The sequence below is a fragment of the Lethenteron reissneri genome, chromosome 64, assembly GCF_015708825.2.
Source record: "Lethenteron reissneri isolate LAM-NWPU_2019-01 chromosome 64, ASM1570882v1, whole genome shotgun sequence".
Taxonomy (NCBI): domain Eukaryota; kingdom Metazoa; phylum Chordata; class Hyperoartia; order Petromyzontiformes; family Petromyzontidae; genus Lethenteron; species Lethenteron reissneri.
The window spans coordinates 8,447,997-8,698,826 of NC_083842.1; the positions used below are offsets into that span (position 1 = coordinate 8,447,997).

The 250,830-nt window shown below is 46.7% G+C and overlaps 5 protein-coding genes and 1 pseudogene across 8 annotated transcripts; 3 read left to right on the top strand and 3 right to left on the bottom strand.

Moving 5' to 3' along the window:
- Positions 1 to 375: 375 nt before the first annotated feature.
- On the top strand, positions 376 to 54,501 carry LOC133359142 (scavenger receptor cysteine-rich domain-containing group B protein-like). Of its 2 annotated transcripts, XM_061577541.1 has the most exons (14): positions 376 to 457; positions 6,323 to 6,500; positions 14,884 to 14,919; positions 24,108 to 24,158; positions 25,258 to 25,308; positions 27,142 to 27,192; positions 28,622 to 28,969; positions 29,708 to 29,767; positions 31,734 to 32,069; positions 34,714 to 34,803; positions 41,915 to 41,971; positions 43,706 to 44,020; positions 46,928 to 47,011; positions 54,043 to 54,501. In XM_061577541.1, the coding sequence occupies exons 2-14, from the start codon at positions 6,401 to 6,403 to the stop codon at positions 54,438 to 54,440; spliced, it is 1,977 nt and encodes a 658-aa protein (XP_061433525.1). In that variant the 5' UTR covers positions 376 to 457; positions 6,323 to 6,400; the 3' UTR covers positions 54,441 to 54,501. The 2 variants fall into 2 exon arrangements, with proteins under 2 accessions (XP_061433525.1, XP_061433526.1); XM_061577542.1 differs by lacking the exon at positions 25,258 to 25,308.
- Positions 54,502 to 82,589: 28,088 nt separating this feature from the next.
- LOC133359207 (uncharacterized) lies at positions 82,590 to 84,686 on the bottom strand. Its single transcript, XM_061577634.1, has one exon. It carries the CDS (start codon positions 83,875 to 83,877, stop codon positions 82,744 to 82,746), a length of 1,134 nt encoding a protein of 377 aa, XP_061433618.1. The 5' UTR covers positions 83,878 to 84,686; the 3' UTR covers positions 82,590 to 82,743.
- Positions 84,687 to 91,331: 6,645 nt separating this feature from the next.
- On the top strand, positions 91,332 to 118,970 carry USP30 (ubiquitin specific peptidase 30). 2 transcript variants are annotated; one of them, XM_061577473.1, is made up of 12 exons: positions 91,332 to 91,452; positions 97,003 to 98,607; positions 99,658 to 99,761; positions 100,103 to 100,195; positions 101,116 to 101,161; positions 103,445 to 103,536; positions 105,558 to 105,617; positions 111,595 to 111,681; positions 112,127 to 112,186; positions 114,291 to 114,417; positions 115,897 to 116,022; positions 118,470 to 118,970. In XM_061577473.1, exons 1-12 carry the CDS (start codon positions 91,353 to 91,355, stop codon positions 118,571 to 118,573), a joined length of 2,604 nt encoding a protein of 867 aa, XP_061433457.1. In that variant the 5' UTR covers positions 91,332 to 91,352; the 3' UTR covers positions 118,574 to 118,970. The 2 variants fall into 2 exon arrangements, with proteins under 2 accessions (XP_061433457.1, XP_061433458.1); XM_061577474.1 differs by having other exon boundaries at positions 103,448 to 103,536.
- A 6,018-nt stretch (positions 118,971 to 124,988) lies between these two features.
- On the top strand, positions 124,989 to 131,688 carry LOC133359203 (L-serine dehydratase/L-threonine deaminase-like; annotated as a pseudogene).
- A 3,022-nt stretch (positions 131,689 to 134,710) lies between these two features.
- Positions 134,711 to 211,197, bottom strand: CORO1C (coronin 1C). Of its 2 annotated transcripts, XM_061577540.1 has the most exons (13): positions 211,056 to 211,197; positions 181,377 to 181,677; positions 173,206 to 173,328; positions 165,163 to 165,292; positions 163,766 to 163,947; positions 156,456 to 156,575; positions 153,614 to 153,718; positions 151,906 to 152,051; positions 149,049 to 149,106; positions 145,632 to 145,781; positions 144,067 to 144,183; positions 141,478 to 141,713; positions 134,711 to 136,158 (listed from the first exon to the last, which is right to left on the bottom strand). In XM_061577540.1, the coding sequence occupies exons 2-13, from the start codon at positions 181,578 to 181,580 to the stop codon at positions 136,110 to 136,112; spliced, it is 1,620 nt and encodes a 539-aa protein (XP_061433524.1). In that variant the 5' UTR covers positions 181,581 to 181,677; positions 211,056 to 211,197; the 3' UTR covers positions 134,711 to 136,109. The 2 variants fall into 2 exon arrangements, with proteins under 2 accessions (XP_061433524.1, XP_061433523.1); XM_061577539.1 differs by having other exon boundaries at positions 134,711 to 141,713.
- Positions 211,198 to 241,904: 30,707 nt separating this feature from the next.
- On the bottom strand, positions 241,905 to 247,372 carry LOC133359202 (uncharacterized). Its single transcript, XM_061577627.1, has 4 exons — positions 247,093 to 247,372; positions 245,727 to 245,797; positions 243,745 to 243,928; positions 241,905 to 242,720 (listed from the first exon to the last, which is right to left on the bottom strand). Exons 1-4 carry the CDS (start codon positions 247,355 to 247,357, stop codon positions 242,623 to 242,625), a joined length of 618 nt encoding a protein of 205 aa, XP_061433611.1. The 5' UTR covers positions 247,358 to 247,372; the 3' UTR covers positions 241,905 to 242,622.
- Between the last annotated feature and the right edge of the window lie 3,458 nt (positions 247,373 to 250,830).

Consider the following 250,830-nt stretch of genomic DNA (forward strand, 5'->3'; position numbering starts at 1 on the left):
ATTGAAGCACCACCACCACCCTTCTTTCGCCTGTGCCCCTTACCCACACGTTTTTGTCATCCTCTCTCCACTGACTCGCCACTCACAATAGCGGGGGGGCCGAAAGGGAAACAACACAAAAGGTCGCTTGTGTTGAGCACCAGCCAGACCCACCCCATTATCTGAACGGGCGCAGGTATTTTCTGTGACAGATAAAAAGAGTGATCAAATAAATAAATAAACATTTTCCCTTTGGCGGACGGTGGTTTGCGTGGGGGGGGGGGGCAGAAGGGGGCGAAAGGCATTTTCACGGCTGCTTCTCTCGCAGTGCTTGCATATGCGTGGGCTCGAGTTGAATTATTGAACGTTTTGTGAGTTCGATGTTTTTGTTTGCGTTCATTTTTTTCCGCTTCGTAATTTTGATGACAATGTGAGTCACAATGGAAGAAGTGTGCCTGTGCAGATTCTCACAGCGGAGGTAAGGTGGGGGAGAGGTGGTGGGGGGGGGTGGGTGCGTGGCTCAGGGTTGTTGTGTAAGATTTGTTTTTTTTTAGTTTGCTTGCCAACACAGAGCTTTGTCATCAGAGCTCGATTACAGATCAGAGGTTTTTTTAATTAACCTGGTTTAAAACATGTTTTTTTTTATTTTAAAAAAAAGCTTCACTCGTGCTCAAAATGAGATTTGTGTTGCGCTTGTGCGCCTCTTTAGCGGTCCGAAACTCGCGGTGGAAAAAATTCCACATCGTGGGTTTTTTTTTGCGAGACGAGTTTTTATTGAAGTCAATCGCTTGTTGACTTGCGGTACCCATTTTATCGACCACGGAGGAATGAATGATGCGCCGGGTCGGCCCACAATGGGGGGATTGTGAATCGGGAGGTCTAATCACAGTGTCGCCTCCCCTGGATTTAATGAGTTCCTTACAACAACATTGATTGTGACCGTCGTGTTAAAATGCAATATAATGACAGTATTGTTGGTTAATTTATGATGATTATCTGGAGAGCGCTATACAAAAAAAAATTATTGCTGTGGTTTTCACACCTGATGATGATTGCTTGTGTTGCAATCGATACGTCGTGATTTCATCTATTTTATATTTTATACCTACGTGACTTTTACCGAAAGAACCAAAGAGTATATGGATCCCTGGCAGTCACGAAAACTTCAAATCTAGATTGAGCGCTATACAGTCAAATCCTAGCTGGAAGACTAACTCAACCCATCATCTCTCCTCGGGTCGTTGTAACAATTTCCAGCTTTCTGGGGGATAAAAAAAAGACACTTGTCTCTTTTAGAATATGAAACGTTTGTTTCACGCCGTAGGAATGTGGATTTCCCCCCACCACAGTTGTCGGACCGTTAACGGATTTAATCACTTCGACTCTCGTCGTATCGTTAGTTTTAGCGTATTGTTATCATCATTCATATGATATTCTTATCTTCCTGGTTCTTTCGGTAAAGTCACGTAGAAGGGAAGTAATAAAATAATAAAAATAAAACATAATAAAATAATTCTCACGACGTTTCGGCCACAACGCAAGCAGCCGTCCTCATCCCTCACAGCTTAAATAGACACTCCAAGCCTAAGACGTGTCATTTAGACTCTGTCTTATCGACAGACCTGGTCTTCACCTGAGGACGGCTGCTTGCGTTGTGGCCGAAACGTCGTGAGAATTATTTTATTTATGTTTTATTTTTATTATTTTATTACTTCCCTTCTACGCGACTTTACCGAAAGAACCACGAAGATGAATCCCTGCAGTCACGAAAGCTTTACATCGAGATATTCTTATCGTCATAGCCGTCATCGTCTGTGCTCGATTATGACCTCCCCAAGTCGTCGCCAATCTCTCACTGTCCTGAAATGTAACTATTCAACGAGCACGTGCACACGGGCCAATTTCGTGGCTCCATCTCTGCGGTGGATGATCGTTTTCGAGCTCGTTCGCCACCTTTGGCTGCTACTCCAGTCCGTCTGGAACCACCGGCAATCACCTCTCTGTGTGATGTCTCTAACCTGCGTACGTTGCGTTACTGGAACGGTGTTGAGTAACGCCGCCGACCCTGAATAATCACAGCCTCATTGTTACCCCGCACCTCCGATTAGCACCGTTGGCTATATTCTTAGGTTTTTTTCGGTAAAGTCACGTAGGTAAAAAATTTAAATTAATAAAAGTCAAGTAAAAAATAAAAAAATAAAATCATGACGTTTCGGAGGCAACACAAGCTTCCGTCTTCAGGTGGAACAGTCACAGCACGATAGCTGTATCGTGCTGTGACTGTTCCACCTGAAGATGGAAGCTTGTGTTGCCTCCGAAACGTCGTGATTTTTATTTTTTATTTTACTTTTATTAATTTACATTTTTTACCTACGTGACTTTACCGAAAAAACTTAAGAATATGAATCCTTGCAGTCTCAAAAGCTTCAAATCTAGAACCGTTGGCTATGTACGGTGAGAAAAAAGTTTAACATACTAATAGGGTTTTCCCCTTTTTTCTGGCAACAAAACTTACACCTTTTGCAAGGAATCATGTTTACATTATTATGTTTTATTTTTATTATTATTTTTTTCCATTCTACGTGACTTTACCGAAAGAACCAAGAAGATGAATCCCTGCAGTCACGAAAGCTTTACATCGAGATTTGGGCTTTATCACAGTCGCAGATTGGTGGATTTTTTTTATTTTTTTTCCCATTCGTGGAACGCGTGCGCACATCTCCCGTGCTGCGTCCGAACGCAGTTCAGTGTGGTTCAAAGCCGTCGTGAGAGAGAGAACCACGTAACTTCCATGGTCGAGTCCAAGAGGATGTTGACCATAATAACAACCCTGTGTACATTTTGTAGCAACAGTAAAGTAGAAATACGTTGTTATTATTGTTGAGACGTCAAATGTCGCAATTACAATTGCGGAACGCGTATTTCATTGTTGAATGATGCCTGGTGCTCAAGTGCTACCGTTTCAAAACAGGTCATCAGAAGAAAAACAACCTAATAATTCTAGTCTCCAACCTATATCAACTCGAGGAGCTCTCTCACCTCTGTGTTTGTGTGCTATGAAGAAGAGCCATTGTCCGAAAAGTGGCCAAATATACATTACTTTTTTTATTTTAAGGCGGTGTTGTTGACGAGTACATTGATGTAATAATAGGGGGTTTTCCCCTTTTTTCTGGCAACAAAACTGAAACCTTTTTTTTTACGAGGATTCATGTCTGCATTAACCACAATTGCTTGCGGTCAAAATGCAAACAAAAAGCACGCTACTATAATATTTTAGCATTGTCATAGAAACTGATTTGTCCACACCAAGGGACGGCTTTCTTTTGAGCCTCGACCCAATTGCTGCTCGAGAAACAAGGCTCAATCAGTTTCAAGGACAATGCATAAATGATCATTGTGTGTTTTTTGTTTGCATTTTGACCACACGCTTTGTGGTTAATGCAGACATGAATCCTCGTAAAAAAAAGGTTTCAGTTTTGTTGCCAGAAAAAAGGGGAAAACCCCTATCATTATATTTTGGTACTGGCAAAGGAGGTCTAAAGAGTATATTGATTGTTTTTTTGTTGTTATTAATTGTGCTTGTGCACCACTGCCATCGGCAACATCACAAAGCAGACACGTGAAAACTAGTCCCGCTTTTGCCTTGTGTGAACAGCTGATGTGGAGAAACATTAGTCCAGTGGTGCCACTCATCAGCTGTTGAACTTGAATGCTATCTAAATTTGGCAATGACACATAGACCTTGTATTCGGCATGCAGCATAATGATTCACAAATGACTCAATTTGGGATCAAACGTAGCAATCATCGCTCTCCTACTGCAAAACTTGGCAGGACCCTTCTTGAAACACTGGAATCAGTTGAGGCTTTCGTGGGTAGTCAACAAGAATCATAATAATAACTCCCCCCGGCTTCCTCTACGTGAATAATTGCCGACATGATTCTCGGTCACTGAAAAACAAATCTGTTATTGTCTCATTATTTGGTTATTTCGGTTAAGTCACGTCTAAAGATAAAATAATAAATTAAATAATAGCATATTACGACGTTTCGATTGCAACACAAGCAATCATCATCAGGTATAATGAAATAGCGACATAAAATCTAACCAGAAAACTATAGACAGACATATAAGCAGACAGATATCACCAAGATACATCAAAAATGTAGTTTTAGTTTACATGACTGTGCTGCCTTGTCTATCATGTGCATTGTATTGTCTCGACTCTACGTGTCTGTCATGTGACCTACTGGTTGACTGGCTCGTTTCGTTGTGTTTGCCTCTTCTGTACTATTTTCTATATAAATATGTTATATTTACTATATTGAGATGCGGCCATTGAAGTAATGGTTAGTACACTGAAAGAATGGACACCATTTTTTATTTGAAGCTTTCGTGACTGCAGGAATCCATACTCTTCAGCAATTGTTTATTGCTGTGGTTGCCCCACCTGATGACGGACGCTTGTGTTGCGCCCGAAACGTCGTGATTTATTTTGTTTTGTTTCTACCTACGTGACTTACCGAAAGAAGCAAAGAGAATGGGCAACATTCTTAAATGTTACCCGCGTCTGTCAAACACAGTACTGTGTAAATGTATGCACTGCAATCGGTGTGCGAGTTGCATTTGATGGGGTAAAGTGTGGGTACTCCTACCGCTTCCAAGATGCCCGCCGGTGTGGAAAAGTAGATTTTTAAAAACCCTGAGGAGGGGTTTTCCAGAGCTACATGTGTATATGTATATGCATATACTGTATATACACATGCACCACTGATGATATAGCATTGCTGAAACAAAAACAGAAGCCAGCAATGCCATATAATGGCGTGAGAAAGTGTGCCTCTCAATTTCAGTTCCTGAATAAGATCTCATCATGTGGAATGAAACAAGACCGTAGCCATGGAGTCAACATTGGGGGGGACCAAATCTTTCAGGGTGTCTGGGGTCCCCCCCCCCCCAGAAAAATATCTCCATTTGAAAACTAATTTCCTGCCTAAAATATAAAAAAAAATCACTAACACATGGGATGGACTTTTTTTTTTACAATAATGTATAATAGTGTATTGTATTACATTGCTCTGTTTTTTTTCTTTTTTACCATTTATTGTTGTATTGTATGTAATGGCAGAGATTAGGGATTCATAAAGTACAACCACAATCAAATAAACATAAATCTATGCATTGATTTATATGAAGACAAGTCCTGATATTGTGGCCAAGGTTTAGAAAATGTACATAGCATAGCAATTTTTATAGCAATATATTGGAGGGGGGGGGGACATTTTGAGCATATTGAATATTGGGGGGGGGGGGGGGGGTGGATGTGTGGGGATGTCCCCCCCCCCAAGAAATATTATAATTACGACCTTGGATTGAAACGTCGGACAGCATGTCGAACAACCCGAGGTACAATTAGAAAACACATCAGAGAGCTGTAGTTCTAACCTGGTCACTGGGGATGTAACCATGGCCGACTGGAATGGAAATCGATCTCTCTCGATAGAACTTACGTGTCAGGGACCTACCATCCATTGTTTATTAAGGCAGAATTTTTATATTTTATTATCAGTCTAATTGACAACAACTTGTGGAATGTTGGTTAAGACTTAGCCTGTGGATTTACTGGTAATTTCCATCACGCTTGATTATTTCTGTCCATGTATAGTCATGGGTGACTAAAATACAAAATAAAAATTCGTGGGGTATTTTTGTTGCTACTTCTTCTTCTTTCGTATGGCTAATGTAGATGCACAGCAACACCTACAATTTCGTATTAAGGTGGTCGGGAGTAGTGGAGTGTATCTCTGTGATGTCTCCTTCGTATTGTGGATCGTTATATTTCGATTTAAAGCTTTCGTGACTGCAGGGATTCATCTTCTTGGTTCTTTCGGTAAAGTCACGTAGAAGGGAAGTAATAAATAATTTTAAAAACGTCGTGAGAATTTTTGTTTATTATGTTTTATTTTTAATATTTTATTATACGCGACTTTACCGAGAGAACCAAGAAGATACGTCGTTGTATGTTATATGGTCTGTTCTGAATTATAAGAGTCGCACACTGGAGAGTTTCACATTTTCCATTCGTGCATCAGGTATCCTCATCTGCCATTGTTTGTGCAGATGTGGTTTATGGTGGATTATGAGCTTCGTGGACGATCAAACCCAGGGAACTATTTTACGTTGGGTCTTTGACAAGGTGTTTGTTTGCGAGTTCTTTCGAACTCCATTCAGTTTTCGAAGCTCCACTGTGCGTGTTTAACTGGCACCGTTGAAGGTATTTTCGTCGCTGGTTTCCTGAACGTATTCTAACACCGCCGCCATCTTGACCGTTCTGTGGTGCCAGGAACCTGCTCGTGTATGGAGGCGTGGGCCCTCAGCGTGCGTGCCCCGTGGCCCTGTGTAGGCGAGGAGGGCCGCAGGGATGTGGGCCCTGAGGCCTCCCGGGTGGCGCATGGCAGTGCTGCTTCGCGGACTCGCCATTGTCGCACTCACCCACCTGGGACAAAGCTGCCCACGGCACGGTGAGTGACAACGCGCTCGAGGTGCAGAAAAGTGAAAAGTGGACAGAAATTGAAACGGCCATGCTCTGTTTAGGAACGAGTGGGGGAGGAAACTGGAGTGTCCCACCAAAACAGAAGTTATCTGGAAGTGGCAGTTCAGTCATCCTCGTGTGCGCGTTTCAACACAGATCCTGGTAGCAGTACGAGATCGAGGTATTTTAGGTGTAATTACGAGTGACTAGGCTGAGATGTATAAGCTACTCCAGTTGATAACATGGTTAAGCCAAGATTTGAAGCTTTCGTGACTGCAAGGATTCATACAGCTATCGCGCTGTGACGGTGCCACCTGAAGACGGAGGCTTGTGTTGCCTCCGAAACGTCGTGATTTTTATTTTATTTTTATTTTACTTTTATTAATTTTAATTTTTTACCTACGTGACTTTCCCTAAAAAAACCTAAGAATATGGTTAAGCCACTTCGTTGAGCTACCGTTTGTGAACGGGTCGCTTTTGAAAAAAAAGCTATGCAGCTCAGTGGGCCCTTACCTGGTAAAATAAAAAGTGTTTAGCATATGAACATTTTTCGATGTAAAGCTTTCGTGACTGCAGGGATTCATCTTATTGGTTCTTTTGGTAAAGTCATGTAGATGGGAAATAATAAAATAATAAAAATAAACATAATAAAATACAATTCTCACGATGTTTCGGCCACAACGCAAGCAGCCGTCCTCAGGTGAAGAACAGGTCTGTCGGAAAGACAGCGTCTGAATGAAGAACAGGTCTGTCGGAAAGACAGCGTTGTGGCCGAAACGTCGTGAGAATTGTATTTTATTATGTTTTATTTTTATTACTTTATTATTTCCCTTCTACGTGACTTTACCGAAAGAACCAAGAAGACATATGAACATTATCCCATTGAGTCCCCCAGACGCAGAACTTGACCCTAGCTGTATCTCAGAGGTGCTGACGCAGCACCCTTGAACATGAACATCAGCCCTTTCATAGTCAGCTCAGCTCCAGTGATCAAACCCAGGTTTCTCAGAGGGTGCTGGCTCCGTGCCCTCTGGCGCAGGTATCAGCTGCCTGAGAAAAAATCCTCTTCTCGAGCTTGAACCCAGGTTTCTCAGAGGGATTGCTGGATCGGTGCCCCAACGCTGGTGTCATCCTCCCAAAGAGAGAAAGAGAGAGAGAGAAAAAACAGCCACCCATCGCCCTAACTCTGGTCTCGATACCAAAAACATTCATAACAGACACGGTCCGTTTGAAGTCCTTAAGCGGAAACGATTCTGTGGTTGTGGCCAACTTGGGTGCCCGAGACGGAGAGCATGGCGATTGCTTTGTGCAAGGGCAGGGGCGCTGCAATTGGAGGGAGACGAGGTCCCGCGGGTGCTGACAGCTGCGGCCCAGCAATCACGGTTCCCCTTTGATACCCACGATACCCTCCCGCGCCTGACACCAGAGCCTCCCACCCGCCCCCCCCCCCCCGGCTCTGTTCCGTAACCTCCTTTGCGAGCCAAGAGGGGCAGGCTGGCCTTGGGAGTGGTCACGGGAGGAACCTCGCCGGCTCACATCTGAATCGGGTTTGCTACCTGTGAGGCACAAACCAATTAGGCCACGTACGGGAAAAATAAAATCTCGCCTGTCCCGGCAGAGGGGAGAGCTTCATGTTGAAGGTGCAGTGCTGCGATTTCTTGCTCAAGCTGCTGCTGACACTAGGGCCTCCATTATAGGGAGAGAGAACACATTCCTGCGGAAGGAGCTGGTAGGAACGTTGGGTTGCTCGGTCAATGGCCAGGGTCAACGGCGGCGTGGTGTATTCCGCAAATATGCCCGACTGTGAGGGCGGGCACAAGCCGGCGTGAGTAGGTTAAACGTTGAGTTTTATAAGGGTACCACGGGGTGACCAGCCGCTCCCCACCCAGCCCCACCCCTCCCACCCCCACCCAGCCCCACCCTCCCCACCCAGCCCCTCCCTCCCCACTCAGCCCCTCCCCACCCTCCCCACCCAGCCCCACCCTCCCCTCCCCACCCACTCCCTCCCTCCCCACCCAGCTCTTCCCTGCACGACGGGCACAATAATCCCATGTGGGCTGGTGTAACCAGGAGGTTCCTACCAGTAAAAAAAAAGAGAGAGCTCTCTAGCGATCTCTCGAGAGCTCTGGAGTCAAGTTCACATGCATTTGTTTAAACGGGCAAGAATTCAAAAGATCAGGATGAGTCTCAATTACAACAGTCGCCATGGTCACCGAAATAACAAAAGCCAAAACAAATAAAAATCGAGCGCCGCAATGAAGCAAATCGAAATCGGGGCCCCCAAAACAATTGTCTCGCGCGAGAAATAACACAAAATATTGCACGAACATAATTTAAATGTTAATATTAAATTCCCTGTAGCGTGAGTCGACTTGGGCAGATGATTTTATGTTGGCGGTAGTGGATGTGATAATGTCAGCTTCTGTGTGCGAGTGTAGCCCACATGCCCAGCCACCGCATGCCCAAACGGCTTTTGTTTGGTCGGATAGGAGGGGGCTTAACGGGTGCGGCACGGGCTAGAGAAGAGATGGACTGATGTGGTACAAGAGGATGTGGAGCTTCAAGTTCAAGTGTCATTTATTGAGGTATAGCCCTGTGAGCCATTCGGCTCTTGAATCGGGTGCAACCGCAATAAACAAAAAACAAAAACATGAACAAGAAAACATCTTAAACATCCCTTTATTACTGCTAACCCTACCTCCTCCATTTGTTGCTGCTAATACTACATAATGCATATGACTTTGACCCCCCCCCCACCTCCTACGCATTCCACAAGTAGTGACTAATCCCATATCTGCATTTTCCATAAGTATGCTAAATTCCTCTGTTGATATGCAAATTCCTTTGTCAAGGCGCCCTTCCTCCCCTAACCCAGCTTAAATATACGCTGCCAAGCTTGGTGGTGTTCATTCAGACGCTGTCTTTCCGACAGACCTGTTCTTCACCTGAGGACGGCTGCTTGCGTTGTGGCCAAAACGTCGTGAGAATTGTATTTTATTATGTTTTATTTTTATTATTTTATTATTTCCCTTCTACGTGACTTTACGGAAAGAACCAAGAAGATCTTAAAGTGACTATGTGACTATGTGGAGCTGAGTGGACTTGCCGATGAATGGTACCAGCGGTGTCAAAATCGGCCTCTGTGGAGGAGGCTCGTGAAGGATGCTACTGGGCAGTTGGAGGGCAGAGGAGCGACGCTCACAACAACGAGCGGATGCTAAATCAGTCAACCCATGGCACCTGTATCTGTCCCGTAACCTCCTGCCAGTGAGCCTTCGACACTTCACGTGGCCTCAAAATGTACATAGCCTGGCACAAGTGCGTTGGTAACATCACTGTCACTTCCTGGCGAATGGGGGGACGGGGGGAGGGTGTACGTGTAGATTTGGAGTTTTAGCCCACAAACATTCACTTACACACGCAGACATGTAAGGGGTCGTCCATAAATGACGTCACGCGATTTTGGAGGATTTTCGACCCCCCCCCCGCCATCGTCACACGGCGTCACAAACAGTCAGACCTCCCCCCCTAAAACATGACGTCACAAAGCTCTGCCCCCCCCCCCCCCCAAAAAGAAAACATGCTTCAAATCGCTTTAAACTATTGTCATTGTAGTGCGTATTTAATGTGGCGCTGCACTCTGATGTTGTAGGGGAAAACATTTATTAAAACGTCTATTTAATTAAGTAGAACGTGTTTGTCTATATTTATTGAAAGTTGTGCATTTTGATGTGACGTCACATTTCTCAAACCCCCCCTCCCCCCATCGTCACACATCGTCACAAATATCTGACCCCCCCACCCCCCAGGTGCGTGACGTCATTTAAAGACGGCACCTAACCTTCCCATGGGGTGGTGCCACCATCTACAATTGATTGGGGGGGCGGGGGGGGTCGGAGGGGTGGGTCGGGGGTTGGGAGGGATAACTGATTCCACGCTAGGGGGGGGGGGCGTGGGAATGGGGGGCTGGAGGGCGGGGCTAATGACGTAGATGTTAAGTAGCTATACAGCAGCGTCTGCTGCTGCTGCTTATTGGCGGGTTGGATCGCATTAATATCAATGCGTCGTTAGCCAAACCAGCACACGACACAGTCAATTAGTAAGGTTTGTCACGTCAACAAAATGTGCCCGTTAGTTGCTATTTCAGCACACCGGTGCGTTGGAGAGTAAACGCACAACGTTAACAATTTTTAGATTTAAAGCTTTCGTGACTGCAGGGATTCATATTCTTTCGGTAAAGTCACGTAGAAGGGGAATAATAAAATAATAAATATAAAAGTTGTTTTTACTTTATTATTTCCCTTCTACGTGACTTTACCGAAAGAACCAATAATATGTTAACAATTGTAGTACGATCTTTCGCTGGTGATTACAACCAGCTTCATCAGGCGACTTGCCAGAATTGTTTACGTGGAAAACCTTACTAATTGGCTGTGTCGGGTGGTGGGGGGTTAACGACACATTTATATTTACGCGATCTGACAAAATAAAAAAAACGTATTTTAAATAATATTGGTCGTTAAAGCAGCGATTCAGATATCACTCAACACTGATATTAGCCATGACCAAAATCCAATTCAGGCTGGCAGTTTCATAGCGCAGTGCACGAATCACTGTGCCCAGATATAATGTTTTACTGGTAGGAACCTCCTGGTTCCACCATCCCACAGGGGATTATTGTGTCCGTCCGTCCGTCGTGCATCCAAAAATGGGAGGGGTGGGGCTGGGTGGAGAGGGGAGGGTGGGGAGGGGCTGGGTGGGGAGGGTGGGGCTGGGTGGGGAGGGGAGGGTGGGGAGGGGCTGGTCACCCCGTGGTGCCCTTATAAAACTCAACGTTTAACCTACTCACGGCGGCTTGTGCCCGCCCTCACAGTCAGGCATATTTGCGGAATACACCACGCCGCCGTTGACCCTGGCCATTGACCGAGCAACCCAACGTTCCTACCAGCTCCCTCCGCAGGACTGTTTTTGTAGCGTGATGTTGCCTTCCTCGCCTGGTATACAAGATGTTGGGGAGGTTGGGGATTTGACCCCGACACCGTCGCTTGTATATTTGGAGTTTCCACGTCTCTCTCCCCGTGGTCGCGTGGATTTTTGTTTCTTTTCTCAGGGCCCTCGAGTTTTTCCCCTCCACGTTTAGAAACGTGCGTTTTAGATTATTTGGCTGCCATAAATTTCCACACGATGATGAGCCACTTCGTTGAGCTATCATTTGTGGCCAGGTCGCTCGCTTCTGAAAAATAAGCTAATAGCTCAGTGGGGTTTACCTGGTGAAATAAAAAAAATGCTTTTTTTGTGATTGGCTTACCATTCCTATACTATGGACTCCTATCGTGTTTTTCGATTGTTGTTTTAACTTTCTGACACGCCCCTAATGGACACCTGTAAAAAAAAAGAGCCGTACAGTTCATTGGCTTCCTCCTGTAGTGTTTTACGCGAGGAAGGGGCCTTCCATAAATGACGTCACGCACCTGGGGGGGGAGGGTGGGGTCATACATTTGTGACGATGTGTGACGAGGGGGGGGGGGGGTGAGAAATGTGACGTCACATCAAAAATGCGAAACTTTAAATAAATACAGACAACACGTTCTACTTAATTAAATATACTTTTTAATAAATGTTTTCTCCTACAACATCAGAGTGCAGCGATTTGAAGCATATTTTATATATTTGGGGGGGGGGGGGGCAAAGCTTTGTGACGTCATATTTGAGAGGGGGGTCTGACTTTTTGCGACGCCGTGTGACGATGGCGGGCGGGGGGGGTCAAAAACCGCCCAAAATCGCGTGACGTCATTTACGGACGGCCCCTAAGCCACGTCCAGTAGTATGAATGAGTACACCGGTGTCGATCGGCCAACTGGTCGGATGGAGTGGTTAAGTGTGGGTACTCCCACCTCTCCCAAGACGTCCGATCAGCGTGGTAGTTTCGGCCTCAATACCGTCGGGAGAAGGGGCTGTTTTATTGCTCCCTCTAGCAAAGATCCTTCCAGTACAACAGTGGCACGAGCAAAAATTGTCAGCGCTGTGCTCATGGGCGGCGTTTGTGGGGGGGGGGGGGGGGGCACGGGGAGGGAAAGCCCCCCCCTCCCTCAAAACTGGACACCTTTGTTAAACTATTTTCAGTCTACTAATAGGGTTTTTCCCCTTTTTTCTGGCAACAAAAACTGACACCTCTTCTTGGTTCTTTCGGTAAAGTCACGTAGAAGGGAAGTAATAAAATAATAAAAATAAAACATAATAAAATCAAATAATTCTCACGACGTTTCGGCTACAACGCAAGCAACCGTCTTCAGGTGAAGAATGTGCGACACCTGAAGACGGCTGCTTGCGTTGTAGCCGAAACGTCGTGAGAATTATTTGATTTTATTATGTTTTATTTTTATTATTTTATTACTTCCCTTCTACGTGACTTTACCGAAAGAACCAAGAAGATGAATCCCTGCAGTCACGAAAGCTGTAAATCGAAAAAACTGACACCTTTTGCAAGGAATCATGCTCACATTAACCACAATACTTTCAGTCAAATGCAAACAAAAAAAGAATACTCTGATAATGTATGCATTGTCTTTGAAACTGATTGGTCCACACCAGAGACAGCTTTCTTTAGAGCCTAGTCTCATCTGGTGTTCGACCAGATGACGCCAAAAGGCGCAATTAAATGCAGCGTAATAATAATTATATGCATCCGCGATTCCGAATGTGATGGACAAAGCGAACCCCTGTCCTCCCCTCCCCCCCCTCAAAGATAGAAGTCAAGCTCCGTCTATGGCTGTGCTTTTATCTCTCTGAACATCTGTGTCATTGATACAAGTATAACCCGTAAAAACAAAGTTTTTCACTATAAATCCTTTATATGCGTGGCGGCTAGAGTCCTCTCGTCCTCTGGCTTGAGATGGCTGCCACCTATGGGTCAGATGATTGCCTGGCACCATTAAGCAATTGGTAATTAATATTATATTTTTGTCCTAAAAAGTGTAACATTTTGGAAAAAAATTTTCACGAACATTAATTGTCACGCACAACGAGTCTGTGTGGAAATTGTCAGCTCGATTGGATCACGGGAATTGGGTTAAAAAAACGACCGAAAGATTTGCACGGTCCTAAGCAAGCAAGCAAGTGAACTTAATATAAAGGATTTAAAAAAATTAACCCGTAAAAACAAAGTTTTTCACTCTAAATCCTTTATATGCGTGGCGGCTAGAGTCCTCTCGTCCTCTGGCTTGAGATGGCTGCCACCTATGGGTCAGATGATTGTCTGCCAGCATTAAGCAATTGGTAATTAAATATTTAAAAAAAATTCCCTAAACAGTGTAAAATTTTGGAAAAAATTTTTCACGAACATTAATTGTCTCGCACAACGAGTCTGTGTGGAAAATGTCAGCTCGATTGGATCACGGGAAGTGGGTTAAAAAACGACCGAAAGATTTGCACGGTCCTAAGCAAGCAAGCAAGTGAACTTAATATAAAGGATTTAAAAAACTATCGAAGTGGAATCCCACTGCTTGCTTGCGCCTGGTATACAGGAAGGTCGTGGGTTCAAACCCGACCTTGACGCTTGTATATTTGGAGTTTGCGTGTTTTCCCTCTCTGCCCGCGGCCACGTGGATTTCCCTCCGGGTTCTCCGGTTTTTTCCCCTCCACGTTTAGAATGAACATGGGTTTAGAGTATTTGACTGCTGTGCAGTGATTTTCCACGTGATAAGCCACTTCGTTGAGCTGTCATTTGTGGTGGCCAGGTTGGTTCTGAAAAATAAGCTACATAGCTCAGTGGGCCTTAGCTGGTAAAATAAAATAAATAGTTGAATCTTGATTGGAAGCTTTCGTGACTGCAGGAATCCATACTCTTTGGGTCTTTCGGTAAAGTCACGTAGGTATAACATACAAATAAAATATTTTATTTTCCTAAAATAAAATATTTTACTAAAATAAAATAAAAACAATAAAATACTGAAATAAAATATTTTATTTGTATGTTATACCTAAGTGACTTTACCGAAAGAACCAAAGAGTATAAAAATTAGTTTAGTTTGTATCATGCGTGTCTGTGAAACAATACAAAAATACTAAAATTAAATATACTAAAATAAAAATATTTTATTATATTTTAAGTTATACCTACGTGACTTTACCGAAAGAACCAAAGAGTATAAAAACATTGTTTAGTTGTTATCATGCGTGTCTGTGAAACAATAAAAAAATACTAAAATTAAATATACTAAAATAAACATTTTTTATGTTATACCTACGTGACTTTACCGAAAGAATCAAAGAGTATTAAAAAAATAGCTGAGCTTTTATCATGCGTGTCTGTGAAAATGTACGTACCATACACAGCTCCGTTAACATTTCCACGTTTGTGTTTGTGCCGGCAGCTATTGGGAGAATCACGATTCAAGACGGCGAATACGGTACCCGACCCCCCCCCCCCCACCCTTCGCACTCCTCCTGGTAGCAGCACACACAGAGGGCATCCTCATGAGCCTCGGCACATTCACTCAGCTCCGCTGAGACTCCGACACCAAATTGAAAATATCTTCCCATCGTGGGCATCAAGGGAATGGAGCGGATTTCCCTCGCAAATATAATAAGTGCACAGTTTCGTTTAGATGCGGTAAGACTCATCTTGTCTGTCCTTTCGTGGCTGTGTAATATGCAGATTGCAAGATGCACTTTGCCCTCGATAAAGTGTTTTAAAGGAGAAGTTGAGGGAGGGTCTTATAATCTGGCAGGCATGTATGAATGTGTGTGTGTGTGATCCGATTTGTCTAACTTTATTGACACCAGGGACATGTTTGGTATGTGACTTACTTTCCAGAGCATCGTATCATCTGAAGAATAGGGAACCTACTTTCCCGATTATATCCGATTAAATTCGCAGACCTTACTATTTATCCGTACATCAATGATTCATATGTTGTGCACGTATGTTTTATTAACTTTTTTTGCACCGTACGTAGCCAGCCGTGCTAATCGGAGGTGCGCGGGAAAGACAACAAACTAAACACACAAAGCAGTTCTAAAAAAAATTCTAGATTTGAAGTTTTCGTGACTGCAATGATCCATACTCTTTGGTTCTTTCGGTAAAGTCACGTAGGTATAAAATAAAAAAGATCAAAATTAAAATAATAAAAATAGAAAATGAAAATAACTGAATTAAATCACGACGTTTCGGAAGCAACACAATAAACGGAAACTTGTGTTGCTTCCGAAACGTCGTGATTTAATTTAGTTATTTTCTATTTTTTATTATTATTTTATTTTTAATTTTCACCTACGTGACTTTACCGCAAGAACCAAAGAGTACAGTTCTAAAGAAATTAGTTTTCAGTTTCGATTTAAAAGTGCATCGCTCCATTAGCTTCCTAATATCGTGAGGTAGAGCGTTCCAGACGGCCGCGGAAGCGCATCTGACAGCACGCGGTGCAGTGACCACCTTTGTCCAATGGCCAGCCAAAATCCGCCATGAGAATGACCGGAGTTCACGTGATGCTTTATGCTCCTTGACGAAATCAGCAAGGTTATTGTGGTTAAATTTCGATTTAAAGCTTTCGTGACTGCATGCAGGGATTCATCTTCTTGGTTCTTTCGGTAAAAGTCACGTAGAAGGGAAATAATAAAATAATAAAAATAAAACATAATAAAATACAATTCTCGCGACGTTTCGGCCACAATGCAAGCAGCCGTCCTCAGGTGAAGAACAGGTCTGTCGGACGCTGAAAGAACCAAGAAGAGGTTATTGTGGTTAATTTGTGGCAAGCACATTGTGCGTGACGAGTGCGATCTTATCATGTATTCGTCAGGTGCACGTTTGGTAGTTGCCCCATTATTATAACACAAAGCTATCATAAAGGCGTTTTTTTCACAGACAGGTAAAATATGCCAATAATTTTCGAAGTTGCTATCTGGTTTTAACATAATTTTGTTGCGATCGAAACGTCGTAGTTTTTTTGTTATTTTCTTTGAACCTCTCTACGTGACTTTACCGAAAGACCCAAAGAATATGAATAACTGCAGTCACGAAAGCTTTAAGTGAAGATTTAATTCAGTAATTTGCCGATAATTTTCTAAAATCTGGCAAATTTGGTACCGTGATGCCGACGCATATAGCCTACGCTTTTTTATCGTTAACGCCACAAGATTCTAGATTTGAAGCTTTCGTGACTGCAAGGATTCATACTCTTAGTTATTTCGGTAAAGTCACGTAGATAAAAAATGAAATAAAAATTAATAAAAATAAAACAATAAAATCACGACGTTTCGGAGGCAACACAAGCTTCCGTCTTCATAAGGTCGTACCTCTTGGGACTTCTCTTCACTTGATACAGATATTTTGCTGTGACAGTTTCACCTGAAGACGGAAGCTTGTGTTGCCTCCGAAACGTCGTGATTTTATTGTTTTTAGTAATTTTAATTTCATTTTTACCTACGTGACTTTACCGAAAGAACTAAGAGTATGAACGCCACAAGATCTTTAACGTGAACTGTGAAGCATCCTGTATGTTATGGTTAATACATCTGTAGTATATTAACCGGAGTTGCTCCTGGCCTCGCACCACGAAACTCTGCAACCACCGCACTACAGCTCGACCATGTCACCACTCTTACCTCTCTCTCTCATGTTCTGTCAGTACAAACTTAACGTTTTGCTATTCTAAATAAGCAAACATAGAGGAATATATATTCTTGGTTCTTTCGGTAAAGTCACGTAGAAGGGAAACAATAAAATAATGAAAATATAAGACAATAAAATTCTCACGACGTTTCGACTGCAACACAAGCAATCATCATCATCATCATTGTCTTATATTTTTATTATTTTATTGTTTCCCTTCTACGTGACTTTACCAAAAGAACCAAGAATATGAATCCCTGCAGTCACGAAAGCTTTAAATAAAAATATAGCATTATATATTATAATTCATTACATAAAGTTTACGTAACTCTAAAAATATCGTTTTTTTTTTATACACACGATTCGAAGCTTGTTTTTGTAATTGTACGCATTTTGGTGGGCGAATCAATGAATCATTATGTGCAGACCGTCACTGCCTGTGTGTAATGTTATATAGCGTGCCGTGGTCCCCCAGCTTGGCCGCTTGCTCGACCATCATTCATCGTTATCATCTTGCATTGTGCGCAATTCACATATCGTTTCAAAGCGCATGTCACAACACAGATCAAATACAGAAATGCGGTCAAAGTAAATGAATACGGTGCCGATCGTGTCGAGGAATGCTCATTTCATGGAACACAAACGGCATTTACTCGAACATTTCATTCATTGCCCCCCGCACAATGGACTCTTGATTAACTGTACTCCAGTAAACTGGCCGAGTGATCAAACTTTTTTCTCGCACAGCTGAGCGTGATTATGTATTTCTTTTTTAATTTAAACTGTTCTACTCTTATCCACAATTGTATTCCAATGGCACCGTCAGAGTCATGTCGTGAGATAAATACATTTCCATTTGTAGAAAGCGGTGTAACCTAACCCCGTGATACAGAACAGCCCGTGGAAGTTGATATCACAGAATTACTTCTGTGAACTGTTCAATTGCCTCGTATCCACACTTGGTAGTTGCTCCTTCTAGCATGCCATGCTGCAGGGATGTTCACAAATAGCCATTAAAGTGAACGTGTCATTTTAGTCCTCGAAAGTTTGAATATTTACATTAAGTGAAACACCAAATGTATCGTCACGGAGTTTTTTGTTTGTTTGTTTTGTATGGTAATTGGCAACTAGGCTGAGAAAATGGTAGACCACGGGTAGATAAAACTTGGATTCGAATACTAGGACTCAGCCACCGATGGTTGTTTTCAAATCTGAATGTGGGGTTTGACCCGTGTCCAAAATTACATATGTGCCCGATCTCATCAGATTTGACAAGCTGAGCAGATCTGAGCCTGGACAGTGGCTCCATAGGTGACCATTGCATCTCCGCTTAGCGCGTTTGGCTGCGTATTGTGTGAAACAAGTTCAACATACATACATTGTGAATTTAACAGGTGTTGTCGACTACTGCAGGGCTACGTTGACAAGTATGTGCATTTATGAATGCTGAACTCTTATAGCCTAAAAAACTAGATTCGAAGCTTTCGTGACTGCAGGAATTACTCTTTGGTTGTTTCGGCAAAGTCACGTAGAAAGAAATTAAATTAAATAATAATAGAATACGACGTTTCGATTGCAACACAATCCTTTGGAAGAACGTAATTAACCAGGTGGGGTGTTGACTGTTTGTTGGCCGACTCACTGTGTTGTACTGCATTATATTTCCAAGTTCACTATGTTTGTTTTCTCATTAATTTGTACCTGATGATGGTTGCTTGTGTTGTAATCGAAACGTCGTATTATATTCTTATAGCCTAGGTTATCACGAGTGCGCAACATAGATACACAGTAATCTCTCATCTAGATTTTGAAATTTTCGTGACCGCAGGGATCCATACCCTTTGCGTGCTCCTCACACCAAAGCATTGGACTGTACGTCAGGGTGCTTTAGTGGACAAAAGAGGACGACAAGACAATTCGAAAAGAACGAGATTCAAACTCCACAGGCTGTCGTTGACTGGACTAAGACCACGACCGAAATAAAACATTCTCCACTGAATAAACACCGCTCGCCACTGGAGGAGTCAACCAATCTAGATTTGAAATTTTCGTGACTGCAGGGATCCATACTCTTTTGTTCTTTCGGTAAAGTCACGTAGGTATAAAATAAAATTAAATCACGACGTTTCGGGCGCAACACAAGCGTCCGTCATCAGGTGAGACAACCACAAAAAGAAACAATTGCTGAAGTGGGCAAAATGGCTGCTGGAGCACTCCCCCCCCCTCTCTGTCTCTCCCCCTTTGCTCCTCCCCCCTCCTCTCTTACCTATATAGCCTCTTGTTACAGCAGCCCTTTTGCCCACTTCAGCAATTGTTTCTTGCTGTGGTTGTCCCACCTGATGACGGACGCTTGTGTTGCGCCCGAAACGTCGTGATTTAATTGTATTTTAGACCTACGTGACTTTACCGAAAGAACCAAAGAGTATATAGTAAGCTCTGTTCAACAGTTCTGCCTTGCATTTTCTACTGAACTGGTTAAATGTCTGTGAAGAGTCTCGAATACCGTGCGGCTACAGTGACTTCCAGGCCAATGTACCGCTGACGGCGAAGCTGCAAGGTCCGATTCTCGCTGTCCGAGTGCGCTGAACGATCAGGGTCACCGTGAGCTGCCGGACGAAGATGACGATGGTTGACAATGGAGTGTGCCGGCACACACGTGTCCATCCGATTGCGTGGAACAGATTGGTGTAGACACACACTTTGTGTATACAAATGTGCACAGCTTGTAATCCATCGTTAGTTTAATTGGCAGCCAGTGTAGGTCATCACGAATGGTCAGTGCGGCGATGATGTCGTAATTCCACTTTTGCACCATCGGACGTGCCGTTGAGTCAACAAAGGGCAGTGCGGAAAAATCCATTGTTGTACTGTACCGTGCTCCAACGTCTATGCTCCCCACCTTCACCAACCCGCGTTAAACGGCGTAGTAAAGGACGGTCAAATGACCCTCACGACCTGAACGACATGGAGGGCCTTCATTTAGCAGTGGCTTGATCAGAAAAAAACCCGGCGACCCGAGTTCGATTCCTACTCACGGCCAACACCAGCGACGATTATTTGAACCGGTCCTGTACCTCCCCTAGGTGGACTCAGTGTCAAATGAGTTCCTGGACCAGTGTGCAAACACCGCCACTAGGGAGACAAAGGCGGACGGGAGTGGTGCTGGCCACCCACCCTCTCGTGTGCCGTGCCGTCCTTCATAGGTGCTCGCTAACAGCACTTACTCCCACCGTCCGTTAAGGCTATACGGGAGATCTTTGTCTTTGTTCCTCGCACCTGCTCTACTCACTCCCACATGCCCTCCCACTTGCCCTTTCACCGTGCATCGCTTCTTCCAACTAGGGCACGGACGGGTGGCTCATCGTTTTCCCTCGGTTGACTTTAGCACAGAACAAGGCCGTAGCCATGGAGTCAACATTGGGGGGGGGGGGATCAAATCTTCTAGGGGTCTGGGGGTCCCCCCACAGAAAAAAAAATCTAAATTTCAAAACTCATTTACTGCCATTTCCTGCCTAAAATATTAAAAAATTCACTAACACATAGGACGGAGTTTTTATTTATTTTTTACTATAATGTCTAATAGTGTATCGTATTACATTGCCCTGTTTTTTTCTTTTTTACCTTTTCTTGTTTCATTGTATGTAATGGCAGAGATTCGGGATTAATAAAGTACGACCGTAACCACAATCATATAAACAGCAATCTATTTCATAGCAAAAATATTGGGGGGGGGGGGGTGGGACATTTCGAGCATTTTTGAATATTGTGGTGGGGGGGATGTATCCGCCCCAATATTATAATTACGGCCTTGGCACAGAGAACCCGCTTTGCGTTGTCTCGGTAAATGCTTCCACATTTGATTTGACTTGATTGAAGATCTGATTCATTGTTTAAGCTTATTTAGAAAGGTAGTGACTGGGGAAAAACCGGAGGACCTGGAGAAAAATCCACGCGACCACGGGGAGAACACGCAAACTCCAAATATCACAGCAGGCGTCAGGGTCGGGTTCGGGCTCGAACCTCACAATCTCCTGTATACCAGGCGAGGTAGTTAACATCTCGCCACCGAAAATATAGTAAGCCATTTGGGCCGGCGTTACGGTCCAAATAAAAATAAAATTACCTTAGAAATGACTCATTTGGGACGATACAAAAATCATCTCCCCGCTCCCCACCCCACTGATTTACTACTGCAGACCATTGCTGTGAAACATTGCACAAGAAAGGCACGAATAGCAAATGTTCTCATGATTTCAATCGATTCTGACACCTAACGATGTGGGGGCGCACGTCAGGATGGGGGACATCGTTGTCCAAGAGGCAAAAACTCAAGGTGGCATTCTGGAATTTGAAGTTTTCGTGACTGCATTTCAGCAATTGTTTCTTGCTGTGGTTGTCCCAACCTGATGACGGACGCTTGCGTTGCGCCCGAAACGTCGTGATTATTATTATTATTTTTATACCTACGTGACTTTAACGAAAAACTCAAGGTGGCATGTCCGTTTGTGGATGGGCTATGGCCTCTGCGTGGCTCAGAAATGACCGGACTAAACGGGTCCTCTCGTATCCCCGGGAGACGACGATCCCCTTGCTTTATCCCCTCACGCCTTTCAGGTTCCAGAGACGCTGACAGAAACGCTTTCAGGGCCGCCTACAGTGAGCACTGTTGGGCCGAAACAGATGGGCGTCTGTTGAGGTTGGGTTTTTTTTGTGTTGTGTGGCACGACTGTACGTACGTGCGCGCGTGTGGTCACGTTGGGGGAGCGGTGGTGCAGCGGTTGGCGCCGCCGCGCGACTAACCCGGCGTGTCCCGAGTTCGATCCCCGCCCACGGCCAACACCGAGGTGACGATTATCTGAACCGGTTCTGGGACTCCCCTAGGTCGGCTCAGACTCAAATAAGTACCCGGTGCGGTGTGTCTACAATGCCACGAGGGAGACAAAGGCGGCCGGGCGTGGTGTTGCACCCCCCCCTTTAACCCTCGTGTGCCGTTCCGGTCTTCATAGGTGCTCACTAACAGCACTTGCTCCAACAGTCTGTTCAGGCGATACGGCAGATCTCTGTCTTTTTGGTGATGTGTGGAGGAGTGGTGGCACGGCAGTTAGCGCGCTGCTGCGACCCGTATTCAATGCTGCCGCTCGCGACCAAATAACTGTGGCGGGTATATGTTTGAACCGGTCCCGAGCCGTCCCTTGGTCGACTCAGCCTTAACTGAGTAACCAGTGTGGTGTGCGAACATCCGCATTGGGGTGACAAAGATGGTCGGGCACGTGCTGTACCAGCTTTTACAGGTGCTCGCTAACACCACTTGTTCTCAATAGCCTGTTAAAGGCAATTACAATGAATCGTTGTATTTATTGTGTGGCGTAGTGGTTCGTGCCGCTTCCATATGTAGGTCCTTTTTTTGACACGCTTTTATTTAACTCATTCTGTCTGTTGTTGTTGTCGTATCCTCAAATCTTGTAACTCAATTTTAACCCACTTCCCAATGTGGTATCGACTGCAAACTTGGTATACCTATGTCGCACTGATGACAATACTATATTCTATCATAAAAAAAAGAAAAATAAAGCATTTTTAAACATTATTTTTGTATATGTTATGTTTCGGCTTTGGTCTAATTGTCCACGCTCAACTGACGTTGCCTGTAAATCACCACGGCCCCCTTACATTATGGCAAGCCTCGGGGCCACTTCCTTGAGTCATGGAGGTTTGCCATTACGAGTACGGTACATTTCATCAAAGCGTGTTTTTATTAAGTATGTTTAAATATTACTTATTACCGTGGAGCACTCCATAAGATCGCAAGTAGCAATTGCACAGTATTTAAGTTTTCCCTGAGTCTTCCCCAAGGTCCACTCATCGTAAAATGTTGAGCAACTGTTGTGGCGTGTCTACGATTAAATCCCCAAGCGATTCCGTAAATTTCCCAAATTTAGGAAAAAAACAAGAAACAATACAAACAAGACATTGAAATCTAGATTTGAAGTTTTCGTGACTGCAGGGATCCATACTCTTTGGTTCTTTCGGTAAAGTCACGTAGGTATAAAATAACCTCTTACCACGGCAACTCTCTCCCACTTCAGCAAAATAAAAAATCTTGCTGTGGTTTTCCCACCTGATGATGATTGCTTGTGTTGCAATCGAAACGTCGTGATTGAATTTATTTTATTTTATACCTACGTGACTTTACCGAAAGAACCAAAGAGCAAAGACATTAAAAAAAATTGACAAATACATTCTTAAATTGCATCGTGACCATGACTCATGAAAATGTATTGAATATCTTAGTGTTTGGATTGGGGAGTGGGGGGAGAATTGAGATGAATTGTTACAAGCCTGATTGAAATAAAAAAAACAATGATCCCTCCTGGGGTGAATTAAACGAGTACCAATTAGTGACAAATGAAGGGCATTTAGATGCTATATATATCCATATTTTATTATGTTGCGGTAAAGCAATGGTTAGCTTACCGATGGACATTCTATCTCCACTATCAGTGTTTTGGATCACACCTTAAGACTTATTCCTTCAACCTACGTTGTCTTAATTACGTGCGAATGTGTGTTTGAATGTTGTAAACATCCGTGTATACGTTTAAAGACGCATTTCCCTTGGTAATGTTAAAATATCCCTGCAGCGTTAACCTGACGATATTAATGGCCACCTGCATCTGCACAATATTCAACGTGAATATGAAAACAATTCAAACATTAACTGTTGAGACTTTGCAATGCCACGTGGCAAGGTCGTGTTAAACAAGCTCGCTAAAATGTCCCACCTGATGACGGACGCTTGTGTTGCGCCCGAAACGTCGTGATTTAATTTATTTTATTTCATACCTACGTGACTTTACCGAAAGAACCAAAGAGTAAAACTCGCTAAATTATGCAAACGTATTTCCCCGTGTGATTATACAAATGCTTTACTTGTTGAAACGCCTTTTTTAAAATATCAATTCCCATGCCTCGTCCCATTTTTAGGTGGCAGAACAAATGAAAAAATGTATGCAACGGCACGCAGTGAACATGAAGGTGAGCTGCCTATCTATGAGATCAACACGCACAACTGCATCAGCACAGTACCTTCTGATGCTGTGGCCCTTACAAGATGTATACATAAGCATCTGGCCAGCGGGGGAAAGTAGGCCAAGTACCCTCTTAGAGGGTCTCTCCTGCGCTCCTCCTAATAGAAGACCTTCCGCCAGCAGTAGCGTGAGGACCTAATTCACTAGAATTTGCTAGAACTGAAACCACTGGGTGATTTGTCCATGGGCATACACGTACAGGCCTTCTCTACTGCTGGATGAGCACCTCCCCACACGGTGTGGGTCTATGGGTGTTATTCTAACGTAGTCTATAATGTGCTGGTCAGTTGCTGGTTGGGCGAAGGCGGAGAGCATAGACGTGGGAGCATAGTGCAGTACAACAACATCCTTCGCTGCACTGCCTTCTGCTGCTGGCAACGTTGCCCCATTGCAGTCTAGAACACCATATTATTGGTTCTTTCGGTAGCGTAACGTAGAAGGGAAATAATAAAATAATAAAAATCAAACAGTAAAATGTCTTTTAATGTGACTTTACCGAAAGAACCAAGAATATGAATCCCGGCAGTCACGAAAGCTTCAAATCGATATCTAGAACACCTGTTTTATGCGTGGTGGTCACGAGTAGTGAACTAAGCTAAATGTTTTGGAAGGGATAACTCATTGCGGGCAAGAAAAATGTATTGCATATAATTGAAGCTTTGCTTGTTTTTTTTCGTTGTTATTTAAAAGGGAAATAAACATCAAACATCATGAATTAACTAAAATTTTACATTCGTGAAAAAAATATAAAAAATAGTTTCTCATATGCAGCGGTCCATCTAAAAAAACAAATGTCACCGCTCTGGTCGGTGCAGGATGGTGAAGGGAAAACATCCAACATCGGTTCAGGGCATCAATCACGACTGACGTTCACCATTGCCACGAATCGAACTCAGGCAGTCAGGTTCATAGGGCAGTGCGCTAACCACTGTACCGTCACTTTCGTTCCATGTGATTAAGATTTTCCTGGCCGTGTAAAAGCGGGACAGTAATGCGAATGGGTCCTGACGTCATTAATGTAATGTCCTGTGTTCATCATCACGCAGTCGGCAGAATGAATGGGAAAATATATTCGACGACAAAAAGTGCTTACGAAGGTGAGTTGCTTCCACTTCATTCGAAGCAAGAGTTGGAAACATCTTCTTGGTTTTTTCGGTAAAGTCACGTAGAAGGGAAGTAATAAAATAATAAAAATAAAACATAATAAAATAATTCTCACGACGTTTCGGCTACAACGCAAGCAGCCGTCTTCAGGTGAAGAATGAAACCCCCCCGCCCACCTCCTACGCATTTCCCATTAATATGCTAAATTCCTCTTGATATGCACATTCTTTTATTAAGGCGCTCTTCTTCTCAGCTTATATATAAGCTCCTAGCTTGGCAGTGTCTCATTCTTCACCTGAAGACGGCTGCTTGCGTTGTAGCCAAAACGTCGTGAGAATTATTTTATTATGTTTTATTTTTATTATTTTATTACTTCCCTTCTACGTGACTTTACCGAAAAAAAAACCAAGAAGATGAATTCCTGCAGTCACGAAAGCTTTAAATCGAAAGTTGGAAACATTTTCAAACAGTATTTTCACATTCATTATTGTTGTTTCATTGTTGTTTCGCTGCCCTGACCGAGCTTACATTTGATCTTTAAAAAATCTGCAATGTGTACGACCATGCTATAGTCTATATTTGTATTTACTTTTCTTAAATGTTCTCTACCTTACTATTGTATATTTTCGTGTCTTTTTGATGTCGGTCTAACTTGCTTCCCCAGCCCTTCTGGGCATTTGTGCAAAAAGAGCTTCATCGATATTCTTTCAGTGTCAATAAAGATTCTGATGTAGTAATAGGTTTTTACCCTTTCAACTGGTACAAAAACTGACACCTTTATACAAGGCATCATGTTTGCAATAACCACAACACAAGCAGTCAAAATGCAAACAAAAAGAAACTACTCTGATGATGATGATATGCACTGTCCTTGAAGTTGATTGGTCCACACCCGAGACAGCTTTTCTTAGAGCCTAGTCTCCATTGGTGTTGGACCAGACGACGCCAAAAGGCGTACAACTCAAAGACAGCGCACTATCAGAGTATTGAGACCTCGGGGTAAGCATTTACACTATTATACCTCCTTTACCAGTGGCAAAATATAGTAATAGGTTTTTACCCTTTCAACTGGTACAAAAACTGACACCTTTATACATATATTTTGCCACTGGTAAGGAGGTCTCATAGTGTAAAAGATTCTGATGCTTTGGCCATCCACACACGAGGACACACCTTGAGCGTCAATCAATAACAAAGCACGAAAACACAATTCGGGTTCACCCTCGACCGCATGCACGAATTAAATGCCTGGGCCTGCATTGTTCTCATTAATTGTGAGGGTCAAAATTCTGCAGAAGAGACACACAGCGAAGATCCTTGCAGTGATGGATATGAATATCGTACACAGCATGAGGCTGTGTACGATATTTTGTTTTAGTTGCACAGTTGCCGACCCGAAGGTCCAAAATGTCAAGCGACCAGCAATAAACGACACGATTATTCAAGCTGTAGTAGATAAGAGATTACACGGTTGCTGAATAAGGGCTTAGGAAAAGAGACCGTATTTAGATCTGGCCACACCTCAGTTCCATTCTCTGCCGTGGTAAGTGGCATATAAACCGGTCCGGGCTCCTAGTTCACCAACTCACACAGTCCATTTGTGGTTAAGTATCGTCAAACAACCTCATGACCAATGTGTGGGAAAGCCTTCATCTAACAGTGGATTAATACGTGTCATAAAATAAATTATTAAATAAAAAATGTTCATCATATAATTGAAAGCGCAACACAGGGACAATATCTGCCAGACATTGTGGCGTCCAATGTGCCTTTGACTTTTTTGGTCATGGACACAATATATTCATGCAGATGTTTCAATTGAACAGGTGCAAGAACTCATGGGAAAATGCATTCAACGTCACGACGGCCTTATGAAGGTGGGTTGTGTAGAGATTGACATGAATAGTAATAAAAAAACAATCTGTTATAACATCAACCAGCAACATTCCCAAGGCGATGAAGGTATACATACAACATTTCAATATGATGTACAATTGATAAGCGTCAGTGGGTCAATATAATTGAATTATTTAAAATTTTAAGTGTCGGATATGTCAACTGTGGTCGTGATATGAACGGATTGGCCCCCTTCCATAAAAAATCAGAATTTAAACCCCTGGCTTAGATCAAATTACTACCCTTTTTATCTGGCAACAAAACTGACACTTTTTTTACAAGGAATCATGTTTGCATTAGCCACAATACCTGCGGTCATAATGCAAAAAAGAGCCCAGTCTCACATGGTGTTGGACCAAAATACGCCAAAAGTGCGCCTTTTGGCGTCATCTGGTCCAACACCATGTGAGACTGGGCTCTAAGAAAAGCTGTCTCTGGTGTGGACCAATCCATTTCAAGGACAACGCATACATTATCAGAGTTTTTTGTTGTTGCATTCTGATCGCAAGTATTGTGGTTAATGCAAACATGATTCCTTGTAAAAATGTGTCAGTTTTGTTTCCAGAAAAAAGGGTAAAAAACGTATTATATTTTGCTACTGGCAAATGAGGCCTTATGATGATGTAGATTACCATATCATAACCATCATCAGCAATGACGAATCCACTGCTGTATCAGGGCCTTGTACAAAGAAACGTCACCATCACTCACGATCCTCTGACACAATAAACCACCTAGTGCTAAAATTCATCACTCCTAGTCATTGGAATTGTGTCTAAAAAAATGTAATATTTGTATGTAAATTATATGATCATCTCAGAACTTTGAGAGCGAGATTCAGCATATAATCATAAGTAATATATGCATCAGTCACTTGCAAATATGCAGAAAGGCACACATTTTTTTGCTAAAGTTCGACGTTAATCTAGCCCAAGGATGTTCACATTTACTCAGTAGTTGCTCAACATTAAGGTTGTCAGTGGCGCCGGGTCCACTAGTGAAAGACTAAAAAAACAAGTCCATAATACAGGTGTTATTTTGTATTAGATCTCGTAAATATATGAACGTGTCGTTAAACCCGCCACCACCCGGAAAAGGCAATTAGTAAGGTTTGTCACGAAAAGAGAACATGCCAATTCGTTACTAGTACAGCACACCGGTGTGTTGGAAAGCACAGCAACAACATTTACAATCTGAGTACGACGTTTCGCTAGTAATTGCAACTAGCTTCATCAGGCGACAGCCAGATTTGTGTTCAACAAAAAAAATATTCAATTACTTGCTCATTATATATGCATAAACTGCAAACACCCCCCTTCCATCCCTCTTCGGAATTCCATTTACCAGCAATATATGTATCCACCGGCCACCACTGCCTCTAACTCTCCCCCCCCCACCCCTCTTTCCCAGCCACATTTGGGCCCAGGCTACGTCTCTCGGGGAGCCTGGGAGACACATCTGTGTCGACCGACTCAGATCGCTGCCAGGGCCGCGTCGAGGTGCTCCACGACGGCACGTGGGGCACGGTGTGCGACGACGGCTGGGATCTTCTGGCGGCCGGCGTGGCCTGTGCCTGGCTCGGCTGCGGGGAGGCCCTGGCGGCGCCCGGGGCGGCTCACTTTGGCCGCGGCCGGGGCCCCGTACACCTGGACAACGTGCGGTGCGAGGGGTACGAAAGCGCCCTCTGGGAGTGCGAGCACGCCGGCTGGGGAGACCACAACTGTGGCCACCACGAGGACGCCAGCATCGTCTGTCAGGGTGAGTGCTGCTGGGTAACGTTGTTGAGTGGCGCGCAGGTTGGCGCGACTGCACCGGGGGCCCTTTGGATGGAGGGGTCCAGAAGCTGGGCTGTGAAGAGTGGGGACAGTCGGCTCCGTTTCGATTGCTGCGTCGTCTATCAGGGTGGTCACCAGTGGCATAGCTAACCGTGCTATTGCTCCTGGTGAAACTGGGCGTGGATGGGCAAGGGCGTGTCGTGATTTGCTGGGAGATGATGCATTGTGGAGGTAGCATGACAGGTGTTATTTAGTGGTGGGTGGCAGCTCCCCTGTGACAATCGTGTGTGTGTATGTATGTATGTTGAACTTCGTTTGCACCGTATGTAGCCAACCGTGCAAATCAGAGGTGCGATTAGCATCCCTCCACCTCTCTGAGGTAAATGCTGGTTGGCCAGAGCACAGCAATCTGGCACGTTGACGAGCACAGGTGGTGCATTAGCCAATCCAATGACCCTAATCGGTTAAATTATAACCCCTCATCGCTGCCGACAACATACGTAACATGACGTGTAAATAATGACCCATCTTCATAGATGATGAAGAAGGGCAATTGCTTGAAACGTCACCTATTACATATATATTAAGTCTCTTGAGGACAAGTGTTAGTAAACAAATGTGTTGAACTTCAGTTTTCAGGGCAGCCATCTTGGTTTCCAGCCTGGATTTTGGGCCCGCTAAAAACTGACTGATGTAAATGTGACCCTGTCTGTGTGTTTAGGGGCCTTTCCAACCACGACGATGCGGCCGACTGTACAGCCGGTGTCCGAGTTCCCGAAAGGTAATTGCGAAAGTGAAACTGTACAGCTTTGCATGATAATCGTTTGTCGCCATATTTGTTTTTACTTACCTAGGAAAGCCTCGGTGGGTTCTCAAGGCTACGTGGTAGTAGTTTTATACCGAAATTATTGTCATTAACCCTCCACTACCAGACAAATTTGTTACGTTGACAAATGTATAATTTTAATATGTGGCTATCGATTGGATTTCTGACCAATAAAGATCACAGGTCGCTTAAAGATGTTTCAACACTGAATTCAACATCAATATATGACGATCTTTCGCTCAAACTGCTTTAAGCTTTGTCTGGCAGTATACTCGGAAACCGAGTACACCGAGTACACTGCACAGGCTTTTACTTACAAGTGAGAAAGACGTATTCATTTTAAAGCACCACAGTGGAACGAATTCCCCTTGGAAGCAAGAAGAGTTGATTGATCTGATTCTCTCAAACAAAGCCACGTTTGGTGGTGCATCCCTAATGCAACACGGTTAGGCGGATCACAAACATTCGTGAATTTTCCACACCTTCTGTGCTGTAACGTGGCCAGGGAATGCTTGTACAGCACGTTGAGTTCGTGAACACTATTGTGCAGGCATCTTGAGTGTTACCGCTTATATGTGTGGGTTTTCTAGGGGTACTCTGATTCCTTCCCGCGCAAGACACAAGTTTCTTTAAAATCAAATTGGACAGACATTGCATTGCAGGATCATGCTTAAAAGCACCATTGAGGCTCAGTCAGGCTTTCCTGGATGCACAAGGGGCCGTCCATAAATGACGTCACGCACCTAGGGGGGGGGGGTCAAACATTTATGACGATGTGTGACGATGGGGGGGGGGGTTGAGAAATATGACGTCACGTAAAAATGTGCAACTTTAAATAAATTTAGACAACACGTTCTACTTAATTAAATAGACTTTTCTAATAAATGTTTTCTCCTACAACATCAGAGTGCAGCGCTACGCACTACAATGACAATAGTTTAAAGCGATCTGAAGCATGTTTTTTATTTTGGGGGCGGGGGGGGCAGAGCTTTGTGACGTCATATTTGAGGGAGGGTCTGACTTTTTGTGACACCGTGTGACGAAGGGGGGGGGGGGTCAAATATCGTCCAAAATCGCGTGACGTCATTTATGGACGGCCCCCAATGACAATCATAATTATAGAACATATATTTGTCAACCTGCGTGGTCGAATTTTAGGGTTATGTGAAAAATAACATGCCACTGGCATTTGCTAGCCTCCAAATCTGCTGAAATTTTATACATTGCTCACGAATTACATATTTGGGAAAAGCCACGTAAAGCAACATTGCCCCCTACTGGCATACGAATGCCGACTTGCAGGCGAGTGCTGCGTTCACCTTGTGCTGCCACCACCACCAGGAGGCCCCTTTCGCTAGACCACCACAGGGTGCCCCAGATGTTGCTGCACGGGCGACGCGGTATACAAAAACACATTCCTGCGGAGGGAGCTGGTAGGAACGTTGGGTTGCTCGGTCAATGGCCAGGGTCAACGGCGGCGTGGTGTATTCCGCAAATATGGCCGACTGTGAGGGCGGGCACAAGCCGGCGTGAGTAGGTTAAACGTTGAGTTTTATAAGGGCACTACGGGGTGATCAGCCCCTCCCCACCCAGCCCCATCCCTCCCTCCCACCCCCCACCCAGCCCCTCCCCACCCTCCTCACCCAGCCCCTCCCCACCCTCCCCTCCCCTCCCCACCCAGCCCCTCCCTCCCCACCCAGCCCCTCCCTGCACGACGGACGGACGGACACAATAATCCGCTGTGGGCTGGATAGATCCAGTGGGTTCCTACCAGTATAAATGAGGACTATGATACCAAATCATCTCGACGAGTGATCCCGAGCCCTCGTCACCTTTAATTTTTCTCACTCCCTCCTGCCTCGTGAACCATCTCCCCCCCCGCCGCCCCCCGACCCCTCGGTGGGTGGCACACGCAATTAAGGGCTCAAGCTGCTGCGCTTGGCGTGGGGCTCGGAGCCTGGACTGCGCCCCCCGCCGCGCTGCCAGGGCCGCGTGGAGGTCCTTTACGAGAGCGAGTGGGGCACGGTGTGCGACGACGAATGGGACATGCTGGAGGCCAGCGTGGCGTGTGCATGGCTCGGGTGCGGGGAGGCCCTGGCGGCGCCCGGAGCGGCTCACTTTGGCCGCGGCCGGGGTCCCGTGCACCTGGACAACATTCACTGCCGTGGGGACGAGAGCGCCCTCTGGGAGTGCGAGCACGCCGGCTGGGGAGACCACAACTGCGGGCACCACGAGGACGCCAGCATCGTCTGTCAGGGTGAGCGCACGTCAGAGGTCGCAACCGGGTACCCGATACCCGTACCCTTCCCGATACCCCTGGTGCGGCCGGGTACGGGCAGGCCGTGAGTCACTCTATGTATCTTTGTGATATCTGTCTGCTTATATGTCTGTCTATAGTTTTCTGGTTAGATTTTTGTTGCTATTTCTTTTATACCTGATGATGATTGCTTGTGTTGCAATCGAAACGTCGTAGTATGCTATTATTGAATTTATAATTTTATCTTTATACGTGACTTTACCGAAAGAACCTAAGAGTAATTCCTGCAGTCACGAAAGCTCCAAATTAAGATTGGTGAGTAACCGTTTGTCACTCATTTCGGGTAGGGTACGGGTAGGGAACGGGTACCCGTACCTGGTCGGGTAAGGGTACCCATTTGCCACCCTGGTGCGGCCGGGTACGGGTAAGGAATCAAACCCCTTTTGCGACCTCTGGCGCACGTGGTGAGATGTTGTCGGGGTGATGGATGGGCGTGTGTCTGTGTTAGCGCGAGATAAGTGGCGTGGTGGAGTTGGCATGGGCTCTGGTGCAAGGGATTTAATGGCACCCTTTTTAATATTCGCCCAATTTTGTAGTTTTTTTGTCTCGGCCCCACTGACCCTGCGACCCTGGTGCAGTTGCACTGCCTGCACTCTCGATAGCGATACCACTGGGTGAGGCTAATTGTATGATGTGTCAGGGTGAGGTTTGCGGTGAGGTGTATCGGGGTGAGGATGGGGGTGTGATGTGTCAGAGTGAGAATGTGGGTGAGGTGTGTCAGGGTGAGGCGTGGGGTGAGACTGTACCAGGGTGTGGCTAAGGGGGTTGTAACGTGTCAGCGAAAAGGAAGGGGCATTGGTGAGCATTAGGCAAATAGCGATGCATTGATATAATTGGATAAAACCGATGATTACACTCAATACATTATAGTGACTGTTTAAGAATCAGTCACTATAATGATATGGAAATACTGCAGGTAGGCAAATGCGGAAAATGATAACAAGATATTTCATTGCAAACAAGATGGTAAAATAAAAATAAGTTCTTAATCAAATAACCACCCAAAATTTTAACAATTCATCGAATCACTGGCAAAGGGGTTGAGGGTGAATTCTGAGAGGCCAATAATAACACTGGTCAACACACTTTTTCTGGACATAAGGTATTCCAACGAGTTTTAAGGTAATTTTGGGGTGCTGATTCCAAATCTGGCATCAGTTTTTGTCTATCACATCAGGTTTTTGAGACATAAAATATTGCATTTTCAATAAAAACTGCAAAAGAAAAATATTAAATAAATGTGGATATCTACATAAAATGATATTATAAACACACTATCCTAAAAATACAGCACCATGTTTTAACACTAAAGCAGTCACTGACTCGCAACAACTTGCAATCATAAGTGACAGAGTTAATTTCGGGTAAAATCAATGAAAATGGGGTATGCGGATAGCATAAAAATGAAATGTGATAGAGCAAATCTGAGATCAGATTTGGAATCAGCACCCTGAAATTAGTCTAAAACAGCTGCAAAAGTCCAGGCCAGAAAAAAAAGGTTTTTTTTGTTGACCAGTGTAATCACCCGATGACCTCAGTTCTGTGCATTTGCAATGTTTAACTTAAACATATAAAGACATTCTAGATTTGAAGTTTTCGTGACTGCAAGGATCCATACTTTTTATTTTTGTCGGTAAAGTCACGTAGGTAAAAAATAAAATAAATTAAAATGAAAACAACTAAATTAAATCACGACGTTTCGGGCACAACACAAGCGTCCTTCTTCAGGTGGGGACAAACAGCGAAAAAACAACCGCTTAAGTATGCCTTACTTGCGCCCGAAACGTCGTGATTTAATTCAGTTTTCATTTTAATTCATTACATTTTTTTCCTACGTGACTTTACCGACAAAAATAAAAAGTATGGATCCTTGCAGTCACGAAAACTTCAAATCTAGAATGTCTTTATATGTTTAAGTTAAACATTGCAAATGCACACAACTGAGGTCATCGGGTAATTATTAATCACTGGTCAACTAAAAAAACTTTTTCTTCTGGCCTGGACTTTTGCAGCTGTTTTAGACTAATTTCTGGGTGCTGACTCCAAATCTGATCTCAGATTTGCTCTATCACATCTCATTTTTATAAACACATTTCGATTTAAAGCTTTCGTGACTTCAGGGATTCATCTTCTTGGTTCTTTCGGTAACGTCACGTAGAAGGGAGATAATAAAATAATAAAAATAAAACACAATAAAATACAATTCTCACGACGTTTCGGCTACAACGCAAGCAGCCATCCTCAGGTGAAGAACAGGTCTGTCGGAAAGACAGCGTCTGAATGAAGAACAGGTCTGTCGGAAAGACAGCGTCTGAATGAAGAACAGGTCTGTCGGAAAGACAGCGTCTGAATGAAGCTGTCTTTCCGACAGACCTGTTCTTCACCTGAGGACGGCTGCTTGCGTTGTGGCCGAAACGTCGTGAGAATTTATTTTATTGTGTTTTATTTTTATTATTTTATTATCTCCCTTCTACGTGACTTTACCGAAAGAACCAAAAAGTATATAAAGATATGTTAAATCGACGTGAAACCTCACTCTGTGGCCATTGTTGCATTGTGTGTGTCATTGCCTTTGTCTCTGTAGGGGCCTTCCTCACTACGCCGGCCCCGACTACCCCTACTCACCCTCCGACAATGAGTCCATCCATCCCCGACTCCTCCAATGTCAGTTCCGGTGAGGCCTTGCAGTCCTATCGCATTCGGTTATTCAAATGAATTATCCTCTTGGTTCTTTCGGACTCTGTCTTCAGACTCTGTCTTCTCGACAGACCTGTTCTCCACCTGAGGACGGCTGCTTGCGTTGTGGCCGAAACGTCGTGAGAATTATTTTATTATGTTTATTTTTATTATTTTATTATTTCCATTCTACGTGACTTTACCGAAAGAACCAAGAATATGAATCCCTGCAGTCACGAAAGCTTTAAATCGAAATCAAATGAATTAGTTTCACGATTGCTATGACAAACAGTCAAAGGGGGTCAAAGTGTCTTCGTTCATTCTGGATCTTCTAAAAGGCAGAAGTATGATGTTTTTTACGTAATACTCATTGACGATACAGTAAAACATTGGATTGCGAGCATAATTCGTTCCGGAAACGTGTTTGTAATCCAAAGCACTCGTATATCATTTTCTTAGGTTTTTTCGGTAAAGTCACGTAGGTAAAACATCAAAATTAATAAAAATAAATAAAAATAAAATAAAACAAAAATCACGACGTTTCGGAGGCAACACAAGTCTCCGTCATCAGGTGGGACCGTCACAGCCGGATTAGCTGCATCAAGTGATTAGCTGCATCAAGTGATGCAGCTAATCCGGCTGTGACGGTCCCACCTGATGACGGAGACTTGTGTTGCCTCCGAAACGTCGTGATTTTTGTTTTATTTTATTTTTATTTATTTTTATTAATTTTGATGTTTTACCTACGTGACTTTACCGAAAAAACCTAAGAATATGAATCCTTGCAGTCACGAAAGCTTCAAATCTAGAACTCGTATATCAGTTGTGATCACGTGACGCTCGGCAGACAAAGCGTAAACACGTACTACTCGTATTGCAAGACCTCGCTCGTTTATCAAATTAATATTTATTTTTAAAATTTTGCTCGTCTTGCAAAACACTCGCAGACCAAGTTACTCGCAATCCAAGCTTTTACTGTATCTGGATTCTCCTGCTTTTCATCGGCTTTAGCATCATATTCCACCGGATGTGAATTACGTGGTTCATTGATGATGGGGTGGTGTTGTTTTAGGCGTTTAGCGCGAGACTTAAAGTATGTTATAACTTCATGCTTAGCTTACCCTATAAGTAAAACCAATTAAACTCGGGATGCAATTTTGGAGCTGAACTTCTAAAATTTGGGATTTTGGATTGCCTTAATTGTATCCATGGAGTTAAAACATTTTTGCGCTAAATATTGAGATATCCAGCCTTCCATAAACCATTATAATATATACCAGTAATAATGGCATATATGTATTACAGTTCTTCAAATATGTTTCGGAATTTTACGTATTATTTAATATTTTAGTCTTCATTTGTACGATTTTTTTTGTCACGTCATTTTTTTATTGCGATGTTTGCACATTGGGATTTCTTACCCATCATACTGGACCCTATAGACCAGAGTTTCCTTTCTGGTTGCCTGCGAGCCCCATCCCGGCCCACGAAAGCCTGTTGAGAGATACGAATTAGGACATACAGACTCGTGAGATGAGAGATGAGAGGCAGAGATGAGAGAGCTAGAGACAACGGATACACATCCGTGGTCATATGTACATATGTTACTAGATGTACTACCCGGCTTCGCCCGGGTCTAGGATCCATGACGCTAGACCGCCTTTGTCTCCCCAGTGGCGATGTTCATACGCCACAGCAGTTACTCGTTTTGAGGCTGAGTCGACCTAGGGGAGGTTCAAATAATCGTCGCCGGTGGTGGCCGTGGGCGGGAATGGAACTCGGTTCGCCGGGTTGGTAGCGCAGCGTAGCGTTAACCACTACACCCACCGCTCCTCACACACCACACACGCACAGACACACACACAGACACACACACAGACACACAGACACAGACACACAGACACACACACAGACACAGACAGCACGCTAACCACTACACTACCGTTCCCCCTACACAACACACGCGCGCGCGTCCATAGCTACACATACACGCGCTTGCTGCAGACACACACGACTTTCAGGGTGCGTACGCCAGTAAACAACTGAAATAATAAAGCGGCAATGCTGCGCGAGGAACGCCTTAGACCTGCAACACATTTGTGTAATGCGAGCGTAAAGACACAAACACATACAAACACATACACACACATACATGCAGACACACAGACACACACATAACACACATACATACACACATACATACACACAAACACATACACACACGTACATACACACATACATACAGACACACAGACATACACATAAACACATATACAAAAACACACATACATACACACACATACATACACACAAACACATACACACACATACATACACACAGACATACACATACACACAAACACACACATACATACACACAAAAACATAGACAATACACACACACATACATGCAGACACACAGACAGACACATAACACACATACATACACGCAGATACATACACAGAAACACATACACACAATACATAGACACACACATACATACACACAAACACATCCACAGACGTACATACACACATACATACAGACACGCAGACATACACATAAACACATAGAAAAAAACCCACATACATACACACACACATACATACACACAAACACACACACATGCATACAGACACACAGACATACACATAAACACATACACACATACACATGACCCGGCTTCGCCCGGGACTTGGATCCAGCACGCCCGGCCGCCTTTGTCTCCCCAGTGGCGATGTTAATACGCCACACCAGTTACTCGTTTTGAGTCCCTCCCTCGCCACTCTCCCTCCCTCGCCACTCTGCCTCCCTCACCACTCTGTAGAGGACGTGAAATTTGTATGAATTTACCTCAGAGTGGCGTGGTGGGTGTCGAGGCCTAGCACCGTGCAGAGCCTCCCGCCTCGCCTGATTTTCCCACCCGGCGAACGCTGGGTACGGGTGGCGTTCCTTCCCCCCGCCCCTAGCGCTCGAACAATACTGTGAAATGGCTATTATTTAATTATTTACGGAGCCTATGAAAGTGGCGAAGGCGTGGCTAGCCGTTGGCAGGGGCAACCGCCGTCCAATGAAAGTGCAGCCCTTGGCGAAGGCGTCGCTAGCCGTTGCCAGGTCCAATGAAAGCGGCGAAGGCGTCGCTAGCCGTAGGCAGGGGCAACCGGCGTCCAATGAAAGTGCGTATGGTCCGAAATCCACACACACACAGACAGACAGACATGCACGATTTTATATATATAGATGACATCACGTGGCTCACCAGCACAAGGATATTTACCGTATTTTCCCGCATATAGCCTGCATACGCATATAACCCGCACCTCCATATACCCCGCATGCATTCATGTCTTTAACGTCGTTACCGCAGCTTAATTCCATCATATTAATACGAAGTTTACATTTGTAATACATTCCACTATCAATTGTTAACATTAAAATCATAACGTGCACAAAGAAAACAAACTAACCGGAAACGAGTGAACTTTAAACAGTAAATAAGTCACAAAAGTAAATATCCAATAAATAAGTAACACGTAACTGGTAGATAAGTAAGTACAGTTTTAGCACTGGTAGCTTGCGCACTGCGCGGACAATAGCGGCACTACGGTAACGCCATCGCTTCGCCCCCACCTCTCTCTCCCCCCAGCTGCCCCACCCCCAACCCCCACCTCTCCCTCCCCCCAGCTGCCCCACCCCCAACCCCCACCTCTCCCTCCCCCAGCTGCCCCACCCCCCAACCCCCACCTCTCTCCCCCCAGCTGCCCCACCCCCCAACCCCCACCTCTCTCTCCCCCCAGCTGCCCCACCCCCCAACCCCCACCTCTCTCTCCCCCAGCTGCCCCACCCCCCAACCCCCACCTCTCTCTCCCCCAGCTGCCCCACCCCCCAACCCCCACCTCTCTCTCCCCCCAAGCTGCCCCACCCCCCAACCCCCACCTCTCTCTCCCCCAGCTGCCCCACCCCCCAACCCCCACCTCTCCCTCTCCCCAGCTGCCCCACCCCCCAACCCCCACCTCTCTCTCTCCCCAGCTGCCCCACCCCCCAACCCCACCTCTCCCTCTCCCCAGCTGCCCCACCCCCCAACCCCCACCTCTCCCTCTCCCCAGCTGCCCCACCCCCCAACCCCCACCTCTCCCTCTCCCCAGCTGCCCCACCCTCCAACCCCCACCTCTCTCTCCCCCCAGCTGCCCCACCCCCCAACCCCACCTCTCCCTCCCCCAGCTGCCCCACCCTCCAACCCCCACCTCTCTCTCCCCCCAGCTGCCCCACCCCCCAACCCCCACCTCTCTCTCCCCAGCTGCCCCACCCTCCAACCTCCACCTCTCTCTCCCCAGCTGCCCCACCCCCCAACCCCCACCTCTCTCTCCCCCCAGCTGCCCCACCCCCCAACCCCCCACCTCTCTCTCCCCCCAGCTGCCCCACCCCCCAACCCCCACCTCTCCCTCTCCCCAGCTGCCCCACCCTCCAACCCCCACCTCTCTCTCCCCCCAGCTGCCCCACCCCCCAACCCCCACCTCTCCCTCCCCCCAGCTGCCCCACCCCCAACCCCCACCTCTCTCTCCCCCCAGCTGCCCCACCCCCCAACCCCCACCTCTCCCTCCCCCCAGCTGCCCCACCCCCCAACCCCCACCTCTCCCTCCCCCCAGCTGCCCCACCCCCCAACCCCCACCTCTCCCCTCCCCCCAGCTGCCCCACCCCCAACCCCCACCTCTCTCTCCCCCCAGCTGCCCCACCCCCCAACCCCCACCTCTCCCTCCCCCCAGCTGCCCCACCCCCCAACCCCCACCTCTCTCTCCCCCCAGCTGCCCCACCCCCCAACCCCCACCTCTCTCCCCCCCAGCTGCCCCACCCCCCAACCCCCACCTCTCCCTCCCCCCAGCTGCCCCCACCCCCCAACCCCCACCTCTCTCTCCCCCAGCTGCCCCACCCCCCAACCCCCACCTCTCCCTCCCCCCAGCTGCCCCACCCCCAACCCCCACCCTCTCTCTCCCCCCAGCTGCCCCACCCCCCAACCCCCACCTCTCCCTCCCCCCAGCTGCCCCACCCCCCAACCCCCACCTCTCTCTCCCCCCAGCTGCCCCACCCCCAACCCCCACCTCTCTCTCCCCCCAGCTGCCCCACCCCCAACCCCCACCTCTCTCCCCCCAGCTGCCCCACCCCCCAACCCCCACCTCTCTCTCTCCCAGCTGCCCCACCCCCCAACCCCCACCTCTCTCTCCCCCCAGCTGCCCCACCCCCAACCCCCACCTCTCTCTCCCCCCAGCTGCCCCACCCCCAACCCCCACCTCTCCCTCCCCCAGCTGCCCCACCCCCCAACCCCCACCTCTCTCTCTCCCAGCTGCCCCACCCCCAACCCCCACCTCTCTCTCCCCCCAGCTGCCCCACCCCCCAACCCCCACCTCTCTCTCCCCCCAGCTGCCCCACCCCCCAACCCCCACCTCTCTCTCCCCCCAGCTGCCCCACCCCCCAACCCCCACCTCTCCCTCCCCCCAGCTGCCCCACCCCCCAACCCCCACCTCTCTCTCCCCAGCTGCCCCACCCCCCAACCCCCACCTCTCTCTCCCCCCAGCTGCCCCACCCCCAACCCCCACCTCTCTCCCCCCAGCTGCCCCACCCCCAACCCCCACCTCTCCCTCCCCCCAGCTGCCCCACCCCCAACCCCCACCTCTCTCTCCCCCCAGCTGCCCCACCCCCCAACCCCCACCTCTCTCTCCCCCCAGCTGCCCCACCCCCAACCCCCACCTCTCTCTCCCCCCAGCTGCCCCACCCCCCAACCCCCACCTCTCTCTCCCCCCAGCTGCCCCACCCCCCAACCCCCACCTCTCCCTCCCCCCAGCTGCCCCACCCCCCAACCCCCACCTCTCTCTCTCCCAGCTGCCCACCCCCCAACCCCCACCTCTCCCTCCCCCCAGCTGCCCCACCCCCCAACCCCCACCTCTCTCTCCCCCCAGCTGCCCCACCCCCCAACCCCCACCTCTCCCTCCCCCCAGCTCTCCCGTCGCCGGTAAACAGTGCGCACACTTCAAACATTGTCGTTTAATTGTACAAACAATTCATTTAAAACGTGATAACACGTGCAATTTTAGTGTGAGTGGTTTATTCAGCAGTGCTTTAGTCAAAGGTAAGTGTTGCATAGTGGATAGTCCTACCATGAAAAAAATAAACGAGTTATGACATCTTCTTGGTTCTTTCGGTAAAGTCACATAGAATGGAAATAATAAAAAGAATACATTATAAAATAATATAATAAGGAGTTATGACATGTCACACGTGTCAAATATGTTTGGGATAGCCCGCACCTCCATATACCCCGCAGGGTCTTGTTTTGTTTGTAAGAAGTGGTATACCCCGCGGGTTATACGCGGGGAAAATACGGTAATCTTATTATGTGGCCCTCCAGAAAATGGTGTTGAAGAAGCCTGGCATAGACAGTGCTTATGATGCAGATTAGCAAATAGCTATGCAGTTGAGCAATGCGTTGGCTCTTGGCCTTGTTACAATATTTGTGAGAGCCTAGAGTCTCAGTGGTAGGCAATTTGCGGCGCATTGACTGCTATACTATTTATTACGATATATCCCACTGCTCAATCAAGTCACTTTATTAACTCAATCAAACCATACTTATCCCGCTTTATCCCTTTTTCCCCGCATAAGTGTAAATAATAGCTCAGTTTAACACGTAGGCTTTCGCGACCAATATTATTCATAATAAATGTTTTTGGGTCAGATCGCGTTATTTATAAATGTGTCGTAACCCTCCACCACCCGACACGGCCAATCAGCAGAAAAAGTGTCACGTTGACAAAAGACAAATAGTTCACTGCTTTAGCCCACCGGTGTGTTGAAGCGTGAAACCACAACAGTTACATTTTTTGAGTAACACGACGTTTCGCTGGTAATTGCATCCAACAGCATCGGGCAATTCGCCAGAATACCTATTGTGAATACGTTTTTTACAATATTATATTTCTCACCATTGTTTTTATACATAGTGTTCTTTTTTATGCTTTTCTTACTTAGTTTGATTGACGTAGTATTCTATTGTGCTCTTTTTATGCCTACTTATTGCCTTTATTGAATACGTTTTTTTGTTCATTTGCATTTTTAGCCAATGAAAGTGACGCCATTACAGAGGTGACACCATCTACAAGCCTGCACAACCAAGGTGAGTGTCATGCATTTCAGGATAATGTCGACGTTCATTAAGGGTGTGCGTCAAATATTTGGCCGTGTGCTGTGTTTGTATTATTTGTTTATCTATTGTGTTACTTAAATTGTCCACAACGACACTGATTATTTCGTGGGCTTTTGGGGCAATGCGGGGGGAAGGACAGTGGTTAACGCACTGCACCATGAACCTTGCGACCTGAGTTCGATTCCTGACTATGTCTTTCTTTAGTGACATTGAGGGTGGGAAATCGGGACGCAAAGCAAGACGAGGGGTCATAAAACTTTAAAGAGTGAGGGATGTCGCACAGACAATGATTCTGGAAAGTACCGTCCATCTCCCGAACTGAGATGACTCAAAGAGCGTCTCTCAGTTATTCATTAGTAAATGACAAAGACGCAACTCTCCTGCCACCTCTACAACTCCCTGGCGCCCCCTAGAAGGTTACTTTATAAATTAGTTATTGGACCAGGGTGCCACTTTTGTTACGGCTGCCAGAGCCCTTCTCACCACCACCCCCTCTCCTCCTCTTTGTGTAACATTCAGAATCTGTATTTGAGATTGGAGGAGGAATCCGATGAGCTATGAAGCTCTTTTTCACGCGTGTCCAGTATGGGCGGGTCAGCAAGTTACAGCAGCAAACAATACGAAATAACATAGGAGTGTAAAATAAGTGAAAAAAAGGTAAGCAAGTCACTAAATATAAATAAAGTCGGTCAATGGTTTTTACCCTTTTATCTGGCAACAAAACTGACACCTTTTTTACAAGGAGTCATGTTTGCATTGACCACAATACCTGCGGTCGGAATGCAAACAAAAACACAACTCTGATAATTATTTTTAGTTTTCATTCCGACCGCAGGTATTGTGGTCAATGCAAACATGACTCCTTGTAAAAAAGGTGTCAGTTTTGTTGCCAGATAAAAGGGTAAAAAAACAATTATCATATTTTGCTACTGGCAAAGGAGGTTCCAATGGTATAAATTAAATAATTATATAAGTCCGATTGATCATGCTTGGGTAAGGCAGCAAAAACAACAAAAGAATCCCAGATCACACCAAGATATCACCACAAAGCGGTAGTCCCTCAATAAAAAAATGGCATGTTAACATTGCACTATCGATACACATTTTTCGATTTAAAGCTTTCATGACTGCAGGGATTCATATTCTTTGTTCTTTCGGTAAAGTCACGTAGAAGGGAAATTATAAAATAATAAAAATAAAACATAAGATAAAATTCTCACGACGTTTCGGCCACAATGCAAGCAGTCGTCCTCAGGTGAAGAACAGGGCTGTCGGAAAGACAGCGTCCCAATGTTTATTAGGATGCTGTCTTTCCGACAGCCCTGTTTATTAGAACGCTGTCTTTCCGACAGCTCTGTTCTTCACCTGAGGACGACCGCTTGTGTTGCGATCGAAACGTCGTGATCTATTTTATTTTCTACCTACGTGACTTTACCGAAAGAACCAAAGAGTATGGATTCCTGCAGTCACGAAAGCTTCAAATCAAGATTGGTCTCTAAAACTTTAATGACTAAGGGTAAAACCAAACAACAGACAGTGGCATATACTGAGGACATATCTTGGAGTTGTTGTGTCTACTGTGCAACAATTACGGGATCGGAGGCTACAAAGCATCGGTGAGTTGCGGCGGCATCGGCGGCTTTGCTGATGACGATACCGTGACCCGCTCTATCCCCTCCCATACGCCACCGCCATCCCCGCCAGACGTTCCCACGCGGCTCGTGGGCGGTGCAAGCCCATGCGAGGGCCGCGTGGAGCTGTCCGTGGCCGAGGGGCAGTGGGCCACGGTGTGCGACGACGTGTGGGACCTGGCGGACGCAAGGGTGGCTTGCCGCTCAGTGGGCTGCGGCCCAGCGCTCGCCGCGCCGGGCTCGGCGGTCTTTGGCCGCGGTCGGGGACCCATCGCTCTCGACAACGTGGAGTGCGTCGGCACGGAGGCGAACCTGGGCCACTGCGCGCATGCCGGCTGGGGCGTACACAACTGCGGGCACGGCGAGGACGCGGGAGCCGTTTGCGCAGGCACGTCTCCGACACGCAAGGATTTCGATTAGTCGAGATAAGAACCATTTAAATATAGTAGTAGGTTTTTACCCTTTTAAACTGGTACAAAACTGACACCTTTATTAAAGGCATCATGTTTGCAATAACCACAACACAAGTAGTCGAAACAGCAAACAAAAAGAAGCAACTCTGATAATGATAATACTTGCGTTGTGGTTATTGCAAACATGATGCCTTGAATAAAGGTGTCAGTTTTGTACCAGTTTAAAAGGGTAAAAACCTACTACTATATTTTGCCACTGGTAAAAGAGATCTCATAGTGTAAATGCTTACACCGAGCTCTCAATACTCGGATATTGCACTGTCTTTGAGTTGTACGCCTTCTGGTGTCATCTGGTCCAACACCAATGGGGACTAGGCTCTAAAGAAAGCCGTCTCGGGTGTGGACCAATCAACTTCAAGGACAGTGCATATCATTATCATTATCAGAGTTGCTTCTTTTTGTTTGCTGTTTTGACTACTTGTGTTGTGGTTATTGCAAACATGATGCCTTGTATAAAGGTGTCAGTTTTGTACCAGTTTAAAAGGGTAAAAACCTACTACTATATTTTGCCACTGGTAAAAGAGATCTCATAGTGTAAATACCATTTGAATATTGTGTTGTGCCCTCCTATACTGTGTTTTTCTGGGTTCTCTGGTTTTCTCTTGGATACCAAACACGCATTACCCTTTGCCGTAGATGAGTTTTTCATCCGATTCCATTCCAATGACGTACGTGTACATCATCAAAGCAAAACCGGAGGAAATACTAAAAAAAGTAACTTCATCAGTACCGAGGCTACCACAAGGCCATGCGGGAGGGCGTGTGGCACAGTTTGGCACCAGCTATCATAGAGCGCAGTCGTGTCGCTACATTGTTCTGCGGTGAGTACAATGTCTTTAAAAACAATGGTGCTATGCCTGTCTAAATAAAATTAACGATGAGCTGCTTGCGCGTTCCAATATTCAGAGGTAAACGGGACCCACCCTGCAATTTCCAGACATCTCGGAATAGGAAAGAGTGAATGGAATTGATCAAACATCTCAATGCAGATCCGTCCTTAAAAAGTCTGAAGACTCAATTGGACTGTCTTGGATAAAGCGAATTATTAAAATGTAAATACATGTGCTTGCTCGCCGCCAAAATATTAATTGTCGACTTTTTGTTTTTGGAATCGTCCCCCAGATTTATATTTTGCTATTGGCAGCGTGCAATTGTGTGGAATATCTGTTCAGATCTCTCGCCTGAGCTTTGCATACCTTTGTGTAACAGAATGGCCCTAGGAAGTGGATATCACAGAGATACCACTGAGCTCCATTTGAGTGACCTCTGGATCACACGATAGAGGACATCACTTTCCATATGTCCTGTCAAGGAGAGTATTATTCATAACGTGATTTCCTAAACAAATTTCTATTTCAAAACTTTAATTTAGCCGAACGAGGGATGTGACGAAATTTAACGTGATGGTTTTTGCATTTATTAACGAGGCCGAGACCATCACCTCCCCAATATTTGAGAATTTGGTTGAATCACAAATAGCTATCTGAATATGAACTCAGGATGTCAGCGTTCTCAGCCCAGCTGTCAGATGTCTGAGTGGGCTGGGCACCTCTAGAGACTTAAAAATAATACAAACCAACTAATACATCATTGCGAATTATCCCGACTTCATAAACCCAACGGCAGAAAAAGTATGAGAATAAAATGAAACGCAATTTCACGTGCAGGCAAGACTATAAATAAATAAATGAAACAGTGGAATACCATGGTTATTTCAAAACAATGTTAAGAAAACTGGTAGAAAATGTGAAGAAGTATTGTAATGAGAATATTGTTAGATTCAACTGTTGGGAAAGATATGTGTGTATGTTGTACTTCTTTTGCACCGTACGTAGCCAACCGTGCTAATCGAAGGTGCGGGTGGAAGGACAACAAACTAAAAACAAAAATCAGTTCTAATAATAGTTTTCCATTGAGATTTAAAAGTGCATAGTTCTAGTGACTTACTAATATCAGAAGGAAAAACGTTCCAGACGGCCACAGAAGCACATCTGCAAGTGTGGGATGCAGTGACCGTCTTTGTTCGATGGTTAGCCAAAAGCCACTGTGAGGATGACTGTCGTTTGAGTGATGGTTTATGCTCCTTGAGATCAGCAAGGTATTGTGGTTAATTTGTGGCAAGCACTTTGTGTTGGAATGAGTGTGACCTTATCATGTATTAATGCAGCAACCGGAAGCCAATGCGGCTCAGCGAGCACCGGACGGACGTGGTCGGATCTTGCAAAAATTCAGACTCGATTCATATGTATACAAATCCAGAGTCAGGAAATACAGTGGACAAAACAACGTCCAATTTTAGTGTCATAAAAAGCGGTAAAAAATTATGCTGAATGTGTAGCAGAGTGGCAAATGAAATTTATTCGCCTGTGAAAAAAAAACTGATACCACAATTATGACAAATAGTGTGAAAGATATTCCTGATTTGGACTTATGGAGCATCTAATCGTGACCGCATTGCAAGGTGATGTACAACTAAAATACTGATGTCAAAATCTCATCCAGAAAGCCCACACAGCATGTTGGACTAATACGTATTCGTTGTGAAAGTGAGCAAAACATGCCCAGCACTTGAGTTGATTTTCAACAAATCTACTGTTGTAAATCCAATGCTGAGAACAAGTCACTCGTAAACTAGGCTGGCACACTTGCGATAGTCCACACAAACGCAGCAAGAGACAACACTGGACGTCGTTGATGACTGAGATGGGCCGTGAGCCGAAATTGCAGTGAACCGTGTGATTTAGTTTCTATAGCAAGTGCTGTTGCAAGCAAGTGCATCTTTTTTTTTACAAAACTTAAGCAATTGTGTTCCTCCTTTGCAGAGCCGGGGAGCGATACGACTTACGCGAGCCCTCTGGAGTTGTCCAGCGCAGGGACGGCGCGATTCTCCTGGATGGACACCCCTTGTGAGTGGCCGCACGTCAGAGCTCTAAAATTCGATGTTAGGGAGGCGGCCGGGTGGCTGGGGCGTTAGGGGCACTGCTGAGAGCCTGGGTTTGAATCCAGGCAAGCGCCTGTGATTTGTCCGGCTTCTCACGTCGAGTAAGATGGTGTTCATCTGGACACCAACAACCGCGCAAAAAAAAAATCGTCTAAATAAAACTATTTTTTATATTCCCAGGTAAGGTCCACTGGTCTATAACACTGGTCAACACACTTTTTCTGGCATAAGGTATTCCAACGGTTTTAAGGTAATTTTGGGGTGCTGATTCCAAATCTGGCATCAGTTTTTGTCTATCACATCAGGTTTTTGAGATATAAAATATTGCATTTTCAATAAAAACTGCAGAAGAAAAATATTAAATAAATGTGGATATCTACATAAAATGATATTATAAACACACTATCCTAAAAATACAGCACCATACTTTAACACTAAAGCAGTCACTGACTCGCAACAACTTGCAATCATAAGTGACAGAGTTAAATTCGGGTAAAATCAATGAAAATGGGGTATGCCGATAGCATACAAATGAGATGTGATAGAGCAAATCAAATTTGGAATCAGAACCCTGAAATTAGTCTAAAACAGCTGCAAAAATCCAGGCCAGAAAAAAATGATTTTTTTTGTTGACCAGTGTAATAGCTCTTTTTCAGAACCGAGCTGGTCACACATGATAGCTCTAGCAAAGTGGCTTATCATGTGGAAATGTAAAGCAGCCAAATACTCTGAAACACCTGTTGATTCTAAATGGAGGGGAAAACGGGAGGACCCGGAGAAAAATCCACGCGATCATGGGACGAAAGACGTGCCAACTCCAATTATACACAAGTGTCGTGACTGACTTGGAGATGTAACTTCTTGGAGGCAATTCTTTCATTTAACACCGAGCACACTTTGTAAACTTTATACAATACACACCCCACACCGTTACACACTCTCTGTCTCTCACTTATACGCAACTCTACACTGGTTGCTAGCCTACACACAACGCTAGCCGTCTGGCACTGAAGGCGCTGAACCGAGACAGCCAACTACGTCTAGCAGCGCAATGTCAAGTGACGACGACAGCGACGAAGGCGGCGAGACGACCGCGACGATGGTGACGCAGCAACGACGATGACAGGGATCCCACTCCAAACGACAGCCCCGAGCTCCCGCTCGGGGTCCCCTTTTATCCTGTTAGCGTGGCCTCGCTCCGCCCCAGCCACGCCCCCCTTCTAGAACCTACGAACAGGCTCTCGACGTGTGCCTTCCGTAACCTTTACCCCAGATCCCTCTCGGGTCTATCACGTGGCCTGCTGCTGTCAGGGCTGCTACAAGCTGCAGATCCCCTACCCTGCCAGCAGCCAGCGCTATGCTACTTAGTGACCAATTCCAGGTCACTACACAAGTGTCAGGGTTGGGGTCGAACCCACAATCTCCAGCGAGGTAGTTAACATCTCACCACCGTAGCGCATGTAACAGCTCATCTCCCACCTTCCCACTGATTGGAAAAAAAAGTATTACGTTTCAGGGTTGCAATTCCACATTGAATTTGATATTCAGGAAGTGTGTTCCTTTTGTCTTGCTTGTTTCATCGAAAAAGTGTGTCCTGTTTGTGCATTCTCACGTGTACTGTTCATGTTATCTCATTTGTATCTTCTCACTTGTCAGTACTGTGCGTCTCATTTTCTGTAGATTGTCTAGAGTTTCCTGTTGTCACTACTCACCCAAATGTTTCGCCTAACTGTTACCCTCTCTTGAGCGACTCTTTGTCTCATGTGTTCTGTTTCATTCATTTCAACCATTCACCTACAGGAATCGCTCGTGTAAATTTTTCATGAATCAAAATAATCGTGCCCAATTCGATGCATGTATAATGAACAAGCATAATAATTAGATTGTTGCATCGTTGCGTGTCTATTATCGTATTTTCCCGCATATAACCCGCAGACGCATATACCCCGCAAAAATACCGGTTTGTGTAAAAAAAAAAATCAGACAGCCCGCCACCTCCATATACCCTGCATGCATTTGTAATAGGTTCAATTTAGGCGCACACACTTCTTGGGAGGCAACACTCATTTATTAATAAACACAACTCTACACATAGGGTGGTGACCACCGACCTACACTAGCTAACACACAATTGTATTTTAGCCGCTCCAGCGTGACCCAGCCAGGTGGTTGCTGGCAGTCCGCTCACTGTAGGTCTTCTCCTCTGGCATCTTCACGAGGTGTCTTCATTCTTCTCAGGAACAGCCCTGCTCTGCCTTCACACCACGCTTATATCTCGTCTCTCTGGCGTGGCCGGCTCCGCCCAGGCCACGCCTCCCTTCCCAGGCCACGCCTCCCTTCCCAGGCCACGCCTCACTTCCCCCACCTCTGGGAAGGTCCGGATCCCTCCAGCACGTGACCCCCCAGGCACCCCCTTGGGGCCCCCAGCCCTCGTACGGGCCAACACAGCAGTGACCGCTCTGTCACTACATCACCCCCCCCTGTATAAACACACAGCCGTCCCCGGCTGTAACACAACTGTGAACATCGAAAAGGTGTGCCTCCGAACCAGCAACATCAATAAATGACCGGCGACCGATAAGAAATACAATCACGTAATATATACAGAATCGACGAGGGTAAAAGGGAACCGCATAGAAAACGGGGAATTAACAACAAATATACATGAAAACCGGCTAACCCACTTACGCTCCATCACAGCCCCCCCACCGTTAGAATCACGCATGCAATGACAGTCACCCGTTAGCACCCCCCCGCCTTTCCGACGTGGCGTCACAACCAGTAGCACGCGTCGGCCATATCGGGGGGGGAATTTCCATGTTACCACCCCACCGCCTTTCCGACGCGGCGTCACAACCAGTAGCACACGTCGGCCATATCGGTGGGATTTTAACCCAGTCTCTCTCCAAGACTCGCATCGCAGCATATAGCTGTACCGACCGAGCTGAGACGACCCAGTCTCTCTCCCAGACTCGCATCGCAGCATATAGCTGTACCGACCGAGCTGAGACGACCCATCGTTCACTCACTGCACAACATGCACCCTAACAACTGAGGGAAACAGTCTCAAAGTAACAGGCCAACTCCACCCGAGCCTTACGAATCTCCAGCCCACTGTTTCAACGCGCCTCAGAGGGTCTCAACCTCCGAGCCGTCAGGTCAAGCCGTCAGCCATAGCATGACGGGACCACCCTCCCTGAGCCATGTGAGCGCACAGCCCACAAGGCTAGACAAGCCACAGAGTGTCTCCATCTCTGGGCTGTCAGGTCAAGCCGTCAGCCATTGCATGACGGGACCACACTCTCCGAGCCATGTGAGCACACAGCCCACTAGGCTAGACATACCACGGAGTGTTTCAATCTCCGGGCTGTCAGGTCAAGCCGTCAACCATTGCATGACGGGACCACACACTCCGAGCCATGTGAGCACACAGCCCACTAGGCTAGACATACCACGGAGTGTTTCAATCTCCGGGCTGTCAGGTCAAGCCGTCAACCATTGCATGACGGGACCACCCTCCCTGAGCCATGTGAGCGCACAGCCCACAAGGCTAGACAAGCCACAGAGTGTCTCCATCTCTGGGCTGTCAGGTCAAGCCGTCAGCCATTGCATGACGGGACCACCCTCCCTGAGCCATGTGAGCACACAGCCCACTAGGCTAGACATACCACGGAGTGTTTCAATCTCCGGGCTGTCAGGTCAAGCCGTCAGCCATTGCATGACGGGACCACACTCTCCGAGCCCTGTGAGCGCACAGCCCACTAGGCTAGACATACCACGAAGTGTTTTAATCTCCGGGCTGTCAGGTCAAGCCGTCAGCCATTGCATGACGGGACCACAACATTCATGTTAGACACGCAACACTCACTGGGCCATCCTGGTCAGGATCTGCGCCCCAAGATAAGTGACAGCCAGCACCACAATTCCAAATCCCTGGCAGCATGTCACCATCGCAATTTAACACCATCACAACACATACAATTTGAATTATGATCCCCCACAGAACTGATCCAATGCCGAACAGGTATGCACAATTTGTGACGATCCCGAATATTCAATGGTCACAACAATACACCTCACATCCCGTATCCGTACACATCATCTCCGAGACTCGCATTGCAGCAATGCAGCTGTACCAACCGAGTGGAGAGAGCAACGCAATTTGACAGCAATTAACGGAAACGCACCCCCGATCCATGTAGAACACAAGGAGCATTCCCGCACAAAAGACATCATCTGTGCAACAACGGACAGGAACCAACCAGTGAGTTTGAAACAAACCGAACCTGTAATTTCAAAATCCCCTTCAACATTAACCATGGGACTCAGGGCATTCGAATTAAAAAAACTATACACAAACGCCAAGAATCGCCGAATTGATTAATACAGTATATGCAGTATACGAAGTTCGTACAGTCAATCATTTGGCGCAATGTTCCATCCAGTCCCCACATGGCAACACACACAATCAATACTCCAGACAATCCGTACATAGTAAATAATCACCAGCAAGTACCCAACAGTCCATACACTGTTAACAATTTCAAGCAAAGCTCCATACGGTCTGTACATTGGCAACAATGATGATCAAAGTTTCTGACAGTTACAAGTGACAATCACGAGCGAAACTCCATACAGTATACACAATAACAATGGCGATTTCGCAACACAACGATGTAACAACACGAGTCATTAACACGGCAACATACAGGATATCCACGGAACTCGGGACACCAACAACGAATTAATCATTAACTACACGCAGAAGATACCGATCTCGACGCCGTAATTAACAACAAACACTGGTCGCCGCGTCAATTTCTCACGCACACAACCGGACGAACACGTTCCGCAACCCAGCGAGTAAAAAAAAACCACCCGCGATCGCAACCCGGCACACGCAAGATGGGTGAAGTTATTATTATTATTTTTATTGGGGCCGGGTGCTTGTCAAGTCACAACTCGCCTGGCAAACTGTGTATAGCGGAGGGCGGCAAGGTGGAGCACTGGAACGGCCCGAAGAATCTTTGATGGTGAACACGGCCTGCTGTTGCGAACCCATCCACCTCTCACGCTCGAGCAGAAGGCTGGAACTCCCCCTCTGCAGGCGTTGATGTCGGCGGGAGCAGCATTTCGGCAGCAGGAGCGGTGTTTTGGCGGGAACAGCGCCCCGACCAGCCGCCGAAATGGCGGGAACGGCGTTTTGGCGGGAACAGCGCCCCGACCAGCCGCCGAAATGGCGGGAACGGCGTTTTTGGCGGGAACCGCGCCCCGACCAGCCGCCGAAATGGCGGGCCCACCGCGTGGCCCGCATGCCCGGGCCTCCCCCGCCAGCCACCGCAGCGACGATGGTGTCCTCTCGCCGCGGCTCCGTCGCTCCGTTCCCGATGGCGGCGAAGCAGCAGTGCGATGCAAGTCCCGCCGCTCCGCGTGCAGCGCCATCTCTCTCTCTCTCTGTCACCGGGGCTGCCATCCCCGGGGCTGTCCGAAGGATGGTCGTCACACCATCCCCGTCGTACGAAGACGTCCAGATGAGTTTTATATTTGTTTTTCGTGTGCCCATTTTACTTCCCTAGGATAACACCTAGCAATATTTATTTTTCCACAACTTCTGACACCAAATGTAATGGGTTCAATTTAGGCGCACACACTTCTTGGGAGGCAACACTCATTTATTAATAAACACAACTCTACACATAGGGTGGTGACCACCGACCTACACTAGCTAACACACAATTGTATTTTAGCCGCTCCAGCGTGACCCAGCCAGGTGGTTGCTGGCAGTCCGCTCACTGTAGGTCTTCTCCTCTGGCATCTTCACGAGGTGTCTTCATTCTTCTCAGGAACAGCCCTGCTCTGCCTTCACACCACGCTTATATCTCGTCTCTCTGGCGTGGCCGGCTCCGCCCAGGCCACGCCTCCCTTCCCAGGCCACGCCTCCCTTCCCAGGCCACGCCTCACTTCCCCCACCTCTGGGAAGGTCCGGATCCCTCCAGCACGTGACCCCCCAGGCACCCCCTTGGGGCCCCCAGCCCTCGTACGGGCCAACACAGCAGTGACCGCTCTGTCACTACACATTCATATATTTAACGTCGTTACCGCAGCTTAATTCCATCATATTAATACGGAGTTTACATTTGTAATACAGCACACTAACAATTGTTAACATTAAAATCATAACGTGCACAAATAAAACAAACTAACCGGACACGAGTGAACTTAAAACAGTAAATAAGTAACAAAAGTAAATAACCAATAAATAAGTAACACGTAACTGGTAGAGAAGTAAGTACATGGAAACATTAAACGAGTGTAAAATATTGTTTGGGATAGCCCGCACCTCCATATACCCCGCAGGGTCTTGTTTTGTTTGTAATGAGTATAACCCGTAAAAACAAAGTTTTTCACTATAAATCCTTTATATGCGTGGCGGCTAGAGTCCTCTTGTCCTCTGGATTGAGATGGCTGCCACCTATGGGTCAGATGATTGTCTGCCAGTATTAAGCAATTGGTAATTTAATATTTAATTTGTTTTCCTTAAACAGTGTACAATTTTGGAAAAAAATTTTCACGAACATTAATTATCTCGCGCAACGAGTCTGTGTGCAAAATGTCAGCTCGACTGGATCACGGGAAGTGGGTTAAAAAACGACCGAAAGATTTGCACGGTCGTAAGCAAGCAAGCAAGCACGCAAGCACGCAAGCAAGCAAGCAAACTTAATATAAAGGATTTAAAAAGTGGTCTATACCGCGTGTTATATGCGGGAAAATACGGCAATTTAAAAGCCACGGAACGATGCCTATTATATCGTCCTTCCCCAGCACCTCCGATTAGCATGGTTGGTTTTGTACAGTGCGAAAGAAGTTCAGCATACAGGCCTACATAATTATCAAAAAATACTTTTCAGAAGAAAATTACCATCACTAATATTGCTTTAATACGTATAATCGCAATCCAAATGCCACCTCTCTGTGCCAACTCCGTTGTCCCCACAGCCTCCCTTCTGCCCCCCATGCGACTTGTGGGAGAGATGGAACCCTCGCCCCACAACTCTACCCGCCTACCACCGCTGCCACCGATATCGTCCTCCACCAACGTCCGTCGCTGCCAAGGCCGCATCGAGCTCTTCCTCATGGGCACCTGGGGCACCGTGTGCGACGACGCGTGGGACCTGACAGCCGCCACTGTGGCCTGTGCCGCACTGGGCTGTGGGGCGGCCATTGCTGCCCCCGGTTTGGCCGCCTTTGGCCCGGGACGTGGCCCCATTTGGCTCGACAACGTCAAGTGCGAGGGACACGAGGCGTCGCTTGTGCAGTGCTCGCACATTGGCGCCTACGCGCACAACTGCGACCACACGGAGGACGCTGGCGTGGTGTGCGCAGGGCCTGGCTAAACGGCCATCCCAGTCATGGGATTTCAACAGCAAAACTTTACAATGATAATAAACCTCTTGATCAATGAGTCTGTGATCAGATGGCTCGGTGTGTAAATGGCCACGTTAGTGGTATTTCCGAACACTGGTGTATTTATGTAAAGCGCTGAGCAGGTAATTGAGAGATTGGGTTTCAAACCCAAGTGATGAGTGTCTTGGTGGATTTATGCCTATGCCGGAGAACCAAATGACTAATTACGAGGAGATGGTTTAAAGTTATAGGGCTTGGTGTGTCTCATAGGATTATTACATATTCTTTTCGTGGTCTGATGTCCACGTCAGACCACAGGGTAAAACTTGAGATCCTGGGATCAAGCGCCAGGTTAGGGGGCTGAAGCCAAGCTGAAGTCATGAATGAAATGAAAAATTATGTTTGAGTCCTGGGCTTCAACCTCAGACCTCGTTGCATAGTAATTATAATAGTTTCAACCAAGTTACCACGAACCGCACAACAAAAAAGAAATTAATCACGTAATTATTCTTTTTTTTTCTACTGAAATTGGCCTTAAACTGAAGGATAAAAAAAATATAATACTGCATCAAATTGGGGATGCTGCCATGTTGTAATAATCAGCACGCTGGACTTCAGAAGTTACCGGTTCAATTTCCCAGCACTGCAGTTAAAACAAAGAGAAAGGTCCGCACAAATGTAACACATTCCTGCAGAGGGAGCTGGTAGGAACGTTGGGTTGCTCGGTCAATGGCCAGGGTCAACGGCGGCGTGGTGTATTCCGCAAATATGCCCGACTGTGAGGGCGGGCACAAGCTGGCGTGAGTAGGCTAAACGTTGAGTTTTATAAGGGCACCACGGGGTGAACAGCCCCTCCCCACCTAGCCCCACCCAGCCCTTCTCCACCCTCCCCACCCAGCCCCTCCCCACCTAGCCCCTCCCCACCCTCCCCTCCCCACCCAACCCCTCCTCACCCAGCCCCTCCCTGCACAACGGACGGACGGATACAATAATCCCCTGTCGGCTGGTGTGACCAGGAGGTTCCTACCAGTATAATGCAATTGTTTGACTGCCATGTTCTGGCCATCTCTCAGTCCAGCAGATTTGGGGGTGGCATTTCCACCAACTCTTGCATCCAAAGTGTTGGATCATGGATGGGCGTGTGGTACCGCGCAGGTCTGACATCACGTGATGCATTGGTGACTGACTTACTTGAATTATCCCTGTTTTTTCCAGCAGAATCTGTAACTTTATCACAATTTTGTTTCACGTTCAAGATCAAGAGGCCATCACCATCAATGCCATGGATGTCTACACACTTCACCATTGCTTCCTTTGTTTTTCAACACTCGCCCCCCCCCCCATTAATTTGCATTCAACCTCCCACGTCCACGCTACAACATCCTCACTGCGTGGCTTTAGATCGGGGGTGGAGAACTTACGGTGCATGGACCGCACAATTTTATTTTTTTCCCGACTCGTGGCTACATGATGATTCACACTTCGAAACGGTCAGCAAAAGATATTCATCAATCACAAACATCTCAGTCACACTCATCGGGTACAAAGGTATAGGATAAATTTTCGAACCGCAACTCGCGTTATCAATGGCAGCTTGTATTGTTCGTGAAACCTCCATTTAAACGCGGCCCTATTTCTTCCTTTTATCCGTGATTTTTCCCATAATGCATAATGCTTCCTGATACTGCCATTTTTTTACAGATAACAGTTGCATGGCACATTATTCCTGATACCCGTGGTTATCCGCGATGTTTTTTTCGTAACTTTTTTATGACCACGATCAAAGTAAGTGCACGGGCTGAACTTGCTATGAGCACGAGACGAGACAGACAGACCGCAGACATGATTATACTCAGAGACATGGAACCGGAAAAAGAGACAAACATATGTTTATTCTAGATTTGAAGCTTTCGTGACTGCAAGGATTCATACTCTTAGGTTTTTTCGGTAAAGTCACGTAGGTAAAAAATACAATTAAAAGTTAATAATGGAAATAAAATAAAATAATAAATCACGACATTTCGGAGGCAACACAAGTCTCCGTCATCAGGTGGGACCGTCACAGCTAAATTTACTGTATCAAGTGAGTAATTTTACCTGTGACGGTCCCACCTGATGACGGAGACTTGTGTTGCCTCCGAAATGTCGTGATTTTATTTTTTTATATTTTTTCCATTATTAACTTTTAATTGTATTTTTTACCTTCGTGACTTTACCGAAAAAACCTAAGAGTGAACAAAAAATATACGCAGATATACAGATACAGACATGGAGAGAGAAAGGGACACACAAAGATACACTCAGAGAAATTGAGACATACACAGGGAAAAGCGGAGGCAGGCTTCAGCAGGACAAGTCACTAACCACTAACAGCACACGGGTTGAGGAACATGTGTAACTCATGTGCTAACGACCCCCACTGCGCTTTAAAACGTCCCTTACACACGATTTCATGGCTATCAAGAGTCGCGGCAAATTAATCATTACCTCGGGGTTATCCATGGGTAATGGACGTTAAGTCATTACCCATATCCACGATTTTTTTGCGGATTAAGAGGAGTCACATGGCAAGTTCACCCCATAATCTGAGGGTTATTAGCAACATTCTATCCCACAAATAAGAGGAAAATCATGGATAATAGGATTCGTGATATTGGTCCCTTTATAATTTCGGGTAAAGACTTATTTGTGCTGATTTCGATCTGGCAACACTGTTTCTCATCTTAGCGTGCTCAGTCACTTCTGTGACCGGAAGGGCCGTTTGCGGTGACAGAAGTGAGGATTTGCATTAATGCGTGGCCCGCCAAAGGTAGCCACCGGAGCCATGCACTTGTGAGTGCAAATTGAAAACGAATTTCCTCATAACTCTACTAATAGGGGTTTTCCCCTTTTTTCTGGCAACAAAACTGACACCCTTTGCAAGGAATCATGTTTACATTAACCACAATACTTGCAGTCAAATGCAAACAAAAAACAATACTCTGGTTATTTATGCATTGTCTTTGAAACGGATTGGTCCACACCAGAGACAGCTTTCTTTGGAGCCTCGTCTCATATGGTGTTCGACCAGATGACGCCAAAAGGCTCCTTTTTGTGTATCGTTTGCTGTCCTTCCCCCGCACCTCCAAATAGCATGCTTGGCTACTTACGAATCAGTTTAACATACATATGTAGCGATGCACTCGGAGACACTCGTATTAGGAGGCATTTTGTTTATTAACAGCCTTCAAAGGTTACAAGGGTTAACTACAACTCTCAGCTGGCAGACTGCCTGACTGACGATGCCGAGAAGGTGAAGACGGTGACGAAGACTCCAGCAGCCCAACGGGATCCCACTCCAAGCAACAGCCCTGAGCCTTCCCTCGGGGTCCCCTTTTATACTCCTAGCGCGGCCTCGCTCCACCTCGGCCACGCCCCCTTTCTAGAACCTACTAGCGGGTTCCTGGGCTCACCTCACGTGCCCCCTCTGTCACCTTTGCCCTACATCCCTCTCTCTGGCTTATCACGTGACCTGCTGACAGACAAGGGCAGCTACAACTGCAGATGCCCTTCTCTGCCAGCAACCCACGCTATGCTACGTAGTGACCCATTCCATGTCACTGCACGTACATACCAAGGTATTTGAAAGTCCAATTCGACCCTCGTTCAAGAATATGTTGCCCACGCGTATAACATGTAAATAAAATCTACCTTATTTTATTAAAGAACCGACTGAATAATAGCTATAATTTGCATACCTATATCACAAACTGGTTTTAAAACCTGATACATAATAAATGCAAAAGTATATTTGCTAAAATAGGAAAATTGTGAACGTAAAAAAACTTACAGTGACAATTTTTTATATATTTAAACTCTATATTTTTATCCAGAGCCCACTCTAGAGTATTGTATATGAGCGTGTTTAGATGGACACAAATCTTAAATAATCATTCACAGATAACAGCCAGTCTTTAAGTTGAGCAAGTACATATTTATAATTACCTATGTATTACTTGTTGATTTTTCTAAAATTGGATGTAAATATTTTTTTAAAGTAAAAACCCTGCCAAGGCTGCACTGCTAAATGATGTGGTTCAGGTCGAGTTGTGTTCGACCTTAACAAATAATCGATTGGTGCTCCAGTTACCACCTGTCCTGGTTTTCCCAGGATTGTCCTTTTTTCGAGGTAGCTGTCCCGAGAAATTTGTCAGTCTCTCCAGGAAATTAAAAAGGTCTGGTGTTTGCCAGTTGTGTGATAATTCACCACCTCCTATTAGTACGGTTGGATACGTACGGTGCGAAATAAGTTATATTTTTGTGCTGCGAGATATCCCTAAGTCAACGATGTGCCCTGGATGCTTTTTTGTATTATATCTCAGAGGTGACAACCCTGTTTGGGGCTCATCTCTTTTCAAGAGTCTCAACGCCATTGGTGGAAAGTACACATTCCCAGTGTGTAGACTGGGTCCAACCACAGGTAAGGCATATCAGTGGCACTCTTTGATATTGGAGTTGGCCACTAACCAGAAGGAGTCTCGTTTAACAGACGCCACGGTGGCGAGATGTTAACTACCTCGCCTTGTATACAAGAGGTCGGTGGGTTCGATCCTGACCCGGATGCCTGCTGTATATTTGGAGTTTGCGTGTTCTCCCCGTGATCGCGTGGGTTTTTCTCCAGGTCCTCTGGCGTTTCCCTCCACATTTAGAAACATGCGTTTAGAGTATTATTTCTTGAATTGTATGAATAGGTGTTGCCTCTGCTCCTAAACACTATCTTACTTGATAATTGTTTTTTTTACCCTTCTATCTGGCAACAAAACTGACACCTTTTTACAAGGAGTCATGTTTGCATAGACCGCAACATAACTCTATGCAAACATGACTCCTTGTAAAAATATGTCAGTTTTGTTGCCAGATAGAAGGGTAAAAAAAACAATTATCATATTTTTACTGGCAAATGAGGTTCCCATAGTGTAGACTATCTTACTTGTTCATTTCTTCTTTTTCTGTAGTTTGTTGTAGACACCTGTGATTTGCCTCAAGCAGCTCATCTCTGCAGACCCCCCCCCCCCCCCCCGTTCAAGTTATAGTGCCGGGAGTCCCAGAACAATCTCAGGGGTACATGGCACCGATATTACAATACAGTGCCGTATCCAGATTATTACACGTGCACTATAACAATGGCGACGAAAAGTAATGATCGTGAAGTGAATCATAACTCCCAATCGTGGAGGTTTAATTTAAATTGAGGTAGGGGGGGGGGGGGTAAACGCTGCTACGGTATTCGGGGGGGCTTTTCTCTTTTGCCACAACCAACAGTGCAATCGACGACGGCGTTTGCAATTTTTAATTCGCCGCTCACTTTTTGGTGTGAACATCGCACCCGAGAGCTGGCCGCGATTCGAGAGGTTTAAGCATTTCACGGCTATGAAGGTGAGTCATAGGTGGACAATAAGGGCAGGTAGAGCCAAGTTTCGATTTAAAGCTTTCGTGACTGCAGGGATTCATCTTCTTGGTTCTTTCGGTAAAGTCACGTAGAAGGAAAATAATAAAATAATAAAAATAAAACAATAAAATAGTGTCTGAATTCAGACACTGTCTTTCTGACAGACCTGTTCTTCACCTGAGGACGGCTGTTTGCGTTGTGACCGAAACGTCGTGAGAATTATTTTATTATGTTTTATTTGTATTATTGTATTATTTCCCTTCTACGTGACTTTACCGAAAGAACCAAGAAGGTAGAGCCAAGTTGGTGATGGAGTCAGTTGGGGATTGAATTGTGACTTTCACGGGCGCGTATTTACCGTAGTCTCTTTCTTACAAGATGCACTATTTCCCCCTCTATTTTAAAGCAAACTTTGGGGGTGCGTTCTATAATCCGAAGAATACTTAGCCTTCCGGAATGCATGTTCAATCCAGTGGTTTAGAATTGTCTTTCTGAAAGAGGGTTCTCCGTCCACATTTCAGAAGACACCACCAGCCGTTCAGAATAATCTTCAGACATCTTTTTCTCCCATTTTTTTAAAAGTAGTGCATTCATTTTCTTGGCTCTTTCGGCTGCTTGCGTTGTGGCCGAAACGTCGTGAGAATTATTTTATTATGTTTTATTATATTATTTTATTATTTCCCTTTACCGAAAGAACCAAGAAGATAAATCCCTGCAGTCACGAAAGCTTGAAATCGAAATTTAGTGCATTCATATTCATCTTGTGGAAAACTTATCTCCATAGCACCATCAGCTCTCAATTATAAAACACCTTTTTAATTTCAAAACGACCCCCAAAGTGTGTATGGTATTCGTTTTATTTTGCATTGAACGGGGGTCCCATGCAGCCAATAACGTCCGGTAGTCCAACTGCTGACGAGACCCATAAGGGGCCGTCCATAAATGACGTCACGCACCTGGGGGGGTGGGGGGGTCAGACATTTGTGACGATGTGTGACAAGGGGGGGGAGGTTTGAGAAATATGAAGTCACATCAAAATGCGCAACTTTAAATAAATATAGACAACACGTTCTACTTAATTAAATAGATTTTTTAATAAATGTTTTCTCCTACAACATCAGAGTGCAGCGGCACATTAAATACGCACTACAATAACAATAGTTTAAAGCGATTTGAAGCGTGTTTTATTTTTTGGCGGGGGGGGACAGAGCTTTGTGACGTCATATTTGAGGGGGGGTGTCTGACTTTTTGTGACGCAGTGTGACGACAGGGGGGGGTGTCCAAAAATCGTCCAAAATCGCGTGACGTCATTTATGGACGGCCCCTAAGATCGCAACCGCTCCAGAGTTTGCTTGCTTTACAATAAAACGACTTATCGTTTCAAACTATTGATCTGCAAAGGCAATGGGATAATGGACTAAACCACGACTCTTTAACTCACGTGTCTAGACAGAATGGAGTTCTGCGTACACCGTGTTTGCTTTGACGTGCTTGCGTCTCGTGGATCCGGGGAGTATGGTCAGCATTCAGTTCGTTCACAAAGAGCGCGCGCCGAGGCTCACTTGTTGGACTGGCCTCGCGACGTTGTTTTCATCATCGTAGCCACCGGGGGTGGGGGGGGGGGGGTCCCACTAGAGCCGGCCCTAGACCTTTGGGGGCCCCTAAGCAAAATTTGGTTGGAGGCCCCTTTGATGAATGCTTTTTTTCACCCACTAGCTAGCAGTGACTCAAGGGGGCCTGCTGCTGGCCACGGGGCCCTTTGCAATTGCAAGGGTCGCTTAGTGGCTGCGCCGGCTCTGGGTCCCACATTGCCCGGCGCGCTCCGCCTGCAGACTCGTTCATCCGCGCTCTTTACGCATGGGCGGTGGGATCAGCTGTAAGGGCAGGTCTACGGGCGCTGCTCCCAAGTGCCATCGATGCTGCCCTCCCCGGCACCGGCGTTCGAGAGCCGCGGGTCGCGCAGGCAGCAGGCCGACGCTGCGTTTATCTCGGAAGGTTTGGCGCGCGTGCAGGTCTGCTCCGACGGAGAAGAGGCGGCGCGGGACGAGCGAGCCAGTGGGGATGGTGAGGTACGTTGTGTGAGGTCTGGGGGGTGGGGGGGGGGGTCTGGGGTGTACACGAATTCGATTTTCATCGGGATTCATGTAAGTTTAGTACATTATAGATTGGAAATTTTCGTGACTGCAAGGGTCCATACTCTTTGGATTTTTCGGTAAAGTCACGTAGGTTAAAAAAATAAAACAAATACATTAAATCACGACGTTTCGGAAGCAACACAATCAACCGTCATAGGTAGTTGACTGCTCCAGCAAAATTAATTAAGACGTTGCCTGCAACGTCGCCGGTATATTTTTTCGAGTTATATTTTTGTTATTTTAGGGCAGAGGTCGCAAACGGGTTTTAATTCCTTACCCATACCCGTACCCGGCCGCACCAGGGTCGCAAACGGGTATCCGTACCTGGCCGTACCCGTACCCTACCCGTACCTGGCCGGGTACGGGTAGGGTACGGGTATCGGGTACCTGATTGCGACCTCTGGGATGAAGCCATGTTGCAGGCGCGGGTGGGTTGATTCTAGGAACTTGAATTGTGAGAAGAGACAAGACTGTTGGGAAATGAGTGACAAACGGTTACTCACCAGTGACTCACGGCCTACCCGTACCCGTACCCGGCCGCACCAGGATCGTAAACGGCTACCCGTACCCGGCCGGGTACGGGTAGCCGGGTATCGGGTAGGGTACGGGTATCGGGTACCCGGTTGCGACCTCTGTTTAGGGCAGTGTTGTTGAGGAGTGTGATGATGTATTTAACTGTTCTTGTGCACTACTGCCAACACAACATTACCAAACAATTGGTTCTGATTTGAATAACGGACACTTTCTTTCAATAAACAAAAAATGTAAAACTTGGTAGCCGAATTGAAGAGGAATTGTCAACGTCATCAGCGTCATCATCATCTCAGACATTAGCTTAATCGCTCATGCACCTAATCGTCATAAACTTGTCATTAAGCTGGTTTAACTCTTACTTGATACAGAAAGCGTGCTGTGATGGTTCCACCTGAAGACGGAAGCTTGTGTTGCCTCGGAAACGTCGTGATTTTTATTTTACTTTAATTAATTTTAGTTTAAAATTTTTACCTACGTGACTTTACCGAAAAAAACCCAAGAATATGGTTTAACCAGTTGGATAAGGCTTAAGCCCGGGGTCGGCAAGCCAAAAAATAACTCTAAGATCCATTTTTTGTTTGGAATTCGGTAAAAAAAATGTTTTACTAAATATTTGAAGAGCCGCTATGCGTGTGGATACGATGCGGTGTTCATTCATAAGTGACGTCACGCAGCGGTCCTTAAAGAGCGCTTCCGAAGCGGCGGTAGGTGGCCGATCCCTGTGGGTCAGGGCGAGCATTTGAATGAATGTACGTTGAACTTCTTTAGCGCCGTACGTAGAAGAAACTAAACACACTCCAGTTGACTAGCAAGTTCGTTATTGTTATGGCTAGGGGGCCGTCCATAAATGACGTCACGCACCTGGGGGAGGGGTGGTCAGACATTTGTGACGATGTGTAACGAGAGGGGGGGTGGGGTGTTTGAGAAATGTGACGTCACGTAAAAATGCGCAACTTTAAATAAATATAGACAACACGTTCTACTTAATTAAATAGACTTTTTAATAAATGTTTTCTCCTACAACATCAGAGTGCAGCGCCACATGAAATACGCACTATAATGACAATAGTTTAAAGCGATTTGAAGCATGTTTTATTTTTAGGGGGCAGAGCTTTGTGACGTCATATTTGAGGGGGGGGTCTGACTTTTTGTGACGATGCGGGGGGGGGGGGGTCAAAAATCGTCCTAAATCGCGTGACGTCATTTATGGACGGCTTCCCTAGTACTAATAGCTTCTCGGTTGGTTAACAATACTAATGGCAAGCTCGCTAGTTAATTAAGGTTAGCGGTAAGTTACTAGTGGCTGTTTTGCTAGCTGGTTATGGCGAGTGTGTAACGCTCACCAACTTCAAATCCTTCATCCTTATTTTAAAGTGTTGACCTCATAATTTTTTGTTGTTTACAGCATATTTTCCATTTGGAAATCTGATGACTAAATCCCACTAAAAAATGCCGGGATGCCAATATTTCTATCCATAATAAGCAGCCTCTAGTGGTTTGCTGCAAGGCAAAGATCTGGTTCACGCTGGAATGTGAAATAAATAACCAAAGCAATCTAATAGCTAAGCCAAATGTCCCGAGCTGAAATGTTAAACTCTGTTAATCATTAGTAAAAACTTGAGCAAATCCATTTAACATCCAAAGCGTGGTCTCTTTTTCAAGACTAATAACATGCACGACAGACAAGCCCTGTTTGGTCTTTTATAGTTGTCGGCAAAGTTCCAGCATGCCCACCTTTGTCTCCAGTGTTGTTTTACATCTTCGGCTAAGTCGACTTTGGGTAGGTCCAGGCCAGGTGCATATACCACGGCCCAAATCTAAGGCAGGACCTTGGAATAGTAGCGTCATGCGTGAAACGTACCTAATTCCTAACTAGGGAGTGCATGCAATGGCTTGCTTGATACGGTATATAATTTTTGCTGATTTTATATTCCCACGTCACTGCCATGACCAGAGTGCCTGCTAAAGGTCAGGGATATCTGTGGGCGGGGCTGACTGGAAGTTTTCACGTTCCAACAGATTTCTGGAACATGGGAATGTATCGGCTTGCCACCCAGTGTGTGTTCATGAAAACTTTACTCATTGGTTCTTTCGGTAAAGTCACGTAGGTATACAATAAAATAAATCACGAAGTTTCGGGGCGCAACACAAGCTTCCGTCATCAGGTGTGAAAGCATAATCTGCTGCTGATGCAGACTGCACCCGAAACGTCGTGATTTATTTTATTTTCTACCTACGTGACTTTACCGAAAGAAGCAAAGAGTATGGATTCCTGCAGTCACGAAAGCTTCAAATCAAGATTAATGGAAATTGTTCCTGTGCCCCATTAGCCTATGTCTGCATTCAAACACCTTAAAACTTTACATGTCAACTCTTCCACGTGTCATTTGGTGGTACTGTATTGCCTGTCGTTCAGCAGCAGTATTTCCGAAATCTCACTTCACATGCCAGGAGCTCATTTAGGAGCCGAAGCTCGCAGCGCCATGGAGAGAAACGTCAGGCATAGTGTCGAATATTACACGAAACAACCCAAAAACACAATGGAGAGCCAGCCATACAACACAATCTCGAAATATTCTTTGGTCATTTCGGCAAAGCCGCGTAGATAGAGGAAAAATAATAAAAACTAAAGTGAATAAAGAATAACGAAAATAAAAACAAAAAACCACGTTTGGATCGCAACACAAGTGGTCGTGGTTGGGAAAAGGGGGGTTAGCCTCTAAAGGAAACTGTTTATAAAGGTTTAGAGATGGGCGGGGCAGCTAATGTTAATGTCGGATTAAACAACTAAGCCGGCAGCGGGTCTCCACCAAAAGGGCCTCCAGTCAACCATTGCACCTCTCTCCACACACCCACACTGCTGAGGGTGGAGGTTGACAAGCAAACACAATCTCGAAAACCTACGCAGTACATGTGTTCATCTTCTTGGTTCTTTCGGTAAAGTCACGTAGAAGGGAAGTAATAAAATAATAAAAATAAAACATAATAAAATAATTCTCACGACGTTTCGGCCACAACGCAAGCAGCCGTCCTCAGGTGAAAACCATATCAAGAGGAATTTAGCATATAAATATGCTAAATTCCTCTTGATATGCAAACTCTTTTGTCGAAGCGCCCTTTCCCCTCCTTCCAACCCAGCTTATATATATGCTCCAAGCTCGTGTGCTGTTTCATTCAGACGCTGTCTCCCCGACAGACCTGGTTTTCACCTGAGGACGGCTGCTTGCGTTGTGGCCGAAACGTCGTGAGAATTATTTTATTATGTTTTATTTTTATTATATTATTACTTCCCTTCTACGTGACTTTACCGAAAGAACCAAGAAGATGAATCCCTGCAGTCACGAAAGCTTTAAATCGAAATAGTACATGTGTTGTGGTGCAAACTACGACTCAGAGGCAGGTCTTGTAGGGGCTCACGCCATGTTTATTATGGGCTTACGCCTGAGTTAACACAGCTCACGCCTACACATCACAGCTATCTATTTCTTACTAAAAGGGTTTTTGCCCTTTTTTCTGGCAACCAAACTGACACCTTTTGCAAGGAATCATGCTTACATTAACCACAATACTTGCAGTCAAATGCAAAAAAAAAACAATACTCTGATAATTTATGCATTGTCTTTGAAACTGATTGATCCACACCAGAGACAGATTTTTTTAGAGCCGAGTCTCATATAGTATTCGACCAGATGATGCCAAAAGGCGCACGGAAAAACCCTATTAGTATATTTTGGTACTGGTGTAACGGGTTCCGGAGACACTTGTAGAGGTAACTTCTTTATTACAACACAACACTCCAACAGTCCTGATACTCTGTTACAGCCTAGGTACACAGCCTAGGTACACAGCCTAGATACTCTACTCTGGCTACGCTCTGGAACTCGCCCTCACAAGGTCGTAGAGTCGGGAGTTCCAGAGTCCCAGCGCTGGCTCTCACAGCATCCCAGGGTCTTCAGATGGCTGGTCGTGGGTCTTGGGTCTTCAGTTACAACTGGGCCCTGATCGTCCAGGGAGCTCTCCTTTTATGCCTGGTCCAACGAGGGGTGGGGCCGTGTGCGCCCCCAGATATCCCACAGAGCACACACAGCCCCCCCCCCCCCTTTGGCGGCGCCAAGGGGATTAAGCGCCTGGGAACTCAACGCCTGGCGCCAAGGGGCTTAAGCGTCTGACCCGCCTGAGAACCCACGCCTGGCGCCAAGGGGATTAAGCGCCTGGACTCGCCTGGGATCCCAGAGCCCCCAGCAGCCCCTCCCTTCTTATGTCACTACACTGGCAAAGGAAGTCCCATGATGTATCTATTTCTTCCCCAGGGAAAGGGTACTGGCAGTCCCTAACACCTCCCGGCTATCTGGACTGTTCCTCCTGCACCGGCCGAGGGCTCAACCAACTTTGGCCGGTCGGGTGAATCAGCCGGCCTTAGCCTCGTGTGAGGTTATCCTACCCCGGGTCCCAACTCTCCCTCTCTCTGGTTCCCGGCTCTCTCGACGACAACCCGCTTGCGTCACGGGGCTCCCCTTAAATACCACCTTGGGACATGACGTCACCGTCCCCCAAGGTCTGCCTGACGTCACGCCCTGCGACGTCACTCCCTCGGAGGGCGCGTGTGACGTGACGTCACCCACTACTCCTCTACACATGTACACGGCTTTTTCAAGGCATTTTTAAATGCGTTCTCTGCACCACTGACAAATACTGATTATCCTCTCTCTTTGTTTCGAAGGGACATTAAAAAAAAAAACTTTAACCTGCTGTATCATTTTCTCAGATTAATGTCAAGGTCTGGAGGACTATCACAACAATTGTTGTTGCTGTTACCACACCTTCACTATTGTTTCCTGCTGATAGATTGCCAAATCTGTTGCAATGTTCACACTTGACCTCCAGAGTCCGCTCCTACGGTCTAATCACCACCATCTATCTTGAAATCTTCCCTTTTGGGTTGCCACTCCAATGCCTATCAAATCAAATCAAACTTTACTCATAGAGCACATTTCGTACATAAAATGCAATGCGAAGTGCTTTACAATACGAATTACAAGCGACTGACACAATTGAAACAACAATAAGATGATTAAGTTAGAAAAATATATCTCTCAATGAACTAAAATGATCATGAAAATCATAATAAGCACACAATCAGGACATCATTATTAAAAGCCAATCTAAAAAGGTATGTTTTAAGATGTCGTTTAAAAACATATCCTAATTCTATGGCAGTAACCTACCTGCCAAAATCCTATACTAATCTAAAACAACTTGGTATTCTTCTGAGTATTATTGGTTCTTTCGGTAAAGTCACGTATAATAAAATATTATTTCTCTTCTACGTGAATCCCTGCAGTCACGAAAGCTTAAAATCGAATTTCTTCTTATTGTCATCTCCCAGTGATCCACTTTGGTTCGGGTGAGAGTTTTGTAAGGACCTGGGTTAGGATAATATATATTTTCCATCTGATGCCCGTAGATCACTAAACGTATGGTAGATCACTCACAAGACGAATCCACTTTGTTGTGTGCACGTGCATGCCTTTGCAAATACACTTGTGGATGAAGGCCTTTGCGCACTGCAGGTGGTGGAGATAATTAACACATTCCTGCGGAGGGAGCTGGTAGGAACGTTGGGTTGCTCGGTCAATGGCCAGGGTCAACGGCGGCGTGGTGTATTCCGCAAATATGCCCGACTGTGAGGGCGGGCACAAGCCGGCGTGAGTAGGTTAAGCGTTGAGTTTTATAAGGGCACCACGGGGTGACCAGCCCCTCCCCACCCAGTCCCACCTCTCCCACCCCCCACCCAGCCCCACCCACCCCACCCAACCCCACCCTCCCCTCCCCACCCAGCCCCTCCCCACCCTCCCCTCCCCACCCACCCCCTCCCTCCACAACCAGCCTCTCCCTGCACAACGGACGGACGGACGGACACAATAATCCCCCTGTGGGCTGCTGTAACCAGGAGGTTCCTACCAGTATTATCAGACCGTACTGCACCATGCTGCCACATTGTTATAAAGTAGCATGAATAATTTCCATAGGTAATGTATTTGTATAAATATAAAAATGGTCACGGATCCCATGCACGACAATAACATCCACTAAAGTTTATTCGTTCAAAAATGATCTTTTTTTATATTTTCAGTCACGAGTGGCCACGTGCTGTGCAGATAATGCCACTGAGCCACCCAGCGACAAGCAGCAGGAGCAGCAATCAAGTGGCCTGCACCCCAACCGCATAACCTACGACTCTGAAGAGGAAGAGATCATGGAACGCATTGAGAATGAATTCAGCTGACGTGGCCTCGTGGCTTGGGAGCTAATGTGTGAAGTACTGAGATGATGTCATTGTCCTTCTTGGTTCTTTCGGTAAAGTCACGTCGAAGGGAAATGATGAAATGATGAAAATAAAACATAATAAAATAATTCTCACGACGTTTCGGCCACAACGCAAGCAGCCGTCCTCAGGTGAGACAGCGTCTGAATCCATTCAGACCATTCAGACGCTGTCTCCCCGACAGACCTGGTCTTCACCTGAGGATGGCTGCTTGCGTTGTGGCCGAAACGTCGTGAGAATTATTTGATAATGTTTTATTTTTATTATTTTATTATTTCCCTTCTACGTGACTTTACCGAAAGAACCAAGAAGATGAATCCCTGCAGTCACGAAAGCTTTAAATCGAAAAATGATGTCATTGATTGAAATTTTATTTTTTTATTGAGCAGCCAGATTTGGCCATTGTTGGTTTCAGTCCAGTCACCAAAGACAGCAAATACGACACATTCCATATGGTTTTTCACTTTCTGAATGATTAATGAAGACTTAAATAAAATAGTCCACAACTATTATTTTGATTCAGAAACATTGATAAAAATATAAGCAGGCTAAAGAACACTTTAATTAATGACATGTCGGCAGGCATCATGACGTATATGTTGAACTTCTTTTGCACCGTACGTAAACAACCCTGCCAATCGGAGGTGCTGGGGAATGACATTAAACTAAACATAAAAGTGGTTCTAAAGAAATTAGTTTTCAATCTAGTACTAAAAGTGGACAACTCCAGTGGCTTTCTAATATCGGAAGGAATTGCGTTCCAGATGGCCGCCGAAACGCATTTAAAAGCGCGCGAGGCAGTGATCGTCTTTGTTCGATGACCAACCAAAAGCCGCTGTAAGGATGACCGGAGTTCGCGTAATGGTTTATGCTCCTTGATGATATCAGCAAGGTATTGTGGGTTCATTTGTAGCAAACACTTCCTGTAGTTTGATTAGATTTTACCCATACTGTAAGTAAATATTATTGACTTTTATAGCAGTTCTTTATTTTATATTGTGAGTGTAGTTGCCATTATTTCTATTATACACTTTTATTGAAGTTCAATGATATTTTATCGATAATTGGGAGTGTAGCGAGAGTAGCAGAGGATAGATGCATGCTATATAATCCAATGAGAGGTTGTGTCAGCTCGAGTGTGTGCTATGAGAATACGCAGTGGTAGAAATATGTAAATTGCCATGTGATGGTGTTTGTGTGCAGTCTGTCTTTATTTCACGGCATGTTTGTTATTTTTTGTAAACGATCCTTTCAAGCTCAGTCTATCACCAACCTCGTTTACTACAAAATGCATGGAAAAGCAAGGAGATTAATAAAGCTATTTGCGTAGAGCCAGAAGATAATACATGCAACATTAGAAGCTTTAAGAATACGGTGCAGAAATCCTCGACCAATTGACCCTGATAACTGTGAGCATTATTTGGAACTTAAAGATGCGTGCTGAAAAATGGGCAAAATGAAGGGTGCCCGTTGTCTAAATTATTTCTTGGGTAATTTCCCCAATTTTACCCCTTCAGCATATCCATTCAGAGCAGCGCAACGCTTCGTATTGGAGAACGACCCACGGAAGCAACTATCAACGACCTCTGAGTTCCCTTTAAGTGACCTATGGTCCACACACTGGACAGGGCAGCACTTCTGACTACACTCTGCATATTAGAGTGAGGTTCATCACGTGATAGTAAACTTAAATGTTTTTCATTCTAATCGCTGGAATTTAGACAAATTAAGTGCAGAACCAGTTAATGGTGACCGGGTTGAGGCCATCAACTGACTTGAGAGGAACCAGTTAAACCACAGACAGCTGCCTGGATTTGAACACCAGGACAGCTCAGCACCCTGGCTTCTAAAGCCACTTAGGCACCTCTCGAACAGATGCCCATAACACATTCCTGCGGAGGGAGCTGGTAGGAACGTTGGGTTGCTCGGTCAATGGCCAGGGTCAACGGCGGCGTGGTGTATTCCGCAAATATGCCCGGCTGTGAGGGCGGGCACAAACCAGCCGGCGTGAGTAGGTTAAACGTTGAGTTTTATAAGGGCACCACGGGGTGACCAGCCCCTCCCCACCCAGCCCCACCCCTCCCACCCCCACCCCCCACCCAGCCCCTCCCCACCCAGCCCCTCTCCACCCTCTCCACCCAGCCCCTCCCCTCCCCACCTAGCCCCTCCCCACCCAGCCCCTCCCTCCCCACCCAGCCCCTCCCTGCACGACAGACGGACACAATAATCCCCTGTGGGCTGGTGTAACCAGGAGGTTCCAACCAGTATGATGGCGAACCCCTCTCTGGAATTGGTTGAATGGTGGTGGTCAGGGACATCAATTGTGCAACCACTTGATTGATTTTGGATTTCTCACTCATCAGAAGGTGCTCATTTTTCGAGTGGCCAGGTAGCCTCGGGGGCCGAGTTGGAATTCAGTTCGCAAACTCATGGTTCAACTATGCGCACAAATCTTAGTTCGTCTATGGCCTCATACCATACTCTTAGTTCTTTCGGTAAAGTCACGTAGGTAACGTCGTGATTTTTATTGTTTTATTTTTATTAATTTTTATTTCATTTTTTACCTACGTGACTTTTACCGAAAGAACTAAGAGTGTGAATCCTTGCAGTCACGAAAGCTTCAAATCTGGCCTCATACCAGTCACCATTGATTACAAACATGAAATTACGTTTGTTTGTTTTTACTTTGCAAAGTGTTGGCTTAATTCCATTGCTGGAAAGTTATGAAACATTATGGCGTTGAATGGCATGCGACGGATTTATCTTTGTTAAAGGACGTGTGGGAATGTGCACCCCCCCCCCACCCCCTCTGATTTCTCCTTCTGCATGTCAAAGGTCTTTCTATGACACTGAAAATGTTGTGAATGGATCCTTCATGTCGTAACATGATTACCATTGCAGAATTTCTACACAATTAATATTTTTTAAAATATAACGCTCGTTTTTACCAACCCTGGAGTGAAGACAATGATTCTAATGTCATCGCAATCGAGCTTGATTCAGTTCAGCATCACACAAACAAAACTTTTCGAGACAGTGGAGAACTCACTATCAGACAAAGCAATCGCATGAACACAAGACCAGAAAATCACTTGCAGCAGATCTCACCGTGCACTGCAGTGTGATGTGGCCACGATCACATGGCTCCCTCTAATGACATTTAGGGGGAGATGCCGGGGAGTTGCTGGGCATTCGTATGATACAGATAGATTCAGTGTGATGTGGCCACGATCACATGGCTCCCTCTAATGACATTTAGGGGGAGATGCCGGGGAGTTGCTGGGCATTCGTATGATACAGATAGATTCAGGTGTGAGGATGTCGGCAACAATGGTCGACTCATATGGAGGATTAAAAAGTAATATTTAAAAATATATATTTTTAAACACGCTTTAATTAAATGTACCGTACGAGTAATGGCAGAACTCCACGACTCCAGGAAGTGGCCCCGCAGCTTGCCATAACGTAAAGGGCCGTGGTGATTTACAATTAGAGCCAAGCCGAAACATAACATATCAATAAGATGGTTTAAAATATTTATTTTAGTTTTAATGATAGGATATAGTATTGTCATCAGTATGACATAAGTATACCAAGTTTGCAGTCGATAGCACATTGGGAAGTGGGTTCAAATAGAGTTACAAGATTTGAGGATACGACAACAACAGACAGAGTGAGTTAATAGAAAGCGTGTAGAAAAAGATTGTTTAAAAATATATTTTTTATGATAGAATATAGTATTGTCATCAGTAAGACATAACTATACGACGTTTGCAGTCGATAGCACATTGGAAAGTGGGTTAAAATAGAGTTACAAGATTTGAGGATACAACGACAACAACAACAGACAGTGAGTTAATAGAAAGCGTGTAAAATAAAAATGGGCACGTGCATAGGTAGGACGAGGCGCCTAACAGATGTGTGTGCGTAAGGTGAAGATACAGCGTTCATACCTGGAGAAACCTCGACGATGAAGAAGACACCTGGAGAAGGGAGATGAACGGACAAGGGGAAAAAAATCTGACGGAGGTAATAATAAAAACGAAAAAGTTACATATCTTTTTTGATTCTCACCTTTTCACCGCCAAATTGCCGAGGGCTGATTTCATCACCAGGGGGCGATCTTAATTTTAAAAAATCTTCATAAATGCCTCTTCCAGGCAGTTGACAACCAACAACATCCTCCCATTTACAATACAGGGGTTTTTTGTTTGTTAGACCGCGTAAATATCCATGTCTCTGTGCTACCTCACGAGTCAGTGGCACCAAACCGATCTCCCGACCCAAACCCTTGTTGTCGAGCCCTCCGAAAAGTTCACGTAAGTACACAGGTACTTTTCGATTGAAAGCTTTCGTGACCGCAGGGATTCATCTTCTTGGTTCTTTCGGTAAAGTCACGTAGAAGGGAAATAATAAAATAATGAAAATAAAACATAATAAAATTATTCTCACGACAGCTGTCTCCCCGACAGACCTGATCTTCACCTGAGGACGGCTGCTTGCGTTGTGGCCGAAACGTCGTGAGAATTATTTTATTATGTTTTATTTTTATTACCTAGGTACTGTATGTTGAACTTCTTTCGCACCGTACGCAGCCAGCCGTGCCAATCGGAGGCACGGGTAACACAACGCTGCCTGCGACTGTCTGAAGTCTCGGGGGGATAACGGAATGCCAACAAATACTGCTTGCAACTGTTTTCGAACACGAGCACACAGGACGGTATGTTCACCATGCCGTGGGCGTGTCAAAAGTATAACCCGTAAAAACAAAGTTTTTCACTATAAGTCCTTTATATGCGTGGCGGCTAGAGTCCTCTCGTCCTCTGGCTTGAGATGGCTGCCACCTATGGGTCAGATGATTGTCTGCAGTATTAAACAATTGGTAATTAAATATTTAATTTGTTTTCCCTAAACAGTGTAAAATTTTGGACATTTTTTTTCACGAACATTAATTGTCTCGCACAACGAGTCTGTGTGCAAAATGTCAGCTCGATTGGATCACGGGAAGTGGGTTAAAAAACGACCGAAAGGTTTGCACGGTCGTAAACAAGCAAGCACGCAAGCAAGCAAGCACGCAAGCAAACGAACTTAATATAAAGGATTTAAAAAAATAAATCTGGGCAATCCCACAAAGCGAGGCAGGAGCATCTGAGGACTAGGGATATGGTGTGTGTCTTTTGTGTGCGTGTGTGTGCTACCACGTATGTATCTGCACTTTGGGTGCCGTTCATAAATGACGTCACGTACCTGGGGGGGGGGGTCAGATATTTGTGACGATGTGTGACGAGGGGGGGGGGGGCGTTTGAGAAATGTGACGTCACATCAAAATGGGCAACTTTAAATAAATATAGACAACACGTTCTACTTAATTAAATCCACTTTCTAATAAATGTTTTCTCCTACAACATCAGAGTGCAGCGCCACATTTAATACGCACTGCAATGACACTAGTTTAAAGCGATTTGAAGCATGTGTTTTTGGGGGGGGGGGGGGCAGAGCTTTGTGACGTAATATTAGAAGGGGGGTCTGACTTTTTGTGACGCGGTGTGACGAAGGGGGGGGGGGGGTCAAAAATCGTCCAAAATCGCGTGACGTCATTTATGGACGGCCCCTTTGCTCACGAATCCTTGCAAGATCTGGACACATTCCTATCAGTGAGCTCCTCCGGCTGGTACGGCTGCGTTGGATGGGTCATGGAGCCCGCATTCCCAGTCACCGCATGCCAAAGCAGCTTCTGTTTGGCCAGATAGGGGGGGGCTAAACGGGCACCACATAGGCTGGAGATAGACTGATGCGGTACAGGATGCAGAGCTGAGTGGATTTGCCTAAGACTGGTACCAGCGGTGTCAAGATCGGCCTCTATGGAGGAGGCTCGTGAAGGACGCTACTGGTCAGTTGCAGGCAGTCGCCCTCCAGCAACAACGGAGGTCGGAGGAGCATCGCTCACAACAACAAGCGGAGCGCCGGGCGTATAAAATCCAGCAAGTTGGCACAGGAGGAGGCATAGCTGGTGCATCAGCCAGTCATCTCAGTCAGTCGACCCATGGCACCTGGGTCTGTCCCGTGACCTCCTGTCAACGAGCCCTCGAGACTTCACGTGGCCTCAAAGTGCACCTCGCTTTTCTCACATTAGCATCACTAACCCAGCTTCTCTCTACCTTCCATATATTACCTGTGCCCAACTCCCCCCCCCCCCCCCCCCTGTCTCACAGTGCGACAGCCAACGCTGCAGCATCCTGTACCATTGACATGCTAATTTTTATTCTTAGGTTTTTTCGGTAAAGTCACGTAGGTAAAACATCAAAATTAATGAAAATAAAACAAAAATCACGACGTTTCGGAGGCAACACAAGTCTCCGTCATCAGGTGGGACCGTCACAGCCGAATAAGCTGCATCAAGTGAGGCAATGATTCAAGATGTAATCCCTTATAAGCAAGTTGAAGGGGGGAGGAGAGGGGGGGGGCTCATCAGAATGTGGTAGCCAATGAATGGAAACGTATCGGGAGGGAGGGGGGCGGGGCTCAAAGACAGCACGGAGTGCTCAACACATTGGGCAGAGAGGGGGAGGGGAGGCCTGATACACATGAAAGACAAAAGAACGAAAATGCCCATGTTTATACCAATGCTGGCTGAACAATGAAGAGAGTACTGTTAAAAAATAACTGGGAATGTTAACACTCGGTAAAGTAAAGTCAAATAGTGCCTGTCAGATAAGATGGTCCAAAAAAGTGTAATTAAGTCTTTTTTGCGTGGTTGATAACATCTTTCAAATGATTACTAAGTTTGTACCCATCATCATGGTTGAAATTATGTCTGTGTTTGTATATTTGTATGGCTTCGTGTACAAACCTTTGATGGTAGCCGGGAGGTTTGCAGAGAACCTTGGTCTCGGAAAAGACAATTTCATGAGAGCCCACCGAGTTGTAGCAATGATCGGCAACGGCTGAAGAATCAGTTCTGCCGTGTTTCAGATCTGACTTGTGCTCGCGGACACGATCAGAAACATGACGTTTCGTTTCTCCAATGTAGCAATCACCACAAATGCAACTCAATTTTTAGACTCCAGGATACTGTAAGTCAGGAACGACATCCTTCACAGATGGAATCAGATCACGGATTTTATGCACTGTACTGAATCGGACTTGGATCTTATGTTTGTTTAGAATTTTGGAGATCTTTTTGGTCACGCCTGCTATGTATGGTAACGTGATGGTTTTGGTCGGAGTTTCATGTGGCTGTTTCTGTATGGTGGGAGAAACAGCTTGGCGGATAGTACAGTCAGAGTATCCGTTCATCCTGAGGGCCCGATGTACATGTCTTAATTCACCGGTCAGGTGGTGTTGGTCAGAAATGCCATGGGCTCTGTGGTATAGCGTTTTGATGAGAGAATTCTTTTGAGATGGGTGGTGGTGGGAATCCGGTTTCAAGTAGGAATCTGTGTGGGTGGCTTTCCTGTAGACAGAATGTCCCAAGGATCCGTCAGGCCTCCTCTCAAACAGAATATCCAAGAATGGTAGTTTACCGTCTTTCTCCACTTCCATGGTGATTTTCTCACGCTCCGCCCACTTACCCATGGGGTAGAGCCCACAAAAACCCTTTATAAGCTCTAGATTTGCTCTTGTTGTTAGCAGATCTTTCTCCGAAATCAGCAGTTGTCCTGCTGTATCGATTCCGCCTGATGACGGTCGCTTGTGTTGCGATCGAAACGTCGTGATTTATTTCATTTTATTTCTACCTACGTGACTTTACCGAAAGAACCAGAGTATGGATTCCTGCAGTCACGAAAGCTTCAAATCAAGATTGCACCTCGCTTGCCACAGGCGCCGTGGCGATGCGGACACTTGGCGTGGCCTCGAAGTGCACGTGGCCTGGCACAGGCGCCGTGGTGACATCACAACCACTTCGTGGCGAATGGCGGCTGTTGTTGTTGTTGTGTACTTTGCCAATAGTAAAACCCAAAAATATATACAGTACTCTACCGTGCCAGCGGTCTGTTGCCCCGCGCCGCCGCCAATCACCCTCAACGCACAGCAAGGCCCTTTCTTCTAATGCAAGCATACGGAGACCAAAAACAACATGTTTTTTTTTATGGAAATGTCGATTTGAAGTTATTTTGAATGACTGATGTGCAAGTAATTGAGATTTGCCTGTACAGTAAAATCATGGCCAGTTTAGACCTTTTTTGCAAAGGGATTTCACAATTCACTGTGAGATGTCAAGCCACTGGCACTTAATTTAGGGACAATTCCAGTTCTGCGCAATGTATCAGTTTAACTACCGTTTGATGCACATCTCTCCGTATAGCAGAATGTGTGGGACTGGAACTGCTCCCTACCGTGTGGATCTGAATACACCTGAAGGGATTTCAGAGGTCGCTCTGTGATATCCGCTTCCATGGTCCATCCAGTGACATGACGGTTGCCCTTGCGAGAATTCTGAAGGGGTGTCTCGTGACATGACGTTACTAGTTCTACAATAAGTATAACCCGTAAAAACAAAGTTTTTCACTATAAATCCTTTATATGCGTGGCGGCTCGAGTCCTCTCGTCCTCTGGCTTGAGATGGCTGCCACCTATGGGTCAGATGATTGCATTGCCCCATTAAGCAATTGGTAATTAAACATAATATTTTTGTACTAAAAAGTGTTAAATTTTGGGAAAAAAATTTCACGAACATTAATTGTCACGCACAACGAGTCTGTGTGGAAAATGTCAGCTCGATTGGATCACGGGAAGTGGGTTAAAAAATCGACCGAAAGATTTGCACGGTCCTAAGCAAGCAAGCGAACTTAATATAAAGGATTTAAAAAGGCTCATCACCATCTTCACCTTTCTTTGTTAGTGAAGAGTTTTCAATATCCAACACCCCATCTTTATTTAAACGTAACTATTCATCTGATAACTTCCTTTAGTAACTGTTATTTCAATAGCTTAATTTTAATTCAACGGCTCAAGTTCAATAGCTGGACTGCCACACATCACTGATTCCTTGGTCGGGGAGACAGGGTCTGCTCTTGCATGTTTGACAGCCATCACAGTACACGACTGCATTATATATCTGGACCTTGTATACAACCCGATACAAGCCTCCTTATCATTGCTCAAGTCCCTTGACGAGTATAGGGGGATAAATATCCATATTCCCCACCCCTTTTTCAAACCACTGTTGAATAAAGGCCTTGCCATGCTAGGCATGATGGAGATTGATTGACCGTTTTGGTCTGTGCGGGTTTGGGACCAGTTCAGATATCACTTGCCACTGATGTTAGCCATGACCGGGAATGAAACGTAGGTCACTGGGTTGACAGTTAGGTGCAGTGATAATTGCACCACCACTCCGTACCAATACCGATATGATGAATTCCAAATTTAGCAAACACCGTCAATTTCAAGCACTCTGCGAATGTATATTGTTTCTTCTTCTTGGTTCTTTCGGTAAAGTCACGTAGAAGGGAAGTAATTAAATAATAAAAATAAAACATAATAAAACAATTCTCACGACGTTTCGGCCACAACGCAAGCAGCCGTCCTCAGGTGAAAACCAGGTCCGTCGAGGCGACAGAGTCTGAATGAAACAGCACACGAGCTTGGAGCATATATATAAGCTGGGCGCATTGACAAAGGAATTTGCATATCAAAAGGAATTTAGCATATTTATGGGAAATGCAGGAATGTGATTAGTACTGCATATGCATGTGCATTATGCAGGATTAACAGCATCAAAGGGAGCTGCAGTTACTGCTGCTGCTGCAGTTGCTACTGCTGCAGTTTCTGCTGCTGCTGCAGTTTCTGCTGCTGCTGCAGTTGCTGCTGCTGCTGCAGTTGCTGCTGCTGCTGCACTTGCTGCTGCTGCTGCACTTGCTGCTGCTGCTGCACTTGCTGCTGCTGCTGCACTTGCTGCTGCTGCTGCAGTTGCTGCCTTATCCATTTTAATATAACACTATGTATTATTCTACCCACCCTAATGTGTATCACACTGCTATATGTTTACTATACAATTACGACACCATACATTACTCTGCACACTGCACCATGCCAGTGAGTGGAACGCGGTCTGAAAGTCACCGTAAACGTGAACACAATCAGTTAAGATCCGAAATGGTTTATTACGTCCTTCCAATGATTGCTAAGCCAGAATCCATCTTCTCGGTTGAAATTGTCTCTGTGTTTGTATATGTGGATCGCCTCATGAACGAATCTCTCATGATAGTCAGATGGCTTGCAGAGAACCTCTGTCTTGGAGAAGTCAATGTCATGTGAGCCCACTGAATTGTAACAGTGATCTGCCACGGCTGAGGTGTTTGTCCTACCGTGTTTCAGGTCTGCCTTATGTTCACGGATGCGGTCCGAGACATGTCGTTTGGTTTCTCCAATGTAACTGCTACCACAGAGGCAACTTAGTTTGTAGACGCCAGGGTACTGTATGTCTGGAACCACATCTTTTACAGACGGGACCAGATCACGGATTTTATGTACTGTGTTGAATCGGACCTGGATCTTGTGTTTAATCAGGATTTTGGAGATCTTTTTTGTGACCCCAGCAATGTAGGGTAAGGTGATGGTCTTGAAAGGCTCCTCAACAGGATCCTTCTTGATGGTTGGAGTGATGGCTTTGCGGATTGTGTAGTCGGAGTAACCATTAGCCTTAAGAGCTTGGCGTACGTGTTTGAGTTCACTGGAAATGTGTTCATGGTCGGAGATGCATTGGGCTCTATGATATAGAGTCTTGATGAGGGAATTCTTCTGGGATGGATGGTGGTGGGAATCCGGTTTTAGATAAGCATCCGTGTGGGTGGCTTTCCTGTAGACAGAGTGGCTCATTGAACCATCAGGTCTCCTTTTTATTAGGACATCCAAAAAGGGTAGCTTGCCATCATTTTCGACTTCCATGGTGAATCTGATGGCTGGGTGTATGGAATTGATGTAGGTCGAGAAATTGGTCTAGAGCAGGCCGGCCATGTGGCCAGATGACAAAAGTGTCGTCTACGTACCTCTTCCATAAGGTCGGGCGTAGAGTGGCAGTCTGGATGGCGTCCGTCTCAAATTTCTCCATGAAGATGTTGGCTACAACCGGAGATAGGGGGGAGCCCATTGGGGTGCCCTCAATTGCTTGTAGAAGGTTCCATTCCAGGTGAAGTATGTATTGGTTAAGCAGTGTCTCACCAGGGGGGGTACCCCAGCATTCAGTCCTTGATGAACCAAGTCTTCAATGATTGCGATGGTGTCAGGCACAGGCACCTTGAGGACGGCTGCTTGCGTTGTGGCCGAAACGTCGTGAGAATTGTTTTATTATGTTTTATTTTTATTATTTTATTACTTCCCTTCTACGTGACTTTACCGAAAGAACCAAGAAGATGAATCCCTGCAGTCACGAAAGCTTTAAATCGAAATATATTGTTTCTATTTATTAACAGAGGTTGCTGGGTGGCTCAGTGAGCAAATACCACGTCAGAATACTCAGCCGGGCACCCAACAGATCCTGGGTTCAAATCCAGACAACCATCAAATATAAATTATGATTATTATGCTCTACTCAGGGAAGCCTTATCAAGTCTCATTACAATTTTTCAGGAGAGTCCTGCCAGGTTTTTGCAACAGGGGAAATAATTGTTATGTATATTCCATATTAGTATTTTTTCAAAATTCGGACCGTGACTAATGCAGAATGGCTTTTACCTGTGCCAAAAATAAACCAACGGTTCACACTAACATCTTGGAATTCTTTACGTCCACCGTCAAGTAGACGGTGTGTATTCCTACGCTTATTAAGTCAAAAGTAATCACCCAGGCGGGCACTGGTTTCAAATCGTGAACATCTGCAACAAGTGGCAGATGCACTACCGCTAGGCCATGTAACCAACCCATGATGGAACCACATTCTCGAGTGTTGCGAGCTGACAGTACCATCCATGCACCAATTACTGCACCACAACCTCCAATTTAATTTAATTTGGCGTATCACTTAATTTGGCATATTCAAACTGTGACGATGAAACAATGTGGCGCGATTACCGTGTGACAAGCACTACCCAAGGTGAACAACCCAGTGTGGTTAAAAGAACATCGAAGGGACATACATATTTCAAATGTCTTGTGGTGGTCGATCTCTGAGACAAAGCGATGCAGGTTCCTTGCCAAAGTTCTGAATTGAAAATGTATTTAAGTCATGACGTCACTCCATTTGCAAAGCTTTGTGAGGAAATAAAAAAGTGTGCATTAAACAAAAACCCAAATAAGCCATGCTTCACAAATTCACCCATTCCAGATATGTTCATAAAAAGCCTTTATGCAAGTACCTGCTTGCATGCATTTGTAAGCGTGTAAGTGTACACATTCCATCTCAAGCAATGAAGCAGTTTAAAATCAGTTGCTGAACTACAGTACTTCCCATTTTTGCTAGCAACACTCCCTCCATTTTCGCACTACATAAAACAACTGCATGAAGACAACCGACTACGAATTTGCACATTTAAATTTCACATTGTAACGTAAAACTTCAAATCAACCAGATGGGCATTGCAATTGTGTCTAGGATGATCATTAGGACTATTAGAGTATGAATATAAAGACAAAGATCCCCCATATAACCTTAAAGGAATGTTGGGGCAAGTGCTGTTAGCGAGCACCTATGAAGACCCCGGCACGACACACGAGGGGTGGGTGGGTGGCCGGCACGATACACGAGGGGTGGGTGGCCAGCACCACGCCCGGCCGCCTTTGTCTCCCCAGTGACGACGTTTACACACTCAAACGAGTACATTGTGTGAGCCTACCTAGGGGAGGCCCAGAACAGATTCAAATAATCCTCACTGTTAGTTGGCCATGAGCAGCGCGCTAACCATTGCACGACCGCTCCCCTCATGAATACACGTACCGTAGACAGACACCACGCGCATAAACTGGATCCATGACAAATGCAAAAGGCAAATGTATAGCTAGAAATAAAATGCAACATTGTGACCGAACGGATCGGTCTCCCTCCCATCTTGTCTTGAAAGTCATATGGCCACCGTGCGATGTGCAGAGAGAATTTTCTCGGACCACGAAAACAGTGAAACGTGTGGCCATGTTATTTCAGACTCCTTTGAATTGGCGGTCTCAAAACAAGGCAGCGTGTGAATTATACACACAGCATCGTGGTGGAACGCAACGTTGCACAGGGCGTGGTGGCAGGACCCTCCCTATACAATGATCTCCATCGCACATTTTCCTCTCCATAAATCACATTCCGGGTTAAGAGACGCTACGGAAAGTAACGCGCCCAAAACTTGTTGGACAAATCTGGTCAAGCACACACTCAAAAGTTTTCTTTAAAAAAGAAATAGAGGGAAACCGCGTCTTATAATCCGTAGAATACGACATTGCTCTTATCAGCATCCAGCCGGTACTCAATGTTATCTCTGATTTGTTAGTTACTCATCGTTTACAGAAAGTGTCAGAATTCGCTGACATTTTTCGATTTAAAGCTTTCGTGACTGCAGGGATTCATCTTCTTGGTTCTTTCGGTAAAGTCACGTAGAAGGGAAATAATACAAATTCAACATAATAAAATACAATTCTCACGACGTTTCGGCCACAACGCAAGCAGCCGTCCTCAGGTGAAGAACAGGGCTGTTGGAAAAAACTTCATTCAGACGCTATTTTTCCGACAGCCCTGTTCTTCACCTAAGGACGGCTGCTTGGGTTGTGGCCGAAACGTCGTGAGAATTGCATTTTATTACGTTGAATTTATTTTATTTTATTATTTCCCTTCTACGTGACTTTACCGAAAGAACCAAGAAGATGAATTCGCTGACACACACGGCGTGGTGGTGTGCGTGTGTGTGTTCGTGTGTGTGTGTTCATGTGTGTGTGTTCAAGTGTGTGTGTGTTCACAGTTCATCAGACGTGCGTGCTTGCTGCGCTTGGGGGTGAGTTTCCTGCCGCAGAGGCGAAGGGACATTGTCATCCTCCGTCTTCGCATCACCGGTGACGCCCAGCAGAGAGGCGAACATCTCAACCGGTGCTGCGTACAGCTCCTCCATGGTGAGGGCGCCATCCCCATCCCTGTCGCTGGCCTGGAACAACCGCGCGAGAATCCCACTGCCGTTCGTCTGGCCTCGTCCCCGCAGCCAGTCCTTCATCTCGCCCAGCGTGACCACGTCTCGACCCTCAAAGTCCTCGAGCACCTGCGACCTCAACAGCTCCAAGGTGGACGCCATCTGGTAGTCGCTCAGAGGCACGTCTTGGGTCGCCGGCGTCGGCTGCTGCGGCGTCTTCTCGCAGTCCGTCCGGTTGAACCAGTGGAGGTGCACGAACCAAAAGTTCACCGCCAAGCTCCTGCCCGCGTCCGAGTTCACCTGGTGGAGCCACTTGTAGGGGATGAAGAAGCAGTCGCCGGCGTCGACCGTGGCGCGGTACCAGCGCATGCGACGCAGCCCCGGGTATCGGTACATATCCACGCGGTCCACGTCGACCCCGAGGAACGCCTCGTCGGCGTGGTCGAGCGCAAGGCGCTCCAGCTCCGCGCGATCAGCCATGAAGAAGCGCTTGCGTCCGGCGAGCACGCAGATGACGTTGTCGAGCGAGTCGTAGTGGAGCACCGATTTGGTGCCACCGCCGCTCAGCCAGAGCACCGAGTCGACGAGCGCTCGCTGGAGACCTCCGCACGCGAGGCACGAGGGCGGCCACACTTCGTCGCGCATTGCCACGGGAAGACTCTCCACCATGTAGACGTCCTCGAGCGCGAACGAGCGCAGGAACGACGCCAGGCTGCTGCTGTAGACGCCCGCCGAGCGGTTTTCCTTCTTGCCCAGCTCGACGCTCACCTCGAGCGAGCCGTAGCGGACGCGCAGGTAGTCGTCGTCCGCCCAGCGCAAGAACGCCGGCATGCGCAACGCGGCGCCGCGGAAGAGCACCGGGCGGCCGGGCGACACGAATTCGTGGAAGAATGAGGTCGGGGAGGGCATCGCTGCGAGCGACGGCGCGTCCGCCTCGGGTGGGGCGTGTGAACCCAGTGGCCTCATGTGACCCGGTGGGTGGGCGGTGGTGGCCGTGGCATCATCCTCTGGCTGCGTGGGTGAGATGGACGTGGTCCGGAGTGGCTTCGGTGGCCGGTGATGACGACCACAGGCTGGCGCAAGCTGGGGCCCCTATCAGTGCCACGAGCAGTATTCGCGTTGTCAGCTGAATGGCAGCGGTCGTGCGCTGCGCAGAACACGTGCCGTGCTCGGCCATGCTAACGTTGACGCCGCGATGGGAGCCGGTCAGCTGAGCTGTGAGCCGGGGGGGCGTTAAAAGTTGTTTTTGTTACGTGGTCTCCTTTGACAAGGCAGTGGCTGGGCTCTCTACATCTTCTGTGCCTGGCCTAACGCTCTTCTTCCGTGCGACTCGGGTTGCCCTCTTGCTGAAAACTTCCCAGCGGATCGAGTGCGAGCGCCAAGGGCAGTCGGAGGTGGTGATGATGCTCCAGACGTCGTAAGTTGGGAGCTAAAGCTCGTCCAGTGATGCGAACGTTGTGGCCGCGGCCCTCTCATCTCACTCGTAGCACAGGAGGGGGGGATGGGAGCAGAAAAGTTGAGCTCACAGCGACACGGGAGCTCTAGCGAATGCACAGCGCATCTGCAGTTCCGGCAGCTGAACAATTTTTTTTCTTCTAAAAGTGTTTTTTGTTGTCGTCATATCCCCAACATGAAGAAAATAATCCCACGTTCGTCTGTTGAAACATCCGTTTAGATCAACTGATTGAGATCAGAGTTAAATTGAAATTCCACATTCCCACCACCTCCCCCCCTCCCATCGCCACCGACGCCGCAGTTGGTTTCGCCCACAGCAACTTGGATGACGTGGCTGCCCCGCCCCCCTGCCTTCACCCCCCCTTCACCCCCCCCGCCTTCACCCCCCCCCGCCTTCACCCACCCCCCCCGCCTTCACCCCCCCCGCCTTCACCCCCCCCGCCTTCACCCACCCCCCCCGCCTTCACCCCCCCCGCCTTCACCCACCCCCCCCCTGCCTTCACCCCCCCTTCGTCCCCCCCGCCTTCACCCCCCCCGCCTTCACCCCCCCGCCTTCACCCCCCCCGCCTTCACCCCCCCCGCCTTCACCCCCCCCCCGCCTTCACCCACCCCCCCCGCCTTCACCCCCCCCGCCTTCACCCCCCCCGCCTTCACCCCCCCCCGCCTTCACCCACCCCCCCCCCTGCCTTCACCCCCCCCTGGCTTCACCCCCCCCCTGCCTTCACCCACCCCCTGCCTTCACCCCCCCCCCTGCCTTCACCCCCCCCCCCTGCCTTCACCCCCCCCCTGCCTTCACCTCCCCCCCTGCCTTCACCCCCCCCCTGCCTTCACCTCCCCCCCTGCCTTCACCCCCCCCCCCTGCCTTCACCCCCCCCCCCTGCCTTCACCCCCCCCCCTGCCTTCACCCCCCCCCTGCCTTCAGCCCCCCCCTGCCTTCACCTCCCCCCCTGCCTTCACCTCCCCCCCTGCCTTCACCCCCCCCCCTGCCTTCACCACCCCCCCCGCCTTCACCCAACCCATCCCCATGTGATGGAGTGTGGTGATGCAATGAATGGGGCTCGGTGGATAAACAGCGTTATCCGAGGTATGGGGCCATCGTTGCAACCCCCGCCCTCTGTCAATACACCGCGGGGACGAAGCCCTTGCCACTTGACGTTTCAATAATATGGGTGTTGTTCTTGGCTCTTTCTGTAAAGTCACGTAGAAGGGAAATAATAAAAATAAAACAATAAAATTCTCACGACGTTTCGATTGCAACACGTTGCAATCATCATCAGGTTTGAAAACCACAGCAAGAAAATTTGAAAACCGCCACTTTTTCAAATTTGGTGCTGATAATGTGAAGGCTCGTGGTGCATAATACGTTTCTGTTGCTGACAAGTGGTGTAATAATTGTTTCGTTTTATAGTGTTTTTCATGCAAATTGCATTTTACAATCACTGAGGAGCCAAAGATAAGCTGCAATTAAGGCAGTCAGGTGCCAACAATTCCCCAAGCTCAGCACTTAAGATGTGTTCAGCCAATTAATGAGCGTTTATACGTAATTATTGCAAAGGTGGCAATGTTGCTTCATGCTGCTATTGATACAACAGCGCAATAGCAGACCTGGCACAGGAATTGCTCATAAAACACTCAACACACATAATGGACCATTACATTTTTGTTTACTCATCATGAATCAATGCTGCTGAAAGTATGCACTCACAAAAGGCCGTACAGCTGATGGTGTGTACAGTATAATAAAACATTAAAAACAATTATTTAGAGAGACAGATATGATGGAAACATTGTCTATTTAATGTATTTATACTCGACGCGAACAACTATTAAGAATTTTACATCAGAGCAAATAAATACATTTAACTGAATAGTTTTCATTTTTAAAAATATTGTGTAAAAGTAGCTTTCAAATGCTGCAAAAATCATCCACCTTGTCGACATACAGTGCTCAGAAAAAGTTTGTGAACCACAATAATTATGGAAATTCCATAGTATTACCATGATAGCCTTCTTCAATCAAAACCGTCTTTTGTTAAATATCCAATAGGGTTTATATTAACCAATTCCACGTATTTTTTGTTAACAAAATTATTTATTTATTAAACAAGCAAGTGAGTATTATATGGTTCTTTCGGTAAAGTCACGTAGATAGAAAAAAGAAAATGATTAAAAATATCACGACGTTTCGATCGAAACACAAGCGTTCGTCATCAGGAACAGGGAGGTTAGCCTCTGAGGGCAAGCTGTTTATAAAGGTTTAGAGATGAGCGGGGCAGCTAATGTTAGGACTTAGATTAAGATCTAATACAATTTTAGATTTGAAATATGTGAAAATCCTAAGGGGTTCACAAACATTTTCTCGGCACTAGCTTATTTTTCCTGCAACGATCATTTGCCATGGAAATTATTGCCTTTTACTGCTCTCTGTATCCTAGCAATGCGATCATAAGGCTACGTGTGAGTGTAAAGGCATGCGTTTTATGGACCCCTTCCCGCGTTTGCACAGTATCAGCAGGTCAAACATCGTAAATGCTTGACAAAACTCACTTAGGCCACCCCTACCAATATATGTACAGTTTTTATATTTTCTTTGTTTGGGGTCGTCCATAAATGACGTCACGCACCTGGGGGGGGGGGGTCAAACATTTGTGACGATGTGTGACGAGAGGTGGGGGGGGTGTTTGAGAAATGTGACGTCACATCAAAATGTGCAACTTTAAATAAATATAGACAACACGTTCTTAATGAAATATACTTTTTAATAAATGTTTTCTCCTACAACATCAGAGTGCAGCGCCACATTAAATACGCACTACAATGACAATAGTTTAAAGAGCTTTGAAGCATGTTTTATTTGGGGGGGGGGGGGGGCAGAGCTTTGTGACGTCATATTTGAGGGGGGGTCTGACTTTTTGTGACGCCGTGTGACGAAGGGGAGGGGGGTCAAAAATCGACCAAAATCGCGTGACGTCATTTATGGACGGCCCCTTTGAAGAATTGCATTTTCATATAAAATGCAAAGTTAACGCTCCATAACATCTCCCCTTCATCAAGTGAAAATTACAAGACGAGGTGCGATTGTGACCGTGCAACACAAAGTATGGACCAGATAGTAAACGACTGGAGTCTGTGACCCCTCAATGGAGGAGGAATACGAAAACTGCACAAACTCTCTTCTGAAAGTACTCTTAGGTTTTTTCGGTAAAGTCACGTAGGTAAAAAATTAAAGTAAAATAACTTACTTTTATAAATTTTAATTACATTTTTTATTTAAAAAAATTAAATTAAAATAAATCAAAGTAAAATAACTTACTTTTATTAATTTTAATTTAAAAAAATATTTTTTACCTACGTGACTTTACCGATAAAACCTAAGAGTATTAATCCTTGCAGTCACGAAAGCTTCAAATCTCTTCTGAAGCCCGCTCGTGACCAGCAGACCTCGACATTGCCATTCGGCTCCTGAACGTATTTCGATACCCAAGAATATAAATACGGTTAATTTTATTTTTGATTTAAAGCTTTCGTGACTGCAGGGATTCATATTCTTGGCTCTTTCGGTAAAGTCACGTAGAAGGGAAATAATAAAATAATAGAAATATAAAAAAAATTATCACGACGTTTCGACTGCAACACAAGCAATCATCATCAGGTGTTTTTGAGATATATCGGATTAAAACGGGTTTGAACGAAAAAATACGCATTTTATGACTTTCAAATCGGAATAATTCGAAAACGGTAAAAGATAGGAGCCTCCCCTCAAAGAGTATTAAGTTCATTAATTTTAGTTTTTTCTGTTAAAAATAGAACGGAATTTTTTATATTTAACGGTTTCCGATGAGTATGTACGTCTTGAAATGTAAGAAGTTGAATGAAGCCGTCAACAATAAAAAAAAATCGTGTAAAAATGCTACTTTTTGGAGTAAGTTGTTAGTGTCTGATCGTAAATAAAATACTCAAAATATATATCAGATTCATTATTACATGTATTGAATCAGAATAAATATTCTGATACATATTCAGATTCTGACCACAACTCAAAACCAACCCTGACGTCACTGCAAAGGGCGTTTTTCCACTGGCGATGACGTTGCACCGACATGACGTCATCTCGCTCCGGGAGTTCACAGGACGTGAAGGCGGTTAACGTGACGTCATCGCGCACGAAGCAGGCCGCCACAAAACGCCGGCAACGTCACGACGCACGGGCACGTCACGACGCACGCGCGTTACGTCACGACGCACGGGCGTTACGTCACGACGCACGGGCCTCACATCACGTTACGTCACGACGCACGGGCGTACGACGCCTCGACGTCACGACGTACTGACGTCACGTCGCCTCGACGTCACGACGCACTGACGTCACGACGCAAGGAGCGCGTGTCCAGAGCCGGGGCCCAGAGTCACCGGGACTGGGACTGCGATTCGTGGCGAATAAGAGGAGGAGGTGACGGCAAGTTTCTGCGTCTCTCCCCTGTCTGTCTCTCCCCTGTCTCTCCCCTGTCTCTGTCTGTCTCCACACAGAGACAACAATGTCCTCCTGTGTCTCATCACGAGTCTTGGTTCTGCCCGTAGCCAGCCGTGATAATCGGATATCCGCGAATCTCCGTATCTCATTGTATCTTTAGCTCATCATAAGTCTGTATCAACCCCTCCTCTTCCACACGATGCGTCCCTTCCTGTCCCAATGTGTCTCCCTGTCCCCCTGTTCCCAACGTTTCATTGTATATCAACCTTTCCCCATCGTCTCTGCGTGCCCTTGACACGATTGCATCCTCGTTAACTGCTCGTCTCGCCGTGTATCTGTGTCCTCAATCTGTCCCCCGCATCTTGTGTTTGCGTTGTTGCCTGTCCTGCCCGTCTCTTCTCATGCCTCCCTCGTCTCGCGATACGCACGTGTCTCTGTGTATCCCTCCGGTTGCGAACATCTGTGCGCGAAGAGCTTCATAGCTCATCGGATTACTCCCAAGAGTTCGATTTGTCTCCGTGTCTCTCCACAAACCTGTATCTACACGTCCCCCCGTGTCCCCCCTATGACTCCATCTCGTGGGTTTGTGCTGTGTGTGTGTGCGCTATGAGCGATGTTTTCATAGCAGTATGGGACGATGGCTCCACGTGCCTTTAAAGTGCACCTACGCTGACGTCACCGCTGTGGTGATCACAGTTTTCAGTTTCATTGATTTGCTACGAGGGGGTGGGGTGACAGCACCACGCCCGGCCGCCTTTGTCACACCCCCCCCCCCCCCAGTGGCGATGTTCACACAGCAGACCAGTTACTCGTTTGAGGCTGAGTCGACCTAGGGGAGGGCTTCCACGTGCGCGGGTCACGTGACAGATTTGACGTCACAGTTAAATTGCCGTGCAAAAAATATATGCATTATTGAGCCCCCCCCCCCCCCCACAAAAAAAGTGTATTTTTATATTTTTTGCATGTGGTACAGTCGGGAAAGTACGCTAAACAATTTGAACAGACACACATAATCACAACGTTGCCTTTGACAAATATGGAGATAGCCCTGTGAGCCATTCAGCTCTTGAATCGGGTGCAACCGCAACAAACAAAAAAACATGAACAGGAAAACATCTTAAAGTGACTATGCGCAAACAGAAAAATCCAGGAAAAAAACTGCAAAGTCTTCCAGAAAAAAAAAGCACCGTACACCAACGTTGTGCAAAAATCCCAGTGGGATGCATGTCAAACAACCACAAGACAACTTAGATTAAAGCCACCATTCTAACTTCGAACTACAACAAACAAACCTGGCCAAACCAAAAAACTTTTCGAAATCACCAAAATAAAGCCATGAAAGCAATGTAACAGTGATCATAGGAACTGTGACCGAAATTTGACAATAAACGACATAAACAACATGTACCACCAAACCCTGCAGCCATAGCTGGCTGCATGAGTCACTCCACAACAGCAGGAGCATCAGTAGGAGTATCAACATTTTTCAAATGCACACTACATCGTTACTGGCAACTGCTCAACGTCAGTGGCAAATTGTGCCTTAAACGGGTTCAGTACGAGGTGCTTTGTGTACTGGAGAGAGTGAATAAGGCGGCAGGCGACGTTTTCACAGCACTTGCCCCAACAGTATGTTAAGGCTTTGTCTTTGACCAAATCACCTGAAATGTACCTGATTTCTATGAATCTCAGAACCTACAACACCTGGGTGATTACCTGGTGTAGGTTTTCGGGCTGCAAGGTAGTAGGGAGATTATAGCATTGCTAAGTGTTTCCCTATTGCCGTGTGTAGGTTCCCCCCCCCCTAGAGTTCTTAAGTAATGTATCCTGAAATGTGCCAAAAACTCATAAATGGAATTGGCCAAACAACCCCCAAATGCAGGACCCTCCTGGGAAAAAAAAAAGAGTTCAGATTCAGTGAGGCTTTTCTGGGCAATGTTTGGTTACCGTGCTATGATTGATCTTTGCTGAAACCACAACCATTCGTATGCATTGTGTGCAGTGCAGGTCTTGATAGGAGACTGCAAACAACATTTAATCTCAGGGTGTTCAAACTCAAAGGGGAGTATTTGCTTTTATACGGAGTCGTGGCGTAATTGTGGTGATGAAAGTGGTGCATCGGTTGGCGACGATGTGGTTGGTGTATGTTACTTTGGATATGTACGATGCGAAATAAGTTCAACATACACAATGATTAACTGGGGGAGCGGTCGTGCAGTGGTTAGCAAGCTTCACTACAAACCCGGCGATCGGAGTTCGATTCCCACCCATGGCCAACTCCAGTGACGATTATCTGACCCGTTCTGGGCCACCCCTAGGTCGACTCAGCCACGAATGAGTACCTGTGCAATGTGTAAACATTGCCAATAGGGAGACGAAAGCGACCGGGCGTGATGCTGGCAAACCATCCCCATGTGTACCGTGCCGGCCTTCATAGGTGCTCGCGAACAGCACTAGCCCCAAAAGTGTGTGAAGGCTTTATGGGGGATATTTGTTTTGTGTTCCCTGCTACAGGATGGGGGTGGGGTGGGGAGAGGTTTGGGGGCTGCTGGGACTGGCGGCAGTTGGAGTCTATGTCCTGTGGGGTCCTTCAACTCGTGCATCACGAAAAAAAGGTACTGCTCACTGATATCACACGCACACTACATGTATGTTGAACCTCGTACGGTGTGTACGTAGCCAACCATGCTAAACGGGAGGTGCACCATATACCACACAATCTCACCTACGGTCTTCAATCACACGCCACATACACACAATATACTACACAACCTCACCAACTCTCTGAAACGCACACACTACATACGCACCATGTACAACGCAATCTCACCTGTCTGAACTCACACACCACATACGACATAATCTCACCACTGCTGAGTTAAAACGTACTGCACACCATATACTGCACAATTTAACTGCGATAATACACACTGCACATCCACTTGATACTACAGTCTCACCTGTATCATACACACTACTTTGACTACACGTCACGTAACGCACCAAGGTTGCGCACATGCGTACCATGCACAAAGTAGCCATGCCACATTTTTCGAGGCCAGAGAAAAATTATATATCACTCGGCAGACAACATTTAGTTTCGTTGCCAAATAAGAGAAGACAAAAGCACATTTTAGTCAGGCAATACCATCCATTCTTGTCTTGCACAGTTTTTAGATTAAAGCTTTCGTGACTGCAGGGATTCATCTTCTTTGTTTTTTCGGTAAAGTCTTTCCGACAGACCTGTTCTTCACCTGAGGACGGCTGCTTGCGTTGTGGCCGAAACGTCGTGAGAATTGTATTTTATTATGTTTTATTTTTATTATTTTATTATTTCCCTTCTACGTGACTTTACCGAAAGAACCAAGAAGATTGCACAGTTTTTTTCTGCTATGTTAAACAGGCCCTGTCGTTACATAAACCACCAAGCAACGTTTGTTTAACAGGCCACACCCTGCTGGTAAAACTCTAACCAGTTCAGTACTTGCCTGATTTAGAAAAAATGCAGCTGGCAGATTACCATTATAGGGATGAATGAGACCTGCGTTTTATTTGTATTATACCATGTGCACACATAGTGGTGTTGCATTTCTTTATAGCGCTCACTGCGCTGTAAACTTGGTGACCCGAGTTTTGTTCCCGGCCACATAAAACATCAGTGGTGAGCGATATCTGAATTCGTCCTGGGGCTCCCCCTTCACAAATCCACATCGACCAGCATAGTGAGTTACGGTCTAACAACTCTCATGATAGCACGGCATAGGGAGACCTTCAGCATATCCCAGGCTTCATTCCTCACTGAATATTTATCGACAAGCCGGTAGACTGAACTTTTGCTGGTTATGTTGTACCGGGTGCCGAAATAATTCCAGACACACGGACATTAAGCCCAGCATTTATCACATTCTGTATTAGGGTTGTTAAGCAATCGTCATTAAACCATAACATTTTTTCCAAAATCGAACATCGATTCCGAAAGTCAGGAACCAGTTATCGTTTGCGGTGGGATTTTGTATGTATGTACTAGCTGTACTACCCGGCTTCGCCCGGGACTTGTATCTACCACGACCGGCCGCCTTTGTCTCCCCAGTGGCGATGTTAATACGCTACAGTAGTTAAGTTACTCGTTTGAGGCAGAGTCGACCTAGGGGAGGTTCAAATAATCGTCACCGGTGGTGGCCGTGAGCGGGAATCGAACTGGGTTTGCCGGGTTGGTAGCGCAGCGTAGCGTTAAGCACTACACCCACCGCTCCTCACACACCACACACGCACAGACACACACACAGACACACACACAGACACACGCAGACACACACAGACAGAAACACACACACAGACAGCACGCTAACCACTACACTACCGCTCCCCACACACCACACACGCACACACACAGACACACACACAGACACACACACAGACACACACACACAGACACACACACACAGACACAGGCAGCACGCTAAGCACTACACTACCGTTCCCCCTACACAACACACGCGCGCGCGTCCATAGGTACACATACACGCGCTTGCTGCAGACACACACGACTTTCAGGGTGCATACGGCAGTAAACGACTGAAATAATAAAGCGGCAATGCTGTGTAAGGAACGCCTTAGACCCGCATTATACATTTGTGTAATGCGAGCGTAAACACACAAACACACAAACACATACACAATACACACACACATACATGCAGACACACAGACAGACACATAACACACATACATACACACACATACAAACACAGAAACACATACACACACATACATAGACACACACATACATACACACAAACACATCCACAGACGTACATACACACATACATACAGGCACGCAGACATACACATAAAGACATACAAAAAAACCCACATACATACACACACACATACATACACACAAACACATGCACACACATACATACACACATGCATACAGACACACAGACATACACATAAACACATACACACATACACATGACCCGGCTTCGCCCGGGACTTGGATCCACCACGGCGGCAAAACCGACATACATACACACACAGACATACACACAAACACATACACACACATACATACACACATGCATACAGACACACAGACATACACATAAACACATACACATGACCCGGCTTCGCCCGGGACTTGGATCCACCACGGCGGCAAAACCGACATACATACACACACAGACATACACACAAACACATACACACACATACATACACACATGCATACAGACACACAGACATACACATAAACACATACACATGACCCGGCTTCGCCCGGGACTTGGATCTACCACGCCCAGCCGCCTTTGTCTCCCAAGTGCCGATGTTCACACACGACAGCAGTTACGCTTTTGGGGCTGAGTGGACCTAGGGGAGGGCCAGGTCCGTTTCAAATAATCGTCAGCGGTGGTGGGCGTGAGTTGGAATCGAACTGAGGTCGCTCAAGCAGCTTAATGACTGTTTGTACAAAGAACATATAAAGAATCGATTATAATAACCAGGCAAGAGTCCACATTATAGACTGCCAGTACACGCACTCAGCTTCATAAGCAGGCTAGAGTGTACATGATAGAGTGGCAGTACGCTCATCGAGCTTAATAAGCAGGCTACAGTGTACATGATAGACTGGCAGTACGCTCAGCCAGCTTAATGAGTATTTGTACAGTGAACATTAAAGTAATCGATTGTTGGCGCGTTGGGTTTAAAAGTAATATTAATAGCACACATTGTGGTGGGGGTGTAGTGAAGAGTAGGAAAAACTTTGATGAATTTACCTCAGAGTGGCGTGGTGGGTGTCGAGGCCTAGTAGCGTGCAAAGCCTGCGGCCTCGCCTAAAATTGTCGGCTTGGAAGAGGCAGGGTACGGGTGGCGTTCCTTCCCCCCCCCCTAGCGCTCCAACAATACTGTGTAATGGCTATTATTTAATTAAATACGGAGCTTATGAAAGTGGCGAAGGCGTGGCTAGCCGTTGGCAGGGGCAACCGCCGTCCAATGAAACTGCAGCCCTTGGCGAAGGCGTGGCTAGCCGTTGCCAGGTCCAATGAAAGCGGCGAAGGCGTGGCTAGCCGTTGCCAGGGGCAACCGCCGTCCAATGAAAGTGCGTATGGGCCAAAGTCCACACACACACACACAGACAGACAGACATGAACGATTTTATATATATAGATGTTGATCTTCTTTGGCACTTATACGTAGCCAACCGTGCTAAACTAAACACAAAAAGCCGTTTTAAAGAAATTAGTACGCAATCTAGATTGAAAGTGCATAGCTCCAGTGGTTTCCAAATATCGGAAGGAAGAGCGTTCCAGACGGCCGCTACAAGGATGGCCAGTGTTTGCGTGATGGTTTATGATTCCTTGTCGAGATCAGCGAGGTATTGTGGTTCATTTGTGGCTCATTTGTGGCAAGGACTTTGTGTGTAATGAGTGAGACCTCAGAATGTATTTGTTCAGTAACCGGAAGCCAACGCAGCTAAGCGAGCACCAGGATGGACCTGGTCGGATCTTGCAGTAACCGTCACGACGTGTGTCAAAGAAATTTGGACACGCAGCTTGCTAATGTTTTTGCCAGACGTCAAGATGTTAGTAATTAATGCACTCACTGGCACGTGCAAACGTTCAAACAGAAACGGCGGTCTTAAGTCACCACATTGTACATTTACCATCACAGGTAGTCCCCGAGTTACGATGGTCCGACTTAGGATATTTCGATCTTACGATGGCGATAGCGATAAGACAAAATTGTAAAATATTTTAAATTTCGTGCGGCAGGCAAACGCAGCAGCGTACGATTTAATTTTAGGGTTACCACGATACGATACGTTCAATGCATGTTAAAAGTTTGTAGAGCAGATAGGATTGTTTCCTGAAAAAAATTTCTATTAAATTGCAGTTCATATAGGTAGGCTAAGAATTTACCTTGATTTTTTACTTAACATTTTACTGTGCAATACAGTATTGCAATTAATAAATACATACAGTATATAGTTTATACAGTACGGTACTGTAAATTGCTCTGTTTTGCTAAATTATCACCATTCTTTAAGACTCCTGGGTAGGCTAGGCCATCTTCGACTTACGATATTTTTGACTTACGATGGGATCGTCGTAACGCATCTCCATCGTAAGTAGAAGACCACCTGTATTAATTAAAAGGTAAAGGTGCAACTCTGTAATTGCTTCCTCGCTCGTGCTACTGCTGGTGGAAGGGTCTACTCCAGAGAGAGTTGTAGAGGACATCTGGTGTACTCTTCCATGCTGACCAGACCTGGCAAAAGAGGTGGCCATACCTACACTTAACTCTCTCCCACACATGACCTCCAATCGACTAACTGCGGTGTGTACCCATTCACACTACTGAGTGGACATTAGGTGGGGAGGGGAATTAAAGAAAAGTTGCCCCATTGTTTCAACCACCATGCCGGGAGATCGATTGAACCGGCGTCCTCAGAATCACAATTTCATTGTGAAAACCATTACATGTCACGTCTATAGACAATTCTGTACGTGAGTCAATGTGTTTACCATTTTACGTGATTACCTGCCATGCAAAAATACAATTTTAACAACCTGCGCCACGTGTGCGGTCCATCACGCACACTCAATCCAACCCACATACGCAACAGACACACCAGACTGTTAGGCGCGTAACTCATCATACACTATGCTTAAGTCGTTTACCATACAATCCACCACTAACATAACCAATGTACAAATTCACCCAGAATGTGCCTCCATTTCTTCACATCTCATAAGCTAAGCGGAGTTGAGCCTCAATCGCGCTTGGATGGCTTTAGGAGGTCAAACATTATAAGCGTACTTGGTTATACACATAAGCGTGTGTTTGTGGGGAGCGGTAGTGTAGCGGTTAACGCAATGCACTACGGACCCGGTTGATCAAGTTAAATTTTTCGCTCACGGCCAACACCAGTGACGAATATCTAAACTGGTCCTGGGCTTACTCTAGGTCAACTCGGCCTCAAATGAGTACCTGGTATGGTGTGAAAGCATCGTTACTCGGGAGACAAAGGCAGTTGGACGTGTTGCTGGGCACCCACCCCCATGTGTGCTGCGTCGGGCTTCAAAGGTGCTCGCTCACAGCACTTGCCCCAAATGTATATTTAAGCTATACGGGGGATCTTTGTTTTTGTGTGTGTGCAGGTCTTGTACCGGGCCTGCGAAACATTGGGAACGCGTGTTACCTGAACGCACTGCTGCAAGCCCTTGCCACATGCGCGCCTCTGCACGCCTGGTTACAGGGCACCGACTCAGCCCCTGGCTCGGAGCCGGAGCACGGCACGAACAAGCGAATGAACAATGAGTGTCACGCTCACAGCGGTGACGCACGCACGCCGGGCCCGTGTCACAACCAGGAAGAGGTTACTCACGGCGGTGACACGGACACGCATAGCATTGACGCGGGTTTCAGTGGGATTAAGGCTGACGTACACAGTAATAACACAGAAACACACGACATTAGCACAGACACAGCCGGTGGTAACACAGACACACGCGGCATTAATACTGACACGCGGCAAATGAACACTGACACGCTTGACACTAACACAGAGACGCACGGCATTAACACAGAGCCGCATGGCAATAACATTGTGACACACGACATTAACACAGACAAACACGGCATTATCACAGACACACAGCAAATTGACACTGAGACACCCAGCATTAATACAGAGACGTACGGCATTGACACGAACGCATACAGCATTAATATGGACACAAACTACACAAACACACACAGCGTTAACACAGACACCGACGACCTGCATACGGACAGGCACAGCAATAATACGCACAACACAGACACCCGCGGCATGAACAGTGACACGCGTGACACGAACACATACAGCACTAACAGAGACACAGGCAACACGATCACCCACAGCGTTAACGTGTACGACACAAATAGCAATGGCACTAACCCAGACAGCATGAACACAGCCATACATGACAGGAACGCAGGCAGCATGAATACAGGCATACAGAGCATTAAAACGCAAAGCAGCAGCGAAAACACAGACGACAACAATGCACACAGCGCTGAGTTGGACACACGCACGACGAATGTAGACAGTAACAGCAAAGACTCGGACAGACATAGACTCAACACAGACACACGTAATAATAATGCAGACACGCAAACCAGCAGCACAGACACGCATTGCATTGACACACCTAACACGAGCACGGACAGTGGCGGCATTGACACAGAAGCACACGGAAATAATATTGCTACGCGTGTCATTAGCGCAGGCACACGTAGTGCTGACACGGGCACACGCAGCAGTCAAACGGCAAGGTGCCACGCTGACACAAACATGCACGGCGGTAATAAAGGCAGGCACGACACCAGCACAGACGCACACCACACAAACGCACGTGCACACAGCGGCGATACATTTATACGTGACGCGAACGCAGGGTCAAGTAGCCCTGGCGCAGACGCACATACTAGCATGGACACCGAGGACAAAAACATAGCTGCGCAGAGCAGCGGCACAGACACACGCCACACGAACACGGACATTCACTGCAATTACACAGGCAGACGCCACGCTAGCGCAGGCACGCACGCCACTTACGCGCCGGCCTCGCGCTCCTTGGAGAGTGTTGCGTCTGAAGTCGGCGAGGACCCGGGCCTGGGTTCCGGCCGCTTTATCGTTCGCCGGAGCAGCGAGTCGAGCGCTCGGGAGCGCAGGGCCCCGAGCGGTCACCTTCACGCCGCTCTGCTGGGAATGCTGAGAGGTGAGGACCGCGGAGGGCAGATCACGAGTTTGTTTTTGTCTTCGTTTGCCGAGCGCTGGTCAAAAAACGGCCAGCGATCGGCGACAAACGGCACGATGAGAACTCGGCAAAAGGAGGCGGTGGAAGGGAATTAATGTATATCGGAGGTAGAACTCATCTTCTTGGTTCTTTCGGTAAAGTTACGTAGAAGGGAAATAATAAAGTAATAAAAATTAAACATAATAAAATGCAATTCTCACGACGTTTCGGCCACAACGCAAGCAGCCATCCTCAGGTGAAGAACAGGGCTGCCGGAAAGACAGCGTCTTCAGGACAGGGCTGTCGGAAAGACAGCGTCTTCAGGATGGCTGCTTGCGTTGTGACCGAAACGTCGTGAGAACTGTATTTTATTATGTTTTATTTTTGTATTATTTCCCTTCTACGTAACTTTACCGAAAGAACCAAGAAGATGAATCCCTGCAGTCACGAAAGCTTTAAATCGAGAGGTAGAACTGATTGATTTTCTACTTGATGTTGCCATGCAACATGTGGGATCCCCATATCATGGTTAGGTCTGGTCCATGTGACCAGGAGCTTATTTTTCGAGGGAATCTATTAGGGTGGTTATTTGGTAGGCAAGGGCATGTAATGATGCGTCCGTTTATTGATTATAGTCAATTCTACGATTCTTACACTCTCTGCAAGCATCAAAACTTGTGTATGTGAGAATTTATTTTTGATGCAAATGACATGCTATAAATCTGTATTTTACGTGCCAATATTGCACTCAATAATATAGGCATCGGTGCACATTACGGCAGAATGGAGCAAAACGTATGCATGAGATGAACAAAACTAAAAACAATATGAATGAGATGACAAGAAACAATTGCTTCTTGAATAGGATTGCCACTCAGATTTGTGACAATTCAATTAATGGCTGGATAAATCATTAAATGATGCTCACTGTCACCACCTAATTGAGTTAGTCCTTGGCTTGACGTGAAGCCATGCATGTGAATCTGCGCCCCTCAACTCCGCGTTCCTCTCCCCGACTTGTCTTGCTGCAAGTGCTCATGGGAGAAGGGGATGCGGCGGATGCCCCAGTGCATGCTGGGCCGGTGTTGGAGGCTCTGAGATCACATGGTTGGGAGATCCCGGCACATCAGGAGCAGGTGACCATCATCATCATTCACTATTTATATCACGCCTTGCCATGCAGTACATCTCAAGGCACCAGCACAAATGGGTAATTGAAAATAATTACTCGGTAATGAAGTGGTTGCAGACCAAATGACCTGGAATGTGCCCGATCTCATTACACCTCGTGAGCTAAGCGGGAGTTGAGCCATCATTATACTGTACTTCTATGCACCCGTATACTCTCGACCTTCAACCCACACTGACCAGTGTGTTATAGTCAAATAATCTTCTGTGGCCCACGCGACAATGGTGATGTCCTCGTCCAGCATTGGATTGAGTAACGAGTTCTGTTTTGTTATTTTTTCGACCAAAGGACGCCCACGAGCTGTTCGCTGTTGTGATGACGACGCTGGAGGAAGAGAGGCAGGGAAGGTCATCGCTGGCGTTTTCCGGGCTGCAGTTGCAGGTATTGGTGTGCTTGTGTGCGTAAATCAATAACCATAAAGACACAAGATCCCCCGTATAGCCTTTTAACAGTGTTGGGGAAAGTACTGTTTTGGAGCACCGATGAAGGCCAGCACGGCGCACGAGTGGGTGGGTGGCCAACGGTACACTCCCCAGTGCTGATGTTTACACACGGCAGCAGGTACTCTTTTGAGGCTGAATCGACCTAGGGGGGGCCTATGAATGGTTCATCTATTCATTACAGTTTTTGGTTAATGGGCACTTCAGGAGTAATATTTTCTTTTTTAATGTTTTGTGTTGCTCTTCTCAATTAAATATCACCTTTGGCTGCAGTAGCTATCTCGCTACATTTGTTCCTGCCTCAGCAGTCCGCCTGCTGTATTGTTTCACCTGAAGACGATTTGCTTGTGTTGCGATCGAAACGTCGTTTTCTATTAGTTATTTTTCTACCTACGTGACTTTACCGAAAGAACCAAAGAGCATGAATTCCTGCAGTCACGACAGCTTCAAATCAAGATTATGATGATATAACAATGGATTTTTTTAAATGTGAAGCCACTTGCTACATTAGGGCCATTATTTATATGTAGCGGCGGCCTCACTTAAAACCCAGGATCTCAGCAATGCCGGCTCAGTGGTTCGACATAAAATTTCGATTTAAAGCTTTCGTGACTGCAGGGATTCATCTTCTTGGTTCTTTCGGTAAAGTCACGTAGAAGGGAAGTAATAAAAGAATAAAAATAAAACATAATATTTATTATTTTATTACTTCCCTTCTACGTGACTTCACCGAAAGAACCAAGATGGTTCGACATTGTTTAGCCCCTCTGAGCCACCCTGGACACCTCCCATTGTATTGTACGCAATGCGACCCATAATGAATCTCGCTGATGATGGCGTTTGACCAATTGTTTGTTACAGAGGCTGCCTATGCTGGAGTCAGCTGGAGTGGTCAACAGAGTGACTGGTAACTAACTCACCATCATCACCAATTATATCACATCTCCATGACCGACACTGTCACCTTTATTATCACATCATTAACAGTCTTTAAGATCACTATATAATGTCCATTTGCATCATCATGAACACCATCTCTCGTATTCCATGGCATTATCATTTCTTTCTTCACTGTTATGGTATCATTGTAAGTACATCAAGTGTTATAGAAGATTGCAAGTTCAAAGTCTCAGCCTTTCAGATTTCTTGGTTCGTAGAATGACGACACCTTTGTTGGAAGCCAGTAGTTGTGCATCTAGAGACACTGGCCCCTGCTATAGGAGGAATGGGGGATTCCCATGAATGGTGCAGCACTGTGAATGTAAGATGAGCACTTTGGAAGGCTCATTTGAGCATGGAAACACTGTCAGTTTGTATAAACAAATTACCGTCCATTTCTATCACATCACCACTGGCACCATTCCTCATTGCCATCATTAACACAATCTCCATCATCACGGCTCTGTCCTGATCCCCGAGTTAAAATGCATATTGGGAAGTGTTCATCTTAATAAACTGTCCTGATCTATCTTCTTGGTTCTTTCGGTAAAGTCATGTAGAAGGGAAATAATAAAAAAATAAAAATAAAACATAATAAAATAATTCTCACGACGTTTCGGCCACAACGCAAGCAGCCGTCCTCAGGTGAAGAACAGGTCTGTCCGAAAGACAGCGTCCTTCAGACGCTGTCCTTCATACGCTGTCCTTCCGACAGGACGGCTACTTGCGTTGTGGCCGAAACGTCGTGAGAATTATTTTATTATGTTTTATTTTTATTATTTTATTATTTCCCTTCTACGTGACTTTACCGAAAGAACCAAGAAGATGAATCCCTGCAGTCACGAAAGCTTTAAATCGAAATTTGTCCTGATCTAGTGGTGAAATTCCATGTAGCCTTGGCAAGAACCAGGTTATCTGTCCTGGTAATCAATACAAATGAGGCAGTACAAAAAACAAGACAAAACGAATAAGTAATGGAATCTAAATGAGACCCTTATGTATACACAAACAGCAGTCACTGTTAACTTCCCAGGAGCAACCTTCACATATGGGGCTGCTTATACAAACCTGAGGGATGATCATAGTGAATAGGCCGACAATCACTCCCCACCCCCAGTGATTGGATGAATTGCCTCAATTCAGTGTCTCAATTAGGTCCCATTACGTATTCGTTTGGTCTTGTTTTTTTACTGCCTCATTTGTATTGTTTCTCTGATTATTTTGTGTTATTTATTTTTACTATTCTAATCATAACATACCCATATCAATTGCACATAATGATGATAAATTTGTAAATAATTAAGTCTCAGCGCACGTAATTCAATGCACGTGATGTGAGCTAGCAGGCCATTTTTTACACGCTTTTATTTAACTCACTCTGTTGTCGTTGTTGTATCCTCAAATCTCGTAACTCAATTTTAACCCACTTCCCAATGTGGTATCGACTGAAAACTTGGTATACTTATGTCATACTGATGACAATACTATATTCTATCATAAAATAGATATATATTTTTTTACATTCTTTTTTATATGTTATGTTTCGGCTTGGGTCTAATTGTCCACGGTCAACTGACGTTGGCTGTAATTGCCCACGGTTCCTTGTTATGGCAAGCTTCGGGGCCACTTCCTGGAGTTGTGGAGTTCTGGCATTACTACAGCACATTCATGTTTACAATGTGACTATCGATCTACTTGCTGGATGGCTGCTATGAATCTCTACGCGATGTGCTACTTCGTTGAGCTATCGTTTGTGGCCAGGTAGGTTCTGCAAAAAGCATGTTTAAAAAAAAGTTTTTTTAATACATATATATTATCTTCTTGGTTCTTTTGGTAAAGTCACGTAGAAGGGAATTAATAAAATAATAAAAATAAAACATAATAAAACAATTCTCACGACATTGTGGCCGAAACGTCGTGAAAATTGTTTTATTATGTTTTATTTTTATTATTTTATTACTTCCCTTCTACGTGACTTTACCGAAAGAACCAAGAAGATGAATCCCTGCAGTCACGAAAGCTTTAAATCGAAACATATATATTATTCATTGAAGAATCATTACATGCCTAGTGATTGATTGAGATGAGCAAATGCTGGCTAGGATTTGAACTGATCGTGTCATGCTTGAGGGGGCGCTGTTGTGCCACTTGTATCCTCCGCTTCAGTTGCTTGATTAGTGAGGGGAGTTTGAATCAGGTGAGCAAGTGGCGCGCTGGCGTTCTAAACACCTGCCTTGTGCCCGGCCATCAGGAGGTCTCCACGTTCCTCTGGCCAAGACCAGGATGTCCCCTTTCCTCGGCCGATTTGCGATCACGCTGCAGTGCACGCGGTGCAAACACAAGGTGAGCGTGCACTCGCGCGCGTACACACACAGACACGCGCACTTTCCCCATGCACGCTGTTGTCGTGCATACACATTCTCCAATGCACACCGTACTGCATACAACCCTATGTACAAAGCCAATGATTCTCCGTGTCGCCTACGTAGTCTGTGTCAACGAGTGCTGCTAGTGAGCACTTATGAAGGCCGGCACGGCGCTCGAGGGAGTGGTGTTTCCAGCACTACGCCCGACCGCCTTTGTAACCCCAGTGCTGATGTTCACACTCGCACCAGATACTCATTTTAGGGCGAGTCAGGGATGCCCAGAACTAATTCGAATATCTATAGCCTGGCTTCACAAAAGCTTGCCTGCAAAAGATTGTTGGGGCAAGTGCTATTAGCGAGCACCTATGGAGGCCGTCAACGGCATACAAGGCGGTGGGTGGCCAGCACCATGCCCGGCCGCCTTTGTCTCCCTAGTGGCTATGTTACCACACCAGGTACTCATTTGAGGCTGAGTCGACCTAGGGGAGGCCCAGATAATCGTCACTGGTGTTGGCCATGAGTGGGAATCGAACTCGGGTCGCCGGGTTTTGTAGCGCAACGCGCTAAACGCCACACTGCCACTCCCCTTACAAGTGTAGTGACTGACTTGGAGACGTAATTTCTTGCATGCAGTTTTTTCATTAACACCGAGCACACTTTGTACAATGCACACCCTTACACTGTTACACACTCTGTGTCTCTCGCTTAGACGCGACTCTACACTGGTTACTAGCCTACACACTATGCTAGCCATCTGACACTGACGGTGCTGAACCGAGTCAGCCAACTACCGTCTAGCAGCGCTATATCAAGTGACGACGACAGCGACGAAAGCGGCGAAGGCGGCAAGACGACCGCGATGATGGTGACGATCTTCAGCAGCAGCAACGACGACGGGGATTCCACTCCAAACGACAGCCCCGAGGCCCCCTCCCGGGGGGGCCCCTCTTATACTGTGAGCGTGGTTTGGCTCCGCCCTGGCCACGTGTCCCTTCCGTAACCTTTCCCCTACATCCCTCTCTGGCCTATCACGTGGCCTGCTGTCGGTCAGGGTGCTATTAGCTGCAGATCCCCTTCCCTGCCAGCAACCAGCGCTATGCTAAGTGACCAATTCTATGTCACTACAACACCAGTACCTACAAAGATAAAGATCCCCCGTATAGCCTTAACAGACTGTTGGGGCAAGTGCTGTTAGCGAGCACCTATGAAGGCCGGCACGGCACACGAGGGGGTGGGTGGCCAGCACCACGCCCGGCCGCCTTTGTCTCCCGAGTGGCGATGTTTACACATCGCACCAGGTACTCATTTGAGGCTGAGTAGACCTAAGGGAGGTCCGGGACCGGTTCAGATAATCGTCACTGGTGTTGGGCGTGAGTGGGAATCGAACCCGGGTCGCCAGGTTCATTTTAATCGGGGCTTTTTACTTCTATGCACCCGCATCTACGGTTCTAACCTTCACCTACAACCCACCCGGCATAGGGAGACCCTCATCCTTGGTATGAAGAGAAACTGTTAATCATGTGCGGAGAAGAAGCAGGGGAGAAGAAGAAGGCCCTTGGTGGTTGGAATGGGGTGAAAAATGTGAATTTGGATGGTGAAGAGATTGTGATGGTGATGAATAATGAGGCTGTTGGTTATGTGAAAGCCAACTTTACTCATAATGGTGATGAGTGTGACGGTAGTAGTCATTTGAACTTGGATGATGGTAATTGTGATGTTGGTGATAGTGACGAGTGAAAAAATATTTATCTTCACGATGCGTCTATCACTTGCATCTCAAGGCTGAAAAACCAGGAAAGGAGATTGGGCAAGGGTGGGTGACCATTTGGGAATGATGATGTCCGTGATGTCCTTTGTGATGTCCTTTGTGATGTTGATGACGACGGTGGTGGTGATGCTGAGAATGCTAGAGAATGATGATGTTGATGACGATGGTGGTGGTGATGCTGAGAATGCTAGAGAATAATGATGTTGATGACATCGGTCTTGTTTTTCCAGGGTCCCGTGAGGCTTGAGAGCTTTGAAAGCGTCTCGCTCCCAATCCCTCCCAACATGCACGTAAGCACACACGCGCACGCACACATTGCACAAATATCCTTCGCATGGCCGTACACAGACTGTTGGGGTGGGTGCTGTGAGCGAACGCCTATTGAGGCCAACCCGGTAGATCACCATGGCACGTCGACTTTGTCTTCTCAATGCTAATCTCCTCTCCATATATATATAAGGCAAAGTTGTGATCATGTGTGTCTGTTCACAATGTTTAGCGTACTTCCCGACATGCAACAAACTTTAAATTTGCCATGTGGGTACTTTCCAGACTGTACCATGCAAATAAAAAAATTTTTGGGGGGGGGAGCTCAATAATGCATTAATTTTTTGCACGGCAAGTGATCTGTGACGTCAAATCTGTCACGTGACCCACGCACGTGGAAGCGTAACGCATTGTAGTGTAGCGGTTAGCGCGTTGCGCTACGAACCCGGCGACCCGAGTTCGATTCCCGCTCACGGCCACCACCGGTGACGATCACGTGACGCTCGGCAGACAAAGCATATACTGCACGTACTACTCGTATTGCAAGACCTCGCTCGTTTATCAAATTAATATTTATTTAAAAATTTTGCTCGTCATGCAAAACACTCGCAGAGACCCCAAGTTACTCTCCAATCCAAGATTTTTACTGTTTAGTATACGTCTTGTGGCATGTTGGAACAACAACCTGGGCGAGGGAAAGGTCGAAGATGTCTGTTAACACAGAGGCCAGCTGGGGTGTGCTTCCCCGGTATCCCGTCTGGGCCGGCTGCCCTGTGTGTGTGTCAACCTGCCGGAGGATCTTTTATCACCTCGCCTCTGTTGAGCCCAGAGGTCGCAAACGGGTTTTGATTCCTTACCCGTACCCGGCCGCACCAGGGTCGCAAACGGGTACCCGTACCCTACCCGATACCCGGCTACCCGTACCCGGCCGGGTATCGGGTAGGTACGCGTACCCGATTGCGACCTCTGGGATGAAGCCATGTTGCAGGCGCGGGTGGGTTGATTCTAGGAACTTGAATTGTGAGAAGAGACAAGACGTTGGGAAATGAGTGACAAACGGTTACTCACCAGTGGCTCACGGCCTACCCGTACCCGTACCCGGCCGCACCAGGGTCGCAAACGGGTACCCGTACCCGGCCGGATACGGGTAGCCGGGTATCGGGTAGGGTACGGGTATCGGGTACCCGGTTGCGACTTCTGGTTGAGTCTAAGGACACCTGCAGGAGAGCTGTAGTCGGGGCGATGGGGGGGGGGGTAGGCGAAGGTGGGGGAAGTCGGGGAAGGCGGGGGGGGGGGACTGTGGAGCTGGGGTCGACGGTGTTGAGCTGGTCGGGGAGGGAGGCGTTGTTGATTGCCTCGCAGCTTATTGTCCCTTTGTAGTTTGTGATGGACTGTACCGTACGCCACAGGCTCCTAGAGTTGGAGTCACAGTACAGGGCCTCCAACTTGCCCCTGTATTGTCTCTTGCCCGCCTTGGTGGCTTTTCGGACCGCGTATTTGGTCCTCCTGATTTCAGCGGGGTCTCTGGATTTGCATTCTTTGTGTCGGTCCTTCAGTGCTGCTTTGACTGCCGCGTTGTGAACCCAGGGGTTGTCATTTGGGTAGGAACGGACAGTCTTGGTTGGCACAGAAACGTCCATGCAGAACTTGATATGACCTCGCACTGTAGATGCAAATTCCTCCACTCTGTTTTCGGCCACATCCCTTAACATATATGATAATTGGTTTTTTACCATTTTATCTGGCAACAAAACTGACAAAAAAAAGGTGTCAGTTTTGTTGCCAGATAAAAGGGTAAAAAACAATTATCATATTTTTTCTTCTGGCAAATGAGGTTCCAATGGTGTAAATGCTTACCCTGAGCTCTCATACTCTGATGGTGCATTGTCTTTGAGTTGTGCGCCTTTTGGCGTCATCTGGTCCAACACCATGTGAGACTAGGCTCTAAGGAAAGCTGTCTCGGGTGTGGATCAATCAACTTCAAGGACAGTGCATGCATTATCAGAGTTGTGTTTTTTGTTTACATTACGACTGCAGGTATTGTGGTCTATGCAAACATGACTCCTTGTAAAAAAAAGGGGGTCAGTTTTGTTGCCAGATAAAAGGGTAAAAATCCAATTATCATATCCCAGTCTGTATCCTCCAGGCCATCCGTGAGTCTGCCCTCTGCGTCTTCTGACCAGCATTGGACTCTCTTTGTAGTGGGAGCCTGTCTCTTGAAGAGAGGGCGGGGGCGGTCCTTTAGCAGCAGCAAGATGACATTGTGGTCGGACTTCCCCCGAGCGGTGGGCGGGGGGGAACGCCCTGTAGGATTCTTTCAGCATTGAATAACAGTGATCCAAGATGGCATGCCCTGTGCAGTTCCATTTCACATGTTGGTAAAATAATAGAGTTTTTTCCCCTTTTTTTTCTGGCAACAAAACTGAAACCTTTTTTGCAAGGATTCATGTAACTGCATTAACCACAATACTTGCATTGTCCTTGAAACTGATTGGTCCACACCAAGGGACGGCTTTCTTTTGAGCCTCGACCCAATTGGTGCTCGACCAGATGACGCCAAAAGACGTACAGCTCAAAGACAATGCGCTATCAAAGTAATGAGGGCTCGGGGTGAGCATCTACATCATTAGACCTCCTTTGCCAGAAAAAAATGGAAAAACCCTATTATATTTTGGTACTGGCAAAGGAGGTCTAACGATGTCGGTAAAGTTTGGGAGTACACTCCAAGGTTCGCTCTGTTAAAGTCCCCAATTACTAATCACAGCAGCGCCCGGATGTTTGGTTTCCAGTGCAGAAATTGTTTGGGTATTACGTCCATAGCCGGCGTGGTGTTGGTGCTCGGAGGTGACGTACACAGCGACTAAAACAATCGCGTGAAATTCTCTCGGGAGGTAATGAGGGCGGCATGATAGGATCACAAACTCTCTACAGCTGGTGAACACAAAGACGCTTTGATGGAGACATAACTCGCGTTACACCAAGATGAGTTGATCATCACGCACAATCCGCCACATTTTGTTTTCCCACTGTCCAAAGTCCGCGAACAAGTGAAAAGCCTGTTAGCCCGATGGTTGCGTCCGGGATATTTCCATTCAGCACGCTCTCCGTGAAACACAGAACATTGCAGCCTCGTGTCTCCCGTTAGAATTCGATCCGGGCCCACAAAACATCAAACTCGTTAATTAACCAGGGGGACTGTGCGTTGCACAAGAACATGCTCGGCTTTGCTGTATGGCGAGGACGTTTTCTATTCCTCATCTGAACTCCGGCTCTTATTCCGCGTCTCGTCTTATGTTGTTGTCGGGTAAATCAAAGGGTCGTCTCCGGGCAGGCTGCATTGGGTAAGCAAGCTCTTCTTTCCCGATGTCCAATAATGTTTGTCTATCATAGGTAATTATCGCAGGTTTGGTTCACATTCTGGTGAAACATTTTCATTAACAAAAATAAACGACAATAAATTACGTGAAACGCTAAAATCGAACTGCGGTGAGAGAGCAAGTCGGGAGGGTGTGCTACTGCGTTGAGGCCCAGGATCAGTTCAGATATCACTTGCCACCGACAGGAATTGATCCCAGGTTGCCAGTTTCATAACACAGTGCTCTAACCACCAAGCCACTGCTCCCCTCACGCATGCGCTCACACATGCATCCAAACGCAGAAAAGTACAGCTTCCACTCCATTCAGGCCAATAAAACACATTCCTGAGGAGGGAGCTGGTAGGAACGTTGGGTTGCTCGGTCAATGGCCAGGGTCAACGGCGGCGTGGTGTATTCCGCAAATATGGCCGACTGTGAGGGCGGGCACAAGCCGGCGTGAGGAGGTTAAACGTTGAGTTTTATAAGGGCACCACGGGGTGACCTGCCCCTCCCCACCCAGCCCCACCCCTCCCACCCCCCACCCAGCCCCACCCTCCCCACCCAGCCCCTCCCTCCCCACCCAGCCCGACTCCTCCCATTTTTGGATGCACGACGGACGGACCGACACAATAATCCCCTGTGGGCTGGTGGAACCAGGTGGTTCCTACCAGTATGAGTCCTTATACACGTCGGAGGAAAATGGAGCACCGAGAAAAACAAATCTCAAACGTGCGAGGGGGGGCATCACTGTCCCATGTGGAAGGGACACGTGATTTTTGTCCATGCTTTGCTCTGTTTACTGCCTTCTGCTGGCAAGTTCAGGGTGTGGCACCTCGATACCTACGGGAAGGGAGCTTTGCAACATTTTGCGTTCGACTAACCCCTAGCCTCCACAGTGCCAGATCGCAGATGTATGCAGCTGCCATCTGGCTGTAGATATATACGCCGACACCACCTCTGAATGGCATGGTTGGCTACGTGCGGTGTCAAATAAATTCATCATATATCAAGCTACATATTTCTGTATTCGATATGCCCATACTGCAGGAATCCATACTCTTTGGTTCTTTCGGTAAAGTCACGCAGGTATAAAATTAAATCGATCACGACGTTTCGGGCGCAACACAAGCGTCCGTCATCAGGTGGGAAAGCATGGTCTGCTGCTGAGGCAGACTGTTTTAAAGGTTTGAAATGGGTGTAGCTATTTTTATTTTATTTTAAACCTACGTGATTTTACCGAAAGAACCAAAGAGTATGCCCATATCTTCTTGGTTCATTCGGTAAAGTCAGGTAGAAGGGAAATAATAAAATAATAAAAATTAAACATAATAAAATAAAAATTCTCACGACGTTTCGGCCACAACACAACCGTAGGACGGCTGCTTGTGTTGTGGCCGAAACGTCGTGAGAATTTTTATTTTATTGTTTTATTTTTATTATTTTATTATTTCCCTTCTACGTGACTTTACGGAATGAACCAAGAAGATGAATCCCTGCAGTCACGAAAGCTTTAAATCGAAAGTATGCCCATACTTGCATGCACGTATCTGTTTAAGTATGTATACTTGTGTGTGCGTATGTGTGTGTAATCAGTGTGTAGGCATGAATGTGTGTGTTTATTTGTGTATACATGCTTGTAACTGCATGGAGCGCTAGCTTAGCAGTTAGCCCTACGGGAACCCGGCTGTCCTATCGGGAGGCTCCAAAGGGCCATAGCATGTGGAACGTTTAACGACTTGCACATGTGGAATGTTTAACTACTCACACGTGGCCAGCAATCTAGATATGCACCATCGTACAGTCACTTGAGCAGTGAAATGCATTGACTCTTTGCCAATGCAGAGTACAACATGCTTGTATGTGTACGGGTTTGCGTGTTTCTGTGTGTCTTTGTGTGCAAATGCGTTGAGGTGGGGAGTGGTGGTGTGGCGGTTAGTGTATCGCACTATGAACCTGGTGACCCGAGTTCAATTCCCGCTCACGGCCAACACCAGCGACGATTATCTGAACCGGTCCTGGGCCTCCCCTCGGTCGATTCAGCCTCAAACGAGTACCTGGTGCGGTGTGAAAACCTCACCACGAGGGAGACAAAGGCAGCCGGGCGTGCTGCCGGTAACCCACCCCCTCGTGTGCCGTGTTGGCCTTCATAGGCGCTTGTTAACAGCACTTGCCCCAATATTCTGTTAAGGCTGTATGGGGGACCTTTGCCTTTCTTTGCGTGAAAATGCACACACACTTGCTTGGTCAACCGATGGCACCATGGGTCTGTTCCCTGACCTGTCACGTGGCCTCCATTTCCACCTAGCCTGGCACAAATCGCTATGGCGGCACTGTCACTGCCACTTAGTGTAAAATGGCAGCTGTGTGTAAATGCATGCTTCTGTATTCGTGAAATGCGACGTGAATAAATACACGCATTCTCACACGTGTAAGTGCTCGACAAGTTGAACCAAAAACCTGTGCAGGGTATACGGGGGATCTTGGCTACACGCACGGGGCGGGAAGCGAGTGAAATCACCCCCGCCATAACGTGAACATGCCTTTGACGGCGTGTGACTGTATCGCCCGCGGCAAAAAACGAGTCCACCCTTTCGTATTTATCATATGCAGATGATTAGTGATGAGTGAATAATTTACTGTGCAGGCCCCCTCGGTCCCCCTGGAACTGTGCCTGGAGAGCTTCTTCCGATCGGAGCTCCTCACGGGAGTGAAATGTGATGCGTGCAGTCAGGTACGCATGCGAACGCACTCGCACATGCACGCTCGTGCACAACAACACAACGCGCCCCCCCCCCACCCCCCCTGATGATGACCTTTTCGAAATGAACCTCAAAGTATTTTTTTCTTCTCAAACACATTCCTGCGGAGGGAGCTGGTAGGAACGTTGGGTTGCTCGGTCAATGGCCAGGGTCAACGGCGGCGTGGTGTATTCCGCAAATATGCCCGACTGTGAGGGCGGGCACAAGCCGGCGTGAGGAGGTTATACGTTGAGTTTTATAAGGCACCACGGAGGTGACCAGCCCCTCCCCACCCAGCTCGGACAGTACATTTCATTAAAGCGTGTATTTTTTTAAAAGTTTTTTAAAACTATTTTATTAACAACTAAAGCACGCTGCCGTGCCTTTGTGAATCCCATCCCCGTGGACAAGACAGGTGATCATTGTCTCTCTTCTCAGACACATCCTTCAGGTGCCTCAATCCAGGCCGACTTCCTCAAAAGGACTCTGCTGGCAAAGGTGAGTTTTACTGGTAGGAACCTTTGGTTACACCAGCCCACAGGGGATTATTGTGTCCGTCCGTCGTGCAAGGAGGGGCTGGGTGGGGAGGGTGGGGCTGGGTGGGGCTGGGTGGGGCTGCGTGGGGAGGGGAGGGTGGGAAGGGGCTGGGTGGGGAGGGTGGGGAGGGGCTGGGTGGGGAGGGTGGGGAGGGGCTGGGTGGGGAGGGAGGGTGGGGAGGGGCTGGGTGGGGAGGGTGGGTAGGGGCTGGGTGGGGAGGGTGGGGCTGGGTGGGGGGTGGGGCTGGGTGGGGGGTGGGAGGGGTGGGGCTGGGTTGGGATGGGCTGGTCACCCCGTGGTGCCCTTATAAAACTCAACGTTTAACCTACTCATGCCAGCTTGTGCCCGCCCTCACAGTCGGGCATATTTGCGGAATACACCACGCCGCCGTTGACCCTGGCCATTGACCGAGCAACCCAACGTTCCTACCAGCTCCCTCCGCAGGAATGTGTTTTTTGCGTTGGGCGTGTGCACACTCAACTCCAACTTCGTTCTTTTGCTCGCCTAATCGCCTGTTGTCCAAGCCTATGTTTGCCGAGTTTACAAAATGAGTCCCAGTTTGGATTACTTATCATTCATTCGCTCTGTCATTTCAGAAGTTAGGCTGGGCAATTCATATGAATGGCAGGTGGCTGTTTTTTTCTTTGGAAACTGATCAATTTCGCATGAGACTGAGCCAGTGTGTCCCTTTTTATCTGATTGTTTTTGGATCTTCTCTCCTATCATATTACAATTGCACGAACAGTAATGTCTTGAGATGAAGGCTATGACGTTCTAAACTCGCATTGAACGGTGCACGAACTTCTGTCCATGACTGACCCTGGAAGCCAGGAGAGGACAATCACCGAGCGAAGGATGTCGTCTTTGGTTGACATTCTTCGCATGTCAACCCAAGACAAATATTAAAACCCTCCACGCTGGAATATTCCAAATTAAGTGGAAAACAGCATTTTCTTACGTGAGTGTTTTTTTGTTGTCAGCCGTTGAAAGCCGATTAATTACAAGCAACTGCACAGATTTCAGCGGTGCAAGCTTAGTGCACTCACGTCACATTGGCCCTCTAAGCCATTGGGCCCACTTTAAAGCTACTTTAATGGTCCTGGGTTTGAATCCTGAAGCTGGGTGACTGATACCGTTACCCACGTTTATAGGCATAACGTCCGTGCCTTTGAGGTGGCTGTATCAAGGCACTGCAAGGACCTCTGGTGTCCCAGGTTTGATTCCACAGAGCCCCCTTGTGGTTGAACCAGGTTTTCAAGTGAAAATAAATTCACAAAACTGTGAACTGATATAAGCATTCCAAATGCGGCCACATCTCAAAAGTACACACCATACATGTTATCGTGCACATCGAAACATTCTACGGGATCATGTTACAAAGCACCAGTAACAACATCTGTATGCATTTTGAACTTATTTCGCACTCTGCGTAGCTAACCGTGCCAATCGGAGGTGCGGGGGAAGGACAAACTAAACACAAAAAGCAGTTCTCATGAAATACGTTTTCAATCTAGATTTGAAAGTGCATCAAATATTGTGCTATTACTTAAGATAATTTGGAGAGTAAATCAACCAAATGTCTCTTCTGCATGAAAGTAATTGGATGAAATTTATTTGAACCTATCAAGTTGTGGGTGTGTTGCGTTACTTCTAAAGCGTAAAATTATTAGCAATTAAATATTGTTTAATCGGAGATTAAAATACTAATATTTTGCATCCCTATGTAAAATGACTTCTGGATGAAGGCATTCCCACACCATTTCTTTGACCATATTTTTCTCCCTGGGGTCACGTGGATTTTTCTCCGGGTTCTTTGGTTTTCACCTTCACATTCACAAACGTGCGTTTTGGGTTTTTGCCTGCAATACATTTCCACGTGATAAGCCACTTCATTGAGCTATCATTTATGACCAGGCCCCTATAAAGCTCAGTGTGCCTTACCTGGTAAAATAAAAAAATTGTTTAAAAGTCCAGTGTGCTTGCTACCTATTGTCTGTCACACCACAACCCATGTTGTATGTTCAATGATAGTCACCCCTTCCTCTCCGTCGCGTCCACACACCAGCTGCCGCAGTGCGTGTGCATTCACCTGCACCGGCTGGCGTTCTCCCGCGACTCCCACGCCTACAAGGAGCATGGCCACGTCTCGTTCCGATCCTCGCTCGACCTGGCTCGATACACGCTGCAGAGCGGTGAGCAAGTGCTGCTCCACGAGGCACGTCACTCGTCCACCGCTATGCGCCCTCAAGCGCGGATAAGAGGAAGTGGCCCAGCAGTGTGAAGCAGAGGTCGCAACCGGGTACCCGATACCCGTACCCTACCCGATACCCGGCTACCCGTACCCAGCCGGGTACGGGTACGGGTAGCCGTTTGCGACCCTGGTGCGGCCGGGTACGGGTAGGCCGTGAGTCACTGGTGAGTAACCGTTTGTCACTCATTTCGGGTAGGGTACGGGTACGGGTAGGGAACGGGTACCCGTACCCAGCCGGTTCACCCTCACTGCCCGGCTGGGTACGGGTACGGGTAGCCGTTTGCGACCCTGGTGCGGCCGGGTACGGGTACGGGTAGGCCGTGAGTCACTGGTGAGTAATCGTTTGTCACTCATTTCAGGTAGGGTATGGGTACGGGTAGGGAACGGGTACCCGTACCTGGCCAGGTACGGGTACCCATTTGCGACCCTGGTGCGGCCGGGTACGGGTACGGGTAAGGAATCAAAACCCGTTTGCGACCTCTGGTGGGAAGCCGCTTCTTGTACAGAATTCTCTGGCACGTGTCGTGGTGGGCGCTGCACGAACCAGCCCGTGTCCGTCCGGTGCTCCCCGAGCTGCATTGGCTTCCGGTTGCCGAACGAATACATTCTGAGGTCGCACTCGTTACACACAAAGTGCTTGCCACAAATCAACCGCAATACCTTGCTGATCTCGATTTAAAGCTTTCGTGACTGCAGGGATTCATCTTCTTGGTTCTTTCGGTAAAGTCACGTAGAAGGGAAGTAATAAAATAATAAAAATATAACATAATAAAATAATTCTCACGACGTTTCGGCCACAGCGCAAGCAGCCGTCCTCAGGTGAAGAATGAAACACCACCAAGCTTGGAGCTCCAACCCAGCTTAAATATACGCTCCAAGCTTGGTGGTGTTTCATTCTTTACCTGAGGATGGTTGCTTGCGTTGTGGCCGAAACGTCGTGAGAATTATTTTATTAAGTTTTATTTTTATTATTTTATTACTGCCCTTCTACGTGACTTTACCGAAAGAACCAAGAAGACTTGCTGATCTCGTCAAGGAGTATAAACCACCACGCGAACTCCGTTCATCCTCGCAGCGGCTTTTGGCTAGCCGTTGACCCAAAGACGATGGTTACTGCACCGTGCACTTTCAGATGTGCTTCTACCGGCCGTCTGGAACGCTCTTCCGACGATAGGAAGCAACTCGAGCAATGTACTTTTTTAAACCTAGATTGACAACTCATTTATTCAGAACGTCTTTTTGTGTTTAGTTTGTTGTATTTCTCCGCACCTCCGATTGGTACGGTTGGCTATGTACGGTGCTATCAAACAATGAACGGAAAATAGGTACGTGTTGTAATAATATGTATTAATTATAAGACAATTAATATGGTGCTTCGTGTGCATGTGTGTACCTGTGTGTGTGTGCACGCTCCCTATAGAGCTGTCGAAAGGACGGGTCGGCCATTGTGGCAGCCGGTTCACCCTCACTGCCGTTGTGGTGCATTATGGGAACTCGACGAGTGGGCACTTTGTGACGTACCGCAGCATACCGAGTGGAGGACGGGGTGAGGGCGCTCGCTTGTGATAGCAACATCACACACATACAAACACAGCCGGCCGGGTACGGGTACCCGTTTGCGACCCTGGTGCGGCCAGGGACGGGTACGGGTAAGGAATCAAAACCCGTTTGCGACCTCTGGTTACCATCACATCAAACTGGCCTGTCTCCCCAGTGCTGATGTTTACACACTGCACCAGGTATTCATTTAAGGCTCCTCCAAGCTAGTGGAGGCCCGGGACCGGTTCAGCTGTGGCCGGGTATTGAAGCCGAGTTCATAGCGCAGTGCGTACATCACTCTGCCAACACTCTCCAAACACACACTCGTACCATAAAAATGCATTTATACATGTACTGTATTGCACCTCATAGAAGAGCCATATCATATACACACGCACCATGCAATACACATAGGGTTGCAGCGATATACACACAATCCTTATACCGGATTATTCTACTTATCGCGATATAATAATGCGAGTACTATTGGCATCGTGGCCATCTGCCCACAACGCTGGGCATTAGATGTAAATTTCGATTTAAAGCTTTCGTGACTGCAGGGATTAATCTTTTTGGTTCTTTCGGTAAAGTCACGTAGAAGGGAAGTAATAAAATAATAAAAATAAAACATAAAACAATTCTCACGACGTTTCGGACACAACGCAAGCAGCCGTCCTCAGGTGAAGAACAGGTCTGTCGAGAAGACTCTGTCAATTAATATGGTGCTGCTTGCGTTGTGGCCTAAACGTCGTGAGAATTGTTTTATTATGTTCTATTTTTATTATTTTATTACTTCCCTTCTACGTGACTTTACCGAAAGAACCAAGAAGATCATTAGATGTAACTTATGAAACCTATACAAATGAACAGCAATAGAAAATCGCCATCAACATTTGATTTGGGGGAGCGATGGCACGCTGGTTTGTGCGCTGCACCCGGCGATCTGAGTTTAGGATTCCGGCCACAGCTATCATCAGTAGCGAGTGACACCTGAACCGGTCCTGGGTAACCCCCCCCCCCCCCTCTTCAACTTAACCAATGCACCCTGACGAGCGAGCGTGGTGATGTACGGCTAAACCATCCTCGCAACCGACACGGCGTTGGCAGGCCTTCATCCGGCTGTGGATTGACAAAAAGGCTTTGTATAATTAACTATTACCAGTATTGTTTTTCATTATTGCTTTACTGTATTCATTATCGCTGGGATCAGTATTCTAGTCGCGTAGTGATGAATAACGGTCAAATTGCCTCCCTGCTCAACGAGGAAATTCCATAGGATAATTGTTTTTTACCATTTTATCTGGCAACAAAATCTGACACCTTTTTTACAAGGAGTCATGTTTGCATTGACCACAATACCTGCGGTCAGAATGCAAACAAAAAACACAACTCTGATAATGTATGCACTGTCCTTGAAGTTAATTGGTCCACACCCGAGACAGCTTTCCTTAGAGCCTAGTCTCACATGGTGTTGGACCAGATGACGCCAAAAGGCGCACAACTCAAAGACAATGCACCATCAGAGTATGAGAGCTCGGGGTAATCATTTATACCATTGGGAACCTCCTTTGCCAGTAGCAAAATATGATAATTGGTTTTTTACGCTTTTATCTGGCAACAAAACTGACACCTTTTGTCAGATAAAAGGGTTAAAAACCAATGATCATATTTTGCTACTGGCAAAGTAGGTTCCAATGGAGGACATTCCATTTGCCTCTTACGTAGATCAGTGTAGCTCTTTGGGACAAGCACGATCGACGTCTCACCGAGTGGCACTTTCTTACGACCTCAGAAGAGTGACGCGCGGAATTGAACCCTCGGCTGGGATGATTATAACTTGTAACATTTGTGGTTTGAGTTTATGGCGCTATAGCCACAACACTAACTGACCCTTCGTCAGCATGACTATATATTACGTTCTAGATTTGAAGCTTTCGTGACTGCAAGGATTCATATTCTTAGGTTTTTTTCGGTAAAGTCACGTAGGTAAAAAATTAAAATTAATAAAAGTAAAATAAAAATTACGACGTTTCGGAGGCAACACAAGCTTCCGTCTTCCGGTGGAACCGTCACAGCACGATAGCTGTATCAAGTGAGAGAAATTCCAATCAACAGTATTTGTATATATACTGCAGACGACCTGCAGTCTGTTGGCTAGTGGGTCGTGCTCCATCGGAGGCGAATTGCTTGGTCCAGTGATGAGTCGGATCTGCGTGTAAATCTCGACAGTCACGGCCCTATGATTGATAGCAAGCAACTTCTGGACTGGTTTTTTCCTCGTGATGCATATTTGTACATTTTGAGATTTTAGCAAGTTATCAGCATTGAAACTATAATTATGAAAAAAAAATGCAACTTCCTAGCCGTTATAAATCTTATTATGATGTGCATTGATTAGTCAGTCATAACCATCTGTGTATGTTTCTGTGTGTGTCTGTGCGTACGTGTCAACAGTTCGCGGCCGCTGGGTTTGCTGCTCCGATGATGAAGTCCGCTCTGTGAGTCTCTCTGAGGTTCTCAACTCCCGGGCCTACCTACTTTTCTATACACGAACGTGATGTCATCACCACCACCGTCATCGTCGTCGTCGTCGCCATCAGCACTTTCACGACCAACAGCTGCATTAACCGCACTACCGTCACCATCACCATGATCATCACTATCACCACATTTGCCATTATTATTGCTATTACCACCACTGTCATTATCACCTCCACTGTATCGTCCACACCACCACAATCATGCACCACCATTGCCATCATTACCACCACTTCGTAACACACGCCATCATAACTGCAACCACAATCATCACATTCGTCATCACGATCAACTCTGCCATCACTACCATCATCACCACAACCATTGTAGTATCCATCTCACCCATAGCCATTATGCTTGAAATCCAGTGTGTACATTTTTTTAATTCAATTTGAATAATAAAACTTGGTGTATATGTATTGTTGTCATTCTGTGGTTTAACGATTCATTGTTTCTTTTGAGTTAGTTCGTGCGGGAATGTACATTTTTTTTCCCTATTATCCTTCGAACTGTTAATAGCCAATCGAAGCAAGTTGTCACGTTGGCAAATATGCCAATTTGGGTTATCAGCAAACAGGAACGTGGAAAGACGAGCAACATTGTTACAATTTTTTACGAAGTTTTGCTGAAGATTACATCCAGCACCATCAGATGTTAATAAAAGCTCAACTGTCACGTAGTTCTGTCGTTTAAATCCAATATCTTCGTGATATATTAATTTGTTTGCTCACCCACGTACTATTCTATTCACAAAACTAATCATTTCTACCGGCTAAAAATGTGCACACCACATTTTGCTGGAAGTGGGATCCTCCGTCGTGCTGCTCAAGATCGTCGTTACCATCTCGTCGCCATCGTCGCTGTCGTCTTCACTCGATATTGCGCTGCAAGATAGTTATTGGCTGTCTCCGTTCAGCGCCGTCTGTGTTAGACGGTTAATGTGTATAGGATAGCGACTGTAGAGTGTGTACCCACGTAGGGTGTGTATTATCCCGATGGTGTTCGTTAAATAAAAGAAACTGTGTCCGAGTTAGTCACGACACATGTGCAAAAGAGGTCCATCCAAAACTCGTGTATCGGCAACATTGTTTTGATAAACCTTTGCAGAAATGCACGTGCTTGAACACAATTCCCTTTTGTATGTTTGTAAGCACAAACAAATGACCAGTCTCTGTGCCTCGATGACGATATGAGTTGTTTACACCATTGGAAACTCATTTGCCAGTAAAAAATATAATTGTTTTTTACCCTTTATCTAGCAACAAAACTGACACCTTTTTTTACAAGGAGTTATGTTTGCATAGACCACAATACCTGCAGTCATAATGCAAACAAAAAACATAACTCTGATAATGTATGCACTGTCCTTGAAGTTGATTGGTCCACACCCGAGACAGCTTTCCTTAGAGCCTAGTCTCACATGGTGTTGGACCAGATGACGCCTTTTGTGTTTGGACCAATCAACTTCAAGGACATTGCATACATTATCACAGTTATGTTTTAGATTTGAAGCTTTCGTGACTGCAAGGATTCATACTCTTAGGTTTTTTCGGTAAAGTCACGTAGGTAAAAAAATCATAAAATGAATAAAAGTAATAAAAAAATATTACTTTAATTAATTTTAATTTTATTATTTTTACCTACGTGACTTTACCGAAAAAACCTAAGAGTATAGAGTTTTGTTTTTTGTTTACATTATGACTGCAGGTATTGTGGTCTATGCAAACATGACTCCTTGTAACAAAAAAAAGGTGTCAGTTGCCAGATAAAAGGGCAAAAAAACAATTATTATGATATGAGTTGTGTTTATGGTATTATGAAAATACATAACGGGTGGGGGCCACTGTAAGAAGGTTATCGTCTCCGACCCAAGCACCTCGATTGAAACCCAAACATCGCACCTCCTGGCCTTGACATTCCTCGAAGACACCGGTGGTGTAACCATCGAATGCATCGGAACATCAGCAGGTTGATGCGCAAATCTCCTTCACGAATGGAAAATTAAATGCACAAGCCGTGCAACCCAAACTATGGGGACAACAGGAAGCCCCACTGGAGTCTCTGCGCTACTTCAATGTGTAGTGGGCTTATGTGACGCAGGAGAAGTTGATGGAGGCAACACGTATTTATTACAAATTGATACAGTAACAACAGGGTAACGACCCTAACACTCGAAGAGGTAATGGCCTCTTCACCCGGTCTTTATCAGGAGAAGTGCTCCCCAGTTAATGCCCACATTAACTGCCTACTTCCCCGCTATTTTCTAGACCTTTCTCCTAGGAGGCTAACTAACCTGGCCCAGCTTCGGCACAGGTTCCGACCCTCAGCCACACGAGTCCGGCCCTTACAAGGACATCGGACCTCGCTGCTCTTGAGGTCGCAGCACTGGCTTGCCCTGCTCGGCCCGCACAAGGGCAGCGAGTCAGGGGAGTTCCAGGTCTTAACTAGCTGTGGCCTTCAGTCTTCACTGGTTCTTCATCTGGACCTGTACCCAACGACTCCCTCGAGCTCCCTGGCTCTCCGCCTTATATACCAACTTCCCACCGAGGGGCGGGGCTGTGTGGGATCACAGCATCCCCCCACACAGCCCCCCAGGGCGGTAACCGTTTGCGGACGTGGATGTAGACACCCCAGTGTAACTGCCCGTTCCCCCCCCCCCCCGCCCCCCACGTAACACCCCTACAAATGGAGGAGGAACGGCAAAACTCGACAAACTCTACTGAAGCCCCTCTGGTGTCTTGCAGACCTCGACTTTGGCATTTCGTTCCTTAACATATCGCCACACGCAAGAATCGAATGGCTGCAATCCCCGAGACATTTTAACAAAATGTGTTCTATACTACGGTGATATATTTTGGGTAATAATATAATATGCAGACCAGGCGTCTGTTCTATCACATACAAATAAAGTCACTTATTTGGACCAACAGCCAGCCTATGCGTCATGCGGAACAATACATTCCAGCAGCATTTCTTGTAACCAGCCAAATTCCGGAATTGATTTCAAATGTCCGAGTCTCTTCAGTACACAGCTTTTGCACCTTTCCACTCACCGTGCCACTCATTGACATGCTAATTTCTCTAACCCCTCCCTCTCTCTCCTCCCCCTCTCTCTATTTAAGGCCTCGACACAGAGGCGTGGTTTCTCTGTGTGCCTATGTTTGTTCTCTCTCTATGTATATCTGTGATATCTGTCTGCTTATATGTCTGTCTATATGTCTCTGGTTCTGTGTTTTATCTCTCTCTTAGGAAGAACGTAATCAACCAGGTAGGGTGTTGACTGTTATGTTATCCGACTCTGTTGTATTACCATACATTTCTAAGTATACTAGATTTGTGTTTCTATTTCATTTATACCTGATGAGGATTGTTTGTGTTGCAATCGAAACGTCGTATGCTAGTATTTAATTTATTATTTTATCTTTATACGTGACCTTACCGAAAGAACCAAAGAGTAATTCCTGCAGTCACGAAAGCTCCAAATTAAGGTTGAGCTTTGGTGCAATTTTGCTGCACTTACTTTAATGGGCACCACTATGTCCACCAAGCAGCCTTTGCCTGTAACACCAGGGAACCCAACAACATTTCGTGAACATGCCACATTCTGCTCCATTCTGAGATGTTTTAAGTCATTATTCCACATGCACGAGATGACCATCACCGGTTCTGAATTTAGAATTGGTGAACGTGCAGCAGACATTGACTTGAAAGTTTCTGTAGCTATGCAAACAAAAATTATCGGTACGATCATCGAGCTAAAGAATAATTTCAGCTTGTAACACGCCGCACAGCATTGACAAGGAACCACAGACAATTGGGAAGGCAGCCACACGGTAATCCAGTGCCAACAATTTCCCAAGCTCTGGAGTCCTCTATATACTAAGGTGCTAGCCAAGTAACGAGTGTTTATACTGGTAGGAACCTCCTGGTTACACCAGCCCACAGGGGATTATTGTGTCAGTCCGTCCGTCGTGCAGGGAGGGGCTGGGTGGGGAGGCAGGGGCTGGGTGGGGAGGGGCTGGGTGGGGAAGGTGGGGCTGGGTGGGGGGTGGGAGGGTGGGGCTGGGTGGGGAGGGGCTGGTCACCCCGTGGTGCCCTTATAAAACTCAACGTTTAACCTACTCACGCCGGCTTGTGCCCGCCCTCACAGTCGGGCATATTTGCGGAATACACCACGCCGCCGTTGACCCTGGCCATTGACCGCGCAACCCAACGTTCCTACCAGCTCCCTCCTGCACCCTGCAGTATCCGCCCCACACCCAAGTGTCGCTTCCCCACGTACCCCTGTTCATTGCACAAACCTCCACCCACACGTCTGTCCCACCCTCCCTCCGCGTCCCTTCCCCATCCCCCTCATCTCCCACCCCTCGTTGTCGCAGCGCCACGTTGCCTCTTTGTAAACGGCCCCACCCCTCGACCCTTGGACGCCCCCGTAACCTCTGGTCATCGACTTCAGCACAGCACGGGGCCGAATGAAGTTCACGTTTAACTGTGGAATTTGCACCGAGTGTGAAAAAAAGTCCGAGATGGCACAGAAAGCGCGGCGTTGCTGTTTTTCTTCTCTTCTCTTTTTGTTTACGCACGCGAGATTGTTTTTCGTGGATTGGATCTTTGCTATAAACTAAACTATTTACCAGCTAATGCCCACTGAGCTGTATAGCTCTTTTACTGGTAGGAACCTCCTTGTTATACCAGCCCAGAGGGGAGTATTGTGTCCGTCCGTCGTGCAGGGAGGGGCTGGGTGGGGAGGGAGGGGCTGGGTGGGGAGGGTGGGGAGGGGCTGGGTGGGGAGGATGGGAAGGGGCTGGGTGGGGAGGGTTTTGCTGGGTGGGGGGTGGGAGGGGTGGGGCTGAGTGAGGAAGGGCTGGTCACCCCGTGGTGCCCTTATAAAACTCAACGTTTAACCTACTCACGCCGGCTTGTGCCCGCCCTCACAGTCGGGCATATTTGCGGAATACACCACGCCGCCGTTGACCCTGGCCATTGACCGAGCAACCCAACGTTCCTACCAGCTCCCTCCACAAGAATGTGTTCCTGGCCACACATGTTAGCTTAACGAAGTGGCTTATCACGTGGAAATGTATCGCAGCCAAAATACTCAAAATGCATGTTGATTTTAAATGAGGAGGGAAAACCCGGAAGACCCCGAGAAAAAAAATTACACGCAAACACGGGGAAAACATGCAAACTCCCAAATATACAGGCGTCAGAGTCGGGATCGAACCGACAAACTCCTGTATACGAGGCAAGGTAGTTAACATCTCGCCACCCGTGGCGGAAGACCACAAGTTTCACACAACACGCACACGTGGGAAAGCACTCGGCCACCGTGCGTTATGAAAGAACCCACACGCAGTTCATGAAGCAGTGCATTGTAGTGGCCCTTGTCTTAAGTCACCATCAACATGTGAATAAATGTGACCCACTGCCGGCAGCAGAGATTCAGAGAAAGACAACTTTAGACGAGTTTCATCCGTATTCGTACTCATCGGTACAGCACTGCACAAGGAGCCGTCCATAAATGACGTCACGCACCTAAGGGGGGAGGGGGTCAGACATTTGTGACGATGTGTGACGAGGGGAGGGGGGGTTGAGAAATGGGACGTCACATCAAAATGCGCAACTTTAAATAAACAAAAAACACACTATGATGATATATGCATTGTCCTTATCAGTTTGAAGGACAATTAATATATTATCATAGTGTGTTTTTGTTTGCATTTGACTGCAAGTATTGTGGTTAATGCAGACATGAATCCTCGTAAAAAGGTTTCAGTTTTGTTGCCAGAAAAAAGGGGAAAAACCCATATTATTATATTTTGCTACTGGCAAAGGAGGTCTAATGATGTAAGAGCTATGTAGGTCGGTGGTCCTAACCTGGATAAAATAAAATACATAAATAATTTTAATATCACTGCAGACCCGGCCACCCAAGTTCTATTCCCGCTCACGGCCTACATCAGTGACGAATATCTAATCCGGTTTTGGGTCACCCCCTGTCGAATCAGCTTCAAATGAATGGCCTGGATTATCTGTTGGCACTCAGTCACATATTCACTTTAAGATGTTTTTTGTTCATGTTTTTTGTTTGTTGCGGTTGCACCCGATTCAAGAGCCGAATGGCTCACAGGGCTATACCTAATAAATGAACTTGAACTTAGCTGCGGCGTGTAAACATCGCCGCTAGGGAGACAAAGACGACCGGGCGTGGAGCTGGCCACCCACCTCCCCCGTCGTGTGCTGCCGTGACTGCCTTCATAGGTGCTCGCTCACAGCACTTGCCCCGACAGTCTGTTGAGGCTACACGGGGGATCTTTGTCTTTAGGGGTGAAGGGGTGGGGTCGGCGATTGGTTTTTTTTTTGGAGGCTCGGGGCAACATTCCACACGAGGTCCCCCCCCCCCACCTTCTCCCCTCCCTCCTCTCTCGCTGGGGCTTCTGGACAGGTGGGTGGAGAGAGACGGGCTACAGTAGCGCTTGCACCGGCTCCAGGAACACGCTCGCACGCTCGCACGCCCGCACCGCTGCGTCCGTCTGCAACGAACGCTCTTCCATTCGATGCTGCTCGAAAGCCATCGGAGCGATGCACCGTGAATTCATCCCGATCGAAAACGCGTTTCTTTACAACTGATTGTTGCGTTTAATCCCACACCCCAGCCCCCTCGCACCTCCGATCGGCACGGTTTGGCCGCGTACGGTGCGAAAGAAGTTCAACACACACACACACACACCAGCACGATGTACGGCGTCGCTACGAGCCCGCTGCACCAGCCGACGCCTCTGCGTGAGAGCCCGCGTCTCTCCGCCGCTGCCGGTGCGGACGTGCTGCTCAAGCTCGAGAACGCGCAGCCGGGCGGAGGCTCCTTCAAGATCCGCGGCGTGGGGCTGCTCTGCCAGAGGGCCTCTGCGCAGTGGCACGGCGGTGGCGGTGGCGGTGGCCTCCACTTTGTCTGCTCCTCCGGTGGGAACGCGGGCATGGCCGCGGCGTACGCGGCGCGGAGGCTCGGAGGGCGCGCCACCGTCTTCGTGCCGCGCTCCACCGCAAGCTCCACCAGAGAGGCGCGGGGTCAACGGCACTCACACGAGGGGGGGTGGGGGGGGGCAGTGGGGGGGGGGGGCGAGGAGGCGGTTGGGGGGCCGTCCATAAATGAGGTCACGCACCTAGGGGGTTGGGGGTGGGGGGTCAGATATTTGTGACGATGTGTGACGAGGGGTGGGGGGGGGGGTGAGAAATGTGACGTCACATCAGAATGGGCAACTTTGAATAAATATAGACGACACGTTTTATTTAATTAAATAGACTTTTTAATTTAATAATTGTCTTTCTCCTAAAACATCAGAGTGCAGCGACACATTAAATACGCACTACAATGACAATCGTTTAAAGCAATTTGAAGCACGTTTTGTTTTAAAAATGGAAATATTATTTTGGGGGTAGGGGGGGGCAGAGCTTTGTGACGTCATATTTGAGGGGGGGGTCTGACTTTTTGTGACGTCGTGTGACGATGGGGGGGGGGGGGGGTCAAAAATCATCCAAAATCACGTGACGTCATTTATGGACGGCCCCTAAATCATATATATTAAATATGTTATAGATAATGTATTATATATGTTACGCATTAAATATAATGTCTTCTATTTCATATTTATAAATATATTTACGTTTATAAATATAATATGTTACATATTATAGTCTATATATTCTAGGGCAGTGTCATTGACGAATGTGTCAACAATGTATTTATGCGTACGCAGCACTGCCTCGCTAAGTATCACCTTACAAACTGGTAAAGTCGTGGTACAAGGGTTGTAGAAAAAGAAACCCAATGACGAACACAGTGTGGGCTGCCTATCATCATCATCCAGTTGTGGAAAGGCAACGCTGAAACATTACATCATACCTAACATTTTTGCAGCCCGTTCATTGGAAATCCATTGCGAAAGAGGTCGTTACGCTACATGAATGCAATTTGCGTCAAGGAGCGAACTTGGGTCATCCTCGCAGTGACTTTTTGCTGGCAATCAAACACAGACGGCCACTGCATCGCACGCTTTCAGATGCGCTTCTGTGGCCGTCTGGAACGCTCTTCCTTCTGATATTAGGAAGCCACCGGAGCTATGCACTTTCAAATCTAGATTGCAAACTCATTTCTTTAGAACTGCTTTTTGTGTTTAGTTTGTTGTCCTTCTCCTGCACTTCCGATTAGCACGGTTGGCTACGTACGGTGCGAAAGAGTTCAACATGCTAATCTATATATTTTTTTATTTTACCAGGTAAGGCCCATTGAGCTACATAGCTCTTTTTTCAGAAGCGACCCAGCCATAAATGATAGCTGAACGAAGTGGCTTATCACGTGGAAATGTATAGTAGCCAAATACTCTAAACGCACACTTCTGAATATGGAGGGAAAAACCGGAGGACCCGGAGAAAATCCACGCCACCGCGGAAATAGAGTCACACAAACTTCAAATTTACAGACGTCGGGATCGAACCCACGACCTCCTGTACACCAGGCGAGGTAGTCAACAGCTTGCCACCGTTGCGCCCATAATACAGGATGTTTAAAAGAGATGGACCCGATTTGAAATCGCTATATCTCTGCAACCACGAACCGCCCATGAATGAAACTCTTACCACTTGAAAGGGCGGGGCATAGAGTTTCAAATGATTACCGCTCGATGCCTCTCCCAGGGCACAAACAGCCCCTAGCCTCAGTCACTCGCAAGACGGCGACCCCGCAACACAAGGCGCGTTTTGCGTTCTGCAGTTCAGCAAGACTCAATCCGTAATTGCGGTGCAGCGTGCGTTTCAACGGCGTTTTGCCATTGATCCGCCAATGTCAAAGAGCATTCGTCGTTGGTACCGACAATTTGTGGAAACAGGCTGCTGTTTATGTAAGGGGAAGAGCACAGGGCGACCACGCACCTCAGAGGAAAACGTGAGAAGAGAGGCGTTTGGGACGAATTCAACTATCGTCTCGATGTTGTCCGTACAGCAGGTGGAGGGCACATAGAGCATTTATAAAATGGGTTAGTAAAACTTGATAACTCATGAAACCGTTTGTAACTTTTTGTGTAATTGTAACATGTTGCCATCGTGAAATATACTGCTTTTAAATTGGGTCCATCCTTTTTAAACACCCTGCACATTCATTCCTAAATACTCTCGGCCAGTCGCAAAGCGTCGCTCAGATGGGGCTTTAGCGACAACGAACGCTCACTGCAGCTGTGCTCCAAGATGGACGGAGCCGCACGTCGTTGACGACTGCGGTCCACTAAGCGAGCCGAGTGGCGGTCTGAGAACAATTGATGAAATCATCAACTGATGGATGGAGGGGAATGGAGGGGGGGGGACCGGTGGCTGGGATTGAAGCAACGTTCAACATCGAGGTGTCGTGGTCTTCATGACATCGGACTGCCGCACTCGAATGTAATCACGCACAGACCTTTGTAAATACACTGCTGGATTGGAGGCCTCTCCATCCCCGTGTCAGTCACGTTCAGTGCGGCTTGGTGAGTTGGGGGTGGCGGGGGTGAAAGCAAGTCCAGTTGGGACATCACTCGCCACTGATGTTTGCCATGGGAATGCAACTCAGGTTCGCCGGGTTTCAGAGCGCTGTGTGTTACTGTTACATCACCAAATGGGTGATATCGATGCTTATCCCCAACCCCCACCACGAGTTTCTTAAATCCCCCACCTCTGTCGCCATCCACTCAACTATATACATGGGTGCAACAATTTTTGTTTCATTATACAGTCATTCACGACCAATATTATGATTCGTAATTCGTTTATTTTTGGTTAGGCCCTCCGATAAAAAAAACTCAATCAATTCGGCATATCTGTCCACGTGACAACTTAATGTGATTGGCTCTGTCGGGTGGTGGAGGGTTATTGTAAAAGTTGACATTATACCTACAGGATCTCACCCGAAAGAAATGACAGTAATTATGAATTGTGCACACTGCAGTTAACCTATATGCAGGTCGCGTGTGGTGGCATAAAGTGTGTGGCTTGCTCCCCAACGTCTGGCCAACATGGAAGAATAGGCCAAAGGACTCAATGGAGAGAGGGAGCTCTGTAGGAGATGGTTGAGCTCCCTCTCTTTATCGGATGCCCTTCTGCCACAGCAGCGGCGTGGTCAAGTGAAACAATTCAGAGTGTTTGGCTGCATTCCATTTCCACGTGATCAGCTACTTTATTGAGCTATCATTTGTGCATGTTGAACTTCTTTAGCACCGTACGTAGAGCTAACCGTGCTAATCGGAATTGCGGGGGGAGGACAACAAACTAAACACATAAAAGCAGTTCTAAAAAAAGTTTTCAATCTAGATTTAAACGTGTGTAGCGGCAATGGCTTCCTAATATCGGAAGGCAGAGCGTTCCAGACGGCAACACAAAAATCAGTTCAGAGAAAAGAGTTGTAAATCTAGATTTTAAGAAATCAATCAACATGTGCGGCCACATCGCTTCTGAAAAAAAAAATCTGCATAGCTCAGTGGGACTGACCTGGCGCAAACACACACACACACAAAAACGGATTCGTAGTTTTCATTTAAACAATCGCACGGCCGCTCCTTTCTGCACCCGACACCTAACCCCCTGGGTCTTGCCCGGGACCATTCCCCTGCTCAGCGGCTGCAGGAGGAGGGCGCCTCCGTGCAGGTGGTGGGGGACGCGTGGGACGAGACGAACGAACACGCGTTGCGCGTGTCGACGGAGGAGGGCGACGGCTGCTGCTACGTCCACCCCTTCGACGATCCCCCTCCTGTGGGAGGGCCACGCGAGCCTGGTGCACGAGCTCAAGGCGACCCTGGGGGCCGGCTCCAAGCCCGGGGCCGTGATCGTGTCCGTGGGCGGCGGCGGCCTCCTCTGCGGGGTTGTGCGGGGGCTCAGGGAGGTGGGCGGCTGGGGGGACGTGCCCGTCATCGCCGTGGAGACGCAGGGAGCGCACAGCCTGCACGCCACGCTCAGCGCGGGGGAGCTCGTCACGCTGCCGGCCATCACCAGGTGGAGAGAGAGCGCACTGCGCATGTGAGCCAAAGGGGGCCTTTGGTCGGTGCCATCTGGGGGGGTGGCGAATGTCACCTATTGACCATGGGCAATCTCGACCGTGAGAATAAATGTTAGCGTACGTGAAACCGTTTGTTGATTGGTATACACATGTATTTCCATATTTTGTAGATGTTTTATATCGCATTGGTAGAATATTTTTTTTTATCTACGCGTGAAACGTTGGTCTTCCGCCGTGGTGGCGAGATGTTAATTACTTCGCCTGGTATACAGGACGTCTTGGGTTCCATCCCGACCCTGATGCCTGCTGTATATTTGGAGTTTCAAATGTCTCTCTCTCATCATCATCACAGTGGCCAGGAGATGTTAACTCTCTCGCCTGGTATACAGGACGTCTTGGGTTCGATGCCGAACCTGATGCCTGCTGTATATTTGGAGTTTGCGTGTCTCTCTCTCTCATCATCACGGTGGCCAGCAGATGTTAACTACCTCGTCTGGTATTGAGGAGGTCGTGGATTCGATCCCGACCCTGATGCCTGCTGTATATTTGGAGTTTGCGTGTCTCTCACCGTGGTCTCATGGACTTTTTCTCTGGGTCCTCCGGTTTTTCTCAGCACATTTAAAAACAACATGCGTTTAGAGTATTTGGCTGCTATACATTTCCACATGAAAATAAGCCACTTCAGTTTTACACGTAGGCTTTTGCGACCAATGTTATCCATAATAGAGGTTCTTGGGTTAGATCGCGTGAATATAAATATCTCATTAAACCCGTCACCACTGGACACAGCCAATCAGCAAGGTTTGTCACGTAAATAGAACGTGCCAATTCGTTACGAGTACAGCACACTGGTGTGTTGGAGAGTAAACCCACAACATTTACAATTTTAGTATTCGAGTACTCGAATTGTAAGTGTTCTTGGTTCTTTCGGTAAAGTCACGTAGAATGGAAATAACAAAATAATAAAAATAAAACATAATAAAATATTTTATTATGTTTTATGTTTATTATTTTATTATTTTTATTATTTTATTATGTTTTATTATTATTTTATTATTTACATTCTACGTGACTTTACCGAAAGAACCAAGAAGATGAATCCCTGCAGTCACGAAAGCTTTAAATCGAATTGTAAATGTTGTGGGTTTACTAGTAACGAATTGGCATGTTTGTGTTTACGTGATAAACCTTACCAATTATCTGCGTCGGGTTGTGGCGGCTTTAACGACACATTTATTTTCACGCGACCTAACCCAACAACCTCTATTATGGACAAGCCACTTCGTTGAGCTATCGCTTCTGAAATAAAGCAATATAGCCCCCCCTTCTTGATATGCAAATTATTTTTGTCAAGGTGCTCTTCCCCTTCCAACCCAGCTTAAATATACGCTCCAAGCCTGGTGGTGTTTCATTCAGACGCTGTCTTCCCGACAGACCTGTTCTTCACCTGAGGACGGCTGCTTGCGTTGTGGCCAAAACGTCGTGAGAATTATTTAATTATATTAAAATTTAATTATTTTATTATTTCCCTTCTACGTGACTTTACCGAAAGAACCAAGAAGATAGCCCGACCTGGTAAATATTGAAAAAAAATTTGACCGACTCCTCTACGGGTGTGTGCATGTGTCCCAGCGTGGCCAAGACCCTGGGCGCCAAACGCGTTGCAGAACAGGCGTTTACTCTCGCCCGGGAGCACGCGGTCTTCTCCGAGGTCGTCTCGGACCGTGACGCCATCGACGCCGTGCAGAGGTTCCTGGACGATGAGCGGATGCTCGTGGAGCCGGCGTGCGGAGCCGCGCTGGCCGCCGTCTACTCCGGGGTGGTGCGTCGTCTCGTGGCCGAGGGGCGGCTGGGCCCGCGGCCCGGCCCCATCGTGGTGGTGGTGTGCGGGGGGAGCGGCGTCACGCTGGGGCAGCTCCGTGCGTGGAGGGAGCAGCTGGGCATGGGCCCCGAGTGAATTGAATTAAAACTTTGTGGTTCATTTTACACAGGTAAGGCCACCTGAGTTTTTTTTAGCTCTTTTTAAAAAAATTAAATGTGACCTAGCCACAAATGTTTCGATTTAAAGCTTTCGTGACTGCAGGGATTCATCTTCTTGGTTCTTTCGGTAAAGTCACGTAGAATGGAAATAATAAAATAATAAAAATGTAATATGTTATTTTATTTTTATTATTTTATTATTTCCATAAATAAAATATGTTATTTTATTTTTATTATTTTATTATTTCCCTTCTACGTGACTTTACCGAAAGAACCAAGAAGATGATAGCCACAAATGATCGTGCAACGAAGTGGCATGTGTGGCAATTCATAGCAAATATACCCGGAGGAGCACGGGATAAATCCACGCCACCACGGAGAGAACATGCAAACTCCAAATATACAGGCGTCAGGATCGAACGCACGACCTCCTGCGGCCTTGAGTGAGTCTGAGAAGGGGCATCGGAGTGCAACTCCTTGTGTTTCCAACTCGGTAAAATTTTTGTATTCGATTCATAATAATGGATTCATAATTCCTCATTCCTATTTCGTGCAACGCTTCCCTCTCCCAAGAAATGTGATGAAATTGGCACGATTGGAGGTCGTGACTCGATTCGAAAATCGGTTATAGTCTTTTCACCGTCTTGTTTGTAATGTTTCATTAATTTCTCGTTTATATAACTTTTATTTCAGCACAGATGAGCTCATTCAGCAATAAATGCTCCTTTTTGTGTGAGGAATTATTTGTCTGCCTCCCTAGCCTAAATGTAACATTTGAAAATATTCCGTATGCAGTTTGCACAAACTGCAAAAAACCGAGCCTTAAATGCACAAATCTTGTAGAGGGACTGGTGGCAATCGACGATTGTGCATCATCACATGCCGACATGTTTCCACGGCCACTGGCTGACGTCAGTTTGATTTGCTGTCACGGCTAATATCAGTGACGAGTGATATCTGAACCGACCCTGGCCGCCACAAGCGAGGTGACGTATGGTCAAACAACCCCCACGGACGACACGGCGTGGAGAGACCATCCATCCTTGTTTTTCCCCTTTCTTTGGTTTACATTATTGTAGATTTGAACTTTTCGTGACTGCAAAAAATCCATGCTCTTTGGTTTTGTCGGTAAAGTCACGTAGGTGAAAACAAAATAAAATAACTAAATTAAATCACGACGTTTCGGAAGCAACACAATCATCCGTCATCAGGTGTGACTGCTCCGGCAGAATTACTGTAGCGTGTGAAGAGAACTATTTAGAGACACAACTTCCTGCGACGCCACACGGCCTAACCCATGCCCCCCCCCCACCTCTTGGCTCCTCCCCCCCTTAGTACCCTATATAAACACGTGTCTCTAAATAGCTCTCTTCATACACTACAGTAATTTTGCTGGAGCAGTCACACCTGATGACGGATGCTTGTGATGCTTCCGAAACGTCATGATTGAATTTTGTTGTTTTATTTTATTTAGTTTTTTACCTACGTGACTTTACCGAAAAAAACAAAGAGTATGTTTACATTATTGTGTTGCTTTCAATATTAAATTCTGCTTTCTAAAAGCACGCGGGTTGGTGCAGATTGTTGCCACTGGCTCAATCTGGCCCCGATCCTCCGATTGCTCTGACGCGTTGTGACGTGTGTTCAAATTTGCTGAGTTAAAACCTACGTTTTTAAGTTAAACTAAATAAGTAGACAATCCGTCTATGCATAAACAATTGAGGTATGTACATCATTAGACCTCCTTTGCCAGTACCAAATATAAGAATAGAGTTTTTTCCCCAAAAGAAAGCTGTCTCTGGTGTGGACCAATCATCTTCAAGGACAATGCATATATTATCAAAGCGTGTTTTTTGTTTGCATTTTGACCACAAGTATTGTGGTTAATGCAGACACGATTCCTTGTAGAAAGGTTTCAGTTTTGTTGCCAGAAAAAAAGGGGAAAACCCTATTCTTATATTTTGGAACTGGCAAAGGAGTTCTAATGATGTTGATGCTTACCCCAAGTCCTCATTACTTTGATAGTGCATTGTCTTTGAGCTGTACGCCTTTTGGCGTCCTCTGGTAGAGCACCAATTGGGTCGAGGCTCAAAAGAAAACCATCTCTGGTGTAGACCAATCAGTTTCAAGGACAATGCATATATTATCAAAGTGTGTTATTTTTTGCATTTTGACCACAAGCATTGTGGCTAATGCAGACATGAATCCTTGTAGAAAGGTTTCAGTTTTGTTGCCAGAAAAAAGGTGGAAAAAACCCCTATTCTTAATGAAAGTATGTCTCACGCAACCCGTCAGCCAGGCAGCCTTCTGGGAGTGCATCATTTCAGCAGCGTTGATTCGAGACAAGCAAACTCTGCGTCGGCGTCGACAAGTTTCTCATCACCTCCAATAGTCCGCGACTGCGGTCATCCACAACAGACTGGAGTGCAACATGTGACGACGCAATGCCCGACCCACACATACGAAGAAGACACTCCGCTGCTCAACCTCCATCGGCCGTTCGAAATAAGCAGCTGTCGGACTCTCTTGAATGCTGGTGAACTGCCAATCTTACAGGCAAGAACCCTCTAAAAATATAGTAATAGGAATTTACCCTTTCAACTGGTACAAAAACTGACACCTTTATACAAGGGATCATGTTTGCAATAACCACAACACAAGCAGTCAAAATGCAAACAAAAAGAAACAACTCTGATAATGATAAAGAGTTGTTTCTTTTTGTTTGCATTTTGACTGCTTGTGTTGTGGTTATTGCGAACATGATGCCTTGTATAAAGGTGTCAGTTTTTGTACCAGTTGAAAGGTTAAAAACCTATTTCTATATTTTGCCACTGGTAAAGGATGTCTCATAGTGTAAACCCTCTAAAAAGCCTGACTCTGCCGATGGGAAATGTTTGATGTCAATCGGCGATGAATTTGCTTGCCTTGAATCAATGCTGCTTTTATGCAATCCCAGAAGGACGGCCAGGCGAAGGGTTTGTGTAGGACGTACTTTTATTTGTTTTTTTACTTCGAGATACGGAATACGTAACATTGTCCGCTCATTTATTTTGTCGTTTCTATTCCCCACAACGCCGTTCGTGATGTATTAAGTCACGCACGTGACACCTGGCCCCCTTCCTCCGTCCGCCCATAACGCATTGAAGCACAGCAGACGAGCCTCCACGTAAACTCCATAAGCCGCTTTAATAAACGCAACAGAACTTACCACACAGCTGACAGATACGACTGCCCAAAAATACTGAGCACAAATTGGAATCGGTTGAATGGAAAAAAAACACACCGAATAAAAGCAAATCTTATATAAAATAACCTTTTTGTTGTTGTTGTTGTTTTAGAATTGTCTCACAGAACCAATTGCGATTGGCCGCAGACTCACCCAATGTTCGGAGATCGAGATACGAGTCGCAATCGTGACTCTCAAAGCGGAAAACTCGGGTCCCACTTCTAATAGTAACACAAGACAACACAGCACAGTAGAATGTGATTGCTTCCAACATCAACACTTAAACCGCGTTGTCCCTCTATGCCAGCTTTTTCGCCAAATACCAGTCCTCGCAGACTCACCACGCAGTGTCTTTCCGCGTTTACTAATATATTTTTCCCAATGAAAATGCTAATTAGCTCTCGATTTCAAGTTTTCGTGACTGCAGTGATTCATACTCTTTGGTCTTTTCGGTAAAGTCACGTAAGCGGTGTGCTTTCGCTTTTAAGCGGTTGTGCTTTCGCTAAGTTGTCCCACCTGAAAAAGGACGCTCGTGTTGCGCCCGAAACGTCGTGATTTAATTTATTTTAATTTTTTGCCAACGTAACTTTACCGAAAAAAACAAGAAAATGCTAATTAACTCGTTACATGTTGCATGCCCCAGACGACTGTCAAACATGTTCCCACACATGCCGCGCTAAGCAATTAACGCCGTCTGGGTTAATAGAAAGAAGATTCCAATTACGGTTGAGCTCTCGGTGTGGGCGTGCGTACGCATGCGTGCACACACGCGCGTTTGTGTGCGTAAAAACGTGTGTGTGCATGTGTTCCATCGAAAACAGCACTTGCCCCAACAGTCTGGCAAGGCTATACAGGGGATCTTTGCCTTTGCTTGTTCAACGCGATGCAGACAGCCGTGAATTGCTACGCGTGCCACGTGGGACGTGATTAACAATCATCTGGCGCGTGCAGCGTGGAATGACTGAATTCATATTTGCGAGTCAATTGGGTCGTGAGGACCGGCGTTTGGGAAACGCTTCTCTTTACCATCGACTGACACACACCTCGGCTCAGAGTTGCCGCATCGGAGGTTTCAGCGTTAAATCGAGACGTCCTTCTTTGGGAATTCCCGCATTTTCGATTTCATCTTATTTTTTATTCCAGGTTTTGTCCACCCATACGGAAGCACGGTGCATAATGCACCGCGTGCGATTTATTCCCAAAGCAACACAGACAGGGAGAGGGGGGGAGGAGGGGGAGAGGATTCAATATTACATCCGTTACAACGTGGATTAAATGCACACGTGTTCACACGCAGGAGACATCACAGCGATGCACTCCGGTGCTCCTGACGCAGTTATCTGGCTTGACCACCTGAGTGTGAATTTGTAGTTGCTGCTCTGCATCTACATCAGCCATACGAAAGAAGAAGGAGGAGAAGGAAGAATATGAGCCAATTAATAATTATTAAAGTCCACAAAGTTCTCATCCAAAAGCCAATTCGTGAAAGTGTCACGAGAAACGCGTTTCTCTTTAAACCAGCTTGAAACTGACCGCTGGTTCCTGTGCCCGTTGCCCTACTTCGTTGTATTGTACTTCTATGCTCCCGCAGCTATGCCGCACGTCATCGCCGACCCGCACTGACATTAGACTTCACGGTCAATCAATCCCCACGTGAGCCGCATTGCGTGGAAAGGAGGCCCTCCATCCAGCGTTGGCCGTAAATCGGTCGGTCGTGTACGCGTGTCAGCAGAGATTCCATTCACTGTGGACCTTTCCTTCTCTAGAATTGGTTGATTACATTGAGCAGTACTGGCTCGACCCACTGCGGGGAAACTTCAACAGAGCACGGTGTCATCAGCCGGCTGAATAACGTCGACCTGTTGATGGAAATTCACTCTTAACACCACCCACACTGTGGCCAGTACCATGCGGCAAACACGAGACTGGAGAAAGTGCAAAGGGGTTTTCCTCCCACGACGTGTACATTTATTGTGAATCTGAGCGATTTTTTTTATTGTTATTGTAGAGTTTTCTTTTCCATATTTGACATTGTCAAGGGGGGGTCATCACAATGTCACTGATGCCACCACCACCACCACCACGCTTCTCCAAAGCTTCCTTCGTTGCTTGTGCGATATCCCTGAGGGTTTGTACGGTCCATATGCGACCGGCAAGAACTGTCAATCACAAGCCTCGTCACCACCAACCTCTTGTCTCTAAGTCCCTCCCCATCCCCACCAACATTCAATGAACTGTCACAATTCTGGGATTCTTTACTTTTGGCGATTGTCGAGGCAGGGGGCGCTACGGGTGGATCTGCACGTTCCGCTATTTTCCTGCGTGGAAAATCACGGCCAATTCCCGGTTACTCCTCTCATCCACGTTTGAGTGTCGCGAATAAGGATCAATTGTACAATTACGTAATTTCTACTTGTAACGTGCGCCTCCGATCAGCACGGCTGGCTACGCACAGTGCAAAAGAAGTCCAGCGTGCATACATGCACGGTTATCGCTCACTCTGAGATACAGAAAAAAAAACGACTCGGAGATGCGGGGAAGAACCATACATGGGAAAGACAGGCAAGCGGTGTGACAGCGCCAAATTTACCCACAAGCCCCCTGGAGTCAATTTGTACGGTAAGGTGTAATCGGCCAGTGGGAGGAAACCAGAGCACCACTAGTGCGAGGGGGTAATACTCGATCCCAAAGAGATGGAACTGGTGGGGGTCCACATTTTGCTGTACTACCTTCTCCTGGCAAGCCAGGGTGTGGAACCTCATCGATGCCCCACAAGGAGTTTTATCACCTGATCCACACAATCCTCACCTCGACACACAGCCCGGCTAAATAAAATGCTTCCGTGAGGTCTCTCTTACGGGTACATTTGGGTTGGTTCAAAAGCTGCGAAAATAAGAATGGTTAATGGGATGGGATTGGCCACTAGTTCTGTGTTACGCCTCGTATCTGTGCATACGAGTGGATAATAGGAAGGTCGATTGTAAGTGAAGTAAGTCTCGGCATTTCTTGTCGCGCACTCTTATGAGTCAAGTCCGTCACGAATGTACACGAGTTGCGAGTGCAGAATACAGAAGGGTGAATAGGATGAGTTTCACTGCCATTTATCTGGCACACGATCACGTTAATAGCTCGGCACATTGGGCATATTCTAATTACAACTTGCAGTTGATACAAATTGCAAGTGGCCACGTGTGACCTTGACTACAGCCACGCACTGTGGACCCCTTGAATTTTTGTGAACTGCCCTGATTTGTCGTCACGGCCACGTTAAGACGCCTATTATTGGGCAAATGTTTTAGAACCCCCCTAGGAAGAAGCCAGGTGTTGGCACCTCTCTTGCAACAGAGCAACTCAGAAATGCGTCTCTCCATATTGCAAGTCCCCTCTCGCTCGATCCCATCCCTCGGTGTTTATGCACGCTAACTAAACGAAACCATTCTAGATTTGAAGTTTTCGTGACTGCAAGGATCCATACTCTTTGGTTATTTCGGTAAAGTCACGTAGGTAAAAAAATAAAAAATAAGAATAAAAATACCTACGTGACTTTACTGAAAGAACCAAAGAGTATACAACGAAACAATTTTTTTATTTCACCAGGTAAGGCCCACTGGGCTGAATAGATATTTTCCAGAAGCCACCTGGCCACAAATGATAGCTCAACGAAGTGGCTTATCGGCGTGGAAATTTAGCAGCAGACAAATACTCCAGACGCATGTTTCTAAATGTGGAGGGGAAACGCGGAAGACCCGGAGAAAAATCCACGCGACCACGGGGAGAACACGCACGCTCCAACTGTACAGGCGTCAGGGTCAGGATCAGACCCACAACCTCCTCTATACCAGGCGAGGTAGTTAACATCTCGCTTACCATGGGGCCCAAACGGCTACCGGAGTAATACTGCCGGGTGTGAGCCTTTAGCAGTGCAAGGGTTTCATTCACAATTGTCACCGGTCGGCTGACACGGTGTTTCTCCTGCATGTCCAATCCGGCAGAACGGGAGGTTGGTCTGCTGGACCAATCAACGACCATCAACTGGGCAATGAAGTATGATTTGTGTAGGGCAGTACAGCAACCAGGCTTGCTGTGTACATCTGCACTTGGGGGGTTATCTTGTACGCTTTCATAAGAGATGCCTGCTTTTTGGATGTCATTGTATTTCACGTGTAATGTTGAGTGTAGTAATTCCAGTAGTTTTACCGATACCGAGTGCAATTATTATAATTGGCTTTTATTGTGGTTTGTCTGAATAAAAAAATAACATTTTAAAATATTTTTTTTATTTTACCAGGTAAGGCTCACTGAGCTATGCAGCTCTTTTTCAGAAGCAACCTGGCCACAAATGAAAGCTCACCGACGTGGCTTATCATGTAGAAATGTATAGCAGCCAAATACTCTAAAACGCACGTTTCTAAATGTCGAGGGGAAAACCAGAGGACCCGGAGAAAAAAAAATCCACACAAACACGGGGAGAACATGCAAACTCCAAATATACAGGCGCCAGGATCGGGATCGAACCCACGACCTCCCGCATGTCAGGTGAGGGAATCAACATCTCGCCACCTATTTATGTTGCAAGTGCAGTTACCATTATTGTTATTTATTATCGGGTTTTACTGCATTTCGATTTGATTTGTATGTGTTCTTTTGAGGATAGATTAAACTGTATTTGTTTACATACAGCACGTCAAGACAATTCGATATGAAAGGCGCATTATAAAATAACGATTATTCCTAAAAAGTTTCCTACAAAAACCAAAGACTCAAAAAATAAATTCACCTCTCTCGCCTAACATTGACGAAGATGAGTCTTGGAGAAGACTCAGCGGCGAAGCTTTCCCGAGCGGAAAGATTTAAAGTCAAATTGAGTGTGTTTAGCACACGCTTAAAACTCCTTATATATACGAAACTCCATTACTCGAGTACTTTTCGTGACGTACAGAAACTAGTAATGACTCGTTCTGCCCAGAAGAAATAAGACAGATTGCTAGATCAGCTGCATACCACCTCAGATGTTTGACCTATGTAACAAAAATACTGATTTGACCCCCAATCCGTGAATACACCGCGTCTCCACTACGGGGCAGCAGTGGCAAGGTAGTGGTTTACTTGGGTGAAAGCCCCAGTCGTACGAGGTGAAAAGTGACCGGGGTGGTGGGGGGGACGAAGTCTAAGAAGGCTTCCAGTCACTCAGACAAACGCAGTCCCATTAAGAATTGCAATTTTAATAGGCATTGTGACATCCACAAACCTTTGACCGATTCCAAAAAAAAGTGCCTTGATGCAGCCGAGTTACACGGTAGGGTGGCTGATCGATCGCCTGCATTTGAGCACTGATTTGCGACTGCTGCAGTTCTGGGTTCGGGCAGTCACCCGCGGCTAAACCAGGGTTATCGATTGTAGCGAGGTGATGATCTCAAACCTGCTCACCGATGTGCACCAAATGCATCCTTTTGGTTATCGCACTGTTCGGTCGGTTTGGCCAACTGCTGACAGCCGAAATGTATAAATATATCAGAAGACTGAAATGTCGGCGTGCCGCACTGTACAGCATTCAAGAAGTACCATCGAATTGCTCGTTAAGAGGTGTCTATTTAAAAAAAAAAAGGCAACAGAAGATCTGTAGCATCAGCTTCTCCAGCCTTTCCCTGAAAAAAAATCGATAGATGTGAAACTCTGCCAGCTCTATCAAAGACGTGCCCTGCAATGGATGCACCTTCCGGCCCCAGCACGTCTGATAGTCTCAACGCCTGGGAAACAATCGTGACACAATCCAAAAAGGTTCCGAGATATTCTTTCGTCAAGCATTTCAATTCAAGAGCTCGTGCGCGCGTCCAGCGGCCCCTCCCTCCCCCCTCGACCCCCGGAACGAGCGTCAAACGACCGCCTGAGTGCCTGGCGATTTGCCTGTGTCTGAGTGCAAGTCCCCTTTGTCCGAGGGCACCTCGGCTATTGTGGCAGGTGTCTCCGTGTGACCCTCGCCTGCACCCGAAATGGTGGCAGGGACATCCTTGTCCGCATCCGTCTGCCTAGGCTCGCTAACGCTCACCTCAGTGTCCCCGTGGGGCGTATCCTTCCCCGTGTGCGCCCCCGTCTCCTCGTGGTTGCCCCTATCCTTGCGTTTGTCCAAACGTGTCTCGATGTTAAAGTGTTTGTCTTTCTGCCTGTCTTTGTCGAGCAGTGTCTCGATGTTAAAGTGTTTCTCTTTGTCCGATACTCTGTCCTTGGCTCTGTCCGAACATTCACTTTTATCTTTAGACCTATCTCTGGCTTTGTCCAGGTGCGCTTCTTTGTCCACCGATTTGTCTCTGCTTTTTTCCCCATCCCTGATTTTGTCCTTCTCTGAGTGCGTCGCTAAGTCCGCGCGGTCGTCTTTGTCCTTTGCTTGAGCCCTCGCTTTCTCGACACTCTTTTCACTGTCTGCAGCTTTGCCCTTGCCTGAACAGTCATCCCCGTCCTTTGCCTTATCCCTGGCTTTGTCCGTGCGCGTCTCGGCCTCATTCCCTCTCCCCTTCGCCTTATCTTTCTCTGAGTGCGGACGGCCTTCTTTCTCCTTCGTCTTAACCCCACCCTCGTCCGAACGCCTGTCGACAGCGACATCTCTGCCCTTGTCTCTGGCCCTGTCTGGGTCCGGGAGGGGCTCCCTCCTTCCCACCGCCACCGCCGCCGCTTTGTCTGCCTGTGCGCGCGCCGACGGCTGTCCCCACCCGCGTCCGGCGTCCGCGTCCCTTCCGCTCGACGGTCCGTCCCAGCGCCAGTCCCGGCCACCCGTCGACCGGGAGGGCTCCTCGTCCGAGTCGACCATGGCGAGCGCCTCCTCCAAGGCCTGAGTCAGCGACGACACCGACTCCTCGAGCTGCCCGATGCGGCGCTCCTGGTTGCGCACGACCGTGCGCAGGAGCCCCACCTCGTCGCACACGTCCTTGAGGATGTCCTCGTATGACTGAGTGGGGGGGAGGGAAAGCACGCTCAGCATACAAAGATCGCCCACGTATAGCATTAAACACATTCCTGCGGAGGGAGCTGGTAGGAACGTTGGGTTGCTCGGTCAATGGCCAGGGTCAACGGCGACGTGGTGTATTCCGCAAATATGGCCGACTGTGAGGGCAGGCACAAGCCGGCGTGAATAGGTTAAACGTTGAGTTTTATAAGGGCACCACGGGGTGACCAGCCCCTCCCCACCCAGCCCCAACCCCACCCAACCCCACCCTCCCCACCCAGCCCCTCCCCTCCCCACCCAGCCCCTCCCCACCCTCCCCTCCCCACCCTCCCCTCTCCACCCAGCCCCACCCCTCCCATTTTTGGATGCACGATGGACGGACGGACACAATAATCCCCTGTGGGCTGGTGGAACCAGGTGGTTCCTACCAATACAAGACTGTTGGGGCAAGTGCTCTCAGTGAGCAGCACCTATGAAGGCCGCCACGGCCATATTCGGGGGTGGGTGGCCAGCATCCACGCCTGGCCGCCTTTGTCTCCCCAGTCGTGATGTTTACACATCGCACCAGGTAATTATTTTGTTGTGGAGTGACTCATGCAGCCAGCTATGGCTGCAGAGTTTGGTAGTACATGTTGTTTACGTCGTTTATTATAAAAATTCAGTCACATTTCCTATGATCACTGTTTCATTGCTTTTATGGCTTTATTTTGGTGATTTTCGAAAAGTATTTTTGGTTTGGCCATGTTTGTTTGTTGTAGTACACAGTTAGACTGATGGCCTTAATCTAAGTTGTCTTGTGGTTGTTGTTGTTTGACTTGCATCCCACTGGGATTTTTGCACACAGTGTTGGTGTACGGTACTCTTTCTGCAATATTTTGCTGTCTTTTCTTGGATTTTCTGTTTGCACATAGACACTTTATGATGTTTTCTTGTTCATGTTTTTGTTTTCTGTTTGTTGCGATTGCACTCGATTCAAGAGCCGAATGACTCACAGAACTATACCTAATAAATGAACTTGAACAATTTAAGGCTGAAACGACCCAGGCGAGGCCCAGGACAGGTTCAGATTCATCGCTCGAGTTCGTTATCGTTTCCTCCTCATCAGCTGCGTTGAACCGTGCAGAAGCTGCTTCGGCCACAATCCTGCCCTCGATCTACACTTGTAACACACGGACTTCCTTCACAGGAACGCTGGCACTGGCCTGGCACACTGAGGCTGGCCTGCCTACAATCAGTCCTGGGTGTATCCACAGGAGATTGTGTGAGGAGCTCCTATACTCTTGAAAGAGATATATATAGGGTGCTTCAAAAAAATGTTTAACACTTCTGGGAATTTGCAACAATACCACAAGAAATGTGCCTCCAGGCTCTGGAGACCATCTGGAGAAGATTCCAGGCGTGCGTCGACAATGATGGCGAACAAAGTAGAGACTATTTGGCTTTTTGAAGCTATTAACATACATTTGTTACGGTGTATTATCCGTTGTTTTTCTATTAAAAACGATCGTCCCATATAAGTGCTATAATGCATTTGCAGCACCCTGTATTATTCCTATTAGGTCCTCCAGCAGGCATGGAGGACCTAATGAGGAATAGATGGATTTGTTGGATCATGTGGTCCACAATAGATGGATTGGTTGGATCATGTGGTCCACAATAGATGGATTGGTTTGATCATGTGGCCCACAATAGATGGATTGGTTGGATCATGTGGCCCACAATAGATGGATTGGTTTGATCATGTGGTCCACAATAGATGGATTGGTTTGATCATGTGGTCCACAATAGATGGATGTGAATCTGGCAACCCAAGGTCGGTTCCTGATCATGGCCAACGCAACTGGAGAATATCTGAACCAAGTCCTGGTGCTGCTGTATCGGCCTTCATCGGTGGTCGCAGCACTTAGCCATAACGGTTTGTTAAAACACTATACGGGGTCGTCTTCGTGTACATATGTACGTGTGTGGACATGTACGTGGCACAGGTTCCCGTGATCATTTCCACTTAAGTGGCAAATCCCTGCTGTCTTCTCAACTGTGTGTATATGTCTGGGGAGTGGTAGTGTCGTGATTAGTATGTTAGTAGTAGTTAGTACGATTCCTGCTCAAGGCCAACATTGGTGACGAAAATCTGAACTGGTCCTGGGCCTCCCCTAGGTCAACTCAGCCTCCAATGAGTACCTGGTGCGGTGCGTAAACATCGCCACTGGGGGGCCAAAGGCATGGTACTGGCAACCCACCCCCTCGTTTGCCGTACCGCACCTTCATAGGTGTCCTCTAATGGCTTATGCCCCAAAAGTTTGTTAAGGCTGTGCGGGGGATCTTTGCCCTTGTTGTTGTGTGTTTGTGTGTTCACCATTTCCTTGCCGCCCATGCACACGGATTTGCTGCGGGCGAGCGTTGGGGGCGGAGCTGCTCCATTGCGGACGTCCGGGTTCGCCGGGCGGTTGTCCAACACGTTCCGTCGCACAACCTATGAGCGTGCAGCAATGTAAGATAGCGCCATTCAACTAGCACTGTTCAATAATAATACAATTTCAACCCTTCCACGAGGTCCCACAAATGTGGTACAATCAGAGCCGGCCCAGCCACTAAGCGACCCTTGCAATTGCAAAGGGCCCCGTGGCCAGCAGAGGGCCCCCTAGAGTCACTGCTAGCTAGTGGGTGAAAAAAATCATACATCAAAGGGGCCTCCAACCAAATTTTGCTTAGGGCCCCCAAAGGTCTAGGGCCGGTTCTGGGTACAATCGACATCGACTGTGTGTATCAGACTTAGGCGACTGTCACTAATGTGTGTGTGTCACGCGAGCCCTATTGCCACTAGCCTATGAACACCTGACCTCCAAGGGCCGCTCTCGCAGTCTCATCACCACCCCCGTATGGATTAAGATGTTCCCCTTGATCCCCGACCTCTGGGTGCTTTGTCTCACCAACCTGCCCTCTCCTGAACCACAACACCTCGCTGATCTCGTCAAGGAGCGTAAACCATCATGCAAACCCCGGTCATCCTCGCAGCAGCTTTTGGCTAGCCATTGAATGAAGTAATTGCATCACGCACTTTTAGATCCACTTCTGCGGCCGTCTAGAACACTTTTCCTTCCGATATTGAGAAGCCACTGGAGCTATGCGCTTTTAAATCTCGATTAAAAACTAATTTCTTTAGAACTGCTTTTTGTGTGTGAAGTTTGTTGTCCTTCCCCCACACTTCCGATTAGTATGGTCGGCTACGCATGGTGTGAAAGAAGTTCAACATACATGTGGTCATGGGCAGTGCTGAAGGCTCCTCGATTGAAGGTCAAAAGGACAGAACTAGGTGCTGAGGGTGGAAAGGCTGAAGGCCCCGCTAATGGGAGGTCATACGACAGACCCGGTCCTTGAAGGTGGAGTTGTGAAGGTTCATAGACCCAGGTTCTGTGGGTGAGGCAGACTGATGCTCGCTGACAGGAGGTAACGATACGGATGCAGGTGGAGTGGCGGAGTCTCCTGTTCGGAGAAAATATGGACTGATGCGATACTGGAGGATGTGCAGCTCGGTGGACTTGCCAAAGACTGGTACCAGCGGTGTCAAGATCGGCCTCTATGAAAGACAATTCTGGTCAGTTGAAGGCAGTCGCCCTCCAACAAAAATGGAGGGCAGAGGAGCGACGCGCACAACAACAAGCGGAGCACGAGCGGCTAAAGTCCAGCAAGTTGGCACAGTAGGGGGCACAGCTGGTGCATCTGCCGGTCATCTCAATCGGTCAACCCATGGCACCTGGGTCTGTCCCGTGACCTCCTGTCAGCGAGTCTTCGACACTTCACGTGGCCTCAAAGCTCACCTGGCCTGGCACAGGCGCCGTGTTGACGTCACCGCCACTTAGCGTGCGAATGGCGCACGGTTGGTATTGGTGTAGTTGTGCTGAAGGTGCAGAGGGAATGCACCTTTACGTCCTTGCTACGCGTAGACACGTAGCCCCCCCGCAGTGACACGAGCACGGGCTCGCCATCCTTGCCGCTGAGCCACTCGTCCGCCTCGATGGCTGCTTGAGCTGCTGCCGTGTCTGGGTAGAGGTCGTCCTGGAAAAGGTCCGACTGCAAAGACAAAGACGTCCCCAGTGTGTAGACCATGGGGGGGTCAAGTATTGCTAGCGGGCACCCAGCAAAGGGGCGAAGTGATCAGACGGAGTTTTAAAGGAAAGTTAGATCAAAATCAGATCATAAAATGTATTTATACTGGAGGAATCCGATGAGCTATGAAGCTTTTTTTTTTTACAGATTGTCCAGTAGACATTTGTGAGTAGTGGCGCAGTGGTTAGCGCATTGCGCTATCAACCTGGCCACTCGGGTTTGATTGTCAGCCATGGCTAACATCAGTGTCGGTTCTGGGCAACTCTTCACCAACCGACGCTGACCGGCGTGGTGAAGTATGTCCAGACAGAGCCTGGGGAGACCTTCATCCAAAATGGCAAACGATTGTGAATTCTAACCTTGCGGATGGAAAAATGGAAAGGGGGCTAGTAGCCTTCTCGTCACCCGAGTTGTTGTGTTTCCTTAAACATAACTAATACCACCGTCTAGGCCAGCGGTTCTCAATCTCTCTGTGTGTCTCTGTGTTATCTCTCTCTCTGCTTATGTGTCTGCCGATGTGTCTCCGGTTCTGTGTTTTATCTCTCTTTTAAATTTAGCAATCTTTGGAAGAACGTAATCAACCAGGTAAGGTGTTGACTATTATGTTAACCGACTCTCTGTGTTGTGTTACATTATATTTCTAAGCTTACTAGGTTTGTTTTCTCTTTCATTTGTACCTGATGATGATTGCTTGTGTTGAAATCGAAACGTCGTATGCCATTATTTAATTTAATATTTTCTCTTTCTACGTGACTTTACCGAAAGAACCAAGAGATAAAATTGAAATCAATATGGTAACCTAGACCGATATAAAAGACCTTTCTAAACTCATTGATCGTAGACAATGTGGTTTCCGAGCGTCGCCTGCAAGCGCGAGCAAAATAGGTCACGCATGCTGAGCGTCCCGTTGATTTTGTTTTATTCCCATGCAGTTACTTATCTAGTTAGGATACCTCACAAAATGGACAACTGGTTAAAATACTATTGTTCATTATTCACATTTATTTCTCAGAACCACGTTAGCTGCGGCAAGGGGGGCACTCGGTTGAAACAAAAATTCAACACGGGGGTACAGTAGCCAGAAAAAGGTTGAGAACCACTGATCTAGGCGAAATGGACATCGTTCGAATCCAGATATGATCGGTAAAGATTGTAAATTATTATTAAATAGGCGGCACGGCACATGAACGCGTGACGCGACCGGCATTACGCCCGGCTGCGTCGGTCTTCCAAGTGCTTATGTTCACACACCCTGGAGCCAGCCACTCACTTAAGGCTGAGTCGACCTGCTAGAGGAGAACCACGGCCAGCTCAGATATCACTTGCCTGTAAGGTTGCATATGGCCGAGATTCAGGGGCGCATTGACCTATTTCAACGGGGGTATGCATCATACGATCGTGTGCCCACTCCCCCCTCCTTTCTCCCGACTTTACTTTTACTGAAATAGCTACGGATGTTTTTTTTTTACCTGTATACAATAATACTGTCTCACAGTGACAGTATTATTAGAAAATATTTAAAGGTAAAAAAAACTCACAATTAAGTTATCATGCCTCTTGCTTTCAATCCTGGGGTTCAGTAACAAACACCAGTAGCGCTACTAATATTTTACGCTACGTATTTTTTTTCTTCGGAAATATTAATTTTTCTTCATTTGTAACGATGTTTTTTTTAGCATTCATGGTTAATTTTGGAGAGAAAAAAAAGAATTCGAATAATTTTTCTTAACATTTTGTCCTCGTTTCATCTGTTGATTCGGGGGCCCCCTTGCGGCCGACTGGGCATCTATGTGTCGCATCACGCTGCATACCCAATAGTTGCACCCGTGCCCAGGATAAAACATCGCGTCACCGGGAGTGCGAGGCATCGTGGCCCAATCTACGATTGTGTCTGTTGGCAGCTCCTGGTGTCGTCAAGTCTGTCAATGACGAGAAAACCCTCACCAAAACAGAATGACGTTGCAGGCTGGACAATCGTAGGTTTCAAACAACACACGAAAACTTATACAAAGCACTCCAGCCTCTGTGCATGATGCAAAAAAACAGCAGTAGTTCCTGATTGTCTAAGGACACCATCAAAAAAATCTGAGTAGATGTGACCATCTGAAGGCAGCAGTCAGTGATGACCAAATACACAAAGACCACAATGCACTTCTTCAGGAACTGTTGATAGTTTTTTGCATAATGCACACAGTCTTAGTGCTTTTGTACGCTATTGTGTGTTATTTGAAACTTAAGCCCTGTGCCAGCAGTGGAAATTCCACATTTTTCGTGGTGGGGGCCAGTTTATCCATACCAAAATCATACATGTTTTATTGATCTCTGAGGTATTATGGAATGAGTCCAACCCCTAAGCAGAATTTGAATGTGAACCCTTCCAAGTGTGAGTCAATCACAGCACCACCTAGCCAGATTTAGCTGAAGCTATTACATTATATAAAACATTACAATACAATTTTAAGAATAAGCTAAATGTATCTGAATAAACCGTCTGGAACACCCTTACTTCCGATGTTACGAAGCAATCTGGAGCTACGCACTTTGAAATCTAAATTGAAAACTAATTTCTTCAGAACCGCTTTTTATGTTAAGTTCAGTTGTCCTTCCCCCGCACCTTCGATTAGCACGGTTGGCTACGTACGGTGCGAAAGAAGTTCAACATACACGCGCGCACATTTTGGGTGCTGGATTTACAACGTTGAGGTCGCCAGTAGGGTTTTTATTTCCCGGCGCGGCAATTCGCAACAATGGGGCTAATTTATTAAACCCCCACAATCTATGTCTAACCCATCAGTGTCAATGGGTTCAGCACAGTTAGTCGATCGGCACGCCACGTGTGGTGGGGTAAAGTGGTGGTACCCCCGCCTCTTCCAAGACGCCTGTCCATTGTGGAAGAGTTGGGACAATATACCCCCTAGAGGGGGGGCTCTCTTGAGCTACCCTCTAGTGGAGGCCCCCATCCCACAGCAGTGGCATGAGCGAGCAACATCAGGGCTGAACCTTTACCTATGTAATCAAGGTGAACTCAATTTTGTTTCAATGTTATGATTTTGTACGAATGGTGCACGAAAACACTTTCCATTGCGAAATCTATTCCGAATTTCACTGCTCGGAGATTTATATTGCGAAAGAGACCTTTAGCCTCAGCGAGCTTTTACCCAATTACATAATATTTACAACCACTATTGCTGCTGCTGCTGCTGCTACTGCAGCAAGATAAGGTGTCCTTACCTTCCTGGGCACGGTCATGATGATGGGCTCACATCTGCGTTCATGCAGCTTGTAAAACCTGGAAGAGATTGCAAAACCTAGAACAAGTTATAAAACATTCACCGTATTTATGATGCCAGCTTCAAATTGCTAAATCTCTAATGCATCATGAAGCCTGGGACAAATTTGTAAAAGCTGGAGCCGATGCCAAAATCTACAATGGCCTTTTAAGCCAAAATGTGTTTTCAGACCTTGGAACGGACAGTAAATGTATCCAACTTGAAATGTATGTATAAACCTGAAACAGGCTGCATGCAGTATATGAACCTTATGGCAGAACCACGGGGTCCCATAAGCCCCCGGCTCTCAACATAAACTGCGTTGCGACGTCATTTTGTCTTTTTATATTATTGGTTCTTTCGATAAAGTCACGTAGAAGGAAAATAATAAAATAATAAAATAAAACATAATAAAATTCTCACGACGTTTCGGCCACAACGCAAGCAGCCGTCCTCAGCTCTGTTCTTCACCTGAGGACGGCTGCCTGCGTTGTGGCCGAAACGTCGTGAGAATTTTATTTTGTTTTATGTTTACTATTTTATTATTTCCCTTCTACGTGACTTTACCGAAAGAACCAATAATATGAATCCCTGCAGTCACGAAAGCTTTAAATCGTCATTTTACGTCTGTTGAAGGCGAACGACACGGCAATCTATTCCTCTCGACGAGCTCTACACGACGGGCTAATCAAAGTTTCAAAGTTTTGTTTCTCATGCGCATTCGTCCTCGCCGCTACGCTTGGACACGATATGACAACAGAATGATCCGCGCCAGTTCGGTCACGGTGTTTATGTGCGCGGTGGGAAGGAGTCGCCAAAAATAAATTAATTAATTACGATTTTTTTTTTTTTTCGGGATCCGGGAGTCCCGCCATAAAGTTTATGTGAAACAATAAAAAATGTGGAAGAGATTCAAGAAGCCACACTACAAAACCAGAAAAGCAGGCCCTTGCATCATACATATCGTCCGTTCTCCTGTAACATGGTATTCGTGTTCCTAAAGAATCGAGATTCCTAAAGAATCTTGTTACAATAAATAATTACTACTACAATGAGCCAAGAATGTCTATTTGTGTGTAACGCGCGTGACGTCACTCCACATGCCGCACCCCCCCCCCCGTCATTAATATTCATGAGCGGGTGGATTTCTACACTCACGCAGAAGGTCGAGCGGAAATACATTTTTGTTTTCGCAAATTCGCTCTAAGTTTGACGTTTCTTTATTGAAAGTGAATCTAATAAATAATTCTACGCAGCAACAAAGTGGATTTGGTGTCTTTATTTATTTCTTCAGCACTTGAGACGAAAGGTAAGTCTAATTGATGCTTCTACATTATGGTAAAATAGTACATTTCTCGGTGATTTTCCACATATTGTATCGATTTCCAATTTATTTCAACCCCAGCGACCGAAAGCAGAGGAGAATAAAGAATCAGAGCAAGTGAATTTGAACAAATTGAAGGTACAGTGATATACAGTGCTACAGTGACAGTGAAGTGAGGTGTTTTATGATGTAGTTTTGTGCAAGAATCTCTGCCATTAATACAGTGCTACAGTGAAATGCAGTGAAGTGTTTGATGACGTACTTTCGTGCAAGATTCACTGCCATTAAATTGACACAAGATACAATAATACTCTGCTCAACTTTTTCGTCAATATTACAGCTTCCGTCCTAGGACGGGCAAAGTAGCTAGTATATAATGTACGGTAAAGCACAGTCTGCGATAACATGTGAGATGCGTATGCAAGCCGAACAAAGACTGAGGCACGTGGGTAGCATCTAGAAGCATCCAGCAGCATCCCCAGCCTTGCTGTGATGCTACGCCGAGGCAGCCGTACAGCCGCTTATTCCTACTCACGCGACGTAGTTCTGTTAACTTAATCGAGTTATATCCAATTAGCGTCATAAAAAATGTGTTCCTTAATAGATTCATAGCATTATCTGCAATTCGCGTTATCAAAACATGCATTACACTGGTCAACAACAAAAAAACATGTTTTTCTGGCCTGGACTTTGCAGCTGTTTTAGACTAATTTCAGGGTGCTGATTCCAAATTTGATCTCAGATTTGCTCTATCACATCTCATTTTTATGCTATCGGCATACCCCATTTTCATTGATTTTGCTCGAGTCAGTGACTGCTTTAGTGTTAAAATATGGTGCTGTATTTTTAGGATAGTGTGTTTATAATAGCATTTTATGTAGATATCCACATTTATTTAATATTTTTCTTCTGCAGTTTTTATTGAAAATGTAATATTTGATATCTCAAACCCCTGATGTGATAGACAAAAACTGATGCCAGATTTGGAATCAGCACCCCAGAAAAAGTGTGTTCACCATTGTTATAGGAGAACAGACTGAATATAAAAACTGGAATAAATAGGACAAAGTGGGATAGTTTTTTTTAACCGGAGTTGTTTATAACACGATGGATCTGCTCAGTCGTTAATACAATCGGTGGACGTCTCCCCACGACCGTGAGCGCTAACCTGTGGGAGCCACGTGGTTGAGGTGGCACATGGCAGCTCAAAGGTCAGGGGGCACAGTTGGCACCGCTGTGATCCTAGATTTGGATCCGCAAAACCCACAATAAAGGCTGTAGGACGACACAGCCTCTACCAGCCTCTACAACGCGCTGCTTAAAAGTAATTGGCTGAGTGGCCGAGTGGCTCAGAGATTAAAGCACTGAGCCAACACCACTGAGATCCTACGGTTAGAAAATCCGGGATTCAGATGCCCGCGATAAAAACCGGGTTCTCAAGTCTCATGAATGTATGCTCTTGCACACCACACACACACACCACACGCGCGCGTACCTCGCGATCTCACACTTGTTGACGTCCAGGCCACGCTTGGGCATGAAGCCCATGCCGCGCTGAGGCTCCTTGCTGCTGAAAAGGTTCAAGAAGTGGACGTAGGGAGGTTCCGGAGTGACCTCGAAATAGCGGATCGTGCAGTCGCCCTGGCACGCACACGAAGACAAATATCCCCCGTATAGCCTCGATAGACTTTTGGGGCAAGTTCGCGAGCACCTATCAAGGCCAGCAGTGGTACACGAGGGAGTGGGTGGCCAGCGCCACGTCCGACTGCCTTTGTCACCCCAGCGGCGATGTTTACACACCACACCAGATCCTCATTTAGTAGTGAGGAGGGCTCATTGACAGGGAGGTAGAGACGTGTGCATTATGGGCAGTGAAAGCATTATACTCATAGGGTTTTTTTTCGGTAAAGTCAAGTGTGTAGAAATAAAATAAAATTTAAATAAATAAAATTAAATTAAAATAAATCACGACGTTTCAAACGCAACACAAGCGCTCATCATCAGGTGGGAATGGGGTGAAACACACAGCGAGGGGACACACAGAGGGACACCGCGTACATAGCATGCACAGAACGGCAAACTGCACGGAGGCAAATACAGCAAGAAGATGGGAGACGAGAAACTCAACAAACCTTAGAAACACAACGCGATGCAAACCAGTCGACCAACAACACAGTTAAGACACTAACCTGGTTGACCACGCATTTCAAAAGACTGCTCAATTTTTTGTGTTCATCTTCTAGGCTGAACACACCAACGTGAAACAGGGGACAAGGACTCGTGGACGGACACGAGGTACATACACAAAGAAGACACACGGGGAAAGATGTTTTGGGTAGCCCAGAGGGATAACCGGAGCAACACCACACCAAGAGACATACACACACGCAGAGGCGCACACAGAAAGACGCCAGTGAAGACATTGCTGGGTTGTTACGGTATAGACCATTCTGCTGCACGTGGAGTCAAGGCTTGCTAATGGATAATGGAGAGTAAAATAAGCTTGGAGACAGGGGGAGGGGGTCACAGGTGGACTGACACAGATGTTATAGGTGCGGTGGAAGAGGCTCGCGAGGTGGAGATCGCAGATGGACACATGTGCTAGGACTGGGGTTTGAAGGCTCGCTCATTGGGAGGTGAGGATGGACAGACCTAATCAATGGGAGTGAAAGTGGTGAATGGTTGATGTAGGTATGTTGAGTTTCATCATTAGACCTCCTTTGCCAGTACCAAAATATAATAATAGGGGTTTTCCCCCTTTTTTCTGGCAACAAAACTGAAACCTTTTAACGAGGATTCATGTCTGCATTAACCACAATACTTGCAGTCAAATGCAAAAAAAACTATGATAATATATGCATAATCATAATATTTTTTTTGCAAGTGTTGTGGTTAATGCAGACATGAATCCTTGTAAAAAGGTTTCAGTTTTGTTGCCAAAAAATAGGGGGAAAACCCCTATTACAGTATTATATGTTGAGCTTCTCACTTAGTCAACCATGCAAATCGGAGGCGCGGGGGAAGGACAACACACGCAACACAAAACGCAGTTCTAAAGGAGCTGATGATGACAGGGAGCCGATGGGAGGAGACCCAAAGACCTTGATGAATGGCCTTCGTACAGACGCCGGTGTCAGAGTTGGAGACCCAGGTGCTGCGATCAGACCGGTTGGAGGCTCGCGGCAGGGAAAACCCGAGTGTACCTTTCCGCACAGGTAGATGATGTTTGTGTCCATGTCGTAGTACGGGATGAGGACTCCATTGCTCGAGTCGAGCTCCTGCAGCGTGATAGGCTCTTCGAATTTTTTCTGAAACAAGGAAGAAAAATCAGGCACGTGCGTCGGTTTCGTGACGCTTGCCGATGTGAGTATTCACTTCGCGATCATAGCGTCGCCGTCACGAGGTGCACAGCGGGATGATAATAAAAAAAACGCATTACTTATTGATCCAAGCATAGTCACACCGAGTCCGAGGACTATTTTACAGGAGAGGTCCGCTGTTTGCAGCCACGTGGGAGGAAAGCAGAGCACACGGTGAAAACCCAACGCGCATGACGGGGGAGCAATACTCGATCCCCATACAGATTGAAATGGACGGAGTTTAGTCCGCTTGCTATATTGCCTTCACCTGGCGCGTCACAGGGTATGACATCTAAAATGCCCACGGGAAGGGAGATTCACCAAACCCTCATCTCCACAACGCCACTACCGCCCGACTAGCGCCCAACTACGACGTCACATCGCATATGACGCGTGGCGCCGCGACATGCCGTCGTGCGTATCGACGTCACAGGGAGGCGAGCCACATGAACATCATGCTAATCTCTCACATTAACATAGCCACTTCCGTGCCCTCTAATTTCTCACATTAACATCATGCTAATCTCTCACATTAACATAGCCACTTCCGTGCCCTCTAATTTCTCGCATTAACATCATGCTAATCCCTCACATTAACATAGCCACTTCCGTGCCCTCTAATTTCTCACATGAACATTATGCTAATCTCTCACATTAACATAGCCACTTCCGTGCCCTCTAATTACTCACATTAACATCATGCTAATCCCTCACATTAACATAGCCACTTCCGTGCCCTCTAATTCCTCACATTAACATCATGCTAATCTCTCACATTAACATAGCCACTTCCATGCCCTCTAATTCCTCGCATTAATATCATGCTAATCCCTCACATTAACATAGCCACTTCCGTGCCCTCTAATTTCTCACATGAACATCTGCTAATCTCACATTAACATAGCCACTTCCGTGCCCTCTAATTACTCACATTAACATCATGCTAATCCCTCACATTAACATAGCCACTTCCGTGCCCTCTAATTCCTCACATTAACATCATGCTAATCTCTCACATTAACATAGCCACTTCCATGCCCTCTAATTCCTCGCATTAATATCATGCTAATCCCTCACATTAACATAGCCACTTCCGTGCCCTCTAATTTCTCACATTAACATCATGCTAATCTCTCACATTAACATAGCCACTTCCGTGCCCTCTAATTACTCACATTAACATCATGCTAATCCCTCACATTAACATAGCCACTTCCGTGCCCTCTAATTGATCACATTAACATCATGCTAATCTCTCACATTAACATAGCCACTTCCGTGCCCTCTAATTTCTCGCATTAACATCATGCTAATCTCTCACATTAACATAGCCACTTCCGTGCCCTCTAATTTCTCGCATTAACATCATGCTAATCTCTCACATTAACATAGCCACTTCCGTGCCCTTGTTTAGGAGGCCACTCTACTATCTTACAGTTGCATGTTAATGTCTCACACTAACATCACTAGCCCCGGCCACTTCATTATGTTGCACACTCGAGATGAAGGAACGTGGGCAGGTGCTCCAAATCGAGGGCAAGCACATTTATTTATTGTGGTTCATATGAATCTTGGGAAGAACAGCACCGTCACTCTGTAAAATGCAACAGCGCGTGTTACACAGCAGAAAATCTTCTGAGACGCCATTAACCATGTGGCTGGTTTACACGTGCGGTTATTCATTAACCCTTTCTCTTAAACCCAATTCTACTGCTGATAAACCATCTTTGTCTTTGACAATCACATTTGCACATCACTATTCGAATATTACTTTAATCCTAAGCTGTATGTCTATACCATCCACTTCTATCGGTATCTTACACCCATTATATGTACTGTATGTGTACAGTATACGTACTGTATATCACCATTGTACAGCTTACTACTTTACATGTGTTCTATGCTCAATAGCATTGCAAGTAGTCATACTCTGGGTACATGGGCATGGTTATAGACTAAACAGTATTAGAGTTAGAGAATTACAATGACAGTAACTAATTACAGTGCGTCATCCCTTTACAATGCACAGTGCTAAAACGCCTCTAATTGCATATATCACAAACGAACAATTCAAAGCCAAGCTTAAAGTCTAAAACAAGTCTAGAACAAGTGTAGAACATTTATATAACGATCAAAAACAACCTTTGGGTCCTTTACCTGTAAAATGCAACAGCGCGTGTTACACGCAGCAATGCTTCCGAGACGCCATTAACCACGTGGCTGGTTTACACGTGCGGTTATTCATTAACCCTGCCAGCCACCTACAGCGTCCGACTCAGTCATCACATGCTGCTGTACACACATGCATTGACGCACTGCACAGCACATCAGGACTTTCACAGAACCACACTTTACTCCCTTGCTGCACAAGGACACACTTAAAAGAGTGATCCATTCCTAATGTGCCACAATTATGACCCTTGAGCTACACCCATTTCAACCCTTTTAAAACAATCTGCATCAACGACAGACCATGCTTTCCCACCTGATGACGGACAGCTTCTGTTGCACCCGAAACGTCGTGATCTATTTTCTTTTATACCCACATGACTTTACCGAAAGAACCAAACAAAGAGTTGGTGAAGGGCGTTACGGGGGGGGGGGGGGGACTGCTTGTCTTTGCACGCATTGCGTGTACATTCTATGTTGCGCGCGCGCGTGTTGTTGTTGTTGTTGGAAGTCTCACCGGGTCCCAGAGGCCGAACTGGCGCTCGCTCATGCGCGTGAAGCCGGTGGTGAAGACGAGGTCGTCCCTCGTGAAGAGCGCACGCATCGGGCGGATGCCCTCGTGTGGGGTCATCCTCTCCTGCACGCGCACACAAAGGCAAAGATGCCCTGTATAGCCTTCAACATACTGTCGGGGCAAGTGCTGTTCCGCGAGACACTTACGAAGGCCGGCAATGACAAACGATGGGGGGGGGGGGGGGGGAGTAACATGCCAGGTCATCTTTATCTCCTCAAAAACGCTGATGCTTATACACCACGCCAGGTACTCATTTGAGGCTGAGCCGACCTAAGGGAGCCCAGGACCGGTTCAGATAATCGTCACTGGTTGTTGGCCGTGAGCGGGAATTCCAACTCGGGTCGCCGGGTTCGTAGCGCAGCGTGGTAACTGCTACACCCCAACACAAGCTCCTACAGTCATACACACACGCACGGTCACATGGGTCGCGCTGGGGTCATCCACACGGGGTCGTACACACACACACAAGCAATGCACACACACACACACGGTCGTACACACGGGAGTTATTCTCTCCTCCCCGCGCACATTTGGATACAGCAACAAAACAACAACAGTCGCCGTTCACCACTCGGTGGCGTTGATGTCACCGCAGCGTTCGTGCCAGGCTGGGTGCACGTTGAGGCTACGTAAATCGCCAAAGGTTCGGCTGACAGGAGGCCATGGGACAGAACCAAGGTTCCACGGGTTGGATGTGACGACTGGCAGATGCACCAGCTGGGCTGTGTTTTAGCTGCCCAGCGCTCGGCTCATTGTTGTGAGCGTCGCTCCTCTGTCCTCCGTTATTGCGCCCTCTAACTGCCCAGTAGCGTCCCTCACCAGCCTCCTCCATAGATGCCCCATTGATTACCAGTCATTAGCAAGTCCACTCAGCTACATATCCTCCTGTGCCACGTCAGCCTATTTCACTCGTTTTCAGCCTGTGCTATGCTCATATTACACGTAGGGATAAAATATAAAATAAATTGAATCACGACTTTTCCATTGCAACACAAGCAATCATCATTAGCCGTGAGAACTACAGCAAGAAAATGTTTTATTCAATTAATTTTATATTTTTCTACCTACGTGACTTTACCGAAAGAACCAAAGAGTATGGATCGCTGCAGTCACGAAAACTTCAAATCTAGAATGTGCCCATATTGCCCTCCTTAGTCTGGCACGAGTTGAATAGGCATGGAGGCTACATGGCCCAGCCAATGCGGCCTCGCCTGCCGGTGGAGCTCACCGATGGGACGCTGTCCAGATCTTTCAAGGATCTGTGAGCTCCTCACAAAATCCAGCCGGGCGAAACCCGGGGTGGGTCGTGGGCAGGGATATACAGACACAAAGTAATCTGCCAACACGCACACACCCATGCAAGGGTGTCACGCATGCACCTCCCACGTGTGTGTCACGAAAACGCATACACAGGGCCATATGTGTCACATACACACACAAAATCATACACATACAGGGTCATATTACCTATGTGTCAGTTTCATTAATTTTGAATAGCCCTGTGAGCCATTCGGCTCTTGAGTCTGGTGCAACCGCAACAAACAAAAAACACACAAACAAGAAAACATCTTAAAGTGACTACTCGCAAACAGAAAAATCCAGGAATGTCCAGCAAAGACCTCCAGAAAAAAGCACCGTGATTCAATGCCACATACACACACACGCACAAAATCATACACATACAGGGTCATCTTCTCAACACACGCACATGCACACTGGTGTCAATCACGTACACATGGGCGTGTCACACACACGTCAAGTGCTGTTAGCGAGCACCTATTAAGGCCGGCATGGCACACGAGAGGGGGTCGGTGGCCAAAAAAAACATCCAACCGTCCGTTGTTCCCCCCAGTACTGATGTTTAGACAATGCACCAGATACGCATTTATGGCTGAGTCGACCTATGGGAGACATAAGATCGGTTCTAATACTCACAAATAATGTTGAGCTGAGCGCAAATCGAACTCGGGTCGCTATGGTTTGTCAAGAGTGCGCTAACCGCTACACTACAACTCTCCACAACAAGACAAAGATCCCGCGTGTAGCCTTAACAGACTGTAGGGGCAAGTGCTGTTAGCGAGCATCTATGAAGGTCAGCACGGCACACGAGGGAGTGGGTGGCCAGCAATACGCCCGAGCGCCTTTGTCTCCCCAGCGGTGATGTTTACACACCGCACCAGATTATTTATTGAGGCTGAGTAGACCTAAGGGAGGCCCAGGACCAGTCCAGATAATCGTCACTGGTGTTGGCCAGCAGGAGCAGGAATTGAACTCGGGTCACCAGGTTGGATAGTGCAGGGTGCTAACCGCTCCGCACATACTTTGTATACACGGGGTCACACGCATGCAAGGGGAGAGACGGACGCGATGTGTTATGTTGAATTGTGAACCGATTGAGTCGAAAACGTGCGTACCGGGCTGCTGCTGCAAGACGGCGCGTTAGCTGTTAGTGCGAGAGGCAGACACAAACAAACACACGTGCACACACGCACATGCATTGGTCACACGTGCTGGGAGACAGTCTGGATTAAAATTATCAATAAGAAAACAATCTCAGTTTTCTCATCAACGAGGCTCTCAGGATGCACATTCAAATGCAACAATTCACCCTTCTTCTTGGTTCTTTCGGTAAAGTCACGTAGAAGGGAAGTAATAAAATAATAAAAAGTAAAAAACATAATAAAACAATTCTCACGACGTTTCGGCCACAACGCAAGCAGCCGTCCTCAGGCGACGCTGTCGCCTCGACAGACCTAGTTTTCACCTGAGGACGGCTGCTTGCATTGTGGCCGAAACGTCGTGAGAATTGTTTTATTATGTTTTATTATTTTATTACTTCCCTTCTACGTGACTTTACCGAAAGAACCAAGAAGATGAATCCCTGCAGTCACGAAAGCTTTAAATCGAAACAATTCACCCGTTCGCGTTAAGGACATCGTCTCCATTTAACAAACTATTACCGCTGGGAAATATGCATCTGGTAGAAAGACCAGAGCTCAAGCGAGGAAATGTTTTGTTATTTTTCCCCCCCTTTTAAACGATTAAGCAACCCGAAACCCTATGGCCAGGTCTCAGAAGCTAAGCAGGGTTTAGCCTGAATAGAGACGCAACGGACAAACACCATGAATAACAGGTGTTATAGGCCACGTTATGAGCAAGAGAAGGCAGTGCAGAAAATGCATCGGTGTACGGCACTGCACTTCTGTGTTCCCACACCAATGCTCCCCATCTTTACCACCAACCCACGACCCGCCGTCATCCGGCAGTGGATTTTCAAAAGGCTGTATATCCACGCGATTAAAAATTCCTTGCCCATTTACATTTCGACGGCAATTAGTTCATCCTCAAGCAGAGGCAAGATCCCGTGGGAGGAGTGCTTTGATGTTTTGTTGGCCGGATGTTATTGGCAGGAGCCGCCCTATTTACCTCTGGAGACCCTGCCAGTACAAAGCACGTTCTGCGGGCAACCAAGGCTTGTGAGGTCTGACTCTGCTGATGAAACTCAGAAGGTTGAAACTGGTACAGAGTGTTGCCCGCTCAGACAAATCCCGCTGTGAAGGGCTGGACTGCACGTCCCCTCTATTGTGTACAATTTGACGAGATACGGTTGCATTTCAAATGGAACGAATCCACAGACTAGGCTCTAAGAAAAGCTGTCTCTGGTGTGGACCAATGAGTTACAAGGACGATGCATGAATAAATAATCAGAGTATTGTTTTTTTGTTTGCATTTTCACTGCAAGTATTGTGGTTAATGTAAACATGATTCCTTGCAAAAGGAGTCAATTTTGTTGCCAGAAAAAAGGGGTAAAACCCCTATTAGCGAGTCCACATTATATATACATAGTACACATATGGACGGGTATCATACGGTGCGAACAAAGTTCAACATTTTGGGTGCTGGATTTACAACGTGGAGGTCGCCAATTGGGTTCTATTTCCCGGCGCCGCAATTAGAAACAATGGGGCTAGTTTATTAAACCCACATCCCAGCCCCCACCATCTCTGTCTACCCATCAGTGTAAATTCGTTCATCACAGTTGATCGATTGGCACGCCACGTGTGGTGGGGGTGAAGTGTGGGTAGCCCCCCACCTCTCCCAAGACATCTGTCCAGCGTGGAAGAGTTGGGGACAATACACCCCCTAGAGGGGGGGGCCCTCTCTTGAGCTCTCTCACCAAACAAATGTTTAGGCTGAGTCAACCGAGGGGTGGTGGAGGTGGACGTCAACGCTCTGCAGGTTTAGACACCGGTTGGCCGCATTGTAATGTGCATCGCGGCCTGCAACTTGATGGGAACGTACAGCTGTGCAGCGTCAGACACCGTTACGCACGCACAGTAACATGGCAAGCGGTGGGTAAATATGCGCTCGCTTCAGCGGCGCAGGTTACACGAAACGTAGAACGCCAGCCTTGATTTGAAGCTTTCGCGACTGCAGGGCATCCATACTCTTTGGTTCTTTCGGTAAAGTCACGTAGGTGTAAAATAAAATAAATCACGACGTTTCGGGCGCAACACAAGCGTCCATCATCAGGTGGGAAAGCTTGGTCTGCTGCTGAGGCAGACTATTTTAAAAGTTTTGAAATGGGTGTAGCTTTTCTACAGTTACATGCTTATTTCTCACTTTAACATCATGCTAATCCCTCACATTAACATAGCCACTTCCGTGCCCTCTAATTTCTCACATTAACATCATGCTAATCCCTCACATTAACACAGCCACTTCTGTGCCCTCTAATTTCTCACATTGACATAACTAGCCCCGGCCACTTCTTTATGACCCTTGAGCTACACCCATTTCAACCTTTTAAAACAGTCTGCCTCAGCAGCAGACCATGCTTTCCCACCTGATGACGGACGCTTGTGTTGCGCCCGAAACGTCGTGATTTACTTTATTTTATACCTACACGACTTTACCGAAAGAACCAAAGAGTATAGAATGCCAGCTCGTGAACCGGGCACACATTCTTACAACCTGGGCCCCAAGGCAAAGCTCCATGGGCAGTCACTGGAGGCAGATTAAGTGGGCACACGTTAGCGATTAATAAGCATTGTGGAGTATCTCATACTGTTTTTCTGTCGAGGCACCCCAGTCACTCAGTGGGCGGTCACTCATTCTCTCCTGCTGCCGCCATTGTCTGGAAGACCCTTCCCCCAGCAGCCGTGCTGAGGACTTCCTGACAGAGGTCGCAAATGGGTTTTGATTCCTTACCCGTACCCGGCCGCACCAGGGTCGAAAACGGGTACCCGTACCCTACCCAATACCCGGCTGGGTATCGGGTAGGGTACCGGTACGGGTACCCGATTGCGTCCTCTGGGATGAAGTCATGTTGCAGGCGCGGGTGAGTTGATTCTAGGAACTTGAATTGTGAGAAGAGACAAGACGTTGGGAAATGAGTGACAAACGGTTACTCACCAGTGACTCACGGCCTACCCGTACCCGGCCGCACCAGGGTCGCAAACGGGTACCCGTACCCGGCCGGGTATGGGTAGCCGGGTATCGGGTAGGGTACGGGTATCGGGTACCCGGTTGCGACCTCTGCTTCCTGACCCTGTTCAAGTCCAGGCTCAAGGCTTTCCTTGTTAATTCTGTCTATGACTGACTGCCTCTTTCTGTACACGGGGACAATTTACACTCTTCCTGTAAGCATCTTGAGAAGTGCTTGCATACAGAGGCGACATGAATCCACGATTGCATCCCAACTGTATTGTATCTGCTTCTCCACAGAACGCGTAATGCCAATTTACACGCCTTGTGAGATGAGAGACGCAGCCTCCAACCCAAGATGGCGCAATCGCTAGTGGCTCAATGCGCTGACACAGAGACTTCAGCACTGTGGAGAAAAGAGGCAATGAAGCCCTAGGACTAAAACCTAGACAATCGGCACCACTGGCTAATTGTCCTTAAACGAGCATCAACCGACATCAAGGCACTCAGCAACAGGGCTCGAATTCAGGGGCTCCACATTGCTTGCTCAGCACAATGAGATAGACATAATCCACATGATTAAAGGGCAGGAGAGAGATGCCCTACACCTGCAGGGCTCGAACCCAAGACCTACGAATCATTGACTTTACAAAGGAATTATCATTAACCTCCTGAAAGATACACGGCACTACTAGGGCTCAACGTAAGGCCCACTGAGCTATATAGCTCTTTCTTTTAGAAGCGACCAGGCCATAAATGATAGCTCAGAGAATTTGCTTATCATGTGGAACTGTATAGCAGCCAAATACTCTCAACGCATGGAGGAAAAAACCGGAGGACCCGGAGAAAAATCCACGAGACCACGGGGAGAACATGCGCAGAAGTGATCTCGCCACAAGTGCCGTATCATGCGGAAGTATTTTGCAGCCACGTTCTCTAAACGCTATCTGTCCATGGCACAAGACAAAGCAAAGTGGAAACAAATGACGACGTGTGCAGTGGACACCCATGGTCCATCTGCCCATGGGCCGTGACGATGATGACTCTAAACGCTCTGAAAAAAAACTTAAGAGCAAATAACGATAGACACCCAGACCCTTGGCTCAGAGCCAGCATTTTTCAACATTGCCGGCTCAATGCTCAGTGGACAAGTATCAGTATCCTTAGAGACGCCCAGGCCTCGAGCTCAAAACCCAGGATCTCAACATTGCCGGCTTAATATATCCTGACACAACATCAACGGCATAGGTCAATAAGTCACCACGGCCGGTGCCAATGATGCACCCACTTGTTGCCATCACTCTCGTCCCCCCTGCTAGATTCCCACAGCTGCTGCGAAGTTGACGCCTGACACCCACAGGGTCTGCTGTGAGAGTCTGACCACCTTGGCTGTCGACCTCTGGGTGCCCTTCCTGCGCCTGTTCCTGTAACCTCTCCTCCTTCCACCCATCACGACCTCCTCTTCCTGATTCACGTCCACAATCCTTTAGTTTTTTCCCACATTCTATTTCAAACGTCCAAGTTGCTCGACCCTATCCGAGCAGCGTTTCGAAAGTGCATCGCAGTTTCCTGCTCAAACTAACATAGGCACGGTGGAATGGGCCTGAGATCCAGTGCTTAGGAGACAGGGGCTGGAGGATCGCTCGAGAGATCTGTGAACCCCCCCAACCCCCCCCACCAAATCATACTGAGAACGGTGAGGTGGCCAAACGATGGCCGTGCAGCAAGCGAGTAACCGTTCGTCGCCAGAACCACACCATCAATCACATGACCCAACAATGCCCCCTCCACCACCAGCGGGGTGGGGGGGGTCACATGTCACGTACGGCGATGGTGCACCCCTTGCGGGGGTCGATGACGCGCACGCGCTTGTCTCGGCTCGCGGTCACCACGAGCGAGCCCACGCGGTTCCACGCCGCGCTGTAGATGAGGTCCCCGTGCAGGTCCGGCAGGCTGAGCACGGCGTCGCCTGTGCCCACGTTCCACACGATGATGACGTTGTCGCAGCCTGCGGCGGGGGAGGGTCGGCGAGGGGCCGCGACCCCGTTTACGCACCCACACGGCGGCAACAACAACAACACAATAACAACAGCAGCAGCCGCAGCCGCTATTCGACCGCAAAGTGGCGGTGACGGCAGACTAACAGCAGAAAGACGGTTAAATGGGGGAACTCGGGCAAAAATACGTCCCCCCATGGAAATGGAGCGAAGACATCACCTCGTGTGGATGAGCTTGCTGCATTGTGACGCCATGAAAATCGACGACAACTGGGGGGGGGGGCCTTCACCCAGCAGTGGATAGTTCATGGCTGATGATGCCAGTGATGTTGATGGCAGTGTTGATGATGACAGTTGCTGCTCATGATATTGATACCGATGGCGGTGTTGATGATGCCAGTGATGCTGATGGCAGTGATGTTGATGGCGGTGTTGATGATGCCAGTGATGCTGATGTCAGTGATGTTGATGGCGGTGTTGATGATGCCAGTGATGCTGATGACAGTGTTGATGATGACAGTTGCTGCTCATGATATTGATGCCGATGGCGGTGTTGATGATGAGAGTGAAGCTGATGGCAGTGATGTTGATGGCGGTGTTGATGATGGCAGTGATGCTGATGGCAGTGATGTTGATGGCGGTGTTGATGGTGGCAGTGATGCTGATGGCCGTGATGTTGATGGCGGTGTTGATGGTGGCAGTGATGCTGATGGCAGTGATGTTGATGGCGGTGTTGATGGTGGCAGTGATGCTGATGTCAGTGATGTTGATGGCGGTCTTCATGATGCCAGTGCTGCTGATGGTAGTTGCTGCTCATGACATTGATGCCGATGGCGGTGTTGACGATGGCGGTGTTGACGATGGCGGTGTTGACGATGGCGGTGTTGACGATGGCGGTGTTGCCGATGGCGGTGTTGACGATGGCGGTGTTGACGATGGCGGTGTTGACGATGGCGGTGTTGACGATGGCGGTGTTGACGATGGCGGTGTTGACGATGGCGGTGTTGACGATGGCGGTGTTGACGATGGCGGTGTTGACGATGGCGGTGTTGACGATGGCGGTGTTGCCGATGGCGGTGTTGACGATGGCGGTGTTGACGATGGCGGTGTTGACGATGGCGGTGTTGACGATGGCGGTGTTGACGATGGCGGTGTTGACGATGGCGGTGTTGCCGATGGTGGTGTTGACGATGGCGGTGTTGACGATGGCGGTGTTGACGAAGCACCTGCGCTCATGAGGATGTTGCGAGCCGTCGGATGCCAGGCCACGATGCCCACGCGCCGTGAGTGCCCCTCCAGGCACACGACCGGCTCCGTCATGGGGCGGTACAGCCCCGCGTCAGGGATCTGCCACACCTGCATCCCACGCACCATACCACGGTGAGCAACACCGTAATAGATTGCACCACACATTGACGAGACTGGTCACGCATATTGGTAGCCAAAGGAGGAAAAGGTGCCCCAAAGCACGTCTCCTGTGGAAGACGGAGCGATTCAATAATTTGACGTGAAAGTGCTCGGTGGCTTGCGGGGGGATGGGGGGGGGGCTTAACACCAGCGGTGAATTTATCATGGTTAACTAAACTATTAAATTATATTTTTTAACCAGGTAAGGCCCACTGAGCTGAATAGCTCTTTTTCAGAAGCGACCTGGTCACAAATGATGGCCCAACGAAGTGGATTATCGTGTGGAAATATATAGCGGGCAAACACTCTCAACCCATGTTGATTCTAAACGATATGGTGGATGACCTTTGAGACGTAACGAAAAGGTGCTCGACAAAAACCATACATAGGTGTGAAAACCACAGCAAGAACATTTTAAGAAAAAAACGCCACTTTTTTCAAAAAAATTATTGCTGTGAGTTTCACACCTGATTATGATTGCTTGTGTTGCAATAGAAACGTCGCGAGAATTGTATAGTTTTATTTTTATTATTTTATTATTTCTACGTGACTTTACCGAAAGAAGGTGTTAGAAATAGTAGTGGTACAGGCAGACCTCGCTTAGAGCGGCCCCGTAGAACGCTGATTCGTTATAGCGCAAAAAATCTTGCAAAGTGCTTACGAGCGAGAACACGAGGAAACGTACCCGCCCCCATCATTCGCTCAGCCAATGAGACCGCTCTGAGCCAACCAGATCACACCCCTCACGATTCGATTATGACGATTCTTAGTCACGATTACATTAAAAAAAAAATCTATTATTATTTTCGTGTTTTTTTTATTACACGCTTTTATTTAACTCATTCTCTGTCTGTTGTTGTTGTCGTTTTCCTATCCTAAAATTTTGTAACTCAATTTTAACCCACTTCCCAATGTGGTATCGACTGCAAACTTGGTATACTTATGTCATTCTGATGACAATACTATATCTATATATATAAAATCGTGAATGTCTGTCTGTCTGTGTGTGTGTGTGTGTGGATTTCGGACCATACGCACTTTCATTGGACGGCGGTTGCCCCTGGCAACGGCTAGCGACGCCTTCGCCGCTTTCATTGGACCTGGCAACGGCTAGCGACGCCTTCGCCAAGGGCTGCACTTTCATTGGACGGCGGTTGCCCCTGCCAACGGCTAGCCACGCCTTCGCCACTTTCATAGGCTTCGTAAATAATTAAATAATAGCCATTTCACAGTATTGTTCGAGCGCTAGGGGCGGGGGGAAGGAACGCCACCCGTACCCAGCGTTCGCCGGGTGGGAAAATCAGGCGAGGCGGGAGGCTCTGCACGGTGCTAGGCCTCGACACCCACCACGCCACTCTGAGGTAAATTCATACAAATTTCACGTCCTCTACAGAGTGGTGAGGGAGGCAGAGTGGCGAGGGAGGGAGAGTGGCGAGGGAGGAACTCAGCCTCAAAACGAGTAACTGGTGTGGCGTATTAACATCGCCACTGGGGAGACAAAGGCGGCCGGCCGTGCTGGATCCAAGTCCCGGGCAAAGCCGGGTCATGTCTATGTGTGTATGTGTTTATGTGTATGTCTGTGCGTCTGTATGTATGTGTGTATGTATGTGTGTGTATGTGTTTGTGTATATGTATGTGTGTGTATGTATGTGGGTTTTTTTGTACGTGTTTATGTGTATGTCTGTGTGTCTGAATGTATGTGTCTATGTACGTGTGTGTATGTGTTTCTGTGTATGTATGTGTGTGTTTGTGTGTATGTCTGTGTGTATGTATGCGTGTGTATGCGGTGCCGGACGGGCAACACTGTCGTGGACATTGCTGTGGGGGGAGGGCCAATGCCCATTGGCCTCTCCCCTCATGGCGTCTGTGACCACCACAGTGGCTAAACGGGGGCTCTGGACGGGTGTGAGGGGCTGGTAACCCCTCCACCTTCAATTCATTACCACTAAACCACGAATTAAACATAAACCTGTATCAAATAAGCTTGTGCCGGAGGCCCCGGGGGGTCAGGCTTTTATGACGTCTCCTGGCCAAACCCCATTTGGCGGAGCCAGGAGATTGAATTTTCACCCTCGGGGCTCCTCCAGAAACAACAAAAAACCATTGCGGATGGCCACGTGGAATGTTCGAACGCTCACTGCGGAGGAGAGGCTGCCACTCCTCTGTCGGGAGCTGGACCGGTACCGCCTGGATCTCTGTGGCATTCAGGAGGTCCGGTGGACCGGTTCTGGCTCCTGCCACCATGAGGGGTGGACAGTCCTCTACTCGGGGCAGGAGACTGCCAAACAACAGGGTGTGGCTCTTCTTCTGAACAAAAGAATGAAGGGGGCGTGGGAGCGTGGCGGTGAGGTGTGGGAAGCTGTAAGCCCCAGGCTACTTTGGGCTCGCCTTCCCATCAACCAGAGGCGAGGAGTGGTGGTCGTGGTTACTTATGCCCCCACCGAAGACGAACATCCGTGGAGGGATGCAAGCAAAGCCGATGAGTCAGACGCTTTCTATGACCTCCTGTCACAGGTGCTGGCTAAAGTGGCCACTCGGGACAGAGTCATCTTGTTGGGTGACTTCAATGCCCGAGTTGGTCATGATGCTGACACCTGGTCTGGAGTGATTGGAAGGCATGGGCCAGATCAGCTCAATAATAACGGTAGGAGGCTGCTAGATTTTTGTGCAGCCCATGGGCTTGTAATTACCAACACGCTCTTCCGGCATCGGCGCATCCACACAACATCATGGATACATGCCGGGTCCAAGCAAGAACATCTGCTGGACTACATAGTGACGGACCAGCGGATGCGAACCCATGTCCTTGACACCAGGACCTACCGTGGAGCTGATCTGTCCTCTGACCATCGACTAGTCATCTGTAAGATGCGCCTGCCTTTCTTCCACTCCGGTGGTGGGTGTACACCCAGGATCCCATTCCAACCAAAAGTGGCCTGGTCTCAGTTAGCTGATGAAAGTTGCAAGCGAGAATTTCATCATCGCTTGCAGCTGGGGTTGGCATCGTCCCCCACTCCACCTGATGTCGAGGGGAAATGGGCGAGGTTTAAGACTGTGACTCATGCAGCTGCAATGGCTGCTTTGGGTACGCGGTCCAGACCTCCCCAGAAACCCTGGCTGACAGAGGAGGTGTTCAGGTTAATTGAGAAAAAGCGACAGGCCCACTCTCATCGCCTACAGCATCCCACGTCAGAGAATGAGGAGGTTTACCGCAGCCTTCGCTCGGAAGTTCGGAGAGCCGTAAGGCGTTGTAAGGATGGGTGGTGGTCGCGGGTTGCTGAGGAGATGGAGTCTGCCTCAGTGGCCCGTGATCACAAATCACTATTTAACTCCATCAAAAAAGTAACCTGCAGCGCCACACCTATTACCATCATTAGAGGAAAAAACGGTGATCCAATCTCCGACCCCCAGGAACAGGTTTGCAGATTTGCTGAGCATTTCTGTGAGGTCCTGGGGGAGGGAAATTCTCTCAGCCAGGAAAACATCATGGCACAAAGTGGGGATAACCCTGCTGAGGCTGCGGTGCCTCAAATATTGGAAGAGGTCACCCCCTGTGAGTGGCTGGCTGAGGTTCCAGCTGTTGAGGAAGTACTGAGGGCGATCCGGAGTCTGAGACCAGGGAAGGCACCGGGCAGAGATGATCTCCCAAGCGAAATGCTGAGGGAGGGTGGCGTTTGTGCACAGACTGCCCTATATGACATCATAACAACAGTCTGGACCACTGGACGGGTTCCGCAGGACTGGAAGGATGCCCTGGTGGTCCCCCTCTTTAAGAAGGGGGACCGCACAGACTGTAACAACTACAGGGGCATCTCACTCCTCAGTGTGCCGGGTAAGGTCCTGGCAAGGATTATTCAACATCGCCTTGCTAGGCACGCTGAGGAGGGGCTTGCGGAGCCCCAATGCGGTTTCAGGAAAGGGCGGTCCTGCACAGATGCCATATTTTCTGTCCGTCTGCTACAGCAGAGGTGTAGGGAATTCCAAAAAGACCTACATCTCTGCTTTATTGACCTGGTCAAGGCCTATGATACCATCAGTAGGACTGGACTCTGGGTTGTTCTTCGTGCTTTCGGAGTCCCTGACCCTCTGCTCACGATCATTAAGGACCTTCATGATGGTGAGCGGGCCCGGGTAAAACTACGTGGCCGGGAGTCGGAGCCTTTCCCTGTACACCTTGGGGTGCGACAGGGATGTCCTCTGGCTCCCACATTATTTAACATCTATTTTGACCGCGTAGTTCGTGAAGCCTTCAATAGCTGTACCGGGGGAATTTCCGTTTGGTACAGATATAATGGGAGGCTGATCGACGCCCGGGTGCGATCAAGGGATGGCTCCCTATTGGTCAACCACGTTATGTATGCCGATGATTTGGTAATAGCTGCTCATTCAGAAGAGGAGTTGGAGGCGCTGCTGCTGAGACTGGAGCGTGCCACTAAGAGGTGGGGCCTTACCATCAGCCCCACCAAAACCAAGCACCTGCCTGGGTATTTTGTACCATCGGACACTCCACCCCCACAACTCCCAATTGGTGATGGGGCAGTTGTGGAGAGAGTGGAGAGTTTCCCATACCTGGGCAGTGTGCTTATGACCGGCTCCAGTCTATCAGCAGAGGTCTCACTCCGAATCAGTCGAGCGGCAATATCTTTTCATCGGTTGCGTAACGCTGTGTGGAAGCTACCTGGTCTGTCGCTCCGCACGAAGCTTCAGGTCTTCTCGGCCACGGTCATTCCCTCCCTTCTCTACGCTTGCGAGACGTGGACCCCCCTGGTGGAGCATCTTCGCCGGTTGGAAACATTTAGGCTGGCCTGCCTACGATCCATCCTGGGTTTAACCAGGCTGGATTGTGTGAGGAGCTCACAAATCCTTGAAAGATCTGGGCAAAGTCCCATCAGTGAGCTCCTCCGGCAGGCAAGGCTGCGTTGGCTGGGTCATGTAGCCCGCATGCCCAGCCACCGCATGCCTAAACAGCTTTTGTTCGGCCGGATCGAGGGGGCTAGACGGGCGCGGCACGGGCTGGAGAAGAGATGGAGTGATGTGGTACAGGAGGACGTGGAGCTGAGTGGACTTGCCGATGACTGGTACCAGCGGTGTCAAGATCGGCCTCAGTGGAGGAGGCTCGTGAAGGACGCTACTGGGCAGTTGGAGGCAGTCGCCCTCCAACAACAACGGAGGGCGGAGGAGCGACGCTCACAACAACGAGCGGAGCGCCGGGTGGCTAAAGCACAGCAAGTTGGCACAGTAGGGGGCACAGGTGGTGCATCAGCCAGTCATCTCGGTCATCTCGGTCAGTCGACCAGTGGCACCTGGGTCTGCCCCGTGACCTCCTGCCAGCGGGCTTTCGACACTTCACGTGGCCTCAAGGTGCACTTGGCCTGGCACAAGCATCGTGGTGACGTCACCGCCACTTAGTGGCGAATGGCGGTTGTTGTTGTTGTTGTTGTGTTTGTATGTGTGTGTGTATGGATGTGGGTTTTTTTGTATGTGTTTATGTGTATGTCTGCGTGTCTGTATGTATGTACGTCTGTGGATGTGTTTGTGTGTATGTATGTGTGTGTCTATGTATTGTGTGTATGTGTTTCTGTGTATGTATCTGTGTGTATGTATGTGTGTTATGTGTCTGTCTGTGTGTCTGCATGTATGTGTGTGTGCATTGTCTATGTTTTTGTGTGTATGTATGTGTGTGTTTGTGTGTATGTGTGTGTATAGATGTGTGTGTATGTCTTTGTATGTGTTTCTGTGTTTACGCTCGCATTACACAAATGTGTTGCAGGTCTAAGGCGTTCCTCGCGCAGCATTGCCGCTTTCTTTTTTCAGTCGTTTACTGCCGTACGCACCCTGAAAGTCGTGTGTGTCTGCAGCAAGCGCGTGTATGTGTACCTATGGACGCGCGCGCGTGTGTTGTGTAGGGGGAACGGTAGTGTAGTGCTTAGCGTGCTGTCTGTGTCTGTGTGTGTGTGTGTCTGTGTGTGTGTCTGTGTGTGTGCGTGTGTGGTGTTTGGGGAGCGGTAGTGTAGTGGTTAGCGTGCTGTCTGTGTGTCTGTGTGTGTGTGTGTCTGTCTGTGTGTGTCTGCGTGTGTCTGTGTGTGTGTCTGTGTGTGTGTCTGTGCGTGTGTGGTGTGTGAGGAGCGGTGGGTGTAGTGGTTAACGCTACGCTGCGCTACAAACCCGGCGAACCGAGTTCCATTCCCGCTCAGGCCACCACCGGTGACGATTATTTGAACCTCCCCTAGGTCGACTCAGCCTCAAACGAGTAACTGGTGTGGCGTATTAACATCGCCACTGGGGAGACAAAGGCGGCCGTGCGTGAGTGGTGAGGGAGGGAGAGTGGTGAGGGAGGGAGAGTGGTGAGGGAGGGACAGTGGTAAGGGAGGGACAGTGGTGAGGGAGGGAGAGTGGTGAGGGAGGGACTCAGCCGCAAAACGAGTAACTGGTGTGGCGTATTAACATCGCCACTGGGGAGACAAAGGCGGCCGGGCGTGGTGGATACAAGTCCCGGGCGAAGCCGGGTAGTACAGCTAGTTCTATCATTAAAAATATAAATTTTAAGCCATCTTTTTTTATGTTATGTTTCGGCTTGGCTCTAATTGCCCACGCTCAACTCACGTTGGCTGTAAATCACCACGGCCCCCTTGCGCTATGGCAAGCCTCGGGGCCACTTCTTGGAGTCGTGGAGTTCTGCCATTACTCGTACGGTACATTTCATTAAAGCGTGTTTAAAAAAAAATCTTTTTAAATATTACTTATTTTGTTACAGAACGTTTAGCCAGGTGAGAACTCACAAGACCAGGATAGAGTCTCCGGCCCCACCACAGACATTCTGACTGAGGGCATCACACAGAGCCACATTGGCAGCACAGCAGCAGCAGCAGCTCCAATCTCATCTCCCACTGCTGCCTTGTTAGGAGTCCAGAAGAATGCACTAGTGAGTACAGTACAAAATACTTACTGATATTATCATAAAATATCATCTGTATGTCTGAAAACACATTTCTGCGGAGGGAGCTGGTAGGAACGTTGGGTTGCTCGGTCAATGGCCAGGGTCAACGGCAGCGTGGTGTATTCCGCAAATATGGCCGACTGTGAGGGCGGGCACAAGCCGGCGTGAGTAGGTTAAACGTTTAGTTTTACAAGGGCACCACGGGTTGACCAGCCCCTCCCCACCCAGCCCCACCCCTCCCACCCCCACCCAGCCCCAACCAGCCACCTCCCCACCCTCCCCTCCCCACCCAGCTCCTCCCCACCCTCCCCTCTCCACCCAGCCCCACCCATCCCATTTTTGGATGCACGACGGACGGACGGACACAATAATCCCCTGTGGCCTGATGTAACCAGGAGGTTCCTACCAGTATAATGTTTAGTATCTCTATTATTATTTGCGCGATTACCGATACCCCATTGTATCCTTCACGCAATGCTCATATGAAAGAAATAACGCTGTCGGAAAACGCATCCCCATATATGCAGTGCTATAATGACCCTTTTTAGCGCCAATTCGATTAGCGCTCACTTCTCCAGGAATGCGTCGTAAGCGCTTCAGCGAGGTCTGCCTGTACAGGGACCCATTTACAGATACCCCACCTCTAACGACCCTTCTCAACAGCTGATTGAGTATCGTGAAATCGGTGGCTCAGAAATGTGCAAAGTCAAGCAAACTCTTGACAATTTTGTACGACATTTCACTGGAGATTGCAACCATCATCATCATCATCAGTCGTTAACAAAAGCTCAGCTCTCGCGTGATAGAGCTCCCCGATCCGGGTCCTTAATCTATTTTTATCCTACTATTTTAGTGGGGTGTCTATAAATGGACTGCCGCCCCGTGTGACCGCCATCGTCGTCGTCATCGCCGCCGCCATCTTCACCATGACGGTGCAATCCTCGGAGCCGCTGGCGATGACGTTGTCATCGTGCGGGCACCAGGCGATGTCCAGGACAGGTGCCGTGTGTCCGCACACAGTGGGGTTCGACTTGTCCACGCGCCCCGTCTGTGGGACACGCGGGGGATGGCCACCGCCAACAACATCATCATCAACAACAACAACAACAATGGCACTGCAACCGCCGTCAACAATAACGCCGTCAACACCACCTTCAACAATAACACCATCAAAACCACCATCAACAATGACACCATCAACACCACCATCAACAATAACACCATCAAAACCACCATCAACAATAACACCATCAAAACCACCTTCAACAATAACACCATCAACACCACCATCAACAATAACACCATCAAAACCACCATCAACAATGACACCATCAACACCACCATCAAAAATAACACCATCAACACTACTATCAACAATAACACCATCAACACCACCTTCAACGCCACCATCAACACCGCCATCAACAATAACACCATCAACACCACCATCAACAACAATCACACCATCAACAACCACCATCAACAATAACACCATCAACACCACCATCAACAATAACACCATCAACACCACCTCAACATAACACCATCAACACCACCATCAATAATAACACCATCAACACCACCTTCAACACCACCATCAACACCACCTTCAACAATAACACCATCAACACCACCATCAACAATCACATCATCAACACCACCATCATCATAACACCATCAACACCACCTTCAACAATACACCATCAACACCACCATTCACAATCACATCATCAACACCACCATCACAATAACACCATCAACACCACCATTCAACAATAACCATCAACACCACCTTCAACAATAACACCATCAACACCACCATCAACAATAACACCATCAACACCACCATCAACAATAACACCATCAACACCACCTTCATCAATAACACCATCAACACCACCATTAACAATAACACCATCAACACCACCTTCATCAATAACACCATCAACACCACCTTCATCAATAACACCATCAACACCACCATCAACAATAAGACCATCAACACCACCATCAACAATAACACCATCAACACCACCATCAACAATAACGCCGTCAACACCACCATCAACAATAACACCATCAACACCACCATTAACAATAACACCATCAACACCACCTTCATCAATAACACCATCAACACCACCTTCATCAATAACACCATCAACACCACCATCAACAATAAGACCATCAACACCACCATCAACAATAACACCATCAACACCACCATCAACAATAACGCCGTCAACACCACCATCAACAATAACACCATCAACACCACCATCAACAATAACGCCGTCAACACCACCATCAACAATAACACCATCAACACCACCATCAACAATAACACCATCAACACCACCATCATCAATAACACCATCAACACCACCATCAACAATAACACCATCAACACCACCATCAACAATAACACCATCAACACCACCATCAACAATAACACCATCAACACCACCATCAACAATAACACCATCAACACCACCATCAACAATAACACCATCAACACCACCTTCAACAATAACACCATCAACACCACCATTAACAATAACACCATCAACACCACCATCAACAATAACACCATCAACACCACCATCAACAATAACACCATCAACACCACCATCAACAATAACACCATCAACACCACCATTAACTATAACACCACCAACACCACCATCAACAATAACACCATCAACACCACCATCAACAATAACACCATCAACACCACCATCAACAATAACACCATCAACACCACCATCAACAATAACACCATCAACACCACCTTCATCAATAACACCATCAACACCACCATCAACAATAACACCATCAACACCACCATCAACAATAACACCATCAACACCACCATCAACAATAACACCATCAACACCACCATCAACAATAACACCATCAACACCAACATCAACAATAACACCATCAACACTAACACCAACACTAACACCATCAACACCACCATCAACAATAACACCATCAACACCACCATCAACAATAACACCATCAACACCACCATCAACAATAACACCATCAACACCACCATCAACAATAACACCATCAACACCACCATCAACAATCACACCATCAACACCACCATCAACAATAACACCATCAACACCACCATCAACAATAACACCATCAACACCACCATCAACAATAACACCATCAACACCACCATCAACAATAACACCATCAACACCACCCTCAACACTAACACCATCAACACCACCATCAACAATAACACCATCAACACCACCATCAACGATAACACCATCAACACCACCATCAACAATAACACCATCAACACCACCATCAACGATAACACCATCAACACCACCATCAACAATAACACCATCAACACCACCATCAACAATAACACCATCAACACCACCATCAACAATAACACCATCAACACCACCATCAACAATAACACCATCATCACCACCATCAACAATAACACCATCAACACCACCATCAACAATAACACCATCAACACCACCATCAACAATAACACCATCAACAATAACACCATCAACACCACCATCAACAATAACACCATCAACACCACCATCAACAATCACACCATCAACACCACCATCAACAATGACACCATCAACACCACCATCAACAATAACACCATCAACACCACCATCAACAATCACACCATCAACACCACCATCAACAATGACACCATCAACACCACCATCAACAATAACACCATCAACACCACCATCAACGATAACACCATCAACACCAACATCAACAATAACACCATCAACACCACCATCAACAATAACACCATCAACACCACCTTCATCAATAACACCATCAACACCACCATCAACAATAACACCATCAACACCACCATCAATAATAACACCATCAACACCACCATCAACAATAACACCATCAACACCACCTTCATCAATAACACCATCAACACCACCATCAACAATAACACCATCAACACCACCTTCAACAATAACACCATCAACACCACAATCAACAATAACACCATCAACAATAACACCATCAACAATAACACCATCAACACCACTATCAACAATAACACCATCAACACCACCATCAACAATAACACCATCATCACCACCATCAACAATGACACCACCAACACCACCATCAACAATAACACCATCAACACCACCATCAACAATAACACCATCAACACCACCATCAACAATAACACCATCAACACCACTATCAACAATAACACCATCAACACCACCATCAACAATAACACCATCAACACCACCATCAACAATAACACCATCAACACCACCATCAACAATGACACCATCAACACCACCATCAACAATAACACCATCAACACCACCATCAACAATAACACCATCAACACCACCATCAACAATGACACCATCAACACCACCATCAACAATAACACCATCAACACCACCATCAACAATAACACCATCAACACCACCATCAACAATAACACCATCAACACCACCATCAACAATAACACCATCAACACCACCATCAACAATAACACCATCAACACCACCATCAACAATAACACCATCAACACCACCATCAACAATGACACCATCAACACCACCATCAACAATAACACCATCAACACCACCATCAACAATAACACCATCAACACCACCATCACCAATAACACCATCATCACCACCATCAACAATAACACCATCAACACTACCATCAGCTGGATACAAGGAAGATTTGTTTATACGTATAGAAAAAAAAGCACACGCACAAATTGATTTCTTGACAACAAAATTAAATTTAGTAGTTGTCTAAAACGAGACTGTGCACTATACTGTCAGTATAATGATGTCATGTAACCTGAACGGCATGACCAATGCAGTGGCAACAATCGCACTTATTTTTGCTGTACATAAATGACCCGTTCATCATGAAGCAGTGTTAATGACAAACGTGGTCAATATTTTTTGAGCTGTGAATCTTCGGGGCAGGCCACAGCCTCATCATGCTTCAAGTTGCCACCAAACATTGTCAACAGACATTATTCAATGAACACCCACAGATATGGTGAACACATCATTTGGTAGTACTGCATTGGCAGCGGTGTACAATCCCAAATATCACAAAAAACTACCATCTCTAGCGTCTCATGTGCTGTGAAGAAGGGCCGTGGCACGAAATGTCGGCTCTCATGTCCTCGTTTTTAATGCAGTGTTATTAACACATGTGTTGAATTTCACAGTTGTGCTAAGAATCATAAAGTTTCACGACACGGTTGAAATGCTGATAAGATACGGTACGGTCAAAGTTGCCTACGGTATTGCATGAGTCAGTGTTGGCTGGCTTTTTCAAACCTTGCTACGAGTCGCATTGTGTGTTTGGCAAGGCCCTTGGTGCAAGAATTGATATCGGGGTGCATGTCCAATTTCCATAAATGTTCCCCTCCTTCAGTTTAACACAGGCATTCTCGACCAATATTATCCATATTAGAAGAGGTTTTTCTTTGGGTTAGATCATGTACATATGTGTCGTTAAACCCACCACCACCACCCGACACAGCCAATTCGCAACGTTTATCACGTAAATAAAACATGCCAGTTAGTTACTAGCTCAGCACACCAATGTGTTGGAGAGTAAACCCACAACGTTGACAATTGGAGTGCGACGTTTCGCTGCTAATTGCAACCAGCTTCATCAGGCGATAGCCAGAATTACGGTAGAATCCCTCCTGTTTCGGTCGCTCAGCGCTGGGGCCAGGTGCAGTTGCACCGCTTGAATGCCCAATGGCTCCACCACGACTGGGGGGGGGGGGGGGGCTCCCAATTCATTCCTTGCACCAGGGCACATGCCAAGCACGCTAAGCCATGAGTCGCAAGGTTTGGAAAACTCAGCAAAGATCGGTAGTGGAACGTACACTTAAGTCCAGTCACGTGCCACCCCCCCCCCCCCCCCCAACTGCTATATATTTCTAGCCAGGGCATTCTTTCCCCTGAAAAAAAAAGGCACTCCATTTTTTAAGAAAGAGCTTCGCGGAAAGTGCTTTGCCCAGATAGTCACTCGTTGAAAGCTCCCACCCCCCCCCCCCCAGCGTTAGGCCGAACACGGTTGACGTGGGAGCTGACGTCAAATGCCACGGTCGTGGACTGTGCTCGGTGTGGCTGCGCGCTCAGGATAAAGAGGGTCACATGGCGGTATCGGCAAGACGTTAACTCCATCGCCTGGTACGCAAGGAGGCTGTGGGTTTCATCCCAACGCTGACGATGCCTGCTGCTGTATATTTGGAGTTTGCGGTGTCTCTCTCTCTCTCTCTCGCCCCGTGGTCGCGTGGATTTTTCTCCGGGCCCTCCGGGTTTTTCGCCCTCTAAATTTAGAATCAACATCACGCCGTTTGAGAGTATTTGGCTGCTTTAAGTTTCCACACGACGACGAGCCTCTTCGTTGAGCTATCATTTGTGATCGCCAAGTCGCTTCTGCAAGAAGAGCAATTTATCTCAGTGGGCCTTAACTGGAAAAAAAAAGATGTAGTAAAGAGTAATAGGAAAAAGGGTCTCCTGGCAGCGACGTCTCGTGGGGACTGCTACACTCCGGCCAGGGGCAAGCAACTGATGATGATGATGAGCATGAGGTAAACACCACATATTTTCTTGTATCACTTTGGAATGTACGGACTTTCATTAAACACATTCCTGCGGAGGGAGCTGGTAGGAACGTTGGGTTGCTCGGTCAATGGCCAGGGTCAACGGCGGCGTGGTGTATTCCGCAAATATGCCCGGCTGAGAGGGCGGGCACACGCCGGCGTGAGTAGGTTAAACGTTGAGTTTTATAAGGGCACCACGGGGTGACCAGCCCCACACCCAGCCCCACCCCTCCCACAGACACAAGCAGAGAGAGAGACAACACGTACTCTGTTATTTAATTTATTTTCTTTCTCCGTGACCTTACCGAAAGAACCAAAGATTAATTGCTGCAAGTCACGAAAGCTTCAAATCAAGTTTCATGCTCCTATGACGATGCTCGCCGTTGCCTTCACCAACCCGCTCTGAGCAGTTTGGTATGGTAAAATGACCCCCGCGACCAGCAACAGCCTAAGGAGGAGGCTCCCTCCGGCAGTAAATTTAGACAAGGGCTCGATATATATGTGTGTGTGTGTATGCCCGAAGCACTGAATGTGATGGCTAAGCGAGCAGAACGCCTCGTGGTCACAGCCGGCACGGAACTGGCTCAAGAGCCAACATTTCCAACTTTCCAGCCACGTTCATGTTTCACAAACATGACAGAAGATACATAATAACACGCAACTATACGAGCAATAATTTAATATATCCCATGACTTGAATAACATTTTTGCTAAAAATATCAATTTTTTTTAACATCGTTTCCCGAACCACACTGCCAGCTTCGGAAGTGAGGGAAGGAGTCATGGGGTGGAAACTCAGACGTGGGCCCTTTTTGCTGTTTTTGGGGCCATGGAAACATGGCAATGGGCTTCACTCTGTTTCGCTCTCTATATCTGTATCCGTCTCTTTCTCCTCTAAACGTCAAGCTAAACTATTTTATTTCCCAGGTCAATCCCATTAAACTATTTTTTTAGAGGCGATCTGGCCACAAGATAGATAACACTGGTCAACAACAATAAAAAACATTTTTTTCTGGCCTGGACTTTTGCAGCTGTTTTAGACTAATTTCACAGGGTGCTGATTCCAAATCTGATCTCAGATTTGCTCTATCACATTTTTATGCTATCGGCATACCCTATTTTCATTGATTTTACCCGAAATTAACTGTCACTTATGATTGCAAGTTGTTGCGAGTCAGTGACTGCTTTAGTGTTAAAATATGGTGCTGTATTTTTAGGATAGTGTGTTTATAATATCATTTTATGTAGATATCCACATTTATTTAATATTTTTCTTCTGCAGTTTTTATTGAAAATGCAACATTTGATATCTCAAAAACCTGATGTGATAGACAAAAACTGATGCCAGAAAAAGTGTGTTGACCAGTGTGATCTAATTTGCATATGATGTGTGGGAATATACAGCAGCAAGATACATCTCAACACCTGTTTATAAATGTGGAGGGCAAAATCATCGTCAGGCTCAGTCAGCATAGAACCCATGACGTCCTCCTGCACTACCTGGCGAGGGAGGTGACATCTCACCACCACGGCGCCCCTCTCACTCATTTAAACTAAAACTAAACTATTTTACACGCTTTTATTGAACTCACTCTGTCTGTTGTTGTTGTCGTATCCTCAAATCTTGTAACTCAATTTTAACCCACTTGCCGACTGTAAACTTGGTATACTTATGTCATACTGATGACAATACTATATTCTATCATAAAAAATAAAAACATATTTTTAAACCATATTTTTTATATGTTATGTTTCGGCTTGGGTCTAATTGTCCACGCTCAACTCACGTTGGCTGTAAATCACCACGGCCCCCTTACGTTATGGCAAGCCTCGGGGCCACTTCCTGGAGTCGTGGAGTTCTGCCATTACTCGTATGGTACATTTCATTAATGCGTGTTTTAAAAAAAGTATTTTTAAATATTACTTATTATTTTATTTCACCAGGTAAGGCCACTCAGCTGTATAGCTCTTTTTCAGAAGCGATCTGGCCACAAATGATAGCTCAACAAGGTGGCTAATCACGTGGGGAAATGTATAGTAAGCCAAATACTCTAAACATATGTTTCTAAATGTGGAAGGAAAACCCGGAGGGCCCGGAGAAAAAACCATGCAACTACGGGGAGAGACACACCGTACACTCCAAATATGTAGCAGACATCCAGGTCGGGATCGAACCAATGGCCTCCTTACTCTTTGCTTCTTTCGGTAAAGTCACGTAGGTATAAAATATGAAATAAATTAAATCACGACGTTTCGGGCGCAACACAAGTGCCCGTCGTGATTTAATCTATTTTATATTTCATACCCACGTGACTTTACCGAAAGAACCAAAGAGTATGGATCCCTGCAGTCACGAAAACCTCAAATCTAGAATGAACAGTGACCTCCCGGATGCCAGGTGATGGTGGCAAACATCTTGCCACCGTGATGCCGTCCGACCGACTGACCCGGATGATGGGCAGGACGATGAAGGCGCCGCCGCCCGATGCGTCGGTGAGGATTGCGATGAAGCGAGGGTTGATGGCGCAGAGCGGCGAGTCCCAGGTGGTGCGCGTCACCCGCACGTCCTCGTAGCAAAACTCGGGCCGGGCCGCCTGCCCGAACACGTGGCGGAACTTGCTCTGCCGCACGACGCGGCGCGCAGCGGACATCGTTCCCGCCGGGGCGCCACGGGCCGATGGACGGACGGACGGATGGACGTGGCACGCGCGCACGCACGACGAGCGGGGCAAGTGGTGGCGTCGGTTTCTGAAAGACAGAACGAGGAACCCCCCCAAAAAAAACAATAATCAAGCAACGCTCATTGGCACTCGAAACAAATTAATATTCGAATTTTTTCAAATGTATTTAGATCCGAGGCTAATATTAGCCTTACCGAGGCTAATAACGTCGTACTCAGACTGTAAATGTTGTGGCTTTTCTCTCCAACACACCGGCGTGCTGTACTAGTAACGAATTGGCACGTTATGTTTCCGTGGCAAACCTTACCAATTGGCTGTGTCGGGTGGTGGCGGGTTAAACGACACATTTATATACTTACGTGATCTAACCCAACAAAAACAAAATCTGTATTTTGTATATTGGTCACGAAAGCCTACGTGTTAAAAGGCTAAAATTGCTGATGTGACCATCCCTCGCCATTGCTTCCTTCTCCGTGCCATCATTTCTGAGCTATTGCACAGTCGACACTCGATCTCCGAGGTCCTCTCTTACAGTCTCATCGTTCCCATCCACCGTTTGGCTTTAGCTCTCCCCCTCGTTATCGTTTAAATACCTTTAGGATCGCTGGTAAGGTCTCATCATCATCACCACCAGGTGGATTTAGATCTTCCCCTTAGTCGTCGACTTCTGAGTGTCTGTCTCGGTGACCTTCCGGCCTCCACCAATCCTGGCCCATCCACAATGCTCTTTTTTCACGTTTCATTTTGAATGTGACGATGCATTGATTCGTCAATTTGAATCGATCCTTGCGCACGCGATGCATGTGCAGTGACTAACTCGGAGGCAGTAAGACTTGGAGGCACTTCTTTTACTTAACAAACACCATCAGGATAATACACACCCTACGTGGGTACACACTATTACTGTCGCTAGCCTATACACAACTTAACCGTCTAACACCGACGGCACTGAACGGAGACAGCCAACAACTAACTATCTTGCAACGCAATATCGAGTGAAGGCAACAGCGTTGATGGCGACGAGATGGTAACGACGATCTTGAGCAGCACGACGGAGGATCCCACTTCCAGCAACAGCCCCGAGGTCCCCCACAGGGGCCCCTCTTATACTCTCAGCGTGGCCTCGCTCCGCCCTGGCCACGCCCCTTTCTGCCTGGGCCACGCCCCCTTTCTGCCCGGGCCATGCCCCCTCTCTGGAACCTACTAGCGGGTTCCAGAGGCTTCCCGATGGGCCCCCTTCTGTGACCTTTCCCAGATATGTCCCCCTCTCGTATCTGTCATGGCCTGCTGACGTCAGTACCGCTGTACACCGCAGATCCCCTTTTTCGCCAGCAGCCAGCGCTATGCCACTACACGTGCATGAAAACGCGCGCATAAGACTTATTTTATACTCGTAATGTGGTCCCAGTAAACATTCAATGTTTGGGCCAAAGTTGGAAAAACGTCAACCAACGTTGGCCCAGCGTTTGCTCCCGTTGGCCCAACGTTGATCCAACGTAAACTAACGTTGGCCCGACGTTTTGCGTGTTTACTGGGCTGCCATGCAATTGGTTCACACGACCCCTGCAGCCATAAATAGGCCGCTACATTAATCACAACATTAAATTTAATAGGTTGTCCCCTTTTTTCTGGCAACAAAACAGCTGTGTTAAGATGTTAAAACACCAAACTGAAACCTTTTTACAAGGAATTATGTCTCCATTAACCACAATACTTGTGGTCAGAATGCAAACATAAAAGCATACTCTGATAATTTATGCATTGTCCTTGTGGACCAATCAGTAACATCTTAACACCTGTTTTGTTGCCAGAAAACAAAGGGGAAAACCTATTCTCAAATTTTGATGATTTAATTGATAGATAGACATATTTAAAAAACACATTTCGAATCACAAGGCCCAAATTCAGGAGAGTTCACCTGAAGGTGAGAGGGAAAATTGTTGCACGCACCCCAGCAATGACTAACCCGGAGACAGCAGAGATCGGTCTACCCACACCCCCTCTGGCGTCAATATGATCTGGCGTCAATACAATTTGGCCCTTTTGGCCATTCCACTGCTGGATAAGGGCATGACCAGTGCCATGCAGACCGTGAGGGTTGTTATGACGAACTTTACGACAGCTGGTCAGAGTGGGTTGATAAATGCAAGCAGCATAGCCGTTGGGGCATAGTGAGGTACAACATCGGATTATTGTGGCACTACCTCAGCTAACAACATTGCCCTGCAGCAGCCTGTAACCATGCGTGGTGCTTGCCCATGCAAGCACTATCCAGGCTAGACCCTGCTAAGCTTCCAAGATATTCTCATACTGTAGCTGCTTCTCATTCGTGACTCGGCGCACGAATACTTTGAAAATTCATTTTAAAAAATCCGACGTCACATGCTACGTCTTCACCCACGTTCATTGTCGGTAAGCTCTAAACATGACTATCTATATGGCTACATCAGCTCAAGCCTCCCGGAAGTCACGTGACTCTGGATGCATCCCCTCTCCCCGCCCCCTTTGAAAACAAACACTGCTCAATGCAGCAGCGCCTAGGCCCTACTGCAGCCGCTTACTCCCTCTTGTGACCCTTTGCTCCCATTTCTCCGTTTCTATTCCCACCCTTTTCCTCTCTTCCCATTTCTCTCTTTTCTTTCCTATTGGCTGACTAATTTGACTCTTTAAAATTTTACCAGGTAAGGCCCATTGAGCTACGTAGCTCTTTTTCAGAAGCAACCTGGCCAGAAATGACAGCTCAACGAAATGGCTCATCACATGGAAATGTATTGCAGCCAAATACTCGAAACGCATGTTTTTAGATGTGGAGGGAAAAACCGGAGGAACCCGAGAAAAATCCACACGACCACAGGGAGAGAGACACCGCAAACTACAAATATACAGCAGGCGTAAGGATCGGGATCAAACCCACGACCTCCTGTATACCAGGCGAGGTAGTTAACATCTCGCCACCTTTATTCACGACATTATATACTCTCCTTCCTGTGGTATTTATTTATGTATTTTGAACTTCTTTCACACTGTATGTAGCCAACCGTGCTAATCTGAGGTGTGGAGGGAGGACAACACACGGTAAAATAAGTAATAGAAAAACTTGTTTATAAACACGCTTTAATGAAATGTACCGTACGAGTAATGGAAGAACTCCACGACTCCAGGAAGTGGCCCCGAGGCTTGCCATAACGTAAGGGGCCGTGGTGAATTAACAGCCAACGTCAGTTGAGCGTGGACAATTAGACCCAAGCCGAAACATAACATTTAAAAAATAATGTTTAAGAATATTTTTTTATTTATGTTCAATGATAGAATATAGTATTGTCATCAGTATGACATACGTATACCAAGTTTGCAGGCGATACCACGTTGGGAAGTGAGTTAAAATTGAGTTACAAGATTTGAGGATATGACAACAACAACAGACAGAGTGAGTTAAATAAAAGCGTGTAAAAAAAAGTTTTTTGCACAGCCTAATTCACGTATGTTTTGCATTGTCTGTGTTTTCGTTTTTTTTATCTGGGCTGCCCTTCTTCCACCTCGCCCGGGGATGATTGAGAGCTGACTGTGCAGATATATGCGGAGGTCGTGCAGGGGCAAGCCAGGATTGAATGGAGGGGTCATGCACGGTTGGCTACATACGGTGAGACCAGTGGCGGCTCCTGCAAAATCTCTCAGGGGGGGCAAATGTCTGGATGATTGATAAGGATAAGGTCCACCCATGCAATGGATAAATTAACAGCTTAAGCATGTAAAGGCAACTTCACTTCTTTAATATTAATGAAAAATAAAGTGACTCTTACAATACATCTTGTTTGTTTCTATACTCACTATTATTACAATCCACTCAGTATCTTTTATTAAAGATTCTACTAGGTAGCGACAAATAATATTGTTGACTGAAACGTGCTTACGTATGATGACGTAAGCACGTTAGTGCGAGCCCTCCCGGAAGCCATAGAGAATGCATTGCAGCGCCCCCCGTTCGAAAAAATACATCTTTGAATGTAAGTCTATGGGGCCACTCGGGGCGATTCTCAGCCGGAGTAAAATCGCCCAAAAAGAGGCGGTACTCCACAGAACGTGACATGACGCTGATTGGACTATATCCAGAGGCACAGTAACAGCTGAGATTGGTGGTGCGTCGCCCAATCGCCCTAATGAAGAAACCGCCCCTGGGTGAGACAGAGGTTCAACATAATACACCCAGTGAAATGATTCAGGAAAGGTGCTTGGCAAGAAAGGCGTGAAATATGGGATAGAGTAGAAAGGAGGTGTCGGACAAGGGTACGGGGGCTCTTGGGGGAGGGGGGGAAGATAAGTCTGGATGTCAACAACATGTGTTCGTGCCCTACCCTCATAAGTGTTCGTGTCGGTGTTGATCGGAGCGATGAAAAGTTCCCCTTGCCAGGACAAGCCGTGGGGACTTCCTTTGACATACACACGTTTGCCTCGCTTTATACGGTAGATGCGTAAAAAAAAGAAAATGGTGGATAAAACGCGAAACCGCAAATCCGCCTTTGAGTGAATCCAAACCGCATATATAGCGAATTTTGGGGAGAAATCGGTTAGCCGTGTGTACGCAAATTCGCACAAACCAAACCCGCATAAAGCGAGGAAAACTTGTATGCAGCAAGGCCGTAATTATAATATATATTTAAATATGCTAAAAATGTCCCCCCCAATATATTGCTAGAAAATAGATTTCTGTTTATATGATTGTGGTTACGGTTGTACTTTATTAATCCCTAACATCTGCCATTACATACAATGAAACAAGACAAGGTAAAAAAGAAAAAAACAGAGCAATGTAATACAATAAACTATTAGACATTATTGTAAAACATAAATAAAAGTCCATCCTATGTGTTAGTGAATTTTTAAAATATTTTAGGCAGGAAATTCGTTTTGAAATTTAGATTTTTTTTTTTGGAGGGGGACCCCCACACCTCCTGTAAGAATTGGTCCCCCCCCAATATTGACTCCATGACTACGGCCTTGGTATGCAGTAATACCCCCAGTTTTCGTCGGGGATGCGTTCCTTAAAGGTATGACGACGAATATTGAAACGACGTAAATCAATTTCGATTTAAAGCTTTCGTGACTGCAGGGATTCATCTTCTTGGTTCTTTCGGTAAAGTCACGTAGAAGGGAAGTAATAAAATAATAAAAATAAAACATAATAAAATAATTCTCACGACGTTTCGGCCACAACGCAAGCAGCCGTCCTCAGGTGAAGAACAGGTCTGTCGGTGTCATTCAGACGCCGTCTTTCCAACAGACCTGTTCTTCACCTGAGGACGGCTGCTTGCGTTGTGGCCGAAACGTCGTGAGAATTATTTTATTATGTTTTATTTTAATTATTTTATTATTACCCTTCTACGCTACGTGACTTTACCGAAAGAACCAAGAAGACGTAAATCAATTCCAGGGTAGGTAATGGAGGCAAAGGCTGAGGCGACGGATACGAGAAAGGAAGGATTATGTCAGCAATGCAAGTGTCGGTTTGAGGCGAGGAAATTTAAGGTGGTGGTTTTAATAAAAGCGACGACTTACACTGTATTTGTTAAATGAAGTAAAAGGCGGAGATGTAAATCGGGGGTCTAACTATCACTGTTCAATTTTTCTGAAAAAAGATTTAAATAAAACTCAATTTTTAATTAATATTTTTGGGGAAATAAATAGATGTTACCCATTCAAATAGTGCTTTGCTAAACAAAAAAAATAGCAATTGGAAGCAAGGTAATTATTTCACTTAATTTTCATATTGCATTGCATTCCTTAATCACTTTTGTGTAACTGACAGCGTGTGCCTTTGGGGCCGTCCATAAATGACGTCACGCGATTTTTGACGATTTTTGACCCCCCCCTCGTCACAGACCCCCCCCTCAAATATGACGTCACAAAGCTCTGCCCCTCCCCCCCAAAAATAAAACATGCTTCAAATCGCTTTAAACTATTATCATTGTAGTGCGTATTTAATGTGCCGCTGCACTCTGATGTTGTAGGAGAAAACGTTTATTAAAAAGTCTATCTAATTAAGTAGAACGTGTTGTCTATATTTATTTAAAGTTGCGCATTTTGATGTGACGTCACATTTCTCAAACAAATGTCTGATCCCCCCCTTTAGGTGCGTGACGTCATTTATGGACGGCCCCTTTGAAGCATTATAGTTTGTAACGGATAGATGTTGTACTTGTGGCACGCTTATGTTGAGTGAACCGCAGTCGACTTACTCCCAGTCATCCCTATTCATACTGAAAACTCAGTACTCTATATATATTCATATTCTTAGGTTTTTTCGGTAAAGTCACTTAGGTAAAATATTAAAATTATTAATTTTAATATGTTCGGTAAAGTCACGTAGGTAAAATATTAAAATTAATAATAAAAATTAATAATTTTAATATTTTACCTACGTGACTTTACCTGAAAAAACCTAAGAATATGAATCCTTGCAGTCACGAAAGCTTCAAATCTAGAATGTATATATATTGGCCAACAACGTTGAACCAACGTTGATCCAATGCTTCCAGCCACGTGCCAACAACGTTGGCCCATCGTCGTCATGTTTACTGAGGGCGTAGGATGGCACGAGAAAATAAAGCAATAAATAAGTGAAATATTGCACATTTACAAAGCCGTGGGAGACTGATGTGGATATTGCACTGCGCGTCGTATTGTGAAAGTGATCTCATGGCAACGCTGCTGTGGACCCAAGCGACGTGTTTGTGGATGCGCGTGACGTACGATGAACGCGCACAATCACAGTTTGTTCAGCCAGCACCAGCAGGGTCAGCCAAGTCAAATTCTTAGGTGTTTTCGGTAAAGTCACGTAAGTAAAACATTAAAATGAATAAAAGTAAAATGCAATTTTTATTTTATTTTACTTTTATTAATGTTAAAAAGTAATTTTAAAAGTAAAATAATTTTTTTATTTTATTTTACTTTTATTAATTTTAATGTTTTACCTACGTGACTTTACCGAAAAAAACCTAAGAATATGAATCCTTGCAGTCACGAAAGTTTCAAATCTAGAATTCAGCCAACTCAAGTTGCATTCGTTTAACCACGTGGCAGAACTCAAAGATACCAGGATTACCGTCTTATTTGCAGACAGATGCCACGCCTGTAATCCAGCACTGTAGGCGGGACGGGTTGGTAGATCACACAAATTCTAGATTTGAAGCTTTCGTGACTGCAAGGATTCATACTCTTAGTTTTGTTCGGTAGTAGGTAAAAACTCAAAAACAGTGCACTATCAGAGTATTGAGAGCTCGGGGTACGCATTTACACTATGAGACCTCCTTTACCAGTGGCAAAATATAGTAGTGGGTTTTTACCCTTTAAACTGGTACAAAACTGACACCTTTATACAGGCATCATGTTTGCAATAACCACAACACAAGTAGTCAAACAACTTCAAGGACAGTGCATATCATTATCATCATCAGAGTTGTTTCTTTTTGTTTGCATTTTGACTGCTTGTGTTGTGGTTATTGCAAACATGATGCCTGTATAAAGGTGTCAGTTTTGTACCAGTTTAACGGGTAAAAACCTACTATATTTTGCCACTGGTAAAGGAGGTCTCATAGTGTAAATGCTTACCCCGAGCTCTCAATACTCTGATAGTGCGCTGTTTTTGAGTTGTGCGCCTTCTGGTGTCATCTGGTCCAACACCAATGGAGACTAGGCTCTAAGAAAAGCTGTCTCGGGTGTGGACCAATCAACTTCAAGGACAGTGCATATTATTATCATTATCAGAGTTGTTTCTTTTTGTTTGCATTTTGACTACTATTGTGGTCTATGCAAACATTATGCCTTGTATAAAGGTGTCAGTTTTGTACCAGTTTAAAGGGTAAAACCCTACTACTAAAATAATAATTATTAAATGAAATTAAAATTAATAAAATAAAATAATTATTATTTTATTTAATTAATTTTAATTTCATTTTTTACCTACGTGACTTTACCGAAACTCCCTCCCCGTGGGTGTTAAGGAGGTGCCGTAAGCCTGGCTCGCCAGAAAGCGGCACAAGTGTGGACTGTCCCATCTAAATGTCCATCGCTACGAGGCAGTGTGTGTTTCTCTCTCTCACACACACGTGGGTTTTTTGTCCAGGTGCTCTGGTTTCCTGCCACAAGTAAGCACTCGTGTCTGTTCACCAGTCCTGATCCTCTGTTTCACGTTGGCATGTTCAGCCCAGAAGATGAACACAGCAAATTTATTCATAATCAACGTTTTTGGGTTTAGATCGCGTTATTTATAAATGTGTCGTAACCCTCCACCACCCGACACGGCCAATCAGTAAAAAAGTGTCCCGTTGACAAAAGACAAATAGTTCACTGCTTTAGCCCACCGGTGTGTTGAAGCGTGAAACCACAACATTTACAATTTTTGAGTACGACGTTTCGCTGGTTATTGCATCCAGCCTCATCGGGAAATTCGCCAGAATGGTGAGGCTCTGCTCTGTCTCCCGTTCTTATATAGAGCAGCAGCAGGGTGACGTCATCATTAACTCATCAACTCATCAGGTGCAACGATTGTTAAACTGACAGCAAATTTAGCAGTCTTTTGAAATACGTGGTCAACCAGGTTAGTGTCTAACTGTGTTGTTGGCCGACTGGTTTGCATCGCGTTGTGTTTCTAAGGTTTGTTGAGTTTCTCGTCTCCAATCTTGCTGTATTTGCCTCCGTGCAGTTTTCCGTTCTCTACGTGCTATGTACGCGGTGTCCCTCTGTGTGTTCCCTCGCTGTGTGTTTCACCCCATTCCCACCTGATGATGAGCGCTTGTGTTGCGTTGGAAACGTCGTTATTTTTTTTTAAATTAATTTTATTTATTTTAATTTTATTTACTTTAATTTTATTTTATTTCTACACACGTGACTTTGCCGGAAAAAAAACCCAATGAGTATAATAATTGCTGCAGTCACGAAAGCTTCAATCCTAGATTAAGTAAGCACTCATGAACTGGCCGATAACCCCTCGACATATGGAGGACCGCAGGAGCTTGTGGGGTCATTTGACGCCGGCTCGTCACGTGCAGCTTCCTCTCGCCTCCGATTCATTCTCTTCAAGAGCGAGCGGACACTGTGAAGCACCTTACAATTTGGCATTATTATAATTATTATTATTGAGACTTCAGGCCGCACTCATTACACACAAAGTGCTTGCCACAAATTAATCAGAATACCTCGCCGATCTTGTCAATGAGCATACACCATCACGGGATCTACAGTAATCCTCGCAAGTAGCATTTTCAGTTTAACACGTCACCCTGCTGCTGCTCTATATAAGAACGGGAGACACAGCAGAGCCTCACCATTCTGGCGAATTGCCCGATGATGCTGGATGCAATTACCAGCGAAACGTCGTACTCAAATTGTAAATTGTTGTGGTTTCACGCTTCAACACACCGGTGGGCTAAAGCAGTGAACTATTTGTCTTTTGTCAACGGGACACTTTTTTACTGATTGGCCGTGTCGGGTGGTGGAGGGTTACGACACATTTATAAATAACGCGATCTAAACCCAAAAACGTTGATTATAAAGTAGCATTTTGCTCGCCATCGAACAAAGACGGTCACTGCATCGCGCGCTGTCAGATGCGCTTCTGCGGCCGTCTGGAACGTTCTTTCCTCCGATATTAGGAAGCCGCTGGAGCTACGCACTTTTCAATCGAGATGGAAAACTCATTTTCTTTTATCACTGCTTTTTGTGTTTAGTTTGTTGTCCTTGTCTCGCACCTCCGATTAGCACGGTCGGCTACGTAACGTGCAAAAGAAGTTCAACGTACATATGAGCAAGACAAAAGTTTCACAAGAAAAAGTTTGTTAAATAAATGGAGATATTCGTCACAACTGGAAAACAGCAGAATGATGAACAGTATACAGAGCTCGAGCAGCTACTGGAGCTGGACTGACATTGAATTGATAGCAGAGAATAGGTTGTAATGGTTTTGGAAAACCGAACTTAATAGTGAGAAAAACAAATTCGGTAAAGTCACGTAGGTGAAAATAAAAAAAATATTTAAAAAATATAATAATTTATTTTATTTTATAATTTACATTTTATTTTATTTTTTTATTTTAATTTTCACCTACGTGACTTTACCGAAAGAACCAAAGAGTATGGATCCTTGCAGTCACAAAAACTTCAAATCTAGAAAAAAAATTCGCTGTGCCTAAATAAGAACATTTTTGTAACCCACTGAACATTGAGAAAATCGAACAATACCTATCCAAAAGGTGCGCAAAGGACACAGAGAGAAGTGGATTCTTGAAATTTGACAGAGGGACAGTGAGAAAAATCGATTAGATACCATCTACTAGTTATCTTTATCAGAATCTTAATTTAGATTGGAGGAATACGATGAGCTATGAAGCTCTTCTTCACAAATGTCCAGTGTGGGCTGCTTAGTTATTGATCGTTAAGGAAAGTGAATGTGCCCGGGCAGGATACTTAACATTTTTTTCAAGATGTTTTATTTATTCAGCCTATTTCAAACTGATGCTGTTTTGGGTTTCTATGACTCTGATTCAGAAGCCCTCATTGACATTGACTAAATTAAGACCAACGCTTGAAAGGTAGATTTGAAGTTTTCGTGACTGCAAGGATCCATACTCTTTGTTTTTTTTTCCGGTAAAGTCACGTAGGTGAAAATAAAATAAAAATGAAAAACAACTAAATTCTAGTGATTTGATTTAGTTGTTTTTTTATTTTATTTTCACCTACGTGAAAAACAACAAAATTAAATCACTGGAATTTAGTTGTTTTTTTATTTTATTTTCACCTACGTGAATTTACCGAAAGAACCAAAGAGTAGAGCTTGAAAGGTAAATGGGAGTTGGGGCAAGACAAACACATGGAGTGGCTGCCAAGGGAGGGAACACGCCTGCAATGGACGCCTCCTGTGGTAATGAAGTACTAGAATCAGCTCGTGTGCGGGACACAAGATGGCCACGGATTGGGGAGGCCTTCATCCAGCAGTGGCTTGACCACGGCTGCTCACGGTGAAGGATGTGGGAACATTGCAGCCTGTGGCTCAAGCGTCTGCGTGACGTTTCCATGACCACTCACGAGAGGGCTTGGTGGCACAGGAACATCCGCTAAGCACTCTGGAATCAGTAGCACGGCGTGAGTCCAAACACTTGATGAGTCATGAGGCTCCGTACCACTTTTTTTTCTCCTCCCTATCCTTATAAAAAAAAACAGACAGTTGTAAACAACGTTTAACTCAGGCTTGGGTTGGGTTATACTATTCCCAAGCAAACGTGTTATTTTTGTAATTGTCTGCTGTGTTTTTAACTCGAATATACGCTCCATATCCACGTTGCAGAGTACCAGGGTCGCCGGGGTGAGCCCTGCACCACCAGATGTCTCTTTGGCACCACCCGAGTTCACTCTGATTTGCAGTGTGCACTATTCCCTCGTTATTCGCGAGGGACACGTTTTGGGGATGCTTGTGAATAACACATTTTGCGTATAATGACATTGGCCTCCGAACACCTATTTTTTTATGAATGGCCTTAAATAAATGCATAAATAAGCTATTAACTACATGGAAATTATGACACGGTATTAAATAATAGTATACAAAAAGAAATAACCTTAAATTATGATGATGCTGCTGATGATGATGCTCATCATCACTTTATCTCGTCATTTTATTTCGTCACTTTCTCTCTCGATCCGGTCGTGTTGAGTTCCAGATGCGATTCGCGGAAAGCCAAAAATCGCGGACAGCAAGTTCGCGAATAACGAGGGAACACGGGAGCTCAATACTGTGTTTGGCCCACACATCATCCGAGAGGAGCCGGAGCTGGGGCTGTGGATAATTTCCACGTAAATCATGCGATGTCACACAACAACTTTCCCGAGCGCAGCCCACTTAAAATGGTGAAACACTGAGCCGCCCGGTGACCTGGCCATCTGCATCGGGCGCATGCCTCGGCGAACCACGTCTCTTGGCCGGGCTGTAACTCCGTAGGGCCGCTCGTTAAAGAGCCCCCGCAGGTCGAAAGAATTCCCAGGAATGAGGTGGTGATTCCAGGCTATGGATCGTGGGATCCGCCCATCACTCGTGGCTGCCCCCCCTCTCTCTCGCTGCCGTGATGTGTATGGCCGTCGTCCGAAACATCAGCCGCCTACTGCTTTCGTCGTTTTCCGCTCCCTCCGCACGACGACGGTGGCAAGTTTATCGGCGTGTGTGCGGCAGGGCCGAACTGCGTCATGGAGGCACGGGGACAGTAAAAGAGGGATTAGTGGTGCCGCTGACATCGGAGAAGGGAAAATTGTTTACGCGGAGCCTAATGTTTTATTTTAAAACGCGGTCAAGAATGTAACGAGGCAGTGCTCTCGATGGGGGGAATTCTTTCCAATTGCTTTTTAAATCCTTTATATTAAGTTCGCTTGCTTGCTTGCTTGCTTACGACCGTGCAAACCTTTCGGTCGTTTTTTAACCCACTTCCCGTGATCCAATCGAGCTGACATTTTGCACACAGACTCGTTGTGCGAGACAATTAATGTTCGTGAAAATTTTTTTTCCAAAATGTTACACTGTTTAGGGAAAACAAATTAAATATTTAATTACCAATTGTTTAATACTGCAGACAATCATCTGACCCATAGGTGGCAGCCATCTCAAGCCAGAGGACGAGAGGACTCTAGCCGCCACGCATATAAAGGATTTAGAGTGAAAAACTTTGTTTTTACGGGTTATACTTATTTTTGTTTGCCAGCGACGCCATACGTGAGCAAAAGAAGAAAAGAAACGGCAATGTCAACGCACGGAACGTCTAAATGAAGTAAGATCTCAACCACGATTGGTAACGATGGAAATCAACAATAGGGTAGAGGGGGGGTCAGGGCAGGGAACGCATGGGAGAGAGGAGGGACAGAAACACCGCCTCACAGCTCACCGGGACCAGGCAATTGGAGCCCAGCACCAACAACGACAACGAGCCCCAGGGGATAGTCATGGCAGCACCAATGGCCAACGGGTGAAACTCCTCATGTTCGCACGAATATATCCTCCATAATAGAGAGTTTTTTTTGGGTTAGATGGCGTAAATATATGAGTGTGTCGTTAAACCCGCCACCACCCAACACAGCCAACTAGTAAGGGCTGTCACGTAAACAGAACGTGGCCAATTTGTCACATTTATATATTTACGTGATCTAACCCAAAAAAACTATATTATGGATGATATTTGTCGCGAAAGCTTACGTGTTAAACGAATATATCCATCCGTTCTTCCTAATCCGTAGGGTAGAGAGAACAATCCAGACGTGATGGAACATTCTTCCCATTTTCCACACTTGTCTGCGAATTAGCCACCCACAAGTGATAATTAACATATTATCGACACTTATCCGTGGACTTTGACTAATTATGATGTCACTTCAATGGAGCTGAGAGCCAGTGTTATCCCCATTGTGCTATCGACATGTTTCTCGATTTGAAGTTTTCGTGACTGCAAGGATCCATACTGGTTGGTTCTTTCGGTAAAGTCACGTAGGTGAAAATGAAAATAATAATACAAATAAAATAAAAATGAAAATAACTAAATTAAATCACGACGTTTCGGAAGCAATACAAGCCTCCTTCATCAGGTAGGACAGCCACAGCAAACAAAAAATATATTGCACCATTGGAACCTCATTTGCCAGTAGCAAAATATTATAATTGTTTTTTTACCCTTGTATCTGGCCACAAAACTGACACCTTTTTTTTACCAGGAGTCATGTTTGCATTGACCACAATACCTGCAGTCGGAATGCAAACAAAAAACATAACTCTGATAATGTATGCACTGTCCTTGACATTGATTGGTCCACACCGAGACAGCTTTCTTTAGAGCCTCGTCTCACATGGTGTTGGACCAGATGACGCCAAATGAGGTTCCAATGGTGTAAATGCTTACCCCGAGCTCTCATACTCTAATGGTGAATTGTCCTTGAGTTGTGCGTCTTTTGGCGTCATCTGGTCCAACACCATGTGAGACTAGGCTCTAAAGAAAGCTGTCTCGGGTGTGGACCAATCAATTTTAAGCACAGTGCATACATTATCAGAGTTGTGTTTTGTGTTTGCATTCCGACCGCAGGTATTGTGGTCAATGCAAACATGACTCCTTGTAAAAAAGGTGTCAGTTTTGTTGCCAGATAAAAAGGTAAAAAAACAATTATCAAAAAAATATTGCTGTGGCTGTCCTACCTGATGACGGAGGCTTGTGTTGCTTCCAAAACGTCGTGATTTAATTTAGTTATTTTCATTTTATTTATATTATATTATTATTTTATTATTATTATTTCACCCACGTGACTTTACCGAAAGAACCAAAGAGTATCTATCGACATGTTATCAGATGAGGAATCAATTCGGAACAGTAATACCGGTGCATCGCTCCACGTTCGAAATTGGTCTGCGGAAGGACATACACAACATAACTACTTTGCTCCTCACGTGGAAATTCACCCAATATTTTCTGTTTTAATTCTCAGAGCTGCAATTTAGCCAAATTAATTGAGAACCCAAATTTTAAATGACGAGGATGGGGGGGGGGGGGGGTACCATCATTGGTGACCAATTTGAGACCATCAACTCATAACACAGTCTAATCAGAGGTAGCCAAAGCCAGATTTCAAACCCTGGAATTCAGCGAGCGGTGACAGCTCCCGCGTTCTGACCTCCGGGCCACGCGGTCACATCGAAAAACGGTGCTCTGACTCTGTAGTAGCCCGCCCCGGGGGTCACATGGCCACCACCAGATGTTTAGTTTCAGTTGAGCTGGCTGAATGTCTCTCTCAAGGGAAGCGACATCTGATTCACAGGACTGGGCCAACAGCTCTGACAAGCCTAAGGGTTCAAGCCCCAATCATTGATATACGGTGCTTTTTCTGTGTTTTTGTGTGCTGTGGTTGTCCCCACCTGATGACGGATGCTTGTGTTGCGCCCGAAACGTCGTGATTTAATTTAGTTGTTTTCACTTTTTATTTTATTATTATTATTATTATTATTTTCACCTACGTGACTTTACCGAAAGAACCAAAGAGTATGTATCCTTGCAGTCACTGAAACTTCAAATCTAGAATTTTATGGAAGACTTTTTCTGTTTTTTCCTGTCTGTTGTGCGTAATCACTTTAAGATGTTTCTTGTTCATGTTTGTTGTTTGTTGCGGTTGCACCCGATTCAAGAGCCGAATGTCTCACAGGGCTATACCTAATAAATGAAACTGAAACTAAAGCCCTCTAACGGGAGGCCTGATGATGTCTGTGACGGAGCACGGAGCCAGCACTTATGATGTCCGAGGTTGAAGCCCATGGACCGAGCATTTCTTAGAGAATGCGTTCCGCTATGGTAATTCCATACAGCGAGACACTGAAATTGTATGGTAGTAGGGTATGTGTAGTTCTTTAGAAACTCCTTTTTGTTTTCCACATAATGCACTAGCTTGATACGCGGTGGTTTGGGCTGTTGCAGTTCTTTATTATTAAAATTTCCTCCCTTTATTACTGCTAATCCTACATAATACACTAGCATAATTTGACTTTGAGACGCCCCACCGCCTACACATTCCACAAGGAGTGACTAATCCCATATCTGCATTTGTCATCAATATGCTAAATTCCTCTGTTGATATGTAAACTCCTTTGTCAAGGCGCTCTCCTCCTCCCACCCAGCTTAAAATACGCTGCCAAGCTTAGCAGTGTTCATTAAGACGCTGTCTTTCCGACAGCTCTGTTTCTTCACCTGAGGACGGCTGCTTGCGTTGTGGCCGAAACGTCGTAAGAATTTTATTTTATTATGTTTTATTTTTATTATTTTATTATTGCCCTTCTACGTGACTTTACCGAAAGAACCAAGAATACGTGGATCGCTGCAGTCACGAAAGCTTTAAATCTAAATTTAAGACGCTGAAAGTTCAGGTTCAAAATGGGAACAATGTTTATTCTGAAGCTTGAGGGAGGGCAGTGAGCCAGCACCTCTGAGACTTGTAGGGTCGAATGCCCAGTTGCCCTTCACAGTTTTACCAGGGACGCGAGTACAATAAAAGACTGGTCAAATTCGACAGGCATGGATTGTGGCTTCAATGTGATGATCCATCTCACTCGTATACATGAATGGTTCTCATGGCTCCATCACCGTGGCGGTCAACCTCGAGGGTGTGTTCTCTTATTTGGCTGTCATTCCATCGCCAAAATAAATAAAAACGTAACTATAAAGTATTTTTCATTTTACCAGGTAAGGTCCGCTGAGCTGTATGGCTCTTTTTCAAAAGCAACCTGGCCACAGATGATAGCTCAAGGAAGTGGCATATCGTGTGGAAATGTATACCAGCCAAATACTATAATCGCATGTTGATTCTAAATGCGGAGAGAAAAACAGGAGGACCCGGAGAAAAATCCACACAACCACGGGGAAGGCAAGAAAACTCCAAATATACAAGCGTCAGGGCTGGGATCGAACCCACGACCTTCTATATACCAGACAAGTTAGATAACATCTCGCCACCATTCCGTCAATGTGGCCATCATCCCGTCTCGCGATGTTGTCCTGCCCAAACTCACTTCATGAACATCTGTGAAAAAAATAGCTCATCGGATTCCTGCAGTATAAATATTCTGATCCAATTCTGATCTCACTTTTCTTTCACACTCAATATGACTTCTCTGCTTTTTTAGCATTTATTCCCTCATCAATGCTTTATCTCTCTCAATCTAATTCCGAGAATTCACGAGCCGTTCCAGAATATAGCGTAATTTGAAAAAAATACTGATTTTTTAAAAATCGAGTCCATTCAGTGTCGCCATCAACTTCACCAACATCGCAGTGAATTCCATGGCAGTGGCGGCACCGCTTAGCGAGGCTGCAGCAACAGCCGGGAAGTGGGCAGTAGTGGAAGAGTGAATTAAGAAGGGAGAAGATTGTTTTTCACGGTTCAACTGTGATGGAGAAAGTGGAGAGATTGAATTAGTGCACCGTGCTGGGTGTTGAATACACCCTTCGATTTGGTGGGGCAGTTCATCGGCAATGTTCATAGGCTCGTGTTGAGATTGGTGAGTGCGCCAGCGAACAGTCTTCAGGACGAGCTTGATTCTAGATTTGAAGCTTTCGTGACTGCAAGGATTCATACTCTTAGTTTTTTCGGTAAAGTCACGTAGGTAAAAAATGAAATTAAAATTAATAAAAGTAATAATAGAAATAAAATAATAAAAATAATAAAAATATTACTTTTTATTAATTTTAATTTCATTTTTTACCTACGTGACTTTACCGAGAAAACTAAGAGTACGAGCCTGATTGGTTATCTGAAACGCTGTCATTGAAACTTTTGTCGAACCCGTCACTCTGTCGCCCGTTGAACCGTTTCGCAAAACCCGACGCTCTAGAATTTCAGCAAATAACGTATGCACATGCGCCATATATATGTTGTACTTCTTTCACACCGTACGTAGTCAACTGTGCTAATCGAATTCTAGATTTGAAGCTTTCGTGACTGCAATAATTCATACTCTTAGTTCTTTCGGTAAAGTCACGTAGGTAAAAAATTCAATTAAAAATATTAAAATATTAATTTTGATTTCATTTTTTACCTACGTGATTTTACCGAAAGAACTAAGAGTATGTGCTAATCGAAGGTTGGAAGGACATCAAACGAAACACAAAAAGCAATTCGCAAGAAATGAGTTTGCCCACACGCACACACGCACAGCTCTCAATACACTTAAACTAACAATCCCTGAGAAACACACCGTGCCAGTTAAATTTCGATTTAAAGCTTTCGTGACTGCAGGGATTCATCTTCTTGGTTCTTTCGGTAAAGTCACGTAGAATGGAAATAATAAAATAATAAAAATAAAACATAATAAAATAATTCTCACGACGTTTCGGCCACAACGCAAGCAGCCGTCCTCAGGTGAAGAACAGGTCTGTCGAGAAGACAGATTCTGCTTGCGTTGTGGCCGAAACGTTGTGAGAATTATTTTATTATGTTTTATTTTATTATTTTATTATTTCCATTCTACGTTACTTTACCGAAAGAACCAAGAAGATGAACACCGTGCCAGGTTCAGATATCAATCGCTACTGATGTTAACAATGACTAGGGATCGAACCTGTTCGCCCCTCCTCCACACGCATTAACACAACAACAATAACAACAGTCGCCATGAGCCACGCGGTCGCAGTGACGTTACCACAGAGCTATGTGCCAGGCTAGCTGCACTTTTGAGTCCAAGTGAAGTGTCGAAGGCTCGCTGACAAAAGGGTCACGGGGACAGACCCAAAACGCCATGGGTGAACTCACTGAGATGACTGCTCAGCATTCGCGTGAATCACAAACAAGTGATTCTCACACGTGCGATAATGTTGCATGCAACATGAGGGTAATAATCAATTTCATGCCGGTGAATCAATGTATCGTCACACACACACACACCGTATCGTTACATACCTCACTCAAACATTCACACACGTTCACTCAGACACAAGAACAAAGATCCCCTGCGTAGCCTTAAGGGGCCGTCCATAAATGACGTCACGCGATTTTGGACGATTTTTGACCCCCCCTTCGTCACACGACGTCACAAAAGTCAGATCCCCCCCCTCAAATATGACGTCACAAAGCTCTGCCCCCCCCCCAAAAAAAAAACATGCTTCAAATCGCTTTAAACTATTGTCTTTGAAGTGCGTATTTAATGTGCCGCTGCACTCTGATGTTGTAGGAGAAAACATTTATTAAAAAGTCTATTTAATTAAGTAGAACGTGTTGTCTATATTTATTTAAAGTTGCGCATTTTGATGTGACGTCACATTTCTCAACCCTCCCCCACCCCTCGTCACACATCGTCACTAATGTCTGACCCCCCTCCCCCCTATAGGTGCGTGACGTCATTTATGGACGGCCCCTAAAGAGACTGTGGGAGGGAAAGGGCTTTTTAACGGGCACCCATTTCACACTGGCATGGCATTCGAGGAGGGGTGGTGTGGTCATCACCACCCCCGACCGCCTTTGTCTCCCGAGTGGCGATGTTTACACATCACACCGAGGTGCTCATTTGTGGCTGAGTCGACCTCAAGGGAAACCCCGTGACCGGCTCAAATAATTATCACAAGGCCGTAGCCATAGAGTGAACATTGGGGGGGACCAAATCTTCCAGGGTGTCTGGGGGTCCCAACCCAGAAAAAGATCTCAATTTGAAAACTAATTTCTTGCCTAAAATAAAAAAAATTCACTAACACGTGGGATGGATTTTTGTTTTACAATAATGTCTAATAGTGTATTGTATTACATTGCTCTGTTTTTACTTTTTTTTTACCATTTCTTGTTTCATTGTATGTAATGGCAGAGATTAGGGATTCATAAAGTACAACCATAACCATAATCATATAAACATAAATCTATGCATTGATTTACATGAAGACAAGTCCAGATATTGTGGCCGAGGTTTAGCAAATTGTTGTTTTTATTTACATAACATACCAATTTTTTTATAGCAATATATGGGGGGGGGGGGCATTTTGAGCATATTTGAATATTGGGGGGGGGGTGTGTATGTGTGTCCCCCAAAATATAATTACGGGCTTAAATTATCATCACTGGCGTTTGTCGTGAGCAGGATTCGAACTCGTGCCGTTGTACGATTCGTAGGGCAGCGCGATAATTGCTACACTCACCGACTCATAAACGTACACGCGCACAACAACAACTGAGGCTGATGTTTACCACGGCGCTTGTGCCAGGCTAGGTGCACTCCCGGGCCAACGCAAAGTGTCGAAGGCTCGCTGACAGAAGTTCTCACGGGATAGACCCAAGGTGTCGCCATCAGCTGACTGAACTGAGACGACTGGGCCAAGATGCACCAGCACAGACACACACAGACACACACATATATATATAACCACACACACACACGGACACACACACGGACACACACACAGACGAGGCCGGATGGGTTCACGTGATTACTCGAGCTTTACATGGACAACATTCACTGCCACTGTACCAGAGCCCGACAGCTGCTTTGAACTCCCCAAGCGATAAAAACAGCAAAGGGGTTTTGGCTTGATAATTGGTTCTTTACCCTTCTATCTGGCAACAAAACTGACACCTTTTTGCAAGGAGTCATGTTTGCATAGACCGCAATACCTGCAGTCATAATACAAACAAAAGAACATAACTCTGATAATGTGCACTGTCCTTGAAGTTGATTGGTCCACACCCGAGACAGCTTTCCTTCGAGCCTAGTCTCATATGGGTTGGACCAGATGACGCCAAAAGGCGCACAACTCAAGGACAATGCACCATCAGAGTATGAGAGCTCGGGGCAAGCATCTACACTCTGATGGTGCATTGTCCTTGAGTTGTGCGCCTTTTGGCGTCATCTGGTCCAACCCATATGAGACTAGGCTCGAAGGAAAGCTGTCTCGGGTGTGGACCAATCAACTTCAAGGACAGTGCACATTATCAGAGTTATGTTCTTTTGTTTGTATTATGACTGCAGGTATTGCGGTCTATGCAAACATGACTCCTTGCAAAAAGGTGTCAGTTTTGTTGCCAGATAGAAGGGTAAAGAACCAATTATCATATTTTTACTGGCAAATGAGGTCCCCATAGTGGGTTTTGGCTTATTAAGCGGCAGCGGTAGCCGCGCGCTGTGAATAACCTACAGTTTGAGATCCTAGTAGTAGGTTTTTACCCTTTAAACTGGTACAAAATTGACACCTTTATCCAGGCATCATGTTTGCAATAACCACAACACAAGCAGTCAAAATGCAAACAAAAAGAAACAACTCTGATGATGATAATGATATGCATTGTCCTTGAAGTTGATTGGTTCACACCCGAGACAGCTTTCTTTAGAGCCTAGTCTCCATTGGTGTTGGACCAGATTACACAAAAAGGTGATAGAACTCAAAAACAGTGCACTATCAGAGTATTGAGAGCTCGGGGTAAGCATTTACACTATGAGACATCTCCTTTACCAGTGGCAAAATATAGTAGTAGCTTTTTACCCTTTAAACTGGTACAAAACTGGCACCTTTATACAGGCATCATGTTTGCAATAACCACAACACAAGCAATCAAACAACTTCAAGGACAGTGCATATCATTATCATCATCATCAGAGTTGTTTCTTTTTGTTTGCATTTTGACTGCTTGTGTTGTGGTTATTGCAAACATGATGCCTTGTATAAAGGTGTCAGTTTTGTACCAGTTTAAAGGGTAAAAACATATTACTATATTTTGCCACTGGTAAAGGAGATGTCTCATAGTGTAAAAGTTTGAGATCCTATTAGGAGTACAAATTGAGCCTGTTTGATGTTCACAAGGGACAATGTATCTAACCGAATGCTGCCATTATTAACCCGTGCTGTAATCATGCCATTGATTAAAGCTGGCAGGTGGTGAAATATAGAATGTATATTTTTTTGTTAGGGGGGTGGGGGTCTGATCTGGTAAGGGGCTGTCCATAAATGACGTCACGCACCTAGGGGCGGGGGGGGGGTCAGACATTTGTGACGATGTGTGACGAGGGGAGGTGGGGGTTGAGAAAGCACAGAACAACTTTGAGGACCTGAATTCAACACCTTGGGTCAATTGTCTGTCGAAACAATATGGTAAAGGTGAAATAGACTTTTAAAATACCGCAATACTCAGTGCACAGATACGTCCATAAATGACGTCACGCACCTAGGGGGGGAGGGGGGGTCACACATTTATGACTGTGTGACGAAAGGGGGGAGGGGGGTTTGAGAAATGTGACGTCACATCAAAATGCGCAACTTTAAATAAATATAAACAACACGTTCTACTTAATTAAATAGACTTTTTTAATAAATGTTTTCTCCTACAACATCAGAGTGCAGCGCCACATTAAATACGCACTACAATTACAATAGTTTAAAGCGATTTGATTTGGGGGGGGGGGCAGAGCTTTGTGACGTCATATTTGAGGGGGTGGGTCTGACTTTTTGTGATGCCGTGTGACAAAGGGGGGGGGGGGGTCAAAAATCGTCCAAAATCGCGTGACGTCATTTATGGACGGCCCCTAAGTAGAGTACGTGTCGTACGCCTTGGTCCATCCGACACGGCCAACTACGACGAACACCGCACTTGCGATGGGCCCGGTTGGCTAGGTACGGTGCGAAAGAAGTCCAACGTGCACGTACGTACGTGCCCCCGGTTTGCGTGGGGGAGGATGCATTGCTGAAAGTCGCGACGTCAACAAATCTGGGTATTGCTCTACTAACGTTTCCCCGTGAACACACGTGACCATTTTATTACTGCTTCAGCACACCGGTGATGTTGGAGAGTAATCCTACAATATTTAACAATGGGGTCTTGTCAGAATTCTGTGCCGTGCTCACTAAGGGCACTCGCCCCAAACAGTATGTTAAGGTTCTTAGGTTTTTTCGGTAAAGTCACGTAGGTAAAACATTAAAATTAATAAAAGTAAAATAAAATAAAAATCACGACGTTTCGGAGGCAACACAAGCTTCCGTCTTTGTGTTGCCCCCGAAACGTCGTGATTTTTATTTTATTTTACTTTTATTAATTTTAATGTTTTACCTACATGACTTTACCGAAAAAACCTAAGAATATGAATCCTTGCAGTCACGAAAGCTTCAAATCTAGAAGTATGTTAAGGCTTTACGGGGGGGGGGGGTGGAGCGTCGTCTTCGTCTTAGACGCGATGGCAAATCGCTAAATGTGTGTGGATCAGTCTCCCACACAATGGCGTGCTCAAGCAATAGCCAACTGGCGTGTGTGTTCACGTGGCAATGTGATTCATTGGCTGTGTCGGGTGGTGGAGGGTGTTGTCGACACGCGTTGGCGTTTTATCTGATGCGGCAATCTGAGCCAAAAATGTCTTATGAATCACAGCCTATAGATACATTATTATTATGACGGAATGCACGTGTGGGCTTATTAATACTTGTTGAGCGCGTGAGTTCATTCGCTAATTATGTCACGAGGACTGAAGCATCCCTACAGTACAATGAAAGCAACTGAAACAAGTACAAACATTCGATAATTACACGTCAATTACATAATAGAGAAACATCCACGGAGAACAGGCAAACACTAAATATACACGCCGGAAAAAAATAAAATAAAATAAATGAAAACAACTCAATTACATCAGTTGTTTTCATTTATTTTATTTTTTAACTGCGTGACTTTACCGAAAAAACCAAAGAGTATTAATCCTTGCAGTCGCGAAAGCTTCAAATCTAGAACTAAATATACAGGCGTCAGGGTCAGAATCAGGATGGAACCCACAACCTCCTGCATACCAGGCGAGGTAATTATCATATCGCCACCATGGTGGATATCCAGGCCACTTCCCACCCTAGCAGGTTTGGGAGATTCACAGATCTACATTATCCGCCAACCTCTCCCCTCCATAGCAATAGTTTAGAGGCATGAACCCTGACTCCCCACGGGTTAAATTGTTATTTACAGTTAACAGTCCCATATGGCTCCTAAATCAGCAGCTGTCTTGCCGTATCGGTTCCACCGGATGACGGTTGCTTGTGTTGCGATCGAAACGTCGTGATTTAATTTTCGTTTTATGTTTAATATCTACGTGACTTTACCGAAAGAACCTAAAGAGTATGGATCCCTGTAGTCACGAAAACTTCAAATCTAGAAAGTCCCATATCCACAGTAACCAGGTTTGCTGATCGCTGTTTACTGCTAAATCAACTTTTGGATGGCGACACACGGTGGGGACTATGTATCCTCAGATACAAAGCACTCGATGTAATTTTCCACAGGGAAAGTTTCTAAAACAGCCCTATGACTCGACTTGATGAAGTCATCTTCCTCCAACGGATTGTTACACGGAGGGTTGTTTTTGTTGTTGTTGCAAAAGACGATCAGAAAATACTTTCACCTGAAATTATGGTTTAGCATTGGCCGACTGGCTTCCGTAATTCAAATCCAGGACCTCAGCAGTGCCGGCTCATCGCTTGGGCCGCAGGGATTACGAGCGATTTGATTCACACGGCCACTTGCGATTCTTGAGTGCGTGCCAAGTTGAGGTGACCAGGCGGATCAGGTCAGAGCGTTGAGCCGACACCCCCGAAATCCTGGATCCAAATTCACGATGTCAGCTGTAATGAAGCCAATGTTCTCAAATGTGGTCAGTTGATAGTGCCAGCCTTGTCACCAATGACTACGCGAAAATACAACCGCGTACAATTTTTTGCTCTGTTTCTAATTTGGTGGAAGTCCAGTTTTGAGAATTAATAATATCGAATTTGATTGTCATGCGATTGACGTTGCTCTCGTTGTTAGAGCAGGTAGGAAAGTGCTGTCTGGGCCAGAGGTCACTTGAAGGCATCTCAGAAGAAGTTCTGTAGTATACGCTTCCGCAAACTGTTCTCAAACACGAAGAGTTGCACTACTGCAGCGATCGGGAACCTATGGCTCGCGAGCCATATATGGCTCTTCCAGTGACGGCATATGGCTCCCAGACAATTTTGAGATGAAAAAAAAATCAGTTTGGAACTGATTTTAAAATACTTGTGATATTGCTTAATAATACTGTGTCGTTTTAAAGTAAACAGAAATTAGTTTTGAAGATAAATTTCACAGGTCACGCCTGCATGAAGCTCAACCTCACCACGTATGAACCAGACTACAAGGCCATCAGCAAAACCATGCAGCACCAGAAGTCGCATTGAAAGTAAGACATATTTCATTTATTATACGTTAAAAATACTATATGGCTCTTAATGAAATATATTTAGAAATATTTGGCTTTCATGGCTCTCCCAGTCAAAAAGGTTCCCGACCCCTGCACTACTGCATGAGAGATTCCGATTGTTAAATGGCTGCTTGCGATGACGCCATCCGAACTTTAGCTCATCACGTCTGGGGTTTGTTTAATCCATACTTCACCACACTGGTCAAGGCAGACTGGGGAAGGGGGGGGGGGCCCAGGACTGATGCACATTTCATTCGCCAATGAAGTTCGCCATGTGCAGAATTCCAATTCAGGTCACCAGGTTCATAACGCAGCGTGCTATCCACTGCGCCACCACCTCTTTCTTTGTCGATCACATACACGTAATGATGCATCATCAATCAATCTATATATATAAAAAGGAAATTTGTGAATATGTGTGTCTGTTCAAAATGTTTAGCAAACTTCCTGACATGCAACAAACTTGAAATTTGCCATGTGGATACTTTCCAGACTGTACACCATGCAAAAATTATAAAAATAGACTTTTGTATTTTTTTGGGAGGTGGGGGGGGGGGTGCGCAATAATGCATACATTTTGCACGGCAAGTGAGCTGTGACGTCACATCTGTCATGTCACCCGCGCATGTGGAAGCGTCACGCAGTGTGCCTGCTGACGTCACGCACCCCCCCCCCCCTCTACCCTCCGCGTAGGCCGTGTATCAATCTAAGACAAGAATCCAAGTTCCTGACACATAACGTCGCACTCATCACACACAAATTGCTCACCGCAAATTAACCACAATACCTTGCTGATCTCTTCAAGGAGCATAAACCATCACGCAAACTCCGGTCGTTCCTCGCAGCGGCTTTTGGCTGGTCGTCGAACAAAGACGGTCACTGCATCGCGTGCTTTCAACGGTGCCATCTGGAATGCTCTTCTAATTTGAGGAAGGCACTGGAGCTTGCACTTTCAAATGTAGATTGTAAACTAATTTCTTTACAGCTGCTTTTGTTTTTAGTTTGTTGTCCTTCCCCCGCACCTCCGATTAGCACAGTTGGCTACGTACGGTACGAAAGAAGTTCAACACACATGCATCGAATTGCATGTGTAACAATCATGTATGACTTATGAAGGGTTCCATGCATATTATGTGCAAATGTTACAACGCAGTCAACATAGCGAAACAAACAAGACAGAAATATAAAATGAAAAGGTAAACCTTAGACAGAAAAGAGCATGTCCTTGAATCAAGTCGTGCTCGATTCGTGACAATTCGTGAAATCGCAGCGGTAAGGAAGAATGGTTTGCATGCATCATTCATTTATTTCAAGTCTATTCAACCTCATTGTGATATTTTAACCCATACCCACATACATCTGTGTTTTCTTTACATGCCGATAAAGTTCGACCCCTGAGAATGCGTGATTTTCTGCAACTTATTAATATTCCGTTAATTCAACAACGCACCACTAACTGTGAGTTGTATGCACGGTCCACGATTTGTTGTTAAAATCTCCAGCACATCACAAGATGCAGAACGTCACGTACCCGGAAATTGCATTCGATAGCGGTGAATGTTCACGATACATTCATCAAATTGCACACTTAATGCATTCACGGTGTATGCAGTTTTGGGCACAAATGATATGCAGATTACATAGTTAGGCGAATTCACTGAACAAACCTACAGTGAGGGAAAAAAGTATTTGATCCCCTGCTGATTTTGTACGTTTGCCCACTGACAAAGAAATGATCAGTCTATAATTTTAATGGTAGGTTTATTTGAACAGTGAGAGACAGAATAACAACAACAAAATCCAGAAAAACGTATGTCAAAAATGTTATAAATTGATTTGTATTATAATTGAAATAACTATTTGACCCCCTCTCAATCAGAAAGATTTCTGGCTCCCATGTGTCTTTTATACAGGTAACGAGCTGAGATTAGGAGCACACTCTTACAGGGAGTGCTCCTAATCTCAGCTTGTTACCTGTATAAAAGACACCTGTTCACATCAGCAATCAATCAATCAGATTCCAAACTCTCCACCATGGCCAAGACCAAAGAGCTCCCCAAGGATGTCAGGGACAAGATTGTAGACCTACACAAGGCTGGAATAGGCGACAAGACCATCGCCAAGCAGCTTGGTGAGAAGGTGACAACAGTTGGTGCGATTATTCGCAAATGGAAGAAACACAAAAGAACTGTCAATCTCCCTCGGCCTGGGGCTCCATGCAAGATCTCACCTCGTGGAGTTGCAATGATCATGAGAACGGTGAGGAATCAGCCCAGAACTACACGGGAGGATCTTGTCAATGATCTCAAGGCAGCTGGGACCATAGTCACCAAGAAAACAGTTGGTAACACACTACACCGTGAAGGACTGAAATCCTGCAGCGCCCACAAGGTCCCCCTGTTCAAGAAAGCACATATACATGCCCGTCTGAAGTTTGCCAATGAACATCTGAATGATTCAGAGGACAACTGGGTGAAAGTGTTGTGGTCAGATGAGACCAAAATGGAGCTCTTTGGCATCAACTCAACTTGCCGTGTTTGGAGGAGGAATGCTGCCTATGACCCCAAGAACACCATCCCCACCGTCAAACATGGAGGTGGAAACATTATGCTTTGGGGGTGTTTTTCTGCTAAGGGGACAGGACAACTTCACCACATCAAAGGGACGATGGACGGGGCCATGTACCGTCAAATCTTGAGTGAGAACCTCCTTCCCTCAGCCAGGGCATTGAAAATGGGTCGTGGATGGGTATTCCAGCATGACAATGACCCAAAACACACGTCCACGGCAACAAAGGAGTGGCTCAAGAAGAAGCACATTAAGGTCCTGGAGTGGCCTAGCCAGTCTCCAGACCTTAATCCGAGTCTCTGATAGGGTCTCTAGACAATAGATTGGCACGGCAGCCTCTGATAGGCTCTCTAAGACAATAGCTTGGCACAGCAGTCTCTGATAGGGTCTCTAGACAATAGATTGGCACGGCAGCCTCTGATAGGGTCTCTAGACAATAGCTTGGCACAGCAGCCTCTGATAGGGTCTCTAAGACAATAGCTTGGCACGGCAGCCTCTGATAGGCTCTCTATGACAATAGCTTGGCACGGCAGTCTCTGATAGGCTCTCTAAGATAATGGATTGGCACAGCAGCCTCTGATAGGGTCTCTAAGACAAGGGATTGGCATGGCAGCCTCTGATAGGGTCTCTAAGACAATGGATTGGCACAGCAGCCTCTGATAGGGTCTCTAAGACAATGGATTGTCACGGCAGCCTCTGATAGGGTCTCTAAGACAATGGATTGTCACGGCAGTCTCTGATAGGCTCTCTAAGATAATGGATTGGCACAGCAGCCTCTGATAGGGTCTCTAAGACAATGGATTGGCACAGCAGCCTCTGATAGGGTCTCTAAGACAATGGATTGTCACGGTAGCCTCTGATAGGCTCTCTAAGACAATGGATTGGCACGGCAGTCTCTGATAGGCTCTCTAAGACAATGGATTGGCACAGCAGCCTCTGATAGGGGTCTCTAAGACAATAGATTGGCACGGCAGCCTCTGAGAGGCTCTCTAAGACAATAGCTTGGCACAGCAGCCTCTGATAGGCTCTCTAAGACAATGGATTGGCACGGCAGCCTCTGATAGGCTCTTTAATACAATGGATTGGCACGGCAGTCTCTGATAGGGTCTCTAAGACAATAGATTGGCACGGCAGTCTCTGATAGGGACCTCTAGACAATAGATTGTCTGATGGTGGTCTGCAGACCAAACACAAACAGCCTCTGCTGAACGTACCAAGGTCAAAGTGTGTCCGTGCAGCAAAGAGCATGGGGAAAGTGATCCATTTCTGTCAGCGGCCCTGGGCCATCGCTGAAAAACTCCACATTCCTATGACGAGGGACAGACTCTCCGCCACGCATAGGTAACAAATAACAATCACTGGTGACTTGCGGAAAAAAAGTTGTGCAGGTTGTATTGATCACGGAAGGGCGACGGGCTGAGTCGATCCCGCTTACGATGGAGAAATCGGCATGCAAGCCACAGCGCCACAGACGAATTTAACCTTGGCCGAGGCTCCTCCTCATTGCTCCCAGCAAATTTGTGCTAAAAAAAAAATCACTCTCACGTATTACAGTGCCTAACCGTAACCCCTACCCGAAACAATAACTCTAAACCCTAACCACGAATTCTAACCCTAACACCCAAACCTAAGCCATGAGCCCACGAGTAGCACGGTTGGCTACGTACGGTGCGAAAGAAGTTCAAAATACAGTACATACATATGAACCTCGCTAATAACTATACACCCTAACCCTCTATGTATGTTGAACTAATTTTTCACCGTATGTAGCCAACCATGCTTATCGTAGGTGCGGGTCAAGGACAGCCAAAACCATAACCCTTAAACCTAAGCCATGAACCCGATTAATAACCATAAACCTCAGCCATAATCCTAAGCTCTAACCCTAAACCTTAACCCCAAACCTCAGCTATAACCATAAACCCTCGGCAAAAACCCCTGACTATAAACCCTCGCTCCCTAATTATTTAACTGTAACCCCGAACCCTAACCGCAATGCTTCAGCCCTGCGCCGTAAGTGAAGAAGCGACCACGCGTCAATATTTCACGCACTGAAATCCAAGGAAGAAGCGCACCGCACAAAACACCTGGTCTACGATCGGGTCAAGATCTGTAGGGACAGCACGGGTTACTTGTGTCACGTCCTTAGACATGATTACCTTGAGACAATGTGGAGACTTGGCGATGAGCAGTAAGAGTCCAGTAGGAGACACGGTAGTGGTGAGCAGTCGAGGGGCGCTACGTGTCCCCTTTAGAGACAGCATTCCACATTGAGCCACGTTTAGACGCGGCTGCTTCCATCCTTGCAGCGTTGGAAATAACCGGCGGTCGAAAATAGCCGCAGCGTCAGCCATCCAGCCACCGCTGACTCCGATTAGTGACGCCAGCATCAGCATAACCACAAGTCTACCAGAGCTACCACGGACACAGGCATCGTTACCACGAACTTTCACCACAACTACCACGAGCACAATCACCACAGTTACCACGAACTACACCACAACTACCACAGACACAGGCAGAGTTACCACGAATTCCACCACAACTACCACGAGCAAAACCACCATAGTTACCACGAACTCCACCACAGTTACCACTAACACCACCACAGTTACTACGAACTCCACCGCAGTTACCACGAACTCCACCACAGTTACCACGAACTCCACTGCAGTTACCACGAACTCCACCACAGTTTCCACGAACTCCACCACAGTCACCACGAACTCCACCACAGTTACCACGAACTCTACCACAGTTACCACGAACTCCACCACAGTTACCACGAACTCCACCACAGTTACCACGAACTCCACCACAGTTACCACGAACTCCACCACAGTTACCACGAACTCCACCACAGTTACCACGAACTCCACCACAGTTACCACGAACTCCACCACAGTTACCATGAACTCCAACACAACTACAACGAACTCCACCACAGTTACCACGAACTCCACCACAGTTACCACGAACTCCACCACAGTCACCACGAACTCCACCACAGTTACCACGAACTCCACCACAGTTACCACGAACTCCACCACAGTTACCACGAACTCCACCACAGTTACCACGAACTCCACCACAGTTACCGGGAACTCCACCACAGTTACCACGAACTCCACCACAGTTACCACGAACTCCACCACAGTTACCACGAACTCCACCACAGTCACCACGAACTCCACCACAGTTACCATGAACTCCAACACAACTACAACGAACTCCACCACAGTTACCACGAACTCCACCACAGTTACCACGAACTCCACCACAGTTACCACGAACTCCACCACAGTTACCACGAACTCCACCACAGTCACCACGAACTCCACCACAGTTACCACGAACTCCACCACAGTTACCACGAACTCTACCACAGTTACCACGAACTCCACCACAGTTACCATGAACTCCAACACAACTACAACGAACTCCACCACAGTTACCACGAACTCCACCACAGTTACCACGAACTCCACCACAGTTACCACGAACTCCACCACAGTTACCACGAACTCCACCACAGTTACCACGAACTCCACCACGGTTACCACGAACTCCACCACAGTTACCACGAACTCCACCACAGTTACCACGAACTCCACCACAGTCACCACGAACTCCACCACAGTTACCATGAACTCCAACACAACTACAACGAACTCCACCACAGTTACCACGAACTCCACCACAGTTACCACGAACTCCACCACAGTTACCACGAACTCCACCACAGTTACAAAGAATTCCACCATGGTTACCACGAACTCCACCACAGTTACCACGAACTCCACCACAGTTACCGGGAACTCCACCACAGTTACCACGAACTCCACCACAGTTACCACGAACTCCACCACAGTTACCACGAACTCCACCACAGTTACCAAGAACTCCACCATGGTTACCACGAACTCCACCACAGTTACCACGAACTCCACCACAGTTACCACGAACTCCACCACAGTTACCATGAACTCCACCACAGTTACCACGAACTCCACCACAGTCACCACGAACTCCACCACAATTACCACGAACTCCACCACAGTTACCACGAACTCCACCACAGTTACCACGAACTCCACCACAGTTACCACGAACTCCACCACAGTTACCACGAACTCCACCACAGTCACCACGAACTCCACCACAGTTACCACGAACTCCACCACAGTTACCACGAACTCCACCACAGTTACCACGAACTCCACCACAGTTACCACGAACTCCACCACAGTTACCACGAACTCCACCACAGTTACCACGAACTCCACCACAGTCACCACGAACTCCACCACAATTACCAAGAACTCCACCATGGTTACCACAAACTCCACCACAGTTACCACGAACTCCACCACAGTTACCACGAACTCCACCACAGTTACCGGGAACTCCACCACAGTTACCACGAACTCCACCACAGTTACCACGAACTCCACCACAGTTACCACGAACTCCACCACAGTTACCACGAACTCAGTGTTGTCTATATTTATTTAAAGTTGCGCATTTTGATGTGACGTCACATTTCTCACCCCCCCCCCCCGTCAGAAATCGTCACAAATGTCTGACCCCCCCCCCCCCCACCTAGGTGCGTGACGTCATTTATGGACGGTTCCTATCATCACCATCGTCACTACCACCCCGCTACGATCACCACTACCATAACTAATGCATCCATTCCTAACCACAATCACAAATACAAAGATCCCCCATATAGCCTCCAACCGACTATAAGGGCAAGTGCTGTTAAGCGAGCGCCTATCAAGGCTGGAACGGTACACGAGGGGGTGGGTGGCCAGCACCATGCCCGACCGCCTTTGTCTCCCCAGTGGCGATATTTATACACCGCAGTGTGTTTATTTATCAAATGTAACAAACAGACAAAATGAGCAACACGTGTATTATGGATTGCAGCAGGTACAAATTGAACATTCATGATAATAATTAGAGAAAGGCAAATTATAGATTTCTTGGAATTGTAATGCTAAAACAAGACACTGAAATATAAATGTTCGACTGGGAACGTTATAGATAAAACACGGGGATGACGGCGAATTGAGTTACATAAGCAATTTAAACAATTTGATGCAACGGGGACCATCCAATAATAAAGTTCTTGAGTAATATCAATGACAGAGCTAAATAGAAGAAGGCCCGGTGGGCTTTGAGAAAGGACATATGGCGCATATGGAGAGATTTTTGTTAAAATGTAAAAAAAATTCAAGTGTTAAAACTGGTTGAGGGCATTCAACGGGCATCAAAAAAAATTCCGTGGGTAGGGGAGAAAATGCCCCCCCCCCCTTTCCTCCCCCCCACCCCACCTTGACCACCGCTGTGAACCATTCTTTTTTTATTAAATCCTTTATATTAAGTTCGCTTGCTTGCTTGCGTGTTTGCGTGCTTGCTTGCTTGCTTACGACCGTGCAAATCTTTCGGTCGTTTTGTAACCCACTTCCCGTGATCCAATCGAGCTGACATTTTGCACACAGACTCGTTGTGCGAGACAATTAATGTTCGTGAAATTTTTTTTCCAAAATTTTACACTGTTTAGGGAAAACAAATTTAATATTTAATTACCAATTGCTTAATACTGGCAGACAATCATCTGACCCATAGGTGGCAGCCATCTCAAGCCAGAGGACGAGAGGACTCTAGCCGCCACGCATATAAAGGATTTACAGTGAAAAACTTTATTTTTACGGGTTATACTTTTTGTTCAGTTTGCTGTCCTTCCCTACCCCCCGCACCTCCGATTAGCACGGTTGGTTACGTACGTGCGTGCATCAACATTGTCACCATTGGCACCGCTGCCGTGATTTTACAATAGATCACCATCGTGATCTAAAAACGCCTCCAGAACAATGTCTAAGTTGGGCCGCGTCTGCCCGCTCGCCCGCCCGCCCGCGTCTCTCTTTCACTGCCAGCCGTGGAAGCACTAGAATGTCCCTTGTGCCGGACCCGTAGCGAGGAATGTTGTGAGTGCTTTGCGTCATTTCAACCAAAGGAGAAAGACCCCCAAGACCCACGTCGTTGGGAACCGTGACTCCTGGAGGGCAGAGGCCCTTTCATAAACATGTTGACTTTGTTTACTCACGCAACTTTGGCAGAGTTCCAAGACTTTTTTTTTCACCAGAGTTTGTAAGGCATGATATTTGATGCCATTTTTTTTTCATATAGTCCATAATATATATTTTTGTTGGGTTAGATTGCGTAAATATATACGTGTCGTTAAACCCGCCACCACCCGATGCAACCAATTAGAAAGGTTTGTCACGTAAACACAAACATGCCAAATTTCGATTTAAAGCTTTCGTGACTGCAGGGATTCATCTTCTTGGTTCTTCAGACGCTGTCTTTCCGACAGCCCTGTTCTTCACCTGAGGACGGCTGCTTGCGTTGTGGCCGAAACGTCGTGAGAATTGTATTTTATTATGTTTTATTTTTATTATTTTATTATTTCCCTTCTACATGACTTTACCGAAAGAACCAAAAAGACATCACCATTAACTTCACCATCACTATCAACTCCACCATCAACTTCTACCATCACCATCAATTCCACTATCACCACATCACCCATCAAATCCACTACCACTATCATCACCACATCACCATGAACTCCACCATCACCAGATCACCAACAACTCCACCATCACTGCCATTACCAGATAACCAGCACCATCAAATCCACACTCAACACATCGCCGCCAACTCCACCAATTCAATCATCTCCACATCAGCATCACAATGAACTCCACCATCACCAGATCACCAACAACTCCACCACCACTGCCATTACCAGATAACCAGCACCATCAAATCCACACTCACCACATCGCCGTCAACTCCACCAATTCAATCATCTCCACATCAGCATCACAATGAACTCCAGTAGCTACACGGCTGGGGGTGCCCTCATTCAGCAGTGGATTTAGACCATGGCTGCTGCACATGTACATTGTAGATCTGTGCAATTCACCTCTTTGATTTCGATGGTACTCTCTTGTGTGTTCCGGTGTTATGACTATTTCATCATTTTACTTACAAAAGTAATCTTTCGATTTTAGCAATAATATGTTTCGTGAGTTTGCATGATTGATTTAAATTGATACTTGATAATAGATGTTTGATTAAAAAAAAACACAATCTCAGTGCACCAGGCTTTATAGATTTAAAAATAACTCAAGCATTGCAATTCTTCTATATATTATATGTGAAAGCCTTCATCCAGCAGTGGTTTGACAAAGGGATGTACATTATCATTGACATGAATCAAACTTAAACGATAATTATCGTAAAAATAAAACGTAATAAAATACAATTCTCACGACGTTTCGGCCACAACGCAAGCAGCCGTCCTCAGGTGAAGAACAGGTCTTTCCGACAAGACAGCGTCTGAATGACGCTGTCTTTTCTGAATGACGCTGTCTTTCCGACAGACCTGTTCTTCACCTGAGGACGGCTGCTCGCGATGTGGCCGAAACATCGTAAGAATTTTACCGAAAAAACCTAAGAATAGTATTTTATGATGTTTTATTTTTATTACTTTATTATTTCCCTTCTACGTGACTTTACCGAAAGAACCAAGAAGATACTTATCGTGCCATAAGTTCCTACAATTTTTTGAGATGACCCAATTTCTACGGTTGAAACGCAGCATGTCTGCTCGACGTGTGTGGAAACTGGCAAGCCAGGAAAAATGACCCCACACGAGATGGGGGTAGCGTTAAAAATATATCCTTATCAGTGAGCCACCAGCTGTATTGCATCCTCCAGGCATTACTGCACCCCGTTGCCCCGCAGCAAGGTGGGTTGTCTGACACACATGCATTGGTGCCATCACGATGTGATCCGTCAACCCCACTCGATTACAAAGTCGCTTCATGTAAAAAAAAAAATACAGCACTTCGTTAGCAGCCCATTGCGCTCCATTCAGTGTTTGGTGGTGTTTCATTCTTCACCTGAGGACGGCTGCTTGCGTTGTGGCCGAAACGTCGTGAGAATTATTTTATTATGTTTTATTTTTATTATTTTATTACTTCCCTTCTACGTGACTTTACCGAACGAACCAAGAAGATGAATCCCTGCAGTCACGAAAGCTTTAAATCGAAATCCATTCAGTGTTGTTAATTATCTTCTAATGTTTATTGGACTTGGCATTTGGGATGATGTTTGATGCACCCCCCCCCCCCCTATTAATTTCACTGAATCCCTTAGGGTCCCGAAGCTTTTGCTTGCTTTAGATCACGCCGAGCACTGCCGCTTGCCGCAAATCCATGCCGCTCATCTTGTGTCGGTGGAGCAGTGTGAACTCAAACGCAGTCCCATCCATGCGTTGTCCTTGCGTGAAGATCGCGCCTCCTGACCTCCGCACTTTTCTCTCCTTCGCCAAAGATTCACCCGATGTGAAATATACGAGCTCGACATTGGCAGCCCAATTTCGCTACACTCAGTGTTGTTGTTGTTGGGTTCGGGTGCAAAGTGGTTTAGCGCACTGCAGTCTGAACTCAGTTCGCCTTGCCATGGCTAAGGGTCAGTGGCGGGTGACACCGAAACTAGACCCGGGGCGCTCTCCCCCCGAGAAACCCCAACACTGAGCGGCGCCGTGAAGAATGGAGAAACAACCTCCTTCACGGACCGACACGGCGCGGGAAGGCCCGCGTGCAGCGAACGGAGGAGAGAGGTCCGCAAGTTTCTGCGTCATCCTAAATGTCATACTTTAAAAATTAACCCGTAAAAACAAAGTTTTTCACTATAAATCCTTTATATGCGTGGCGGCTAGAGTCCTCTCGTCCTCTGGCTTGAGATGGCTACCACCTATGGGTAAGATGATTGTCTGCCACCATTAAGCAATTGGTAATTAAATATTAATTTATTTTTCCTAAACAGTGTAAAGTTATGGAAAAAAAATTTCACGAAAATTAATTGCCACGCACAACGAGTCTGTGTGCAAAATGTCAGCTCGATTGGATCACCGGAAGTGGGTTAAAAAACGACCGACAGATTTGCACGGTCGTTAGCGCGCAAGCAAGCAAGCAAGTGAACTTAATATAAAGGATTTTAAAAATTAACGGTCGTGGCTGCGATCCACGCAAATTGCCCCACGAGAGGTAATTGTCGAGAGGCGTTCTCCTCTCGAGGGTTCATTGTCCCGCTCTTCCACGCGGGCCAGATATCTCGGAAGAGTTCGGAGTAGCCCACACTTGACCCCATCACGCACGACCTGCAGATCAATTGTCGTGAACCCATTGACGCTGCTGGGTGGACAGAAGTGGTGGTGGTGGGGGGTAGATTTACTCAAAACCCACCCCATTGTTTCAACTGCCGCGCCGGGAGGTTGAACCGGTGACCTCTTGCACGTGTGTACGTATGTATGTTGAACTTATTTCGCACCGTACGTAGCCAACCGTGCCAACTAGGAGGTGTGGGGGAAGTGACAGAGAACTAAACACTTCAGCAATTGTTTCTCGCCGTGGTTGTCCCACCTGATGACGGACGCTTGTGTTGCGCCCGAAACGTGGTGATTTAATTTATTTTATCTCATACCTACGCGACAACAAGACGGTTCTAAAGAAATTAATTTTCAATCTAGATTTAAAAGTGCATGGCTCCAGTGGCTTGCTAATATTCAAAATAAATCAGCGTTCCTGGCCGTCTTTCGATTGAAAGCTTTCGTGACTGCAGGGATTCATCTTCTTGGTTCTTTCGGTAAAGTCACGTAGAAGGGAAATAATAAAATAATAAAAATTAAACATAATAAAATAATTCTCACGACGTTCAGGCCACAACGCAAGCAGCCGTCCTCAGGTGAAGAACAGGTCTGTCGGAAAGACAGCGTCTTTTTCGACAGACCTGTTCTTCACCTGAGGACAGCCCTGTTCTTCACCTGAGGATGGCTGCTTGCGTTGTGGCCGAAACGTCGTGAGAATTATTTTATTATGTTTCATTTTTATTATTTTATTATTTCCCTTCAAGAAGACGGCCGTCTTTGTTCGATGTCCAGCTAAAAGCCGCTGCTGCAAGGAGTGACCGGAATCCGCGTGATGTGTTTCTGCTCCTCGGCGAAATCGGCAAGATATTGCGGTTCATGTGGCAACGAGTGTAGACCTCGTAATGTATTTGTTCGGCAACCGGGGTGCCAATGCAGCTCAGTGAGCACTGGACGGACATGGTCGGATCTTGTAGTATCAGTGTAGTATCAGTGACGACACGTGCTTCTGGATCGCAAGCCCAGAGCGCAAACACCGCAGCAGCAGCAGCAGCATCCCACTTTTAAAGTAGCGTGATTTAATGATATAATCACTTTAACGGATCGTGTAATCGAATCGTCATTTAGGTGGCGTTCAAGCTCACGGGTTCACAGCAATTGCTATCATTGCAGCTCTCTAGGTATGTTGAACTTCTTTCGCACCGTACGTAGCCAACCGTGCTAATCGGAGGTGCAAATCGGCGTGTGTGATGTGATGGGTGTGCATTGGCTGCTGCTGCAGCTGCTTTACCTCACATTCGCCCAAGTTGGTGACTCTATCCTCTTTCCTTTTTTGGGGGGGGGGGGGGGGCTGGGAGATTTTGTTTTGTTAATGAAAGTACAGTAATTAAACACATTCCTGCGGAGGGAGCTGGTAGGAACGTTGGGTTGCTCGGTCAATGGCCAGGGTCAACGGCGGCGTGGTGTATTCCGCAAATATGCCCGACTGTGAGGGCGGGCACAAGCCGGCGTGAGTAGGTTAAACGTTGAGTTTTATAAGGGCACCACGGGGTGACCAGCCCCTCCCCACCCTCCCCACCCTCCCCTCCCCACCCAGCCCCACCCCTCCCACTCCCCTCCCCACTCTCCCCACCCAGCCCCTCCCACCCTCCCCACCCAGCCCCTCCCTCCCCACCCAGCCCCTCCCTGCACGACGGACGGACACAATAATCCTGTGGGCTGGTGGAACCAGTGGGTTCCTACCAGTAAAAAGTACACAGTATACACACGTATTAATCTAAGACAAAGGACTTTATTTTCAATGGCGAGGTACCATTGAGCCAATCAGCTCTGTTACAAGGATGACCAAACGAGCACAAACAAGACATTATATCGTGCCAAACACAACAATCTTATTACAAGCTGAAAACAGCACTCGCAGTCATGAGGATTACAATTACCAGCGCTTGTAACGCGATTGCAATAACTAAAAAGCATTGCGACAAAACACTGGCTATGAAGATGACCATCACACTAATAGAGCCCTTATCTGTTAATTTCCCATACAGCGTGCTCTGTTTACAAAAGAAATGTCTTGGGCACTCAGCGAGATCCAACAAACATAAAACAGGAAAGTAAACAGTAAACAGAAATAGCAGCCGTGGGACCCAATGGAATTTCAAACAGTGACATGATCGTGAAGTCAAATCATGGGTTTGCAATACGCCATCGTCATGGGCGATGCCGCGTCGCGCGCTCTCACGTGCGCCTCTGCGGCCGTCTGGAACGCTCTCTCCTACCGATATTGGGAAACCGCTGGAGCTATGCGCTTTTAAATCTAGATTGAAAAACGTATTTTTTTACTGGTAGGAACCTCCTGGTTACACCAGCCCACAGGGGATTATTGTGTCAGTCCGTCCGTCGTGCATCCAAAAATGGGAGGGGTGGAGCTGGGTGGAGAGGGTGGGGAGGGGCTGGGTGGGGAGGGTGGGGCTGGGTGGGGGGAGTGAGGGGCTGGGTGGGGAGGGTGGGGCTGGGTGGGGGGTGGGAGGGCTGGGGCAGGCTGGGGAGGGGCTGGTCACCCCGTGGTCCCCTTATAAAACTCAACGTTTAACCTACTCACGCCGGCTTGTGCCCGCCCTCACAGTCGGCCATATTTGCGGAATACACCACGCCGCCGTTGACCCTGGCCATTGACCGAGCAACCCAACATTCCTACCAGCTCCCTCCGCAGGAATGTGTTTGTTTACAACTGCTCCGTGTGTTTAATTTGCTGTCCTTCCCCCACTCTTCCGATGAGAACGGTTGGCTATGTACGGTGCGAAAAAAAGTTCAACACACGTATACGCCATACAACAGCTGCACAATCCAGCGGAAGGACCCAACGGTCTGGTACAATGACCCCACGCCCGCGACCTTCACGTTCCACAATCCATTCCCTGTCACGTGACGCTCTTGCCGACTGAGAAGCGTTTCACCCCGAGGTGTTGCGGCACGGCTCAACTCTTCGTTTGCCCAGCGCGGGGACGTGCGCACCTGTACGAGCCCCCGTTGTCCAATCCGCTGTTTTGACAAGGGCCTTCCCGTACGTGGGGGGGGGGGAGGTCATTTGGCCACGCATTCATCATCACGCTGGGGTCAGTGCGGGTGGATGAAAAGGCAGTGAGCGCATATACGTCGCGGCGCGGCACAACGCAATTGTCGATGTTCCCTGCTGACGAACCGAGCCTCGTGGCAACCTACCTCGTCTGCCGTTTTATAGACACGGTGGCTGGCCATCCGAACCCGCTTGGCTTCCGAGATCTGATCAGATCGCCTGTGGGGGGGGGGGGGCAGGGGGGGGTGGCGGGGGTGGTCAGCATTTTGGGCAATCCGATCATGGGCAGGTTAAATTTCGATTTAAAGCTTTCGTGACTGCAGGGATTCATCTTCTTGGTTCTTTCGGTAAAGTCACGTAGAAGGGAAAAATAATAAAATAATAAAAATAAAATAATAAAATAGGACGGCTGCTTGCGTTGTGGCCGAAACGTTCGTGAAAATTATTTTATTATGTTTTATTTTGTATTATTTTATTATTTCCCTTCTACGTGACTTTACCGAAAGAACCAAGAACATGGGCAGGTTGTTTGTCAATTTTTCACGGCGCTGCTCAGTGTTGGGGTTGCTCAAGGGGAGAGAGTCCCCGGATCGAACGTGATGAGTGAGATACCACGGTGGTAAGATGTTAACTACCTCGCCTGGTATACAGGAGGTCGTGGGTTCGATCCTAACCCTTCTAATCACTCTAGCAGTGCACCACTCCCTCTCCCCCTCTCTATCTCTCCTCCCTTGCTCCCCCCATTCTCTTACCTATATAGCCTCTTGTCACGGCAACCCTTTTGCCCACTTCAGCAATTGTTTCTTGCTGTGGTTGTCCCACCTGATGACGGACGCTTGTGTTGCGCCCGTAACGTCGTCATTTAATTTTGCATTTTATTTTCTACCTACGTGACTTTACCGAAAGAACCAAAGAGTATGGATCCCTGCAGTCAGAATGTCGCAAGAGGGCAAGCGAAATGTTTCGTGGTGCCGTCTGATGTTTCGCTCGAGCTTACGCCAGGCATCGTCAGGCTCTCACGTCAAAGACCTTCCTGATCCAGGTCCTCAAGTAGGCGGCGTGACATCGTGACAGCCATGGAGGCAATCAGCAATGAAGTCTGATTATAATCTGATTGTAATCAGACTTGATTGCTGTCCAGTGTAAAGCACGGATGCAAGTTCCATGTACGACAAAGGTCATTGCGATGAAATAAGGAACAGTTTTTGACCAAACCCTCGTACATGTTTTATGAATAATAACTGTCAACAATGCACGTACCTTTGCCGAATCCATTTCTGTGTGAAGGCCTCCAAGGTCTTTCTGTCTTAGGAGGTGCTTGACTATACTTCACCGCACTGGTCAGTGTGGGATTGGTGAAGGACAGGGGAGCCCAGGGACCGGTTTGGTTTTCGCTCGCCACTGATGTTACCCATGGTCAGGAATTGAACTCGGGACACTCAACTTCAGAGTGCAGTGAGCGAACCCACTGCACGACTGCTCCACCCAGTATTAATTACACGGTGGTTAATGCCACATATTTGACTTAATGTGGCCTGCCCCAGCTATAATGACCTTCACTGAATTCGTTGCCAAATTGGAAGCTCGCCATTTCAAAAAGCAACAACAACATTAAACAGACACTATGAGACCTCCTTTACCAGTGGCAAAATATAGTAATAGGTTTTTACCCTTTCAACTGGTACAAAAACCTATTACACTATTTTGCCACTGGTAAAAGAGGTCTCATAGTGTAAATGCTTACCCCGAGCTCTCAATACTCTGATAGTGCGCTGTTTTTGAGTTGTACACCTTTTGGCGTCATCTGGTCCAATACCAATGGAGGCTAGGCTCTAAGAAAAGCTGTCTCGGTTGTGGACCAATCATCTTCAAGGACAGTGCATATCATTATCATTATCAGAGTTGTTTCTTTTTGTTTGCATTTTGACCGCTTGTGTTGTGGTTATTGCAAACATGATGCCTTGTATAAGGGCGTCAGTTTTTGTACCAGTTGAAAGGGTAAAAACCTCGATTTAAAGCTTTCGTGACTGCAGGGATTCATCTTCTTGGTTCTTTCGGTAAAGTCACGTAGAAGGGAAGTAATATAATAAAAATAAAACATAATAAAATAATTAATCCTACCCCTCCCTTTGCTGCTGTCAATCCTGCATAATGCACGGGCATATGTAGTACTAATCACATTCCTGCATTTCCCATAAATATGCTAAATTCCTCTTGATATGCAAATTCTTTTGTCGAAGCGCCCTTTCCCCCCCTCCCAACCCAGCTTATATATATGCTCCAAGCTCGTGTGCTGTTTCATTCAGACGCTGTCTCCCCGACAGACCTGGTTTTCACCTGAGGACGGCTGATTGCGTTGTGGCCGAAACGTCGTGAGAATTATTTTATTATGTTTTTATTTATTTATTTATTATTTTCCTTCTACGTGACTTTACCGAAAGAACCAACAATATGAATCCCTGCAGTCGCGAAAGCTTTCAATCAAGATTGTCTTGATCCTGTTGATTGTAGTGGTGATGGTGGTGTTGAAGCTGCTCTATGCTCGTGCTGTGTTGTAAGTGGTGGTAATGTGAAGATGGTAATTCTGAGTGTGGTGTTGGTGGTAGAGGTGATGGTTTAATTTTTTGTGGAGGTGGTGATAGTGATATTCGTGAATTGTGTTCGTGATGGCCATGGAACTAGTGGTGTTGTTAGATGCTGTTGGGGATGGTGACGGTGATGATAGTGATGGTTGTAACATAGATGATTGTACAGGAAATTATGATGGACAGGTTAACGGCAGCGGCGATACTGTTGATGATAATAGTGATGATAGTGGTGTTTACTAATGGAAATGGAGATAATAGCGATGACAGTGATAATGGTAGTAGAGGTAGTGACTATATGTGCACACAATACATTATATGTAATACACATGCACTTTACCGAAAGAACCAAGAAGAGGATAAAACCTATTACAACATTAAACAAAGTTCTCCCGGGAGGGGCACAAAGTTCGTCGAATTAGAGGCCTGAATCTTCTCCACGCTGCCTCATATAATGGCGGTGCTTGTTTTGGTGTTTTTCACGTGCGGTCGTATTCCGGCTTCGAAGGTTTTCTTTGCTCCTCCCCGTCTACTTTGATCACCGCACGTTTTCATCTACTCCGTTGCTTTTGTGCTTGAACGCTGGCGAGTTGTCCTATCGAATCGCGGTGCCTAGTCTGTGACTGCAGCATTCCCTCGTGAGTCACTAACTTGCTGTCCGCAATTTTGGACATCCGCGAATCGCATCCGGAACTCTACACGACTGCCTACGAGAGAGAGAGAGAGAGAAAAATAAAGAAAGTGATGCGATAAAGTGACGAGAGAGAATGTCATCTATATACATAAAAGGGAAATTTGTGATTATGTGTGTCTGTTCAAAATGTTTAGCGTACTTTCCGACATGCAACACACTTGAAATTTTCTATGTGGGTACTTTCCAGACTGTACACCATGCAAACTTTATAAAAATATACTTTTGTATTTGGGGGGGGGGGCGCAATAATGCATTTATTTTTTGCACGGCAAGTGAGCTGTGACGTCACATCTGTCACGTGACACGCGCACGTGGAACCGTAACGCATTGCAGTGTAGTGCTTAGCGCGCTGCGCTACGAACCCAGCGACCCGAGTTCGATTCCAGCTCACGGCCACCACCGGTGACGACTATTTGAACCGGTCCTGGGCCTCCCCTAGGTCGACTCAGCCTCAAAACGAGTAACTGGTGTGGTGTGTGAACATCGCCACTGGGGAGACAAAGGCGGCCGGGCGTGGTGAATCCAAGTCCCGGGCGAAGCCGGGTAGTAAAGCTAGTGAGAGACAAAGTGATGAGATAAAGTTATGGGAGAGAATGTGATGCGGCAGCATCGTAATTTAATGCAAGTTCATTTATAAACTGTTATATATTACTTTAATATTATTATTTTATTTACTTAATGTTTACTATAACCAATTTATTCGTGTTGTGACAATTGTCATGCATTTAATAGCTTATTTGCGTATGCATTTAAGGCAATTCATTCAAAAGATAGGTTTTCGTAGGCCAATATCACCATCCGCGAAATTTGCTATTTACGAGCACCTCCGGAACGTATCCCTCGCGAATAACGAGGGAATGCTGTTCTCATGCTGAAGAGGGACACAGCCGTGATGGAACGGTGAGCAGAACGCTGGACTTGAAGTGCAAAGGCTCGCCATTCTAGATTTCAAGTTTTCGTGACTGCAAGACTCACCAGTTCAGTTGAAATTTCTCCCAGCGTGGCAGTTGATGCCATGGGGCAAATTTCTTTGAATCGCCACCCCCCACCACCTCCTATGTCCACCCAGCAGCCCACCGATAGGTCGCGTGTAGTGAGGTAATAAGTAATATGTTAAAATACTTATTTTAAAAAACGCTTTAATGAAATGTACCGTACGAGTAATGGCAGAATTCCACGACTCCAGGAATTGGCCCCGAGGCTTGCTGTAACGTAAGGGGGCCGTGGTGATTTACAGCCAACGTGGGTTGAGCGTGGACAATTAGACCCAAGCCGAAACATAAGATATACAAAAGATTGCTTAAAATATATATTACTTTTTATGATAGAATATAGTATTGTCAGCAGTATGACATACGCATACCAAGTTTGCAGTCGATACCCCATTGGGAAGTGGGTTAAAATTGAGTTACAAGATTTGAGGATACGACAACAGACAGAGTTGAGGATACAACAGAGTGAGTTAAATAAAAGCGTGTAATAATAAAAAGTGAGTACTCGCACCGCTTCCAAGATGTCTGGTCGGTGTGGAAGAGGAGGCCAAATACACTCTCAAGGATGCTCTCTAGAGCTCCCTCTAGTGGAGGCCTTTCTGCCAGCAGTGGCACGAGCGAGCAATTTCAGAGATGCACCTTTGCTTGTTTTTATCTTTTAATACTACAGAGGTTAAGATAGGCCGGAGATCCTATTTTGTAGCTCTCCCCCTCTCGCCGAAATGTCGAAAGCCCAATGAGGCGCGTCATAAAACACATTCCTGCGGAGGGAGCTGGTAGGAACGTTGGGTTGCTCGGTCAATGGCCAGGGTCAACGGCGGCGTGGTGTATTCCGCAAATATGGCCGACTGTGAGGGTGGGCACAAGCCGGCGTGAGTAGGTTAAACGTTGAGTTTTATAAGGACACCACGGGGTGACCAGCCCCTCCCCACCCAGCCCCACCCCTCCCACCCCCCACCCAGCCCCACCCTCCCCACCCAGCCCCTCCCCACCCTCCCCTCCCTACCCAGCCCCACCCCTCCCACCCCCCACCCAGCCCCACCCTCCCCACCCAGCCCCTCCCCACTCTCCCCACTCAGCCCCTCCCCACCCTCCCCTCCCCACCCTCCCCACCCAGCCCCTCCCCACCCTCCCCACTCAGCCCCTCCCCACTCTCCCCACCCTCCCCTCCCCACCCAGCCCCTCCCTCCCCACCCAGCCCCTCCCTGCACGACGGACGGACAGACACAATAATCCCCTGTGGGCTGGTGTAACCAGGATGCTCATACCAGTAACATACCATGCACCCTCTTGTCTTCGCTCACGATGGACAACAAAGATCCCCTGACATCAATCGCAAGAGCCGGCCGTTGTGTGCCGGCGTCAGGGTCGATATTTTCCAAAATTCGAAAATGACACTGCAGATTACTCAATCGAGATTATATGCACCAATCACCGCCCCCTACTGGCAGCGGACGAATGCTCCAGGTCACTCGTGCAAATTAGACTCTGTCCTGCTCTCTGGCATTGTCACATGGTTAAGCAAGATAAACGTATTGAAGCTTCTCATGTTCTATGTTCTGCGAACAATATTTAGGGATTAAATAAAGCAATCTATTAAAAATATATCTATACAGTAAAACCTTGGATTGCGAGGATAATTCTTTCCGGAAATGTGTTTGCAATCCAAAGCACTCGTACATCAGTTGTGATCACGTGACGCTCGGCAGACAAAGCGTATGCACGTACTGCTCGTATTGCAAGACCTCGCTCGTTTATCAAATTAATATTTAAGTAACATTTTTGCTCGTCTGGCAAAACACTCGCAGACCAAGTTACTCGCAATCCAAGGTGTTACTGTATTTTTTTCACAAAAGAGAGGTATCCTGAAAAAGTAGCCCTCAATTGACTCGCCTTGTTACTAGTTCATGTTCACTTCGTATTTCTCTCTCTCTCTCTGCCTTCACTGCGAGAAACATCTGCAGACATTTTATCAATTCAACTTGAATTTTTTGTTATTAAATTTTCAACGAACCTGCATCATTGTGGCACGAGGTGGATCATTTTAACTGGAACGGCATGCTGTGGTTGCCCTGGTGGCGTGACACCATATATCCATAGCTTCTTCATGTTTGGCAGCCAACGCAGTATCGGACCGACTTCTACCAACCCATCAATTTCCTTACAGACGAACTATATTTGGCAGCCTATTTTAACCTGCAAATATATATTTAATTAAAATAGCCCACGCCGGCTTCAACTAAAACACTTGAACATCTACTTTTGATCGTTTTTTTTTTATTTCGATGATAACCCCATGAATTTCTGGACAGAGAACTTAATAATCTACTCACTTGTGCCACCCAAGCCACTAGCCTCTTGCCCACTGGAGAATGAACTTGCGTGGGTTATCGCGTTTTTTTAGCAGGGACACCTTTAAAATCTTAACACAAGCATTGAATTGCTTTTTTTAATTTTGAAGGGAAATTTTTGTCTTTTTTAATTTTCTGTTAGATGCTATTAAAAGAATAACTCGTGTGTTATTCTCATCTCTGAGTGCTCAGTGGAAGTCAGGCTTGGAAAAGACCAGAGTTGTCTCCTTATATCCAATCTGAAAACTGATCACCCCACCGGGATTAGTGATCACACGACCTTTCCCTAAGACCAAACGAATGGGCTACACATCCATACACACGTCCGCACCCATACGCATAATATTAATTCACTTTGTAACACAATTTTTGTTCATGGGTACTAAGCGTTATTTTTTTGTTGTTTTTGCCTAAAAAGTATTGAAAAATGGCTATTATTCCCCACAAAATTTGCTTTTGTGACCAGGACTTTACGTGAACGAAAGACACAGATGCACACGTTTTCTCATTGAAAATAGGTAAATTTCGAAATATCACTGTCCTGGTCACAAAAGCAAAGTTTTTATTGAACAAACGACACAGAGGGCATGTATGGGAATTTACACCAATCACCTTTCTATGTGTTTCAATAAACTCTACATCCCTGGTGTGCAACAATTAATGCATTTTGTTCAGAAATTTTACGTTTTTGTAATTTAAATTTTGAGCCCCAATGTTGCGGTCTTCTTTGTTAAGTTATTCAGTCATGTTGTGTAGATCATCGCAACCCCCAAATTGTAACAATTCATCAAATTGCGAGGCAGGGGTTGAAGGGGCTCAAATAGTTTCAGGTCTAGCATCAACCACTCATTTTAACTGCCCCACTGGCAAAGACGCTCACTGCAAGGCCACGTTCAAGTGCTGACTGCTGGTGACGCGTTGGGTTCTTGGAGAGTTCATGAATGCAAGTGGATGTGCATCGATCTGGCAATATTCCTAGACATTTTATAGTTGCAGAGCCTGCTGTGTTGGCACATCATCCAGTGAAGTTGGATCTCCTCAACTCGATGCTTCCATTGCACTCTCGGTGAGAGACGCTGGCTCAGTGATTTAACACCGCCATAAAAAGCATGAGAGAACGAGGACAGAGATACCCACCACTAAGCTCAAACCAAGGTTCTGAAATGTGCTGGCTCCGTGGTATAGCACGAGTGTCAACTACGGTGGTGAGATATTAACTACCTCGCCTGGTGTGCAGGGAGGTCGTCGGTTCAATCCCGACCCTGACACCTGTATATTTGGAGTTTGCGATGTCGCTCTCTCGCCGTGTTCGCGTGGAATTTTTTCTCCGGATCCTCCTGGTGTTTCCCTCCACATTTAGAAACATGCGTTTGAGAATAAGACAAACAGCTTGTTGTATCAAACTCGCATACCTGTCAACCCCTTATCACTACCTACCTTATTAGAGAACAATTCAGACCTCATTGGTCACCCCGTGCCCTTAAAAATCTTAACGTTCATCCTACAAAGTCCCATCACAAGGGATAAACACAAACAAATAGACAAGAAGATGAATCCCTGCAGTCACGAAAGCTTTAAATCGAAACTATTGTCATTGTAGTGCGTATTTAATGTGCCGCTGCACTCTGATGTTGTAGGGAAAAAACATTTATTAAAAAGTCTAGTTAAATAAGTAGAACGTGTTGTCTATTTTTTTTTAAAGTTGCGCGTTTTTATGTGACGTAACATTCTCAAACTCCTCCCCCACCCTCTTGTCACACATCATCACAAATGTCTGACCCCGCCCCCCTCCCTCTAGGTGCGTGACGTCATTTATGGACGGCCCCTAACGCCACATCTCATTCCTATCACTCCCCATCGCAGGCCCATGACGTCGCTGCCTTGCGTCATTGCCCGTTGCTTTCTCCCTTTCACGAATGCCATCTCGATCCATCACGCGTCACGTTCCCACATATCGACACATCCAATCAGCCCACGGCATCTGATCTGAACACCCTAATATCATCCTTATCATCTCGCTATCACACAACCCATCACATCCCATTGTCCAATCATATCCCAGCATAGTCTACAAACTCATCCCAGTCCATGATTAAATGCCATTCGCATCCCATCGTAGCAAGGCCGTAGCCATGGAGTCAACATTGGGGGGGACCAAATCTTCCAGGGGGTCTGGGGGTGCCCCCCCCCCCCCCCCAGAAAAAAAATCTAAATTTGAAAACTAATTTCCTGCCATTTCCTGCCTAAAATATTAAAAAATTCACTAACGCATAGGATAGATTTATTTTTCACAATAATGTCTAATAGTGTATTGTATTACATTGCTCTGTTTTTTTTATTTTTTACCTTTTCTTGTTTCATTGTATGTAATGGCAGAGATTAGGGATTAATAAAGTACAGCCATAGCCACAATCATATAAACATAAATCTATTTTATAGCAATATTTTGGGGGGGGGGGACATTTTGAGCATATTTGAATATTGGGGGGGGGGGGGATGCATCCCACCATCCCATAAAATCCCATCATCCCATCAAAGCCCATATGCCAGAACCCACCCATCACAACCACTCAATGACTCCATCACATTCGAAAGACTGCCCATCGTTTCATATCACCCTATCATCATACGCCCCATCACATTCCATCATCCCATCGCAGTCCTAAACGATCCGTGATGACCCTATCGCATCCATACCGTTTCCCCCACAAGCTCGCGGTGTTGCCGTGGCTCAACACGGGTCCCATCGCAAGAGGAACCAGGCCCCAATTATTTCTGCTCCCATCTCTCCGAGGCCCGTGACACCTGTTCTGGCGTGTTCACGGCTTCCAGACAAGCCCCCCCCCCCCCCCCACCACCGCTCACTTCCCGTGCATTTGCCTCTTCTGTGTGTATGGGTGTATGGGGAGCGGTGGCGCAGCGGTGAGCACACTGCGCTACAAAACCCAGCGACTCGAGATCGATTGACACTTGGCCACAATACTCTGGGGCCAAGGGCCATTGTGATCTCCGTGTCTCCCTCTGTCGCTCTTGCCAAAGATGTTTGCATCATATAGTAGTAGGTTTTTACCCTTTCAACTGGTGCAAAAACTGACACCTTTATACAAGGCATCATGTTTGCAATAACCACAACACAAGCAGTCAAAATGCACCAGTTGAACGAGATGTCTCAGTGTAAATGATTATCCCGAGCTCTCAATACTCTGATAGTGCACTGTCTTTGAGTTGTACGCCTTTTGGCGTCATCTGGTCCAACACCAATGGAGACTAGGCTCTAAGAAAAGCTGTCTCGGGTGTGGACCAATCAACTTCAAGGACAGTGCATATCATTATCATCATCAGAGTTGTTTCTTTTTGTTTGCATTTTGACTGCTTGTGTTGTGGTCATTGCAAACATGATGCCTTGTATAAAGGTGTCAATTTTTGCACCAGTTGAAAGGGTAAAAACCTACTACTATATTTTGCCACTGGTAAAGGAGATGTCTCATAATGTTTGCATCAATTTCCACTACTGAGCTCCTTCTACCAAGTATTTTTTACACTACGTTAAACGTAATAATCACGAATAAGTATAACCCGTAAAAACAAAGTTTTTCACTATAAATCCTTTATATGCGTGGCAGCGAACTTAATATGAAGGAATTTAAAATATATTTGCCTGTGGAGGACGCGGGGATCGATCCCGCGACCTTTGGCATGGGAAGCGAGGGCGCTACCAACTGCGCTACTCCGCCACGGCTTGTGGAGGGGTTACGATCTGGGCTCTTATACTGTGACGTTCAGCCAAAGCCATGAATGAGTTATATTTGAATATATGTAAAATAAAAAATTTTGCCTAAAAAGTGTAAAATTTTGGGAATTTTTTTTCACGAACATTAATTGTCTGGCACAACGAGTCTGTGTGGAAAATGTCAGCTCGATTGGATCACGGGAAGTGGGTTAAAAAACGACCGAAAGATTTGCACGGTCGTAAGCAAGCAAGCACGCAAGCAAGCAAGCATGCGAACTTAATATAAAGGATTTAAAAGAAATGCACCTTTTCAAACCAAGAAAGCCCCACTGAGTCTCGAGGTTGTTGTGTTTTTGAACGTGGGTCCTGCCATTGGATGTGCGTCGAATTGATTGATTCAGTTTTTTGGCTTGTGGGAGGAAACTTGAGCTCCTGGAGCAAACCCCACCCACACGAGGGTGGGAGGGGGGGTAAGGGGCCGTCCATAAATGACGTCACGCGATTTTGGACGATTTTTGAGCCCCCCCCCCCTCATCGTCACACGGCGTCACGAAGAGTCAGACCCCCCCCCTCAAATATGACGTCACCAAGCTCTGCCCCCCCCCCTCCCCCCCAAAATAAAAAAATGCTTCAAATCGCTTTAAACTATTGTCATTGTAGTGCGTATTTAATGTGGCGCTGCACTCTGATGTTGTAGGAGAAAACATTTATTAAAAAGCCTAATTAGGTAGAACGTGTTTATATTTATTGAAAGTTGCGCATTTTGATGTGACGTCACATTTCTCACCCCCACCCCCACCCCTCGTCACACATCGTCACAAATGTCTGACCCCCCCACCCCAGATGCGTGACGTCATGTGATTGTGTTTGTCTGTGCGGGGGTGAGAATGTATGTGGAGGGCGTGTGTTTGTGTGCGAGATGGGTTTTATTAATTGACTGTATTAGTTTGCATGTGTGTGTGTATCAGTGTGTCTGTGTGTGTGTCAGTGTGCCTGTGTGTGTATCAGTGTGTCTGTGTGTGTGTCAGTGTGCCTGTGTGTATCAGTGTGCCTGTGTGTCTGTCAGTGTCCCTGTGTGTGTATCAGTGTGTTAGTGTGCGTGTATCAGTGTGTCTGTGTGTGTGTCAGTGTGTCTGTGTGTGTATCAGTGTGTCTTTGTGTGTGTCAGTGTGTCTGTGTGTGTATCAGTGTGTCTGTGTGTGTATCAGTGTGTCTGTGTGTGTATCAGTGTGTCTGTGTGTGTGTCAGTGTGTCTGTGTGTGTATCAGTGTGTCTTTGTGTGTGTCAGTGTGTCTGTGTGTGTGTCAGTGTGTCTGTGTGTGTATCAGTGTGCCTGTGTGTATATCAGTGTGTCTGTGTGTGTGTCAGTGTGTGTGTGTCAGTGTGTCTGTGTGTGTATCAGTGTGTGTCAGTGTGTCTGTGTGTGTATCAGTGTGCCTGTGTGTGTGTCACTGTGTCTGTGTGTGTATCAGTGTATCTGTGTGTGTCAGTGTGCCTGTGTGTGTATCAGTGTGTCTGTGTGTGTATCAGTGTGTGTGTATCAGTGTGCCTGTGTGTGTGTCAGTGTGTCTGTGTGTGTGTCAGTGTGTCTGTGTGTGTGTGTGTATCAGTGTGCCTGTGTGTGTATCAGTGTGTCTGTCTGTGTGTGTATCAGTGTGTCTGTGTGTGTATCAGTGTGTCTGTGTGTGTATCAGTGTGTGTGTGTGTGTCAGTGTGCCTGTGTGTGTATTAGTGTGTCTGTGTGTGTATCAGTGTGTGTGTGTGTGTGTCAGTGTGCCTGTGTGTGTATCAGTGTGTCTGTGTGTGTGTCAGTGTGTCTGTGTGTGTATCAGTGTGTCTTTGTGTGTGTCAGTGTGCCTGTGTGTGTATCAGTGTGTCTGTGTGTGTATCAGTGTGTCTGTGTGTGTATCAGTGTGTCTGTGTGTGTGTCAGTGTGTCTGTGTGTGTATCAGTGTGTCTTTGTGTGTGTCAGTGTGTCTGTGTGTGTGTCAGTGTGTCTGTGTGTGTATCAGTGTGCCTGTGTGTATATCAGTGTGTCTGTGTGTGTGTCAGTGTGTGTCAGTGTGTCTGTGTGTGTATCAGTGTGTGTCAGTGTGTCTGTGTGTGTATCAGTGTGCCTGTGTGTGTGTCACTGTGTCTGTGTGTGTATCAGTGTATCTGTGTGTGTCAGTGTGCCTGTGTGTGTATCAGTGTGTCTGTGTGTGTATCAGTGTGTGTGTATCAGTGTGCCTGTGTGTGTGTCAGTGTGTCTGTGTGTGTGTCAGTGTGTCTGTGTGTGTGTGTGTATCAGTGTGCCTGTGTGTGTATCAGTGTGTCTGTCTGTGTGTGTATCAGTGTGTCTGTGTGTGTATCAGTGTGTCTGTGTGTGTATCAGTGTGTGTGTGTGTGTCAGTGTGCCTGTGTGTGTATTAGTGTGTCTGTGTGTGTATCAGTGTGTGTGTGTGTGTGTCAGTGTGCCTGTGTGTGTATCAGTGTGTCTGTGTGTGTATCAGTGTGTGTGTGTGTCAGTGTGCCTGTGTGTGTATCAGTGTGTCTGTGTGTCTGTGTGTATATCAGTGTCTGTGTGTGTGTGTCACTGTGTCTGTGTGTGTATCAGTGTGCCTGTGGGTGTATCAGTGTGCCTGTGGGTGTATCAGTGTTTCTGTGTGTGTATCAGTGTGTGTGTCAGTGTGTCTGTGTGTGTGTCAGTGTGTGTGTACCAGTGTGCCTGTGTGTGTGTCAGTGTGTCTGTGTGTGTGTGTGTCTGTGTGTGTGTATCAGCGTGTCTGGGGGAGAGATAATGGAGCGGTTTCATGCTCTACGCTACGAACCCGGCCACCAACGCCGGGTGACGATTATCTCAACCGTTCCCCCCACTAGGTCGACTCAGACTCAAATGAGTCCTCGTTATTTGTCGTGATATTTGTAACTTATTCTCCTGCCCTGCACTGTATCATTGTCCATCTCTTGTACTTGAGCGTGTGTCAACCGCGTGTCCTCCCCGCGACGAGCCTCGATGTCGCCACGTCTCCCGTGAGATGGACGGGTGAGAGACTCAGCGCAGGTTCCCCACGAGGAGTGGAGTCACCCCCCGTGGCTTCTCCCCTTTACGAGTTTCACTCGCATCCAACCGCCAGCACACGCAGCACGGACATCCCCCTCGAAACGTCGTGAGAATTTTTTATTGTGTTTTTTTTATTTTATATTTTTTTTATTTCCCTTCTACGTGACTTTACCCAAAGAACCAAGAACATTGACAAGCTGTTGGGGCAAGTGCTCTAAACTAGCGCCTGTGAAGGCTGGTCAAGGTTAACACGAGGGGGGTGGGGTGGCCAACACCACGCCCGGCCGCCTTTGTCTCCCGAGTGGCGATCTTTGCACATCGCATCAGGCAATCATTTGAGACTGAGTCGACTTAGGGGAAGCCCAGGACTGGTTCAAATAATCATCACTGATTTTGGCCGCGCTACCCTACGACACTAACACTACCGCCCCCCCCCCCACACACACAAAGACAAAGATCCCCCGTATAGCCTCGACAGACTGTCGGGGCAAGTTGCTGTTAGCCAGCACCCGCTGCACCCCCCACACACACCGCACACGCGCGCAACGCAGGCGACCACGTGCCAGGAATGCGTGGTGGCTGTGGGGGACACACGTGTGCGTGTGCCCGACAGCTGTTGATCGGCAATCGTCTGCTATTCCTAGAGCACGGAGCGTTCCCTGCCCAATTTAGTGCTCCCAGCAGAGTCGCTCTGCACGTGGTCCCGAGGGCACGGGGGCATTGGGCAGGGCTCGTGCTGGTTGTTACTTGTACGGTTTCGATTTAAAGCTTTCGTGACTGCAGGGATTCATCTTCTTGGTTCTTTCGGTAAAGTCACGTAGAAGGGAAATACAAAAGGAAAAAAATAAAAAAATATTTATTTTAGTACGTTAAATTTGTATTACTTAATTATTTCCCTTCTACGTGACTTTACCGAAAGAACCAAGAAAATACTTGCACGGTTAAATTTTGATTTAAAGCTTTCGTGACTGCAGGGATTCATCTTCTTAGTTCTTTCGGTAAAGTCACATAGAAGGGAAATACAAAATAAAAAAATATTTTTTTTTTATTTTATTACGTTAAATTTGTATTACTTTATTATTTCCCTTCTACGTGACTTTACGGAAAGAACCAAGACGATAATTGCACGGTTAAATTTTGATTTAAAGCTTTCGTGACTGCAGGGATTCATCTTCTTGGTTCTTTCGGTAAAGTCACGTAGAATAGAAATAATAAAATAATAAAATAAAACATAATAAAATAATTCTCACGACGTTTCGGCCACAACGCAAGCAGCCGTCCTCAGGTGAAGACCAGGTCTGTCGCTGTCTCCCCGACAAACCTGGTCTTCACCTGAGGACGGCTGCTTGCATTGTGGCCGAAACGTCGTGAGAATTATTTTATAATGTTTTATTTTATTATTTCCATTCTACGTGACTTTACCGAAAGAACAAAGAAGATACTTGCACGGTGTTTTGCACATTTTCAAGAGTACTGAAGCCAGCGCTCGTGATGGCCTGAGGTCAAACCCATCTCGGACGGAGTCATCATGGTCGTGTCAGAGCATACGCCAGGAACTCAAGGGTCATGAGTTCATATCAGGGGCTCATAATGGTGATGTCACAACGACGGAATAACACCTCTGAACTCCTCCTGAGTTCAAGCCCTGGGACTGGGTGCCTCTCAGGTGCAGTGGCGGCTCCTGCAAAATCTCTCAGGGGGGGCAAATGTCTGGATGATTGATAAGGATAAGGTCCACCCATGCAATGGATACATTAACAGCTTAAGCATGTAAAGGCAGCTTCACTTCTTTAATATTAATGAAAATTAAAGTGACTCTTACAATACATCTTGTTTGTTTCTATACTCACTATTATTACAATCCACTCAGTTTCTTTTTATTAAAGATTCCACTAGGTGGCGACGAATAATATTGTTGACTGAAACGTGCTTACGTATGATGACGTAAGCACGTTAGTGCGAGCCCTCCCGGAAGCCATAGAGAATGCATTGCAACGCCCGCCGTTCGAATAAAACATCTTTGAATGTAAGTCTATGGGGCCACTCGGGGCGATTCTCAGCCGGAGTGAAATCGCCCAAAAAGAGGCGGTACTCCACAGAACGTGACATGACGCTGATTGGACTATATCCAGAGGCACAGTAACGGCTGAGATTGGTGGTGCGTCGCCCAATCGCCCTAATGAAGAAACCGCCCCTGCTCAGGTGTTCGTAATGGCCACGTGGTAGCAATGAAAGAGCGACGCTTCAAAACAAACGCGGCCAACATCAGCTCTGAGGCTCTGGGTTTACGTCACGTCGCTTGGTGTCTCTTGCAGGAGGCTGGCAATGGCCACGTCACGGTGGCTAGGAGACGTTAACTACCTCGCCTGGTTTACACGAGGTTCGTGGGTTCGATCCCGACATTGACACCTGCTCTCCACGTGGTCGCTTGGATTTTTCTTCGGGTCCTGCGGGTTTCCCCCCTCCACATTTAGAATCAACATCGCGCGTTTAGAGTATTTGGCTGAGATGGATTTGCACGCGATGGGCCACTTCGTTGGGCTATCATTTGTGTGGCCCATATCGCTTCTTAAAAAGAGACAAGTATAACCCGTAAAAACAAAGTTTTTCACTATAAATCCTTTATATGCGTGGCGGCTAGAGTCCTCTCGTCCTCTGGCTTGAGATGGCTGCCACCTATGGGTCAGATGATTGCATTGCACCATTAAGCAATTGGTAATTAAATATAATATTTTTGTCCTAAAAAGTGTAAAATTTTGGGAAAAGATTTTCACGAACATTAATTGTCACGCACAACGAGTCTGTGTGGAAAATGTCAGCTCGATTGGATCACGGGAAGTGGGTTAAAAAACGACCGAAAAATTAGCACGGTCGTAAGCAAGCAAGCGAACTTAATATAAAGGATGTAATTAACAGCTCAGTGGACCTTAACTGGTAAAAGAGACTAGTAAACTTTTACAAAAAAAATCTAAGCACAGAACAACTTTGAGGACCTGAATTCAACACCTCGGGTCAATTGTCTGTCGAAACAATATGGTAAAGGTGAAATAGATACCGCATTACTCAGTGCACAGATACGTCCATAAATGACGTCACGCACCTAGGGGGGGGGGGGTCAGACATTTGTGACGATGCGTGACGAGGGGGGGGGGGTTGAGAAATGTGACGTCACATGAAAAAGCGCAACTTTCAATAAATATAGACAACACGTTCTACTTAATTAAGTTGACTTTTAATAAATGTTTCCTCCCACAACATCAGAGTGCAGCGCCACATTAAATACGCACTACAATGACAATAGTTTAAAGCGATTTGAAGCATTTTTTTATTTTGGGGGGGAGGGGGGGGGGCAGAGCTTGGTGACGTCATATTTGAGGGGGGGGGGTCTGACTCTACGTGACGCCGTGTGACGATGAGGGGGGGGGGGGTCAAAAATCGTCCAAAATAGCGTGACGTCATTTATGGACGGCCCCTAGCCGAAGGGTTAGGGTAATACACAATACTGCACCGTGTAGTCTGAGGCCGTAGATACATTTGCGTACTTTCTTGCGTTCAAAAATTTGCCCTCCTCATGTCTTAACCCCTCGGCCACAGCGTATTTACTCAACGAATGTCGATTCCTGTCCCCCGCGATGTTACACAATCATCATTTATCACGCCCGGTCCGTTAATGGGAGCACAATCCACGATCTCTGATGTAAACGCAAGGCCATCCCATGGGTATCCCGAAATCACGTCTCTCGCGAGGATTTGTTTGTCAGAGATATGAACTCGGATGAAGCGTCACAATGTACACATCTTGTCGAATTTCGATCGCCAACCTTAGCAACAGAGATGTCCAGTCGTGCGACAACGCGGAGACGGCTCCATCCCATGGCCTGCCAAGATAGGGCAGTGCACTAAAGCGTGGACTCTTATCTGTCCCATCTGCATAGGATGGAGTGTTGCATCCCCGAACGCCGCTCTCAGTCTCCACCCACACGCAAGCCAAGTGTGATGAACTATAACACCTTCTTGGTTCTTTCAGTAAAGTCACGTAGAAGGGAAGTAATAAAATAATAAAAATAAAACATAATAAAATAATATAATATAATGAAAGAACCAAGAAGATGAATCCCTGCAGTCACGAAAGCTTTAAATCGGAACTATAACACATTTTTATTTTGCCAGGTAAGGCCCAATGAGATAGAAATCTATTTTTGTTAGAAGCGACGTGGTCACAAGTGATAGCCCAACGAAGTGACCTTACCACGTGGAAATGTCATAGCGGCCAAATCCTCTCAACGTCGGAGGTGCATTGATTGGCCGAAAACAGCTTCATATATAAAGGACCGCAGAGCTTGGGAGCGAGGCTGGTGGATTCGACGCAGGCCGCTGCCTCGCCTCCTTCTCTGTGGATCAACCTCGAACCTCCTGGGTCGTCCTGTCTCCACCGGACGTAGCCTGAACCGTGCTGATCAGAGGTGCACATGCAGGGGTTGTTGGGTAGGGGAGCGCGCGCTTGCGTATGGCGTTGAAAAATTCTGATCACAATTTTGTGTGCGAGGTTTTTTTTTTTCGTGCGCATGTAACGGACTCTGATTGCGTGAGGGTTATTATTTGTATTACACTGATCAACACACTTTTTTCTGGCATAGGGAATTCTAACGGTTTTAATGTAATTTTGGGGAGCTGATTCCAAATCTGGCATCAGTTTTTGGCTATCGCATCAGGTTTTTGAGATATCAAATATTGCATTTTCAATGAAAACTGTAGAAGAAAAATATTAAGTAAATGTGGATATCTACATAAAATGATATTATAAACACACTATCCTAAAAATACAGCACCATATTTTAACACTAAAGCAGTCACTGACTCGCAACAACTTGCAATCATAAGTGACAGAGTTAATTTCGGGTAAATTCAATGAAAATGGGGTATGCCGATAGCATAAAAATGAGATGTGATAGAGCAAATCTGAGATTTGGAATCAGCACCCTGAAATTAGTCTAAAACAGCTGCAAAAGTCCAGGTCAGAAAAAAATGTGTTTTTTGTTGTTGACCAGTGTCATCATTGACTGTATTTGCTATTATTATAATAATAATTATTACATGTTTTTACGCAAGAAAGCTTCACTGAAAATCATGAAACTTTTTTTTCACCGGAGAGTCCTGCCAACTTTTCGCAGGCGGGGCTCGTGACTGCTCTTTATAGTTCAATTGCTTGTGTTGCCCCTTTTTTCTGGCAACAAAACTGAAACCTTTTTACGAGGAATCACGTGTGCGTTAACCACAATAGTTGTGGTCAACGTGCGAACAAAAAGCACGCTCTCATAGCACCAATTGAGACGAGGCTCAAAAGAAAGCCGTCTCTGGTGTGGACCAATCAGTTTCAAGGACAATGCAAATATATTATCGGTGTGTGTCTCGATGTTGTCTCTGGGTTTTTTTTTATTACGTGGTCCATAGTTCAGGTTGAATTGCCACAACAGCTTCTTTTGCTGCTGGCGCCTTCAATTATTTGTCATTTATGGATGAGATGCGCACATCGGCCGGCCAAGGGAGAGGTGCGATGTTCGCCTGCTCGAACGAGGGAGGTGTTGATTCTGGACGTCCACGTAGATCGATCGATCCACGTTAGGGGCCATCCATTTAGTGCGTACGCATGGAGGGGCGAGGGGGGGGGGTTAACCCAAATGCGTACGCTTGCGTATGGGAGTTGCGTACGCATAGGAAACGGGGGGTGGGGGGGTAAGCAACTTAATTATACTGGTAGGAACCTCCTGATTACACCAGCCCACAGGGGATTATTGTGTCCGTCCGTCCATCGTGCAGAGAGGGGCTGGGTGGGGGGTGGGAGGGGTGAGGCTGGGTGGGGAGGGGCTGGTCACCCCGTGGTGCCCTTATAAAACTCAACGTTTAACCGACTCACGCCGGCTTGTGCCCGCCCTCACAGTCGGGCATATTTGCGGAATACACCACGCCGCCGTTGACCCTGGCCATTGACCGAGCAACCCGACGTTCCTACCAGCTCCCTCCGCAGGAATGTGTTTTAATGCATTCGGCGGTGTGGACTTCTCTGTTTGCTTAAACACGTTCATATGATTAATCCTTGATCGTTTCTGCGTGGATTAAATATCGGCCGTTCTATAGGATTCAGGGGGGGGGGGTGCGTCAAGCGTACGCCCCCCCCCCCCCGACAGTTTGTCGTTGCTCGCCCTTTAATCCCTTCTAGCTGCTCTTCATTCTGCAGGGCTCCACTCCCCCTACCCCACCCCCCCTCTGCCTCTCCTCCCTTGCTCCTCCCACCACCCCCCTCTCTTACCTATATAGCCTCTTGTTACAGCAGCCCTTTTGCCCACTTCAGCAATTGTTTCTTGCTGTGGTTGTCCCACCTGATTACGGACGCTTGTGTTGCGCCCGAAACGTCGTGATTTATTAAATTTTATACCTACGTGACTTTACCGAAAGAACCAAAGAATGTGAACTGAATTTGATTATCTGCCTCGGCTAAGATCAGTGATCAGGTATGCACTGCTAAAAGGCGTCATCTGGTCCAACACCATGTGAGACTCGGCTCTAAGCTGTCTCGGGTGTGGACCAATCAATTTCAAGGACAGTGCATACATTATCAGAGTTGTGTTTTTTGTTTGCATTCCGACTGCAGATATTGTGGTCAATGCAAACATGACTCCTTGTAAAAAGGTGTGAGTTTTGTTTTGCCAGATAAAAGGGTCAAAAACCAATTATCATATTTTGCTACTGGCAAAGAAGGTTCAAATGGTGTCGTGTTTTTTTTATTTTCTTTGAACCTATCTACGTGACTTTACCGAAAGACCCAAAGAATATATAGCTCTGTTTCAAAAGTGACCTGGCCACAAATGAGAGGGGAAATTATAAAATAATAAAAATAAAACATAAAATAAAATTCTCACGACGATTCGGCCACAACGCAAGCAGCCGTCCTCAGGTGAAGAAACAGAGCTGTCGGAAAGACAGCGTCATTAGGACGAAACGTCGTGAGAATTTAATTCTATTATGTTTTATTTTTATTATTTTATTATTTCCCTTCTACGTGATTTTACCGAAAGAACCAACAATATGAATCCCTGCAGTCACGAAAGCTTCAAATCGAAATTTAACACAAATAAGAGCTCAACAAAGGGGCTCACGATCGCGTGGTGTTGATTATAAATGTGGAGGAAAAACCGGAGGACCTGGAAAAAAATCCACACCACCACGTGGAGAGTGACACCACAAACTCTACATATGCAGCAGGTGTCAATGTCGGGATCGAACCCACGGCCTCCTGGGTTACAGGCGTGCATATCCACCACCGCTATGTTAGTAACATTAACTGGGATTTTTTTTTTACGTTAAAGACACACTGATATAAAGAAATCGGCGCATTGATTTAGTACCTTTAATTGCATTCAAATATTCACATTCCAGATTCCATTGCATTTTGCTTTGTAATAGATGGTAGATGTATTATCTCTCAAGCAGGCAGAATTGCAATCATCCAGACTCATGGTTTGATTTTTAAAAAATACATTGCAATCGAATAATTTCTAACATTTCGAGTAGCTACAGCACGTACGTTGAACTTCTTTCGCACCGTACATAGCCGACCGTGTTAATCAAAGATGTGATATGAACCCATTATGACGGGCGACACCATAATTTACAACCCTTCGCAATCGACACTGCTCAACGAAGACCTCCCCTGTGCAATGTTGGCCAGGGGGTTATACGACCACCATAACACTTATTCAAATACTCAATTTCGCTAAGAAATCGTCTGTAGTCCTAGATTTGAATTTTTTTGTAATTATAATCGTGTTTTACAAGAGCCCCCAACTCACACTACAGTATAGAGGGCGTTGAGGTCATAAGGGCCTAGGTGCAGGTGACACAGGCCCCACGGTTATACTGGTAGGAACCTCCTGGTTACACCAGCCCACGGGAGATGATTGTGTCCGTCTATGCAGGGAGGGGCTGGGTGGGGAGGGGAGGGTGTGGAGTCGAGGTCCCTTGCCCAGCCTAATCAGCGCAGCAGGAACCCCGAAAGTGTCACGAGAGGCAGGGCCAGAGTCCAGCTGCTGCCGCCGCCAAGACCACCAGCCCCGTTGCGGCACCGGTTGGCTGTGGAAAAAAACACAGAGCCGTGCCTCGTTAGCGCCAACATCAGGTGGCGCAGCGCGTCTCTCTCGGCGTGGGCGAGAGAGAGACGCGCTTGAGCCCACGGAATGAACACAGCAGTCAGTGACTTGCACGGCAGACACCGAGACCCACGCGACAACCTCTAAGATGAAAATCTTCGTGGAAGCGTGTGCTAGTTCGATTCCCGCTCACGGCCAACACACCGGTGGCGATTATTTGAACCGGTCCTGGGGCTCTCCCCTAGGTCGACTCATCTTTAAATGAGTACCTGGTGCGGTGGTGTGTAAAAAAAAAAATCGCCACTGGAGAGACAAAGGCGGGTGTGTGTGGTGCTGGCCACCCACCCCCTCGTGTGCCGTCTCGGCCTTCATGGGTGCTCGCTAACAGCACTTGCCCCAACTGTGCGTTAAGGCTATACGGGGGATCTTTGTCGTTGGTGTTACCGTGGGGGAGACGGTAGTGGTAGGGGATGGTGGAAGTGGTGTTCAAAGTAGGGAGACGGTGGTGGTGGTGGTGATGATTATGAAGAACATATGTTGATGATGGCATTCGTTGTTGCACGTTGATCATGAAGATACCGATAGCAGTGGCGGTGATGAAGATGTTGGCACTTAATATTGGTGGTTTCACCAGTGGTGATTGATGATGGTGGTGGTGATGGTGATGGCACGTGATCATCGAACCGTCACAGCCCGACAGCTGTATCAAGTAAAAAAAAAGACGGAAGCTTTTGTTGCCTCCGAAACGTCGTGATTTTTATTTTATTTTACTTTTATTAATTTGAATGTTTTACCTACGTGACTTTACCGAAAAAAACCTAAGAATATGGTGATTGTAGTTTTGAGAATGGCAACGGAGGGGTTGTTAGCGGCGGCAGTAGAAACTGAAGGCGATTACGTAGCACGTGCTACCGGTTATTCATGCCTCGGACATTACTAGCCGTGGATTTGACGCCAACGAACGAGAGATGTTTAAGAACCCCCCCCCCTCCATCAGGCACACTCACCGATCTCCCTGATGCACGTGTTTTTGTCCGAGTTGCAGTTTCTGGACGAGCAGCAGCAGAAGCCCACGATGGGTGCATTATCCATGCAGCTGTAGGCCTTCCTGTAGCTTTCGCAGATTGACTTACTTGCGCAGCCCTGCATCTCCAAGTTGACAGCGTCCATGAATCCTGTGATGCACACGGCCTGAGCACAAGAACATGGGCGTAGGAGACAGCAGGCAGACTGGAGTCAGAGCAGCAGCAGTGGTAAGGAGAAAAAATTAACCCGTAAAAACAAAGTTTTTCAATCTAAATCCTTTATATGCGTGCCGGCTAGAGTCCTCTCGTCCTCTGGCTTGAGATGGCTGCCACCTATGGGTCAGATGATTGTCTGCCAGCATTAAGCAATTGGTAATTAAATATTAAAAAAATCCTAAAAAGTGTAAAAATTTGGAGAAAATTTTTTTACGAAAATTAATTGTCACGCACAACGAGTCTGTGTGCAAAATGTCAGCTCTATTGGATCACGGGAAGTGGGTTTAAAAACGACTGAAAGATTTGCACGGTCCTAAGCAAGCAAGCACGCAAGCACGCAAGCAAGCAAGCGAACTTAATATAAAGGATTTAAAAATCCAAACTCATTATTGTCCACCAGGAGCCCCTGGTGGCCTTTTGTGCGGCCCCTGACGTGCACCCCCCCCCCCCCCAACAATACACAAAGTCAGTTAAACACGTAGGCTTTCGCGACCAATATTATTAATAATCAACGTTTTTGGGTTTAGATCGCGTTATTTATAAATGTGTCGTAACCCTCCACCACCCGACACGGCCAATCGTAACAACTGCCTGATTACTAATCTAGTATATAATTACAATACCCCCCCCCCCCCTCAAATCTTTGCACCTGATGAGTTAATGATGACGTCACCCTGCTGCTGCTCTATATAAGAACGGGAGACAGAGCAGAGCCTCGCCATTCTGGCGGAATTGCCCGATGATGCTGGATGCAATTACCAGCGAATCGTCGTGCTACTCAAATTGTAAATGTTGTGGTTTCACTCTTCAACACACCGGTGGGCTAAAGCAGTGAACTATTTGTCTTTTGTCAACGTGACACTTTTTTTACTGATTGGCCGTGTCGGGTGGTGGAGGGTTACGACACATTTATAAATAACGCGATCTAAACCCAAAAACGTTGATTATTAATAATACACAAAATGTGAAAACAACCCCTTGTAGGCGGCGTGGCTGCCCTCACACTGATGATGTCCAATCGGCGAAAATGTCCCTCCTCTAAAAATGTGTGAAGAACACTGGAGTAGGTGGTGGGGGCAGTAATACTTCTCGAGGTCAGATTCGGTGAGAAAACGCACGGTAGAAAGCAGAGCACACAGTGACTTTGATCGTTGCATGTGTATCGATAGTTCACATTCTGCGAGAAACACGTGAGATGCGTATTCAGGTCAAACAAAGACCGAGGCACGTGGGTAGCATTATTTCCAATTGGCATCCGCATTATAACAAAAAATTGTTCCCTTATACATTCATTCACGTTACATCCAATTCGCGCTATGAAAACACGCGTTATCGGAGAACAGACTGACTGACATGCGTAAATTTCGATTTAAAGCTTTCGTGACAGCAGGGATTCATCTTCTTGCTTCTTTCGGTAAAGTCACGTAGAAGGGAAATAATAAAATAATAAAAATAAAACATAATAATAATACAATTCTCACGACGTTTCGGCCACAACGCAAGCAGCCGTCCTCAGGTGAAGACCAGGACAGACCGACCAGGACAGACCTGTTCTCCACCTGAGGACGGCTGCTTGCGTTGTGGCCGAAACGTCGTGAGAATTGTATTTTATTATGTTTCATTTTTATTATTTTATTATTTCCCTTCTACGTGACTTTACCGAAAGAACCAAGAAGATGACATGCGTAAGTTCCAATTGAACGTGGCCTGATGGCCTGGCGACCTCATGATCCAGTGAAGCAACTTACGTCGGGAACCTCGGTGCATGTTTTCTCAACCTTGCACGATCCTCCGGTGCACGTGTAACACGATGAAACGGCTACAGAGGGGGGGGGGGGAGCGGGCGGGAGTGGGAGATGAAGTGACCATGTGTCTTTGTTACTTATACAGGCGTATCTCGCTTAACGAGTGAGATACGTCCCGCGAAAAGTACTCGGTTGAGCGAAAACTCGTTAAACGATCGTAGTTTTCACATTGACTCCTCCCGTGTTGAGATCCGAGTAACGTTTCAGCCCGAAAATTGTTCCACTGGAACTACTTTTTTCACGTAAGAAATACATAATTACTGTTAAATTTTAAAAGAAAGTAATCAAATATCAAACGTTACACTTACCGCACATGAATAGCCACAGTGCAGCCCCCCCCCCCCCCCATACAGCCCATGATATAACCCCATTACAGCCACATATTTGAATAAACACTCTCACACATACTATCTCGATCTTCTTGGTTCTTTCGGTAAAGTCATTTCAGACTCTGTCTTATCGACAGACCTGTTCTTCGCCTGAGGACGGCTGCTTGCGTTGTGGCCGAAACGTCGTGAGAATTATTTTATTATGTTTTATTTTTATTCTTTTATTATTTCCATTCTACGTGGCTTTACCGAAAGAACCAAGAAGATGTAACCCACATTCAGTTAAACATGTAGGCTTTCGTGATAGATATTATCCAGGATAGAGTATTTTTTGGGTTAGATGGTATGAATATAAATGTGTCATTACACCCGCCAACTCTCGCTTTCGCCTGATGATGCTGGTTGTAATTACCGGTGAAACGTCGTACTCGAATTGTAAATGTTGTGTGTTTACTCTCCAACACAGCAGTTTGCTGGACTAGGAACGAATTGGGCATGTTTCGTTGACGTCACAAACCTTACTAATTGGCTGTGTCGGGTTAGTGGCGGGTTTAACGACGCATTTATATTCACTATTATGGTTAAACCACATTATTTTATTGGAGATGATAAAGCGCAGAGTGGATTGCTCGCAACACATTCGCGTCACCACTGAGAAGACAGCGAGCGTTAGACTCCCATGGCCGGGCATTAAAGCATGCCATTTTAACGAGGAACCTTGCTAGTGTGTCAACGTCGTAGTTAAATGCATTTCCGTAAAAAATGAGCATAGGTCAATACTAATATTTGTTAGGCAGCCTCGAAGCCAGTGGTAGAAATTCCACCTCCCCGTGGCAAGGGCCAGTCACTTTAAAGGGCAACCACTGCCCAGATGAACAATGGGCGGACTATATTTCCGATGGGCATTTTACTTCAACTTGCAAATGCTGACGATCTTGAGTTTAGCCCTCTTAACACGGGGCACTCTTCCCATCTCTTACCTCTGGCCGAGACCTGGCGAGGATCCATTTGGTTCTGGAACATGGCCACAGAGCTGGAGTTCAGTGATGAGCCCACGGCCAGAAGCCCCGTGCTGTCCGAGTAGACTTTCCCGGGCAGCAGAAGGGAGAATGCCATGGCGAGGATGCTCTGCACGAGAGGACTCATTGTGACTGATTTACAAACACTGGTATCCAAGTGGGCTTTATAAAGCTGGTGATCGGGGCTAGATTTCATGGGCGTAGAAGAGTCACCGGTGAGCTGCATGGGTGTAACTCATCATATTTGTATGAATCTTTACTATATTTGCTTAGAGTTGTTTACATTTGGGGCAGTGACATTGCTGAGCGATTGCATATCTTGCGGCTTGTTGCAATACCATTCTGGTTAATACTGCAGGTGTATTAACTCTACGATTTAATTTCATCTGCTTCGCAGCGGACCATAAAGACTTTTCGACGTTGTGTCGTGGTTTAAATATTTAAAAATTTTGAAATTAGTTTATTTTTAAATCCTTTATATTAAGTTCGCTTGCTTGCTTGCTTGCGTGCTTGCTTACGACCGTGCAAATCTTTCGGTCGTTTTTTAACCCACTTCCCGTGATCCAATCGAGCTGACATTTTCCACACAGACTCGTTGTGCGAGACAATTAATGTTCGTGAAAACATTTTTCCAAAATGTTACACTGTTTAGGGAAAACAAATTAAGTATTTAATTACCAATTGCTTAATACTGGCAGGCAATCATCTGACCCATAGGTGGCAGCCATCTCAAGCCAGAGGACGAGAGGACTCTAGCCGCCACGCATATAAAGGATTTAGAGTGAAAAACTTTGTTTTACGGGTTATACTTATTAAATCTCAAATTACTTAACTTAGAATCGCAAAGCAATGGCCACCTCCTTAGCAGGACACTGCTGGAAAAAAAGGTATCAGGGCTGGAGTGGCTGGCTCAGGGCTGGAGTGGCTGGCTCAGGGCTGGAGTGGCTGGCTCAGGGCTGGAGTGGCTGGCTCAGGGCTGGAGTGGCTGGCTCAGGGCTGGAGATGTCTGGGTCAGGGCTGGAGTGGCTGGCTCAGGGCTGGAGTGGCTGGCTCAGGGCTGGAGATGGCTGGCTCAGGGCTGGAGATGTCTGGCTCAGGGCTGGAGTGGCTGGCTCAGGGCTGGAGTGGCTGGCTCAGGGCTGGAGTGGCTGGCTCAGGGCTAGAGTGGCTGGCTCAGGGCTGGAGATGTCTGGCTCAGGGCTGGAGTGGCTGGCTCAGGGCTGGAGTGGCTGGCTCAGGGCTGGAGTGGCTGGCTCAGGGCTGGAGTGGCTGGCTCAGGGCTGGAGTGGCTGGCTCAGGGCTGGAGTGGCTGGCTCAGGGCTGGAGTGGCTGGCTCAGGGCTGGAGTGGCTGGCTCAGGGCTGGAGTGGCTGGCTCAGGGCTGGAGTGGGCTGGCTCAGGGCTGGAGTGGCTGGCTCAGGGCTGGAGTGGCTGGCTCAGGGCTGGAGATGGCTGGCTCAGGGCTAGAGTGGCTGGCTCAGGGCTGGAGTGGCTGGCTCAGGGCTAGAGTGGCTGGCTCAGGGCTGGAGTGGCTGGCTCAGGGCTGGAGATGGCTGGCTCAGGGCTGGAGTGGCTGGCTCAGGGCTGGAGTGGCTGGCTCAGGGTTAGAGTGGCTGGCTCAGGGCTGGAGATGGCTGGCTCAGGGCTGGAGTGGCTGGCTCAGGGCTGGAGTGGCTGGCTCAGGGCTAGAGTGGCTGGCTCAGGGCTGGAGATGGCTGGCTCAGGGCTAGAGTGGCTGGCTCAGGGCTGGAGTGGCTGGCTCAGGGCTGGAGTGGCTGGCTCAGGGCTGGAGTGGCTGGATCAGGGCTGGAGTGGCTGGCTCAGGGCTAGAGTGGCTGGCTCGGGGCTGGAGTGGCTGGCTCAGGGCTAGAGTGGCTGGCTCAGGGCTGGAGTGGCTGGCTCAGGGCTGGAGATGGCTGGCTCAGGGCTAGAGTGGCTGGCTCAGGGCTGGAGTGGCTGGCTCAGGGCTGGAGTGGCTGGCTCAGGACTGGAGTGGCTGGCTCAGGGCTGGAGTGGCTGGCTCAGGGCTGGAGTGGCTGGCTCAGGGCTGGAGATGGCTGGCTCAGGGCTGGAGTGGCTGGCTCAGGGCTGGAGTGGCAGGCTGGGCTGGCTCAGGGCTAGAGTGGCTGGCTCAGGGCTGGAGTGGCTGGCTCAGGGCTGGAGTGGCTGGCTCAGGGCTGGAAATGGCTGGCTCAGGGCTAGAGTGGCTGGCTCAGGGCTAGAGTGGCTGGTTCAGGGCTGGAGTGGCTGGCTCAGGGCTGGAGTGGCTGGCTCAGGGCTGGAAATGGCTGGCTCAGGGCTGGAGTGGCTGGCTCAGGGCTAGAGTGGCTGGCTCAGGGCTAGAGTGGCTGGCTCAGGGCTGGAGTGGCTGGCTCAGGGCTGGAGATGGCTGGCTCAGGGCTGGAGATGGCTGGCTCAGGGCTAGAGTGGCTGGCTCAGGGCTGGAGTGGCTGGCTCAAGGCTGGAGTGGCTGGCTAAGGGCTGGAGTGGCTGGCTCAGGGCTAGAGTGGCTGGCTCAGGGCTGGAGTGGCTGGCTCAAGGCTGGAGTGGCTGGCTCAGGGCTGGAGTGGCTGGCTCAGGGCTGGAGATGGCTGGCTCAGGGCTGGAGTGGCTGACTCAGGGCTGGAGTGGCTGGCTCAGGGCTAGAGATGTCTGGCTCAGGGCTGGAGTGGCTGGCTCAGGACTAGAGTGGCTGGCTGAGGGCTGGAGTGGCTGGCTCAGGACTAGAGTGGCTGGCTCAGGGCTGGAGATGGCTGGCTCAGGACTGGAGTGGCTGGCTCAGGACTAGAGTGGCTGGCTCAGGGCTAGAGATGTCTGGCTCAGGGCTGGAGTGGCTGGCTCAGGACTAGAGTGGCTGGCTCAGGGCTGGAGATGGCTGGCTCAGGGCTGGAGATGGCTGGCTCAGGGCTAGAGTGGCTGGCTCAGGGCTAGAGTGGCTGGCTCAGGGCTGGAGTGGCTGGCTCAGGGCTGGAGTGGCTGGCTCAGGACTGGAGTAGCTGGCTCAGGGCTGGAGTGGCTGGCTCAGGGCTGGAGTGGCTGGCTCAGGGCTGGAGATGGCTGGCTCAGGGCTGGAGATGGCTGGCTCAGGGCTGGAGTGGCTGGCTCAGGGCTGGTGTGGCTGGCTCAGGGCTGGAGTGGCTGGCTCAGGGCTGGAGATGGCTGGCTCAGGGCTGGAGATGGCTGGCTCAGGGCTGGAGTGGCTGGCTCAGGGCTGGTGTGGCTGGCTCAAGGCTGGAGTGGCTGGCTCAGGGCTGGAGATGGCTGGCTCAGGGCTGGAGTGGCTGGCTCAGGGCTGGAGTGGCTGGCTCAGGGCTGGAGTGGCTGGCTCAGGGCTGGAGATGGCTGGCTCAGGGCTAGAGTGGCTGGCTCAGGGCTAGAGTGGCTGGCTCAGGGCTAGAGTGGCTGGCTCAGGGCTGGAGTGGCTGGCTCAGGGCTGGAGTGGCTGGCTCAGGGCTGGAGATGGCTGGCTCAGGGCTGGAGTGGCTGGCTCAGGGCTAGAGTGGCTGGCGCAGGGCTGGAGTGGCTGGCTCAGGGCTAGAGTGGCTGGCTCAGGGCTGGAGTGGCTGGCTCAGGGCTGGAGATGGCTGGCTCCCGGCTAGAGATGGCTGGCTCAGGGCTGGAGTGGCTGGCTCAGGGCTGGAGTGGCTGGCTCAGGGCTGGAGTGGCTGGCTCAGGGCTGGAGTGGCTGGCTCAGGGCTGG

Bases quoted from the DNA above. Each gene is read 5' to 3' on its own strand.
- LOC133359207 (XM_061577634.1), bottom strand. From the start codon at position 83,877: ATGAGGCCACTGGGTTCACACGCCCCACCCGAGGCGGACGCGCCGTCG.
- LOC133359202 (XM_061577627.1), bottom strand. From the start codon at position 247,357: ATGCAGCTCACCGGTGACTCTTCTACGCCCATGAAATCTAGCCCCGAT. The intron at 245,798-247,092 runs GTAAGAGATGGG...CCCCCTCTGTAG, and splicing joins TCGCCAGGTCTCGGCCAGAG to CCGTTTCATCGTGTTACACG. The intron at 242,721-243,744 runs GTGAGTGTGCCT...TTTTTTCCACAG, and splicing joins CACGTGCATCAGGGAGATCG to CCAACCGGTGCCGCAACGGG.
- USP30 (XM_061577473.1), top strand. From the start codon at position 91,353: ATGGGGGTGGGGTGGGGAGAGGTTTGGGGGCTGCTGGGACTGGCGGCA. The intron at 103,537-105,557 runs GTGAGCGTGCAC...TTGTTTTTCCAG, and splicing joins GCACGCGGTGCAAACACAAG to GGTCCCGTGAGGCTTGAGAG. The intron at 105,618-111,594 runs GTAAGCACACAC...TTTACTGTGCAG, and splicing joins CAATCCCTCCCAACATGCAC to GCCCCCTCGGTCCCCCTGGA.
- CORO1C (XM_061577539.1), bottom strand. From the start codon at position 181,580: ATGTCCGCTGCGCGCCGCGTCGTGCGGCAGAGCAAGTTCCGCCACGTG. The intron at 153,719-156,455 runs GTGAGACTTCCA...TCCTTGTTTCAG, and splicing joins AGTTCGGCCTCTGGGACCCG to AAAAAATTCGAAGAGCCTAT. The intron at 141,714-144,066 runs GTGAACACACAA...CCCCCCACTCAG, and splicing joins GCATGGGCGGCAAGGAAATG to TCATACGAGGACATCCTCAA.
- LOC133359142 (XM_061577541.1), top strand. From the start codon at position 6,401: ATGTGGGCCCTGAGGCCTCCCGGGTGGCGCATGGCAGTGCTGCTTCGC. The intron at 14,920-24,107 runs GTACCCGACCCC...TCCCATTTTTAG, and splicing joins GATTCAAGACGGCGAATACG to GTGGCAGAACAAATGAAAAA. The intron at 25,309-27,141 runs GTGAGTTGCTTC...TCAATTGAACAG, and splicing joins GACAAAAAGTGCTTACGAAG to GTGCAAGAACTCATGGGAAA.